We start from the raw sequence: 283,122 nt of genomic DNA on the forward strand, positions 1-283,122 counted from the left end.
TATACAGCACCTACATTTCAAATCACAGTTACAAGGTGCTTTACAAGTTCAAAATGAAAAATTGAAGGCAAACATTAAGAAACAATTTAAAAGCTATTTTAGGTTTCACAGCAATATTGCACAGATGCAGACATACAGAAAATTATCAGATGAGGAAAGAGTAAAAACAAGATTTAAAAAATGTTATAAAATTATTGAAATTGTCGGTAGCAGAATTAGGTTGAACACCTAAGAAAATTTGTCTTTTAGAGATATTTAAAAGAGGAGAAGGAGTTTGCCAGACAGATCTCCTCAGGGAGATTGTTCCAAAGAGTTGGAGCCCTGACAGAAAAGGCCTCTGGTCACCTTTGGTCCTCAGCCGGGACTGTGGAACGGCGAGCAGGGCCACCTCCACTACAGCCAGTTTCCTCAGTGAAAGCAACCTTTACTCGTCATACAGTCAAAAAAAAGGAAAGAGAAAACTTCCTCCCACCCACACACACACTCTCACAGTCAGTCTCGTTGTGACAGATGTGAAGATAGTCAGACGGCACCAACAGGATGACTCTGAGAAGACGATCACACCTCATGTGATAAGACAGAAATGTGGCTGAAACAGTTGACTCTGGTGCTGCTCACAGGTAAGACCATATAGACTATTTATAAAGAGACTAATGCAATGATGAAAGAACGGACTGAAATTTCACGTGTGTAGAGTTACGGAAACATTTTCCCGTTTTAGTTATTGTTACTGAGCATTCTATATTATCATAGTACTTATCTATCTATGTATCTATCTATCTATAACAGTGGCAGTCATGGTGGTCTCAGGTAAACAATATGTGATTCTGGGTGAAGAACAGAGAAAAGTGGACGTTCTTGGTTCCTCTCTGACTCTGGGCTGCCCTTTGAACACTTCGCGTTACGAGAGGTTTCGTCTGCAGTGGTCCTTCAGCCCTTCTGGATCTTCAGACAACGCTTCAAACATCTCTAGCAGTATGGTGAAGAATGATAAGTTGCTAGACATTAGAAAGAACCACACCCTACCAAATGTTACCCAGAAGAACAGCGGATGGTACTTTTGTGAAGTCACTGTGGAGATTCCCTTCAGTAACGTTATTAAGAGCAATGGAACACAAATAGTTATTGGTAAGTATGTGCAGTTTGCAGGTGTAAAGACATTTTAAGTCTATAAATGTACAGTATTTGTCAATGTATTACTATAACTTATAAGAAACAGTTCTACCTGCTTAGAACTGTATTATAGAGGCATATAAACCATGTGCGTGCTGTTTAGAAATGTTAGATAATGTCTTGCTATATAGCCTGTTATGACGAAACATGATATCAATAATATATTCATGAATACAGTAATTACTCTGACTTGCTATTATTTAATGAATGTTGTTAAAGTATTATTTTGTTTCCTCCATCACAGCGAAGAGCTTAATGGAGGCTACAGTGTACCCGTCACTAGTGACTAGTAAGCAAGGTACTTACTTTTTAAATTGGCTGTTTAATGGGTTAAGACTCGCTATTAGGTTAGTGAGAGGGTTAGGTGTAGTTAAGGGTTAGGGGAACTGAGCCTGTCTCCTATTCAAGGACACGAGAGGTGTTCCGTCCTCTCCTCAGGTTAGGGTTATGGGAAGGATTAGGTTTAAATTATGTTTAGGCATTTAGTTGTGATGGTTAAGATTAGAGTAAGTGGCAAGAGAATGCATTGTGAAACTATATGTCTCTGCTGGGACTTGCCCGGTTGTGTGCTTTCGTGAATGTAATAAATATTTCCATGGTTAGAAAGTGTTGATTCTCAGGTTTTAAAGTCATTTGTCCATCTGTCTAATGGAGGATTGTTTTACGCACATGTCTTCTTTTAACAAACCCTGTGATTTCTATTTGTATTTTTTTGCAACAGCTAACTCAGAAGACCCCCAACCCATCCACTGGTGGATGTGGCTCCTGTTGGGGGTATCGACTTTCATCCTGATCGTCCTGCTGTTCATAACTGTGATGTTGAGAAGGAGATGCCGCAGCAGGAGAGGTACACAAACCTCAGACTATCATCTTGACCTATAATGACACAACAGCAAACATGTGGATTGAGGAGAAGAGAGGCTGTAGGTCTGTGATGAAAGACGCTGTGAGAAAAAGTAGAGCATGAGACAAATAATATCACGGAAAACTTTGCAAGACCCAGTCAGTTCAAATCTGCTCCGCTTTAAAATTTGGTTATTCAGAAAAAAAAAATCTGACAAGAGAAACAAGGAAGAGACCGATTTTATTTTTGAATGCATGTATTTCTGACCATTAGAACAGAAGAGAGAGTGAGCATTTTTCATACGATAGCAGGTGGTTACATCTGCACAAGCTCTGGAGGCAAAGTAAGCAAAGATGTGCAGGTTAATAGCGCAGCGTGGGAAAATCTTCAAATGTAGGACAGCTCTTGTTGTCTATCATCTACTGTGTGGTTTAAGCAAAAATGCACAAAGACCTGACGAGGGGCCCCTTTGCAGACAGAGCTCAGTGCAGGAGCTGCGTATGTGAGATTTGATCTGACCAGGACTGAGAACAGAATCAGATACTTGCAGGTAAAGACAGCAACCCCCGAAGAATCGAACCACATTGCAGCACCCACCACTTTTATCGCTCTGTGTGTGATAAAGAAATAAATTATATAATATTTGCCTTATAGATTCAGTATATAATTCTCATATGAAATTAATTTCCATGTAGAGTTTTGCTGAATCATTTGCTTTTTAAAGGGGAGCTTATTTTGTCCGAAGCCCGACCCCCACACCTATAAACCATAATCAACAGGAACAATTTCATGGATTTCAGCACTTTAGGAAATCAACAGCAATGATCCATGAGAGAATATGGACAACAGTGATATCTGATAATTATCTTATTCAATAATATTTACACACATTTTCTGATGGATTTTTTTAACCTTACAGCATTTACTGAGATTAGAAGGATGATCTGTGAAACATTTATACTGTAAAGAAATATGTCTTTCCATAAATTAGATGTACATGACAGATGTTACGCCTGTATATTATGTGTCCATGCACCTGAAATTTGCTCGAGTGTGTATATATATATATATATATATATATATATATATTAGCAACTAGATATAGTGACAGTAGATGATTAAATCCAAACTCTTAACATGGCAGTACCTATTTTAAACAGAAACAATACATAACTATTGACTATTGGAAAATTATAGGTTATTTATGGACATTGTTCTTCACAATACCAGGTTTTTATCAATGTCTTTGAAGGAAATAAATAAAATTCAATTAAATCAAAAATATAATAAAAATATATCAGCAACTTTAAAAGGTCAAACTTACTCTCTTCACCAGTCTTTACCACAAATAGATTTCATGAAATTCTATTTTCAGTAATAATTTAGTTAGTTTCAAGCTCTAACCTCTAACCTCTTTAGTGAGGTGCATCTCAAAGGAACCAAGTCAAAAAACAGCATCTTAATCAAACAGAAAACATCATAATAAAACAAAATGACATTAAACATGTTACAATAGATATACAGCATATTTGATTAATAAATTAACTAGCAACCTAACACCTAACAACTTTATGGTGCTTTTACTGTTCATCCAGCAGAAGATCAGATCTATGCAAACACTCATCCTGTGGCCCACAAGCAGCCGTCACCTCGGCCTTCTCTGCCTTTGGACAGCCTGAAGACACGCTCGTCCTCTGATGACTTCTGGACCCCGAGATCCAACAGGATATATGCCAACGGCAAATGGAAGCAGAAAAAGTGAGGAGGTCAAGGAGCTCTTAAACTTAAACTGTATATTTGTAAATTGTATTTAGACTCATTTCTTTCAAGTAGAACCCATTCAGTAAAATAGCTATAATAAGCCACAAGGTGGCAGATGGTGCATTCTGTAAACTTAAAACTGTTATTTTTTCTTTTCCTATAATACTTGACTATGTTGCCAGTAATTTTGTATTGTAAATAAGTGCTATTTTTAGTGTTAGTTATGTAGTGATGGGACTAAAATGCGTTGTGTAAAAGTGTCTGCTTGTTTTTATATTAAAGTTTAAGATGTTAAACATGTAGTTTTTGTTATGTAGTTTGTAATTTTGAACGTGTAATAGAGGGATATAGGCCTGCTATAATTTAATTCAAACACACACGCGCGCACACACACGCACACACGCACACGCACGCACACACACACATATCTAACCCTAACCCTTACCCCAACCTTTGTCTTAACCTGAAACTAATCTTAACATGTCTTCACTTTAAAATTTAGTGATTTAAGTTTATGGACTTTTTGTCCCCATTAGGAAGACAAGCCCCCACAATGTGTAAACACATTTAGGTCCGTACAACATAAGTAACACACTCACAAACGCACATGCACACACACACGCGCACACGCACACGCACACAAATTATGATAATGACAATAATTAAAAATCATTATTTTGGATATAACTTTGCGGTCTCGTCTGATTGGTTGGAAAGTGAGTGCTCGCTCTTGAGGAAAGCTCCAATCAAAAGTCACATGATCAGGCGCTGCCTACCGAGAGAGCTGCAGGATAATCTGCGCCTGCTGGAGTTAGATGAGGAGTGAACGTTACAGGTGGAGCAGGAGCAGGAGCAGGAGGAGGAGAGCAGCGGCAGCCTGGAGGGTGTTTTCTGCTGCGCACAGCCCAGACAGCTCAGCTCAGCCCCGGTGAGTGAGGGACACATGAGCCGCACCTCGGACTTTTACGCACGGACTTGTTTACGCGCAGGTTTGTCCCGGTGGATAATGACTGTCTGTTGTCCACGGAGGAACAGGATTGTCAGCCTGTGTGACTGAGAGGAGCGAATGCAGACAAACAGCACTGTGTAACTTCTCTGTCTTATCTAAAGATTAACGGATCCTAATCTAATAATAGCAGCTGGAAGGCAGACTAAGCAGTAGTAGGATCCAACACACTTCACCCACCACCGCCGCAGATAGTGTCGCTGATCCGGGGCGGTGTCTGCTGGGGTCGCTGTACGGTGCGGCTTCAGGACACACACACACACACACTCGGGAGTGAGTGTGAGGTGAAAGTAATCCTGCGGGAACATTTGTCTGGACCACAAACCAAACTACTTTCACTAAACCAACCGTTGATCCATTGAAACATTGGATTTTCAGACCTTTAAAGGTAAAAATGTTAAAAACACAAAAGAATACAGTAAATACTTGTGAAACTGTGGCACACCTTTTAATTTGTGAACTATTCTGGAAATGCTCACATTCTTGCGTAATCAAAAAATCATTGACTTCATCAATCATTAACTAACAGTGCAACGTTATGACGGAATGTAACTGGATGCTCTAAAGTTGAGGGTAGGGGCTGGGTGATAAAACAATATCAATAATTAATAATTAATATACTTTAACGAATAGTAAATATATCAAAAGCTCCATATTTTTCGATATATTCATTATGCAATGTGTAAACACAGTGAGGAGGTACATTAATGATCTACCTCAAATTTGTAGTGTGTCAAGTGTTTAAAACCTCAACCTTTTGTTAGTAGCAAAATTCAGTTTTTAAACCTAAAAGAAATAAAAATGTAACAACTATTGTGATAATCATTCATATGGCTGATATGTCTGATTTAAACTCTTAACATCATTATTCGCCGTATCACACAGCCCTTGAGAGTGATAGCTCAAGCGTGTGAGAGAATCATAGCTCATGATGCATGCGTGTGACTGAGGGAGCAGATCTACAGAACTAAGTGTCACCACACTTGCTGAGAGTTTGCACAGGGGGATCTTTCAGTTTCAGCTGTCATCTTGACAGCAGAGCAGCTACACTACAAATAACCCACCAGCCCTCTGTGGTCTCACCTGGCAATGATGCACATTTCCTCTATGCTTCACTTTAAAATGTACACACACTTTATGTCCACTTTTTGACACTTGTTTGTTTGAAACTGCAGAGGTATAGATCATACATTTCACCCAGTTGCTTGTGATCAGATGGACAGTTTGTAGGACTTGAACATTAGTCTGGAGAAACACCACAGGGGAGGAAATATATATATATATATTTTTTAACATGATCGGCTCGCATGGTTCTTTTAAGACTTTATAGGCACCTGTTTAAAAGAGCTGATCCGATGAAGCAGGAGGTTTGATTTGTAGGTGTGAAGTAAACCTTCAGTTTTTGGCTTTTCTCGATCCATGAAACGTTGTAATGGGTCACAGCAGGCACTTGCACCGTTAACTCACCATTCTTTCACCACTACACCTGAAATAAGTGGCCAATAAGTTGATCTACAATAAGATAATTGATGACTTTTAAATAATTGATTAATGTTTCAAGGAAAGAATTGAGAAACATTACCCTGTTCCTGCTTCTCCAATGTGAGAATTACATTTTTTTCCTTGATTGCAAACTGAATATCTTTGTGTCGGACAAAACAACACATTTGAAGATGTCTCGTTCAGCTTCAGGAAAAAGTTTTGGACATTTCTTTGACATTTGAAAGGCAAAGAAGTTTGTCACTTAATCAATAAAAAACACAGACAATGAGTGATAATTGAAAATGACTGTTGGTTGTAAGAGTTTTGAATTAAATGAGTCCGTCTCGGTGTGATGAAAACAGTTCCTTGGTTTTCATTTTAGCTTTAAGTCGTCGTCACATTTTGTTTTCTTGGTTGTTTCTGTCTGTCAGTGAACTTGTCACACATCACTGGTGGAGCAGGCAGACATGTTTGGGCTGTTCATATTTTCCTTTTGTGGCCAAACTCCTGCTGGGACTTGTGTGTGTGTGTGTGTGTGTGTGTGTGTGTGTGTGTGTGTGTGTGTGTGTGTGTGTGTGTGTGTGTGTGTGTGTGTGTGTGTGTGTGTGTGTGTGTGTGTGTGTGTGTGTGTGTGTGTGTGTGTGTCTGTCTCCTTATTCAAGCGTGCGGTTACACTAAACCAGACTTGTCTCATCAATGACAAGTCATTTGTCAGAGCAGGATCAACCACCTCATTGAACAGGTTTTTTAGGTTGTTGCATATTTATTCTGTTGTTTGTCACCTTTAGTTGTGTTACATGCTTTGAGTGGTCATTTTCCATTTGCTTAATGATGCACACTGAGACAGGCTTGAAAACTGCACACACTTCATGTTTTTGAAGTAAAGTTTTCCGCTGATTACCACTTGCCTGCACGTCAAAGCGGCGGCGGGCTACTGTCATTATTCTAAAAAGAGCGGTTTGTTTTAGACCATCTGAGCTTTTAAAAATATAACCCGGCGCTGAACTGGGGTGTGTTTTCCAATGTGAGTTTCACAACAAGAGTTTGGTGACACAAGGAGTGTCAAAGGTGAAACACCCTCCCACAATTGGTTTCCTGTTTAGGCCCCATGTGATGGAATACTGTATCACGGCCAGCTCACCAATCGGCCTGATGTGGAATTTCACTGAGACAGGCAGGAAGATGGGCCGCAAGCAGTCAACCAACGAACCTGCAGACCAGTTAGTCAGCTGTTCGAGTGAATCAGTTAGAGCCGGAGGAGGAGGGGGAGGCCTCTCCCGTACAGTACAACATAAAGCTTGTCACACAAATGAAGGCGTATGCTCGACTCACAAAGTCACAGTTCACTCCAGCTGTTTGTTCAGACAGCTTTTTGGGATCTGGATTTGTTATGATTCACGGTGATGACAGCGGGGTGCCTGTCTGTGCACGCTTGGCGTTTTACTTTGTACGCTGCATGTAAGTGTGGTGAGACTCCATCGTAGGGGTGTTGTAGATACAGTGGAAGCTCCTGAGCAGGCTATAAATACCCCCTGTGCTTCAAGTGGTGGGAGTCTCTGGAGACGCTGCTGTAAGCCTTCTCCATCGTATTGTACCAGCTCGTGCGCAGCCTTTGAACCTTCGCATTCTGCTGCTTGTTTTCACATGCAACCAGTGCTTCAAATGTCAGGTTGAGTGTTGTTCCCCTCATGCAAAAACTGTTCTCTTCTACACAAACAATGTCAGTCATAAATATTTAATTATCTTAATGAGGTGTGTGTTAAGGTGCTGTATAATCTCACAATGGGGTGGACATTGAGTTGCAATGTCAAGGGATACAAGGGATATTCTCCACCTTGTCCTACATGTTCTAAAATATAGAGCTGTGTTAAACGGCTGTGTGCTTAATAACTGATCTTTGAGCAGGTTTTGCTGGATTTACTGGAATAGATCCAAAGGTGTAGCAGGACTTCACTCCAGTCTTTCACAACGTACGCTTTGCCCCAGTGGAGAGATCAAACCTACTGCAATGTGGTTTAATGGGATTTTTGTCACTAAAGTGTGAAAGAAATGATGATTCATCCTTTAAGAAAGAACAGTGTTGACACCTGAGCAGATTTATAAAAAATTCTTATCAACCGATATTGATAATTATCAAATATTAAATTTTCCATTATTTTTCAGGACAGATTTTTGATCCTGAGGGAAGGTTGTGGTTTTAAACTCTTTTTCGTGAGCAGAAAATGGCAAACACTTGATAAACAGCAAAACATTTTACAAGACTTATGGACAAATGTGCTGCACAATGCATTAAATATATTTATATACATGTGTATATTTATATATAGATTGATACTTTATTTGTGCCCTTAGGGAAATTGATTTGCAACAATAATGACTGGGTATTTTTTAAACAATAACAAAAACATCAACAGACATAACCAACACATACAATACACCTAGATCTACATTGCACATTGACACAGCTCTGGATTTACAGAAGTGGACATTTGATCCAGACCAGGTGGACATTGCAGCTTGTTGAATAAAGGAGATTTTAAAAATGTTTTCTTTTGGCAATAGCGTCGTCCTGATGGGAGCAGTTTAAATGAGGAGGCGAGAGGATGATGATTTTTATCACTATTGATGAAAATTTAATTTAGAAAATTATTGATTGCACAGCCCTACTGAGAAGTAGTGAAATTGTGTCACTTTACAGAAAAGACTTAACTAATGGTTGAAAAACCTTCAATAAACGAGAAGCTGTTGTTAATGTAGCCACATAGTTAATGACCTAGAGTATTAATAAGACCTGACCAAGAGGACAGCAAAACATTGTCACAACAATAAAACACAAATACAATACAATACATGTCAAATACAGCTGTCATACACTACACACACAACACACGTACGATCTTCCAAGCGGATTTCAACCAAACTTTTTAGAGCATCCACAGTGACCATGAGGACTATTTTCTTAATCTATTAATACTGACTTAAACCCCCACATAGTAACCAGCTCTGACAATTTCCGATCCTTCTGTAGATTATTCCAGGAAGAGGTGGCAGCTCATTTATACACTTTTGTGCCAGGTTCTGTTCTAACTCTGAGGGCCCAACCTCTGTTGAATATTGTAAGAGATCCGGCCATGTTGATTTCAGATTTTCCACATGTACACACTTTTTATATAGAGTCTATGGTACGAACACTGGTAACCCGAGTAGATTATATATAGAAAAGACATTGTAGAGACTGCGGCCATACAACATACAATGCACAGAGGTGTAAGAGATTTCCATTGCCAGTAATAAAACACAAAACACACAGTATACAGCTTCTCAATGGATAATTCTACACATGCTGCACTTACCGCTGTTTTAATTTATATTATGGTGATTTTCAAAAGTGAGTATGGAACTTGTTGCTCTTAGCAACAAACCCACAGTGAATCAGTGTTCAGAGAAGAGCTTTAGCTTCTCATAGCTCATTGTTTTGGTTTCTTTTCAGCTCTGATAAACCTACTGTAAACTACCTGTTCAGCACCAGACATCAGAGAGACAGATAGATTTGACGACTGGAGCTGGTGACCATCTATTAACACCTCTCAGCTAAAGAGGAGTTTTCCCAGAGGAGCGGGTGAGGACCTAACCACAGTGAAAAAGAGAGTAAATATTGGTCTTATTTTTGATTGGTGGCCAGACACTCGGCTCCACATGAATGCTAATGTTGCTCAGTGTCTGCTGTGTGTGTAAACAGCAGGCTCAGAGTGTAAGATAAAACTAATTATAATTTTATTCTGTTGCCCCCAAGTGGCCAAAAACAACAGTTAATGCAGCTTTAAACTAGAATATCACTCAGAGGCACACCAAGGCCCAACAGCCCCCTTAAATTCAATCAAGCCGCACACTCATAAATATCATTCCCCTTAATGTACCTGATTTTCTTCCATCTAGATCCATGAATTATTCCCTGTGAAATTGCTGAAAAAGTTTTTAAAAAATGCCCAATCTCAAAAAGTTAAAGACAAATAAAAAAAATCCCTGATCTGCTCCCTGATCTGGATCTGCACCAGAACTTAATGTGCTCTTTCCTGATCCGTACCACATCCTTTCACCAAGTTTCATGGCAATCCATCTACCTCCATGGCAGAGGTGATACATTATTTATAAACCACTGTTAAAGAAGTTGTGCCAAAAACATTTAAAATTACTTGAAAGATTTTTTTTTATAATTAAAGTGCTCATACCAAATGTTTTATGATCTTAGCCCGTGTCAACGTGTCAATGAACTGACAGACAAAGTACAATGGTCTGAGCTGTGTGCAGCTTGTAAAGCTGCACTATGTGACTTGTAAAAACCTCAACTGCTCACCCACCCCCACCCCCACCCCCACCCCCAAAATACAAACACGCACACATGCACACATGCACATGTCACTGTGTGAGTATGACCCTGGATAAACAAAGGAAGAGAGAGAGCAGGGACAACTGCTGCATGCTTCTCTTATTATTGTAGCCATACCTGCCTGTCGGCACCGTGTAGAAGTATCTGTCACATGCTGAGAAAAACACCTGTCATTCCACCCAGTTGTGGAGCTCAAACTACAGGCTAAGGGTGGGGCGGTGGGGGGTGCTCTGACAAAAGACGAGTCCTGTACATGCAGCGGCTCGTCCTGCTGTGTCAAGTAACAACAAGGTGGGAGCGCGGCAGCCTGTTGCAAAATCCACCTTTCAAACCCGGGGTTGTTCAGAGTGAACAACAAGCGGCCTCTCGAGGAAATATGGATGCTGTCATTTTTGGTTTGTGTCGGCAGGCGCGGACGTTTCAAAGGCTTCCATCTCCATGAGATGTGCTGTGCTTCTTTTCCTCTTCGAGCTAAAATCTAAATAACACTCACAAAGCAGCTGTGGGAGGCTGCTGCTTTGAAGCAAAAAGATAAGAGTATAGTTTTTACCTTGTGAGGCTGCTCTTAAGTGTGCTTTGTGTGTTATTCTGAGGGGAGGGAAAAAAAGTGCCTTGATGAATTTTGAATGAGGCTGCGCCGCTCAGTTAGTCAAAACAGTCAGAAACTCGCCAAAGAAGCTGCGAAGTCTCAATTCAGCATGAATCCCAGGGTAGGGATGGGGCGCTAAAGCAGTGAATTACTGTGATCTGTATGCATGCCCAAACCTGATCCCCCTCTGCTGCCTGAACCCCGCTGAGCCCAGAGGAAGCAGGTTCTTATCTGGGAGGAGGGCAGGAAGAGACAGAGAGTGGAGGAGGAAGAGAGAGTGTGGGGGGGAGGGTTGGTGGGCAGCATGGCACTCTGCAGATTTTCCCGAACATCAGTTGACGCTGTGAACTTGATTGTTTACTGCTCAACTTTTCACACTGTTATGTGATGCCTGATTTCTCTGGTGTGACAATAATCTGTGCCTGTCTTTCACAAACCCATTTTTAAAACCAAGGAAGTAAACAAAGCATAAAGTTACTATCTCTTTCCTCACAGTTTTTAAACTCTGTTTTTGTATCTTATAATTTACATACATTTAAATTTTAGGTTGTTAATTTAGGTCGAAAATTGTTTACCTTACCAACAGTCCCCTCATGAAACCACATTTTAGCTCACTAGATCCAGATTTTTATCTGCACCGGATTGCGCATACACATGAATATCAGTCCCTGTCTGGTTTTTTTCATCACAGCTATGAATTATTCCCTGAGAAATCAATGATAATGTAAAAAATCGTATCTCTCAACGTTAAAGAAAGTGAAAAAAAATCCTGGATGGATGATTTCTTTCTTAGTTCATGTCAAGTAGTTTTTGCGTAATCCTGCTAATTTATGAACAAAAAAAGATGAAAACATAAGCTCCTTGGTGGAGGTTAAAAAAACACTGACATGGTCTAATTGAAGATGGTCTTGAGTTGCATTATGGGACTTGTAGGATTCAGTGTTTTTGGAGTTTGATGCATACAAGGGTCTAAAACTCAAGATATCTCAGCTTGACCATTCTATTTGTAATCGTTGAGTTCAATGCTAAATTTCTCTGGTGCCTTCTTTAAAGAGCTAGATACTATTTTATGGTTCTGATCATCTAAGTCTATCTTTCTGTCATTCTTGCTGACTGTCACACTGTGCAGTTAAATAAATACTAGATCATTAGAACAGCAACAAAGATGCAGCAGCGTTGTTGGACACCAACACCTTCACAGGACTATCACTGAAAAGAGCATTTCTATGTAGCTGCACGTAATGATCAGCCATGATTCATCAAACAGAAAAAGTGGTAAGATATACGATGGTAGAGGCTGAACAATGTGTCTCATTGAACATTTAATTGATAAATCTTTTCATATCTTCTCTAGAAAGTGGAACCATGACCATGATCACCTTCAACATCCTTCACCAGTAGCCAGAGAGAATGGCTTCTGCTCCTCCTTCCAGAGAGGACACCAGCAGCTCATTAGCTCTGCGCTGGAGGCTAACACCGACATAGATACACACCACGCAGGACTTCACACTCAAAGCAGGCTGAGCTGCGCTCTACAGGCCTGGTTAAACATCTGCATGAACGTCTGTGAACACACCACTCGTGCCTGAGCGGCACATGTCCGGGGCAGCAGCGTCCCCGCAGCGTATCAGCGTCTGGACTGAGACATTGGACCATGTTCTCTCTCTGATTAATGCTGCGGTGGCAGAGCTGGATCGTGCAGCTCTTCCACACTGAGACAAACCTGGACTCTGAGCCATGTCTCTTCTCTTAGCTCTGAGCATCGTCTGTGGATTGATGCTCCATGTTTCACTCGGTGCACTCAACACTCACTACTGTGCCCCACGAAAGACTGTCCCATATCAGAGTAAGTCACTAAGTCTCACTGCCTCTACAAGATATAATGACATTACTCTTACTGTGTTGAATAAGTGTCTCTACTCCTGCTATGGACCAGTAAACACCAGAATTGGTAGCAGAATATTTCAACCAAGATACATGAACAAGTGCACCCAGATGCTTTGATTATATGCTGGTTGGGACACGCTTATTAAATTTGAATGAATTTGTGTTCTGCTTCTGCTGTGGAAGCGTTTTTTTACCAAAAACGCGGCAGCTAAAAATTTGGGAGTAAAATTTAAGTGTTGATTCTTGATGTTCAGATGAGCTGAAGATGTTCAGAGAGGAGGGGATCTCTAACTACTCCACTATGTTGATGAGAGACGACCTGGGCGTGCTGCTGCTGGGAGCCAGAGAGGCCATATATGCTCTGGACATCGACGACATCTCAGTGAGAAAGTCTGTGGTAAGAAAATGTCAAAGAAATCTGCTTAGGAAATGTGCCGAGTGCCTGCAGAGCTCCTACTGATATGCACATGATATTTGGTTCTTATTACAGGTTGAAACTAGAATGGCACTCAGTAGAGTTCATAGAATTCAAGAAATCAAAAAAAATGAACACGTTAACGCGGGATGATTAATTTGTGGAATTAAGGCGTTCATTTTTTTAACGCATACGCAGAATGACCCGCTCCATGTACCCATACCCGCCCCCACTCACTCGCTCAGAGCGACACACGCATTGAGATCAGAGCTCGGTCAAGAAAAGCAGCCGGTCAGTGACTTTGTCGAAGAACAGTGGAACACAGAGTTTCTCTGGTCTCAACCGCTCAGTGATCAGCTGCGTCATGATCAGAACTAATAAACACTCCTCACTAGTTATCAGGACCTGATCAGTACATGAAGTAACTTAGTGTTTGTTTGATTCGCTCCAGAGTTTATGAGGCTTCATGAAAATGACTTGTCTACACAGGGCCGGCCCTGGCAATGTTGGAGCCCTAGGCCCCCCCCACACACACACACACACACACACACACACACACACACACACACACACACACACACACACACACACACACACACACACACACACACACACACACACACACACACACACACACACAAATGCAAATTCATTCCTTCCCTCCAAATTCTAATTAACATCATCCTATGTTTGCTCAGACCATTTAATTATGGTTTCATATATTTTAGTTTGATTTTATTTTATTTTTCAATCTTAATAACTCTATCATTATGACTTGTCATCAATAAAAAAACTAATGTTAAATGTATATATCCGCCTTCTGTCATTTATCTTTCCATTCCCACAACAATATACATAGAAAATGGAAATTTTTCGGGCATTTAGAATTGGTGATTAAGCTACCCTGTGATTAATCTGATTAAAAATTGTAATCGTTTGACAGCCCTATTTTATATATATAAGTTTAATTACTTTTTTACCTTTTGTAACAATTATGGGTAAAAAATGCTATTTCCAATTGCTTTTCAATTTTATTAAATTTTTGGAAATCATCTTGTGATCCCCTCTCAGTGTCTTGAGACTGAGGGTCCCGACCCCTTCACCCATTTATACAATGAAATCTTCTTTTTTTTACTTTTATGATATTTTGCTGCTCTGTAAGTCCGACTTAAAGGTTTTTAGAGGCCCAGTAAAGTGAGAAAATGCCAACATTCTGAAAAATGTAATCATTAATATATAATGATAATATCATCATTCTATGACCCCTGAGATTGTCCTAGGTCCCGACCACTGGGTTGAGAATCATGTAAAACACAACCTCTTTCTTTGACTAACAATTTGGATAGATCGTTGCAGCTCTTGTCATAATGCTGAAATCAATTAATCTATGTTCCCTGTGTATCTTTCTTTGTCAACTTTCAGTGTTTTTTGACAAGGTGGCCGTCTGCCAGTTAACTGCAGTGTATTCTGGTCAAAGATCAGATCACAAGCTGTACATTGGATGCTCTCGTTCCACACTGTTCTCCCCTTGACCTGTGTTTATTTGCATGAGAAAGTATTTTATGAATACTGGTCTTGTTGAACCTGCTACAGCGCTCTGTTGATTGAGCGGAAGAGGGATTTGTCCCTGACAAACTGATGTGCGAGTGTAAACAGGCCGAGCGGCTGTCGTGCTGTTGTGGGGGGGTTGTGACAATGTTCTCACGTGCTTTGACAAAACACTCTCCCCGTGTTGATGCAGGTGTACCAGCGAGTGACCGAGGAGATGCAGATGGCGTGCACGTACAAGGGAAAACACGCTGAGGTTTGTGTACCACCTTTCAAAACACAGCTCACATACGCTAACTCTGATACGTCTGGGGCAAGAACACAAGCATTAAGGATGACTCCTGACTGAAAACGATTTACTCCCCCATGCAATTTATCTCTGTGCATCTGTAAATCATTGATAAGGGAGTGGGTTTTCAAGTCTTTGAAGTGCTGTAGTTCCAGCTTCGTACTGAAAGACCAAATAAAGGCATTGACCTCTTGGTCCCCAGCTCGACTCCTGGCATCCCGGGCAGTCACTATATGTTTGTGGCATGTTTGTATTTTTTGTGGCTGAACTAACAAAGCTCTGACCTTGGCATTCTCTGGGCTGGATCTCGTTGCAGGTGGAATGCCGCAACTACATTCGAACCCTGCATAGAGTGAATGACACTGCGATGTATGTGTGCGGCACCAATGCTTTTAGCCCCACCTGTGATTATATGGTAAGTGTAGAATATATGCATAGATTAGAGGATTTTAAAAACTGACCCTGTTTATGTGAAGGGAAGAGATTTTGAAAGACTCACTCAGGTTCAGTAGTTTTGCCTCTTTTAGATCTGTACACGTAGTTTTATATGTTTATTAATCACTTCTATTGTTTTTATTGTCAACAAATGCCATGAAAAACTAATTTACCTCTCTCTGGCCTATTTGTTCCTACTGAAGCTTTAAATCTAAACAAACGTCTCAGAAATGTAGTTCCATAAAAAAGGACACAACTGGGCAATGTAGTTTTTACTACTACCACTGAACTACTCAAACAGGACATTTATTTGGAACTGTTTCAAGAAGTGGATACACTTCTGGTGCTCTAGTATTTTGGGCAGGACAACTGTGTGTGTTCTGTGTGTGTCTGTGTGCGTGTGTGCGTGTGTGGTGTGTGTGTGTGTGTGCATGTGTGTGAGAGCATGTATGTGAGAGCATGTATGTTTTGGGGGTCTCCAGGTATTCCTCATGATGTGAGGACCTAAATCTGCTTACACAGTATCATTATGGGGACTTGTCTTCCTCATGGGGACAAAAGGTTCCGTGAATCGTAACGTAAACCTAAATCTTACATCTTAAGGTGAAAACGTGATTTAAGGTTGGGTTTGAGTTTTGTGCCACGTTTAAGTTTAGGCTTAGGTTATTTTTATATTAAGGTTAGGCAAGTAATAACTATGGTTAAGGGTTAGAGTAAGTGTACAGGAAATCAATGTAAGTCAATGTTAAGTCTTCTGAGCTCATGGAGACACAACTCTGTGTGTGTGGGGGGGACTAAGATAAATGTAATGGTGTGGCTCAATAAAGTGTTTTACTGCTTTTTGTATAACAGATGAATAGAGGGATTTGTGAAGTCTATCAGACTACACAGACTTGTACAATAACAAGTTAGTAGCATTCTTTGTTGGTTTCCTCATGTGATGTGTTGACAATATGGAACATCACCCAACTAATTCTTAAGTCATGCAGATAACTGTGGTTACCTGTTGCTGTCCGTATACAAAGCTTCTGTTGTTATTTTAATGGTCAGTGTGGGTTTGTTCGTTATTCAAAAATGATTTGACTAACTCACACCCTGTAACACAAACAAGGGTCACGCATTCTCTCCTTTCTTCTACAGTGGATCTGGTTGCGATGCATGCAGTCAGTGTTTGCTTATTTATTGTCTTTGTTGGGTTTCATTGTTCGACAACATGCAGTGGCTCATGACTGTGGTTTATTTTGGCAGCGAGCTCAAACCTCAGAGGACTGAACACACTTGAAAGCTTCACCATGGAGAATTGAATGGTTCCTATGGGCAACTGCAGAAAGACAACAATGTAAATTTGAGGAAAAAATAGAAGCAGACCTGAGGTTCATTGTTTTCTAAAGCAGATCTCCATAATCTGCGTGGTATCATTCTGACAAAATAAAAATAAAAAAACAGGCTGGAGAAAGGTTGGCTTTAGTTGAATTTTCTTAATTGTGAGTAATAGTGTAAATACAGTGAATGGGCTCAATCTAGATAAGATCTGAGTCTCTGTGTGAATATGGCTCAGTCTTTCTTTTCTTTGCTCTCTCTCCCTCTTGTTTTTCGACAGACTTTTGTAAGCGGACAGCTGAAGCTGCAGGGAAAGCAGGATGAGGGGAAGGGGAAGTGTCCTTTTGATCCCTTCCAGAGATACTCCTCCCTCATGGTTGGTGAGTGTCTGAGTCACGTTTGCTGCCAAAGGGAACAAAGCACAGAATAATGCTGAACGCTCAAAGTGCACCAACTGAAAAAAAAGGATAAGTTCACGATAACTGTGGGCCGACTTGAAAGGCCACAGGACCAGGCTATAAATGTAACATCTAATATCTCTGCTGCTGCTGCTGCTGCCTCCTCACTCAACACATGCACTGAAACAGTCGGTTCACTTCATTAGTCGCCATATTAACGAGATATTGTTCTAACTTCATGCGAATAATTGATTTCCAGGAACTTTTTCCTTCACTCTTGTTCCTGTCCAACAGGAAATGACCTGTATTCTGCTACATCCATCAACTTCTTGGGCTCCGAGCCTGTGGTCCTGCGCAGTTCAAACTTGGCCCTCCGCACTGAGTTTAAGAGCTCCTGGCTCAGTGGTGAGTTCCTCTGCAGCAAAAAATATCTTTACTTTTAAAGTTTTATATAATCAAGTGCATAGTTTAGAGGGAACCGAAAGTATCTGTTGTCATTTGCCTTTTTTGCATTTATCCTTACTTCATGTTCTGTGATTTCAGAGCCAAACTTTGTCTACATGGACTTTGTTGGGGAGAGTTTTGACAGTTCAGATGGCGACGATGATAAGGTGTACCTGTTCTTCAGCGAGAACGCCATGGAGTACGACTTCTACAGCAAAGTCACAGTGTCACGAGTGGCCCGTGTCTGCAAGGTACCAAATATCACACACCCATAAATATAGGTTTCCTAACAATCAGTCAATCAATCAAGATCCATGAATTATTCTGTGGGGAATTGGTGAAAATGCTGAAAACGCCCTATCTGGCAGTGTTAAAGAAAGTGATAAACAAAATTCCTGGCTCTGCCCCCCGGTCTGGATCCGCGTCAAAATTGAATGTGTTCTTTCTTGGCCCATGTCCCATCTTTCCACCGAGGTTCATGGAAATCCATTCAGTATTTATTGCATAATCCTGCTGACAAACAAACAAACAAACACACAGTGGCAAACACATAACCTCCACGGCAGAGGTAATAAAAAGTAATTATTTGTTCAAGACCTTTATAATTTTAAGAGATCCCTGTCTGACACAGGTCTGCTTGTTGTTATTGAAGGGAATATGTGCACATGACTGAGTGCTCTGCTCTGTGTTCAGGGGGATATGGGCGGCCAGCGGACGCTGCAGAGGAAATGGACGTCGTTTCTGAAAGCTCGTCTGGATTGTTCCCTCCCTGAACCCAGCCTGCCCCCAATTGTCCAGGATGTCTTCCTGCTGAAGCACGAGGACTGGAGGAAGAGCGTCTTCTACGCTGTCTTTACGCCGCAGTCGTGAGTACTCAGTCAAATCCTGTAGTTTTTATGTTCCCCACATAAGAAGAAAGTCAGTTTGGAGAAACAACAAAGGTGTCTTTACACAAAATCATGAGTTGTTGAGTTTGTCTTGATTTATTTATTTTGATATAAGGTATTTAACACCTAATATTTTTATTCATTCAAGATTTTAACATTTATTATCCAGTCATACAAATATATCAGTTGTTGTAGTTCATATACATTTTTGTCACCACTGTAAAGCACTTTGTAATGTGGATTTTGTGCGCTATAAATAAAGTTTCTATTAATGTTTTTGCTTTTATACCAAATGTGTTTGATTGGGTGTTTCCAGGAGTTTGTCCCAGGTTTCTGCTGTGTGCGCGTACAGCGTCTCTGCCATCAGAGAAATTTTCAATGAGGGAAAGTTCAAGACACCTGTTGCCGTGGAGACCTCCCACGTGAAGTGGGTGATGTACACCGGAGAAGTGCCAGTCCCCAGACCAGGAGCGGTGAGTGTAACGACTGTTGCAGCCAGAAATTATGCCGGAATAAAATACATCATTAACTGTGGTTATGTGTTGCAGTGCATCAATGATGTGGCACGCAAACTGGGGATGAACCGCTCTCTGGACCTTCCTGACAAAACCCTCCAGTTCATCAGAGACCGTCCCCTCATGGACGAGGCCGTTCCTCCGCTGACAGGAGGGCCGCTGCTGGTCAAGAGGGGAGCTTTGCTGACTCGGATTGTAGTGGACAGCGTGCTGGCGCTGGACGGACAGAGATACACTGTCATGTTTATTGGCACTGGTAAAGCACATTATATAACAAAGCACAACAACAGAGCTGATGCGGGAGTCTTCCTCAGCTTAGATTTTCTGTATGAATATTCTAGTTGATTAAACATGGAGCCCTGAAAATTTTATTAGTTCTCTATAACATCAAAATTTCATCAAAGTTTATCAAAGTTTGGAAAACTTTAACTAAAATATTAATTATTGAGAGTTTAAGATTTTAAATAGTCTCATCTGCTTCGTCGGATTATGCGGGTGTTTGATTGACAGTTGTGGCAACATAAAACGATGAGAAAAATAAATCTCTGAACTTTTGTTTTCATGTAGGAGCTCATCACTCATAGTGTAGAATCTGGATGTGTTCAGGTCTTTCATGTAGGAGTTTGTAACTTTTGAAAGAAGAAATAAGACTCATACTCATATAAATGAAAAGCTGGCTTCATAAGCAGAGAAATTATGTGTTCGTCAGTTCAGACTTTGCAGCTACAGCCTGAACTTTTGTTTGGTATAACAAACATCAGTACAACAGATCAGCTGTTCACTGAGTTTGGTTTTTTTCCACCTTTCTGTACTTATGTGTTTTAGCATCAAAAAATGTTTGATCGTTGACAGATGCTACAGGCTTTATGTTTTTAATACAATTGTTCGATCAGTTCCTTTTTTATTCACTGGCTGAAGATGCATTGATTTCATATACATAGTGACCAGGCACATCAAAGCTGTGATCTTGGTTAAAAGGTAATTTTTTTTATGATTAACGTCATTATAAATTTTTGTCTCCTGATAGAAAATGGCTTTGTTCAGAAGGCTGTTAACTACGCTGGAGAAATGTTCATCATTGAGGAGATTCAACTGTTTGAAAACCCTGAGCCGATCAGCATCCTGCGCCTCTCATCCACCAAGGTAATTTACTTCCAGTGTGGTTGAATTAAGTTTGTTACCCCATCATAAGTTTTTTCATGGCAAATACTATATAATCAGATTTATTGTATTGTAAATACGACCAATTATCGATCGCGCTGACATTATCTATCACAGCACCTCTGACACTAATCTGAAGCACCTTCATGATTTATTTATATAATGCTCTGTGCAGGTTTCTCCTTATAGAACTCACTATTGTTTAATGTATGAATGGTTACAACCTAAATCTACAAGGCAATTTCATTAGGCTCAATGTATACTCAAATGTGTTGGTCCGTTTTGGTTCGATCTTCATATCCACTCAGACATGCAACACCCCTTTTTCAATCAATCAAATCAGATTTTTTTCATATAGCCCATATTCACAATGGGACTCATAGGACTTAACAGGGTGCGACATTCCTCTGTCCTTAATCCTCGACTAGAGTGAGAAAAACGACCTAAAAAAAAGATTTTAACGGTACAAAAAATGCAGAAACCTCAGATAGAGTCTTAAGTGAAGGATGCATCTCCCAGGACAGACAGAAGTGCAATAGATGTTGCACGTACATAACAATATATAAGTGTAATATTTCCTAAAGATTATACACTATACATTAAACGTGTGTGTGTGTGTGTGTGTGTGTGTGTGTGTGTGTGTGTGTGTGTGTGTGTGTGTGTGTGTGTGTGTGTGTGTGTGTGTGTGTGTGTGTGTGTGTGTGTGTGTGTGTGTGTGTGTGTGTGTGTGTGTGTGTGTGTGTGTGTGTTTAGGGTCTGCTGTACGCAGGTTCAGATTTTGGTGCTGTTCAGATGCCAGTCATCAACTGCAGCCGCTACGACACGTGTGTGGACTGCATCCTGGCCAGGGATCCGTACTGTGCCTGGGACTTTTCCACTGAGCACTGCTCCTCGGTCCACAGCTTACCCCCGTCCCCAATTACTGCAATGCAGAGTCTGAATGAGGGAGACGTCTCACGATGTCCTCAGCCAGGTATGCTCACGCACAGTGTGTCGTTTGCATGCATCACTGTGGAGATGCTTTGGATGAGCCAATGTGCCAGCAGTTGTTTTTTCATAAGATGCAGTGAGACAAGCCGTGTGTTTGTGTTTTAGATCCAGTTGCAGCTGTGGACTTCACCCTCGTCCCACAGAACAACATCCAGCTGTCTTGCCAGCTCCACTCCAACTTGGCACAGGTCGTCTGGCGTTTCTCTGACCAAACACTTCACTCCAACCACAAATACTACATCTACAGCGGTGGCTCCCTCATCTTGACCCTCTGAATCGGACGCCGGCCTTTACCTGCGAATCAGTAGAGCAGATAAACGGCAGAACGTACAACCGAACTGTGGCGGTTTATCGTTTACAGCTCTGCTCTGAACCAGGAGTGGGGGACAGCACCACTCCTGGCACTGAGGTGACGAATTCCTCGGACTTGTCTCCCCCTGTGAACACAGCTGCGCCGGGACCAGAGGACCCGTCGTCCCCTGAGACGCACAGCGACACTGGCAGGGTGACTCGTTTGGAGGTGGCGTGGGTCTGCTCTCGCTGTTTTGCCTCTGTCTGATGGGGGTCATATATTGCATCTGGAGTGGAGGAGGCTGGGCGTGCTTCTGGATCCGCGCGGTGCTCCAGAGCCCCAGCGAGAGCGAGGAAGCTGCAGTCGCCATGTGAATACATGCACATCCAGAACAGGACGTCAGAGGTAAAGCTTCTGGGGCCTGAATCTGGGAGACCTTGCACAGCCAATAATAATCACACTGCTGTGGACTTCAAAGGGAACGGCGAGCACCACTTCACACCTATGGCCAACATTTCAAGTCTGGATGGTCTCGGATACATAAATGATGAGTCAGAGATTTGACTCTGCTGAGTTATAGGATTCAGTCGGAGGCCAATGCCAGTGCACTAATTATCTTTCTATAGGTGTACATCTGAGGAGAGACGGTTCTCAGAAAAGATTTTCACATTATAAATTCTTTTGATAGGTGCTCTGTCTCTCCTCGCAAATTTCCTGCACTGTCTATCATTTCCATACCGTATCATGGCAGCTGAGGTTCAGTGTAAAGACTTTTTCTGGTGGGATATCCACGCTTGGAAAGACATTTTTATATGTAAATGTATTTTTTGTACAATGACAACCTAAGTGAGTACACTTTATGTAACATATTTTGTACAGCCAAGACATTTTCTTTTTTCAGCTATTTATTAGTCGCACTGAAGTTTTTATTTCAGCTTCAAACTCTTAATAAGTCTTGTAAATATGGTCGACAACAAGGAACAAGTAGAAAACACTGTGACCTCTCCTCCATTCCCCAGTCACCTTTCATTTTATGGATACTTCTGTTTATTTAAGACAACATTCATCATCATCACTGGCTGTGTTAATGATTGATCAGTTCTCTGTGCTACTCCTTTACTTCATGGTGGCTGTTAGAGAATTAACTCCACACATACCTTTGTATTTAAACATTTAAATGACGCTCAACGGGTGATACAGAGTATAAGTGAACTTTATAACTCCTCTATCTTCCTTTACCCAAAAAAACCTGAGTTGATCTCACTCCATTAAATGTTACCTCATCATTTACAGTTCAATAGTGTAACCAAGGTTGTTTTGGGCTACTCTGCTATATATTTTAGATTCCAGGCACACACTGTGTTCTTACTGTGAAAAAAGATAAAATGTCATTGGGATGCAGATGTGTGGGTGAACATTTCTGGCAGTGAGTCCACTCAGAGAGACACACCACAGTTAAGTGATAGTGTCAAGATTTGGAAAATGCAGTCCATGTTCATAATAATAAAAAACGAATTAGCAGTTTGACGCATATGCAGCTCTGTGTCTAAGAAATGCATTTGAAAGCACAGCCACACACACACACACACACACACACACACACACACACACACACACACACACCTTGGTTAACACTCTGAGACAGACCAAACTAAATGACAGGAATCTGCTCCGTGGTTTTCACACTCTGTCATTAACAACAGTGCTCAGAGAGCTGCCTCATGTTTCATCTGAAGTGCTGTAGATATGAAATGGATGAAGTGGGTCTCTGCTCAATTATTCAACAGTGCTGTATAAGATAATTGGTCATGAACTAAATTGAGGATATATATTGGACCTATCAGGTGATAGATTAATAAAATATTGCCAGTGCAGTAGAACAGTTTTTGCTGTTAATGCTTAACATAGACATATTTACTCAGGGGAATCCAGATGATCCAGTTGCCAGCTATTGTTTCCAGTTTCTTTACTCCAAAAACAGCCACCGGGCTCACACTGATCTGTTTTTAAGTTTCAGAAATCACAGTCTTAGATTTTTTTAGCTGCCCCATCTCTTCAATTCGTCACTCTTCATTCTCCTCCCAAGATTTAATGAGGTTTCTTTTCGTACTTTTACTTCAGTGTTTCTTACGAGTTTTGCAATGTTGCTCACAGGCGTATTTTTTTTAATCCCAAACCCAGTTTCTTCCAATTTGTCTGACTTACACTTCTGAATAAATCAATGTGACGACATTATATCTTTGCCAGGGTGAATGAGTTTAGTCTGAGGATGAGGAATACAGAGAGAGAAAAACACACAGCAGAAATGGCCACTAACCAGACACCACATGGGACAAGAGGATGATAGAGGCTGCTCAGCGGTGCATTTGCCCACTTTGTTATAAAAGCTTTACTTTACTTAAGTAGATTTGTTTTAATGTACTTTTCACTTTTACTCAACTACATAGATCAGCAAATATCTCCTTTCTACTCCAGTACAATCTTACAATGCACTGTGTTAAAAAAAAAAGTAAATATATTTTTAAAAGTGATCAATAACAGAATAATTGGTCCAGTGATCCAATCACTGCAGGCAGATAACATTAGGCCTCGCCTCCTTTAAAATAGAAGACACAAACAATGATGTAGTGGAGTGTTGCATTGGGAATAGGCTACATTCAGCAAGTACTTTTACTTGTAATACTTGGTAAGTGTATTTCAAAGCAAGTATTTACTTCCTTTTACTGAAGTAGAAAACTTATTGGGATACTTTTTTACATTTATTTAAATGTAAAACGTCAATGTAATATGTTTGAGGACTTCTTCCACCACTGATGTTCAAACCATCAATATAGAAGTGATTTTTTTCTCCCATGAAAACATTGTTACCCAAGTGTGCAAGCCTTTACATTCACACATGTTGTCAGACAGGCTGTGCCAGCATTGCTTAATACTTAACTAGACAGCGAGGTAGACTTTTGAGTCTATGAATCGTCAAACTCAGACGTGCATCACAGGCTTTTCATCAGATACTGAGTCATAAATATTCCGATATGTTCAACTAGGACAGAGACCACGAGTAAGAATATTTATTGAAATGCTGCAATATTTAACGATTATTTTTAAATCTGTAATAGTATGTCACTTATCAAAGAACAGAGAAAAACAAAATACTACATTTGGCAGTTGGCCATGAAGGACACTTTGTAACAAGAAAATAAAAATAAAGTATGAGAAGAACACCGTTTCCTTCAAGTTGGTGCTCGTGCTTCATTTAGGCTTTGATATAAATATTGAAACAAAATCAAAGTGAGCTGTAAAATAACCTGCAATCAAAGCCATCAAAGGTTTTAATCATAGTTTTCACTTTGACATTTTGATGCCTGTATTCTGTATCATACAGTGACACATGCAAGATTTCACCTTACTGCAGTTCCATTTTTTTCTTTGAGTCAGTTTGTGTCGGGTTAGATTGGTTATATGATGTCAGTATATTTGAAATAGAAAAATCCTCTTTAGTTCCCCACCCATGATAAACTGCATGCAAACAGTCACTGCAGTCACTAAACACAAAAATTCAGACTGAGAGAAAAGTGGGTGGAACAGTGACAACAGCTGATAAGGTGTTTCACAGCCGGGAGCTGACCTCTAAAAGCAAACAGTGCCGATTTGGAAACATAGAAACTGAGAAATACTAAAGCAGAGTACAACACGTGTCCACTTAGGGTGTGACTTTTTCCTCAGTATCAAAATCAAAGAGAGAGACAGGTGCTATGGCACATCAGTTGCTCAGTGACCAATCACAAAGGAGGATTATGCACCAACAATTTTTTTAATCTTTCCACATGTTGCTTCACTGAAGCATGAATCCAGTTTTTTTTTTAAAGCAATCATTAAGGCGACAGTCATTTTATCACATGCAAAATGTGCACGTAATAGTAAGGCCCGTTTCAAGAAAGCTAAAGCAGACAAGCACAATGAATAAAAACTAAACTGGAATCCTGCCCGAATACATAAACACAGAATAGTTCCTTCAGATAAAAGAAATCGCAGTTCAAGACTTTCTTTGTTTCAAAATAAAAAAAAATTAACAACCCTATTCTTCAGCTCACTGCCTAGCATGCAGCTGTCAACACACAAAACCCTCCTCACATCAATGTCCATAAGGCACGTGTGCTTCACATACTATCACAAAACTGTTTCTGAGTTTCCTGTGTTTGCAAGACATACAACTTCTTAAGCAGATTTCTTTTGAAAATAAAATAAAATCTTTCTCGTTCATCTCAATAATCAGTGTGTAAACAAAGCTGAAATGTAAAGGTATAATTTGAAGAAAACCCTTTCGCAGAAGTGAAGAGCTTTAACAAGCTCTGCTGACAAAAGTCTTACATAAATCTCACGATCTCATTCAAAAAATTTGAATGCATTAAATATGCATTTTGACATGTAAAGATGAAATGATGCTGTACTTTTGAGTGCTTTCACATGCACCACAGAAATGGCCAGCTATCTGTCTCCATCTAGAGGCGGTGCTTGGCTATCACCAGTGACTGTTGTCAGGATAGTTTGGCACCGCTGCAGGGTACTGGGGCAAACTCGGGCCCTGGGCTGTCTGAGCCACAGCGTTGAACCCTGCTTCCCTCACTGGTGCATTTTTCCACAGGCCGGTGCTCCACTCTTCCTGAGCGCGCCCCAGACTCCCGCCACCGCCGCGGTACAGTCTGTGCACCTGCCACGGGAAAACAAAAGGGAGAGTGAGAAAAGTTTGTGTAATGTGTGTTCATGTGTGTTCTCCAGTGTATATGTGTGTGTTTATAAGCGCGAGGGGGCAAAGACTACCATCACAAGTGCGTGCATGTTTTCAGAGAATGTGTGTACTCAGCCTAATGAGCACCAGTGCCATTAAAGCAGTCACCAGAGTGAAGAGCAGAGTTGCGATAAGCATCACTATAGCGGAGCCCACATTTTGGCTGAAAAACATCACTGTGGCAATCCAGCCGCTTTGATGTGTTGGTGACAGTGAGATGGAGTAGTACGGGTTAGTATACAGCAAAGTGAATTCAACACAAATATTATCCAAAATACTAAAGTGCCATTAAGAAGTGAGGAAACAGGCTGAGTGACCAACAGCAGATGATCAGTGTAACACTGAATTATCACCACACCTTGTCTCTTTAGTGAACCGGGATATCACAAGCAATGTTCGGTTAGTGGCCTTGAATATTACTTAGTTTGAAAAATATGTTTTAATTACAATAAATTAAAAATAAAATAATTTATCATCAATAATAATAATCATTTGTTAATTTAATGGTTTAATTTCAAACTTTCAAACAGAGGCAGGATGTAATGTATAAATTCCGCTCTGGAGTTTACACGTTTTTGTTTACAGCACAATGACACCTGCCTCGGCTCTTATCACCAAAGACCCACTTGACATTTACGTCAGTGGCTTCTACGTTGTAATGCCATGAGAGGTCACTAGGGCAGGCTAGGGTGGGGTGGTGCAATATAACTAAGAAAAACAGGCAAAAATCAAAGGTTCAAAAAAGGAAGGTGAAGTTTTATTCTTCTTATAAACAGGCAACTCAGGTAATTCTCTTCATCCAAAGCAAAATCCAAGAACAAACCAAAACGTCCCAGCGAAGATAAAGGGTTCTTTGAACTTGAGTTTTCTTTGAAGCATTAGAAGAACACTCAACTTAGACTGTTTCACAGTCTGGTTCTGTCCTTTCCTTTAAGTAGTTCTCCAGTCAAAGGTAGTTCTCTGAGCTCCTTCCAGCCCTGTGCTCTCTGTCCCTTTGCTCCTCTCCTCTGCTCCCTGCAGCTCTCCAGTCCAGCCTCAATTAGGTGTCTCAAACACCTACACCTGGGTGAGTGGTGAGGCATTCTGGGAGCTGTAGTGCTGGCATTGGTGGCCATTTTGTGGTTTGGCTGCCGATCTTGAATGGGGATGTAGCACCCCTCTACTACATGGCCCCTTGTGATGCCACACATCCCTCTCCCCGGGCCTGAAGTCCTCGGCAGGGGACCAGAAGGCATTTGGAGTTTCCCCCAAGAGGGCAGGAAAGTGGACATGTGGGCTGCTAGCAGACTCTGCTGTGTGCATTGGTTCATCAGGCTTATCACACTGCCATGAGATATGGCCCAATTCGCCACAGTGGGAGCACTGGCACGTCTCGGTGTTCAGGAATCCTCGTGGCTGCCAAGGTTGATTAACAATTCTATGGGGTGGGCCATAGTGAGGGTATCCGGGCTTAGGACCTTTTTGGCGAGGCCCACCTGGGCGGGTGGGGACAGAAGCGATAGGCTCTTTACGGGTTGGATGGAGCATGTCTGAGGCCGTCTGGTACTGCTCCACTGCTTCTACCAACTCTGTGGCTGTTGTTAATTTCTGGTGACTGGTTATTTTTTGGGCCTCATACGGCAGAGCTCTTAGATAACAGTCCATAACTAGTGTTTCTAAAATGTCTGCAGGGCTGCTCTTCTCTGGTTCTAGCCACCTTTTCGTCACTCGTACCAGTTCGTGCACTTGGGAATGGGGAGTTAGCCCATTTTGGAAGGACCAGTTATGGAAACGCTGAGCCATGCTAAATTTAGTTAGCCCATGGCGGCTCAGTATCTCTCCCTTTAACTGGTCATAGTCTTCATCAATACTGGCCTCTACAGCTTGATACGCTTTAAGTGCCTCACCTGATAGAAAAGGAGCCAGGAGTCCAACCCACTGTGTCTTCGGCCACTCCTCCTAAGTGGCTGTAGCTTCATACGCATTAAGGTAAGCATTCCACATTGTCGGTCTCTCCCAGTTTCGGGATTAAATCAGCTGCTTTGGGTTTCGACCTGGGCAACTGTTGAAGCTCCTGCTCTCTCAGTTGGTCATCATTTATTTGCTGTTGCAACAAGGCTGCACCGATTTCTTGCTGTGCCCTCTTACTCTCCAACAGCATCTGCACCAGTTGCTTCATTTGGGTTTGGTGGTCGTTTGTGTGAAGTTCTGAAAAAAATGGAGTCAAGGCTTCAATATCTTAACTCCCAATCATCAGCACTTAAGCGCCATTGCCCACATTCTCCACCATCTGTAATGCCATGAGGTCACTAGGGCAGGCTAGGGTGGGGTGGTGCAATATAACTAAGAAAAACAAGCAAAAATCAAAGGTTCAAAAAAAGGTTAAGTTTTATTCTTCTTATAAACAGGCAACTCAGGTAATTCTCATTATCCAAAGCAAAATCCAAGAACAAACAAAAACATCCCAGCGAAGATAAAGGTTCTTTAGCTTAACAGCATTAGAAGAAAACTCAACTTAGAAAGTCCACTGTTTCACAGTCTGGTTCTGTCCTTTCCTTTAAGTAGTTCTCCAGTCAAAGGTTGTTCTCTGAGCTCCTTCCAGCCCTGTGCTCTCTGTCCCTTTGCTCCTCTCCTCTGCTCCCTGCAGCTCTCCAGTCCAGCCTCAATTAGGTGTCTCAAACACCTACACCTGGGTGAGTGGTGAGGCACTCTGGGAGCTGTAGTGTGTGCTTTGGTGGCCATTTTGTGGTGTGGCTGCCGATCTTGAATGGGGATGTAGCAACCCTCTACTACATGGCCCCTGGTGATGCCACAACGTGTATGACACCTCTTTTTCATCCTGAAATATTTGTTTTCTTTCATTTTAGTGTCTGACACGTGTCAGAAACATCATCCGCAGGAGGAAGTTTGCATAAAGTCCAGTAGGTAACATTTGTGTTCTCACATACAGCCCCTCAAGAGATTCTATGGAGTTTAGTGCATGTCTGAAAGCAGGCGTAAGGAGCACATTTTTTTTACCCACATGGCCACTCACCCTGCCAAGAGAGCACCTAAAAACATAAGAATAAAGCTGCTTTCAGACATGCACTGAACACTGCAGATCCTCCGTATTTTCTCTGGAGGAGGTGCATGTGTGAACGCAAAAGTCTGAGTGAGAGGCTCTGTAGTGTCTGCAGACTTTTTCCGCCTGGCCTCCTAGTATAAAGTCTGTAGAAATTCAGGAGAATCCAATGTCAGAACAGAGCGAGCGAGTGGGACGCAAAAATGAAAAGAACATAGAATACACCGACGAAGAAGTCCGGAGAGTTTCTGGCCAACACCGGTGTCTGTGAGTTGTCAAGATGATCACGTGATCTAGGCAGCTGAATTAATACTTTACTTCCTGCCTCTGTCTGCTGCAACCAGCGGCTCCACCTCTCACCTGAATAATGCATAGGATTTTATGCTGTTGTGAACATGTCAGAGAACCTCCCGCTGCGTTGTGCATGTGTGAAAGGCAAACTGTCTGAAAACTGCTCAACTGATCAATTTCAGTCATTTCATACCAGATCTTGTGACCTGGGCAGACCACGTCACTATAATTGATTAATTTAATAGCACATCCAATGCAGAGTGGAGCGTTCACAACATTACTGAAACATCCGATTTTTCTCAGGCCATCTCTGAGCCCACACACCACTGATCTACTTTTACTTGGTGTGTTTTCTGCCTCTGGACTGATCAGTTTCATCTTCTGCTCCATCATTAACAGAACCTGGTTTCTACTTTGACATTCAGGGTGAAAATGACACCAAACTATACAAGACATTATTTTCCATGCCGGAAACCAGTCTTGTGTAGAAATGTGATCTCCTACAATCTAAGTTTCCTCTGAATGACATAAACCAACATCAGATTTTTGTTTGAACACTGTTGATGAGAACAGTAAAATCATTAAAACCACCCTTACCAAACAGGCTTCCAGTTTAACAGCTTTTTTTAATTGAAAACAAATGAGGACATAGGTTACGCAAACCCCACCCACCCTCTACTCTAGTCACTTTGAATGGGGGCCAAGTGCCTCCAATTTGACAGAGCATATCTCCAGAACCCCTGGGGCTAGGAGTCTAAAAACTTTGGATGCATTGTCGTTGGGGGCTTGGCTCCAAGTGTGCAAATCGGAGAAACTTGGTTTTCTCGCCAAATCTCACTTCAAGTCCTACAACAGCTGATTTTGACCAAAAGGTCGAAACTTGACTTCAAACTTGGCACTCTTACATCCCTACCCACAAGTTTCAGCCTCCTAGCCCCAGGGGTTCTGGGGATAGTCTCTGTCCACAGGCATTTACCATTGGGGTCAAGTGCCTACAATTTGACGTCCACTTCTAGGCATTTACCATTGGGGTCAAATGTCTACAATTGGACAGTCCACTTCTAGGCACTTTGAATGGGGGCCAAGTGCCTCGGAATTGGAAGAGAATTTAAATCCCTACCCACAAGGATGGGGGATCCAAAGTTTCATCGTCCTAGCCCCAGGAGTTCTGGAGATAGGCTCTGTCCACTTCTAGGCATTTAAAATTGGGTCTAGTGCCTACAATTTGACGTCCACTTCTAGGCATTTAACATTAGGATCAAGTGCCTACAAGTTGACGTCCACTTCTAGGCATTTAAAATTGGGGTCTAGTGCCTACAATTTGATGTCCACTTCTAGGCATTCAACATAGGGATCAAGTGCCCACAATTTGACGTTGACTTCTAGCCATTCAACATAGGGATCAAGTGCCCACAATTTGACGTCGACTTCTAGCCATTTAACATTGGGGTCAAGTGCCAACAATTTGATGTCCACTTCTAGGCCCTTTGAATGGGGGCCAAGTGCTCCAAATTGGAAGAGCATATCTCCAGAACCCCTGGGGCTAGGAGTCTCGAACTTTGGATTCTTTGTCGTTGGGGCTGCGCTCCGAGTCGGCTTCAAACTTGGCACACTTAAATCCCTACCCACAAGGATGGGGGATCCAAAGTTTCAGCATCCTAGCCCCAGGAGTTCTGGAGATAGGTTGTGTCCACTTCTAGGCATTTAACATTGGGGTCAAGTGCCTACAATTTGACGTCCACTTCTAGGCATTTAACATTGGGGTCAAGTGCCTAAGATTTGATGTCCACTTCTAGGCATTTAACTTAAAGGTCAACTGCCTACAATTTGATGTCCACTTCTAGGCATTTACCATTGGGGTCAAATGTCTACAATTGGACAGTCCACTTCTAGGCACTTTGAATGGGGGCCAAGTGCCTCGGAATTGGAAGAGAATTTAAATCCCTACCCACAAGGATGGGGGATCCAAAGTTTCATCGTCCTAGCCCCAGGAGTTCTGGAGATAGGCTCTGTCCACTTCTAGGCATTTAAAATTGGGTCTAGTGCCTACAATTTGACGTCCACTTCTAGGCATTTAACATTAGGATCAAGTGCCTACAAGTTGACGTCCACTTCTAGGCATTTAAAATTGGGGTCTAGTGCCTACAATTTGATGTCCACTTCTAGGCATTCAACATAGGGATCAAGTGCCCACAATTTGACGTCAACTTCTAGCCATTCAACATAGGGATCAAGTGCCCACAATTTGACGTCGACTTCTAGCCATTTAACATTGGGGTCAAGTGCCAACAATTTGATGTCCACTTCTAGGCCCTTTGAATGGGGGCCAAGTGCTCCAAATTGGAAGAGCATATCTCCAGAACCCCTGGGGCTAGGAGTCTCGAACTTTGGATTCTTTGTCGTTGGGGCTGCGCTCCGAGTCGGCTTCAAACTTGGCACACTTAAATCCCTACCCACAAGGATGGGGGATCCAAAGTTTCAGCATCCTAGCCCCAGGAGTTCTGGAGATAGGTTGTGTCCACTTCTAGGCATTTAACATTGGGGTCAAGTGCCTACAATTTGACGTCCACTTCTAGGCATTTAACATTGGGGTCAAGTGCCTAAGATTTGACATCCACTTCTAGGCATTTAACTTAAAGGTCAACTGCCTACAATTTGATATCCACTTCTAGGCACTTTGAATGGGGGCCAAGTGCCTTCGAATTGGAAGATTGATCTCCAGAACCCCTGGGGCTAGGAGTCTGAAACTTTGGATTCTTTGTCGTTGGGGGCTGCGCTCCGAGTCTGCTTCAAACTTGGCACACTTAAATCCCTACCCACCTCATTGAACAGGTTGTTGAGGTTGTTGCATCTTAATACTGTTGTTCTCTTGTCACCTTCAGTTGTGAACTGGGGGTGTGTTTTCCAATGTGAGTTTCACAACAAGAGTTTGGTGACACAAGGAGTGTCAAAGGTGAAACACCCTCCCACAACTAGTTTCCTGTTTAGGCCCCATGTGATGGAATACTATATCACGGCCAGCTCATCAATCGACCTGATGTGGAATTTCACTGAGACAGGCAGGAAGACGGTCAGCAAGCAGTCAACCAACCAACCTGCAGACCAGTTAGTCAGCTGTTCGAGTGAATCAGTTAGAGCCGGAGGAGGAGGAGGAGGAGGCCTCGCCCGTACAGTACAACATAACGTTTGGATATGTTATGATTCACGGTGATGACAGCAGGGTTCCTGTCTGTGCACATTTGGGGTTTTACTTTGTACGCAGCATGTAATTGTAGTGAGACTCCATCGTAGGAGTGAGGTAGATACAGTGGAAGCTCCTGAGCAGGCTATAAATACCCCCTGTGCTTCAAGTGGTGGGAGTCTCTGGAGACGCTGCTGTAAGCCTTCTCCATCGTATTGTACCAGCTCGTGCGCAGCCTTTGAAACTTCGCATTCTGCTGCTTGTTTTCACATGCAACCAGTGCTTCAAATGTCAGGTTGAGTGTTGTTCCCCTCATGCAAAAACTGTTCTCTTCTACACAAACAATGTCAGTCATAAATATTTAATTATCTTAATGAGGTGCATGTTAAGGTTCTGTATAATCTCACAATGGGGTCGACATTGAGTTGCAGAGTTGTCCTATATGTTCTTAAATGTAAACAAGAAGCTGTTGTTAATGTAGCTACATAGTTAATGACCTAGAGTATTAATAAAGCTGTGTCATTAACAAAGGGTCATAAGCAGCTTTGTAAATACACCATCAAGTCTGCAGGTATTAAGACTATAAGCCATTAACAAAATGGATTTTGACAGTGATATAGAGCTGCCTATTTCCACGTGGTGAGGGGTGTGAATTTTGTAGTGTGTTGTGGTTTCTCTGTTAATGCACTTGTGTGAGATGCCAGTGGAGAGACCTGACCAAGAGGGCAGCAAAACATTGTCACAACAATAAAACACAAATACAAACAGTCAAATACAGCTGTCATACACTACACACACAACAGACGTACGATCTTCCAATCGGATTTCAATAAAATATTCTAGAGCATCCACAGTGACCATGAGGACTATTTTCTTAATCTATTAAACCGGATTTAAACCCCCACATAGTAACCAGCTCTGACATTTTCAGATCCTTCTGTAGATTATTCCAGGAAGAGGTGGCAGCTCATTTATACACTTTTGTGCCAGGTTCTGTTCTAACTCTGAGGGCCCAACATCTGTTGAATATTGTAAGAGATCAGGCCATGTTGATTTAAGATTTATTACATGTACATACACAGGTAGCCCACAGAGATTTTTATATAGAATAGTAGCGATGAGAATTTAGTAGGAGCATACAACGCACAGAGGTGTACGAGATTTCCATTGTCAATAATAAAACACAAAATACAGTATACAACTTCTTCATGCATCCATGCATGAATAATGATTCATGCAATGGATAATTCTACACATGCTGCACTAACCACTGTTTTTATTTAACCCTTTGATACACAAGCTATGCAAACCCCTTCTAATGCACAACATGGGTCAAAAATTGGCCATATTCATTTCCTGTGTTATTTCATGCATGGCTGGGTGTTTCTTTGCTGTATTCTTTTGTAGCTTATTCTTCATTCTTCGTTTAGGAGATGGCTCCTTTGTCTTCTATGTCATTAATGATACTATGTCTTCAAAGACGAGTCTTCTATGTCATCAGAGGAACCTTCTCCATTTAGGAGCGCTGGATTCCAAGACAACTCCGGCTTGATCCTGTAGAACATAGTTATCTATGTCATCAGCATCAGAGATTTCAGACTCAGAATCAAGACCAAGAATTGCCTCCTCCTGTTGCTCTTAGCAACAAACCGATTCAGTGTTCAGAGAAGAGCTTTAGCTTCTAATAGCTCATTGTTTGGTTTCTTTTCAGCTCTGATAAACCTACTGTAAACTAGCTGTTCAGCACCAAACAACAGAGAGACAGATAGATTTGACGACTGAAGCTGGTGACCATCTATCAACACTCTTAAGCTAAAGAGGAGTTTTCCCTGAGGAGCAGCATGGCACTCTGCAGATTTTCACGAACATCAGTTGACGCTGTGAACTTGATTGTTTACTGCTCAACTTTTCACACTGTTATGTGATGCCTGATTTCTCTGGTGTGACAATAAGATCGTATCTGTGCCTGTCTTTCACAAACCCATTTTTAGGAAACCGAGGAAGTAAACAAAGCATAAAGTTACAGTCACAGTTACAGTCACAGTTTTTAAACTGTATCTTATAATTTACATGCATTTAAAATATTCGCTTGTTAATTTGGGTAGAAAATTGTTTTCCTTACCAACAGTCCCCTCATGAAACCACATTTTAACTCACTAGATCCATATTTTTACTTGGATCTGCACCAGATTGCATATATGAATTATTCATCCATGAATTATTCTCTGAGAAATCAATGAAAATGTTAAAAAACATCTTATCTCTCAACGTGAAAACATAAGCTCCTTGGTGGAGGTTAAAAATAACCCTGACAAGACCTAATTGAATATGCTCTTGATTTGCATTATGGGACTCGTAGGATTCAGTGCTTCTGGAATTTTATACAAATCAGGGTCTAAAACTCAAGATATCTCAGCTTGACCACTCTGTTTGTAATCATTGATTTCAATGCTACATTTTCTCATTGCCTCCCTCCCTTTAAAGAGTATGAGGCTTTTTTATGGTTGTTCTCTAGTGAAGGATGGGAATGATCATCTAAGTCTATCTTTGTCTCATTCTTGCTGTGGGTCAAACTGTGTAAATAATATGTAAATAATAGATAATTAGAACAACAACAGCAGCCTTGTTGGACAACACTGAAAAGAGCATTTCTTTGTAGCTGCACGTTATGATCAGCCATGATTCATCAAACAGAAAAAGTGGAAAGAAATAAGATGGTAGAGGCTGAAAAATGTGTCTCATTGAACATTTAATTCATTAGTTTTTTCATATCTTCTCTAGAAAGTGGAACCATGACCATGATCTCCTCCAGCGTCCTTCACTAGTAGCCGGACAGAATGGCTCATTAGCTATGTCAAGGGATATTCTCCACCTTGTCCTATATGTTCTTAAATGTAAACAAGAAGCTGTTGTTAATGTAGCTACATAGTTAATGACCTAGAGTATTAATAAAGCTGTGTCATTAACAAAGGGTCATAAGCAGCTTTGTAAATACACCATCAAGTCTGCAGGTATTAAGACTATAAGCCATTAACAAAATGGATTCTGACAGTGATATAGAGCTGCCTATTTCCACGTGGTGAGGGGTGTGAATTTTGTAGTGTGTTGTGGTTTCTCTGTTAATGCACTTGTGTGAGATGCCAGTGGAGAGACCTGACCAAGAGGGCAGCAAAACATTGTCACAACAATAAAACACAAATACAAACAGTCAAATACAGCTGTCATACACTACACACACAACAGACGTACGATCTTCCAATCGGATTTCAATAAAATATTCTAGAGCATCCACAGTGACCATGAGGACTATTTTCTTAATCTATTAAACCGGATTTAAACCCCCACATAGTAACCAGCTCTGACATTTTCAGATCCTTCTGTAGATTATTCCAGGAAGAGGTGGCAGCTCATTTATACACTTTTGTGCCAGGTTCTGTTCTAACTCTGAGGGCCCAACCTCTGTTGAATATTGTAAGAGATCAGGCCATGTTGATTTAAGATTTATTACATGTACATACACAGGTAGCCCACAGAGATTTTTATATAGAATAGTAGCGATGAGAATTTAGTAGGAGCATACAACGCACAGAGGTGTACGAGATTTCCATTGACAATAATAAAACACAAAATACAGTATACAACTTCTTCATGCATCCATGCATGAATAATGATTCATGCAATGGATAATTCTACACATGCTGCACTAACCACTGTTTTTATTTAACCCTTTGATACACAAGCTATGCAAACCCCTTCTAATGCACAACATGGGTCAAAAATTGGCCATATTCATTTCCTGTGTTATTTCATGCATGGCTGGGTGTTTCTTTGCTGTATTCTTTTGTAGCTTATTCTTCATTCTTCGTTTAGGAGATGGCTCCTTTGTCTTCTATGTCATTAATGATACTATGTCTTCAAAGACGAGTCTTCTGTGTCATCAAAGATGAGTCTTCTATGTCATCAGAGGAACCTTCTCCATTTAGGAGCGCTGGATTCCAAGACAACTCCGGCTTGATCCTGTAGAACATAGTTATCTATGTCATCAGCATCAGAGATTTCAGACTCAGAATCAAGACCAAGAATTGCCTCCTCCTGTTGCTCTTAGCAACAAACCGATTCAGTGTTCAGAGAAGAGCTTTAGCTTCTAATAGCTCATTGTTTGGTTTCTTTTCAGCTCTGATAAACCTACTGTACACCAGCTGTTCAGCACCAAACAACAGAGAGACAGATAGATTTGACGACTGAAGCTGGTGACCATCTATCAACACTCTTCAGCTAAAGAGCAGTTTTCCCTGAGGAGCAGCATGACACTCTGCAGATTTTCACGAACATCAGTTGACGCTGTGAACTTGATTGTTTACTGCTCAACTTTTCACACTGTTATGTGATGCCTGATTTCTCTGGTGTGACAATAAGATCGTATCTGTGCCTGTCTTTCACAAACCCATTTTTCGGAAACCGAGGAAGTAAACAAAGCATAAAGTTACAGTCACAGTTACAGTCACAGTTTTTAAACTCTGGTTTTGTATCTTATAATTTACATGCATTTAAAATATTAGCTTGTTAATTTGGGTAGAAAATTGTTTTCCTTACCAACAGTCCCCTCATGAAACCACATTTTAACTCACTAGATCCATATTTTTACTTGGATCTGCACCAGATTGCATATATGAATTATTCATCCATGAATTATTCTCTGAGAAATCAATGAAAATGTTAAAAAACATCTTATCTCTCAACGTGAAAACATAAGCTCCTTGCTGGAGGTTAAAAATAACCCTGACAAGACCTAATTGAATATGCTCTTGATTTGCATTATGGGACTCGTAGGATTCAGTGCTTTTGGAATTTTATACAAATCAGGGTCTAAAACTCAAGATATCTCAGCTTGACCACTCTGTTTGTAATCATTGATTTCAATGCTACATTTTCTCATTGCCTCCCTCCCTTTAAAGAGTATGAGGCTTTTTTATGGTTGTTCTCTAGTGAAAGATGGGAATGATCATCTAAGTCTATCTTTGTCTCATTCTTGCTGTGGGTCAAACTGTGTAAATAATAGATAATTAGAACAACAACAGCAGCGTTGTTGGACAACACTGAAAAGAGGATTTCTTTGTAGCTGCACGTTATGATCAGCCATGATTCATCAAACAGAAAAAGTGGAAAGAAATAAGATGGTAGAGGCTGAAAAATGTGTCTCATTGAACATTTAATTCATACATTTTTTCATATCTTCTCTAGAAAGTGGAACCATGACCATGATCTCCTCCAGCGTCCTTCACTAGTAGCCGGACAGAATGGCTCATTAGCTCTGCGCTGGTGGCTAACACGACGTAGATAGACACCACGCAGGACGGACTCTGAGCCATGTCTCTTCTCTTAGCTCTGAGCATCGTCTGTGGATTGATGCTCCATGTTTCACTCGGTGCACTCAACACTCACTACTGTGCCCCACGAAAGACTGTCCCATATCAGAGTAAGTCACTAAGTCTCACTGCCTCTACAAGATATAATGACATTACTCTTACTGTGTTGAATAAGTGTCTCTACTCCTGCTATGGACCAGTAAACACCAGAATTGGTAGCAGAATATTTCAACCAAGATACATGAACAAGTGCACCCAGATGCTTGGATTATATGCTGGTTGGGACACGCTTATTAAATTGAAATGAATTTCTGTTCTGCTTCTGCAGCTAAAAATTTGGGAGTAAAATTTAAGTGTTGATTCTTGATGTTCTCCTGTTCAGATGAGCTGAAGATGTTCAGAGAGGAGGGGATCTCCAACTACTCCACTATGTTGATGAGAGACGACCTGGGCGTGCTGCTGCTGGGAGCCAGAGAGGCCATATATGCTCTGGACATCGACGACATCTCAGTGAGAAAGTCTGTGGTAAGAAAATGTCAAAGAAATGAGGCTGTTGTAAAATCTCACGTGCCTGCAGAGCTCCTATTGATATGCACATGATATTCGGTTCTTATTACAGGTTAAAACTAGAATGGCACTCAGTAGAGTTCATACCTACATGAAACCACATTTGAATTCACTAGACTCGACTGACTGAATGAATATTTATATCATGCTTTCCTTGTCTTATTGACCACTGTAAGTGCTTCATAGCAGCAACCCCCATTATCCCTGGAGTTGGTTGAAGCATACAGGGATATTTATTTGAGCTAAAAAACAGCATTTTCCTGTGGTTCAATGGATGCTGTTGCTAATCTGTCATAGAATTCAAGAAAGTCAAGATAAGTAAATCAGGATTAAATCAAGAGATCAAGAAATTTAAGAGGCTGGTTTACTTTTATATATTTAAGTTTAATTACTTTTTAAAATCTTTTGTAACAATTATGGGTAAAATATGCTAATTCCAAAATGAACTTGGAAATGAACTTCTGCTATATCGTAAAAGTCACATTAACCCATTCACCCATTTATACAATAAAATCTTTTTTGGAACTTTTATGATATTTTGCTGCTGTGTAAGTCCAACTTGAGGATTTGTAGCTGCCCAGTAAAGTGAGAAAAAGCCAACATTCTGAAAAAGTTACAACAAATGCATAGTTTTGTGTAGCATCACTAAATATTTTTTGCATGGTCGTTCTTTTAATCATTCTATGACCCCTGAGATTGTTCTAGGTCCCGACCACTGGGTTGAGAATCATGTAAAACACAACCTCTTTCTTTGACTAACAATTTGGATAGATCGTTACAGCTCTTGTCATAATGCTGAAATCAATTAATCTATGTTCCCTGTGTATCTTTCTTTGTCAACTTTCAGTGTTTTTTGACAAGGTGGCCGTCTGCCAGTTAACTGCAGTGTATTCTGGTCAAAGATCAGATCACAAGCTGTACATTGGATGCTCTCGTTCCACACTGTTCTCCCCTTGACCTGTGTTTATTTGCATGAGAAAGTATTTTATGAATACTGGTCTTGTTGAACCTGCTACAGCGCTCTGTTGATTGAGCGGAAGAGGGATTTGTCCCTGCTCGCGAGACAAACTGATGTGCGAGTGTAAACAGGCCGAGCGGCTGTCGTGCTGTTGTGGGGGGGTTGCGACACTGTTCCCACGTGCTTTGACAAAACACTCTCCCCGTGTTGATGCAGGTGTACTGGCGAGTGACCGAGGAGAAGCAGATGGCGTGCACGGACAAGGGAAAAAACGCTGAGGTTTGTGTACCACCTTTCAAAACACAGCTCACATACGCTAACTCTGATACGTCTGGGGCAAGAACACAAGCATTAAGGATGACTCCTGACTGAAAACGATTTACTCCCCCACGCAATTTATCTCTGTGCATCTGTAAATCATTGATAAGGGAGTGGGTTTTCAAGTCTTTGAAGTGCTGTAGTTCCAGCTTCGTACTGAAAGACCAAATAAAGGCATTGACCTCTTGGTCCCCAGCTCGACTCCTGGCATCCCGGGCAGTCACTATATGTTTGTGGCATGTTTGTATTTTTTGTGGCTGAACTAACAAAGCTCTGACCTTGGCATTCTCTGGGCTGGATCTCGTTGCAGGTGGAATGCCGCAACTACATTCGAACCCTGCATAGAGTGAATGACACTGCGATGTATGTGTGCGGCACCAATGCTTTTAGCCCCACCTGTGATTATATGGTAAGTGTAGAATATATGCATAGATTAGAGGATTTTAAAAACTGACCCTGTTTATGTGAAGGGAAGAGATTTTGAAAGACTCACTCAGGTTCAGTAGTTTTGCCTCTTTTAGATCTGTACAAGTAGTTTTATATGTTTATTAATCACTTCTATTGTTTTTATTGTCAACAAATGCAATGAAAAACTACTTACAAAGTATGTCTCCTACTCTCATTATTTCTGACTTCTCCATCATATCTTTAGCCCATTTGTTCCTACTGAAGCTTTAAATCTAAACAAATGTCTCAAAAAATTGAGTTCCATAAAAAAGGACAGAACTGGGCAATGTAGTTTTTACTACTACCACTGAACTACTCAAACAGGACATTTATTTGAAACTATTTTAAGTAGTGGATACACTTCTGGTGCTCTAGTATTTTGGGCAGGACAACTGTGTGTGCGTGCGTTTGTGTGTGTTTGTTCTTACACGGTATCATTATGGGGACTTGTCTTCCTTATGGGGACAAAAAGTTCCATAAATCGTAACGTAAACCTAAATCTTACATTTAAGGTGTAGACATGATTTAAGGTTGGGTTTGAGTTTAAGTTTAGGTTAAGGTTAGGTTTAAATTAAGGTTAGGCAAGTAATAACTATGGTTAAGGTTAGAGTAAGTATACAGGAAATCAATGTAAGTCAATGTAAAGTCTTCTGAACTCATGGTGACAGAACTCTGTGTGTGTGTGTGTGTGTGTGTGTGTGGGGGGTTGGGGGTACATGTAATGGTGTGGCTCAATAAAGTGTTTTATTCCTTTTTGTATAACAGATGAATAGAGATATTTGTGAAGTCTATCAGACTTGTACAATAACAAGTTAGTAGCATTGTTTCTTTGTTGGTTTCCTCAAGTGATGTGTTGACAATATGGAACATCACCCAACTAATTCTTAAGTCATGCAGATAACTGTGGTTACATGTTGCTGTCTTTTCTTAATTTAATAGTCAGTTTGTGTTAGTTCTTCTCGTGTTTGCTTATTTATTGTCTTTGTTGGGTTTCATTGTTCGACAACACGCAGCGGCTCATGACTGTGGTTTATTTTTATTCTGAGCGAGCTCAAACCTCAGAGGACTGAACACACGTGAAAGCATCACCATGGAGAAATGAATGGTTCCTATGGGCAACTGCAGAAAGACAACAATGTAAATTTGATGAAAAAAAAAAAGGCAGACCTGAGGTTCATTGTTTTCTAAAGCAGATCTCTATAATCTGTATGGTATCATTCTGACAAAAATAAAAAGTAAAAAACAGGCTGGAGAATGGTTGGCTTTAGTTTTTTTTTCTTAATTGTGAGTAATACAGACGGGCTAAGATCTGAGTCTCTGTGTGAATATGGCTCAGTCTTTCTTTTCTTTGCTCTCTCTCCCTCTTGTTTTTCGACAGACTTTTGTAAGCGGACAGCTGAAGCTGCAGGGAAAGCAGGAGAAGGGGAATGGGAAGTGTCCTTTTGATCCCTTCCAGAGATACTCCTCCCTCATGGTTGGTGAGTGTCTGAGTCACGTTTGCTGCCAAAGTGAACAAAGCACAGAATAATGCTGAACGCTCAAAGTGCACCAACTGGAAAAAAAAGGATAAGTTCACGATAACTGTGGGCCGACTTGAAAGGCCACAGGACCAGGCTATAAATGTAACATCTAATATCTCTGCTGCTGCTGCTGCTGCCTCCTCACTCAACACATGCACTGAAACAGTCGGTTCACTTCATTAGTCGCCATATTAACGAGATATTTTTCTAACTTCATGTGAATAATTGATTTCCAGGAACGTTTTCCTTCACTCTTGTTCCTGTCCACTAGGTAATGACCTGTATTCTGCTACATCCATCAACTTCTTGGGCTACGAGTCTGCGGTTCTGCGCAGTTCAAACTTGGTTCTCCGCACTGAGTTTAAGAGCTCCTGGCTCAGTGGTGAGTTCCTCTGCAGCAAAAAAAATCTTTCCTTTTCAAGTTTTATATAATCAAGTGCATAGTTTAGCGGGAACTGAAAGTATCTGTTGTCATTGGCCTTTTTTGCATTTCAGTCAGACAGCTCACGTTCAAACGTTTATTGCAGCAGTAGAACAGGTTTAGTGTTTGGCGTCTAGGCTCCAACTAAGTCACTCCCCCATATGATTACACAGGAATGATGGGAGTGATGAGCAAATACTTGTAACCCCCCGTCGGAGCCTACAGGTGGATGCTGGGGTGGTGGAGGGACAGAAGCAACTGGTAGCAATACTGCAGCAGAAGTGCGAGCAAAGGGGATGATGGGAAATTTCTCTCTGCTTAAATAGACCTACTGATAAGGGGGGTGTATATTATAGATGGTTGTGGAGAGTGAGGTATGTCACATGATGTATGTCACATGATTGGAGCAGCGCAGCTCGAGTTGGCTGCCTGAACTAGCTCGCAGGCGTTGCTCCATTCATCCTTACTTCATGTTTTGTGATTTCAGATCCAAACTTTGTCTACATGGACTTTGTTGGGGAGAGTTTTGACAGTCCAGATGGCGACGATGATAAGGTGTACGTGTTCTTCAGCGAGAACGCCATGGAGTACGACTTCTACAGCAAAGTCACAGTGTCACGAGTGGCCCGTGTCTGCAAGGTACCAAATATCACACACCCATAAATATAAGTTTCCTAAACATGTCAGATTTTTTTGCCCTATCTGGCAGTGTTAAAGAAAGTGATAAACAAAATTCCTGGCTCTGCCCCCTGATCTGGATTTGCGTCAAAATTTAAAGGGCCCATATTGTGACAAATACATTTTCTGGGCTTTTACTATCCGTAATTACTTGAAGGGGGTCAGTAGGTACCCTCAAAGTATGAAAACAGTCACTCCGCGGACTTTTTCACTCAGTTCATTCGAAGAAATATGTTATTGAAATGTCGCATTTCATACTTCCTCGTCCGTATGATGTCATCTTGAAATCGCACTTTTCTCCCAGCCCCACCCAGCCGGTACCAGTCCAGCCTCCGAACCACCAACCCCTCCTCCCCTCCACACCGAACGGGACACCAAACAGACATGTTGCTGAGTTAGCAGCTTGTTAGATTATACGTAAGGAGTAATGTCTACGTTACTCCTTACCTAGAAACTCACTGCTGAAACTTGGGACTTAATCCTACATTGGCCGACTGTGTAACTTACCGTTCAGAAACATCCTGTTGTAACCGACTGTAAATATGTGGCTGGTCTTCTATCCAAACATAACAACATGACGTTCAGCTGTGTTTACCAGAGAGATTGTCAATGCACCAGAATGAGACCGGTGATAGGACTGGTCGCGTGTCACTCAAAGTGCAGTCAGCCAATCAGAGGAGGGGCTCATAAATAATTAATGAGGAAGACGAAAACAGCTTCTTTTGTCTGGAGCACCAGAGAGAAGCAGAAGAGAGCAACTGGAAATACACTTTGCAGCAGTTTTTTCTAATTTAAACCACTGATATATCATCTTAGGGGTACCAATACCTCAAATTAAATCCCAGAAAGGTGTCAAACATGGGCCCTTTAATGTGTTCTTTCTTGGCCCATGTCCCATCTTTCCACCAAGGTTCATGGAAATCCACAGTATTTCTTGCATAATCATGCTGACAAACAAACAAACACACAGTGGCAAACAAATAGTAATTATTTGTTCAAGACCTTTATCATCTTCAGAGATCCCTGTCTGACACAGGTCTGCTTGTTGTTATTGTTGAAGGGAATATGTGCACATGACTGAGTGCTCTGCTCTGTGTTCAGGGGGATATGGGCGGCCAGTGGACGCTGCAGAGGAAATGGACGTCGTTTCTGAAAGCTCGTCTGGATTGTTCCCTCCCTGAACCCAGCCTGCCCCTAATAGTCCAGGATGTCTTCCTGCTGAAGCACGAGGACTGGAGGAAGAGCGTCTTCTACGCTGTCTTTACGCCGCAGTCGTGAGTACTCAGTCAAATCCTGTAGTTTTTATGTTCCCCACATTAGAAGAAAGTCATTTTGGAGAAACAAAGGTGTCTTTACACAAAATCATGAGGTGTTGACTTTGGTTTGATTTATTTATTTGGATATAAGGTATTTAACACCTAATATTTGTATTCATTCAAGATTTAAACATTTATTGTTATTATTATTATTGTTGTTGTTGTTATTGTTGTTATACCAAATGTGTTTGATTGGGTGTTTCCAGGAGTTTGTCCCAGGTTTCTGCTGTGTGCGCATACAACGTCTCTGCCATCAGAAATATTTTCAATGAGGGAAAGTTCAAGAAAGCCGTTGCCGTGGAGACCTACTATGTGAAGTGGGTGATGCACACCGGAGAAGTGCCAGTCCCCAGACCAGGAGCGGTGAGTGTAACGACTGTTGCAGCCAGAAATTATGCTGGATTTTGAACCGTATGAGGCAAATCCACAAGAAAAAAAAAACACAGTCCTTAACTGTGGTTATGTGTTGCAGTGCATCAATGATGTGGCACGCAAAATGGGGATAAACCGCTCTCTGGACCTTCCTGACCAAACCCTCATATTCATCAGAGACCGTCCCCTCATGGACGAGGCCGTTCCTCCGCTGACAGGAGGGCCGCTGCTGGTCAAGAGGGGAGCTTTGCTGACTCGGATTGTAGTGGACAGCGTGCTGGCGCTGGACGGACAGAGATACACTGTCATGTTTATTGGCACTGGTAAAGCACATTATATAACAAAGCACAACAACAGAGCTGATGCGGGAGTCTTCCTCAGCTTAGATTTTCTGTATGAATATTCTAGTTGATTAAAAAAGGTGGCCTGAAAATTTAAGTAGTTCTCTATCACATAAAAATGTCATCAAAGTTTGAAAAAATTTGTCTCATCTGCTTCGTCGGATTATGCGGGTGTTGTTTGATTGACAGTTGTGGCAACGTAAGTAATATATGACTTCATTCACAATTGACAAAAACGATGAGAAAAATAAATCTCTGAACTTTTGTTTTCATGTAGGAGCTCATCACTCATAGTGTAGAATCTGGATGTGTTCAGGTCTTTAATGTAGGAGTTTGTAACTTTTGAAAGAAGAAATAAAACATCCTTCCTCATATAAATGAAAAGCTGGCTTCATAAGCAGAGAAATTATGTGTTCGTCAGTTCAGACTTTGCAGCTACAGCCTGAACTTTTGTTTGGTATAACAAACATCAGTACAACAGATCAGCTGTTCACTGAGTTTAGGTTTTTTCCACCTTTCTGTACTTATGTGTTTTAGCATCAGACATTATTTGATCGTTGTTGACAGCTGCTACAGGCTTTATGTTTTTAATACAATTGTTCAATCAGTTCCTTTTTTATTCACTGGCTGAAGATGCATTGATTTCATATACATAGTGACCAGGCACATCAAAGCTGTGATCTTGGTTAAAAGGTCATTTTTTCGATGATTAACGTCATAATAAATTTTTGTCTCCTGATAGAAAATGGCTTTGTTCAGAAGGCTGTTAACTACGCTGGAGAAATGTTCATCATTGAGGAGATTCAACTGTTTGAAAACCCTGAGCCGATCAGCATCCTGCGCCTCTCATCCACCAAGGTAATTTATGTCCAGTGTGGTTGAAATTTCAAGTCAGAAAAACAATAATTTCTCAGTAAATACGACCAATTATCGATCGCGCTGACATTGTCTATCAGAGCACCTCTGACACTAATCTGAAGCACCTTCATGATTTATTTATATAATGCTCTGTGCAGGTTTCTCCTTATAGAACTCACCATTGTTTAATGTATGAATGGTTGAATGGTTACATCCTGAATCTACAAGGCAATTTCATTAGGCACAATGTATACTCAAATGTGTTTGTCTGTTTTGGTTCCATCTTCATATCCACTCAGACATGCAACACATAAAGCTTCAATCAATCAAATCCGATTTTTTTTGTAAAGCTCATATTCACAAATCACAATGGGACTCATAGGACTTAATAAGGTGCGACATCCTCTGTCCTTAGGTATTGTTATTTATAGTAGTAAATGTGAATATTGGCATATTTTATCTAAAAAATCCAGTTGTAATCATAATCCACAGTCAGCCTGCCACCAATCAGTATGAATTCAAATTACATTTTCATGAAGCTGAAACACTATACATTAAACGTGTGTGTGTGTGTGTGTGTTTAGGGTCTGCTGTACGCAGGTTCAGATTTTGGTGCTGTTCAGATGCCAGTCATCAACTGCAGCCGCTACGACACGTGTGTGGACTGCATCCTGGCCAGGGATCCGTACTGTGCCTGGGACTTTTCCACTGAGCACTGCTCCTCGGTCCACAGCTTACCCCCGTCCCCAATTACTGCAATGCAGAGTCTGAATGAGGGAGACGTCTCACGATGTCCTCAGCCAGGTATGCTCACGCACAGTGTGTCGTTTGCATGCATCACTGTGGAGATGCTTTGGATGAGCCAATGTGCCAGCAGTTGTTTTTTCATAAGATGCAGTGAGACAAGCCGTGTGTTTGTGTTTTAGATCCAGTTGCAGCTGTGGACTTCACCCTCGTCCCACAGAACAACATCCAGCTGTCTTGCCAGCTCCACTCCAACTTGGCACAGGTCGTCTGGCGTTTCTCTGACCAAACACTTCACTCCAACCACAAATACTACATCTACAGCGGTGGCCTCCTCATCTTGAGCGCCTCTGAATCGGACGCGGGCCTTTACACCTGCGAATCAGTAGAGCAGATAAACGGCAGAACGTACAACCGAACTGTGGCGGTTTATCGTTTACAGCTCTGCTCTGAACCAGGAGTGGGGGACAGCACCACTCCTGGCACTGAGGTGACGAATTCCTCGGACTCGTCTCCCCCTGTGAACACAGCTGCGCCGGGACCAGAGGACCCGTCGTCCCCTGAGACGCACAGCGACACTGGCAGGGTGACTCGTTTGGAGGTGGCCGTGGGTCTGCTCTCGCTGTTTTGCCTCTGTCTGATGGGGGTCATATATTGCATCTGGAGTGGAGGACGCTGGGCGTGCTTCAGATTCGCGCCGGTGCTCCAGAGCCCCAGCGAGAGCGAGGGGAAGCTGCAGTCGCCATGTGAATACATGCACATCCAGAACAGGACGTCAGAGGTAAAGCTTCTGGGGCCTGAATCTGGGAGACCTTGCACAGCCAATAATAATCACACTGCTGTGGACTTCAAAGGGAACGGCGAGCACCACTTCACACCTATGGCCAACATTTCAAGTCTGGATGGTCTCGGATACATAAATGATGAGTCAGAGATTTGACTCTGCTGAGTTATAGGATTCAGTCGGAGGCCAATGCCAGTGCACTAATTATCTTTCTATAGGTTCCAGTGTAAGGATATATATTGGACCTATCAGGTGATAGATTAATACAATATTGCCAGTGCAGTAGAATAGGTTTTGCTGTTAATGCTTAACATAGACATATTTACTCAGGGGAATCAACTTGATCCAGTTGCCAGCTATTGTTTCCGGGTTCTTTATTCCAAAAACAGCCACGGGGCTTTTCTTAGCTGCCCCATCTCTTCAATCTCTTCATTCTCCTCCCAAGATTTAATGAGGTTTCATTTCATATTTTTACTTCAGTGTTTCTTACGAGTTCTGCAATGTTGCTCACAGGTGTATTTTTTTTTAATCCCAAACCCAGTTTCTTCCAATATGTCTGACTTACACTTCTGAATAAATCAATGTGATGACATATCTTTGCCAGGGTGAATGATTTTAGTCTAAGGATGAGGAATACAGAGAAAGAAAAACACACAGCAGAAATGGCCACTAACCAGACACCACATGGGACAAGAGGATGATAGAGGCTGCTCAGCGGTGCATTTGCCCACTTTGTTATAAAAGCATATGGATGTTTATCAGTTGTGGTATGTAACAAAGTACATTTACTTTGTTAGTGTACTTAAGTACATTTCTTTATGTAGCTGTAATTTACTTAAAAAGATTTATTTGTATGTACTTTTCACTTTTACTCTGCAAATATCTCCTTTTTACTAAAAAAAAAACAATGCACTGTGTTACATTGTTTTTTTTAATATTTTTTTTAAGGTGATCTATAACAAGAGGGGAATAATTGGTCCATTGATCCAATCAGAGAAGGCACTTAACATTAGGCCCCACCTCCTTTTTAAAATGGAAGACTCAAACATAATGATGTTGTAGAGTGTTGCATTGGGAATAGGCTACATTCAGCAGGTACTTTTACTTGTAATACTTGGTAAGTGTATTTGAAAGCAAGTATTTACTTACTTTTACTGAAGTAGAAAAGTTATTGGGATATTTCATCTATTTAAATGTAAAACGGTCAATGTAAAATGTTTGAGTACTTCCTCCACCACCAATGTTTGAAGAGTTAATAATCAAACCATCAATGTAGAAGTGATTTTTTTCTCCCATGAAAACATTGTTACCCAAGTGTGCAAGCCTTTACATTCACACATGTTGTCAGACAGGCTGTGCCAGCATTGCTTAATACTTAACTAGACAGCGAGGTAGACTTTTGAGTTTATGAATCGTCAAACTCAGACGTGCATCACAGGCTTTTCATCAGATACCGAGTCATAAATATTCCGATATGTTCAACTAGGACAGAGACCACATGAGTAAGAATATTTATTGAAATGCTGCAATATTTAAAGATTATTTTAACATCTGTAATAGTTTGTCACTTATCAAAGAACAGAGAACAACAAAATACTACATTTGGCAGTTGGCCATGAAGGACACTTTGTAACAAGAAAAGAAAAATAAAGTATGAGAAGAACACCGTTTGCTTCCAGTTGGTGCTCGTGCTTCATTTAGGCTTTGATATAAATATTGAAACAAGATCAAAGTGAGCTGTAAAATAACCTGCAATCAAAGCCATCAAAGGTTTTAATCATAGTTTTCACTTTGACATTTTGATGCCTGTATTCTGTATCATACAGTGACACATGCAAGATTTCACCTTACTGCAGTTCCATTTTTTTCTTTGAGTCAGTTTGTGTCGGGTTATATTGGTTATATGATGTCAGTATATTTGAAATAGAAAAATCCTCTTTAGTTCCCCACCCATGATAAACTGCATGCAAACAGTCACTGCAGTCACTAAACACAAAAATTCAGACAGAGAAAAGTGGGTGGAACAGTGACAACAGCTGATAAGGTGTTTCACAGCCGGGAGCTGACCTCTAAAAGCAAACAGTGCCGATTCTGAAACATAGAAACTGAGAAATACTAAAGCAGAGTACAACACGTGTCCACTTAGGGTGTGACTTTTTCCTCAGTATCAAAATCAAAGAGAGAGACAGGTGCTATGGCACATCAGTTGCTCAGTGACCAATCACAAAGGAGGATTATGCACCAACAATTTTTGAAATGTTTCCACATGTTGCTTCACTGAAGCATGAATCCAGTTTTTTAAAAGCAATCGTTAAGGCGACAGTCATTTTATCACATGCAAAATGTGAACGTAATAGTAAGGCCCGTTTCAAGAAAGCTAAAGCAGACAAGCACAATGAATAAAAACTAAACTAGAGTCCTGCCCGAATACATAAACACAGAATAGTTCCTTCAGGAAATCGCGCAGTTTAAGACTTTCTTTGTTTCAAAATTAAAAAAAATTAACAACCCTATTCTTCAGCTCACTGCCTAGCATGCAGCTGTCAACACACAAAACCCTCCTCACATCAATGTCCATAAGGCACGTGTGCTTCACATACTATCACAAAACTGTTTCTGAGTTTCCTGTGTTTGCAAGACATACAACTTCTTAAGCAGATTTCTTTTGAAAATAAAATAAAATCTTTCTCGTTCATCTCAATAATCAGTGTGTAAACAAAGCTGAAATGTAAAGGTATAATTTGAAGAAAACCCTTTCGCAGAAGTGAAGAGCTTTAACAAGCTCTGCTGACAAAAGTCTTACATAAATCTCACGATCTCATTCAAAAAATTTGAATGCATTAAATATGCATTTTGACATGTAAAGGTGAAATGATGCTGTACTTTTGAGTGCTTTCACATGCACCACAGAAATGGCCAGCTATCTGTCTCCATCTAGAGGCGGTGCTTGGCTATCACCAGTGACTGTTGTCAGGATAGTTTGGCACCGCTGCAGGGTACTGGGGCAAACTCGGGCCCTGGGCTGTCTGAGCCACAGCGTTGAACCCTGCTTCCCTCACTGGTGCATTTTTCCACAGGCCGGTGCTCCACTCTTCCTGAGCGCGCCCCAGACTCCCGCCACCGCCGCGGTACAGTCTGTGCACCTGCCACGGGAAAACAAAAGGGAGAGTGAGAAAAGTTTGTGTAATGTGTGTTCATGTGTGTTCTCCAGTGTATGCGTGTGTTTATAAGCACGAGGGGGCAAAGACTACCATCACAAGTGCGTGCATGTTTTCAGAGAATGTGTGTACTCACCCTAATGAGCACCAGTGCCATTAAAGCAGTCACCAGAGTGAAGAGCAGAGTTGCGATAAGCATCACTATAGCGGAGCCCACATTTTGGCTGAAAAACATCACTGTGGCAATCCAGCCGCTTTGATGTGTTGGTGACAGTGAGATGGAGTAGTACGGGTTAGTATACAGCAAAGTGAATTCAACACAAACATTATCCAAAATACTAAAGTGCCATTAAGAAGTGAGGAAACAGGCTGAGTGTAACACTGAATTATCACCACACGTTGTCCCTTTAGTGAACCGGGATGTTATCACAAGCAATGTTCGGTTAGTGGCCTTGAATATTACTTAGTTTGAAAAATATGTTTTAATTACAATAAATACAAAATAAAATAATTTGAAAAACAACTTTGTTCCACGTGGAACTTGTGCGGTATTAAGAAATTAAAGATCAAAACACATTTTAGAATTCAAGTACATCATCACAAATTAATTTAAAATGATATAATACATTCTTGAATAATAGTGTTTTATAGATTTAAATTATTAAAAATGTAACTACAGCATTGTTTCCGAAAGAGTTTAATCAGTCTGTGGCGGTAGCGGGAATGCACCTGCACGCTGTTTGCTCTTACACGCAACAGAGCGCGAGTGACAAGTACACAGACTATAGAGAGAAAGAGAACATTCCACTTGTGGGTGAACTGCAACTGAACTAAACAACATTGTTATGATGTTGTTAACAACCTCATGTGTTAATTGAATGGTTTTATTTCAAACTGGTTTATTCCAAACAGGCACACATGTGTAAGTCGTAGTATTACAGTCAAGGGAAGGGGGAAAAAAGCTGAGATTTTGAGAATAAAGTCATACTTATAGCAGGGGAATATCAGAATGAGGAATGTGGGGCATCTTGTTAAGTTCAACTTTAGTATAGGTCTCACAGATAATGAAATCCCTCATCTTTTGGCTCATCAGCACCACATTATCATAAGTATCAGGAGAAAATATTGCGTAAGATACAGAGTTCTGAAAAAAGAACTTCGAGGAAGTTGCCTCTTTTGTCGTGGAGGAAATGTTTGTAAGTGATCGACTGCAAGGATGTGGTTGGTTACATCTGTGTGCTGTTCAAAGAGGTTTGTAGTTTCTCAAGGAACAATGAGATTGGTTGTTGGAGCAAGTGGAACTACAGTGAACACGGGTTCTCCTTGCTGCTCATTTCCTAAAATAGATTTATCTTTTTCTTGAAATAATGACTTTTTTCTCATTAGATTATGACTTTATTCTTGTAATATTATGATTTCCTTCTCAATTACGACTTTATTCTTGTAATATTAAGACCATATTGTTAAAATCGGACAGTTTTTCCTTCAATATAGCCCTAGTACTCTGTCCAATACTCAAGGCAGCTGGGAAATGTGCTTTCCATCAGACAAATGTTCACATGAAAGACGTCCCCACGACTCTGGTAAAAAACTGGCATGCACACAGTCTTCAAAGCTGGTCTGATTCCACTCACCATGTTCCCCAGTTAGATATGCCTATAGTCTGGATGAGGGCCAAGACACACTGGAGAAAGAATATGAAGAAGAAGGCCATGAAGTTGAACGAGCTATCAGCCCTGCGAACAAAATAAAAAAAACAGAATTCAAAAAGACGATACGTTAGTAAACTAATAATCCTAGAGTTGCCCTATTTTTGTTGCAAAGCTGCATCCTCCTACCGGTTGTCAACATTTGGGTCAAGCTGGCAGCAAACTCCCGTGAAATATGATGCATTCAACTTAACAAATCACAGAAAAGCTAAATGTCCTTAGTAAACACAATGGGTGCAAGTGCAAATCATGAAGCGAGAAGTTCCTTTAGAAGAGAAACAAGCATATTTGGACTCAAACTTTTTCAGACATGAAAGCTGGAGGATGTCTGCAAAATTTGTTCCAGACTTTCTCAGGAGGTTTCCTTTCACACATGAACACAGCAGGAGATTCTTCGCTCAGACACAACAACACAGAAATCTCTAAAACGTTAAGCTGAGGGGTGGTGCAACAGACAAAGATGATGGTAGAGATCACGCGTTTTTGTTTACGGCACATTGACAACGGCCTCGGCTTTTATCACCAAAGGCTCTCTTGACATCTTTGTCAGTGTCTGCTACGTGTATGACACCTCTTTTGTCCACCTGAAATATTACTTATTTTTCATTCTGGTGTCTGACACGTGTCAGAAACACCATCATGCCCCCACTCGCTCGTGGTGAATCCTGCAGAGGATCTTCTGTGTTCTCGCATGGGCTCATTCAGTTTTTACTAGGGGACTGGCCGGAAAAGGTTTGCAGAAAGTCCAGAGGCTCTCCCTCTAACGTTTTTGTTCTCACATACAGCCCCTCTGGAGATTCTCAGGAGTTTAGTGCATGTCTGAAAGCAGGCATAAGGAGCACATTTTTTTTACCCACAGGGCCACTCACCCTGCTAAGACAGCACCTAAAAACATAAGAATAAAGCTGCTTTCAGACATGCACTGAACTCTGCAGATCCTCCGTATTTCCTCTGGAGGGGGTGCATGTGTGAACGCAAGAGTCAGAGTGAGAGGCTCCGCAGTTTCTGCGGACTTTCTCCACCTGGCCTCCTAGTATAAAGTCTGTCGAAATTCAGGAGAATCCGATGTTCCCCCGCTGGATTCACTGCGAGCGAGTGGGGGGGTTCTAAATGCAAAAATGAAAAGAAAATAGACCACCCTGACGAAGATGTCAGGAGAGTTTGTGGCAATAAAAGTTGTCAACATAATCACATGATCTAAGCAGCGGAATTAATATGTTACTTCCTGCCTCTCTCCGCTGCACCCGGTGGCTCCACCTCTCACCTGAATAATGCAGAGGATTTGATGCTGTTGTGAACATGTCAGAGAACCTCCCGCTGCGTTGTGCATGTGTGAAAGGCAAACTGTCGGAAAACGGCTCAATTGATCAATGCTCTTTAATCTTAGGCAAACTAAATTCTAATTTCAGTCATTTGATACCAGATCTTGTGACCTGTGCAGACCACGTCATTATAATTGGTTAATTTTAACAGCACATCCAATGCAGAGTGGAGCGTTCATTACTGAAACATCAGATTTTTCTCAGGCCATCTCTGAGCCCACACACCACTGACCTACTTCTACTTGGTGGGCTTCCTGCCTCTGGACTGATCAGTTTCATCTTCTGCTCCATCATTAACAGAACCTGGTCCAGTGATTTCTACTTTGACACTTTAAAGATCATGTAGACATTCAGGGTGAAAATGACACAAAACTATACAAGATATAATTTTCCATGCCTGAAACCTTGCTTGTGTAGAAATGTGATCTCCTGCAATCTAAGTTCACCCATTAGTTTCCTCTGAATGACATAAACCAACATCGGATTTTTATTTTTACACTGTTGATGAGAACACAGGCTTCCAGTTTAACAGCTTTTTTATTTTTTTAAACTAATCAGGACAGAGGTAACGCAAACCCCACCCACCCTCTACTGCACATTCATGTTCATTACTAACCAGTTGGATACAGTTAACTGGATTTGTTACAAGTTGTAACCCATTCACATGTGCTCTAGATCCAATTCAAGTCAACCTCATAAAATAACTCTGAGCCATCTTCTCAGTATCATCAAGGATTCACCCAAAGTGTCTGAAGAGGAGACATCTTCACTTCCTGCTGATGTTACAAACACAACTCCCTTGGTCGACATCAGAAATGTAGATGGGATTTCATATACACCGTCAATAGTTCAATGTTTCTTCTTTGTTATTTTTATATTTATCTTGTGTTTATTCATTTATTTTTAATGATGCTTCCTATAGTTACTATTCCATTTGTTGCAAAGACAGCAATTTTTTTGTTGTGGGACTAATAAAGAATTGTCTTGTCTCTTATTTTATTTTATCTTATTGAAGGTCTTAGTTCTTTGCTTCTAAAACAACCATAGGTACAGACCTTAATTCTATTGATGGACTCTACACTTTTGCAGACGAAACTCAGCTCTCCCCTTCTTGTCAAAACTGTTAGAAAAGTTGGTTGCATGATAAATAACAGGCCATTTATTCATTTACAATCTTCTTTATGAGTTTCACTTTCTTCTATTCTGTTCAGACCCAAATACTCAAAAATATCAATAACTGCAATGATCAGGATAGAACTCTTATTAACTGCCATCAATCATGAATCATATTGGTCCTAAGAAGCTGTGTACAGTAATAATACCAGCTACATCTTACTGCTCTGAATTCAAACATGGCGTTCCACAGGGATCATTACTTGGACCACTTTTGTCCATCATTGGATGTAGAACAACTTCCTATATTTGAATACCCACAGGGTGAGGGTCAGTCTTCATTTAATTGTCCATAAACCTTGATGATGTGATTTCGCTGGACCACACAGTTAAAAATTGGAATTCAGGCAATACCTACTGCTGTGTGTCTGATGTAAGACTTTAACCTGCAAAGTGGACAGAGACTTTTTGGGTAATGACCAAGTTAAATAAACTGAAGTTAAAGTGCAATTTCTTGTTTGTGATATTCACCAGATGACGACTAACCTGAAGGCTTTGTAGAGTGGTCTGAACCAGCAGGTGTAACTACAGGGGCTGAAGAGGATGAGCCAGAGCAGGGAGAAGCCAAAGTTGATGGCACTTCCACCCCCGGCCCAACAGGCAATACACGCGATCACATTTATGCACAGCGTGCCTGAATACACTGCAGAGGTGAGAAGACATGAGATGTGCAGAGTGGTTAATGAGGAACACAAAGTTAGAAAGTGAATACATGTCGAAGTACTTACTCATCCAGAGCGTGTAGACTCTGCGCACCAACTGCTGGTGGGCGGCGGGAATTTCCTCTTCAATGTTCTGGTAGAAACATGGTTTTATTCTCAGAATCTGAGGCAGGGGAGGGAAGTTATTCACACGCTCTGAAACAAAAGAGGAAGTGTCTTCATTATTTTTATGACTTACTATTTTACATTGGAATATCGTACAGCATCCGTATCAGAATCTGTATTTATTGCAAAGTAGATTTCACACATACAAGGAATTTGCTTAAGTTTTGCGCAAGCGTAAATATAAAAATGGGAAAAAGCATAAAAACATTAACACTAGAGAAGGGATTGTACAATACTTTTTAAACACAAGAAAAGGATTGTGAAATATGAGCGATGAGATATTTAAATGTGTGAATACACGGCAGGAGGAGGTTATGCTGAGTAGCAAGTATGTGACTAGACAGATGGATAGATAAGTAGATAGATAAGTAGATAGATAGATAGATAAGTAGATAGATAGATAGATAGACAGATAGATAGATAGACAGATAGATAGATAGATCAATAGATTTGAAGTAACAAACCTCCCATTTTTGAATCCCAGCTATCCCTGGATGATAAGAATACACAGAATAGACAGTTAACGGTCATACAGGCAAGACAGCTTTAACCAGTTTGAATTTATTTGTACACATATAATACTCATTATGACTTGTTTTTATTTACTTCATGATCAGACGACATACAACTGACATGTTAATGGTAACCTCTAACCAGTTTCAGTAGAGACCACTTCATTTCAACATGTTTCTACAGTTTGGATGAACATTCTAACTTTGGTCAAACTATTAACTCATTGTACCAATAAAACATGGAAGAGTCCATTTTTCCTTTTGACTACACCGGTGTGAAGTTAGCCTGCGTTAACTTTATGTGTGATGATGAGATAGTAGCTGGAGCTCAGCAGAGACAGGCTAACTGTTCCCTGACGTCCCTGCCTCATGTGACTGACCTGATCGCTGCAGACAAAACCCTGGAGACTCTCTTACGGCGACCGCTCGTAACGCAGAAAGCACAAGAGCTGCAATTACCGGAATAACGTTTATCTCCTCACGTTTCCGTCGACAAGAGCAGGGTCCTGGAATCATTCAGATTTATGCGCTTTTCCAACACACTGCGCGTGCGCGGTACCGCTGAGCTTGTAGTTCCTCAACTGTTTACATCCAGCGCGCCCGGCGACCGCAAGAACTACAAGTCCCAGGGTTCAGGTGAGCGGCAAATGGGAGACGCGTGACGGCCCATCCTTGACATCCGTCCGCATGAATCCCACCCACACACAGTGTATCCCACCCTAGACTGTAGTGTCCCACCCATGCCACCACAGTCTTTTAACATGTTAGAGCGCGTCCTCTACACCGCGAAGCAGATAACCTGAACCCCTGTCGGCCGTAGTCAGGAGAAGTGTTCGCTCCACGTCCATGTTTGACAACTTTCTCACAGATAGCAACAAAACGGACAGTGACAGTCCGTGTGTCTACATATATAAAAGCAGTGTGAGTCTACATATCTTGTACAAAGCCTATCCCTTATCAAACACCGCATCCTGCTTTCATTCCGACTCTCTTTATTCATTTCACTGCATATGTGTAAAACATCCGTATTTTACTGTCCCACAACATGGCAACCCTGACTTCCCAGAGTCAAGCACATCCACCAATCACAGAGGCCGAAACATCTGACAGAGGGCGTGCCCTGAGAGGCAAATGTCGGGTGACGCCACATGCTGTCCTCGATGGGGTGGATAGTATGTTTATAACAACAGATAACGGGTCCATTGGAAATCTTTAACTCGCATGACTGATTCTTTATGTTGTAAAATGCAACTATCATACAACATTTAAAGCTGTAATGTGGTTACAAATCGCCCAAAGCGCTTCAACACACGGAGCACCGAGCAAAGTGCAGCTCGGGTGTGTAAATCAAACGCCTCCTGCAGCGCACAGTGACTTGGCGCTGACCAATCAGAGGAGGTTATCGAAGCAAGCGACACACTCCCGCCAATTCCGACTGAGCGCGAGGCAGGCATCGGGGTAAACCGAGGGAGAGTGTGGGAGAGGAGGAAGGAGCCTGCGTCATGTTTTCTGTGAAATAGATTAGAAATACACGTCGTTGAGGTAAACGCGTAGCTTTTTGTTTAGCATCGGGGCTGTCCTCGAGCGTTTTCCACAAACTGTTCCGTTGTTCTGAAGTCGTTTCGCCGGAGGAATCGCAAGCGACTCGAGCCCCCGGTCAGTGTTTGGGATGTTGGCGGCGGAAAACCCATCTGTGGACGGCCACTTGGCAGCATCGACACCCCGCAGAAGAGGTAACGCTAATGCCACGTCTAGCAGGCGTGCAAATGCTCTTCAACGTTACCAAAATGTGTACTGCTGCAATGCGCGGGGCTGCAGTTCCGTGTTTTTTTTCTATTAGTCGAACACAGAATGATGACAAAGTTCCTATTAATACAAAACACTCCGCCATTAAAGGCTCGGTTAAGTAAGGCCAACAACCTCGTTTTCCCCGACGACACCGGTCAGCGTTTGCTGTTGTCACTGCTACGAGACAAGTGTTAACTGATTTAATGTGTAACTCTGCCGCTAAGCTTTCAAACATTAAAACTAGCCATGCACAGCTAACATGCCACCGGTCAGGGGTTAGTTTGGGATATAAACTTGGGGTCAGAATAAACATCACAGGAAAGACTTGAAGTATTTAGAGACAACGTTAGAGTTTCGATTCAGAGAAAGGTAAGGGGGGAATCATATGGATTGGGAAACGGACTTCGATACAACACCGGTATTGCTAATTGCTACTCGAAGATTAAACGTCAGTTAAAAATAACAAAGTTATGTTTAAGAAACGTGTGATTCAAATCACACACACACGTCTTTCCAGGCATGCTTCTGTTGTATTGTAGTTAAAGTGTGTAACCCGGTGGTAAACTGTGTTGGCCGGTTTGCTCTGCAGCTAGCTTGTAGCTCCGGCCAAGAGTGCTTGGCACAGATGCTAGTTTTGTAAGGTTAGCACACAGGCTACTAATGCTAGCGCCCCGTGAGGTGGTTAACGTTAGCTACAGACATGAGAGTCTCATAGGTGAGCCCCTCCACAGCTCAGACTTTGTCGTAGCTCGTTCACACATCCACACTCTCAGCGGTCGTGGCACACAACGTTAGAACCCTTCATTGTAGTTATAAGAGGGTTTCTGGAGGTTCTGATTGTAGCCAGGCGGATATCCTTTTCCCCGGCAGCACTAAGGTGCGTGCCCTGCGGACCAGACCGGGCCTGCTGCACCGACGACTGCCCCGGTTGGCGGGAGAGCAAACCAAACACAACCATTACATTCATTGTCACACTGTCACCGTAACACGTCGCCGATGGAGACTGTTCTGGCATGTATTAAAACACCATAAATAACATTAGTCTGGGCGCTGCTGTGATGTGATGTAGTTACACATTAAATAAATGTGATGAGGACTTTAAGACGCACTGCAGTAGCTGCACCGGCGTGTGGTCATCACAGCAGTACAGTAAACAAAAGGTAAATGATGGGAGTCAATGTGTCAAATGGGCGGTCTGCACCAAGGTTACTGTCATTTCAGATATATGTATGCTTATGAGTTATAACTTTGAAAGCTTTGTTTGGAGTGGTGGTCGATGTTTTTTTTGACACCACTGTCTTCAAGAAGTTGCTGTGTCATTATTTGTCCAAACTCTCATTTAATGATCTTCTTTGACCAGTATCCACGCAACTTCATTATTTCTGTTATCTGTCTCTAAATATTACGAAGTGAAGTTTTGACATGATGTATGCTTTTCTGATGTGCCAATGTTTTTGTTCTTCTCAGGCATGGATCGTAAGCCAAGTAAAAATGCCAACAAGAATTTTATACAAGGTAAAAATCTAAGTTCGATTTTCATTTTTCATGAGTTTTGACACAGTTGAAAGATAATTCAGAGTAAGACCTCAGATATTGTAATGACAGCATTTTAATGAACAACTTTGAATTTACCTCCATCTGTTTTACATTATATACAAGTGTGGTGGTGACTATTTTTCTTCTGCCCGCAGCTCGTCTCCCATTCAAGCGCCTGAACTCTGAACCCAAAGAGAACCACTCACATAAACGCCCCTGCGCACATGCCTACCCCGAGCCTTCAGACAGAGAAAATGAGAATGAGTCCTCCCCTCTCCCCAAACAACCCTTGGTTAATGGTCGCGGGCCCCTCGATGGCTTCTTGAGCCGAAGGTGCCCCACGGCCTCTAACAAGAACATGGTTATAGATCTGACTGAGGACAACAACATGTCTCTTGTAAAACACCTTATTTCACCTGCCCCTCCTTCTCCCTGCCTCCCAACAAAAGACAAGCAACAAAGCAAAGACAAAACTGCCTCTTCGGAGAAATCCATCAACCTTGATCAAATTCAGACACACACTGTAGACTGTGCAGTTGTCGATGATGATGATGAAGAAGAAGAAGAAGAGGAGGAGGAGGAGGCGGCGGCGGATGAAGATGGCCATCAAACATCTATTTCTCAGATTGACACAACACAGGATTCTGACAGTGAACCAGAGGAGCAGAATGAGTCAGGAAATGTTTCCAGTTTGGGAAATAAGTCCGCACTGTCAGCCTCATCAGTGAGCTCCATGTCTGAAAGTTCTCCAGAGAAGTCCAAGAGTGATGACCCTACACCCACTACAACACCTACAGTATGCACATCTCTCTGCTTTCTGTCTAATCCCACTGAGGGTTGTGTAAGATTAGCCGTTATAAATAGGGTTAACCCTGTTTATTTGGACAAATATGTCTGCTGATAATAGCATTTTTGAAGATGTTTTAAGCACAGTCAGATTTATTTAAATTTATACATACAAAAATATTAAAATTTGTCAGACTGATTATCAGATTTGCCCTCCCCCTCTCATAGGAGCCAAAGACCACCCCCAAGATACCAGAAGATCAGAAAAAGATCACAAGACGCTCATTGAAGGTTGGAGTTCTATTTGTCTTTTTTAAAAACATTGATTAAAACACAATGTGATATGTTACAGGTTGTATTTGCCATTCGCTTCAATATCTATTAAGTGTGAAAACATTGTCTGAATTTTGCGATGCAGGGTTTACAAGAACAAGAGGAGAGGCTTCGTTTGCGTCAGGAGAAGGAATGCCAGAAGGAAGAGGCTAAAGCTGTAAAAGAGAAAAAGAAAGAAGAGGCTCGTAAACTGAAGGAGGAACGAGAAAGGGAAAAACGTGAGAAAAGGGAAAAAGATGAGCGAGAGAAACGAGAGAAAAAAGAGAAGGAAGAAAAGGAAAAAGCAGACAAGTTAAAAGCAAAAGAGGAGCTACGGAAATCCAAGCTAGAGTGAGTAATGCCAAGTTCCTGTTACTCTAAAGTCTATTTTTTGGTTCCATAAGTCTGTGCAGGATAAAAGTGGTTTAGCACAGATAATATTGATTTTGTTGAGCTAAATGTGATTACATTTTCCCTAGAGCCAAGCTCGAAGAAAAACGGAAGAGAGAAGAGGACAAGCGAGTGAAGGAAGAAGAGAAACGGTTGAAGGAAGAGAAAGATGTAAGTTTAAACAGAAATGTTGCTGATGAGCTTTGTGGATTTTCTCGACTTTTTTTTTTAATCTACATGTTTCCGTTTACAGCGCCTCAAAGCTGAGAAAGCAGAAATTACACGTTTTCTGCAGATATCCAAGATCCAACAAGCTCCAAAGGTCGGTAGATCTCATAACAACAAGATGTGAGATTGGTTTCACTTGAACTTTTCTTGGATTAGGTCAACATCATTCATATTGTTGCCCCTGCTGTGATAGGTTGTCTCCCATTGTCAATGTGTTAATGAGAAAGCGAGAGAGCAGGGAAAAGAGGGGCTGAGCGAATCAATGTGACTGCCCACAGCTTCACAGTGAAATAAGAATTTACTGTTATTGTTAAAGGGGACATAGCATGCCCATTTTACCACAAGTTGATATGGTTCCTTGGGGTCTTAATGAAATGTCTGTAACATACTTTGGTCAAAATACCACAAGGATCATATAAAACAGCACCCTTTTTACCCTGTATAAAACAGCCCTCCACAGAGCGACCTGTTTTGAGTGCCTGTTCCTTTAAATGCTAATGAGCCAGCTCCCCCCTCCCCCCTCTCCCCCCATGATTTTAAACGATATAAATTACATATTTTATATGATATAAATTATCAAATATGCATCCCATACTTTGTATTCCCCTTGTTGTCCTGGAGTTTTAATTTTCCCAATCACATAATTAAATGTCCCCCTCTGCCCATCCACTACAAGCACACAAGCAGACAGGCAGAGAGAGAAAGAGAGGGGGCTATGAAGACCATCATTTACCCCCGAACCCCGACATTCAATGGGTACAACAACAAGCGGAGAAAGCAGAATCGCGGGCTGACCTTATATATACAGTCTATGGGGCTGACCAGCGCGGAGAAATGCACGTCCGTGTGAACAGCCAGGCGGCTGCGCGCTGAGAACGGCGCTGCGCTGCCTCGCAGCGGCACTTCCGCTGCCGGCGTACTCCGGCGTAACTACTGTAACCCGGCGTAACTACTGTAACCGGGCGTACAGTAGAGCTGAACACTGCGGAAGTCTTCCACACAGCTGGCAGTGTGGAAGACTGCTGAGAGCAGCGCAGCGCCGTTCTGCCGCGCAGCCGCCTGGCTGTTCACACGGGACGAGCATTTCTCCGCGCTGGTCAGCCCCATAGACTGTATATATAAGGTCAGCCCGCGATTCTGCTTTCTCCGCTTGTTGTTGTACCCGTTGAATGTCGGGGTTCGGGGGTTACAGTAGCGCTGAACACTGCGGAAGTCCTCCACACTGCTGCTGTGTGGCGCTGACACAAATTCCAGCTCACGCACGGGAGAACGAGCGGTCGCTCCCGAGCAGCTGCTGCAGCCTCCCAGTCCCAACGATCCAGACAAATGCCACATGTGAGTGAATCGCAGGCTGATCAGCGGAGAAATGCTCGTCCCGTGTGAACAGCCCGGCTGCGTGCTTGGGAACGGCGCTGCGCTGCCTCGCAGCCTCCGGTGTAAACCCGGAAGTAACGAGTGTGGGGGGACGGGGGGGGGCCAAGACCATGTAGGGAGACTTCCAGTTCCTTGTTACGACACAATACCCAGGAAGCGCAATCGAGTCGCTCAAGCATGACGTTTCTGACTTAGAGGAACTATAACAAAACGCGCGAGTGTTTTTTCCCCAGAGTTTTTGGGTTGGTAGACATGCCAGATACCCACATTAACCTGTAGAAGCACTAACAAAGTGGAATTTGCATGCTATGTCCCCTTTAAAGTTAAAACAAGAAATATAAAATCAATATATGGCTCAGTGTTGATATTTTAGTAGGCTGCCACAAATATATCAATGTATGGGAAACATAAAGAAGTGTCAAAGTGTTTTTGTTTGTTCATTATGAAACTAGTGGCACAAATTTGACTGTGACAGGTCGTATCAGTCTAATTATTGGGAAACTGCTCTGATCTAATGGATCAATAAGTCAAATTGCATTTATAAGTACAAATATTTCAACTACAACTTGTTTTGTCCCTATGTTGTTTCAGACGCTTGCAGCTGCATGTGGGAAGTTTGCTCCTTTTGAGATAAAAGAACACATGTCTCTGGCACCGCTGTGTCGGGTTCAGTGTGCGGACTCTGTTTTGGAGGATCTTGACCGGTGTTTGTTGAACCCCAGTAATAACCTAAATGGACTGAAAGACTGGATTGGACAAAAGCCCCGTCAGTCAGGACCCACCAAACGCAGGCGGACAGACACACTCAGGTGAGACTGCAAATTATGATTATCTTCATCAGAGGTGTGCATCTTCACTAGACTCGCGCTTTGATTCGATTAGGATTCAGCAGTCAATGAGTCAAATGCAGCAACGATGCTTTTCAATGTATCACATCCTCAAATTTCTATATTACTGCACATGGCTGCTTTTTCATCAATTAATACAAATTGTCTCCCTTTTTTATAGACTCTACAACCGTAAGTCTATCACAGTGGCCACACTTATTCGACATTCATTCAGTTTAGACTTGTGTGCTACACCTAGGGCTGGGCGATAAAACGATAGCAATAATTATCACGATATAACGTTTCCTCGATAGAAATATAAGACATGGTCGATAGAACTCATCCTGTCCATGTTTTGACAGACAACACGAACAGCCAATGATAATGACAATAGCACCGCGCTGAACCTATCATGTGGCTGGAATAGAGTTACAGCCACATCAGGTTAGGTTGACACACAGCATAGAGCAGGGGTCGGCAACCTCATTGGCACGCGGCGCCATAATCATTGGCACACTTGTTAAAGAAATGTTCAAATGTTTTGCCGTCACGCAGCCTGTATTATTTAGCTTGATTGATGTTAACACCTCCCAGCCACTAGGTGCCGGTAATGTGGCATAGGCTCGATGCCAATCGCCATTAAATAATAAGAAGAAGAAGCCTCCCAGCCAGCGCTGCTCGCATTCCCCACATGAATCTCCGTGAAGTGCGGCCGTTCAGGTGTATTGGTGATGTCATGCCGGCTGTCTAAAAAAACGAAGACACGGGCATTTCAGCCCTCATGGGCAGAAGACTGTGGCTTTGTTTTTCATAAGGGCCATGCTCTGTGCACGTTGTGTTTTGAAAATGTTGTGTGCCGAACGTCCAGTGTTAAGCGCCACTTTGAGACAAAGCACGAAAGAAGTTTCAAAGATCAGGCAGACAAGGGAGAATCGATCAAACGTGCAGTGTCCAGGTATGAGAAGCCAACTCTCTCAAAGTCTTTGAAGCAAGCTTTTGCAATTCTGAGTATGAGTGTGGTTGGTGGGGTTAATGACAAACTTATTATTGCAATCATAATAAGATAAACATGTTTCTTTAAAGTGTTGTTCTATATATAGCCAATACAGATGGAATAAAATGACATGTCTGTTGGAAATATTAATGTGGTTCAATAATAAAACTTGTTGATATGGCACACTAATTAACGAGAGGATTTTACATTGGCACTTATTGTCAAAAAGGTTGCCGACCCAGTATAGGAGGAGCAGCAGTACACGTGCTAACGTTTGGACTCCTGCAAAGAGGCAGTGATTAAACATAATCAATTCATGTTTTCTGCCTTATTCATTGTTTTAGCAGGTTTCCACCACTGAATAATTACAACCACAGTTGCTTCAGGACAGACGCACATTAAATGTCCAGTCGTCCTGTGTCAGAGTCTCTGTCGGATTCTGCTTCCTCCTCACTCCCTCCTACACGCGCTCACTTTGCACTTTAACAATAAACACCATCACTGATCAGAAGTAGACACGTACAGTTCTGACGTTTACTCTCTAGAGTTTATGAGACACGTGACGTGACGCGCACGGTCAGGACATCAGGGTTAAAGTGACCAGAACGATCATGATCCGGCATCATCGATTTACATGTGATATACATGTGATTATCAGTTCATGTATGAGGAGGGGCAGAGACGAGCACACACACCCACACAGATTATGATGCAGCACTGTGTTTTAACTTCTTTGTTTAAGAAGCGACGCCCCGTTTATCCAGGAAAATAAATATGAATTCAGCAGTTTTTTTTTTTATTAAGATCAGTTCTAAGTGTGAGTAATTCGAAAACATCAGAGGAGCAGATTCACGTATTGACCTGCGCAGAGCCATGCACCCCAGTGCAGTGGTGCTGAGAAAAAAAATGTCCTGATACGATTTTAAAGAATCTTATCGCCCAGCCCTAGCTGCACCTAATAAAAAACTCTGATTAAAGCCTTTACTGTATCAGGGCGGCCCTGCCTATTCCCCCTTGGCAGTGCCTCTGCACTGAGGTGCATTATTCTGCTCTTTTCTAATCACTCACCCATATAATAATGATCTTTATAAAAACTCGGGACAACGGAACCTTTAATATGCGTCTGTCTTGATCCTGAAGCAGTGGTGTTTATAATTATTTAGAGGTGGGACACTGCTAAAACACTAAAGGTAAAGGGAAACCTGAATAGACTTTGCCATTACATCGATGCAGAGTCGTTTGCATTGCGATGCATACAAGAATCAAGACATTTCCATACAGCTTACCTGTACAGCCAAAGTTAGCACTTTTCTGCATCTTGTTAATACATCAGTGTGATATTGATCAAAAGTGACAAATAGTGTTGATTATTTCATACATTTAGAGCTTAATAAAACATAACATTGTCAGATTGCTTGTTTCATCTAACCAACCATTCAGTTTACTATCATGACAGAGTAGTTTCAAATTCTCACAGCTGAGAAGCTAATACCAGCGGTGTGCATGATGGTTCACACATTGGCATAGTAACCACAGCCATGAGGATATGCTGTGATTGTTACTGATTTCATTTGTATTCTTGATAAAGATGCACCAAGCTCGACTCAACTGTGAGGGGAAAAAAAACTTGAGGAATTTTAACTGTTTGATAACTGGTAGACATTCTCTCACCCCATGTGTATTATTTCCTCAGTGAGTGTATAACATTGGAGGGCCCTAAACCAGAAGGCGTGCCGGACCGCAAACGTTACGGACCCATGAAGCTTTTGCGGTTTCACGAGAACTACCGTCCAGCGTACTGGGGCACCTGGAGTAAAAAGAGTACACACATCTCACCTCGCTGCCCCCTCACACAGGACAAGGTAAACCTATTTTTAAGGCCTGTGTCTTTTTATTTAGTTTAGTCAACACCTCATAAGTAAAGTTCACGGTGGTTCTTGTTAAATTGCAGATTAAATTGATTACGCTTGCAGATGTTTAAATGTAACACAGAGGTCTCACTTATAAGAATTTATCTCTGATTTGATATTAGAAATTATATTCATGTAGCTTTGGTGCTAACAGCTGTGTTCTGACACCACAGGATTTGTTGGACTATGAGGTGGACAGTGATGAAGAGTGGGAGGAAGAGGAGCCAGGAGAGTCTTTGTCACATAGTGAAGGGGTAAGTTTCATTGGAGGATAAAAAATTATGGTCATTTCTTGATCTTAAAAAGTTTTCTATTGAAGATGCTTCTATAGTGGGCGATCACGGCAGCAGGTTTCATTACATAAAAAATCAGCTTACAGAGCAGTGACAATTTTTATAGAATTCACAGATAATCTTTTCATAAAACTTATAACATAAGGCTTTCGTAAAGGATTGTGGTTGGGCCGCTGACAAGATGGCTATTCAGCAGCTGACTCAAAATTTTAGACATAATGAAACCCACAAATTTGAATTTTCAAAGCAGCAGCAACTGTAACCATAATGTAATGTACAGAAAAACATACACAATTGAAATCTCACTGATATGATTTTCATATTAAGCATCTGTGTCTTCAAGCTGAAAATTAAGAAATTCTTTAAAATTTTAGTTTACAATTTTAGTTTTCTTCATAACTGTTTCAAGGTTGAAATAGTGCCTTAAATATTTTTCTAAATGTATTTACTGTGTGAAAGGAAATGGGTTAAAAATAGTGGTGCACCGATGTATCGGCCATATATCGGTAGCGGCCGATATTCGCCTCGTTTACTGCCATCAGCGTATCGGTAATAAACTTGACTTTCACCGATAACATTGGCCGATGTTCATTGGTATGTTTTCTGCAGCCAGATTATGGTACACTGACGCCGGGTTTACACCGGGCGCCGAAGCGCCGCGCAGCGCCAAGGAAAGCCAGGCGCCTCCCATCCACCCCCCTGTTAAACCTTTGTGCAGTTCACATGGGCTGCGAGGCGCCGCGCCAGCGCCCTTCACCGATGGTTTCGGCGTGCGAGCGAGCGTATCGCGCCAGGAAACAGACTGAAAAATGATTTTAAACGATATAAATGACATATTTTATATGATATAAATGATCAAATATGCATCCCATACTTTGTATTCCCCTTCTGTTGTCCTGGAGTTTTAATTTTCCCAATTTTCCCAATCACATAATTAAATGTCCCCCTCTGCCCATCCACTACAGCCACACAAGCAGTCGTATAGATAAAAAGAGAGAGGGGGGGGCTAAAGGCTTGCTTGGAGAATACGTCATTTACCCCCGTCACCCGACATTGAACGGGTTACATACAACAACAAGCGGAGAATCGCGGGCTAACCGGCGCGGAGAAATGCGGGTCCGGTGTGAACAGCCAGGCGGAATTTATATGGCATTCCCTAAGGGTTTATGCTAGTGTTTTGTAAGGCTGCATTGCAAGCATCTGTTTACAGTTGAGATGATGTCTTGAGTAGGCCTGGTGATACTGTTAAATGTTTGGCTGAATAGGTGTCTATGTCCATCCATGGCATCTAAAGTTACACTTGTCACTTTTTCTGTTTTTCATATTATTCAAGTAATAAACAAATATCGGTATCGGCTATCGGCTAGATTGTTGTTTTAAATATCGGTATCGGCCAAGAATTTCCATATCGGTGCATCCCTAGTTAAAAACATTTGCCTAAACTTGAGCAAGCAACAAAGTACAGTGCACTTTATATAAAACTTTGAATTCTTGATCGTTTTCAGGAAGATGAGGAGGAAGGAGGTGAAGATGACGATGATGATGATGGCTTCTTTGTTCCTCATGGCTACCTTTCAGAGGATGAGGTGGCGCTGGAAGAGGAGGTAGGGCGTGACATTTGTTTCATAAATTTGAATATTTCACCCCTTAATCTGACATACAGGTATTTAGAATTTTGTGTTTTCAAAATTCTTCCTGTTTGCACCTTCTAACAAATTAATGTAATCTCCCTGGAGAGCGGCGACCTGGAGAATCAGAAACTGCGCCAGAAAGTGAAAGCAAGGGAGTGGGACGAGCTAATGTCCACCAAGAAGAAGATGAAGGTGCTGGAGCCAGTGGTGAGGGGCTGCATGTGGGAGGGAGAAGGACCTGGTCTGGAGCTTCTCCAGCCTTATGCTGTGTGTCTGGTTGAGCCTTTACCCAAAGCAGACACCAGCCAGAGGAGTGCAGAGGAGCTGTCGCAGAAGTGTCAGAGAGAAGCACAATGTAAGTGTGTCACAGCATTTACTGATTCCCCTTTTACGCTTATAATAGCAATTTTACAAATTGTTAAATTGACTCCAATGCCAGCAGAACATTTAATTTAATAACTCATGTTTTTTTTCACACTGAGTCACGTTCAAAGTCACAAACTTGCAGAAAACCCTGAATCTCTCTTACCTCGCTGTCTTGCCAGAGTTGTATCTTGCAAAATGTTTGTTGCTGTTTATGCACCAGTTCAATGGTTCAATGCAAGTTGATTGAGTTCAACGCATATATTTTTCGTGTTGGAAAGGGTGCAACACAACGCCTGGGCCACTGCGTGAGCGGCGCATGTGTGACGCGGAACATCTTGCGTTTCATTTTCTTTCACTAATGTTTCAATGTCTCTGTTGAATCCATTAATTTGTTTTAACAAGGTTTTGTTTGCTATTGCAGGACCGAAAGAGTCCTGGCATTTAGTACCGTGTATATAGCCGTACTTTTATTGTTTTGGAGCCTGTGCCATCAGCTGCTAGAAATATAATCAGAGATTGTGTGTGGGTGGGTGTGTGTGTGAGAGAGAGAGAGACTTACTTGTCTCTACTTCCTGCTTTAATTACCATAACATTTGTAATTCAATAATTAGTCACTCTAGTAAGCATAATAATGTTAAGTAAGTTTCGCTTAAATGTATATTTCAGATAAACTTCAATGATCCAGTTTGAACTAAATTAATCTTAAAATGTGTTTTTGTTCTTCATTTAAAAGTTGATTTAGCAATTTTCTAAAAACGGGCTTCTATTATTTCTCACAGTGCTCGATCAGCTGTTGCCTCTGCTGCATGGCAACGTCAACAGCAGCAAAGTGATCATCACAGAGTTTCAGGAGTTTTGTCGTCAGCAGACTTCATCATCATCCCCACCTGAACCGTCCAGCCCCCAGAGCTCAACAGAAAACATTCCCACCAGGTGAGTTTAAGACACTACATGTATATATTATATGAATACCCCTCCTTTACTAATTGAAACAAATCTCCTAAAACATCACTGTCAAAAGAAGTGTAATTGTAAAGCTTAGAGATTTGTTTGCTGTTCCAATAAGGTGTTACTCAGTACTCTTTTCCTCTCGCTGCAGAATACAGCTGAAGCGCCTCATCAAGAGCAACGCTGTTTACGAGAAGCGTTCAACTTACAGGCGCTGCTGCTGGTACGTGCACACAGAGGTCCTGTCCCGTTTGGGCCAGGAGGCTCTTCCACTGCCCTGCCAGTGGACCTACCTCATCACAGGTGCCCGAGAGGAGTCCCGCGAAGAACCCCAGGCTGCCACGGGCTCTCAGGGAAACTCTCCTACTACACCTCAGACCTCCTCCACCACATCTTCATCCAACAAGAGGAAGAGCACAGGGAGCATGTCAATCACCAAGTTCATGAAGAGATGCACTGATCTCGAGCCGGTAGGGAAACGTATTAGTTTCCTCTTACAATACATTTTTAAACAGATTATCAGCTCATGAAAATATGATTTTCTCAAGTTTAATACCATCTCGTGGTCTCACTTCTCTGTCCAGACGGAAGCAGACGGTTTTCAGGCTGACACTGAGGAGGATGATGAGGAAGACTGTGTCATTATCTCCCCACAGACTGGTGAGTTACACAAGAAGAATAAACAATAAGTTTTTACAACTGCCTTTACACAGTTTTTCTTATTGCTTCTGCCAAGGAGGTTATGTTTTCTCAGTGTTTATTTGTTTGTTAGCAGGATTACGCAAAAACTACTGAACCGATTTTAATGACATTTTGTGTAGGGGTGAGGCATGATCCAAGGAAGAACCCATGATAAATGGGCAGATTAGGGAATTTAAAAACGTTTTTTCGACATAGATGGGGTATGTTCTTTCTGACCGTTCAATTGGTAATCGTCTCTGAAGAACCGAGGCAGAGTTGATCCAACTCCAGTTCGGAAGTGTTTTCAAAACAAGAGAAAAGGAAATATGAGGCCATAGAGCTCAACACCTTCATCCCATTCATTTTCTGAAGAGATTTTGATTATCACCATAATATTGTCAAAATCCAAGTTAGATTTACCACAAGCTACAAGAGCCACCAATCCTTATGAAAAGCACATTTGATTTGCAATATCAAGAAAAAGTGCTACACTACCCACAAACATCAGGTGTAATAGAGACTGCTGTGATTGGTGGAGCTCAAGGTTACCATGGAAATGTTTACCACAGCTGCGAGTCACGTTGGCTACAATCAGATGGTTCAGCTTTGCAGTGTTTACCACAGAGCGACCCGATTACCTATTATGACAGTCGTGGAACAAAGCACTGTACCATGTTGCTGACAACACTAACGTTACACATGCTACACTATATGAAACCCTATATACATCTATACAAGACACAAACTACAATATATTGCGAACATATATTTAATACACGGTTACATTCAGGTCTTTGACTTTATATGGGATGTGTAGTTCCTTCATTCTTAAAATAATTATATACACAGTCTTATACCTTTGCCCTTTTTTCTGTTTTCCAATTTTTTTTTGTTGCAAATAAAATATTCTATGGTCGTAATTCATCTCATAGCTGGTCGGCCTGGTTTCAGGCTTAAAACTAATTTTAGGATTTTCTGAAATATCAATAGGGAAAATAAATGGGAAATGTACTTCCTGAACCAGAGCCCTTCTAAAAGTGGGCGGTCACTGTTACCCTCTTATTACTCAAACTAAAGGAGGGGAATATGGATCCAGTTAGTCTGACTCTCCAAAGTTCAAAAAGCCTATAAGCATAACTTAAGTTCATTATTTGAGCTGTATCTCATTTGTACAGTTGAATCAAAATGGAAAAACACTACTTATTAACATTCATTGACATCTGCAAACTCTTAATAGAAGCCCTTCTCAAATTGATTTACTGCATTTTTTCATGATGTAAATAAAACCTCATAAAATGTTACTCTCCAGGCCCAAACAGAGAGAAATCCTCCAGTGATGGTGACGTCCTAATGGAAGTCACCCCCTCCGACGCAGCTGCTCTCCCTCTGGCCAGCGCCGCTCCTGCACTCGCCACTGCCTGAGAACAGGATGCAGTCTCCCCCAACCAAGCTACTCCCGTTTCCTCACAAATTTCTCCTTCCCGCCTCTGAACTCTGTGGTGCTTCATCTTCGTGCAACATGATTCACCACACCCTGGTACAGGCAACTCGCAGCAGGCAGCATCTGCTCAGTATCGTGAGTTCCCTCTCACCTAATAATTATTTTTAAAGAGTCAGGAGCCATCTTGCCATTAAAACATAATTGTGCATAAAATCAGTGTCTGACTTGACTTTTAAGGGCAGGTTTGTCCAGTGTCCAGTAGCTATGGGTCTGATTTTTTGCAGTAAAGTTTCAGTTGGGCATGTTTGGCGTGGGCCTCTTTAAAGGGGAAGGTGGTGTCTTTCTGGCACTGCTTTAGCTACAGCAGATTGGGTTGAACAGAGGGAGGAAGAGCAGAATGGAAATACCTAATTTTCTCCAGAAGAAGAACCCAAGATGTTAAGAACAGCATTATTTACATTTTTGACATGTTGAATTAAAGACATGGAATTTTTTACGCTCTAAATGTATATAGTTAACCAGAAATTAGTTGGGAAATGAGAGGCTGAAAGTCTATCAGAATTTTCCCCTTTTGGTTTCAGTGGGTGCATTTATTCTGCAATTTCTGATTCTGACAACTCACTGGTGTAGTTGCTAGATCTGTACTTGTACAATTAGGTCCAGTGTCACGTGTTTTATAAATATGTATTTTCTGTATTTTCAAGAATACTTGAACAGGATAAATTCATTAAACATGAATAAAAGTACTGCACTTTTATATCTCCTTCATTCCTTGCAGCTTCATCTGGGTAACTTTGCTTGTGTGATGCCATCAGTTTTTCAGCACACTAATATTTCTTATAAGAAAATGTTTTTTAGTGCAGGAAACTGATCGTCAGTGATGAGACAATAACAGTGGATGTAATGTGTTTTTTTTGGGGTTATGTCACACAAATATTCATCCCTTCGAGACAATATTTTGTAGATGGATCGAAAGGCGAATTCAGTTTTTGCGTACACCAGTCTGCTGTGGTCCTCGTGACATAAATATCTTCATCCCAACATGTCGCTGCTGTTGGCACGGCCCCCTTTGCTGACATCCGCGTGCAGCCCATAATTTGTGACTGCGCTGACTGTACACATCGACTGCATGCTCCACAGGAATGTGGGATCAAGTACGCATGGTGGAACACCAGACTGACGCCGACCCTCATTTTAGGATGAATTTAACGCAACTCTCAGCGGACATGGCACGTGTAAAGTGTGGTCAACCCTTTCGCCAGCAGTTAGAGCTTGAATCTGTATGAATAGGTAAATTATATACTGTTTTGGTGACAATAAATTGTTTAGGTAATTTCTTCTGGAGTTTCCTGGACACATCTCCAGCTTAGTTAGCAGCTGACTGACATTTAGTAGGCATTTTACCAACCAACATTTATCCTGCTGATCTCTTTAGTACCAGACTGTCTCTACAGGAAAAATGTACGAGAATTAATCAGAAGTAAAAGCTACAATTATTCTCTTGTCCTTTGTAAAATTTTCAACTGCTGATATCCTTTTACAAATTTTGATTGGATTGATGCCTGGAATATGATTGGACGAGTAGATTAATGGTTTGACCTCAGATGGTTGTCCTCCAGGATTTAGCTGCAGTCTGCTGCTACATGAGAAGCATTTACAAGTGAAGCTGCTTCCACCTTATTTCATGCTGAAAATAGTTTTTGCTGTGTTACAACAAACTGCATTAAATGTGTGAAGCCATATAATGGCTTTATTCAATAAGCCATGTTGAATAAATATGGCTTGCCTTAAACCATGTCTAACGCCCAGTAAGTTAAGCAATTAGGTGTTTTAGAATTTGAACTAAATGCTCATGTTTTTATTAACGTGAATTATATGGGTAATTATAAAGAAACAAATTGGATGAAAACCTTCAAGAAGCTATTACACTGGTTGTGATCCGTTTTGATGAAAATTGGAGGTGGAGTAACAGACATTTAACATTTAACTCATGGAAACCCTAAACTGTTACATCTTTTCTTTTTGAAGTGTTTGGTTTGTGTTCAATAACTTTAGGGAATTCAGAACTGTGATAGTTGCTCTATAGTTTGTCATAGGAGTATGTGTAGAAAAGCTCTTTAGATACACAGATCTACACAAATAAACAGTCACGCCTCAGTTCTGTTTTTAAAAACAAGATGCAGTGCAAGCGATCTTTAATACAGGCAGGTTAAAACGCAACTCAGAACATCTGGATAGATCAAGTGTTTTAATAAAGTTACACTGCTGAGAACACATTTGCACCCTTCCATTGAAACCTGTGGAGTGCAGAACTCTTGCTCATGGCGGACCCGCCCTCAAACACTGGAACTAAACAAATAACAAATCCTTGACATTAACATGGCAGGCAGAAGTTAATGTGAGTTTGGTGCAGTGACAGTGGTACAAGTTGAAGGTGGTGATGAAAAAGTTCAACACGACCAACATGTTTAGGCTCTGTTTGTTTATGACTCGATGGAGATGTGTGGTGAGAGGTAGGTCGTTGTCATCTTAACCAACCACAAGCAGGAGAAACTAATAAGCTTGTACAGGTTTAACAGGTATATATTCAACTAACAAACATAACAAAAACTTCTCTGACAAAAAGGTGGATCTAAAAGATAGAACGAACATTCGGGGTAAACTTTAGTTGCATTTATTCCACATGTGGAGTCAGTGAAACGTTGTCACGAATACCACTGTTTGAAGAATAAACCCTTTTAATCTGAATTAAATGTGTTTGATACAAACAAATAGAAATAAACCACCTCTCTGGACGACAGGAACAATGACAGGAAGCCACTTATCACAACTGTAATTCAGAACATTGTTTACATGAGGCTTTTGCAGTTAAACTATCAAATTGCCAGGGGAATTTTATACCAAGTCTTTCAAACAGTTTTAAATAAAAGTGCTTAAAACTGATCAGATTCAATACTTTGGTATTAGAATTGACTGCACACTAAAAACTTAGTGCGAGGGGTTGAATAAACATTTGCCCCAGCTTTGGACCTCAGTTGTAAGTCAAACCATCCGGAAAAAACATGATTTGATGATCTGGGCTTTTATGTTCATACGTAAGCAACCACAAAAAACTGTAGTACAGCACTGAGGAGTATGACGCCACTGCAGAGGACAAGACGAGCAACAGAGACAGACTTGTTATCACACCAAGTCAGACCAGTCGACCATCAGCTGACGGATTAAACACTGAGCGAACCCACAACACTGCCAAACAAAGCGTCAGACAGTCTTGAAAGAAGCCAGTGCAATGACACCAAGCTAAAGCACAGGAGCTGCTGTAGAGGCTGAGATACTAAATATGTGTCCGACCAGACCTACGTCACTGAGGTTATGTCTTCACCACTGTCGGCCTTGGTTTATTTGTTTGTAAGCAAGATTACACACAAATAACTGAACAGATTTTCGTGGAACAATGTGATATGGGTCAGGGAAGAAATCCTCTTCAATATTCAGGCAGAGGCAGGAAGTGACGTGTTAATTCTGTTGCTGGGATCACACAATTGTCATTACAACACAAAGCTCTCATCACCTCAACCTCTCTTGACATCTCTGTCTGTCGCCGCTTTTTCACCAGGAGGTATTATTTATCTTTGTTTTTTATTTTTTGCGTCTGTCGCACACTAGAAGAGTCATTTGGGGGCGTATCTTTAATAAGAGGGCCGATGGGAGGGAGTGGGATGTATAGATTAATTTTTTTCCCAAAGTGTAGCTTCTGCCTGCTAGCTCTTCCAGGATTACCAACCCTATCTTTAAGGGTACTGTTGGGTCTTGGCTATTCTAGTTTCCTGATTCAACAGTTGGAAGCAAGATGAACTAAAAACTTTAACAAAAACAACAAAAAAAAACAGTGGGAAGTGCTGACAGTTAAAACAAGGTCTCTCCACATGCCACGAGAAGTATACCTGACAGGTTGACTGTAGGGTAGAGCACGGACGACTGCTGCCACAGTCTGTTCACTACACAGCATGTACATTCAGGATGCATTACTAACCACACTCATCCCTTGCTTTCTCCTTAGATGTCTTAGCAGTGCTTCTTCAGCAGAATGTGTTGCTGAGACACACTGTAGGTTGACATTTACCCCACAGTGACAAGAGAAGGGTTGCGCTCAGCAAAACAAGTGCATCGGGGAGAAGTTGCCCCTAGTCTATCGCTGCTACCGACTTAAGTTAGTAACACTCATCACTAGTTGTTTTGGAAGGAGCAACTTCACCCCCTGCAGTGCAAGGGAGGGTCATAGCAGGAAAGAATTTGGGGACAGATTACGTCTGCTCAGTTCAGGGTCTGAATGGTTTCCAGCAGCCCCGGTTTGAGAAGGGAGGGGCTCTTCCCACCTGCAGCTGCGATATCTGCCTGCACGGCTGCATCCCAGGAGAAGGTGAGTAGAGCTGCAGGGACCTTAGACACAACATACAGACATGAATATTAACTGACTGCAGCAAAGTGCTAATACAGGATTGTGTAAAATATGGCACTTTGGTATGCTTTTGCTTATGTTTATTCAAAGTTCAGTGAAGATTGACTCAGTACGCAGATCCCTGAACAGCAGAATCAGTTGCCGTTGTTGTGAACGCGCTGTTGTCGTGATCAACATCACTTACATTGATGAGTCCCAGCCGCCGCTGCTAAAGAGCTGGACGCTTGTTTATTCAAAGTTTATTTATATTGAACATATCCAGTGTCCAAATTGATTTAGAAATGTATATGTAACTGTATCGATAAAAGACAAAAACAATGTATTGTCGACCTCATTTGTTCCTACAGAGGACATAAATCTTGCATTAAATTATACACTTCCATTAAAAAAAGGCAAAATAATTTCCTGCAGCAGCTACTGCATTTTTTGGGGACTGTTTTCAGGGCTGGATTAATGAATACCAGGTTGATACATGACAACAAATCTGATCTAGATTCAAAGTAGGCCAGTACCATGAGATGCAGCTGGTTGCAACTCACCAAGTTATGTTCTGCGAGCGCCACTTCCTCTGCCTCTTGTAGTTTGAGACCTCCAGGTGCAATGAGCTCAAAGGGCTGCCAGCCGTCCACCAGGGACTCCCGAACAAACCCAAACAACACAGACAGACGGTCCCACGCATAAAATATGCCTGTGGTCACAAATCATTCACTGACTCATTATTTACAACCAGGCACATCACAAAAAAAAGACATTTTATACGTTTTTGACAATGACAACTTTAACAAAACTTTTTATTCATGAATGTTGGTATGTAAAAATAGGAGGGGGTTCTTACCCTGCAGCAGGTTTCCATCAGGCAGTCTGATCCTGAGCAGGGTGTAGTTGTATTTCCTTCTCTCCCTCTGCTCCTCTCTCTCCCTCATGGCTTTTGTGCGCATCATGGCGTTCTTCTCCACCAAATCACTCCTGAAAAAACACACATAAAACCAGCTGGTCAGTGAGTGCAGGTTCTCTGATGGACAAACACAGTCCACAGTCGTGGGACAGGTATGAGATGCACGTTAGTATTTTCTGTGGCTAGAGCATCACAACCATAACTTCACCAATCCACAAATTGACTGTAAATGTTTAATGTTAGCTAAACAACCCATTTTAATTTGAACTTTATATAAGGAACAATATAGTTTCCTTTAGCTGCTTATTTTAAATGCATATGGCTTGGGTCGGGTTTGGGCAAACACAGAATGCCTGTCGGGTTATGGGCGGGCTTGGTTAGTTTTCTCATGGGCTTGGGTCGGATTTGGACAGAAAAATGCAACCTGAGTCGCTCTCTATTCCTTACAATTGTCATGTCCAATGAACTTCTTGCCCGTCTCCTGCAGCTTGATGTCTAACACTCTCAATTAAAAGACAGTATGTCTGCACAGTGATCCGAAGACTTCGAAGGTCATGTAGTGTGAACTTGTTTTTTGACTGCAGCTTCTATTACCAAGAGGTCTGTACCTCTGCTGTTGCTCTCTCTTGAGCTCCTCTGCTGTCAGGTTGTAAAATTCTGACGGCAGATCGAAGCGTTGGGCGTTGGGAGAGGGTCTGAAAGCTTGGGGCTGTCTGTCCAGCTGAGCTCTGACTGGCTCGCCTCTCTGGAGTCGATCCCTTCTCTCCTTCATCAATTCCAGGGCATCAGGACTCTGCTCTGGCAACACCAGGAACTCCTCTTCCTCCTCTGATCTCCAGCAAACGTGAGCACAAGTGAAAAGATGTCATGACTAATTATATTCATCACGTTGTGATGTTGACTGTGACATGAAAGTGAAAAACCATTGGACAGTGCACAGGAAACATTCATCAGGAGTAATTTACCTTGACCCTCTATAGGAAGCATGATACTTGTGAAGCCCAGGGCCTCCAGGAACTCTCTGGTGCCCTCCAAAGAACGCACTTTCTCCTTAAAGAAAACAACAGGATGAATGACATTCATGAAATCAGTTCTGAGCCAACAAAGAAAAATGGCAATGAGTCTAGTTTCTTCCACACCTGGAACACCTTGTTGCTGAGTTTAATCTTCCTGTATTTCTCCTCTGTGGGACACTTGCATATATTATCCACATACCTGATGATGAAGCAACAAAGAAAAATGAAAAATAATTCTTTGACTGATGGAAGTGTAAAAAAAACAGTTCCAAACTGAGGTCAAAGTCAGCCCTAGCTGAAAGGAACATTTCCTCTGTCATTAGTATTGTTATCAATCATTGCAGAGTGTCTTACTTGCTTATGATGTCCACAGCAGCTTTCACCTTCTCTCTGTCTTTGTTAAATGTGTGGACCATCATGACAGAGGCCTCAACTGCATCCTCCTCAAACCGCTGACAGTGAACATACAGGTCATGTTTTACTAACAGGATTAACTGAGACATAATCTCACTGCAAACACATTCTTATTTGAGCATAAACAAGAACAAGTGATGTATATCATTGAAACGTACCATAAAAATGGCCTCCTTAATGTGTACTTCCCTCTCACGCTTAGTTAAAGTGGCTCCAGTTAGTGGACAGGTGAAATACACACCTGACACAGAGAGACAGGTGGGATCTTTCATTGGCACTTTGGATCCCTGGAAAGAAATTAGTAATTTCAACAGTGTTGTCACACTAAATGCTGAGCAAAACATCATATTAATCGTATAACTTCAGCAAGCTTCATTTAGCCTGACAAATCACTTCAGTGCATACCTCTGCTGTCGCTGCTTTATCCTTCTCAGTCAGTGCCACCGCCTCTGCCTCCAGTTCTCTTTTAACTATGATCAAAAGCAGAAAATAAGAATTGTGGCAGTCATCCAAACACAGTCAAAGCTCCCACATATGAACTTTAAACTTGAAACAAGAATTACTATGCTCTGCTTCCAAGAATTTCACATGTAATATTTAACACTAGCAGAGGTTCCTACCAACAGTGAGTTAAACTTCATACAAAAAACAGACTAAAGTCTTCCGAGTCGATCTATGTGAGGAGCTTAATTACAATTTTACAGAATCCAGGACAATAGGTTATTTTCATCATATTTTGACCTTTTAAACAATTTCCATGTTGTTTCCATTACTAAAGCTGTTTTCAGACAGGACCTCCGGATGATTTCAGGAGTTCAGTGCATGTCTGGAAGCAGCTCAAATGACTTCAATGAAGCAACATATTCCAACAGCCGACAAAAGACAAATGGTGAGGTTAGGAGAGCGGTGGGAATCAGCTCAGTTGGGTTTCAGACACCATCCTGAGTGTGAATTGTTGTGATGCCAGGGCTGCACCGTTAGTTTGCACAATGTCAAACAATACCTTCAATTTCACAGGATTTCTACACAACTTTTTTTTTTAAATATATCAAGTCTCTAGAAATTAGAGAAACTAAAAAAGTAATATAACTGCCGACATTTAAAGTGAAATTTCCAATCAACAATAAGAAACCGTTTTCGCCCTCTTTCTTTTCTCTTTCCTATATTTACGTTAAAGGGATAGTTCAGCCCAAAATGAAAATTCACTCAGTATCTATTAATATATGCTACTGATTACTTAACTGTACTGTTTAGCTGATTGTCTGTAACACTTGTGTATAAACACGATCATAAATGAGGTTGTTTTGAAAGAGAGGGCTGCACCGTGTCTCACCCTGGTTCCTGATGTGGTCCTGAGAGGTGTGGACCTTGGGCCGGGGCTGCTGTTCAATCCTGGCCAGAGCCGCGGCCCCGGCCCGCTGGGCCCCCTCACTGGCAGCATGGCGGTTGTGTTTGGCCCCGGAGCTGCTCTGCACCGCCTCGGGCTTGGTGCTGTGGGCGAGGAGGGCAGAGGAGGGTGGCGATTGTCAAACCTCAGCTGACCCGTGGTGTTTCACAAGCTAACGACCACATTAGCAGTGATGCGTCACGATGCCGCAATGAGCAGCTCAGTCATGTGTTGTTTACCCAACGTTGCGGCTAAATGTGACTTTACTTCACCTATTGACTGAGTAAGCTTGGTGAGGGATTACCTGTTAGCCGCCCTGACATTAGATGCAGAGTGTTATATAATATGGTTGCTAACGCGTAGCAGAAGGTAAAATTGACCATCTACCAAGTGAAGATCGCTGGTCAGCATATCTCTACTTAGCTTCTCATGCAGCTCAGCAATCATTAAAAACCAGCAGCTAACTACCAGCTGACCTACTGTAGCAGACGTTAGCCAGCTAGCTGTGTTGGCTAGCTGTTGTTAGCGCTTTGGCAGCTGAGAAAAGTTCGCTACTCGCCTGGTGGCAGGGGCTGTTAACTTCTTTCCGGGCCCCGCTGTTTTAAACTTAATGTCCTTCTTGAAGTCATCGAATAACTTCTTCATCTCCTTGGGCAGTTGGTGAAGGTGTGGCCGCAGAAGCAGAGCAGCTAGCTAACGTTAGCCCGGAGGAGGACGACCCAAACAAACTGTACTCGAGGGAAAACCCGGCTCCTTGTCGCCGCCAAGTGGCGGAGCTGAACACTGACGAATTCAATGGACGCGAGTGACTGATGCTTGTGTTCGACAATGGTGGAAGAAGTATTCAAATGCTCCACCACAAATAAAAGTCCTGCATTCAACTTAAGTAGAAATATGCATGTATCAGCAGAATATACTTAAAGTGTGTAAACTAATAGTACTTACAGTGCAGTTCAATGTTTTTCTATCCTATCTGACATGTTTGGATACATATTGTAGTGCAACAATGTGTACTAGTGCAGAGTCTGTTCTAAACCTGCCTGTTCTCTTGTCCTGTGTTGATGCTCAGGAGCTACTTCACAATTATACCTTGTCATTAGTGAGTCCTCCTCAAACACTTCTACAATATACTGCCACTTGTTATCGTTTGTGCGCTGGACGTTGTTTGCAGAGCTTTTTGTAAACAGTCTGTGGTGAAGAGTGAAGTTAGAAAACTTTTTGTTTATCCTACCTAGTTTATCTGCAGTTAAGATTTTATAGTAAAACTTTTGCATTAAATGAAACAGAATTAGCTTTTTTACTTTTAAAGTGTGTGGTTTATTTATAAGTTTGCATAGTTTACTTAACTACTGTTATTTGTTTACATTGCATGTTGGCTATTTCAGAGGTCTGTTCAGCAATCAACACATTCACATATCACATGTCCAAATCGCACCAAATTCAACGCTGAACTTGACCGGACCATTAAGAATACACACACAAAGTGTGAAGTCAATGAGATAAACGGTAAAATTATTATTCGGTTTTAGCCTGCAGAAGGATTTTCTCTACAAATGTATGACTCATATAAATATTAATTGTACTTTTTGAACATGCTAATTGCAAAGCTCAACTGTAAACCATACTCCATCTTCATTGGCATTGTCAGTACTCTATATACATTAATGCAAGTTTTCCAGTCAAAATCCCCTTTTTTCTGTTTTCTATTAAGATTTTGTAGAGCACCAATTAAATCCTGTAACAAAGACCTTAAAAACAGTTAATATATGTGTTGCCTGTACACTGTGTATTTTATTATTTTATTTTATTTATTTTAAATTAGTTCCTTACATATTCTATTTTTATGTATTTATCCGTCTGTTTGTTCATGTGTATTTTTAAGAAACAAACAACAACAAAAAAAAGTTAAATCATGCCGATGGAACAGACCCAAACGCAGACAGACAAACTCGGTTTTCAGAGAGCATGTCTATTTAACTAATGCCAGGTGACAAGGAGTCTCAGGGTGACTGGAAGTTTCCGTCGTGAGGCAGTGAAAAAGCACAAAAAATACAAAGGACAGGTACAAAAGACAGACAAAGACAAGAGACAACCGTCATGGTGAACCATGACAAAAATTATGCCCTGTTCCATTACACCTTGGAACTCAGCACTTGGAATGACGTCAAACCCCAAAAACCTGAGTTGATTGCGTACCAGTTATACCGGTTCATGCATTGCGCGGCATTTCACACATACCAACGCCATAGTAAAACGTCCACAGACAGTAATTGGACAGTACTGTGTGTACGTTTAATGACATTAGTGCTACTAAAAGTTAAATCTACAGCTTTCACTACTGTTGATACACTGCGCAGCCATCTTGAATTTCAAAGTTGGGGTTGGTGAGGTTCCTCTGACTTTCTGAGTTGAAATTCTGACTTAAGAGGGTGTTCCAATCTCCAATGTGTAATGGAACGTAACGTTATTGTTCTTCTTCTTTGTTCGATTTATTGGCAAGTGGCAACCAACCTCAAGGTGAATTACAGCCATCTACTGGATCTACTTCTTCTTCTTCTTCTTTCCCCCTGAGTCGGTAAGAACTCCATTGTCACAATTCAGAAGTGGCCTCTTCTTCCTCTTTGTTCGGTTTATTGGCGGGTGGCAACCAATGTCAAGGTGCATCACCGTAAATTATCCTACTTCTTCTCATTCTTCTTAGTTCCGTGTATTGGCTGGTGGCAACCTTTGTCAAGGTGCTTTACTGCCATCCACTATGTGTTCTTTCTTCTTCTTCTTGCAAGCCAAAATCCCAAGGCACACCTGTATTCTTATTCTTATTCATTCTTTATTCAAGAAACCCTTGTTATCATTCATTGTCGGGTTGGCTCGAGGTGTTGCTCTCCTTCACACTGGCTGTCAATCAAGGTCTTCGATGTGTCACACACTAATAATTCCTACCATCTGACAACTGCGGCAACTTAGGGTTCCGAAGGCTTTTTTAAATGATTTTTTAGGGTAAAGAATTTACCTCTGTATTGATAAATGAATGCATAAAAATAACATATAATAAATTTAAAAGTTATTCATAACTTTTTATTTCAGACTCCAGACATTGGTTGCACTGGTTTGCCTGGCTTTGTCTTCACAGAGGAGATGAGAGGAGAAAGTGTTACAACTCGATCAGATTAAGAAACCAGATAAATGTTTGGCGCACCGTTGCAACAAAGGAACATTTTTAGTCACACTTCACAAATTTAAATGATCACACTCTGGAGCCATGTACTAGTATAGTAGTATTGTATAATATTGTAAATTTCTCTCAAATTCCTATGGTACACCTGAATATACCTCAAGGCACACCATTTGGGAACCATTGATCTAGGCCATATTAAATTATTTGTGCTCACCTCCTGCTGTACTGCATAAAGGTGTCTCCCTGCGTTGGCAACATCCCAGCTATGCTGCCATTCTTTAATAATGTTTCCTATGATTATTGTTTTTGCTTCTGATTTACTAAGTGAAATGTCCATGATTTCTTCATGATTTAGTACTTGCTTAGCCAATACATCCACCCCTTTATTGCCCTTTATTCCTCTGTGTGCCAGTATCCACATAAAAGTAGTCACAATATTCATATTTGAAAATCTATACAAATATCTCATTAACTAAATCTTGCCTACTGTTAGATGAAAATTACTTTAACGACATTAATACTGAAGACAAATCTATACACAAAACAACCTTCCTGATTTGTAACTCTTCTACCCACTGTAATGCTACTGCAATGGCTACCATCTCCACCGTGTAAACTGACAAATGATCTGAGGTTCTCCTGTTCACTGAAACGTCTGGTATACTGAAACATCTGTACATAATGGAACAAATGTTTTGTATACTGTTTGCAATATATCTTCCACCAAAACTGCTATATTGCCACAATCTTTATGTCATTGCACATTTTCCAGAAAGTAGAGATCCGTAGACACTGAGGGGAACAGCCAGGGTGGTGTTACTGACAACAGTACAGTAGGGATGTAACTTTTCTGACTTAAGCCGTTTTCAGACATGAACTCCAGGTTCCAGGAAGTCATGTTCTCACATTGATTTCTCCTGGATTATTATGGACTATAAACTAGGAGATCAGGCGGATAAAGTCCATAGAAATTGCGAAGCGTCTCACTTGGACACTTGCGTTCACACATGCACATACAGAGGATCTGTACAGGAGCAGCAGAGCAGTGATAGAGACGAGCAGCAGTCCCCTCAGATCGAGTCACAGAAAGAGATGATACCCCCTCGTCATGGAGCAGAGCAGGAGCAGAGACGAGCAAATGACTGAGTAGGATCACATTTGTTCCCAGTTAGAGATGGGCTGGTGCTCTGTAAGATGTAAAGGTACAGTTTAATGACCAGTGAGAGATAACAATCTGCATGAGGATGATTCTCAGATTGTTGACCGACATATGACGAGCAACAAGGAGGTTATGTTTTTACCTTTGTCAGTTGAATTGTTTGTTGGTTTTTAAGCAGATCACACACAAACAACTGCACAGATTTCCACAAAACTTGGAAGGATGTTTCCAGACATGACCTGCGGGAAAAATCTGGAGAATTGGCTACAGAGCTACCCAGAGTTTGTCTTTCACTCATGCACAACACAGCAGCGTTCACAACAGTAACAAATCCTCTGCATTATTCAGGCGAGATGTGGAGCAGAAGGTTGCAGCAGACAAAGGCAGGAAGTGACATATTTACTCCACTGCAGAGATCACGTGATTTTCTTGACAACACACAGAATCCGGTGTCAGGTCAGCTGTCATGGCATGGTGTAGAAATAGCATTTCACTTTTTAGGACACGGTCTGAGTGTTTGGTTGATGAGCCAATCCACTGCAGTATAAAAGACCAAACTGGAAATTTGCAGTGGTTTCCCATCACAGCTGACCTGTTCACATTAGAACCATTAAGAGCATAGAAACATTGCTCAAGACCCACTTCTTCTCTCTAGCTTTCAGTTCAATTTGAGTTTGAGACCTTGATTTCACAGCTCATGTAAAGATACAGTTTAATGACCAGTGAGAGATAACAATCTGCATGAGGATGATTCTCAGATTGTTGACCGACACATGACGAGCAACAAGGAGGTTATGTTTTTACCTTTCTCAGTTGAATTGTTTGTTGGTTTTTAAGCAGATCACACACAAACAACTGCACAGATTTCCACAAAACTTGGAAGGATGTTTCCAGACATGACCTGCGGGAAAAATCTGGAGAATTGGCTACAGAGCTACCCAGAGTTTGTCTTTCACTCATGCACAACACAGCAGCGTTCACAACAGTAACAAATCCTCTGCATTATTCAGGCGAGATGTGGAGCAGAAGGTTGCAGCAGACAAAGGCAGGAAGTGACGTATTTACTCCACTGCAGAGATCACGTGATTTTCTTGACAACACACAGAATCCGGTGTCAGCCCTTATCACCACAAACTCTCTTGACATCTTTTTCGGTGACTTCTACATGTGTGACACTGCTTTTTCACTGGGACATTTTTGTTTTCTTTTTCTTTTTTTAATTTTTGTGTCTGTTGTGCGTCATCAACCCCTGCTGTGTTCACACATTGGATTCTGCTGGATTTCTACAGACTTTACACTTGGAGGCCAGACGGACATTTGCGTTCACACATGCACCTCCTGCAGAGAAAATATGGAGGAACTGCGGAGATCAGTGCATATCTGGAGCAGTTTTAGTGATTTTTAAGTCATATGAATGTAAGCTGACTTTTTGGGAAGTGTAATGGAAATTTTGCATTTTGAATGTGATGATGTATAAACAGACTTGTGTATCTAAAAGGTTAACTGTGGGTTAACTTAGGGTTCATGATTATTGCTCAGGGACTTTATCTTTATGGCCTCTTGAAGCCTGAAACTTAATGATGCCTCTGAGCAAATAATGCATTCCAAGGGTCTTTGTTTTGTAAATGAAGCCATGATGTCCCCACCCTGATAAAACATCAAAGAAGGTGATGGATACCTTCTTTTCCCTTGTGGGAGGGGGCTATTCGTTATAAGAACACAACTCTCATGTCTGTTCTTCACTCATTGTCCATGTCACACCAGGTGATGTGTATTTTGAGTCCATCTGCAGATGTAGAATTAAACTTACCGAAAGACAACTGTTTGACCTTTTGCTTGATTCACAGAAAATTGCAACTACAGGAAGAAAACTAATAAGAAATTAAATGACAAAAAAAAGTCACCAGCCTAAATGTGACATAAACCAATAATTAATCATACAATTTATTTTTCATTTAATTAAATTTATTTATTTTACCTTGTTACCATTTCATTAATTAAACAAAAGCAAACATATTTTAAACTGAACTAAATTTACAAATCACTAACTCCATCACACAGAATTAAATGTACAGGCAGAGAGACTAAGCAGGTCTTAAGAACATGATCATACAACAGTGAAAGCATCAGAATGAGCTGTCTCTCCTGTGATTTGCTTGCGTCTTGTCCTGTTACGCATTGATTCAGTGAAAAACGGTTCAGTGAGATGTTGCCTAATTCAGCGAGACTTGGCATGAACCTTGAAGGGGTGCGGCACTCGAGTCGTTCCAGTAACTCCTTCTGTACTCAGCTCTACTCCGTCAGGAACCGTGAAAGAGAACTTCTGAAGTAAACCTACCAAAAACAGAAACAGCTCCATCTTGGCCAGGCCCTCTCCAAGACACACACGTTTCCCTGAAGCGTCACACACACACAAACACACACACACACACACACACACACACACACACACACACACACACACACACACACACACACACACACACACACACACACACACACACACAGGTGTAAGAGCACAAGATGTATATTCTGGGTCATGTTTAAAATGGAGGTTAATCTGCATGGTGTACCTGCAGAGAAAGGCAGGTGAGCTTCTTTCCTCACAAACTTTCCCTCAGCATCCAGGAAGTGTCCGGGGTTGAAAGTGTCCGGAGTTTCCCACTCATCCTTGTCAAACAGCACCGAGGTCAGCATGGGCATTATGGACGTACCCTAAAAAACACGATTCATAGGTTAACACCAAGCAATGCTGCAACAACAACACTCACTTATTTCATTTCTCTTTCTTATATAAAGATGTAATGTTCTGACTTTAAATGACAATGTACCTTAGGTATGAAGTAACCACCCAGTGTTGTGTCCTTGGCAGCTACTCTGAGTCCATTCAGAGGAACAATGTTTCCCATCCTCTGGATCTCATGGATGACAGCGTCAGTGTAGGGCATGTTGGGTCTGTCGGCCATAGTGGGCTGACGGCTCTGTCCGATCACTCCGTCTATCTCTGCCTGGACTTTTTCTAGAAATTCAACAAATGAATGGTTTTAGCTTATGGCAAGGGGGAAACATTAAAAACTGTATGCCTCGGTCGGCCATCAAACATCTTGATCCTGTCTTCATGTCTGTTAGATTGCCACTGACACACATATATATTAGCTACTGCTAATCCATTTGCTTTTTTGTTGCATCTGATTCCTGAAGTGTTATTCTACGGATGAAAAATAAAATAAGCCATATTAATAGTTCCTATCCCTTTCCAAAAACCTGTAGCGTACTTCTTCTGGAATTTTAACCATGTTGTTAATATAGTGTTGCAATATATTGTAGTTTGTGTCATATATAATGTTTCGTATAGTGTTTAGTATATTAACATAGTGTAAAGCTGAACAATCGGATCATTGCAGATTGTAGCCAAGTTAAGCCAACATTGTATTCGTTGTTGTTGTTAACATTTCCATAGCAATAGCGAGCTCCACCAATCAGCAAGGTTGTGGGTCGTGTAGTGCTTCTCCTTGACATTGCAAATAAAACGTGTTTTTATTATAACACAGTTGATATATGAACTTGTGTCTTCTACAGGAGCATATAACATCGTTTCACAAGCTTGTAGCTTGTTGTAAGTCTACCTTGGATGATTACAATATTGTCTGGTAATCAAAATATCTATTCAGAAAGTGAATGGGATTTTTTACTTTGTAATCATGCTGTTAAGCTCTATAAAGATGGGCTGAAACATCATGATTGAAAGCTGTGATTGACTTGTGATTGGTCGAGCTTGTGTATCTGCCTGACTTTGCTACTGCAGCTCCACCCCCTGGAATGCTACTGCAAAGACTCTGGCTCCAGATGTGCAAGATGGCCGCGTATGTATCCAGGATATTTCTGCCTCATTTCTGGATAATAGGAGGAGGTGGAGATGTGTTGTCCATCTTGATACAGTCTATGGTCCAGAACAACTCAACATGGATGGATTCATTTAGTACTCATGGTCATGATTCCCTTAGGATGTATTGTAAAGACTTTGTTTATCCTTTAACATTTTAAGTAGCAACATTATCAGGTTAATCTTTTAGTCCATCACCCTCGCATTTGAATTAATTAGCCAATGTTAGCATGTTAACAACCTTAACAAAGAAGTTGATCATATATCATAATTCCTGCATAACATGATCATGTTAGCATTGTGTGTATCAGTGTGTCCGTATGCTGATGTTTGTATTAATAAGTATTAGCAAGTTACTAAGTATGGATAGATGCAAACTTCTGTTTCCTTCCTATTTCACAGCTTTCTATGCATCTTTGCATGTGACCTACCTTGGATCTCAGGGTTATTGATGAGATAAACCAAAGCCCACTGCAATGTGGTGGCAGTTGTCTCTGTTCCGGCCAGGAACATATCCACAGAGCACATAATCAGATTAGGGTCAGTGAAGCCCAGGTCATTGTCTTTGTGCTGTTCAAAGAGTGGATATAGTGGTGAATGATTAGCAGTTTGAGAGAGAGGGCTAAAACTCTATGTAAAACACATCTGGCCACGTACATTTTCCATTTCAATGAGGAAAGTGTCAATGTAGTCCCGGGGATTGCTGTGGTCCAGGTCCTTCTTGTGCCTCTGTAACTCCTGGTTCATGAAGTCTTGGAGGTCAATATAGTGGCTGAATAATTTGTTGTGAGGACCTGGCAAGTAGTTCATCACGTTGGGGAACGATTCATACAGCTACATGTAAGAAAACAGCAGAGGGAACAAAGTTAACATTTCCTTTCACCTTTGAAATTTTTACCAGAGACGTAGGCCTCCTGGTTACGGAGAATTGACCCCCTCAATTCCACCAGAGAGCGTCCTCTCTGGCAATGATTAAACTTTATGTGTGTTATTGACTTACGAAACCCCAAACGGAGCCCTCCAGCCTTATAACCTCTGACAGATATGTCAGCATGGTCTGGAAGTTGTGGTCGCTGTACTCATAGCGTTTTCCCATCACCATCTGGCAAATGATGTTGGATACAGCGTTGTTGAAGAGGCCTGCTGTGCTGAAAGGTTCACCTGGAAGAGAGGAGTCCATGTTAGGACAACTCCTCATGTGGGATTATGAGCTTATTGTATGCTGCATTTTAACCACCTTTCTCCTTCTCCATCTCCTCCTGCAGGTATCGGATCTCCTCACAGATGCTCTGCTCCATGAGACTTTTGCCCAGACCCAAGGTGCGTAAGGTGGACAAAGCAAAACGCCGCTGTTTCTTCCATGTTTCACCATTACTCATGAACAGACCACCTACACACAAGCATGCAGAGGAATAAAAGAGCGATCAACTTGCGGGAAGTCACTTCTGTTCTGCACTGGACAAAAGAAAGAGAGGGATGTTTCCACCTGAGCCGCCTTTGTATATCCTGTCAAACATCGGACTGTGTGGTCGATCCACAAAGTTCTCAGCTTGTGTCACTATGGATTCCTTCAACATCTTATACCCAGTCACAAACACCATCTTTTCCCCCCCGAGGCGGACACTGAACACGTTCCCGTAGACATCAGCCAGCTGCCGACATGAGAGGGAAAGATTCTGGTGAGCCAAGTATTTTTTAAATATTTAAATTATATACAATACCCGCTAATGCACAATGACAACGTGTCAACTATCCTTCTACATAAAAATAACAGATTATCAGGTAAAGCATTGTTTCAGGTTTCATTCTGTTAATGACTTTCTAAAAAGGAATCAAATATTAAATTTTTTCAAGTTGTTTGACCAAGTTATACATGTTGTTATAAAGCACATATGCCACTTTCCTGACAGAAACAATATGAATATTCAACTGAATATATATATGTTCTATTAATTCAATTAAAACCAACCAAGTTTAAATGTGTAAGAATGGGTCTGTTTTAACAGATTTAATGATATTTATTAATAAATGAACACTTAAATAACTTAAAAGCTGTGTAAGTTGAAACCTGTAATCTTTACCTTGGTAAAATAATGGTGTGGATGTTTGCTGTCCATACTGAAGAAATTCCCCACAATGGGCAGACCAGGCGGTCCTGGAGGATAATTTGGTGGATTCCTGTGTTTGATGAAATCTGCGATTAAAATAAAAATAAACAGGAACAGAAACAACCCCGTAAGGTCGAAACTGAGCAAAAAATCATAAAGCCACATGGTTTCAAAAGCCAAAGCAGCACCGGGAGGAAGGTCTGTTTTTTCCAATACTTTCTCTTCTGACCAGTGTAACATTAGTGTCAACCCTTTTATTTTGGCCAGCAACACAATTAAAACAATCAGTACAGAGTCTGTACAAAGTTGCTGACATTGTACTTGTGTAACCAGTTACAGATAACCCACGCCTTCCTTTCTATCAACAAACTAGACCTTTGTCAGGGTAGATGTGAGGAAACTTAAAGCAGTAGTACTATGCACAAACTTTGTTTAGTTTTTCCGTCACTGTGTGCAAAACATACGCAGTGTTTCAGTGTACTTATACATATATTGCATATGTACAGTAGTGTACACCAACAAGCTGTCATGGCATGGTGTAGAAATAGCATGTCACCTTTTAGGACATGGTCTGAGTGTTTGGCTGCGTGAGTGTGGCGCCACGGTTCCTGGTTTCCCACCAACTCACTTGCAAACAACGAGCCAATCCACCGCAGCATAAAAGACCTTTGCAGTGGTTTCCTCTAACAGCTGATCTGTTCGCATTAGAACCATTAAGAGCATAGAAACCTTTAAATCATTGCTAAAGACCAGCTTCTTCTCTCTACCTTGCAATTCTAGCTGAGTTTGAGACCTTGAATTCATTTGTTCTCGTACAATATTTTATTGTCAATTATTTTAGATTATTTATGATGTTTAATGTTTATTGCTTTTTTTTTTTTCTCTGTTTTTATATCTATTTTTATATTATTTTACGTTTGAGCTTGTTCAACACTTTGGTCAAAGCCAAGTCTCATCCATATCATGATCCAAAGGTTGAACTTCACCTGTATACATTGAAAGACTTATCCCTCAAAGTAGAAGCTCATGAAACAAATCTCCAGTTTCTTAGAAATGGTAGAAATTGATTTTCAAAACACAAGGAATATCGAGCAACACAATAATTTCAGTGTATATAGCTACACTTCTTCTTTTTAAATATGTTATAACTTACATCCTTTGTATAGTCCCTCATTAACAAAAAGTAATTTAAACTTTCTGTCCTTTTTCTTTCTTAATTTGAATTGCAGTTATGAGAATGTGGGGATTTATTCAAATATTGGGGAGATGCAGACATTTGTGGTGAATGAAGATTTAGTTTTTTGTGTAGTTGTTGGGATCCATTTGAATCACATGAACTATGATCTGTTACAAGAAAGTGAAAGGGGAATTTGTGTTTTTTAAAACAAGGCATAGACAACAACTAAAACAAAAATAAACATAGGCAACAACTATTTCTGAGGGGTTTGTGTTATTGGTATTATAAGGGCCCGAGCACCGACAGTGCGGAGGCCCTATTGAAATTGTAATGATTATTTATTATTATTGAAGTTAGAGTTTGATAAGGAAGTTGTGGAATCACTGTTATATAAGTAAGTAAAAGTTGAAGTTTAACAACCAACTTATCTAGATTAGGGGTCATTAAGAGATCTAAAGTTCAAGAGCTGTTTGTTATGTCTTATGAATACATAACATAACAAGTCAGTATGAGCTCATTAAATTAATGGATCAACTGTTGATTTTCATATGGTAGTGAGCTTGTTACTGAAGTACCTGAGGACCTGTATATAAAAGCTTGTCACATCAGTGATCAGCAAATATACTGTGGAACGGAAAATTCTAATGAATAATTCAGGCTAACCACTGAGTACACTAAAACAACAGAGAGGAGTGGTTTGGGTAAAACGTTACTTAAAGTTTTGTCGGTTAAGTTTTGATCATAAACAACAAAACAGGTTTTCACATTCTAAATAACTTTAAAAAACCCGGCTGTGGGTGGACCGTGGAAATAATGGCTTAAATTTGCTGCAAGAACCAAATGAACAGGAATTGAGTGTGCTTAAGCCAAAGAATTTTGTCATTATGGTTATTTACTTTTTATCTACACACGGAACTCAAGTCATTCTCAGTATTTTTCAGTTACAAGTTCGATATACAATCATTGTCTTATTGTTTCACTTAAGATGATGGACCTTTGATGCGTTTACACAATTATACGAATACAAATCTTTGATTTTGTGGCCGCAAGAAGACTGTGGACGTCCTGCTAATTGATGCTTCTGTTTTGGATGGGATGATGGAGAGCCATCAACGGGGTATGGCGAGCATCCTGAACTCGTCTGGTGAATGGGTAAAGCCCAGCACACCCTCCAAGCTGGGCATTTCTCCAGGAACAGGAGAGAAGGTGAAGCGTTGGAGGAGAGACGTAAAGAACAGAAGCAGCTCCATTCTGGCCAGGGGCTCCCCTAAACACACACGTTTACCTGGGGGCGGAGACAGATGAGATTGAAGATTCTGCACTTACAACCTATTATAAATGTTTTAGTAGCAACTCTTGTAAGACAAAGAGTTTTAAAGAAATCAACGAGTATAGAATGAACCTGCTGAGAATGGCAAGAAGGCGTCTCTCCTGCGGAACTGACCCTCTGCATCCAAGAAATGCTCGGGATTGAAGGTGTCTGGAGTCTCCCACTCATTCTTATCAAACAGCACAGATGATAGCAGTGTAGTTATACCTGTGCCCTGGAAAGAGTCATGCAATGCTTTTTTAACCAGCTGTGAATGAATCATTTGCAAATTTCACAACTTGACATTCATCTGGGTGAGTGTGGACAACAGTCTCCTACCTTGGGTATAAAGTATCCTCCCAGTGTCGCGTCTTTACTCGCCATTTTGGGAAATCCCATCGGAACAATGTTTCCCATCCTTTGAGTCTCGTGGATGGCGGCGTCAGTGTAGGGCAGGTTGGGTCTGTCGGCCATAGTTGGCTGACGAGACTGTCCTATAACCCTGTCTATCTCTTCTTGGACTTTCTCTGCAGAGTGAGGAAGCAGAGCCAGTACCACAACATTGGCCATTAAACACAGCACTCCAGTCCTTAACATAATTAATGAGGATGAATTGACTGACTCTGTATCTCTGGGTAGTTTATCATGTATACGAGCACCCAGCGTAAAGTGGTGGCGGCTGCTTCCGTCCCGGCCTCGATCAGGTCAAGCGTGCAAATCAGCAGGGTTTCAATGTTGAAGCCAGCCTGAGGATCATCTTTATTCTAATGAGTCAACAATAAAACAGGTTATTTTAAAACATTACTCACAGGGCTGTGGCCTTCATACTTTACAATTCACTGATGGAACATGATATTTAACAGTCATTCTCATCGAGGACTTTAACATCTTAATTTCCCAATAGAATATAAAGACACAGACATCACTCTCTCTCAGCATGGCTCACTGAAGCTGTTGGCTCATCATGAATGCAGCAACTGACATAAACAGTATTAGAGATTATTGGGTTGTTATGGCACCAGTGCTGAGCAACTATAAAACGATCCCGTTTAGGTATGACACAGTTGTAAATAATTTTTTTTTTTTAATGAAACTTTTCCGATGGTTCAGAATAAACTCTTTCAAACCAGTAACTACTTTAAATGTTGTGGCTGATCAGTGTAAAAGTATTTTATAGGCATGGAAGGATGGATTTCAATCTGAACAGAAATCTGAAATTTTTTAAAACGCTTGTGGTTGAGGTCTCTAACAGTGGAAGAAATAGATATTCATACTGTTTTCTTGTTTTGTCCATGTTATGATAATGGGCTGATTAATAGTGTTTCTTTGTTAAAATTTCCACGAGGAGAAAAAATGTCAAATTTTAACAAAATCCCACTTACTGAAAGCGTAATAAAGATCATACCTTCTCAATCCCAGACAGGTATACATCTATAAAATCTCGAGGGTCTTCAGAGTTCCACTCCTCCTGGTGCTTCTCTATTTCCTTCCTCAGGAACTCTGTGATCTGTGCGTAGTTGGCGTGGACTTTCTGGTGAGGCCCTGGCAGGTACTTCAACAAGCCAGGGAAGGCATCATACAGCTGTTTGATGGGACACAGTCTCAAGTCAGCCATAGACAAGGCTTCTATTTTCATTTGAAAATGTTTTCCTTTTACTGTTAGAAAAGTATATGTCCAAAGTACCTTTTTATATTCAATTTGGTATAAGATTATGCATGCATATCTATCTGTCTTAAAATAAACTGGATGTAGCATATCATGCTGCCTCACTGTAAATTATATGAAAATGTTCAGTGAAAATCATTGTGGTTTATAGAGGGACCACCTGTATCCTTTTTTATTTTTTTGCTTTAGTGCTGAAGTTATGGCAACACTTATAGCTACAATAAGAGAAAATCTGAAAGAAAATTAAATCCTAACCACCTGAACAGAGCTGGTTTGATTGAATACTTTTTCTTTCATGCTCCATGTGAGCTGCAAGGTGTTTTAAACCGGGAATCATTACCCTCTCTTAGCATGTTTAGAAATATTTTAAAATCAGTATTCACAGAACAATATCATTGCATCCATAGGATTTTATCCCATTGATTCATTAATTCCTGTAAGTGTCTGTTCTGTGATTTAGTCTGTTCACAGTGTTCTAGTTCTTTTTGTGTTATTTGTCATTCATTAATTTGCGGCCCGTCTTGAACAAGACTCCCTGGCAGAAGTGATATTATATCTCAATGAGAGCTTTCCTGGTTGTAGGATAATTAAGTAAAGACAGAGATGAGCAGCACAGTTTGTTTTTTGATCACAAGATAATACTTCATACAGGAATTACCTGAGTCTGAGGAGAACCAGCGAGCACAACGGCCTCATTGTCCAGCTCCAGAACCCTGCGAAAGCTTTCGTCACTGTATTCAAAGCGATGCCCGAACACCACAGAGGAGATGATGTTACCGACTGCAGTGGTCAGGGTGTAGTGGGGGTTGAAGGGTCTTCCTGGGAATATACAGTAGTCAATTCAACTCAAATGATAAATCACACTGGAAAAATCACAAATAATTTACGCAAAGCTACTGTATCTGCTTGCCTTGTTCCCCTTTGAACGCTTCACAGAGACAGTTGCTTTCCACTTCAAGATATTTCTCCAGGGACTTCAGGCCCTCTCCGAAGTGACGCAGGTGAGTGTTGGCAAACTTCCTCTGTTTCCTCCACAAGTAACCATTGCTCAGTGCGATGCCTGTGAACTTGTCACATTAGCTTGTTGACAAACAGAACAAAGATTCATGCATGTAGTTTCAGAATAACGTGTATACTGGGCAGAGTTTATTGATATGCTGCCTTTTCATGTGTTTGAACTCTTGTCACTAATGACAACCTACAGTACTTTGAACAGATACAGTTAACAGTTGTGACTCTCTAACCTCTCCTGTACTGGAGACCTGTTGGGAGGGATGAGATGTCGGTGCCAACGTTTTATCGCCACACAGATGTGGCATTCAAAAATGATCCAGTAGTTGCATGTGCATTGGTTGTCGATATCATGATTTCTAGTCAAATGCTTCAACACAGCATAAAAAACGATTTAATTGGAGAAAAAACATCTCTTGCAACATTTATTCATTAACTCACCGAGGCCCTTGAAGACAACATGGAAGAGAGGAACGATGGGTCGATCCACAAAGCTGTCCAGCTGGTTGACGAGTGCCTCTTTGACCATCTTGTGTCCTGAAATAAACACCATCCTCTCGCTGCCTCTCCTCAAGCTAAACACTGGCCCATACTCCTGAGCCAGCTGGATTCAAAAATAAAAATTACTCATCAAGAGAGAGGATGTTTTGAAAAGAAACACAGATATTTTTTCAGAAGAAATGCCAATTGTCAATGGCCAAGTACATCATTGCTAACCACAAATTCAAACATTAAACTTCTCAACCGCTGCAACAAGAGTTTTGTGTCGATCTATTGTTTGGGCTAATTAGTGTTAGTTTCACCTTGTTAATGTTGTAACCTGTGTTGATGCAGTTTACAATTGTTTCCTCCACCAAGAAGGTTATGTTTTAATTTGCGTCTGTTTGTTTGTTAGAAGGATTATGCAAAAACTACCAAATCAATTTCCCCGATAAATGTTGTTTGAGTTAAATACTTGAACATGTACAGATATGCAATTGACAAATGATAACAAAACATTCCTCCTGATGTCATTACGCTGTGTGTGTGTGTGTGTGTGTGTGTCTGTGTGTCTGTGTGTCTGTGTCTGTGTCTGTCTGTGTGTCTGTGTAGAAAATAACTCAGAAAATCATGGACAGCTTTTCACCAATCTTTGTATGAATCTCATGTTGTGGTCTCCTGCTCTGGCTCATAGTATACTCTATAGGCCACCATGTCTTTGTTCCCATGCTACTGTAGAGATATTTGCAGCACTCCTTGCTCCACTGCTCTCTCTCTCTCTTTCTCTCTCCCACAAGTTCATTGGCTCATTAAAACATCCATACTGTTTTTACTTTCCTCAGCAGGATTTAGTAAAATTGGTACATACCACTTGTACAATTGTGTGTTGCTATGACAAGCCTCCAGCTCTCAACAGGCAGACAGACCTACCCTCACTGTGCATCTGGTGCACATTATAGTGTACTGCATGTGTGTTCATAAGGCAATACCACTTAGTAGCAACATAAGCAAATTGGGGTTTACACAACACGTGCGTATTCCATGGTCCCCATATAAATATTTTGTTATTCTTGTTTGTTTAAATATATAAACAAGAATAATAACAAGTAATACCAGAGGTTAAATCAGAAACAGAGACACCTTATGAACCATCCTATAGGGATGGAGGAGGTGTATGTGGGAGCCAGGATAGGAAAAGATTTAAAAGGAAGCAGTAAGATTTGTAATGATGAAGATGCTTTACATTGTACGTGAAATATTTGGCCAATGTGGTTGTCATGTTGACATAGATACTTTCTCTAATTTGTTCATGGACACTAAAGAGCGACTCTGCTGTGCTCATGCACACTCTCTATGAAGTGTCAGTGTTCATCTCACCTTCTCCATTGTTTTGAAGTCAACTCCAGTGAAGACATTTCCTAGAAAAGGCAGGGCCCATGGTCCAGGTGGAAGGTTGTGAGGCCTCCAGTTTCTCATCACATCAGTCAAAAGCAACAATGCAAAACCAAACAGGAGCCAACCAGTGAAGTCCATGCAATCAAAAATAGCTTGAAAAATCATAATGAAGATGTTTCAAACAGCCCTCTGAAAAATCCTTGTTGATCCCCTCACATGTGAGTACGGAATGGAGGAGACCAGGAAAAAACAGGCTCTCAGGAAATGTTATGTAACGGTGGTGGCCTCTCAGGACCTCTGGCCTCCTTTGTGAAGTGAAAAACAAGACTGAAGCTTGAGCTCTTCCAGCTGACTGCTGACTGTTTGCATGTGGCTGCATGTCAGCAAGGTCCTCCAAATAATTCAGATAAAAAAATACTTTTCAGTGATCACTTAATATCAATGAATAAGTAAATAACATAAGGTAAGAATATGTATTGAAAGATATTATATTTTATCTTATTCTAGAGCTTAGTGTCAGTTCTCTGTCTTTATCTCCATCGCAGGTCAAACCTCCTCCAAGGGGATAATGAGCCAGAAACAAACGTCTATAAGTAACAAAGAATGGACTGGAAGAAAACACTGGACTGTTCTGTATTATATAAACAAATCAATGATGGATTCATTGGCAGGACGAGCTGCTGACGCAAACAGGAAAACAGAAAGACCAGCAGATAGGTTTCTAATAATCGGAGCTGTGTTTAGTCACGGCAGCTCGCTTATATCGCTCTTAAACATCTAATCATAGATAAGTGAAGGAATGGAGACTGTGTCCTCTGTATATAAACCATAAAAGGCCCCACCATATACCATAAACTATAAACCCCTTCTTTTGGCAATCGATTTCCCTCATCATAACGTAAATATTACTCAATAAGTTCATACTTTTCATAAATCTTTCTTTATACATTTTCTGGAATTTACCAATATTTGAGCAACATTGTAGGTCATTGTGCAATGTAGTGGGTGCATAGGGACAATTGAAACCCACATTTCTGCCCTCAAATAGCTCTAGTATTAACATCAATATTTTCCAAAAGAAACAATCAGCATCAGACTTTAATAAGATGAAGCTATACATCCCCTCCTACCCAAAACAAAACCAAGCAAAAATAACACACACAGACAGACTAACAATGAGTGAGTATCGCTTGTTACACAAAGGACCTTTGGTATGATCAGTTCAGATAGTTGGCATTGCTTCATTAGTTAACCATTAACACTCAACAATGCCACGTTGAAAGAGGCCAGAAGTCATGCATCATGCAACATGAAGTTTGAATGTTCAGTTTGCAGAGAAATATGAAAACTATTAACATCCCTGCCTCTTCGTTGGAAGGATTGTGTTCATTAATGGATACAAACTTGTGAGAGAAGCCCTCATTGAAAACAGACAGGACCACACAGACCACTAATCCAGACTTAAAGGTTCAGTGTGTAAGATTTAGATGAAGGGGATCTATTGGCCAAAATAAATATAAAATAATCCTATGTTTTCACTGGTGTGTAATTATCTAAATTGTATGATTTGTCGTTTTTACCCTCAAATGGGCAACTTTATATTTAAATACTTTATATTTACATTGGAAGCTGCCATGTTTTTTACAGTAGCCCAAACTGGACAAACTAAACACCTTTTGAGTTTTATGGACAACTGAAGGCTCCACAGGTTCTCTGTCATGTTTGGAAGCAGAGGGTGAGGTGAGGGGTATTCAGCTGCAACATGCAACTTCACCACTAGATGTCACTAAATCCTTCACACTGACCCTTATTTAAAAGGAAATAACAGATTGAATTTATGTGCAAATACAGAATAACACAAACATAAATTAGATAGTGGTCTACTCTTATCACTTAATCAAAGCACTTTATACTACAAGCCACATCCACCCACTCACACACTAATACAATGTCACAAAATGCTGCATTCACTTTTCTGCCTCTCACTGACTCCGGAGCGGTTTCAGCTGTGCCAGTGGAGGTGCTGGCAAGAGCACACACCTGGAGGAGATGAGAGAGAGAGAAACACAAACTGAGACATTAAAGATTAGCAAAGCTTTTTCCATCTACAGCTGTTGTCGTTTTTACTGCTCTGATTTCACTGTTCAAATCCCCATGTTGTGGCTGTAGCCCCTACACATTGTATGTTCTCATGTAATGGTTTGTATTTATATAGCGCTTTTCTAGTCTTGATGACCACTCAAAGCTCTTTACAGTACAGTTCTACATTCACCCATTCACACACACATTCATACAGTGCATCTATTAGCAGCACTTTGTTGTTCTATGAGGGGCAATTCGGGGTTCAGCATCTTCCCCAAGGACACTTCGGCATGCAGATGGGGAAGATCGAACTGCCGACCTTCAGGTTGGAGGACGACCACTCTACCCCTCAGCCACAGTCACCCCGTGTGAAACTGCAATGTGCGTTTTGTCTATGCCCCCCCCCCTTTTTTTTTTAACTATAATTACATGGCATGGACTAATGACATGGCTGTGAAAACCCGGCTTTCCAGACTTCGGTTTTGTTTCTGCACACGAGGATACCCACTACTTAGGGAAATGCTTAAAAATCATTTTATCTCTTTTCCACGAAAATTGCCCAATTCTTTCTCACTTGCTCCACAGTCAGTTTTTTAACTTATTCAATAAAACACAGCTTAGTTTAACAAGACTTCATCAGTTATTTTCAACATTATTTACATTAGAAGAAAGCAGAAATGTGATATGAATGAGTGTCCATTTGGCGCTCCTTGTGACGTCATCAAGGTGGAAAGGGTGTGAGACTGTGTGTAGTACCTTACACTTCTTACTTCTCTGTAGATGTTCAACCCGATGCACTGGCTCATGAAGTGGCTGCCTGGACCTCACAACAGGATATTCAGTCTGACACATGAGATTGTTGACTATATTGAGAGCAAGATAACAGAACACAGAGAAACTCTCAACCCCTCAACACCAAGAGACTACATCGACTCTTTACTTATTGAAATGGAAGTGGTCAGTGTAATTCCTTTTAGACATTTTCTTTTTAAGATATTTTTGGGGCATTTTTTCCTTTGATAGGACAGTGTTAGCATGAAATGGGGTGAGAGTTGGAAAGACATGTAGCAAAGGGTCAGGTCGTGTTATGTTATGTTATGTTATGTTATGTTATGTAGATAGCGGCTGCTAGTCCTCGTCATCATCTCATCTCCTCTCATCTCTTCTCCTCCTGTTTTTCTCCCTAGGCCGGTGTCCGTTCCGTCAGTACATGCCCAGCAAACCGGCGAAATACGGGATCAAGTCGTGGGTGGCCTGCGATGCGAAATCAAGCTACGCTTGGAAGATGCAAGTCTACACCGGAAAGCCGAACGGCGGACACCCAGAACGGAACCAGGGGTTGCGGGTAGTGCTCGATGTAACGGAGGGACTGCACGGTCGTACCGTCACATGCGACAATTACTTCACCTCCTACAAACTAGCGCGGCAGCTCCTGGAGAGGAAGCTCACCGTGGTCGGCACGGTTCGGAAGAACAAGCCCGAGCTCCCGACCGGGCTGCTCGCGGTCAAGGGAAGAGAGGTGTTCTCATCCAAGTTCGCATTCACGCCCACCGCCACTCTTGTGTCCTACATCCCAAAGATAAACAGGAATGTGGTGCTCCTGAGCACACGGCACCCCGAGGCCGACATCAGCGACCGCTAGGACGGGAAACGGTCATCGTCCTGGACTACAACCGCAACAAAGGTGGCGTGGACAACCTAGACAAGGTGATCGGAACGTACAGTTGCAGGAGGATGACCGCGCGCTGGCCCCTGGTCGTCTTTCACAACATTCTCGACATCTCTTCCTACAACGCCTTCATGATATGGAGAGAGATCAACCCAGCCTGGATCAAGCGGAGGGTGTTCCTAGAGCAGCTGGGAAAGGCTCTCGTGACTCCGTTCATCGCACGAAGGGAGCGCATCCTCCGCACGGACGCGTCCGCCGCGGTTGTGAAGGCTGTAAAAGCCGCTGCCGCCGCCGCACAGAGAGCTCTTGACTACGACGCTCGACCCGAGTGTCCGGCCTCCTCCATAGCCCTAGCAGCAGCCCGCTGGGCCAGTGAAGAGGAAGAGGTGTCAGATATGCCCCAGGAAAAAGGACTGTAAAACTCACACCGTGTGCCGCGGGTGTAACAAATACATCTGCAAGAGCTGCTCACTTGTCTATTGCCCTACGTGTGCGTCCTAATATTGGGTGGGCTATGTGAGGGGGCCAACACCCGGGGGAAGCAGGGACAACACAAGGGTTAAGTCACTTAAATACAAGAATACAACCAATAGTAGGCCCTTGACTCTAGTATATGCTGCCAAGTGGGATGTGTTGTCCATGCAGATTCATGTTCATGTTTCATTTTCACTGTGCGCAGACAAAGTCCAGGCTGAGATAGATGTTGTGGTAGGTTCATCTAGACAGCCCTCCATGACTGACATAGAGAACATGACTTACAGTGATGAAGTCATCCACGAGATTCAGAGAATGGGTGACATCCTATCATTTAATGTGGCTCACACGACAAACAAGGACACCAAGCTCGACAAGTACACAAGCCCAAAGGTACAGAATGCACATTCAAGGAAGATCTGTTTTATAAGAGCATTTTCTTATTTCTCAGTTAGAAAGCTCATTTAATATTTTGGAAAACAATCAGGATTCATATACTGAATATGAATTTATAACTAGAAAGGCATTCAGAGAGCTCATACCTCCACCAAGGCCAACAGTCCCCATATTCATTGGCTCCCTGTCCGTTTTAGAATAGATTTAAAGATTTTACTGATCACTTTTAAAGCACGTCAGGGTCTGGAGCTGGAGCTTTTGATCATACGATCTTAATCATGCCGCTGTAGATGTTCAGATTTTTTGGAGCGTTATAGAAACTTCTTATCCACATGGGCTTAAAAGATTAAGGCATTTTGACAAAATTATCAATGATGATTTATCAGTATTTTCAGATAATATGATTATTAGGGTTAAATGTGCAGAACAAAGTTTGATCAAAGTTTATTATTACTCTGTTTTTGAAGGGCACCATGGTTTTACCCACACTGCACTCTAGTCCTACATGATGAGTCCATGTGGTAAACGCCACTCTCCTTCAACCCTCAACACTTTTGGACCAGGATGGTCAATTCAGAAAGAGAGAGGCCTTCCTCCCCTTCTCCGCGGGTCAGTCCGAAGTTACAACCCTCTGAAACTCAGTTCTATGTTGATCTATCCAAGAGCTTTGTGAAGAGAATTAAAATAAGATATTGTATACAATTACTTGCCATCAGTTGTTTGGCTGTGTAACAAAAGATAAGACAGTTGGGAGAAGATTATCTACCTTATCGTAAGGCTGTTCCTAATAGGACCAAAGTGAATCCCTTGTAGATTTCATGAATCAAACTAATCAGCAGTATTGTGTATTCACAGGTAAGTGTGTGTTTCTTTGGGAACAGCTTGCCAGGATGGAGTTATTTATCTTCTTTACCTCCCTCCTTCAGAGGTTTTCTTTCAGGGCAGCTGCAGGAGAGCAGCCCTGTCTGGAGTACAAGCAGGGAGCCACTCACTGTCCCAAACCCTACTGCCTCGGTGCCGTCCCACAATAGAGTCTCATTCATCCTCAGGCTTAAGTGCAAAAATAGTGTCACATGTAAACACAACATACGTTGTACGTGCATATGAACACTGGTGATTGGCATAAAGGATAAACCAAAAAAACCCAGCAGATTAGTGGCAGTGGCTATGTAGTTAATCACATACTGTGAGTAAGTATGGAATATATATTCAATATATAACATAAAAATCATGCATTTATCACTGTATTACTAACTGTAAAAACAAGAGCATATAGGTAAAAGTAAAAGTGTACATATCTATATACATATATATTATTAGTATAATAGTAAAATAGTGATACAGTAGTGTTTATAATAGTATAGTAAGAGACAACTATAATGGTTTAGTTGTTTTGTGATGGTATAATAATAATGATATTAATGTTGAGTATGATAACAATAATATAATAGTAATGATGATATGTATACTTTGTATATATGCTCTATGATGATGCTATGTGGACAAGGCCTAACAATATGTAGACAGGGTGATTATACACAGTGTAAATAAAGAGCTGTAATAACTGGCAGACGTCTTCCTAGTCTTTAAATATGAATATAATAATCTTCATAATAACATGGGGCCCAGCAGTGATGAGAGGCTGGGACTCACTAACTGTCTGCACCACGTATGTTTATGTATCTGTACCTCTATGTTAAAATATGTTGTTAAAATCTGATTTATTACTCCTCTCCTACAGTTTGAGTAAAGCACCATTTGGAAGTTATTTTATTCATCTCAATCACTAGCCTTTTTTAAAAAAGCTATTATATATTATTAAAATAATGTTCTATTCAAATATGCGACGAAGGGGAAGTATTTTTCTACCTTGATTTCCAGTAGATTTTGTCAGACTTTCTAAAACCTGACTTGTGTCATAATGAATAACAGTTATGCTTCTCTCTCAGACCCCTGTGTGTTCACATGGTGGTTAGAGTCTGAGGTTTGGCAGGTGAGAAAAACCCAGAGAGCCATGCTACCACTCTGATTGCTGCTTACCAGCCTGACACTGTGTGATACCTGCTGCTATAAGGAATTTAGTTTGCACCATTCAGTTGACTGGATAAATCGTCTATCTGTGATGTGTGAAGCGGGACAGACATTTTTAATTAACTCATGTACTTTTGGCCATCCTCGTGCATCAACAACCGACTTCTATAATTGACATATATAAAAGTTGCCCTTTTATCTGTTTCCCCCTTCATGAACCTTTAACTTTAAGGCACAGCCGTCATGAACTTTAACCAACCTCAAGCTTGAGGTCTCTCTTATCTCTACATGAACACACACCCTCTGACGTTTGGGTTTTCCCAGAAAAGCTTTTTGAAGGTAGAGATGGAAAATAACAAGCGAAAGGAAATTACACAAACTACATGAAGCTGAAAGGTCTCAGTCTGCACAATTCTTTCCTCAAACAGTCTAAATTTTATGCCTCTCTTGTAACAAGCTCAGTGAGAAAGGATACACAGCATTTTTATTACAGAGAAGTGGCCTCTTTCAAGCTAAGAATGTAAGTTTGAGATCAACATTCAAAGAACAGATTTTATATGTATTATCAGTTAGAGATACAGGTGAATTATAATTTAATAAGATGTTTGTTGAACCTACATTTCCTCTGATAACACTTGTTTTGTTTCCTGCCTCAGCACAATTTGAAATACTGTAAGAAAGGGTCAGTACCAGTAAAAAGATAAAGCAGATCATAATAATGAGGTTGCTGTGAAGTTACGATCAGCATCATTCTCACAGATGACTGGAGTCATCACATTTGACATGTTATGTTCATTATGTGCCAGCAGCAGCATGTTTATTGAGAGCAGGTGCTCAGCAAACTGACTTGTTATAAGTCATCTAAAAGTTTGTGGTGATGAAAACCAGGTGACTGAAGTAGGACAGTGAAGTACTCAAACAAATGTTCAAAGTTTCTGGCTTCACTGAAATACCACCAAACTAGGTCAGTGGCCTCTTTAACACATTTCATTTTGCACAACACAGATTACTGTCGTCAGATGCATCTCACAGAGCAAGTCATCTGAAGAAAGCTGTGACTACGTCGAACATCTTGTTGGATGATAAGAAAAGTGACTATGTGAGGTGAACATGTCACAGAGACGATGAGTGGAGCTGCTTGATCTTCTTATCTGATACAAATTCACATTAGAGAAAAAAAGGAAACAGTTGAAGAACTGTCTCCTCCACATTTTCACTGGAAAGTCTGCTCTACATGGCTGAGGTAAGTTTTTACACATTGCGTCATACAAATGAGGTATGAAAGAAGTCATTCTTTACCATGAAATATGTTTTTGTAATAATAAGAATAAATTCTGTTTACAGCTCCTGATTGATTTTCTTTTTGGGGGGAAACCAAAGATGAACTGAGATGAACCTCTCCTCGAGTATTTGGAGATGCATAATCATACTTCTCAATTTCTCCCTCCAGCGTGAGTCTGTCTGTCTATCCGCATTATACCATCTATCGTGATGCGCTTCAGTTTCTGATTCTGTGAGAAAACTGCATTACTGTATCCAGTGGCTGTTGAGGTTTTACACCCTGTGTTTTAAGCTCTGACCACAGTGGCGAGACAGAACATTTTTGAATTTCTTTCTGTAACAGTAAAATAATCATGCAAAGCCACACATTCTGTATCAAACCTGTGTTTGACGGGCCTCCTTGTAAAGACAGTAATATAGATAGATAGATAGATAGATAGATAGATAGATAGATAGATAGATAGATAGATAGATAGATAGATAGATAGATGAAATATACATTAAAATTTATAATAAAATCTAATACAAAAAAAGATAAGGAGTGTGGTTTTATGTACAGAAGGCACCTTGCAAAGTCTTCATATATGTGTGTGTGTGTGTGTGTGTGTGTGTGTGTGTGTGTGTGTGTGTGTTTGTTTGTGTGCACAGGTTCCCCACTGCTCGGTTGCCTGTCCTACAGAGAACTTGGCTACCTGACAGTCGAGCCAGTCTTCCTCATTGGCTCAATGAGGAAGAAAGTCTTCCTCATTGGCTCAAACCTGACAGTGTACTGCCACATCCATATCTGCGAGAAGAGCTATGAAAGGTAGAAATACAGTACAATGTAATAGGCCATTTTGTATCTCGAAAAAAAAATTGTGATGTTCTTCCTCTTGAGAGAAGAAACTAAAGCTCAGATGCAGTTTATGTTACTCACTTCCAGGTTCAAAATATCCCTGGATCTGAACAACGAGACAGTGAAGGATTGGAAGGAAGTCAACTGCAGCACGGTGATCTTTAATCTGACCAATGTTCGGATACCACGATCTTACGTGCTCTGCAAACTGAAAAGTCGTCATGTTACTAAGATTGTCAGTGGACTGGATCTACATGGCGGCCGTATGTACACTTGACTCTGATGTCTACAGAATGAGGTCCAGTGTGGAGGATTTAGGTCTACGTTGTATTCTTGTTAGTGTATTTTCACCTGAAACTAGAACACTTTATATCTACATAAGGAGCAGGTCCACCATGTTGCCATGTTTCTATAGCACAGAATGTAAAAACCAAGCACTGGCTCCTTAGTGTTTTTATGTCACCTGAAGGCCACTGTAGATTTACTACTGTTTGGAAAGGCAGGGTTAGGTGAGGGGTATTAAATTGGTTGCAATCTGCAACTTTATCAGTAGATGTCACTAAATCCTTCACACTGAGCCTTAATTAAAAGGAAATAACAAATTGAATTTATGTGCAAATACAGAATACTACAAACATAAATTAGATAAATAGTAAAATAGTGGTTTCTCATGATGGTTATTAAAAAGTTTCCAGTCTTACTAGGAGTATGTAGGAGAGAGGCTTAATTGATTTATTGGGATACAGCTCTTCATTGGTGGAAACCATAGAAATGTTTTTTTTTAGATCTGCAAAACACTTGACAGTGAGATGTGTCTGTATATGAGGCTTCAACAGTATGATTTATAACTGGGGAACTCCAGTCACAGCTGGTCCAACCCAGTTCTTCTGAAAGAAGGGAAGGAAGCACTCAACAGATAAAAGTAGAAGAGTAGATTAAGTGAATTACGATATTTTTTAATAATACCATCCAATATGACATACAAAAAAGCTAAATCATGATTTCAAAATAAAGACACATGTATATAATGGTGACCCATTTCAAGCCAAAGTATTAGAGCAATATGAAGAAGAAAAAATTCAGTGATTTCGAGAATAATGTAAAAGTTTACAAGAATGTAAATTTTCCCTTGTAATTTAACAAGGGAAAAATCATAATAGTAATACGAAACATTTAAATTTGAAGAAGCTGTGCAACATCTAAATGAGCTGATTTTAAAATTCGTAGTTTATCTCCCATTATTATCATCACACACTTTTTTGTCAATTATACAATCAATGCGAATTTCATTGATATAGCCTTTATTCACGAATCACAATTTGCCTCAGGGCTTAACAAGGTGTTCTGATTTGTCGTGCAGAACCAAAACCATAGGAAAGAGGTCTTTTACATTTCTCAACCAGCAATTTTCATGCAATGGCTTGCTTTTCATTAATTATCAATTTTATCCCCCATCTTTTTTCCTCAAGTACCACCACATAAACCTGGAGACGTTACTTGTGAAACGACGAGGGCCTCAGCCTTCATCCACTGCTCTTGGAAGAGAGGAGCTGAAACATACCTCTCTACTACCTACAACGTTTCAGTCTACAGGTGCGGTGTTATTCTGACCGCAATGAAGCTGTTGTTTTATTTCTTTGAGTAGTACCATGCTTTTAATAACGGCAAAACTTATTTTCATCAGAGGAAATGGGGCGCAGGTACAATGGTTAAATCAGACCCAGGATGCTGAAGAAATCACAATACCACGAGGAATTGTCAATGGAAACACTAAATACCAGTTGAATATCACGGCTTACAACCACTTTGGAGCATCACAGTCTGATCCATTCATCCTGTGTGAGAAGGATATAGGTAAGCCCTCCCTTTACTCCAACACGTCTTTATGAACGAGTGTTCATTTACACAGCTTGAAAAAAAAGTAATTTGTGACATTTATAATCTACTTTCTGAGGAAATGAGTCATCCTGTGAACCGTTACAGTTTGACTGATGTGTCCTGACCATCAGCAAAACTGTTTCTCTAATTGAATAATAGTATGCCACTGTGTCAGTGTGTTCCAGTGTGTACAGGAGATATTTGGCTGCACTTAGAACTCATCACACGGCACATGTCCTCTTGCATTGCAGTGATACCAGATACCCCGCATATTCTACACATAGAGTTTGAGAACAGCTCCACAGCAGCAGTGCTGAAGTGGAATACCTCGGATTTCTCGGTGACTCTCAGATCGTACATCAGGCTCCTCACACACAGGGGCTCCTGGGTAAAATAAAAGCTTTGTCCCCATTCGCAGCATTGGCCTCTATCAGACAGTGGGCAGGAGACCTGATCTATTGGTGTTTTATAGGAAGCCAGAGAGACAACAGAGCTCAGTGAGGGTTTGATAAGAGCGGATGACTTGAGGCCTCTGATTCAATACGAGTTCCAGATCAGGACGTGTAACTCGACATCAGGACTGACGACCTCCAGCAAGCGGCCGTCCTGCAGCAGATGGAGCTCGTCTGTGACGGGGAGAAGTCCTGGAAAAGGCAAGCTCGCAGTCTCAACCTCAAAATTCTTATATATCACGTAACAAAGGCAACTGATAATGCCATAACAAGTTTTTCTTCACTCGCAACCCACATCTTGTCATTAGGTCCATCTCAGCAGTTACACGTGTGGAGGACGTTCAGCAGCCAATTGATGGTGATTGTTTTATGGAAGGTAATGTGTGACATTTATTAGAACTGGTTTTTATGTCGATACTGATCTCATCATACAAAAGTATGTAAAATACCAGAAATAGATGCAATTGGTTCTACACAGGATGTCTGCACTGCTTGTTGATTAAAGAATCAGTTTAAGATTTTGGAAAATATGTTGAATCATTAAATGTTTTGTTCCACTTGTATGTGTATGTGATAAGAAGATTGTGATCTTTCTTTCTTTCCCCCAAAAAATAGTCTGATTTTTTTTATTATATTTTATTTTATCTGAACAAATTAGACAAGAAAGATGTAACATGTTAATTAGTCGGCTATAGAGGGACATCATATCACATTTCCCAAACTGTCTATAACTTCCAAATATTCTTTTAACGCTCTTACTGGATAATGGCGAAAACTAAAACTGACGTGACGATTGGACTTCTTCCCCACAGCCTCCACATCCAGACGACTACAGTGGCGTGGTTCAAGAATACAAAATCTTTTTTGACCAGAAAGAAGGAGCGACCTGTCCCAAGACTTCCAGCCAGAGGTCAGTTATGGTACCAGCGGATGTTCAGGCCCTGAGCGTCAGTGCTGTCACTTCATATGGGTCCACTCCAGCAGCTGATGTGCCACTCACACACTCAGGTACTCAAAGATCCAAAACAGAAGACAGAACCTAACAAAGCAAGTTCAAAAAAGTTATTAATAAAGTGTGATTCTGTCTATTCAGGTGTATTTGGGCCTGTACTGAGAGAGCTGGCTCCTGCAGCTAACGGCAGGGCTGTGCTCATCTCCTGGTCGTGGCCGGGGACCAAACACTGGTCCACATCTGGAGGAGAACTGCGGCACTATGTGGTGGAGTGGATAAGTGTACCAGCGACACAGCTGCAGTGGAACAAGCTGGACAAAGATCAGAACAGCACCTCCATCACAGGTATACACACACACACACACACACACACACACACACACACACACACACACACACACACACACACACACACACACACACACACACACAAGGACTTCAACTGAGATCAAGCAGTGACCTCTTGTGATTACTTGGTGAATTACATTAGTTTGTGCTCTTTATAATTACAACACTCACTGAGCATTTAAATTAAATGTGTAAATCGTTACTAAGCTGAATCCAAAGTTCATACGTGTTGTTAAATACTTGTGTGAATATTTATAGTTGAGAGGGTTTAGTTTTCCTGTTGTTTCAGGTCTGACTGCAGGTGTGAGGTACAACATCTCTGTGTACGCTGTGACCACTGGAGGTGTCAGTGCTCCATCATCCAGCCTCGTCTACTCCAAAGAACAGAGTGAGATTCATACACTCAGCATGTCCCCAAAACCTGCTTATTTACACACTTTTAAATATAGAGATGGAACATTTTCAATGAGAGGATGAAGATGATAAACATCCCCCATCCTCTCTTTATGTCATTGTGTTTATTTTTTTTATTTTTTTATAGGACCTGTGTCCGGTCCCATCTTGTTGGTTCTGGTTCATGAGTCCAGGCGGATCCTGATCCAATGGGACAAGCTGCCTGTGGACCAGCGGAGGGGCTTCGTCACAAACTACACCCTCTACGTCCAGTCACTGGACTCCAACCGCACAACACTCAGGGGTGAGCAGTTCTGCTGTGTCCTTATGTGTGTGTTTGTCCAACATATGTGAATAAGACAGACAGAACATTAATCAGCAGCTATTTCGATAATAATAATCTTTTAAGTCATGTTTGAAGATGATTCACTTGTTGCAGGTTTGTTTGTGAGGATCTGCTTCTTTTCTTTATGATGTGTAATAGAAAAGTGAATGTTTTACTTTGTAAGTCAGATGTAATAAGCAATTGAAAGACATCACCTGGGCATTGGGGCATTGTGATAGACATTCTTCTCAAATGTTGGCAATTACCAGGAAACACAATTACTCAAATGATCAAGAAAAGATTTGTCATCAGTTGTGGGCTATTTTTTTTAATCTAAAATATGTCTATATTATAAAGGATTGAGTATATTTATCTTCTAAGTTATTTTTCTTAATCTTGTGGTGGCAACAGAAACGTCAGATTTCCACAGATGGAAACATACATAAGTATGTAACATTTTTTTATCTATCCTGTAATAAGAAGGAAAAACTGTCCACATGACAACATACCACTTGGGAACCTAACCTTTAAGTTCAAACTTTAAACCAATGTCAGTAGTAGATTTTTTAAGAATCTGTGGAGCTTGACAGGATTCTTCACAGTAAAATGACTCTTTGTGTTGAACTGAAGGTTCGAAGGAAACACAACTTTGCCGTGCGTCGTTTCCTGTTCTCTTACATCAAGGTTCTCATTGGTGTATGTGTGTGTACTTTACCTTGGTGGGGTGAAGGCTTTTTCTAGCACACTAGTGTCTATGCACACGTGTCTGGGAGACCATATAAGCAGTAGTGTGTGTCTATTGTCTTTCACTGTTACATAATGGAAACTGTGCAACAAGCATTCCACAAATACTCCCCTCCCACAATGCTTCAGTGCATCAGCAGGGTTTTTCTGCTCTCACTTCCAGTAATGTCAAACGTTGTACACAAAACAAAAGAAAAACAAAAGGTGGGATTAGTCTCCATTTCCAACAAAGACAGCGCTTCATTCATTCAACACTGATAAAGAAAATTCATCTCCACACTTTAACTTTGGTAGTTTTACCACAGACAACCTGATTTATATCTCTATTCATCCTATATCTGAACTGGTTGTTGTGGTTAAACTGTCCGAAGGTCTGTTAGAATATGTATCATCTCAACATATAACTGGGAACTGCAGATGATGGGTATAGTTAGCAGACTCGTAATCATCATTTTCACAGTATCTTCAGTGAATCATATTTTCTAGAACTGGCTTTTGACCACAAACAGGAAGCCACGAGGCTACATGCACACATGCAACCATAAAGGTCGTTAGTAACCAGCCACTATTTCTGGAACGTCATTGTGTAAAGGCACCTGAGAGTTTACCTTTTCCTCTCTTTTACTACTTCAGCATATTTCAGCTATAATGTATATATATATATATATATATATATATATTTATTTATTTATTTATAGGTGACATGACTACTAGCACAAAACGTTCACACATACACACAGTATTTCTACAGCTGTTAAATGTTATAAAATACTCACAAACTTGAATTTGTGACAATCAATTTTTTTTACAATTTCACACGTTCAGATAAATGAATGCAAATTTTAAATCCACACAAAAGCTGATATAGAGGTAGAGGTCGTGAGATTATCTATATCATGAATATAATTTCACTAGTTCAAAATATTAAAGGCCTGTATTTGACACTGAACACTGCTTGCATTCATCATCCTTTTTTAAATTTCCAACTCCTATTACTTCAACAGTGTCTTTATACAGATACAAGCCAGCAATCCCACTGCAATTTCTTCACAAAATGCATTTTCTAGTTTCAGTTTAGTATCCATTATTTCCATGCTCTTTGCTAGACACAGTTGCTGTGTAGCAGGTGAATGTCATGCTGCATTTAGCAGAACCAGATAGAGTGTTTCCCTCAGGAGTTGGTGGAGACCAAAAACAGAGCTAAGAGACTAAGTGACTAGTGGAACCTCCTTCCTCAGGTGACAAGAAATATAACTTGAAATGTATGCATATGTTGTTCTACATCTAATAGATATGCAAATGATTAAATGTTAGCTAACAAGTTTGCGGTTTCAACTTAAAGGGGACATAGCATGCCCATTTTACCACAAGTTGATATGGTTCCTTGGGGTCTTAATGAAATGTCTGTAACATACTTTGGTCAAAATACCACAAGGATCATTTAAAACAGCACCCTTTTTACCCTGTATAAAACAGCCCTCCACAGAGCGACCTGTTTTGACTGCCTGTTCCTTTAAATGCTAATGAGCCAGCTCCCCCCTCCCCCCTCTCCCCCCATGATTTTAAACGATATAAATTACATATTTTATATGATATAAATTATCAAATATGCATCCCATACTTTGTATTCCCCTTGTTGTCCTGGAGTTTTAATTTTCCCAATCACATAATTAAATGTCCCCCTCTGCCCATCCACTACAAGCACACAAGCAGACAGACAGAGAGAGAAAGAGAGGTGGGGGCTATGAAGACCATCATTTACCCCGAACCCCGACATTCAACGGGTACAACAACAAGCGGAGAAAGCAGAATCGCGGGCTGACCTTATATATACAGTCTATGGGGCTGACCAGCGGAGAAATGCTCGTCCCGTGTGAACAGCCAGGCGGCTGCGCGCTGGAGAACGGCGCTGCGCTGCCTCGCAGCGGCACTTCCGCGTCCGGTGTACCCCGGCGTAACTACTGTAACCCGGCGTAACTACTGTAACCCGGCGGAACTACTGTAACCCGGCGGAACTACTGTAACCCGGCATACAGTAGAGCTGAACACTGCGGAAGTCTTCCACACAGCTGGCAGTGTGGAAGACCGCTGCGAGGCAGCGCAGCGCCGTTCTCAAGCGTGCAGCCGCCTGGCTGTTCACACGGGACGAGCATTTCTCCCCGCTGGTCAGCCCCATAGACTGTACATATAAGGTCAGCCCGCGATTCTGCTTTCTCCGCTTGTTGTTGTACCCGTTGAATGTCGGGGTTCGGGGGTTACAGTAGCGCTGAACACTGCGGAAGTCCTCCACACTGTTGGCTGTGTGGCGCTGACACAAATTCCAGCTCACGCACGGGAGAGCGAGCGGTCGCTCCCGAGCAGCTGCTGCAGCCTCCCAGTCTTTCCCAGTCCAAGACCATGTAGGGAGACTTCCAGTGTATTGTTACGACACAATACCCAGGAAGCGCAATCGAGTCGCTCAAGCATGACGTTTCTGACTTAGAGGAACTATAACAAAACGCGCGAGTGTTTTTTCCCCAGAGTTTTTGGGTTGGTAGACATGCCAGATACCCACATTAACCTGTAGAAGCACTAACAAAGTGGAATTTGCATGCTATGTCCCCTTTAAAAAGGTATATCAGTCTTATGTTCATCTCTCTGCTGCCACAAAGTGGCCAACAATAATCTTGTAATTGTGCCAATCTAACAAAAAAACGGATTTATTTTCACTTCTCTTCAGTGGTGGTGTCTGGATCTGGCCCCAGACAGATGTGGCTGGATTGTCCTGACGGAACTCTGGCTCTACAGCTGACTGCGTCCACCTCAGCAGGAGAAGGACCGCGAGGCAGCCAGATTGTCTCCCAGCCTGCAGCTCCTGTAGGTCAGTCTCCTGCTGCACAATTAGATTTTAACTGGGAAAACAAGAGAACTTTGTTGTCTTAACCTTGTGATAACTAGTGTACTAAACTGTCTCTCATCTCTTCTAGCCGGCCTGGTGATTGTGATTGTTTTCATCATCACCTTCTTCATAGCAATCACAGCCAACCTGATGTGCTGGAGCTGTGTGAGGGAAAGGTATTAAACAATATGGCTTTAATATCTATTATTGTTTCATAGAAAACATCAGACATAATCTAATCATAGTGCAAATATTCAGTTAAGGTATAACCATAAAATACCATAACTGTGATATGGTTATCCTGCAAAGGATTTTGAATGATCATAGATTTAGTTTTTCTGGTAACCGAGATCGATGCCACTGTGGCTAGTTTCATGAAATACCACACGAACACTTCCGCACATCACGATAAGAACTCACATGACTGACATGAAGAGAAACTTTAACCATTTCACAAACACTGGGCCACAGTCGTGATTCTGATGGAGATTTGTGGGTTTCATATGACATCACCATCAAGTTTCCTTTTCAGTTGCAGATAAGACGTTTTGTGTTTTAATTCTGTAAACGTACCCTTTAACTGCAGCTAATACTGAACTGTCTTCATCAGTCCTGTTAAGATTATCTGTCTTTCTGTGTCAGGATCAAACAGAGGTGTATTTCCTGGGGACCTGCCTGGCTTGTTGAAAACTTACCAAAACCAGAAAACAGTAATGCCATCAGACTACTGGAGGTAAACAACTGTGTTCACCTTCATGCTTCCCTCTTTCTGTGTGAACTGTTTTCACTGCAACAGCTAGAATCTGCAACTATCACCAACAACAACAGCACAATTATACGTTATTAGAATGTTTTAAACATATTAACACCAACTAACTCTTGAGTTTGTTGAGATCTACCACTCTGTGCTGTAATAGAAGGTGATGTGAGTTATTAGGTCCTGCTTTCACTTTGACAACATCCAGCTGCATTGTGTTGGTAAAAACTTTGGGATCGGCTGGAAGTGAAAAAACTTCACACAGTGTGTTGTACGGTGGCCCTGAAGTGCAAATCACAAACAATAAATCCCAAAACACAATTGGAAATAAAAATGGCACCCAGTAGAGTGCATGCAAGGACTGCAAGGCCAAACAGTCCCTTTATAAAACCACATTCAAATTCACTAGATCCAGATTCTTATTTGGATCTACACCACATTGCAAACACTCCTACATATCAGTGTCCTAAACATGTCTGATTTTCCTCATGAAGATCCCAAAATTATTCTCTGAGAAATCAACAAAAATGTTGAAAAATGCCTCACAATCACACATCTCACAATGTTAAAGAAAGTGAAAATGATCTACTCACCACTATGCGGATGGAGGGGTGAGTGAAGTGTTTGAGTCCACAAAACAGTTTTAGGGGTTGCCAGTGTTGCAGCCAAATTCAATACAATTAAAGTAATAGGTGACCGATTCTTCAAACGTAAAAAAAACAACAGTGAAAACACAACGTGCCTCTATACTGCTCCTGTGGTGTCATCCCAGTGACCGTAAGCCCCGACATTCAAATCCGACTGAAACGGTGTCATTTACACCCTGTTTTTAGCCTAATTGTCCTCTGTGATCCATGCGCGAACGCAGCTCCGAAAGAGGACATCAGAGGACATTTAGGCTATAAACATGGTGTAAATGATGCAGTTTCGAGTCGAATTTGTAATCAGCCATGAGCCTTGTCAATTGTTAGCCTATCTACCTTTTCTTTATGCGTTACTGCCATAATGTTTTCTTATATACCATTGTGTTTTGTGATTTGACATGATTTGCACTTTGGGGCCATCGTATATTTGTCCACCACATTTGCTGTATATTAAACCCATTGGATAAGCCAATCAAATCTAACTATGCTTTGTTATTTTGGTCACCAGCAGGACAGAGGTGAACCGTCCTTCGTTTCCAGCGACAGTGACCCTCTGCTGTCGCCCATCAGTTTGATTTCCTGGGAGGAGAGGGACAACGTGTATCCCGCCATCCATGTAGAAGGATTCCACTTTGGATTAGGACAAACTACAGCGGAGACACCTTCACTACCATCTGATACTGGGACGATGCTTGTTGAAAGGCAGATGGAACATGTTAGCTACAAACCTCATATTGCTATTCTGGAAGTGGAAGAGGAGCCAAAGTACATACCAGCCAATGTCGAGGAGGAAGTATGTTTAAGTGAAATCGGAGGATTACTCGGAGGCTTGCTTTCTAGTGTGGAGATGGGTTTCTCTGATTCACCTCTGGAACCGACTCTCAGCTCTGTTGGTGGCATTTTGAGGCCTAAAACTCCTGAAGCAACAGATGTCTTGAGTAGAGGCTTCTCGACGGGGAGGAGGGGGACTGAGAGCGAGGCTGAAGTGGACTGTCCGTCCCTGAAGTTACACCAGGGTGACGTACAGACTCCTGACATGGCAGACACTTGTTTGTCCCAGAATACAGCTGAGATGATGCTGAGTGGAGGTTACTTCCCTCAGGTTACTACACTCTGTGACACACAGAGGTAGCTGGAACGTGGGGACGACACAAACAGGACAATCTGCACCAAACTGACGTTCAAGAAAGCATTACCCAAGCACCACTTCTCCTGAGATGTGTGACTTTGTGAGATCACTGGAAAACAATCATCTGTAACTGTTAAAAGCAAGTTATTTAATGATAAACTTGTATAAACTGAGCTTGATTAATGGCCATTATGATAAATGTTTGGCTGTGGTTATGTTTGTACCATCTTTTACAAAGAATACTTTATATAACACTTTTGATACAAACAAAATAACATAAAGTGCTTCACATAAAAACAACCCCAAAAAGTACATACAAACACACACACACACACACACACACACACACACACACACACACACACACACACACACACACACACACACACACACACACACACACACACACAATGAAGAGTTACTAAATGTGCTACTAAGAGTAATAATTATTTCAGTGGTGTTAGCAGCATGGCCTTATGGATGGCGATGTTGATGGGTCTCTTTGTTTGTGTGTTTGTTTGTATTGTTTAACATTCATTGTTCTCAGATGATGTACCCTGAGGATTTTGATGATCTGTGACTTTTGTGGTCACGACATCCGTGAGATGGAATTGAATGCAAATGTTCATGCTCCACTCAAGAAGAATTGTAATATATTTTGTCAGTCTCTGACTTTTCCTCGACCTTCGTCAAAAGATCAAAACAACAAGTTCTCCTCGGGTTCATGATCACATGATCACTTGAAAAACGAATGAAAAACATTTATCCATCTATCACAACCTGCTCTGTCTGGTGGTGGGATATAATATAATATATAATATAGTATATTTACGTTCCCAATGTACTACATTTTTTATGTACCTGTACTTTACTTAAGTAGATTTATTGTCAGTTACTTTTCCCTTTTACTCCACTACATATATCAGCAAATTTCGGTACTTTCCATCTTTACATAGCATTGCGTTACATTTTTCGCATTGTATTTTATATTTTTAAAAGTGAGCAACGAGAGCAAAGCAAACCTGCAGCGGATGCATCACTGGTGACACATCTACAATGTATTTGGAAAAGGCAGAGGCTAAGGCATAATGATATTTGCATTAGGGAATAAGTTACACTCTGCAACAAGATTCAGTTTTAATACTTTAAAAGTACGTACATACTTACTTTTACTCAAGTAGAAAAGTTAATGTGATAATTTTACTTTGGTACATTTTTGCGTATTTATTTGTTCTATTACTGAAGTTAAATCTTTGAGCTCTTCCTCCACCACTGCTCTCTTTATACCACCTCCCCATTAGGAAAGTAATCTTTATAATTTACTGAACCTTAATAAATTATATAATATGAAATGATAACTAATCATCATGCACATGTCAGTGCCAAGTCCCGTATTAACTGCTGAAGATGTTTCTCTGTTTCAGATTGAGAGTGTTGGTGACCTCTGCTGTGTCTAATACGAGACAACAGTGTAGTGTGAAATTACTCGAAAACTTCAGTTGGGGTTTTGTCTGTTACCTAGTCTCTGTGTGAGGTTCGAACAATCTGCTTCTGATGTTTATGCTTCTACTCACACAAGCACCATCTGCAGTTAACACCTTTATTTTTGGACTTCCTGAGAGTTATCTCACTTCCTCATTGGCAATCAAATTTTCAGGAGGGTCTCTCCTTTGTCAGCACACTTAAGCAGTAAGAAATCTCTCACTTTGCAAATGTTTTAGGTCGAACAGCTCTTACTGAGCCTTGCATTGTGAATAAGTATGGTACAGCGACAGGGGATAGTCCCCCTCTGCAGCACGTGTGGATGTGACTGACGGAGTGAGAGACTTTGGTGCGTGGAAATTATAACGATGAAGATTAATCTGAGGGGTTGCTGTGTTGTTGTAACTTTGACGGGTTCATTTTTAAAACAACCAATCTGAGGAGTTATATCATGTTCAGTTCTCTCATCCTCTGAATGGGATTTTAAGACCACACTTGCATCTGCATTGTGTGTGGTGTTGATTTGTGTACATTGTAGCTGTAACCATAGGTGCTAAGAAGATATAGTATAACCTGCATGATCTAATGTCAAATATATGTCAACAATAAAAGAAAAAATGCAAGAAAAGTATAGGCTACGTTTGTGTGTGTGTGTGTTTGTGTGTGTGTGTCAGACTTCACTGATGAACTGTGACTGAAGTGTTTCACACCAGAGGCGGGGCCAATGGCAGCGCCTCCTCTGCTGCCACTTTACTACATCAGTCATGACGTGCAGCTGTGAAGACAGATGTTTTTGAGCGCCTCACGATGGCGGACAAAGCTGGATGAGGCTCAGAGGACATGGTCGATGTCTTACTGGGATGTGATGTCTCGGTGAGTGATTTGAGTTTTTTTAAACTTACTTTTAATTACTCTTCAATATTGATTGAAGACATTTGCAATTTAATCTGGTGTCTGTCCTCGAACCTCTGCTTAAATACTGTTATTTAATATGAATAGAAAATACATGGGGATATATTAACTCTTGCTTATAATGAGAATCATTAATCCTTCATATTATCACCAGATTTGCTTTATTTCAAAACCATGACTGACCTAATGCATGTGTGCACTTTTTTAATTTGGACAGTTTCTGACGACACACCATGTCTCAAACATGCTTTGTCCTCATCGCCGCTGCACTGCTGGTGGTGCAGCTTTGCATGGGTAAGCTCAGACTTCTCTATGGACACATTACCAACATCTGTGTTGGCATGTAAGATACATTATTTATATTTTCTTTGATTTGATTATGATTTGGAGATGAAAGTTTGATTAAATAGAGACAAATATGCAGGTCCACATTACCACATCTGCTTTAAACTCAACAGATAATTAATCTGTTAAATTCCTCTAACTATCTTATTAGATGTAAGACATTATGGACACGTAATATCAGTCTATCTAAGTCGGTATTTCTGCTTTTAGGTGAGAAGTCCTGCACCATCTGGTCCAGCGCTGGAGCCGTGGTGCAGCGAGACACCAGTTTTAAGGTGTACTGCACCTTTAACTGCAAGTGCAGGGGATCCATGTACAGTGGCCACCCGTCCACACCACAAAAACACACTGAGCTGAATTCTACAACCATATATTTTAAGGTGGTGAACATAACAAAGAACAGGACATACAGCTGTCAGTGTAACTGTTCTCCTACATTGGACCCCTGTGGACTGGACATCTTCACTGGGTGTGAGTATGAAGAGAAGCAACATCTGTTTCTGAAACTTTTATCTCACTGCAAACTGTGTTAATGCACATTTTAATGGAAGATTTAAGATTATTGTATTTCAAATAGGACTACTGTCCAAGCGTACAATCCATGTACTGCATTATAATGTCAGTTCAACAGTAGCCAGCAGCTTGTTGACTTTCATCTCAGGGTGTTACAATCCATTTCAAGCAACTCGAGCTGGTTCTGCTTTCTCTTCTTTATTTAGAGTTCACACTGTTCACATGTTGAAGACCGAGCGCAGCAAATACTTTTAGCCGACTGCGACAAGTTGATTATTCTTTCTTTTTATACATACAACAAGTACAATCCAGTAACAACACACCCACCATTTCAAAAGACTTAACCTGCAATGAAAAGCAATGAAACTTGTAACTTTATAGAATAGCACATTCTTGCATTATATCTACTTCTGTTACTTACTGTTTTCATTAGTAACTGGTCATATTATTAATGCTTCCCAAATGTATATTTCTAATGTGTGGGAATGAGAACTTGTGTGCAAACAATTAATTCCTACACTTGCCAAGGAGTATTAGGGGAATATGAAGAAAAACTTCATGAGAATTTGAGAATAAAGTTGTAATTGAGAAGACAGTAATACGAGAAAAAAGTCATAACATTAAGATTAAAAAAGAAAAGTATTTTTAAGTAAATAAGAAATAATAATCCATGCTTATTCAAGTTAGCATGGGTTCCACTCTTTATGAATCTAAAATCTTGAAACAATCTCATTATTTCTGGAGAAGATTTCCCTTTGAATAGAACATAGATAGAACTTCCTAGTTTCTTGCACAATCTTTTCCAAGTCCTGATACTTGATGATAATTTGGTGCGGATGTAAAATATATTTTGTTAGTTGTGAATTAACAAGTTGCTATGCATTTTAACACAGGCTGCATATATACAAATGTATTCTTTAATGACATGTAGCCTAAAATCATGACTTTTTTCTTATAATATTACAACATTATTCTCGTAATCTCAGATATTTTTTACATTTAAATGGCCGTAATTCTCTGTCATACCAAAAGACAAACAAAAGAAACCCAAATCATGTCACACTTAGACTAACTAACTAACTAACTAAAGAAATAAATTACAAAACATCTCTTAACACAAGCATCTAAGGATGAAGGCTTGGTCGTTTTGTTGCTGGACATGAATCAAGTTAGACTGAGCAATGTGACTGGTATCAGGAAATGTATGAAGATTGTCCATCATTGCATAATTCTCTCTACATGTAACAGACTCAGTCAACCAAGGCTGAAACTGAGGCATATTTCCATCCCATACATTGTAATGCTTTGCACATAGATACTGTGGTTTTTCAATTTCAAATGTTAAAAACCTCAGTATTTAAGATCTATTCAACTCCTCTTCGTCTTCTTCATCCTTCAGATGTACCAGATCGTCCTAAAAACCTGTCGTGCATCTACAAGGTCTTAAATAATAAAAGTGGAGATGTGCTCTGCACTTGGAACAGAGGAAGGCACACTTATCTTAGAGACAAAACAGAGCTGTGGTGAGTTTGAAAAAAAAAGGAAACTTGAATTTAACATGTCACCAAAACATCCCATAATAAAATGACCCTGCTTATACTGTCAATTGAAAGTTGGCTTTGTTGTGTTTTCAGGCTGAGAACTGTAGCAGGAAATCACACGAGTGAACCAGAGCGACACAATGTCTCCAGTAAGGGAACTGGTTCACTGTCCATTAGGTTCACTGTCCTCAGGTCTGTGCAGTTCATCTACGTGTGGGTTCAAGCCCACAATGAACTGGGCCCTGTGGTGTCTGCCACCGTTGACTACACCCTCGCTGACATCGGTAAGACCCATGGCTGAGCTCCTTCACTTTGTGTGTACCTGGTACTTTCTGCAGGAAGAGCGTGCAATTCTTTTACGTGTAATGACAGTTTCAAGGCATGAAATGATGATGAGAGTGTGACTGAAAGTTTGTAGTTCTTTTATACTCTAAACTAAAAGGTTTATGCTGTTTCATAATCTCCCCCAATCCTCCTTTCAATTTGTGAAATGTTTCAGTAGAATAAGATTTTTTACAGTTAAGAGGACAACTGATCTTGTGTGTCCATCGTGTTGACAGTATATCTGACCTCTCTGGTGTCTGTGTTGATCTGAGCAGCAACGCCGTCACCTCCTGTTCTTGGTCAACCAGAGTGCTCCTCCCGGGAGTGCGTTTTCACAGTGGAGCAGCCTGTGAGGACTCAGCACCTGCAGATCCAGTACAAAGCAGCAGAACAGACATGGACATCTTACCCAGATCAAGTAAGACGTCTTTAACACTTCAGAGATGAGATGTTGCAGGAGATATGACAGTCGGTTACTTAAAACCTTTGAAGTCGACCTTGCACGATCGTATCTCGTAGGTCTGATTCAAACCAATAAACAGATATGAGTGTCAGGCCGATAGGCTCAGAGGCGAACTCTCAGTGAAACATCCAAAACGCGCTGAGGTGTTCTCACAATGTGATCATAGATCTGCCTCACTGTTCCCCTACTCTGCCCCCAGGTCACAAGGTCTTCCTCACACAAACTCCTTTCAATCCCTCCTTCTCTTCTTAAACCTAAAGGGGTACGGGCACTGCACTAGTATAAATAAATCATACTAGACTTAACTACATGGCATTTTCCCACAAGTAAAACTTGTGAGTATGATCATGGATGAGTGATTCTTTTTCATTTACAGAGCGTGCAGATGAGTACAGTTCAGGCTTGGTCCATCTCCTCTCTGGAGCCCTACAGTTTGTACCATTTCAGAGCCCGATCCAGATTCAGCACCGGCTTGTGGAGTCAGTGGAGCACAAACACTTCCAGCAGGACTCAGGAGGAGGGTAAGTGAACTGTTCCTACCTGATCCAACGTGTGGGTATTACTGCTCTTACTGAATGAAAGCAGCACGAATTCTGTCTAAAGATGTGAAAGTATTTACAGTATCTCTGTGGTTTGAGGCAGTTATCAGCTCATCACTGTCTGCCTGCAGGATAAACCACTGACACAATCCTCGCTGGGTTGTGTGTTGAGAGCGAGTGATAAGACAAAATATGCACAGTTGCAAAAGTGCATACAACAGTATAAATACAAGACCCAAATAATAGAATAAATTATGATTACTGTAGTTGAGTCTTTTTCTGTGTCAGGTCAAACTGAGTCACAGGGAATAGACGAGAAGTTGTCAGGGTTAGGGCTAGACAGATGCTAAAACGAGCACAGAAGTGAAGAGGACTGTGATCTTCGTTGTCCTGAGCCTTAACTGGAAAAGGGGAGCAGATAAGTTGGAGAAAGTTCCCGCTGTCATCAGTAAACACAGAATCTTGTCAGCTTCCCTGAGCAGTGGCAGATCTAGGTTTTTTCTAAATTGGGGTTCATAAAGGGGGGACAATTCTTTTTTTGTTCCACTATTCAGTAAATTAATGAGCTAAATTACATTTGTTTGTCAGTCATCCCCCCGGCAGGATGGCTGAGTTTAAGCTGCTAAAGTCCTTTTTAAAACCACACAAGTGATTAAACAAATTAAATTAATCATTTCCTTCAAATACATACTTCCCCATTTCTCCTGTATTCAAACCAAATATCTTGTAAAGAATTAAAGTAAAAACTCTTCCCTTTGCTGCAAACTGAGTTTGAGTATTTCACCAAGGTTTACGTTCAATTAAGACTCCAAAGTGGAACAGACTGTTTATTTGAGATTTGGTAGGGGTTGGTGAGAGAGAAGTTTGGTCAAACCCGATAAAAGACCCATATTTTCTCATGTTTTACAGCCGCAAATATAATCATCTCATCATGTGGAGTGGACTTATAGAATATGCTTTGATATAAAATTGTGAAATATCAAAGTAATTAAACAATGTTATTATGTTCACTGAGCTGGGCAATAACAAGGTTGAATGTAAAGCACTATTTTTTACTAAAATAACATTGCCACTGGGTAGCGAACACAAAGGTCACCATTCCCAACTGGGATCCATGTGCCTTTAAGGCTTCAATGTGGTGGATTTTATCTTAAGCAATCTTTAAGTCTTTGTACTGTAATTAAATTTCCATACTTAAAATCCTGACTGGAAGGAAATAAATAATCTGCTTTGGAAAACAGTTGGCATTAATGTAAATATTTCCAATGTGTGGTTACGAAATCCACATTCTGGATGTTGAACATCATTTATTATTTTTACCACCCGTCTAATTGTATAAGCATGTTAAAGCGTCAGCAGTCCAGAGAGGTGGAGTGCTCACAGCTCACAACTTCCTCCATAATGTGCACAAATACAGGGTGGAGGGACTTTAACTTCCCTACTGAGAGATCACATGTCACATGTTCACTGGTGTCGCCTGTGTAAGGTCAGTGCTCTAACAGAGGAAAATTACTTTTGCTTTCTGTAGCAGGAGTCGGTTACATGATGAATTCAGTCAGTTGAATTTCAAACCAAATTTCACACACTCATGAATATCAGTCCTTTAATTTAACCAAATCAAGATCGATTAATTATTCCTTTGAGAAATTGGTTAAAATATTTTAAAAAATGCCCACTTTATTAAAGAAAATTACTTAAACTGCCACCATGTTTGGATCGGCGCCAACATTTTATGACATATTTTTTGTCTCATGCCCCATCCTTCCACCAAGTTTCACGTAAATCCACCCAGTAGTTTTTGTATAATCCTGCCAACAAACCAACCGATGGCGGAGGTAAAAATATTCTTGACAAAAAGCTCTTAATATTTGCTGTTATGTGTCATTTTAATGGAAAGAACGTTATGTACGAGATTTCTTGGAAGTGTTTATCATCTGTGTCAGACCTGCACAGATTATATGTGTCACTTTCAAAGAATTCCTATTTTGAGCTACAGCTAATATTAATCTTTTATGTGACACTGTGATTTGTTATTGTTTCAGCTCCTGCAAAAGAGTTGGACGTATGGTACGCTGAGTCTGCGTTTGACTTAAAATCCCTGAGAGTTTACTGGAAGGTAAGTCATGACAGTTTTTTTTATGTAGACTGTCATGACAGTGACCACAAAAGACCGATGTGCTTTTTCATCGTCTCCATGCGTTCCCTCTCCTCATTCTCACGCTGTCTGTGTGCGTGTGTGGTGCAGTGTTGTAGCCATAGTAACACATCCAGATCTTTTCTACTTCACTACTATGTTCTGCATAAACTAAAGGTCAACTCTTGACCACTTCTGATGTGTGACACCCTCACAAACAAACACACACACACACTCGTACATCCCCACCCTCAACCACAAATACACACAACTACATTCATTTAATGTCACATAAAGACTGTGAAAGGTAAGTGAAACCTGAGTACAGACACCAGTTTCAGTTTACAAGAAACCAGGAGCTGAACAGAAATGATGTGTCTTACACACTAAACCTGCAGCGTGTTGATTTTGAGCATCCTGTACTTACAGCCATATCCCAGGCACATGTTGAAGCGCCTGCAGTTTGCCACAAAATCTTTTCCTTTTCTTTCAATAAAACCACAAATATATGTGGATATACTCATTGGTTTACCTTTAAACGTTTTTCTGGTTGCAGGAGCTGCACATTTCCATCGCAAGAGGGAAGATCCTAGGGTACAGAGTCAGAGTTTACCGTCCAGATTCTGGACTGGACCTTGTCACTAACTTCAGCCGGGATGCCAGGAATTATTCTGTCCCAACTTGTGCTAACTGCGAAGTGACTGTGTGGGCTCGCAACTCCAAAGGGTTGTCGCCTCCTGCTACAATCACAGCACATCACACAAAAGGTAGAAATAGCTAAACTTGTGTCAGCCAGCTTGTTTAAGCAGGCTTGTGCATTACTAAAACTGAACAGTGTTATATTCACTTGTGCTCCTCTTGTCTCAGCCAAGTCCTCTCAGGATGTGCAAGTAACCACTGGCAACCACAATGTCACCATCTCCTGGAGGGAGCCTGAAACTGCACTGTTACCAGCGTCCTATGTGGTTGAGTGGCACCCAGAGGGTCAGAAGCTGGAGGAACTCAGATGGGTCCGACTGGGCGGCAGTGACGACCATGCAGTCATCACAGGTAGAACATGTGATGGTACAATAGACACAGATGGATTAACACAAGGGAGCAAAGGCAGCGATGTACCATTATTTTAGACATGTTGGTGTCTGGGTTAAGATTGGAGTTAATTACAGACTAAATTGACGATAGGTGTGAATGTGAGGCTGAATGTTTTGTTTGTTGGCTGGTTACACGTGGCATCTATAGCACTTCTGTCCGTCCTGGGAGAGGGATCCCTCACATGTGGCCCTCTCTGAGGTGTCAACGTTTTTTCCACTGTTAAAAGGGTCTTTTGGTAGTTCTTCCTCTACTACTCTTGTTGAGGGTTAAGGGCAGAGGATGTCACACCTTGTTAAGCCCTATGAGACAAATTACGATTTGTGAATATGTGCTATACCAATAAAATTTGATTAATCTGTTTTTGGTCATTTTTTATTTCCATAAATGATTTAATGATATTGTTTTCCTTTATTTTTCTTTATGCAGGTATTAAGCCATTTGAATGCTACGAGGGGGCAGTGTATGTTTTCTATAGCGACAGCTCAGTGACCAAGATGATGTTTTCAGGTGTCACAACTTTGGAGTCAGGTAGGATCAGAGAGGAGCTATACATACATGATTAGTATTATTTTACTATCATTTACTTATTTACTGAATCAAAATATCATCATAATGCTTATTATTACTTTTAGTAATGGTAGTTGTACTATTCTAACAGGTAGAAACTGCAGTGTTATGAACAGAAGTTAACAGACTCCTCCATGCTGTTGTGTTTGTTGGTTGCAGCCCCAGAAGTTGGTCCTTCGTTCCAAGAGACGGTCGAGGGACAAATAGTGAAGGTGACCTGGACGGAGCTTCCCAGGAGCAAGCGGAGGGGCTGTATCACCAACTACACCATCTATTTAGAGAACAGCAGTGGACACCAGCAGCAATGTAGGAATTGTTTTATCTGTGGCTGTTAGGGACTGTGTAAACATTTTAAGAGGTAGAGGGAGATGTGTCAGGAAAGGGGAAACCTGTAATCTTTTATTTTTGCTAAAGAGAGGACAGGGACTTTAAACCTTTGTTTTGGAAAAAAGGAGCTGCAGCAATGAACAGAATGAGGAAATGTATGTTTTCTGAACATTAGAGCATGTAGATCTCTGCAAGTAATAACCCAAAATAAATTATGAACCTGAATATGAGCAGGATAAGCCTCCTTTAAATTGCTCCTCTGCTGTGTGTGTACACGTTTGTATTTCAGACTCCATACCAGCATCGGACAGGACATATGTGATCCAGCCCCTGTCTCCTTCCATCTACAGCCTGTGGATGACTGCGTCCACCGCTGAGGGAGAGGGGCCTGTGGGTCAACAAATGAAGTTCCTAATCCAGCGTAAGCACACGTGCCAATTTGGGGAAATATGTGTAAATATGTTCATTGACTTAATTAATAATTAACTATTTGTCTTTAAGACTCCAGCAGAATTTCTTTCAATGATAGTTCTTATGGAAACACATTAAGACAAGATTTGTCCAAGGACATATGATGTAGACACTTTTTCCTTGCTTTTCTTGACTGACTGTACTAGAGGAGATAAATGTACATGCTGCGACTTCAAATCTTCTCCCTGTGTTTCTCTCATGATTGCAGAGGGAACTCTACTGACCAACGTCCTTGTGTTTGGTGCCATCTCCCTGATTGTGGTTATAGTGTGCCTGTGCCATTTTTCAGCAGTAAACCAGAAGTAAGTTAGCGACAGCAGCTCCATGAAAGCCTCATTGAAATGATGTATCATGAACAATAAATGATCATTTTGCTAGAACAAGTTTCCATGCTATCTTGTTGAGCAGTTTCCCACGTTCCCTCTCAGGTTCTGGGTGTTTTGCCAGTGCCTCATGCTCGATGTTGTCCCAGATCCTGCAAACAGCAAGTGGGCAAAAGAGTGTACCCATGAAAAGGTATTTATGTAGAAGAAGAAAAAGATTTGAGCTACATTGCGGCTCATTGTTCCTGGTTTGAGCCTGTATCTTCCTCCCAACAGGGCAAGATGAACCTCCAGCAGCAGCGCAGTAACTCCAGTACAACCGAGGAGGAGGAAGAGCCGATCCTGGTCGATATTGAGGAGATGCCCAGGCAGAGCGGTGACATCTCCACATCTACAAATGCATCCTCGCAACTCCCTCCTCAGATCAGCCTGAGCTTAGACGTCACGCCACCGTACCCTGCGACCACCTACATCAAGAGCCTCTCCCAGGATTCTGACAGCTCCGACCACACACAGAGCACAACTGTCGACTACATCTCATCACACGGTCTGGGAGATATGGAGGAGGATCAGGAAGAGGAGGATCAGGAAGAAGAGGAGGAGGAGGAGATGCTGGGTTTCTTCCCCAGTCACCACCTCTTCAGCGGGCCCATGGGCTTCGGAGGAAAGTTAACTCTGGACGCGGTGAAAATTGACTTCTGTAGTGACTTCTTTCAGGACAGCTAATGTGAAACCAGAACTCTCTGGTGGGAAGATAATGAAGGACACAATAAAAGTTTCAGTGTGTTGTTTGGATCACACTGGGACATACATGAACTACCTCTTTACTTGTTGTAATCAGAACTGTAAAACAAACAGTCTAGCGCTAAACTAAGCAGGAATCATTGACTTAAAATGTGCTTAAGTTCAAATTGTATGCATTATCCTTTTTTTTTCAGAATGGCTATAGACTAATACCACTAATACATTTCTGCCTGCTTGAATTGAAAGTTACTAGAAAAAACTAATAGGATGTGTAAAGTCTTTTTCTTTACATTTTCATCAACATACTAGAAACAGGAGGATCAGTCATATTCAGAACTGCCCTTAAAATATATTCAACCAATCACCATGTTTAGATATAATTTTTACTTTTATAGAAACTTTTGATTTGTTAATTTACTTGTGCAGCCTTAGTCTGATTTGTCCCTGAAAATAAAACATTTAATCCTTTGCACTTGTTTGTATTTAGATGGAGTTTGTCATCTCTGCCGAGGAGCTTTTCACTCGTCTGTTTTGTGAACAAGATTAACCAGGGAACAATTCATGAATTTTGAAGAAAAAAATAAAAATCAGGCACATTTAGGGAGCTGACATCTATGAATGTCTGACATTTGGTGCAGCATTCTAGTTTGAACAATTTTTGAATTGTCGTTCCCTGGTATGATACAGGACTAGAACAGCGGACTGAACGTCAGGGTGGGTTTTAAGAGTTTGTGTTGGCAGCAGGCAACAGGCCATAAGGTCCTGTTAAACTTTGACACATTTAAAATAAAATTCGGAGGTGAAAGTTGACCATTTCACATACCTGCTCTACAGCTTCCTTCTCAAAACACAGCTAACTTATATTGGAGAATGTATGGAGATACACCTGGCAACAAGCAGAGCAATGCAAACAGTACATCTGTGACATCATTTTGTCTGTGGACAGGGTAAATAAGGGACGCTGCAAAAAATTTATCGACCATCTTTATTTACCGACAGAGGTCTCTAATAGCAGGGCTAGAATTCACACATTTGTAGAGCACTTCAGTTGTTCCACACAATGAACGACTGTATTTCTTTCAGAGCAATTATGCAGTGGTGCCACTGTGAGAGCTACAGGGCGAGTCAACAGTGGAGGAAAATATCAGCACAGAACAGATTGCCGAAACAAACGAACGCTGGGCTGAGTTTACATCTGTGGAAGGATGCTCGAGTGGAGTGTGTAAACAGTCAGGAGGCCTGAGGGAGGCTACGGCTGCATCAAGACACTTCCTCTCTGAATCACTTTGAAGAAAACTTTTGATTGACTTCCACATGGTGAGTAATCAGAGGTGAAATGTGCGAGGAGGAAGAGACACTCGATTGTGAACAGCACCCCAAATACGAGTAAATCACATGGAACAACCTGCAGCTTCAAATAAATCCACTTGACAAAAGTCTCAGGATCTATGTAAATTTAGCAAAGTAATGACCAATGTGTTCCTCCAAAATGACCTAACGTTCCTCCTTAAAAATATTTTTGAAAAAAAAAAAAAGAGAACTTTAATACAGATTTAGGCGCCATTTCGTCAATGCAGTGTCTTATGTGCACCATGTGAAATACAGTCTCTGAAAGAATTTATGAAAATAGTCAAGATTTACAGGCCTAAGATCATAAAAGAATAGACCTCCTGTGTAAAATATAAAACAATACCCCAGTGCTAAAGAAAAACAAAATCCTTAAATCTCAATGAATGAAGCTGTAACTTCATCAATAATACCTGGTGTGGCAGAGCCGAGGAGCTTGGGTTGGAGCTCTGCGGTGCCTATTTCAAAGCAAGAAAGCAAGCAATGGCACACACCAAGCTAAAAGATACTCTTCTTATGCTTACATTTTGAAAATGCATATTTTCAAGCAGCAATTACAAAAATGTATCAATGGACAATGCATAACCTCTGAAAAAAATACTGTATGAAAACATCCCTGCTACTTTGTTTCCAAGTACAAAACCTCTACCAATAAGTTGCTCCGGAGTAGCAAGAAGTCCTTTTCATTTTTTTTTTTTACTTTTTTTTTTCTCCTTACTTTTTTTTTTTTCCATCTTCGTTTTGTTTTTATTGGGTAAAACTCAGTCCTCACATTGAGTGCCATAGTTAATGACAGTCGTCTCCATCATTTCACTTTGCTGAAGGATCCAGGAACATGCAAGCCTCGTAGTGGAGGTGCTCAGGAGGCTCCTGTAGGCCTGAGGGCAGCAGCCAGGGCTTAAGCCAGGGCTGGGAAGGCCTCTGGGTCGTCCACGTTGGGCACAGACACAGATGACGGCTAAGGAAAAGCAAACACAAGAAAGAGTTAGTTATAGTAGCAAGAATCCATCAGGCTTTTAATCTTAACAGGTACAATGACCACATTTTAACAGGGCTGTAGTAAACTGTAGAGGTATCTACCTTGTCAGTCCTTACTGTGCGGACCGGCCTAGGGATTTCACCGCGGCCTCGACCTCCCCGGCCACCACGTGGTCCCCCGCGTCCACGGCTCGGACGGCCCAGATCTCCGAAGTTGATCTCCAGCTGGGACGTAATGTCATTGGCTGGCTTACGGAAGTGGTGCTCATCCTCCAGCTGAGGCTACAAAATTGATTGAAACAGTTTAATATCATTTTACAGCTTTGCCTTATTTAATTTGTAAGTGTCATTTGATGTCAGATACTGTGCAACAGAAGCAGAACTTTTTACCTTAGGCTCCTCAACCTTAGGGGTTTCAATCACATCCTCCTTCTTAACCTGTGATGGTGAAATGCAAGATGTTATTTCTAAAACATACGAGCCATTTTGTTTTTAATCAACAGATTACGTTTTAGATAAAAGAAAAAATGTAACAAAGTAGAAAAAGAAAAACATTCAATTAAAAAAGTCTGCATTTCCTGACTGCAACAATCGTTAACCTCATCTTCCTACCACACAGGCTCAGGGAGCCTGAGCTCACTTGAGCCACAGTATTTATGTTATGTCCAGAATAAACAAGTGGACTAAATAATTTGTCTATTGACTGATTGTTCTGCATATCGAATGAAAAAAAGTAATGAAGGAGAAACAGAAGTTTATTTACTGCATATATAGAGATGTGAAAAACTATAAGTCGGTATTAATGAGACTATTTGTTTATTGTATCAATATTAAAGAAATTATTCACAATGATGTCAGGCAGCTGTCGTTGGAGAAGAGTTTGGGGCATGTAGTGTTCAGGGACATTTTGCACTTGTATTTTGCAACTAATTCAGTTAGTGATGTTTGTGTTAACCCTGGACACCTCAGTGTCACACAGGAAACTGGTGCAACACTTTTAAAGTTTAAGGGACTTCTCTGGAGGAAGAGGGGGTGGTAGATTACAAACTAAAGGGATTTCCTTAACAATTCAGTCTGGATGTAACATATGCATCTTCAAGACAGGGAGCTATGTTTGGGTGCATCTCATCCATGGTGTCATTGTTTTTAGGAAATGTGACTGATGAAATACATCCCGATTCAATGAAATTCTCACAGGAAAGGAAGAATGCATTATGGGAAAAGTAGTTTGTTAGCGCGCTTAGCTTGTATGTTTGGGAAGGAGGAAGGGTGGGGGATCTTGGTGAGTTTTTCAGGTTTATTTAGCTTTTATGTTCACAAAAAATTGGAAAGGTAATGATTTACAATTAAACTCAAATGTTAAGCCATCAAAGGTGTTTTTCTGATTCAGAGGGCGGGAATTTTGGATTTTGTGAACGTTGGTAATTTTGTCAGCTCTTCAGAAAACCCTCAGATTTTCAAGTGTGTCTTCACACAGTTCTTATGTTTACGAGTGATTTTATTTGGAGCTTAAGTCTTAATGGGTTAATAGAATGAGTCGGTTTCTTTTTGATAGCAATTAAAACAAAATGTTTTTACTGCCTTAGAAACAAAGAAATGTTTATTTTATTCGACATAAATAACCTAATAATCAATCATCATCAAGGTCGATCAGACATGACAAATCTTGGCTTTTTATGTTAACCAAAATAAAAAGTTAAGTTTTCTCGCAGCTATGTTGTTGACTCACCTCTGCTTTGGACTTGTGCAGCACAAACCCTCTGGTCCATTGAGCTCCCTCGTTGGCCTCACGGATGTTGAATTCCACCTTGGCCCGCTCCTTGTCTTGCACGGCTTTCCATTCGTCCAGAGTCATCTCCTTGGGCCCTTCTTCCTTGACCTCCTCTACCTCATTCTCCCTTCAACAAAAACGAGACACAAAGAGTTGAGTGTTACTAGTAGTCTTAACATAACCTTTCAACTTAACTTATGTTATTATAAATTTAGGTTTATCTGCACATCCCTCTGTTATATTGTAGACTACAGCAAAACCAAAATCTCCAAATGATTCTTGTAATTTATAACAAGATAAATAAAACAAGAAAATTCATACTTGTTCTCAGAGTCAGCCGGTGGATGCTCCTCTCCTTCAGGGGTCTCTTCAGTGTTGGTTGATTGGTCAAGCACACTTAAGGGGAGAAAAAAAAAAATCATGGTCAAAAGTCAACATTTCAAAAATATTTACCAAAAACACTAAGCTAATTGAGTCCAAGAGTGAAGTTTGAAACTTGTTGCGGTTCATGATGCCTGTTGTGCACATGTAGTGTTTACAATATGGTCGAATTGAGCAATTCTCAAATATCACAGATCAAACAATACATTTTACAAGTTGTGTCCAATAAACAGTATGTGTATTTGGAATAATACTTACTCAAATTGTCTGCCACTATTTTGAACCAGGATACAGTGTGAATACTAAGATGATATAGCATGATGAACTCATGCACTCAAACTGATGAAATCGAAAAAAAGTCACCCGATACAAAAAAAACACGCCCACAACCCATCTCCAAATGTGACTCCTGTTCCCTGACTAGCATTACGTCACCAAGTGTTCTCTAAAAACACATGAGAAACTAACACAGAAGTGTTATATATGTATGGTCACCATTGGAGTGTGTGTGCACGTATTCTAAAACTCCCTCATAATGCAAAGTTTGTCATTGTAAATACAGACACTTACTTGAGCTCATCCTTGACGGTGCCCCAGTTGTGAGATCCACTTCCACCACGCTTCTCCTCACCCTTCAGACTACTGAAACAACATTTGCTTTAGCCACGATCATTACACATGTACTGAATAAAAACATACAAAGATCTTTAACGGACCATGGGTGAAATTCGTTTTTTGAATTCTAAAAAAGTACTTACGTTTTGTCACTGCCACTGTGTCTATCGAATTCACGCTTGCCCCGGGAGTCAAAGCCATCGCTGCGAGCCATGCCGCGTCCTCTGCCTCCACGGGCCCCTCTGCCGCCGCCAGGACCACCACGTCCTCTCATTGGCCTGTCACCGATTGGTCTAAAGAGACAGATGATGAATATCAGTCTACTCTTTGGCAAAGTACAAGTTTCTTTGCTTGTCACAAGCTTAGCTCTAAAGCAGGGCTATCTTTAAGTCAGCCTATTTTCATAAATTCAGCTGGGGGGAGTTAAGAAGACTAACAAAATATGAATTTCTTTTAGCTGCCTTAAATGACATTTAAAGAAAAACAAAGTGATAGTGGCTTCTGTCTATAGATAGTCTAAATTTAGATTTGGACTTCATTTTTTTTGTTTCATCGATCTTAAAAAGTAAACTGATCAAGTTAATTTGCATGCAGCAGTCGGGGCCAAACATACTAAGCCTTATCATTGCAAACAACGCCTTAAACAGTTGCTGTCCATACTCGCGCCCGCCCCCCCCACACACACCCTTGGAGGGTGTAAGAAAACACTCCCCAGGGTTTCCCCTGTGTTCATTTTGCAGCAGCAGCCCGCACTCACTTTACACATTAACAATAAACACCATCACTAATCTGAAATTATTAGGACCTGAACAGTACTTTAGTTTACTTTGTGTTGCTGTGATTCGCTCAAAAGTTGATGAGACATATTTAAAGTTGCAGTGGGTAGAATTTAGTGACATAAAGTGGTGAAGATGCATGTAGCAGCTGAATAACCCTCACCTCCTCATCCTCCCCTTCCAAACATGAAAGAGAACCTGTGGTAACCTTCAGTTTTCATAAAAACTCAAAGGGTGTTTAGTTTGTCCAGTCTGGGCTACTACAAGAAACATGGCGGCCTCCATAGAGAGGACCCCCCGTGATGTAAATATAAAGTATTTCAATAAAAAGGGCCCATTCTAGTGTAAATAAAACAATTTGTATAATTTAGATGAAACACTCGTGAAAACATCACTAGGATTATTTTATATTAAATTTCTGTCAACAGATCCCTTTCTCCTAAATCTTACACTGGACCTTTAAACACATTGAAAAAAGTCTAACATTTTGCACACATGGGGGGGTTGTCGTCCTGAACCTGATGCAAACAAAATTACTGTTCAATTGAACTCACTTCTCAACTGAGAATTCGCCACCCTCAGTCTTCTCGCCACCTTCTCCAGCGGGTCTTTCAAACCGACGAGGGGGCCGCCTGTCCACAGGCCGTCTGTCTGTGGGGGGACGCCCTTCGCCCTGGCCGCCTTGGCCACCTTGGCCGCCCTGGCCACCCTGGGGTCTGGGGCCGTCGCCCTCTGGCTTGCGGCCCATTCTCCTCATGCCGGCACCTAGGATTGACCACAACAGTGGGGTTAGAGGACCGATGGGATCGATAGATCAGGACCCACAGCTGAGCATCAGACATGAGAAAGAAGACACTGTTATTGTTCTGTCTAAATTGAGCACACTTTCAATGAATGTGTTTTTTTTATTTTTTTTTAAATCAACTGGTAAAATCCATTTCTTTGATTAATGACGTGTACATTTTTTTTTAATACTATTTTTAAATACCCTACAACTTTTTTCTGGTCAGCAGTGTTATCCTAATATTAAAACAGTAAAAACTTCAGTCTCCATCAAGTTCACAAAATGTGTTACCAATTGTAAGGTAGAAACTTTGTAGATGGTTGTGATTTAACTTGATGGGGACTGAGGTGTTTCCTGCATGTTCACTCATCTCCCACTTTGTTTCAACGGGTGTTGACCACCTGAATCACAGAGTCACTGAATGGAATTAACACTGTCATAGTCTTTAACCCCCGACCCGTGTAGCACATGGTCGACTGTGACTGACCCAATCCCACCCCTGGCCTAAACCACCAGCTACCAAAATAGACACCCTGCAGAACACAGTGGCAGCTGGGTGCACCGTAGTCGGCGCACCTGTCTCATCTTCTCCCCAGCAAACAGATATGAGCCCACTTGGCAGCGTGACCTGCTGATAATGGCCATTTAACTGTCTGAGAACAGATCTCCACCTAACACTGGATGCTCCACTTCTGCGTGAAGTAAATTCAACATGGTGCACACACGTTGGCACATCAGGGCAGAAACTTGGCCTCCATTTTCACAGCCAAGGTGGTAGATTGAATGTTGACACAATATACATAGAGGATATCTGCTAAAATCACAAATACGAAATTAAATGCGCAGAAGCAGGTCAAGCGCATGCACGAGCGTGTAATGTGCGCCAATGGGAAGTGGCAGTTCGGAGACGGAGCTTCAACACGCCCCACACGGTCACCACGAGGTTCATCACCGTGAGAGAGCTCGGCTCCGAGTGAGACAAAACCACCGGCTCATCCACCGCCATTACAATAAAACAGCGGTTCAACATTGATCTACGTTGAAGTTATAACCAATTACGTTGGATTTAGCACGAACATACTTTTAATGCATTTATTTATTTTATATCAAAACGTAATAAAATATCAGTAAATAACAGCAGCTATGGGCCTGATCTAGCACTAAGTGGCCTCAGACACTCACGACCCTGCGGCACTTTAACATGAATGCATGGAAAGGCCACTTTTTCCGGATACCGAGGCTTTCGGGTTCCACCTGCTCAACAAGGCCGATGGGGAGACGAGCCAAAACAAGTCGGCCCGTAAACCGATTCTCGGTGAATAGCTGGAGGTGCACAGCCTCCAGCTCCACACACTTTAGTAAAAATGTCATTGTTCGCATAAATGACAGCGCACAGGGACACAAAAGCAGCCATGCGGACCTCATGTCACGGGGGCTTACGAACCGTCGCTAGCTAGGAAACGAGCACCATAGCCTGTTAGCTAAACACCCTTTCAGACACAGCCTGACCGGGAGCTTAAACGATGAAACCGGGCTTACCATCTTTTTTGAGCGGGACGGGGGCCTGGGTCTCCTCTTTCTTGTCAGTAAGCGGGACCTTTCTTTCTTTCTGGGTTTCTTTCTTCGGGTGCTTGGCAGCCTGGGCTGCGGTCTTGGCGGCACCAGGGAGAGCAGCAGCCTCCTTCTTCTTCGCTTCGGCCTGCTTCAGAAGCTCAAACGGATCCGACTCGTCGTCAAATAACTGGTCGAACCGATTGGTTATGGGACAGCCAAAACCTTCTTGCATTTGTCCGGGCATGATGGCGCCCCTTCAGCAGGATTTTCCTCCGATTCTACGAGGCTTGGTGCGAACACTTCGCTAGATGAAGCCACAAGATGGCTGGGAAAAGGACCTTCTTCTCTTCCGGCGCGATAGACATCCGGGACCTCGGGGGTTTGCGCGGCTGGGGCATGTAGTTCTTTGAAAGCGAGCAAACAATGGGCGTCGATGGGGGACACGCCAACAGAAAAACTACTGTTCCCACAATGCCGTTCTCAGCGCTGTTGCTAGCCTCTGTGAAGGAAAAGCATGGTAATTATCTTACACACTGTTGTGTTGACTCCTCGTGGAAACGTCCCCAGACTCTGTTACTGCTGCACCACCACTTTATCAGCTTTAAAAACAAATAGAGCTTAACGAGTCCTTCCTCCATGTTTTATCCAGACATTATACATTAGTAACCTCTAACACCGCAGGTGCATCTGTTAGCTGCTGTGTTGTAATTTAACTTGGAAGACATGATCAGAGCAAAGGTCAACATATAATTTAGGAATTACAGTCAAAATCTAACAGGGACAAACTGTATGGGCAGACTGTTGTGACCAGGTCCTGACATTTATATATGTTGAAGTATTCACACTGCACTGAGCCCCAGGCTCTTTTTAAACCCTGCATGTGAACATTTCACACTTGCACCACTCCTTGGGGTAACAAAACCTGATCCATAGCAATCGCACTCTACTCAGCAGTGAAAACAGGCTGATAGTTGGGTTATTCGGACAGCATGAAAAGTGGTCAGAGCTTGGTAAAGGCAAACATTTATTTGAAAGAGTCAAATATTTTCGTATGGTCATGGTTTTATATGTTTTGGCCCTTGATATTGTTAAAATGTTGCATTAACTCAAAAGTATCATGTTTGGGAAGCCATGTTTTGGCACTAATATATTGAAAAGTATTATACCTATTCTTAACTTAAAGGATGCTGTAGGGTCAGGAAAGAACCCATTCACATTTGGTGTGCATCCAGATCAGTGGGCGTGTCCAGGGATTTTTCTTTCTGTCTTTAACATTGTGATATCTTTATTGTTTTCTCACACAATAATTCATTAACCTTGAGATTTTTTTTTTAAATCAGGCACACACTAGGCCTTGTCCCTATAATACCACATTGTGGGGAAAAAGTGAAAGATGCAAAAGTGTGATATTGAGGATATCACAAACCACTTTTTTCCACCAATACAAGTTTTCATTATTTTATGTGAATATTTGAGGTCTCTACCAATAATGGAAATGAAGATATAAAGAATGGAGTAGGGCAGTTTTATTTTTGTCATTTTTATAGGGCCAGAGTGATGCATGGTGTAGCTTGTAGGAACATAATAAAGTACATGGAAATAACTTTGTTTTGTGTATACAGTGCCTGTATCCTTCCATGTTCTCTTCACATAAAAATACACAGTTAAAGGCATTGTTTACCTTTAGGAAAAAAGAAGTGCTTGATAAAGAAGTAGGGTGTACGGCTACATGTTCTGTCGCTTTGTTTTGGATAGTAGTTAAAAATAAGAAAAAGAAAGAAGAAAAGTATTCTCTTATCACCTCTACTCTGGCCAAGCCTTAGAAATATTTAATGGATTAAAGAAATACATGTTTTCAATATGCTCATTTAACTGAAGGTTGTACAGTATTCTGTACTGTTAGGGCCTTGCTATATTAAAAATAAATTAACTCTGATAGATGCTACATTCAATAGAGTGGTTAAAGTTTATATTTCAAATATGAAATAAAAATGATGTGCAATGTAGCACAGTGTGTCTAAGAAATTACACATGATGAAAACTATTATCCTCTAACCATACAACTTGAACAACAGGACTGAACTGGGTACGGGCTTGGTGTTTTCTCCATAACATGTAAGGGCACATGCTGATGATTTCCCTCACTGTAGGGACATGATAGTATTCGATGTAGCTCTCTAACATGTAAACTGTAAAATGACACATCTAAACACATCCAAGTAGCCCTTGAAGTTCTTATTAATTGCAGGTTTGAAAGTTGAAGAATCAAGGTTGTTGGCAAATTTAATTATTAACAGGAAAACCCATTCACTTTTATACTGCAGGCTACTCAAAATAATGTCAGTTCTTCTCACTTTTGATTTGTATTAATGCTTATCCATCCAACCATATACCAATTATCCTGTAAGGGTCCTGGGGAGGCTGGAGCTAATCCCAGCTGATATTGGGGCGATGGGCGGGTACACCCATCACAGGTCGCCAGTGTATCGCAGGGCCAACATACAGAGACAGATATCCTCACATTCACACCTACGGTTCATTTAGAGTCTCCATTCAATCTAACCCCCAATCTGCATGTTTAAGGTGTGGGAGGAAGCCCGAGAAAACCCATGCAGGCATTGGGGAGAACCTGCAAACTCCACACAGAAGGACCCCTGGCTGGGAAACCGGGATTCGAAACACAGAGCCTTCTTGCTGTATAGGGATATTGCTAAACAATGGCTGTTTTTCAAGGAATAAAGTGTATCTAGTAGAAGACTTACTGTTCAGATAAGTGAATAAAATTGGAAAATTCTCAGCATCTTCACAAAATTCACAAAGGATGTTAAAGTTTTTAGAATCAGTTATGTCCCACCCAGCAATGTTAGATTTTAAAACTTAGGTTAATATATTTATCTCCTAAAAAAGGCATTAAGCCTGACTCATTGATCATTGCTGGTATTTTGGGAGTTGTGGCTGCTGGTGTTTGACCTTAAAAGGGAAGCCCTACCAGTTGCTGATGGGTCTGTTAGTGAACACTGACCTGGAGAACAACTGACTCATGGCTTCTTAAACAACCTGTTTAAATACTGTCACAGTCACTCACCGTCAGTCTGATCTGTTTGGAAGATACTGTGGCAGTAGACCATGCCACGGGGCTCTCACCACAGCAGCCAGAGACGAACCATTCAGGTTTTAGCATCTTTTATTATCATCAATCAAATTTTAGTTGTATAGCCCATATTCACAAATCACAATTTGTCTCATAGGGCTTTAACAGGGTGTGACATCCTCTGCCCTTAACCCTCAACAAGAGTAAGGAAAAACTACTAAAAAACCCATTTAACAGGGTAAAAAGAACGTAGAAACCTCAGAGAGAGCCACATGTGAGGGATCCCTCTCCCAGGACGGACAGAAGTGCAATAGATGTCAAGTGTAAAAGGAGAACATCATCAAGATAAAGGTTTTAGCAGCATTGATAAGGGTAAACATTTTGAAGCATAACTGAAGGTCAATGAATTGATGGATTATTGTCAGTAATGGTCAAGTGTCTGAGGAGAAATACTATGTATCGAGCAGTCCTACTGCAATCATAGTCTACGGTCAGCAGCCAGCAAGATCATGATCCACCATCAAGATCGGATGCCACTATAGTCCACAGTCATTGTCCACTGCCGCCATTAGGATCCATCATCAGCTGCCACCTCGATCGTGGTCCACCCCCATTATCAGATGCCAACACGATAAAGGATCCGCCATTATTATCACGATCAGCCAGCATGATACAGAATCTGTCATACTGGATCCACCATTACGATCTCTGATACGCGATCCACAGATCTTAATCCATGATGTGGCCACAGCTGCGGCCCTGGATCTGCAGACGATAAGGCAAAGGGACTCCGGGGAAGAAGTCAAGTCAGTAATATGCAACGACGAGATATGAATTTCTTTGATGTGATAACAGTTGAGAAGAGGAAGGAGAAGCTGGAAAGAGAAGCTCAGAGTGTCATGTGTCCCCCGACCTTCTAGACCTATTGCAGCATAACTAAGAGCAGGTCTAAGACAAGCCTGGACAAGCGCCAAAACACACACGTGAACAAACAAACAAACAAACTTCAACTTAAAGGGACTAGCTCAGCACTAGTGTTTCTCCTGTGCGTGTTCTTCCGTGTTCTGTGTGTCTCCCATCTTGAGTGTCTGAGTTTCTTTTCTGAGGCAGCTCCACTGCTGCCTTTTAAACCTGAGGCTCAATCAGCTAACAGCTCTCACCTGCGCTGACTGATCCTCCAGGTGAAGGTGAAGGTGCTCTCCCAGCTACCTCCACAGAAACCAATGTACAGTTTCATTACCTTCTTACTCACACATAAATACAACTAAATCCTAAAAACAGGATCGCGATTTAACCTTAAATAACACATGTTTAAAAGAGTCCATACAGTTGTACTATACGAAGTGGCTGTGCAGAATTCCCTAATAATGAAATTCAACTTAATCCGTTTTTCTAAATTCTGCCCAGAACGGTCTCAATTAAAAGTCCACAAAGTTTCAATTAAGTTAATTGAAAAGATGATTGTCTTCAGCAGTTCCTGCTGGTTTTACTTCATTATCATTCAGGAATCTGTGGTCATTCTGGAAAATCATGTGATATTAAATTATATAAACGTTCTTGGTCCAAAAATGCTAAGGAATATTGAATGTAGGGGCTTAAACAAAGCAGACAATAGCTTGGTGCCCTAAGGTGAGAGGAGGCCCTCAAAAACAGCTAATAGGTGGCTCCTCCCACAATTTTGTGATCTTTATGTAGGGGTTCAGTTGACTGACTTCATGCTGCATATATGTCTTTTCTCCAGAAGTGACCTCTTCAAATTTACCCAATCAACCATTTGGGTTTTATTAGAATTATCCTCCAAATTTAATAATAATTTTTTATTTTATTAAATCAAATTCGGTTTATTGAAGCTACATTTGTTTCTCACACAGATATCATACTGGTCTTAGATAGTTAGACGACAGAGAAGATAACTATTTTCCAGAGTGTCTCCATCTGGCTGAAGAGGGTACTGAAGTGACCCAGCCCACATGTGTGATGCTGCCAGTCTCACAGTTCCTCCCTCCCTCCTGAACACACTTTGGAAACCCGGTTATTGTTCCTGCGCATTCTTCAGAGATGACATCTCCAGTCAACAAAGCTATGATCGAGTCCTACGCGCTCATGGTCATGGTCATGGGCACGTTTTTCATCTACTTCTGCGGGATGGTTTGGGCTTTTTGTAACCCGAAACTGAGCGGAGCGGAGGAGGAGTACGGGACCGGGAAACAAGCAGCGGAACACGGGGACCACGTCTGCGCCTCACACCCTCCACAGCGGAGCCTCAGGTGCGTCTGTGAGCACATGGCACCGGCACCGCCATACACAGCAGAGGGGTTCACTCAGACCACCTACGTTAACTTCTGGGATGACACTGACAGTCTGCTGTCAGACTGCACCGCAGTTTGTCGCGGGGATCACGGGATTAACAACATTGTTGGATATAGTCCCTCCTGCACCGCGTAGACAGAAACGTGGTCCACCATCCAAGTATGCCTAATTGCAAAACTGTGTTGTTCTCCTCAGCTCTCTGCCAAGCCATCACGACAGACGTTTTATTTTGAGCACGATACAGATAAAACAGATGCAAACAGCAAAATTAAACTTCAAATAATTGCAGTCACTGCAATTTGTTTTGAATTCAGATGTCCATGGAGGATGGTTAATTCTGTAAAGTCTGACATTGTGCATGCTGCAGAAGTAAAATCTTTCTTTCACAGAACTGAGTGATATCCATCAAGATGATCCAGATCCTGCAGGACCACTGTCACACATGTTGGGTTGGTTATATTTGTTTTTCCTTAAGCTTCTTCCTTACTTCACTTTCCAGTTGCAGTAATTTCTCATAAAAAACCTCTGACGTTTCCAAATCGACGTCCATCTGAAAAGAGGACCAGGAGACACAAAACTCAGACTGTGAACTACTTGACGTGACTATCTAAACGTATAATCTGTTTTGCCGCACCTTCCGTGGTTGTGTGTAGTTGTTGCCCAGTCCAGATGTTAAGCTGTGGTACTTCACTTGTGGGTCCAGTGATTCAGGATTTTGCTTAAACATCCAAAACTACAGGAGAGAGCAGCAATACAGAATTTTTTTTGTACTAAAGAGTATAGATATAGAGCTCAACAACATAGTTCCGGAAGTAAAAGTCCGATTCATTGTCTGAGTAGAGATCTTGATCATCAGACACAATATTGTAACCATCCAAGGTAGATTTACTATAAGCGACGAGATAATGAAACAATGTTATCTACTCCTGTGGAAGCACGACTCCATATGATATCAACTACGTTTGAAAAAAATAACGTGTTTTATCTGCAATGTAAAAAAAAACCAACTACACTACCCACAATCCTCAGATGTGACAGTGAAGTCTAAAATTGGTGGAGCTTGCTGTTTCCATGGAAATGGTTACCACAACCTCGAGAATCATGTTGGCTACGATCGGATCATTCCAGGTTACTAAACTAGTTACTACACTATACATTATATACATACATACACGAGACAAACTATAATTTATTGCAACAAGGTAAAATTTAAGAATACACACTGGAAGTCATTGGAAAAGGATTGTTTGCAAAGGTTTATGTAGTTCCTTCCCTCTTTAAATAATTATGTACACACTCTTGTATCTTTACTTTTTTTTTCTGTTTTCCAATATTTTTTGCTACGAATCAAATGTGATATGTTCACAATCCACTGCTTAGCTGGTTGGCCTGTTTCCAGGATTAAAGGAATTTTCCAAAACGTTACTGGAGTAATTGAATGGGAAATATACTTCCAGAACTAGAGTTGTTCTAAAAGTCACTTTTTCACTTTATTAGACATTTTCTTTTACATACCAGGGCTTCAGCTCCATTATAAGGTGTCAGGGTGAAAGTGTTGGTGAACATTCTTATCTGTGATCATGAAAGACGAAAACGAATGACTCAAAAACTGATTTCATACACACAATATTAACTGGAGGAGCAGATATGTGTCAGTAATTTATGTTGAGAGCTGCACTCACAAGCCAAAAGAGAGGCATTAGCAGGGTCCAGAGGAATGCTGGGAAAGAGGGCAGGATGCCGTAGGTCAGACTGGTCATCACAAAACCAGGACAAATCACAGATGAGTACAAACCCTGGAAAGCAAAAAGGCAGAAGGATCTCGATCATCAAAGTCTTTTAATTGGCATGAGACATACGCAACACAACATGTGATGTGTGTGAGAGACGACCTGTTTGTTGTAGTGTGTGTTGAGCGCCAGGCTGAGCAGGTCGGAGGCATATTTGGAGGAGCTGTAGGGCTGGGTGCCTCTCAGGTGCTGTACGTCTTCAAGGTTAAAAGCTGAGCGGTGGGCGTTACTGGAGGAGGTCCAGATCAGCTGTGAGGTCCGACCTGTGTGGCACAGAACTGGCTCCAGCTCCCTTATCTGGGCCATAACACAGAGGGCACACGACAACATCACGTCATCATGATAAGTCATTAAGCCTTAGTTCAGCTATAGTTCTAAATAACAAAGCAAAGAACAATGTGCTTTTGTTTCCGCTGCAATTTGTATTTTAAGGTGACAGAATGTGGCATCCTGCTGATTTGAAAAAAGAAAAGTTAATTACATTTTAAAAAACAGTTTTATCTATATGAGAAACAGGTGAAATGTAATTCTTTCAAATATGAATTCACTTTTACATCTTGAACGGACTCTTAAGATATAGCTTACAGGCAGCATGGACAATAATATAGAAAAAATGTTCATGTACACAACATGCCCTTTTAAGATGAATGAAACTAATCAGCAAATGTAAATTCCCCTAAACTTTATTGACTTTATTGAGAGTTTTCAAAAGGACCCCACTAAAAGTCACTTTTTCTCTAACTGTCTAGAAAGCAAATTAGCAATAAAGATACATTTCTAATCTTTTGAGCAGGTTCCTCTTTGATGGCAAGTTGATATGACGGACAGAATTCCCCTGCAAACGCACACTAAGCAGAAAACTGTCTGCAGTGACCTTATGGCTGGAACACTGTAAATTTTTAATGAGCATCACTGATCAGTGACAGTCGGATCTAGTATCACCTATATTTGGTCCACAAGGGCAAACAGCTGCCAAGAGAAATGAAGGGAATGTGCATTAGTTCTTCAGGAGAAGAAGAAGGACAGGGCAAGGAAGAGAGGCAGAGTGTTGCCCGAGGACTTGAAATAAGCTGCAGTGTAATGGAAGGAGTCTGTTGTATGATTAGAAAACGTGTGAGAAAGTAAAGCAGTTTTTAGATAGATTATTTGGTCGACAAAGTAGAAGTAACTGACTAGTAGGAAATGACCAAACAGGTTGGTTGCAAAAACTTCTTGCAGGCCATCAGAAGTGATGTCGTCCTTCTGCGTCAGAATCCCCTCGCCGGTGGCAAACATGGTAACGATATTGCTGAAATAGAAGCATCATAGAAATAATGTAGATGACCGAAGCATTTAGGATGGGTCAGATTATAAAACTCCATCACATGGAGTGACATAGAGGAGCTTCATGACTCAGGAGCATCTAAAATCAATAACATACCTGGAGAAGAGGCCTTTGAAAAAGGCTTTTACATCAAACTGTGGGTTTGGCATGATTCCTGCATTCAGGTAGAGGTAATCTAACCGGTTATACCTGCAGATGACAAGCAAAGGCACAGATATGTATTTAGTTGCTTTCTAACACACAAATAAAGAATCTGTTCCTCGTTATTCAAATCTGTGTGTGTGTGTGTGTGTGTGTGTGTGTGTGTGTGTGTGTGTGTGTGTGTGTGTGTGTGTGTGTGTGTGTGTGTGTGTGTGTGTGTGTGTGTGTGTGTGTGTGTGTGTGTGTGTGTGTGTGTGTGTGTGAGAGTGAGAGGCCTTCCTACTACCTGAGCTTGACCTCCCGTGCGGCGCTGATGACAGAGGAGATGCTGCTGGTGTCCAGCTGCAGCAGGGCCACCTGAGCCGTGGGGTGAAACGTGAGGAGGGCAGCGCGAGCAGCCTGAGCCCGACGCATGTTCCTGCAGGCCAGACACAGCTGCAGGCCTTCCGAGTCCTGCGAGAGGAGACGCTTGCAAAGCACCAGGCCGATGCCACTGCAGGGAGACACATAGCATGGACACGTGTTACTATAAGCACAAAGTACCTGAATGTTCAAGATAATATTTCATGACACATTCTTGTACTAAAAGTAACATAACTGGGCTGCCATTTTGTCTGAGACTATTTTTATAGAGATTTCAAAGAGGCAAATAAATAACCAATATGTAAATAATAGAATGAAATACTAAACACATCCTAAAATAGGATTGAAGATATTGAGAGAAAGTTATTAGTTTTTTCCACTTGAGATGCCAGACTTCAGGTGTATAACAACAACAATAAATACAGTCATTACCTATTTGCTCCCGTCACCAAAACCACCTTATTCATCTTTTCAGGTCCAAACTGGAAACAAATGAAACAGAAAACACAAATTTTACAGGCAAATGTTCTTAACATGCAACAAGTTCTGTGTCTGGTCCATGTGTGCCTGTCTCCAGTCTCCACCTCCATCCTGGGATTGGACACTCCAGCGAGATCCAGCCAATGAGATCCTGACACCATCTGGTCAGCTTCAAGCACCGCCCACACAGTATACAATATACAGCTCTCATGAATAAGACAGCAGCTCACACAGAGAGAGGTATTCACTTCCCTGTTTAAGTTTTATTTTGTAATTTGTCCATCAATGTACAACTTTAGTTTATATAAAAAAAAACATTCTCACTGAAAAATTTAGTACAAAGTTTTAATAAAACTATAAAAAATATGACTTATCAGGGTGCAATAACATTTTTGCAGCTCTACACTCATTTATGACACTGTGAAGATGTAAATGCCATGAAATGACTTAGGAATTTGTCTTCAAACCAGATAGTACACGAGACTGTAAAGTAGTGAAAGATAAAGGCTGAGACGCCATGCGCCATGGATAGAAGTGTCTTTAACGTACGAGGTAAGTGGGACAAAGGCCTCTGATAAGAGTGCAGAAACTGTAAATACAGCCCATGTAGCTCAAACAGTGGTATGCAGTATGACGTTCAAGCTATTGGAGTAAAACAAAGAACACACAGCTTTATTCCATATGGAAAAACACAGGAAAACACGTAGATCAGTAACAGAGAGCAAGTTGACTGCTGATAGCTAATTCCCATTGATGAGTCCTTAGGATGTGTTCGAATGAGCTAAACCACTGTGTGATCTGCAGCAGTCATAAGTCATGATTTATTACTCAATGTTCTTCTCCATTCCTCTTTTAAAAGACAATTTACTTTCTCTTCTTCAACATCCACAACACACTCAGTGACATCTCTTCAATGAAACAGACTGAAAACATACTAGTAACCAACACAGCACCACCTGGATTCCTGATTTTGTTTGACAAAGTAAATGACATGATATTTCACACACATCAACTTTAAAAGCATATTAATACACAAAACATAACCAGACACACATGAACATATAAATACAAAATACAAAATATTGATATTTGAGATTTAGACTTATCTATTGAATATACACAGGCATATACATGTCGTGTTCAGATCACTGTAGGAAAACTGCAGGGAGATGAGAAGGACCGAGTAACTCTATGTTCTTGTTTAAACAACGTGTGGAGGTTTGTCTGAGCGACTGAGATGAAACACTTGAAATATAATGAAATGTAACAGTAATGGATCGCTGCACTTTTTCCTTCTACATTCAAGCAGTCCTCAAGAAAAAAGTTCTTCTACAACGTTTGTTTACCGAGCACGGTGGCAACATGGGAAATCTAAACTCATATCAACAAAATGAACATTTTATTTTCAAAAGTGCCGTAGGTCACTTGCTACATTTAATTCTGACTTGCACAACATGTGTCACCACACAACCGTAATCATCTTTGTTTCATGTGTGTTTTTCAGGGTTGGTGTACAACTACACAGAATTGATTTTCTTAAGAATATCTGCCTTTCTATAAGACATCTTGTCCAATGTGATTGTGCTGATTAAATTCAAACTGACACACACACAAAATGTCTCTGCTAGTCCATCTTTGAGGTGTGTTAAGTCCATGGAACAGTGTTTCCCAGATCGTAGCTTGTAGCCCACAGGTGGCTCTCACCCCCAAGACAAGGCGAATTGAACCTGGAGTGTCTCTCCTGCTTTAGTCGAGCACCACTTCTTCCAGAGAGGAGCAGACTGGGAATCACTGTCTGAAAACATAGCCCCGGCTTAAGGCTGTATTTCCAGGAGGGCTTGGTGTATTTCCTGGAAGGAGGGCCGTTCTTTGGTGTTCCTCCTCCAGCAGCTCAGCATGATCTTGTAGAGCGGGTCTGGACACAGCACAGGCTGAGGCAAGTAGATCTAGACGATAAGGAGGGAGAAATTAAGGACATGGATTTACTGGTTACCTACGCCAAGGAGGTTATGTTTCCGCTCCTGGTTGTTAGTTGCTTGGTTTGTTTGTTTTTAAGCAAGATTATGCAAAAACAACAGAACAGATTTCCCACAAAACTTGGTGAAAGGATACTGTAAAGGTCGGAATCCATTAAATTATGGTGCAGATCCGGATCAGAGGTCGGATCCAGGATTTTCATTTCACTATCTTTAACATTGCGAGATAGGGCGAGTTATTCATGGATCTGATTCAAGGACTGATTATTAGAAGTGTGTGAAATTTGGTGCATCTTGATTGAATTTACGAGGACTTTTGGGCCTTGGCGAAGGTATGAGCTCTAATGAGTGGCAACCTAGTTTATATTTGTAATGGTTGTAATGGCACTCACCTGTCTTTTCTGGTCCCTGAAAAACTCCCCTGTGTTCTCTATCACCTGCTCATCAGTGAGCTGAGAGTATGGCTGCTCTTTGCAGAAGTTTAGTATCTCCCACAGGGTCACCCCGAAGGCCCACACATCACTAGCTGTGGTGAACTTACCCTGCAATACAAGAGGGTGTAAATAGTGATCAGCACAGTCTGCATATATCTTTCAACAATTGTACACAGGGGGCGCTGCACAAACATGATTGTGAACATGTTTCTTTATAGTTCAAGTATGAGTCCTCACCAGCAGGATGCTCTCCCATGACATCCAGCGTATAGGCAGCACGGCTCTGCCCTGGATGCGGTAGTAGTCACCGCTGTACAGGTTCCTGCTCATGCCAAAGTCAGCTATCTTTATCGTGTACTTCTTGCCCACCAGGCAATTTCGCGTGGCTAAGTCCCGATGGACAAAGTTTAGAGAGGAGAGGTACTTCATCCCTGATGCTATCTGAGTGGCCATGTAGCACAGATTACTGAAGCTGGGAATGAGAGAGAAGATATAGTTGAATTGGTTGTGAAGGAAAATAAAAGAGTTGTAAGCATGTATTTACAGCAGCCACTTACTCACCTGACAATAGGTGCGTTGCTGAGCAGAGCGAGCTGTCCCTCGGGTTCGTGGCGGGACAGAAACTGGTTGAGATCTCCGTTCTCCATGTACTCTGTGATCATACACAGCGGGTCGCTGTAGATGCACACAGCTAGGAGGCGAATGATGTTGGGGTCCTTCAGACGCGACATGATCTTTATCTCTTTCAGGAAGTCATTCCTACCAAGATAAAATCATATGCTTAAGTTAAGTGACTTATTTTACACAGATTCAATTCAGAATTATATCAATGTCATATTTACAGCACAGGCTACAAGAGGCACCCAGTCGATACCTGGCATTTTTGTTAGCATCTGAACGGAGCATCTTCACCGCCACTAAAACTGGCACGTCCTCTGGGATGTCAAATAAAAACTCTTTATTCATGAACTCCTGCATTCCATCTGCTTCACACAGATGCACCTGACAGGAGAGGAGAGGAGAGGAGAGGAGAGGAGAGGAGAGGAGAGGAGCAGAGCAGAGGAGAGAGAGGAGAGGAGAGAGAGGAGGAGAGGAGAGGAGAGGAGAGGAGGTGTTATGATGTTAATTCACCTCAATTCAATTTCATTTTTAAATCACAACATACAATATCTCAAGGATTTTTTACATATTCAGGTTATAAGTATGTGTGTAGGTAGTTTTAAGTATAGCTCAGTTTTTTTATAAATGGATAAAAACTCACCTGTATAGAATTTTTAGAGTTTTAATTTTTTTATGTTTTTCATATTTTCATTTTATTGTTTTAATGTTGTTCTCGTATCTGTTTTGTTTGATTGTGTTGCTGATTATGATCTGGGTTTTCTATGATTTGCTACTTTGCACTTATAGTTTATTTTGTAAAGCACATTGTAACTCTGGTTTTGAAAGGTTCTACAGAAATAAAGTTTATAATTGTTATCATTATTACTATTTCTTTTCTTTTTTTTAAATAAAGCTTAAGAAGTCTGGTAAAGAGTACACACTTCTCCAAACTGGCCCTCTCCCAGCTTCTCTTTGAATGTGAGCAGTTTTCGTGGGAACTCCTCCACTGCGACGTCCTTCCCTGACAGCAGGTCCATGGTCAAAGCAGGGATGGCATACGTGTTGCCTCCTGTCACACCTTGCAGGTTCACAATGTCTGCCTCTGCATAGTGAGGGGCCCCATCCTGGACAACAGTAGCTATGGTGGATTTGGATGCTGCTGTGCTGGTAGAAGCTGGAACACATTAGACAAGATTTAGCATGTTTATTGTGCATATCTTTTTTAATTGATGTGTATATATGAAAGCAGACGTGCATGTCCACCTACCAGGCTCCTCTGAGCTCTGTGCAAACTCTGGCAGCTTACATATGAGGCGTGACGGCTCCTGGTAGTCTGGACCAAGGGGGAAGATGCGCTCGTAGGTGGAGTTGGACTCCTGTTCACTGGTCGTGCTCGACTGGTTGTGGTTGTAGGCGAACGTCTCGCTCTGTATTGACAAACTAGCAGTTAGTTCATCGTCCAGCATCCGACGAGAGGCCTACAGAATAAAGGATGTGGGGGTGAAGGAACAGGTCTAATCACCTCCCGAAAGAGAACTCAGGAATCTAATTGAAAATGTGCAAAATCTATAGTATTTTTCAAGTATTTTTGTTGGTGTAGCTTTTGAGCAATTGGTGAGCTCACCTTCTCCAGCATCTTCTGCCACACCTGCCTCCACAAGATGATGACGATGATGGCCACAAGGATGAAGATGATGGCCACTAAACAACCAATCAGAATCCTGGTGTTGCTGTCATCTATTTTGTGGGTGGGGTCATCTTCTGAGGAGGGGCAGGGAGATAGAGATACATTTTTAATGACATGATGTGGATATGAGGGATCATACAGTATATCTGCAATTAAATCTGACCCGTCCTGAAGCATGTGCACATTCAAACACTGAATTACATTTTAATTAAAAAAACTTTTATGAAAAGTCAATCACAAGCAGATCATTTGGCTTATCTAACAGGTTTAATATTAACAATAGTTGTTTTTCATTGAGGTGTGTCAGCCCAAAGTGACAGGACTTACTGACACACCCACATCATGCAGAACCAGTTCTTTATCAGGATTAGTTCAACCCATGTGTGCGTCTTTTGCTATTTAAAAAAATTCTAATTGTAGAGATATATTTAAATGTCACAGTGAGAAAGATGAAGGTTTACACATTAAAGTCAATGATGACTGAATAAGACAGAGCCACAGTAACACCTGTGCTTTTCCTGCTGTACCGTGTCATAAAGTGTTGCGAATCTATGCAACATACTAATGCTACACAGTGTGTACTGCATACAGCATGTCCTCCTTTTTAGCATTTAGTATTTTTAAAGTATGCAATGTGGGCAAAGTTGGACGTCAATCCAAATGCACTCAAAATTAAACATTGTGTCTGAAGATTTAATGATTTATTTTTATCAACTAAATTTTTTCTGGTAGTCTCTTACAACAACTACTACTTTATCCTATCACTTCTCCAGTGTGAGGACACCACATTAAAAAACTATCAATAGAAAAATGGATTTGGGACATCCTGAACAGTTTTTGCACGTTATATTTGTGTGGCAATGTTGGACAAATGAATAAGATATATTGTCCATTGTCATACATAATGCAGGATTATTAACTGAAACCTGTTTCCGTCTATTATTAGTTGCACAGACTTGGGTGTGTGGGTCTTGAGATCACTAACCTGGTTGTGTGTTGGGTGGCAGTCCGGTCTTGGGTGGAGCCAGAGTTGTGTTGTACATGGCTGTGTCTGAAAGGGCAGATGGTACAGAGCTGAGCAGAGACAAATTATTGATTTTAATAAATAAATCAAAAATTGCTTTAATAGTTTCTTTTTAGGTAGTGATGTGAATTCTTAAACATATTGTTTGAAAATAGGATATTACACAAGCATCACTTGTGCTCATCAAATGTGAAAATAATGAAATAATAAAACCTAAGAATATACAATGAGCACATACATATCGTGCACACAGTTCTTCAGTACCTGACTGGAAAGTGATCTCACTGAACAACATCCAGGCATCAGCAAAGTAGAACTGGCATTTGATGGCACTGGCCATGTGATTGGCTAGGTTGACTGTGACAAATCGAGCGCTGGGATTCTTCTCATCCACCACAGGGCTGAAGGAGAGTGGCGGGGCCTCCCAGTCCGACTCAGAACGGAAGTAACACACCACCTGGCGGAAAGCCTTGACGTGCTGGGAAAACATGTTGTTGCAGTGGACCTGGACCCGGGACACATTGAGGGGAGCGTTTTAGAAATGATGAGAGATGTAAACTGAACTTTTGTGAAAGGATGATCTTGTGGTACATCACCTTCATGGTGGTGAAGTTCCGCGTCCGGTCAAACTCAAACATGATTTCAACATATCCACTGGGGAAACTTTCATTGTTCCAGCCCACGTAGTCGTACCCGGGCCACACGTTGTAGACGTGACTGTGTGTAAAATCGTCCAGACCACACACCCCATCGGTCAGCTGACCCAAGCCCTCTGTCATACTGAGAAAAACACAGATAAGAGGTAAGCGGTAGAAAACACAGATGGCAACAGCCTGTCATGTGTCTGTCTGTTAGTTTGTAAACAGGATTATGCAAAAACTACTGGGCAGATTATTATGAAACTTGATGGAAGGATTTGATATTGGCCGGAGAAGAACACATTCTGTTTGGGAGAAGATTTGGATCATGGGGTGGATCCAGGACTATTTTTTTTTCTTTCTTTGACATTGTGAGATAGGGCGTTCATTCATGGATCTTAATTTAAAAAAATCAGACATGTTTAGTGGACTGATATCTCTGAGCATGTGTTGTCAAATAGTTTTAACGACACAACTACTCAACACTAGAGGGCAGCATTACAAAACCAATCCCTCACTCCTACTGTTGGCTGAGATAATATGGGCCATTTTCTTTTCCCTCTCTCGTGTTCCTGAGGCCTGTGTCATGGAGGACATTATTCACCATATCATAATCCAAACACTAATGAGACTCTGAGTTGTTCATTGCCGTGTTGAAACTTTCTAGACATGGTTGACTCAGTCATTCCCATGAGGTATTGCTTAACAGTAAACCACCATGACCCACTCCCTACCATCTGACTCTTTGCTTTCACCATGGTGACCAGGCAACAAAGAGGTGAGAATGACACTTTAACTTCCCTTGGCAAATAACGGACTAACTGTACTTTGCACAATCCAGTCTCTAGTGTTTACTTACAACGTATTGCACAATCCCTCCTCTGGTGCTTATAATATCTTTCATATTTAATTTTTGTTTCCTATTTTCTTATTTTTATATTAAAACTTGCAAAAATACACCACAGCAAATTCCTTCTACGGATAAACCTGCTTGGCAATAAAACCTGATTCTGAGGGTGGTGAGGGAGGATAAGAGCAGTGGTGAAGCAGTTCAGTGGTGTGAGAACACAGTACACACAGTAAAACACACATACCTGTGGATGACAGCTCCGTCATAGACAGAGTCGTTGAGATAAACAGGGTAAGCAGGCGAGCTCATCTGTTCTCCTATTGGAGCGTTGTACGACACAAGACCATCTGTAAAGTAGATTTAGTATTTTTTGGTGAGTCCAACACTTCGAACTCAAATGCTGTGAAATTTGAGATTAAAGTGAGAATGAAAGGAAAAGAACAGAAGTGGGGAGGTGTCTAATACTGGAAGAAAAATGCGTTGTGTCATTATTGTAGTGGGGCAGCCCGGTGGTACTCTGGCTTCCTCCCACAATCCAAAGACATGCAGGTTGGGAATAGATTAATTGAAACACTCTAAATTGACTGTAAATGTGAATGTACTGTAAATGTGAAGGGTAATTCCTCTCTATACCCTTATCAATGCTTACAAATCCACTCTATACCTTCATCAGTCCTTCTGTATCCTCCCTATACTCTCCTTGGTCCTTACATGTCATCTCTATACCCTCATCAGTCTTTACGTGTCCTCTCTATACCCTCATCAGTCTTTACGTGTCCTCTCTATACCCTCATCAGTCCTTACGTGTCCTCTCTATACCCTCATCAGTCTTTACGTGTCCTCTCTATACCCTCATCAGTCTTTACGTGTCCTCTCTATACCCTCATCAGTCCTTACGTATCCTCTCTATACCCTCATGAGTCTTTACGTATACTCTCTATACCCTCATCAGTCTTTACGTGTCCTCTCTATACCCTCATGAGTCCTTACGTATCCTCTCTATACCCTCATCAGTCTTTACGTATCCTCTTTATACCCTCATCAGTCTTTACGTGTCCTCTCTATACCCTCATGAGTCCTTACGTGTCCTCTCTATACCCTCATGAGTCCTTACGTATCCTCTTTATACCCTCATCAGTCTTTACGTGTCCTCTCTATACCCTCATCAGTCCTTACGTGTCCTCTCTATACCCTCATGAGTCTTTACGTGTCCTCTCTATACCCTCATCAGTCCTTACGTGTCCTCTCTATACCCTCATGAGTCTTTACGTGTCCTCTCTATACCCTCATCAGTCCTTACGTGTCCTCTCCATACCCTCATCAGTCCTCTCTCACGTCTTACCCAGCCATTCACAGCCGTAGAGCTCCACTCTCATGCAGACGTTCATGGAGTGGTCTGTGACGGGCATGAAGCGGACAAAGCGAGCGATGATGGGCGGCTCGAGGTCCTTTAGTACAATGTCATAGGCGTTTCGGTTTCCTTCAATCACCTGCAAACAAACACACAAAGGAACTCACTAATGACTGAGAAGAAATGGCCCCTTTATATCATAATGAAAAATATTGATTTAGTTTAATATGTTACCTCTATTGTTTCTATAAACACAGTCATATCTGGTAAAAGTAACTAAATGCCATAAAAACTAAACCTGAAGACAGATCTTTATCAGAAGTCATAAATCTTGAAGTACATCATACAGTAACATCTAAACCAACCAGTTTACTGATTGGTGGATTGACTTGCCTGCTTGCCCTGTCTGTTCCTCCACGAGATCCAGCGGCTCCCGTCACGGCTGTACTTAATCTTGTACATCTGGGCGAACTCATTGCCGATGCCTCCAGCGTGTCGACCCTGGCTGCCCACAAGGGTGATAAAGTGGAGCGAGCGCAAGTCAATCTGGAGGAACTCCTTCAGGCTGTCTGGCTCAACTGTTATTTCCGGACACCACGCACCATCGCCCTCCTCGAAGTCCAGCCTGGAGAGAGATGAATGGAAAAGGGAGGACGGACGATTGAGGGATGAACAGTGGGTGGATGGACGGCCGCAGAAGAATTACAGCAGGAAAGGGAAAAGAGCGTGGCAGAAGAAATATTGGGACAGGATGGAATTGGAATGGTGAGAGGAAAGTAAAAGTGAATGTGGTGGTGGGTTTCAGTTTTTAAAGCCTGTTATGGAAACACCTGGGTGAAAGGCTGCATTGTAAATTCTTCTTAAACTGTTCATTTTGGGGCGAGGGGCTGGCAGGGGAGAGAGGGAGCTGGGCAGGACTGAAAACACAGCCAGAATGGATGGAGAATGTGTATTACATCATTATCCTGATACTTAGTGACGGCCACCCAAGTTTTGCAACACACACACATACACACATACACACACACATATATAGGCTTCCTTAACCATGTGGCTTTAAGTAGAACTGATACCCCAGCTTGTGGTTAACTGCAAATAAACAGGCACAGGCACCTTGCACCCACACACTCATTATAAGGGCAAACACGAAGTGTGTGTGTGTGTGTGTGTGTGTGTGTGTGTGTGTGTGTGTGTGTGTGTGTGTGTGTGTGTGTGTGTGTGTGTGTGTGTGTGTGTGTGTGTGTGTGTGTGTGTGTGTGTGTGTGACTGACCTTCCATATCTAGCGGCGGTGGATTCAGACCACTGGCTGGAGGCGGAGATGTCCTCATCCTGTATCTGCCCTCCTGACATGCCCAGAGGATACCGACACACACCTGAGACACAAATAAACACAAGTGAACATAAAAACTGCAATAAAGGTCAGCAAAAAACAACAAGACCAACATCCACTGTTTGTTCTGCCATAAACACTATTTACCACAAGGTAAAATAAATGACTAATAACAAGTACTGTCATCAGCTTTTTTTGTTTCTTTTTGGTGGTACATTCTTTACACTTTGCAGTCATTCTATGTTAACTTACATCAAATCTGGTTTTCTGCAATTCTGGAAAATCTAGAAATAACTTTGATGAAACTGTTATGACAATTAAAATATGAGATTTTCTGTTTGGTTCCATATTTTCTGCTTGACATACTTTTATATTTTGAGCAATAGAGCAATATTTAGAGTTGTTACTTTTACGTTTTGGTAAAATTTCCTCCCTGTTTTTTAGTTCATTTAAATTCAATTAGTTTTTTTACCTGTATTAACACACTGAAACATGCCGCTATACACTCACTTGTCTCAGACCAACCACACATCTGGTTGGTGCAGAATATTCTAAAACCCTACTCAAACATTGACCAGACACACTCGGACATTTCTACGACAGAACTCCCAGCTCCTAATGATGCTGGGTGAAGCAGTGGGGTGAGAGAACACACACACACGCACACGCACACGCACACACACACACACACACACGCACACACACACACACACACACTACACACTCTTCGCTCTCAAATTGTGGTTGCTTCATTGAAATAATAAGCTGGATCCATTCAGTGCCAATTCAAATAGCATTGGTATCACAAACGTGTGTGTGTGTGTGTGTGTGTGTGTGTGTGTGTGTGTGGTAAAACTGTCTGGTCTGAGTCCATCACGCCTCCACTGTGTGGTCAATAGAAGCAATGTGCCCTCTGTTTCCTGCATACACCCCCTCATCTTTACTTTTTTTGTCTCCTCTCCATCCTGACCTCCTGTGTGGTCTCATCCCTCTCTCCTCTCTTCTGTCTCCTTCGGTGGCGAGACTCGATTAAAGTTAAAACCATGATTTAGAAATGCTTCATCCCATTAGGACTCAGCGGGTTCGTGGTTAACTGAGCGTGACACAGCCGGCGTGGTATCTATTAACTTTTACAAGACTCTGAATGAATGAATGGGTGTTTCCACAAGTAAAAGTAAAAGGGCACTTTTCCATCATGTGTTATCTAAACGGTTGGGCTGTTTTGGTCTAACACTGATAACTCCACAAAACAGGATGTGACCACTAGGTGCCCTCATCTATGGATGAAAGAGCCTTTGGAAAAACTTGATTCCTGTATATGTGATAGCAGTGGAGCTGGAGGCAGAAGTTTAGGGGATCCTGACCCTGTTAACTCGGCCCCTTGTCTCACAGAAAAGCCTTTGAGAAGATGCCAGCAACAGCAGAGATGGAGGTTCAAGGCCGTCTCTGTCCCTCTCCTGCTTTGTCTTTCCTCCCCTTTTCTCTCCCTGTGATTCTCTCTTCATCTCCTCCAAATATTTGCTTAAAAGTCAAGATGTGGAAACCCCTGAAGGGTTGGACAAGGGCTCCAGATCTGATACACAGCTCACATGTCGTGTGCACACAAAGCAGGCGTAGATGTAACCACACACACGCATGCAGGCTCAGTCTTGGCAGTGACACCGTGACAGTTTGAAAGAGGCACAAACAAAAACTCTTCCAGATGTCGACATTTGCCTCCTCTGTCTTTCTTTCATCTTGTCCTCTCAAACCGTTGTTCCACAGCCCTCTTCCCCTCAGCCCTCATCATTTATCCCCCTATCTGTTTACACCCCTTCCCTCCTCTCTACCCCTTGCACTAGATCGCCTTGACTATAAACAGACCACATTAACCGTAAACCGTCTCACTCATCTCATATTCCCTGTATATTAGTGGAGAGCTCGGCTGAAATCACAATTACAAAACCATTTCGATCATAGGTGCGGTGCTCAGACTGCACGGATCATAGTTGCAGTGAAACACAAGTCGTCAAAACCTGCTTCAAGTGCAACAACAGAGATCTCCAAGAAATCGTTTAAAATCAAATCAGAGTGGGATAAGATTTAGAAATAAAGTGGAACATTTAGAACGATAATATCTGGCTTCTGGAGGCTGAAATGTTGTATCTGTCCTCATGTTACAGGGTTGCAGCCCAGTACAGAGAGAGGTTATGGGGTTTGAGGTGGTTGGCGCTCCTTCGCACAGCCCAATTCACAGAGAGGTGAAGAGTGTAAACAGGCATTGAGACGGAGAAGGAGAGGAGCACGGTGCTGAATCTCCTGTCTCCACACTGGCATGAAACATTGTCATAAAGCCCAGAAGTCTTAGGGGAAATGCTGGGGCCATAATGTGCATGTCATGTGGTATGAGGTGGCGACATGAGTTGTGTAGTTTTTCCTGTGAGGCCTTGCCAGTAATATACAGTGAAGCTGCAGACCACAGACAGTGCAGCATCACCCGTTGGGGGAAAACACAGTAATTGCCTGGGACATAATTGAAGAAAATAAGAGTCATTATCAGAGTCTTCAACCACATCCCACAGAGATTCAGAGAAAGAGAGAGAGGGGTTTCAGTGTGTCGTGCCGGATGCATGACCGCTCTTGCAAATGTTGGTTTTTGCCGTGTTTATTTATCTACCCAACCCACTCAGAGGTGACCTCGGGGGTGAGCTGTGTGCATTTGGACACACACGCACACACACATAAGAAGACTAACCGCCCCTACACAGACACACACACACACCAACCCCACCACCCATCAGGCTTCACATTTGGCCACAGCATCTAAAAATATCAGCCTAGAAAAGGTGGAAAAATACCAGCCTTGTGTGGTTAAGGAAGAGAGGGAGAGAAAGAGAGAGAGATGAAGGAGTAATGGACCAATACCCCAACCCCCCCAAACTTCTTGATTTTACCGCACCCTGACTACTGAAAGGCAGGCTTGTTCTGTAGTGTTTGCTGTCCATCCGCTCACTCCAAACACACTCACACTTACACACACTGAGTAGTCACGCAAGTCGCTGCTCACGTCTGCTACATAATACCTGTCCGTTATATGTCAGGGAAGTTATGGTTGTGTTTTTCTTTTGAATTTACTGTCTACTTTATTGCTTCCTAAAATTGGGATTGTGTACCTTGCCAAACAGTGGCCACTGCAGTCACAAGTGGGAACTGCAGGATCACAGCTCACGATCCTCATTAGTCACTTGCTTTAAATCTGCACAAATCAATATTTTGATGATTCACAATGGCTCAAAAACAACATGAAATTTACAAGGGGTCACCTGCATTAACACAAAGCACTTTACAGTACAGTTTTTCGCTATTCACCCATTCACACAAACGTTCATACAGTGCATCTATGGGCAGCACTTTTACTTTCACTTTTTATGAGAACGGTTCAGCCATCATGGGCAATTTTGGGTTCAGTATCTTGCTCAAGGACATTGCAGCATGCAGAATGGGGTAGACTGGGATCGAACCGCCGACCTTCTGGGTAGAGGATGACCCGCTCTAACCCCCGGGGTTTATGACCTGCTGCTTTCACTAACTTAACAAAATCTGCATCCAGACAAGATATTCATCTCAGTATCAGAAGTAATCTCCATGATCCATACCAACACACCTGAGTATGAGACCATTCATGCACACTGGGCATGTGCGTGCTGGTGTGTAAACCGGAAGCAGATTGTCTTCTATGAAGTTTATTAATTCCTTAGAGAAAATACTAAGAACGAGCGAGAGCAATAGTGATGAGTAGGACGAGGGATTTCTTCCCATGGACCAATGACAACTTGGAACTGTTACTGAAACTAAGTGTTAGCAACACTTTGATCTCTGGAAGTTGATAAGCCTGAGAAGAACCAATCAGGGAGTGAATGCCCGTCCATACTACAACACAACCCTAGAGTTTTAAATGGGGCGAGCAGCATTTCCAAACCCCTCATATTTAGGCACCTGAAAACTCGGCAGAGTGTTTTGGTTCACTGAAAAAACACAGATAAACCAAACATCACGCAGTTAGCGACTAATGACTCACATTCAGCAGATACAGAGCCAGATTCAATATTTACATCAGGAGATGGTGGAGTCCAAAGTGGAGATAAGAGGAGAGAAAATGTTCTACTTATTTTTGCTAGGTGGTAGTTCTTCTGGATGAGTTAATAGGCAACTGTTAGCTCACATTAGCTTTCTAATTCAATGTGTTGAGTTTAAATATTTTTCTGCAGTTTAAACTTAAAATTCCACAAGAGGACTCTCAATCAAAACAAGAAACAAAGACCTAGTTTGATGACGTTGAGAAAAACTGTGAGATAATGTGAGTTGTTGTTTTTGACATCATTGCTAATGAAAATCTCACTGACACGACAAAAACGCTTGGCTTTAGCAGGGATGTATTTCATAGTTTATGAATTCAGCTTTTGATTGGTGAGTGTAAAATGATTTCTTCATTTTGAAGTTAGTCTCACTTCAAAGTCATTAGAGTGTGAGTTTGGTGATCGAAAGAAAAAGTATTAATGCATTCATTCATTCATTGGGGATATATGTGAAACATCCTCACAAGGAGAAGCCCACACAATAATAACACTACATGATATTTGGCTGCTCTGCTCAGGCCTGTATGTCCACACATCCGCCTTCCCTCTCCACAGTGAAATAAAGTTCGCCCACTCACTAGTAAAATGGGAAAGACAGGGATGGTATAACTCCACTGCTTGGGAATTTTAAACAGGGGAAAGTTGGCTTCACTCAACATCTCAGCACTACTAAATTCAGCCGTGAATATTTCCAGACTGTGGAAAAATGACCCTCTGCTCGATGCAGAAGCGCTACAGCATCAGACAGAATTATAGGTGGATATATCCTGCTTCCATATATTAGAGCAGGTTGAGATTTGAGCTTTTCTTAACACTGGAGGTAAATCGCTGGTGGTTTCTCGATGAAGAAATCCCCTGGGTCAGATTTTACCAACAAATCTAATGGTGAACTTGTTGAACTTTGACCATGATCAGATGCACAAACAGTCCTTTCCATGACTTATGAGTGGTCAAGTACTGGGAAACGCACACCACACACACTCGCACAGACACATATACACACACAAGTGTTGGGGAGAAAGACAGAGCTTATTTCAATGGACTTTCCTGCTGTCAGAATGTCTGGTATGCATTAGCCACAGACTCCAGTGGGATAGCTGGATCCACAGCATGCATGTGCACGCGGGTATATGCATGTGAGCACGCACACACACACACACACACACACACCATACACACACACTGAAGAATAGAGTCAAGAGAGAGAAGTCCCACAGGGGTCAAACACTCAAATTCTTTATTAAGTGTAGTTGAGCGATATCTCATAAAATATTCATGTTGACATTGTTTTGTTGCTGAATGCAAAACGGTCTCTATGATTGTGTATAAAAATTTGAATGTAAAAAAAGCATCTTATGTTACATTTACGTCTCGTTAAAGAGGTCAGAAATGTTGCTCTTAACATATACTGACATGCATGAAAGCAACCACAGCATGAACACTCTATTTTACTCGAAACCTCCCTCTATAAACACACTCTATGATCTCTATCTCACTCAACTCTCCCCGTTTCTTCCCTTGCTTTCTTTGAAGTCCGAATAAAAAGCTCTTTTATTTCTGTTAGTTTTGGCACAAACAATGCATGAATGACAAATATAAGCCAGGTTTTAGAGCATGTTTACATGTGGCGTGTCTGCGTGTATGTTTTTGTGCGCATGATTGATTGAGTGTAAGGAGGAGTGCTCTAGAAAACAGCTGTTGTGGAATATATTCATGTTGAAACATAAAAAATGTAATGTTTGTAGTTTTTCTTCTTGGGTAGAAAACCCCTCTGGGTCAGCTTTACAGTTGTCATCATAACCTCATGGTTGCTTTCATTTTCAAACTATATCAAAATGTAATTGATTTAAAACACTGAAGAATATAATACAAAAGTTTTATTTTGAAGGTAGAAGTGGGGTGGAGTAAGGCAGGAGGTTGTGGAAGTGATGGAGCAGTCAAAGTTGTTTTTAAAATGTTTAAGCACTAAGTGAGATCAGTCCGACCTATAAAATCAGTTTTTTGACAGAACCATTATTAATAACTGTTTGGATCTGAGTATATTCAATCATTATCCTTTCAACAAGAAAGAAAACCAACAGAAGCTTTGAGACTGAAATCAAAAACAGTAGCGACTCCAGGGTTTTTACTGGCAAACATCTGCCGTATTTTGACAATTTCAACAATAACCAAAAACCTCTCTTTGGTTCCTTCTTGACTCTGCCTCTGCCCACCAAATGTTGCTACTCTATTTCCTGGCTGAAAAAAAAAGTATTGGTCTCTTTTCTTTGACATCCCCAAAAAACCACCCGTATGGTGAAGGGAGAGCTGGAGAAAGACGTGCATGCTGGGATCAAAGAAGCCAGACCAGAGAGAGGGGAACACATGGCTCCCAGAAAGCAGCACTTATCCAAAATCTGAATCAGTTGCAGTCTGGATTGACGGACTGCAGCAGCAAACCCCAAAAAACACAACCCAGAAGTCAGAAAAGTCACTTTATAGTGTTCACAGAGTGTTGAATATGATCTCCTTCCATCTGAGTGTATCGTGTGAATACAGCCGGTGAAATCCAGAGAACTGGAGGATAAAATGTGTCCTCTTTTGTATGCACATACCTGGGTTGACCTGTGATGTGACGGCTCCTAACAGGCAGAGGAGGACGAGCAGGAGGAAGTGAACGTCCCACAGGTGCTTCATCCCAAACACATGCACAGACACTGGCTTCCGATCTAAAAGAGAAGATGGAAAGAGCAGGACGCATGATGTCAGTTTGACCACAAGGCTAAAAGAAAAAAAATAGCTCAGTGTGTAATGTTAGCGGCAGCATGCACACACTTTAATTTTGTATTTACTTCTCTGTATTCATGGGAACCAAACATTTGTTTAGATATATAAGGGGAAAACGGGAGTTTTAATTGGAAGCATGTTTTTTATTTCACTCAATAAAAGACATAATAACTGCCACAAAACAATGGAATTTCCATTTATTTTGTGCTTTATCACTGTATGAAAGAAGGCCTATTAAACTGTAACTGTGGTGAGATTTCAGCAGCAGACGTACAACATAGTAGAGCCTCTGTTCTTATGACATTAATATGGAGTTTTTATTTCGTAATTATTATGAGTCAAGGAATGAATGCATAAATGAATGAGCGAATGAAAGAATAAATGAAAGGACAAATAATGGAGGAAGAGGGGAAAGAGACCCTGAGTCACAGACATGACTTCAACTGGACGGATGCAGCGCCAACAAGCCACCTCTAACTATTTCGCCATTAGTCAAACAGCCGAGAAAAACAATTTGTTTCTTTCCATATTTCGTTTACGATTTCAAGGCCCAAATCACGGAAAAAAAGACAAACATTAAAATGCAAACATCTTCGGTACCTTCACGTAAAAAGTTTTGATTGTTAATTAAACGTTTCCAATGAGACAGGGGTGTGTTCACGGCTGAGCAGCCTTCACCCACATTAGCAAATGTTTGCTTCACTTAAAACAACTTAGCGTTATTATCTGATCAGGACCCAGTTAACTACATGCAAGCGGTGCTCTTCTACTGCTGCTCAAAGTCGGTGTTGTATAACTGAGGTTCTATTAATTGTTCACTTCATGTTAACCATACCTTATGTAACTGAAACACGACGACATAATTCATTTATTTTATTAGTTCCAAAGAAACATCTGTACCTGCAGGGTTTTTTGTTGCTTTATTCCTATTTTGCCAATGTCTAATGATGGTATATCTTTATCATTGTACATTCTTTTAACTGGCCTGTCTTCACTGTTCTTTTTTTTGTTAATTTCTTGTTTTTTGTCTTGCAAAGTTAATTAAAAAAAAGAATAAAAGTTGCAGTTATACTATCAGGGGATATATCAGAGATCAGATGTATCAGACATCAGTTGTGTTGGAGAGTGCATTGGAGCAACGTTTTCACTTCCAAACTGTAAAATATCAAAAAGGTTCTCCTTTTCGCTAATAACGTAGTTATAAGTACTTTTTTGGTCTAGTTATCGCTGTTATTACTTAATTATTCATTAATGCTTTATTCCTTTAGTCTGCGGTTGTCCCTTTTAATATGTTGCTTTGAGCCACGAAAGAAATATTGTACAGGCAATAGGCTCCAGTGTAAACCTTAAAATATATCAGCAAAGCAGGGTTATCTAAATTAAATTACACATGACACAAAACAAAGCTACCAGAGCACTGTGGGAATTTTCAGTGTGTGTGTGTGTTTCCTGGTCGTCATCACAGGCCAAAAACAACATTTTCCTGACATCTCACCATTGAAAAAACAGCAGGATCAGCAGCCTGCAGCTCAGAGCTGCAGCACTTTCGGTTTGGACAGTAGTACAAGACTGTGTACAAGCCTCCAGCTCACATAGTGTTCAGTCAGGTGTCAGAGGTCTGTACTGTGCTGTATTATAACGGCCTGACAGGGTGCAGGGGATCTCCACGAGCTTCAACATGTCTGCTAATGCTCCATATTCACCTCCGAAATCTGTCTATGGGAAACAAATCTAGACCTGTTGATTTTGAACTCATGCCCAAGTTTACTCTATTTTTGAGCAGCAGGCAGAATTTGTAATGATACCCGATATTAAAGCACACTTTCCTCAGTTTTTCCTTTTGTCTGGAAACTGGGATCGTCCATGAATTAAGAACCAAATGCACAAGCAGACCTTTAAAATAAAGCTGAAGTAACTAGAATGGCACCCAGTGGAGCACATACAACTGCCAAGGCCCAACAGTCCCCTTGTGAAACCACATTTAAATTCTGGATGTTTTAAATCGCACACTCATAAATATCAGTTTTTTTCATTACCCACATATTATTCTGAAAATCTCAAAAAACGCCCTATCTTGATACATTAAAGAAATTGATGACAACATTTTTCCTGGATCTGCCCCCTGATCCGGATCTGTCCCAAAATGTAATGGGTTCTTTCTTGGGCCATGTCCCACCCTTACTCTAAGTTTCATAGAAATCCATACAGTAGTCAATCATAATCCTACAGACAAACCAACAAACCATCTACAATTGCACTCAATAGAGCTCATAAATATCAGTCCCCTCAACATGAAGATTCTAGAATAATTATAGAAAATATTTAAATCTCTCTATTTTGCAGAGGTAAAAATCTGCACCCTGATCAAGATCCCCTCGAAAATGTAATAGTTTCTTCGCTGACGCATACAGCTTCCTTCCACCATGTTTCCGTCCAGTAGCTTTTGCATTATCTTGCTAACAAACAAACAAACACCGGAGGTAAAAACCTCCTTGGGGTAAAAATGACCTTAGATTAATCTTGTATGACCAGTGTTGATGAATTTTCTGACACTTATTTCACCCTTGATTTGCTTCTTTCATTGTGGCCTCACATATAATCTCATTGCTTTTCTTTCTTCCATTTCCTGCAGCCTCGGGTTACAGCCACTTCCCACTGAGAGCCCTTTAACTGGGCTTAACTCCTCCTGGCTTTTCATAGCTAATGAAACACAAACACCTGATGGCTTGTGTGCATTTGGAAGTCAAAAATATGTTTACCATGTGCTGCAGAGCGTTTATGTAAAGGCTGCTTGTGTTGTATAGAGGAGGAGAATTGACCTTTGCTTCTACATATCGAGACTCTCAAAGGACCGTACTGGTGCGTTAGTGTGTTATAGCCCATTTACTGCAAATCACATACATTTTACTGCACTGCTCACTATTTAGCAAAGCATGCCATTCCTGGAGATGGAGGCCAGTCTCCCAGTTGTCAACATTTACAGACCAGAGTGAAATACATCCAAAAATAATGGATTGATTAAACATGGTTCCCAGAAAAATGAATTCTCTTGACTCTTGACCTCATACTCACGTCAAAATCTCCATAGATCCAACACTTATGCCTGACAGGAAATATCCGAAATTAATACCTGATTCCCATCACCCTCAGCTGCAGCTGTGCTTTGAGATGAGCGTTAACATAGCTAAAGCTGTTGTTAGAGTATGATAATGTTAAATGTTAAATGTTAAATGTTAAATGTTAAATGTTAAATGTTAAAATGCTAAAGTTAGCGTTACCCTCCCCGTTAGTTAGAACAATTTTGAAGGCTATGGTAAGTTTTTAAGAATGGCTGTAAAGTAAAATTTATAATTTGTAGTAAATGGGCTGATTTAAAACTTTGTCTATTTAAAGTTAAGTTTACAGAAAAGGTGTATAAGGTCATGTGATTGTTGAAATGTGGTGTCAGATTTCCGGTGTATTAGTTACTACTGGTGCTTCCTCTAGGTGTGGACAGCTGTGTTCTCAATACCTGTATGAAACAAACAGCTGTTATTCCACAGCTGGATTCTGCTTAAATAACATCAGATCAGTCATCAGCTCTGTAGTTACAGTCACAGGTTCACAGTCCTGGAAACTCCTCTTCATTCTCATCTTCCAGGGATACAGCAGGAAAAACGTATTCACGTCCTATCTTGGTTTCAAAATATATCTGTTCCAGGAGTTTTTTTCCCTTTTCACTTTCAAAGACATATTTCAAACTTTAAGGAAAAAACAAAAATTAAGTACAAATTAAATAATAAAAGCATTGTCAAATCATCTGAATGTTTAAATATCAGCTTGCTATCTATACATTCACAAGAGTTCATAGCCTTTTAGTTATAATGCTTTAGCTGTCATCCACACAAAGATCATAACCTAGAATCTAGTTTCATAATGATACTATCTAATCTCACTAAATACTTAAGAGGTTTGAACGACGGACATTGCTCTTCAAAATTTCACCTGCTACATGATCCAATAACCTATAGTGAGAGTAAAAGTGATAGGGGAATAGTCTCTCATAGCTCATGCGTGACAGAGCAGGAAAAAAAAGAGATCTGTGTCAAATAGCCTTCCCCACCTGAATGTCAGATCAGGTTTTCTCGAAACTTGTTATTATTCAGCGTACTGAAGTGTAAACCATGGGCCAGTGAACTTTTTTTTGATATTGTCCTTTGTGCTGATATGTTTCTTTCATAGACTCTATATAAAGATGGACACTGCATCTCCACCTTCTTCCACTATCCAGAAATGAGGCCCAAATATCCCAGTTACGAATGCTGCCATTTTGCGCAACTGGAGCCAAAGTCTGTGCAGAAGCGATCTGGGTTGGAGCAGCAGCAGCAGCAAAATCCTGTTGATACACACGCTCGACCAATCGTGAAGCTGTCAATCATGACGTGAGTTGTTTTTATGGCATCTGTATTTTATTTTTTGTTTTGTCCACGTCCTATCCACAAACATGGTGGAGGCAGAATTAATGACTTAGAGGAGCTTTGGCTTCACTTAAGGGGAGCAGTCATGACGTCCAACTTCATAAACAGTCTACAATTGCTCTTAGCGTTGCTAGTTGCTTGGTTCTGGGATGTTGTTCCATCCTTTCCTCAGTCCTTAGTGCTACTTAGCAAATGTTGACGTGCTAACATGCTAAACTACAACAGTAAACACTGAACCTGTTTAACCTCAGCATGTTAGCATTGACATTTGACAACAGCATTTAGTTGAAAAAGATAATCACACTCGCACCGAGCCGCTAGCATTGTAAGGTTTTAAATTCAGCCTGACATGAAAGAATCCAAAGTGAAAATGATTCATAAACCTCAATGCAGTCCTGGGTCACGTTTATGAAAATAAACCAAAGTCAGGTCTAATGACACCTCCACAAGTGTTCAGAATGAGAACAAAAAATAAACCATAGCTGAACGTTCATAAAGTAATCAAAACAAGGCCCTTTGAAGAAGAGAAGCATGTTTGACACTTAGACACTTCTCAAATGGCCAAAGGAGCATTTTCTCATCAAGAATCCAAATTAAAAAGTCTTACCTGCTGCGACCAAAGTGAGAAGACACAAGGTCACAGCAAAGAATGTGAAAAAGAACGTTACTTAACCTGTTTAGAAATAAAGCAAAGGACAGAGAAGTAATAGAACTTTTTGTTTCACATAAGGCCCCAGCAGCACGTCCAGACGATAGATTATAAAAGTCTGGGCAACAAGTCATGAAGGAAAACCGGTCTCATATGTTCCTACTCCAGAAGACTCCTCTGTCCCTCAGAGAAATATTTTTAGACATAAAGTGTGGTGAGGATACCCATGCATGCAGTGCCTCACTCCGATTTTTATATACATCCACACCAAATATCAATATATTACGGAAACTTTCACATACACAATCCATTGAGAAAGATTTTATAACACATATTTAGGACTGCAAACATTATTATGTCTAATATGTCCAAGGCTCAATCTGTGTTCGTGGTGCAGCTCCCTGTCGACTGTAATCGCTTTGTGCCAACACACACACAGACAACATTCAGTGAGGGAATATTTAAAAAATACTGTAGAATTGTACATTGTATAATTGCTATTGTCTTTATCATTTAAAACAGTTCATCCATGTGGCCAAAGGCCCTTAAATAAATTCCCATTAGTTGCATTTCGACCACAGGAACTTCCCTCGGGACTAGGAACCTTTGCAGTAACTCATTTCCACTGCAGGGACCAAGGAATCATTAAGGTTCTGTGGTAATCTTTTATTTCTGTTTGATCGAGGCCTTTTTTTATTTCAAATACATAAGAAAAAAACTTTTTCATAGGACAGTTAAGTCAAGTTCCTGTTCATCTCCCAAGTGTGCCCCCATCCCCAAATACTGGACTATGATTTTATTTTTGTAAAAGAAAATTTGTCCTGCTTGTAGTGTCGTACTTTTCAGAAGTTCAGAAACTTTGGGGATGGGTGCTGCAGCACTAAACATTTCGGATTGGACGGAGAACTCGCTGCATTTTATCTCAGTCACTGTTTTTAAAAAACCTGAAGCGGAAAAATGACAATTAAAAGTATTGAGCTTCAGCTGAGAATGGACATGTCTCAGAAGAAAGTGTACGACCTATAACACTATCACATTTAGCCTCCAGATAAAAAAAGCGGAGCAAAGTAAATGGTAGCGTACTTGCATTAATCATTAATGGAGACTTTCTTTATGTCAAAATACAAAATATTACCATAACAACTGGTGTGTTTAAGCAGGACAGAAATTTACTGCAGTGGTACTTTCTCCCACATTAACCATATGTAGTATAACAGTACCTGAATGTGGTGGCAAATTACTGTCTGTACTGTACCAGAGGAAGTTATGGCCTGTCATTCCACATTAACACAATATCTAACATGTCAGTGACTCAGATATATCCATAGATATCACAGCTAAAGTGCTCCATCACAGTTCTGAACTCAGACCGGACGTCCATCAAGTATTATAAAAAGAACAAACTGTAATCACTCTGACTGGAGCTCTGTTAGAATTCAAACAGCTTATTATAAACAGGGAATGTTAAAAGGCAGCGAGCAGAGTTTATTGTATCAACGAGGTGCAGAACGTTCCAGAAAAGAACAACTATTGACTTGAATTCTGCTTCAGAGGGGGGGGATGTCTGTGCCCCATAATCATCTCCCCCTCGGCTAGTTCAGGAAATGGAGGAGGACAGATACTCCACTCACAAACCCACAAGCTCACGGAGCTCAATCAAGAAAACCAGACAAGCCGTCGCTATATTTTTTAATCAGAGAGACGAGTTAAATTCATTAGAGATTCACTGCTGAGATCCCATAGATGTGCAATTCATAAAAAAAAAGGGCATAAATAACTATTCTGGTCACCTCGATAAATTATTAAACTTGGTACATCAACATCCTCCCCTATGGTTACTCATCTTATGTCCAAAGCTCATTGTCATGTCCTCCTGCAGAACTTTTGCTCTGGTTGATTCCCAGGCTTTCCTGCTTGTATAAATAATCTGATTTCCCTGGGAGGGTCGAGCCCAGCACACAGTGTAACACTGGTGCACCACCAGCTCCTGCTCTCTGGGAACAAGCTTGTAAAGTAAACACACAGGTTTACTCGGCTTTGCTCCCCGACTCAGTCTCTCTCTCTCGCCAGGTTCTCCCACACACATACACACAAACACAACCAGCAACATCAACATTTAGGGTTTTACGCAGCCCCGGCAGAAGAAAAAGCTTCTGACAGAGGTTCAGAAGGTTGAGAACAACCAAAACCTGCCCTGGATCTGCAGCCATTGAAAGAGGAACGCACAAGGCTTAGAAGTCGGCAGAATTACATCTCTGCTTTTGTAATCACACAATTTAAATACATCTCATAATCTCTGTTCACTTGTAAGACTCCATGTCATTTTACCAATCTGACAACTTAATCTGAACCTATGATGTTAAACATATTAATCAAAATGTTTGATTCTGGATTCATGCTCGTAATGAATGTAAGTTAAAATCAGTGCAGCATAACAAATCGACAAAGAGTCTGTATTTCCATTGGTCCTTGTTGCACTGCAGTGACTGTCAAGAATGTATACAGGGGTGGGATGTAACAAAGTACATTTACTTTTCAACTGTATTTATGTAAATTTGTTTAAGTAACTCATCTACCAGCTTTAATTACTTCACAGTCCCCTACACATTTGGTAAGATTCCAGTAATGGTATAAGGGCGAGTCACAGAGACCACAAATGAAAATGGTGCAATGGGACATCCAGTGGTCTGGTGGTAAATACCGTTACCATAAAACCAATGTAGCTGGTTCAGTTTCAGCTGTGGGACTTTGTTGCATGTTATAGCTCTGTATACGTCCTTGTTTGCTCTTCTATAATAAAGGTAAAAAACACGTAAAAATCACAAAAACACATGTTGTCAGTGTTAAGTAAAGCTTAAATAGTGGAGGCCATGCTGAGTATATGAGCTGCTGAAACAAGGCAGATCACATTTTACTCAGGTTTGTCTTGACTACCTCAACCCATAAATTATGTCCAGGCCTTATAGCACAGACCGCATATACAGGGTGTGTGTGTGTGTGTGTGTGTGTGTGTGTGTGTGTGTGTGTGTGTGTGCGTGTGCGTGTGCGTGTGTGTGTGTGTGTGTTTATGTGCCCTGTTTGTGCCGGGCCTGTGTGCCCCTATACTATGCACCATAACCATCCACACATGCTTTCTATTATATGCTCTTGTTTCTCCCTTCAGGCTGAAACATCTGTATCACAGATATTTTACTTTTATGGGAATGCATGAAATCCAAATCACATTTCCCAGTCACAGCCAGGTGGAGCCATGTAAGCATGCAACAGTAAAATCTGAGATGTATGCGGGCAATACTCGTAAGTAAATTTGCTCTACTGTAAGACGAAACAATCCTCTATTGTCCTGGTGAGATATGATACCTGGGGAGAAGTAAATTATAGGATATCTCGCACCACATGTAACGACAACCGATGCATATTTAATCGAGTGGATAAAAACAAGACTATGCATTGTAAGCAATTGCACTATTACAAAACCCAAAATGAAAAAGCTAAGATCATGTGCTCCATCTCAGGATACTCACAGATCAATGGCTTTATAATCTTAGGAATCCTGTAGCAACTGTTGTCCATGAAAACCGATTAAGATGCTGCTAAGCAGGCTCCTTACTGTGACACATTCAAAAAAGGAGGGATGGATAGATGGATTGATGGATTGATGGATTGATGGATTGATGGATTGATGGATAGATGGATAGATGGATTGATGGATTGATGGATTGATGGATAGATGGATGGGTGGATGGGTGAATGGATGGATGGATGGCGTGCTGGCATGAGAGGCATTAATAAGAGTCCTGAAGGATAAACTCTCTGCACTGTGATGACTTTCTCCTACGCATATATTATGTAATAAAGAAAGGGAGGGGGGTTAGACACACTCGAGCAGGAGCAAACCTGCTGCAACACCTCACTGCCATCAGGGAACCTTTAGTCGCCCGAGGATGTGAACCGTTCAAGCCCACATGCAGGAGCTCGTAAACACTACCAGCTGATGTTCAGGGGCCACAAGGGAGAACAGATTTAACCCTGTATTTAATCTACCTGCTAAAATCCACCAACAACGTTTTCGACTCATAACTGTTCATTGTGAATATCATGCAGCGACCAGGCCTGCGTTTGTTATGTTTAAGTCTCTTAAAAACCTTGACTGGAAATCCATTCTGATTTAATATCCAGACCCTGAACTTTACAGCTACACTGTCAGATTGGAAAAACAGCAGCTGACGCCAAGAAGCTTTTTTTCCATTCTATTTCCTTCGTTAAATCTGAGATCCATCCCCAGCACACTGCTCCTCAATTCAACTACAAGAAAGTACTTTCTTAAATTTCAACAGGAAAAGTACATTTGAGTTCTTAAACAAATATGACTTAAATACCTGCACTGTATTGCATCTGTTTAGATTATACATTCACCACTATATGAACTGAGGAAGGAGTTCTACCTTTGTTGAGGACAATATCATATCCTGCTCTATTCGGAAGAAAATAAGGAATTCAATAATATACACATATGCATTACATGCACTCATAGTAACACACAGTGGTGGAAGAGGCATTAGATCTTTCGCTTTTGTAAGTAGATGAATAACAAAAGTGCAACTATACTCATAGCAAAGGTACTATCAGCTAAATGTACTTGTCCTGCAAGATATAGCCCCTGTAACCGATATAGTATCATACTGTATATGACATTCTTATATATTGATGCATCAATGTGTAGTAGGCAGTTCCTTGTTATAGCTGAAGAAGGGGGAGCTATCACTTTATATATTATGTATACCATATATGAGGGCCCAGCCCCCCCCAAAGGGTCACAAGATCTGAGGTGTACTGTATTCATAAGTACAAAATTGTGATTATTTTTGGACTGTCTTTTCATCTGTTTGAATAAAGGATAATTAGAATAATAATTTGTGTGTGGGATGGCAGCATAGTGGTGTGGCGATTGGCACTGTCACCTCAAGCAGGCCCCTGGTCGGGGTCTCTCTGAGTGGATTTTGCATGTTCTACCTGTGTCTCTGTGTTTTTCTGCAGGTACTCAGGCCTCCTATCAGAAGATAACGGATGAATGGAATTACTTTTTCAACACAACAGAAAAGTTTCTTTGGAGGAACTGCTAACAAATCTGGAACAAGACAAGGCAGCCCCAACCAAAAACTGCACTACACAAATAAGTCACAAGAAAAAAGACTGGGAACCACTGGTATCTATTACAGTACATTGTATTTTATAAAGTGATCATATGTGTTAAATGTAAAATCTGCACTGTGACTTGTCAGATGATGTGGAGGAGTAAAAAGTAGAATGTTTGCCTCTGAAATCGAAGAAAAGAGAAGTTAGGTATAATAGAAATACTCAAGACAAGTATTAGTATTTCAAAACTGCACTAAAATGCAGTTCTTGGCTAAACGTGTCTTAACTTTCAAATAAAGTTAGTTGACACAACATAGCAGATAGTAATAGCTTTATAGTATTTTTTTTAAAAGCCCAGTGTCGTCCATGCAGCATGATGCATCAGCAGTATCGCAAGTCATACAGCAGTGACAACTCATTCACTGCCCATGCAGGCTGTCATTTGGGCACAGTGGCAGCCTGCAGCGTGTCATGAGGTCCTTTTGATGTTGAAATATTACCTTGCATCTTCCCTGACAGCCTGTGATTAGCACAGACAGGGTCTGAGAGGGGGAGAGGTGGAGACACAGATAATGAGCATCAGATAAACAGAGAGAAGCTGCCACATGTAAACAGACGAGAGCGAATGAAGACTGACTGAGGAAAAACACCAAGGCCACATGTGTAAACATAGTGGAGGATTCAGGAACTGGCTACTGTGTGTTACAGTGCGTTACTGTGTGTGTACATCTGTCTTTTTGCTCCTTTATAATTATTTGGTTTGGTGATCACTGCTAATCATCTGCCTACTGGAGCTGCCTCTTCTGTAGTCTGGATCAAAGCAGCAAAAGCGCTTTTCCTTTAGGTGTCACAGGAGCCAATCCCAGCTAACATTGTGCGAGAGGCTGGTACAACCTGGACAGGTTGCCAGAGTATCCCAGCGCCAACATACAGAGACAAACAATCTTTTACACTCACATTCACAACAATGGTCAACTTAGAGCCTCCATTAAACCCAATATCTCCATGTCTTTGGACTGTGGGAGTAAGCTGGAGTGCCCAGAGAAAACCTATTCAAACACAGGGAGAACATGCAAACTCCAAACAGAAAGACCCCGGGATTCAAACCCAGAATCATCTTGCTATGAGGCGACAGTGCAAACCACTGTTCCACCCAACCTTATAATTACTAGTTCCACAATGGAAAATATCACAGAAGAAATCAAATGTAGAGTGTGTAATATTTCCTCTAACTAGAGCTAAAGCATCTCTGGTTTTGGAAGTGGCCCTCAACTCAGAGACAAACAAGTCATTCAAACTCAGAAATAAATGGGACAGATGCAGGACCTCTTCAAGCTACATGTAACCTAAACCCCCTCAGTAGATGATGAGTGAGGTGCTGGTTTGGGCAGGGTCGAAGTTCAAGCACGTGTGGGATGCAAAGTCAACAGTGCTCTCTTTTAAGGACAATCTTTCCCCAAAATGTCGCTATATATACCAAAATTACAGCGTGCACCTCAGCTGGAGCGAGCACAGCTGGTTTTCTCTTGCCAGAGGCATTGATTTGAAAACACTTCCAATCAAACAACGTCAGCATCGAGTTACAGCTAAGCTAAGAAAGCACCGGGTGCCTCCAGTGCAGTGTTTTGAATGTGGGGCTGAAATTACAGACTTGGCTGTGGCGTGTGATTAGGGTCTGTATGTGAGGATGTCAGTCAGCCTCCAGAGGGAGGGGCTGCTAATTGAAATGACATGTTAGAAAGACGCAGTGATAACACACTCCTAATGTGGTTGCATCTATATGCTCTCTCATTCTATCGTATCCCATAGTGTGTGTGCTCTTCTACAGATATCTTTGCAAGGACCATGTTTAGCTTACAACCTACAGAGTGAGGACATTTTGGGAAAGTGACGACATTTTTGCTGGTCCTAACTTTCTGACCCACCTTTAATGGACTGTTTGAGGGTTAAGACTTGGTTTTAGGGTTAGGGTTAGTATTTGGTTTAGTTTAGGGTTTGGGTTAGGGTTAGGCATTTAGTTGTGATGGTTAAGGTTAGGGTAAGGGGCTAGGGAATGCACAATGCCAATGAGTGTCCTCACTTAGATAGAAGTACAAACGTGTGTGTGTGAGTGTCAGTCTATATACAAATTCAATTACATCCAAATAATAATGAGTGATGGCTTCGGATCAAATTCCCTGTGAACGTTCCCTCCCTCCATTTTCCGGCTGTCTGAACAAATAAAAAATACTGAATATGAGAACATTATCCACTCCCCTCTGACATCCACCACAGGCATTTCATATATTTCCCTGAAGCGATGGCTCCTCCATTCTGCTTTGACAAAGAACCTTTTTACCCTAATATAGAGTGTTTTCTATTCAACAGCCCAGCGAGCACACAACAAAGAAAACATAAAGCTGGAGCAACCTGATACTCTGATAAAATATGAATCCTCATAAATCTGAGGTGATCAGAGCATTTTCTAATGTCACTTTTTGTTTATGGAACTTGTTTTGTCTTCTTGTACGTTCAGTGCAGAATTTGGTGACACCACAGAGAAAGCGGCTGAACTTTAGTGGAGGGAGGGCAATGGATCACAGGATTGGAGGAGGAAAGTGAGTGAATGGTGAATTGTGTTGCATTCTGCTTTACGATTGCTAGTGAATGTTCAGAAATGTGTCTTACCACCTTCTTCAGTCTTGGATTTCTCTCTGAATATACTGAATATTCACTCACCATTGCCAAACAAACAAATTAAATATAATGATTTTTAAGATAGTGGAAACAATTTACATATTGTAGATGAGGGAAAATATGTGGATATACAGAGATATACAAGAGTAGTTTAAATGCAAATGGTTAATACAAACATTAATGTCTCAATTCTGCATTGCATATTCAAAAATGAGTTTAAACAGTGTTTTTGCACTGTACGGTATAATATCCCTTTAAATGACTGCTAAAAGAAACTATAACATTAAAGAAAAGAGTAAACTCTGCCTGCAACAAACTATTATACTCGTCATCAATTAATCTGTAGATTATATTATCAAAATCAGCAATTAAGGTACAAGTAGTAAATCTTCACATTAGAGTGTGTGTGACAAAATGACACAAATTTGTAATTGATTATTTAATTATATAGACTACTCTTACTGTATAATTTTAGTATAGTGAACTGATTTTTAACTGTGTGTCGATATTGCACTGATGTCCTTCTTGATTTCTTTCTTGTTTTTACTTGTTGCCTTAGAATTGCCCAAATAAAGTTTTGAGGTGAATTGAATTGAATTGAATTATCAATCAATTTCAGTTGTCATGTTATGATATCTTGATCATGAGATGAGCATCTGTGTTTATTTTCTGTAAGGCTATATTCTTAAAAAAAGAAAGAGCAGTCGTCCATATGGATATGAAGTTTGCCCAACTATTTTTGCGCACCTATCCTAAAAAGGACTTTGCATGGACTTCCATTCATTGTGGACAGCGTATACACACACACACTCAGCTATCATGAGTGATGTCAGGATCACCTTGACCTCTACATAACAATTATTCCATTGATCAGTGCCTCCCCAGCTCAGTCTAACGTCGACAGTTCAGGTCAGCGAGCGCTGCCCAGATGTCTGAGCTGTGAGCTCACACTGTGCATGTCCTTAACTCTTCTGTGTCGAGTTAACTCACCACATAACTTCAGCGAGGGAGAACAGAGACCTCTGTGTGGGCACCTGTCACCCACATACCACGGCAGGACACCTACATACCATCTATGTAACGCCTACATAGCACCAAACAACATACACACCACCTCCATGATACAAAAGCAGGATGTGTACTCCAGTGACGAGAATCGTTTCTAAAGCCGTACCTTGAATATTCAATGTTTCGCCAGCTGACCACAGTGAACTCGGAGAAAATCTGAGCGACCATAGATGAGTCAGTTGTTTAACTTTTCCAAAACATTCTTCTAACTTCCCCGCCACAGTAAAGCAAACAAAAAATGTGTGTGAGCTTGAAGCAGAAAAATAAAAGTCACATCATTTTCATTTAGTTCCTCTTTTTTTTTTCCATAAAAAGCACAGTTCCAGCATTCTGCACAGTATAGTGAATTGTATAATGAAGTAAACAGAGTCCAGACAAACTAAATCACACTCAAATAATTATGTTACATATTAAACACAAATTAAAACATTTAATTTTATGCATTCTCTGAATAAAATAGTTAAAAAGTTGAAGAGATCTGCTCCCGCTTGAGTTTTGATGATTTTTTTAAATAGAAACGTTTTCTCTAATCATGATCATTATTTGAAGTGGAAAGGTGTTTAAATAAAGGAATGAGGCTTAATCACATTTGAATGCAACCACAGCAAAGTAAAGCAACATGTATTAGCCTCAGTTAGAAACAGCTGGATCTGCAGCAGCACAACAGAGAGGAGTTTGAATCTGGCACAGCATCACTCTGCTCTGCTCTGCTGTCCCCTCCTCTAGTCTGCCATGCAAAAAAAAACAGCCACTTCACACAGAAGGTACAAAGAGTTCAAACGTGCAAGAAGGACGATCAGGGTGAACGTTTATGGCACACACACACAAGGCTTCAAGAAAGTTGGTCACTGTCTGAAGTCCAAACTTTACAGTCCCAACAAAGACAAAAGAAGAAGGATCAAATATTTAGGATGAGAAGTATAAAAGAAAAAGGTTGACTTACTTTTGAGATGTTCTTTGTTCCTTTTAGACCATTTGTTCCGAGACGGTTCCAGATTATCCAAGTTAGAGTCAGACGGCTGGATGTTACAACCCGAGCCCTTCTCGCTCTCACACCGTCAGTTGCCTTCACCAGGACTCAGAGGGCTGATGTAAGACACCCCTGCACAGAGGAAAAAAAGAGAGGGAGAGAGGGAGAGAGAGAGAGAGAGAGAGAGAGAGAGAGAGAGAGAGAGAGGGAGGTAGGGGAAAAAAAACTTCACATTCTGTGGATTCTTGGGAGCGTGCCAAAGTCCCAGAATTCCACATGCCTCACATAAGGTTTCAATTAAGGCCGAATCCAACGTTCAATCAGAAAGCTTTCTTCCTCCTGAAAAGAGCCTTTCTTTTGACAGCTAGACACTGGAGCAACAATCCGAGGTAATGTTTGTGTTGCTCCCCTCTGAAGTAATTTCAGAACACATTTGTAGGAAATGTTTGTTGCTGCTGTCCCAGACCACTTCTCATCAAGTTTCCAGGTCATGTTTAAAATGTTGTGAATACATATCATCATACAGTACACCTGTTGAGTTTGATTGGATAAAAAAGCTGATCTTTGATTTGTCATTGTCTTTGATGTACGCAACAATCCACTGTTATTGTATCAAACAGGGTGGTGTCTTTACTGCAGCCAGATCTATGAATAGAGTGTCATGGAGAGGTTGTTTTCTAATCAGGTCATAAAATGTGGGTTTTGCAGCTAATGTGGCCTGAAACATTTTACCAGACCGAAAAAAGTATTTTGTTTTGTTGGAAAGCTACTTGTAGAGTTTGGATGACAACAGCTAGAAAAATTATACTGCTGAGTTTGGTGATGACCTGATTTTTTCACCGGCAGCTATGGGTGGATTTCCAATTTGATACCATAGATTACGCATGTAAAGATGGAAGACGACAGCTCCCACAAGTGAAGCCAAATCATCTTGTTTGCCCCCCTGGTGGCTGGCTGAAGTATATGTCTCAAACCCTGTCTCCTCCACATTAGTAAAAATGAGGGGAAACGCCATGATTGACAGCTGAGACTGACTTGTGATTGGTCAAGCATGTGTATCAGTGAGACCTCGATACTGCAGCTCCATCTCTTGGACTCTGGCTCCAAATACTGAAAAAACGCAAGATACCAGCAAATATATCCAGGACATTTTGGCTTCATTTTTGAACAGCCACAAAGTGAAGATGCGTCATCCATCTTTGTATACAGTCAATGTCTGGCACAGAGGGCTGTTGACCTCTAATAACCAAGTGATCGCCTGACTTTGCATCTAACAATGTTCTCTCGGCTTCAACTGATAATTAATAGGTGTCAACGTTCTAAAATGGTTAAAAAGATCAACAGTATACCGGCTAAACATTAGCTTGTCAGCGCTGTCATTGTGAGCAGGTAGCCATGTTAGCATTTAACTAGCATTTAGCTTGAGCACCTACCATAGACTGTATATAGAATGTTTTTTAAACTAAAACTAAAGAACTTTAAACAAATAAATGTCATAACTCAAATAAAAACTTGACAGAAGTGTAGCTTCAGTTACTAGCATTTCTTCATACTCTTCTACTACATTTCACAATCATCCGCACAAATATCCGTCTGCAATCTAGGACACCATCAGTGTCAGTGTCATTCTGCGAAGTAACCTCACTGCAATCTGTCACATCATGATGCTTAATGTAATGTAGCTGGAGAGTAAGAAAGGAAACGAGTCACAATGGAACAACAAATAATACTGACTGAATAGCTGCAATAGAGCTACATTTTCCAGTCCATCATAAACCACTTTCTGGAAAATCTGATCCAAGATACCAAGGGCTAATAATGCAAAAAAAGTAACACATTCATACGTTTTTCCAAGTAGGAAATTTGTTTAATAAAGATGATAGAAATCATAGTTAGTCTTAAAGCTGAATAATATCTACTCTTTAATGATTACAATCAGAAAAGAAGCAAATATTATAAATACCCCCCACAGCCCGTACCATGTACCTTAATTACATGCTGTTAAGAAATACCCCCAATGATCATTTCATGTCGGTCCAATATTGTATAAAAATCATCAGGATAAATGACTAGATGGTAATTTCCACCTATAAAGCATCTATCGATACATATAAAAATAAGTCTCATAAGCAAAATAAATAGATGCACCTGAAGACTGCTTCATCCAGTCACTATGACAGGGATTTTGTCCTTCATCTCATGCTGTGTTCAAGTGTTCTTCATAACAAATATGAACTGAGAGTAATGCTGACATACGATGCAAACAACACTAAACACTTCATCTTATTCATTCATTCATTCATCTTTTGGGACAGGACAGTCATTGTCAGGAACACATGCACGTGACATTTGTTATTGCACAGCGATTAAACTAAAGTTCAAGAAGTTAAGAGACAAAGGGAGGTTGGTCTTTGGGTTGTCTCTCTTCCTCTCATTGTTTAAACTCCGTTTTTCACCAGCTCATGGACTCCATGTTCGTCGATCATCAGCGTGGGATGAAACTCTCGTCCTTTCACCAACTCTTCAAGGCCCTTAAAGAAGCACAGACACCATCAGGTCATTGTTTGGGGGTGTACAGACAACATCTGGAGTTTCTATTTCAAACATCAGACGTTGCCTCCTTACCTCTCCCCCGTAGGACACCAGAGGGCAGACCTCACATTTGATTGGCAGGTCTGTTCCGTCCTTCAGGCTGCGTTAGAAGAGACAAATTAGGCAAAGATCAGAAGATAAAAGGAAACAGAATGAGTGATTGTCTCCTTAAAGAAAGGGTAGAGGGACAGTAGCGGAGAGAAGCAGCTGTGAATCCTGGACACAGCTGTTCTTCTACTGCAGCTTGTGATTAGAGTTCAAAAGGCAAAGAATCAGAGTTTCATCATTCCCAAACACAACCGGTGATTAGTCCCTCCGTAACAGACTTCCTCTAGAAGAAAACACATGAATTACAGGTAATATGAATGCATCTCCGCCCAGTGCTTTTGGTAAACTGGAGGAACTTTGCACCACATTACCGTCACTCAGATTGTTTACTTCTAGATAATCATTACAGACCACAATTACTAATCACACATCAGGTGTTTCAAGTGTTCGGCTGAGCGGCCACCCACATAGCTGTATCATGAGAGTAAAGGAAAAGCTGAATGATTAGGGAAGAAGCACACCATAAACAGTCAGAGCCGAATAACATTCATGGATTCCATGAATGTTTCTGAAGCACATGCTCATTTATTTCAGTTTTCAAAACAAGCAGGTGGACTGACACTCAAAGGAAATTTAGCAAGCAATGTTCTGCTGCCCTTGTTTAACTATTTCACACGGAAATAAAAGATTTATCAGTGACTGCAGAGTTGTTGCAGTTTGCCATAAAGTGTGACAGGAGCCCATTATCCAGCATGCAATACATGTTGTGTATTAGTAGCAACCATCTGAGGGGAAAATTACATGTCAGCAGGTCATTATGACTGTAAATCATCTAACCAGGACACCAAGAGCGTTGCGTTTTCAGTTGTCTAAACTGATCCTCGCTGTCATTTACTTCATCACAACAGACGGTGAAGATACTGAAAAATGGAGGCTGCCTGGAATCTCTCCATGCAGGTTCCTCTTTTTCAGTGGTAATGAAGGACAGGGGACATCAAGGATGAGTAGTAGCGTTAACACGTCTAAGAGAGAGGGAAAATAAGAGCCAGAACCCCGTCACCATGCACTCAGAACTGCAGGGGGATAATTACTTTCTGTTGCCATCATCTGTGACACTGCCTGCTGCTCCGTCTCTGGAAACATTGCATGGGACACACAGGTGCAGGACCAAGAGTGAGAGAAGGGGAAGTGAGAGTGAGGCTAAAAGAATATGATGTCTCTAGAATAACACAAAAAAAAGCCAAATGCATATAAAACAAAGTGTGGCGAGTGTTTGGAAGGTGAGGAGGACCACAAGGAACCTGGAACCTGTTTCCACATTGTGTGAGTGTGAAGGGACATGACATTTGTGATGGCGTGTTTTAGCTATGGCTGGCTATGGTCACCTGGGTATGGCAGGCACGCGTCTGCCGTTCTCGTCGATGAAGTGGCCCCCAGCGTTGAGCACCCAGCGGTGGTGGAGGGAAATGAGGGCGTGTTTGGCTGTGGAGGGTGTGTCCTTTCCATCCTGACTGTCTGCATTCTTCAGCGGGGAGAACTCGTCCTCCCGCAGCACTTCGTACACGACAAATGTCCTATTGGAAAGACATCAGCACAGAGGCAAGGGACATCAGACGCGACTATTAGAATGACAAACTATAACTTATAATATTATACAAGGAATTTATTCTCCAGTAGTTCCTGTGGAGCTGTTTAATGGCTAAAGGCAAGATCGTGGTTGTGCAAGACAAATTTCAGGGGTGAACAAAACGCTCCTGAAATAAGAGCAGAGTTGTCATGATTATGACTCCGGACTGTTTATTCTCGCCTCTTTAATGAAGAGTGTTTTCAGTTTTGATTATTACCTCCTTGTGTTTCGTGTCCATCACTGTGTATATGTTTGTATTCGACCCGTACCCGTGTTTCATGGTGTCCCACTCTGTTTCCCACTCTGTGTTTCTTTCTGTTTCATTCTGTGTTTATGTTTTCTCCCTGTGTTCTGTTTCATTTTGTAGTTTCTGCTCCTTGTGTTGTCCAGCTTGACTTCCCGTCTTTGTCCTGTTTCCCGCCCTTGTGATTGTCTGCTCCAGTCCTCATGTGTTCCACCTGTGTTCAATTGCCCCTGCCTTCCCTGTGTATATAAGTCTCTGTGCTTCCCTTTATCCTTGTTGGTTCATCGTTATTTATGCCTCGTCATTTGTGCTTGTCATTCCTCTGCGTCATCTCCATCTCTTGTGAGTTCCTAGTGTTTTCCCCAGTGTGATCTATGTTTTTTCAGTTAAGGCTTCTGAGATCTCCTTCTAGTTGTTTTTTCTGTTAAGTGATTTTGCAATTAATAGGGCACTTTTTGTTAAGACATTTCTGTCGCTGCATCTTGGGTCCACCTGCTCCTGACAAAACCCTGAGAAGAGTCTTAGGTTTAATTACTCTGTTGGTAATACTGGAAAAGCTAGCAAGGGTAGGTGACAACTGATACATCCCAGCCCCTCCCATCTGCCCTGATGTCAAAGCTACGCCCCCAAAATACATGAACAATGAGCCTGAGAACTGCAAGAATCCAACTTTTCTGTGATTCGCTCGCTAACTTTTGGATCTTGTCTCCACTTAAGCGATGTATGTCTTCCCGGCTGAAGACTCCACACGTAAGGACTGAGAGCACTGGTAGGGTGCAGGCAGGCAGGCTCAACTGAGGTACTCAGAGCTGTCCACTTGTGAGCGGATCACTTGAGTCAGATGCTAAAACCAGCTCTGAACAGGACCAATGAGACCCGAGACCAAACAATACTGGGGGAAGAACAGAAAATAGTAGGACCTTTTTAAAATCGGGCAGCAAAGTGATTCAGCTGGAGGTGCCAGTCTGCCAGTCCGAGCACAACTGTAATCCATCTCCTCTGCAACACAGAAAACTATTCCTCCTCCCCTCTGCTTTGTAATATAGTGAATAAACCTTGAAGCAAGCCCGAGATGTCTGCAGTGTTTTTCCATCAGTCAATCATTACGGGAATCCTTTCATTAGATGTAAAGTTCTATTAGTACTGGCGTGACTCAGAGCTGATGTCATGTAACAGTGGAGGAGGTGGAATGAGTGAACAGCTCATAAAACCTCCATCCTCCTGCAGAGAGCTTGGCAGGCCGGGGCTGCTGGACCCGGCCACGGAGCAATGGCATGACTGAGGCTGGTGGATACAGATCAGGACTGGAAAAAGGGGCTGGTTCATGTGTGGAGGAACAGATCAAGGACCAGTCAAACCCCGAGCTCGGAGGATTGCCAGAAGAACATATGCAATTACGCTGCCTCTCAAAGGGAGCATAAGATATTCATTGTATTCTTATTACTTTAAGGCTTTTAAGTCTGAGGTACGATGCCATCGGCTGACACTGTCACCCATACACACACACTGTGGAAAAAATGCACTGTAACTCACTTGGCCAACTGGAAGATGTCAAAGACAAACTTTTCCATTTTAATCCCATTTGGTTTGTCTGGTTTGATTAAATGACCCTGTGAATCCACAAATGGGATTTTCTTCTGGGCCACGTGGTGCTGCAGCTTTGGCTCGAACTTCCTGATCAATAGAAAGAAAAAAACATGTTTTATTTTGCACATTTACTGTATAATGACAGCGAGCTACTCTTCATGCTAGAGGCAACCAGAACTACAGAAAAATGTTGGGTAAGCATTTGACTTACTGCACTACGTCTCTGAGGAAGGAAAAGCTGAAGAAGTGATTGGCCACGTTTCCCGCATTGAACATCAGTCGACCGTCGGAACTGCGCTTCTCAGCCGTCGCCAGGGTGATCTCACTGTACTCCACCACCTGGTAATGCCCATCCACCTTGCAGACCACACCGACGGCCTCTGTCGGATTGGTTTTCTCCACCACCTGGAAAATTTGTGTCACAGGAAGAATTTTTTTGTAATTTGTAGAGGGAAAAAAACTGAACTTTATTGTACCAGTAGGAAATTTCCCTTGATGAATTTTTTTAATAAAGTGCAATACTAAACTATGTTCAATGAGGTGGAAAAAGAAAAAAAACATACATATATTTTAGCCTAGGTGGTGTTAAGGGCACACAATGGACAGGGGGACAAAGGAGTGTTTGAAACTGTGGTGCTTTCTGCCTGAGGGGAGGAGCTGGTAGTCCGAATACAGGACGTGAGTTGGGTCTGAGACAATTTACCCAACATACAAATACCGAAGTGTCTATTGGCAAGACACTGAACCCACAAACTGCCCCTGACGGCTGTTCTGTCAGTGTGTATGGTGTGTGATAGAAAAAGTGCTGTGAAGAGCTCTGACTGTGAATAAGCTCGATGAATACAGTGCATTTACTGTATCATTGAACTATTCACTTAAGTAATCAATTTATTGAAATGGGGCTTGTGACATTGCTCTTCAAAAACTTCCACTTTCTACAGCAGCACATTAAAGCCTGCACTGGAAGAAAAAATCCCTCTCCTCATCTGTTGGGTCATAATGACAGAGCGGAGTCCTGAAGGGGGGTTGGTTAGCTGGGTGGGGTGAGGGGGTGGGAGGGGGTGGTGGTGAAGCCACATGAACTGTAGTGGGGCTTAGTAATTTTTGACGGGAGGGTGGAACGCTCTCGCTCTGATCCCTCCATCTCTGCTCCACCGCACAACTCATAATGTCAAACAGGAGCAGGGTCTGGATGATCTGCAGTTAAATATTTCAATATATTCTGTTTTAGCTGGAAATATGGTGAAAATACTCAGAATGAAAAATATATTTCACTGTGGTATTGCTAAGAAATATCGTGCCTAGAAACAGCTAGACTGACTTCAGGCGCACAGATCTTTCCCTTTAAACTTGCAATTGCCATGAGAATGGGGAAACTTGATTTTACTATTTTGATGAAGTTGCCAGACATTTATTTCAAAACATATACAACAATCATTAGTCACAAATGTCACATCCTATTGCCCAAGCAGGGGATTATTATTATTATTATGGACAATGACAATATATTTGGACTTTTTGAGACAAAGTCTCATATGTGCCATCACTCATTTGGTTATAAAGCATGTTCCCGAATGGTTGCATCTGTTTTTTCTGGTTATTATTTTGGCAACTACTCAAAAAACGTTTATAACAGGAGACCCAACTATTGATCCACAAGCCAACCAATCATCCAGTAATTTTTTTTTTTCAACATTAGCTGAATATTTTCCTCTTTTTCCTCTAAGGTCGTTGTCGCTTTTGACCAGTCATGTATCACCTACTCCTTGGTTTTTCCCATAGACTGAATATAAAGATGAACAACATGCTAGCTCCCCCCAAGTAAAGCCAAAGCAGCTCCTGATCGTTTCTCTCATGTAGGTAGTTTTTAAATCACACTGCTGTATGTTTAAGTGCTCATTTAGCCCAGTGAGTTTTATTTTAACTTATAATTTGTTGCTGTATAAACTTATACATAAGAAACTTTATAATCGACAGCTGAGATGTTGTAAATCTTTAATGATGTTTACCTTTATTATTCTACTATAAAAAGAGTCATGTGTTGCTTGCATTGTCTTTCTACATCAACTAAATATATAGAAGAGGACTAATCATTGTAACTACAAATTTCAAAAGATAGTTTTGTGGATGGATCCTCCTCCTAAACTGATCTGATTCGTGAGTCGCTTACCAACTATTCATCTATTTATTTATGTACAGTGCAGGGCTGATACATGAAAAGAAATGAGAGAAAAAAACAAAGAAAAGTAGTTTATTTGCTAGTGGAAAGTTCTCTAGTCCAACCCCTGCACCCTGAAAAGTCCTTTTCCTTCCCTGAAATGAGACCACACTCTGTCCAAACAGACAGTTTAGGAAAATATGTCAGCTTTTTAAAACACTTGTGTTATCTGAGACTGTGATGAAAAGTGGTGATGAAGAAGATTTTGGGCTCATCCCTCAAATTTCCTAGAAAGCTGTAATGAGTTTATTGCCTATAAGACCACAGGAAGAGACAAAGTGGCCTGTTACACCACCCAGTGGTGCAGCAATGGAAGGTGCAGCGGTGCAGAAACCCCACACTCACACACACACACACACACACACACACACACACACACACACACACACACACACACACACACACACACACACACACACACACACACACACACACACACACACACACACACACACACTGGAATTTATACTGGACTGATTGATCAGACTGGATCACATTCAGCGAATGCTGATGTACTTTGTTCACTTGCACTGTGCACTAACTACACACTTCAGTATTTTAATAACTAAAATAAGATTATCATTGCATACATGCATCCTTATAATGAATTCCTGGTCTGATAAAAGGTAACTGAGTTTACAGGCCATAAAAAAACAAGGGATCATTGTAAGGAACAACTTTATGGCTGGATCATAATAAGTCTGCAAGTGTCTCAAGCTTAGTTAATCTTGTTTTTCTTAAATTGGAGCCTGTACTGTGAGAGCAAGACTTTTTATTGGCATATAAAACTCTTACTAAAGACCTGGTTGTTATCACAGAGATAAATGTAAAAGTTAATACGTTATGCAGCCTCATAATTCAGATACTGTGGTCTTCAAAAGTAACACTATTAAATCATAACAGTAAGATCTTTAAAATCTAAACCACCATCTGATAATTGTGTTTCGTGCATAAATAACACTAATTTATCTCAAGACACTTTTGAAATCATTATGGAGACTGCAGAGATCTCAAATAAGAAATGAAATAGGCAGCTACAGAGAGAAAAAGCATGAAATCGATGTGTGACCGACCTTAGCTCCACAGTCTGCTCCCTTCTGCACACAGAAACCCACAAAGGCGGGATCTGCCACTTTGACCAGGATGTTATCTACACAGTACACATGGATGAACTGGATCCCCCTCCGCTCCATGTCATCCATGATACCCTGGTTCCCCAGGGCTCTGTAAAGACCCCCATTCCCATCTGAAACACAAGCACAGACAGGCTTTTTTAAATTTTTTGAACTAAGGGACACTCACTTACTAAAACCAAAATCACAAATCCTGAGGAAGTTTACCAGGGGCCATGGAGAGCTTCCCTTTGCTCTCAAGGATGATCTTGCCATTGTAGTCCATGGCTGGAAGCATGCCCTGCTGAAAGAAGATGATGTTGCTCTTGTCCAAGCCAAAGTAGTTGTGTCTCGAGAAGAAGTCCTTGGTGGACTCCATTGTCCTTCCGCTGGTCATGATGTACCTGAAGGTAAAAGAGAAGGAACATGGCACTATTTGATCTCCTTTCTATTTTAAATCAAATATACAACAGTAAAACAGTATAGCTGTGGGATACCCAGTATGTTTAGTAAATCAAAATCTTCTTCAGAGACTATTCACAAAAACAAGAAGCTGACATCCCCCGAATCCATCTATGCGACTGATAATAAACTTCTTTACAGCTGCAGTTACTGTTAGACCCTGAACTCTTCCTCGCTTCACAGGGAACTTGTCTGTTTCCAGTAACACAACCCCCTCGATTGAGCTTCCTTTTACCATTACAGTGATTTGACCCAGTTAGTCAACATGTATTTTTTGGTTCTCATAATGAATAAAGAAAGAAGAGTATTTGGGGGGTTGGATGTGTTCATTATTCTTAAATAAAGATGCATCTGAAAGGCACAGTAACTAAACTGTCTTCCTCAACAACCTCACAAACCATGACACCATGTCTTACCAGGGAATACAGCACTTGATTTTGTGCTTCTGCTCCGCCAGCTGTTGCAGCTTCAGAATGCGTTCGGCCTGGATCTGAAAGAGGGTTTTGTGTGACGGCAGCCCCACATCATACATGCCTTTGGGGTAAGAGACCCCCAGTCTGGTTCCTTGGCCCCCAGCCAGCAGCAGGGCTGCCACTTTACTCTGAGAGATGTGGTGAAGACCTGAGGGGGCCAGAGGACAACAGATTGAACTGTAGTAAAGAGAAGAGTTATGGCAGTGAAACATGTTGATATACTGATATGATGGAATATGATCCCAATTGACAATATCTAATCTGTAGTGATGGGCATAGTGCAGCTTTGTGAGAACATAACTGATAAATAACAATAAACAGAACTAAAATGTATAAATCAAGTTTACTGAGCCACCACCCAACATTTTATGATCAGTCCTCCAGGACTTAGGTAAGATGATATTGGATTAGCCATGAACTGAAATATAATAACCCTGCCCAAGCCTGTGACTGGCTTTATTGTGGTCCATTGGTTCAATGGTTTATACTGGTTCCAGTAAATCTTACGTAAACTGCTGATACATGACTTAATATCCACACTCTTTCTACTTGAGGTCATTAAAAGACAAGGTTTATATCTATCTTATATCTATGCCCATTAGGGCAGGTCGGCTAGACTTTGACTACCCTCCCAAATCTACACACACATACACGCACACACATGTTCGCACACACCACACCCAGGTCCCAACAGAGCAGGGTGACCTCATGAATGAGGGTCAAGCAAAAACTCCTTTTTACGTCAGGGCCCAAATCAATACCAGATGTTCCCCTCTGCCCACCACCACTGTCATCATCCCCAGGAAAAAAAGGTTTAAAATCTAACAGACTCAGTAAAAGTGGTCAGACCCCCATTGCAAGGGGGGAATTGCGCAAAACATAATGAGCAACACAAGCAGACGTACTCATATTTCCGATCTATGCGGGAGAGGGAGGCTGGGAATCGTTTGTGAACCACAGAGAGGACAAACGGGGAGTTGCTGATGTTCTGACTCAACTAGGACTTAGCGATAAGCTCCTACATAGGTGATTAAAAAAAAGGCTGTAATGAGGGCCTACTTCTGGAATTTCACATTATCAGAACGCTCACTGAGCCATCTCAACATCATAGCATTTGGGTTAGCATGTGATGTTTAATCCTCTCTTCCCCTGTCTTACCTCAATGTTTGAAAGTCGTGTCTGCTCTAACCAGGTTAGACTGGTTTGCCAACTGGAATTGCTGGTTTGCCAACTGGAATTGCTCTTAGACTATAGCTAGACTATGATTGCAGCAGGACTGCTTGATACATAGTATTTCTCCTCAGATACTTGACCATTAATGACATTAATCCACCAATTCACTGAACTTCAGTTATGCTTCAAAATGTTTATCCTTATCAATGTTGCTAAAACCTTTATCTTGATGATGTTCTCCTTTACACTTGACATCTATTGCACTTCTGTCCGTCCTGGGAGAGGGATCCCTCACATGTGGCTCTCTCTGAGGTTTCTACGTTCTTTTTACCCTGTTAAAAGGGTTTTTTAGTAGTTTTTCCTTACTCTTGTTGAGGGTTAAGGGCAGAGGATGTCACACCATGTTAAAGCCCTATGAGACAAATTGTGATTTGTGAATATGGGCTATACAAATAAAATTTGATTGATTGATTATCTCTCTCTCCTATTGAGACATGACATTGTAATAAACCCAATAAAAAAAATATACTGCCAAAATAAGATATATTGTTTCCTTATGACATATACCACTCTGGCCAAATAAATCCTCACCTGCTTGCTCCCACTCTTTGACACTCCCCCTGTCCCTCGACACACTCCCCAGCACCTCCCGGGGCACCGGCTCCATGCGGGCGTCCATCTTCTCGTGCTTGCTGCTACTGGACACCTCCATGGCATTCTTGAAGAACCCATTGATCTCTTTGAAGTCCATTCCTTGCAGGTCGAGGCTCAGGTCGGCCTGCTCCTCAGGGCTCAGCTCGCTCCAGAACTGCAGGAGGTGAGACTGGTCGGCTTCGGCCAACCTCTGAGTGAGTCCGCTGACACTGGGGTCCATGATGGATGTTGGTTTTGATTAACTCTGTAACCACACTGAAACAAAGAGGAGAACATGGGATGAGTGTCTGATGATTCAGACACTGATTTAACCAGTTATGATCATATTTAGGAGGGGAAACTACACAAGTTCACTCGTGATGAAAGGAAGATGGTTTGCCACGCCAACTCAACACACCAGTACTGAAGGAAGATGAAGTTTGGGGGATGGCTATTCCTTTTGTTTTGGTGCGTTGAGTTCCTCTGCTGAAACTTTGAAGCACAGCATTTCCTACAGTCCTTGCTACTAAACAAACAGCACTGGTGACAACACCCAGCCAGACATCGGCATCTTGAACTGGGAGTGTGGGTAAAAGGTTGATTACAAATTAACACTGGAATGTTGATGTGCTCTCTCTGATGAACCAACACCCACAGAGAGCAGCTTGCTTTACCAGGAAACATCAAGCAACCACTGGAGGGGGAATGGGATGCTGGTGCTTTTTCTTTGAAGGGACACAATCCAGTACTGATGTATATCCTCACATTTGTCTGAGCTTTTGAATTCTTCTCTGTCTCATCTGTCCGGTCATGGTGGACAACAAGCATGTTGAACGTATAGTTAAAAAAAAATCATAATCAGATCTAAATACAAATATAAAAGTCATTTCCAATTCCCCCGATTATGGACAGCACACAAAAATAATTTCCTTCACTTCAAGAAGGTATCTCCACGTATAATCCTCACTTTATTGTATAATTTCAACACTTTACTTCTCATTTTCAATCAAATCTATTTTGCTGTTTACTTCTGTGAGTAACAGTGAGGTGTTCCTGTTCTCGGGACGGGCGAGTGGACAGCTGCCAGACACAATCACGATATAATGATGGATTCATTTCTACGATAAAAAAAAACAAAACCTTCAGACTTCCACGAGGCCGCGTCGACTCCACCAAAAACAAGACGTGTAAGTGTGAGCAGAGAGGACTCCGCTGTCAGCGTGGTGCGATGAATGAAACATAAGATGATAAAGGACGAAATGAGCTCCACGGTGCTGGAGTGCTGTCAGAGCTAAGTCCCAGCATCAGTGAGTGTGGTCCGACGATGGATTCAGCACGAGCAGCTCTGCGACTGTTAAACACTCCGTAAAAACATCCAAGATGTTATTCAATATTAAACTCACCTCACAGACGCTCCTTCGGTGTAAAGCACCATTAATGTCTGAGTTTACTTTGTGCTGCTGCCGGCGCCTCCCACCCGGACTACACCTCCCGCGACGTCACATCTGACGTGGCACTGGCGACGTTGCCGAGTGACGGGCGTGCTGCCTTCAAGTGCTCCTCGTACATTTATTCCTACGGTGGCCGAGAGACGCACTGCGAATTAAGAAAACACATGCAAACAGCAGAGACACGTGCAAATTAAGAGAACTACTTCATCAATTCGACGACACATGCGCTGCGAAAAACACCCCCAAAAAGTGATGAAACTTGGTTGTAGTTCAATGCTTTTTGACGCCTGCTACTAGTCAGTGGTGATTGAACTTCACAAAGCATTGACAGCCAGGTTCATCACTTTTTTGGTTCCCCTGCAGTGGCAGCTGGTGATCAAATTTATTGGGGGGGGGGGGACAAACAAACTGAAGCCACACTCAACAAAAACAACACAACACAATATTTCAATCCTGCCGCCTTCATCAAGCTGCTGAGCAATGCTAAGCCTGCTGAAAAAATTTTGCCTCATTGTGTTGTCTAAGTGACTTTGGCAACTTTCATGCCGTTTGCATTTTTCAAAGGGATGTTTTAGGTCTTGCACTCCTGTCGTTGTCCACAGTACCCCCATGCAGAGAGCTGTGTCCTAATCTGCAACAACCAATTAAAAAGCAGTCTCCGGACCCATGGTTGCCAAAAGTATCAGGACCCCCATTTACATCCCTTTTGGCCAACCAGGAAGTATATGTATTTAGACAGAAATTAACCGAAAACAATTCGTAAATTGCAACTTATATTGAATGGTCACAGGCGCTTACGGTCAACCAGGCGCATTGTATGAGTCATCTATTATTATATAATTAAATTATGTTTAACACTTTTAAATAGTTTTTTTTGTCTCAGGATGATGGAGGGGGCGGCCACTGGCCACTTTACCAGTCATCACTGGTTTACAGTATGTAATAATACTGCAGGGTCAGCACTGGCAGAGCTTAAAGGAATAACAAGCTTACGCAGGAACTTCAGTCAAGCCCAGAGCCTTTCAAAGGAGACCACTGACACCTTTCACTGGTGTGAAAACCGACCGGGGACACAAGTTTCAACTAACATTGGTCACTCTGGGCCCCATGACCTATGAGGTCACCAAGCCAATATAAGGCCAGGTCTCCCTCTCTTCTGTCTCTTTCTACGCCACCCTCGAGAGGAGAAGGCTGTCCAGCCTCTTTCTGATTCCTCTTTTCCACTAATCCTCTCAGAGGAGAAGGGTGGCGGTCCAGCTCACTCTTTCAACTCAAATCAACTTCATGGAGGAGAGGTACAGCTTCCACTCACCTCAACAAGGAAACCTCCTCAAATCCAAGCTCTACCAACCTTCAAGCAGCGACGCGATGTCCTGCCGGAGAACTTCAAACAGCAACTGAGCTGCACCGCACAACAGAACCACAAAGGCAGGAGCCACAAAACCAGCAAGACGACTTCGCAGAACTTCGAACAGCACAGCAACCTTTTTTCCCTTTCCATGGACGGGTAACACAACTGGGCAAAATAATTATACTAGGCTAAGCAAGACTGTTTATTCGATCCCTTGTGATGTTTATAAGTTTGATTTGTGTTGGTGTGATATTTTGGTTACAAGTTATTTAAAAGTTAATGTTAGTTATGCTCTTCAGTCTTTCCTTGCATGCATCTAGTAACTTTCTCTAATTTGGCACCAACACAGACACACGCATATCTCAGCACCTATCTCTCTGACCCCCGCCACATGTCGTAAACATTCCAAAGGGGGGGAGTCCGTTATCTTTAGAGTGGCCAGCCGCCATTTTGGAAGCACGCTCAGTCACACACACACACACATGCATACTCACATAATATCTTTATTTAGTAAGTACTATGTTAGTAATTTGTGTTTTTATACTTTATTATATTCATAATAAATGTTTTTCTTTCACAAATGTTTTTTCATTAATGTTGCATAAGTGAATTTTGCCAACCTCTACACTGTCAAGAACTCTATATCCTTCAACTTAGCTAACAATCTATATGGTAATTTTGGTTATAGTTATTAATTTAATTGTTAATCAGAGTTCCAAATTTGTAGTTAGTACTTTTATGACACTTAATCAATAAATTGGCTATCTTTTCCCTTCCTTTGAAGGGTGGTGCCCCGAGGTAACTTTAATTAGGGCCCGAGCACCGAACAGTGGGAGGCCCTATTGAAATTGTAATCAATTAAAGTTATTATTTAATATTAATATTTTTAATATTAATATTCAATATTTTATTTTGATAACCAAATTTATTGAATGCCGAAAGGCACACCATTTTATGGTATCGCGTTTAATGCATTATTGCACAACAATGGTTAGGGGCAGCCAATGGGCTAGAAATCCCCCACATTGGCTACTTGGAACTGGATTTTAAGGTGTTAGGCAAACAAAACCCCAAGCGTGGTTAACTAGTTACCAGAGAAGGATTCAAATCCCAGGAGGCACTATGGAATTGGTGTCCATCACCTGCAGAAAACAGTCTCCAGCTCATACTGGGTCAGCCCTATTTGAACCGTTGGATGCAAGTGTGCCAAATGATCTCCTTGCCTCTCAAGCTCTGTTCAAGGTGATAAATGGCACTGCATTCAGCCCTGTCACCAATGTAGGGACCACAGAAGTAACTCTAGCCCCCACACTCAAATTGGCAACTTCTTCCAAGCTGAAATAATCAACCAGCCAGACTGCATCATTGGGACTATGGGAGAGGAGAAATCAAGGGAAACGGTAGCTACCATGGTTATTTAAAATGTAAAGGAGAGCCAGCTGCCAATAAAGCCCTTGATCTTCCACCCTCACAGCTCAGGAACAGGAGAGGGTAAGGTCCCTCTTGCATAACTATCAATCTATATTTTCTTCCCATGACTGTGATTTGGGGTGTACAAAACCTGATTGCTCATGAAATTCCCCTCCTAGATAAGACAACTGTCCGCCAGCGGTACAAGCATATCCCACCCTCTGAATGTGATGCTGTCAAGCCATACTGTATGTTGAGCAACTTCTAGAGAGCAAAGTCATTTGTGAAAGTTGTAGTCAATTTGCCTCTCCAATTGTGGTAGTGAAGAAGAAAAGATTCTACTATCAGGCTTTGTGTTGATTATCGGCTCCTGTACCCCAAAACTAGAAAGGATGCTTTACCCCTACCTCGAATTAAGGAGTCCCTTGATGCTGTCAAGGGCCTGCTGATTTTCCACCCTGGACTTACCCAGTGGGTAAAATCAAGTTCTTGATGCTGAACATGATAAGATGAAGATGGTGTAGCAACTGACCTCATAAAATCTCTATTGTAGCAAAGTGGGAAAAATACAACAAATATTGCTGAGCTAAGATCATTTCTAGGCTTTGTACCATTACAATCTGTTAATAAGACAAACAAATGTACATTATCAAATTATTTTTAATTGTATTATATATAACCTATATATAGTCTTCCTGCACCGTCATCATCTCTTCCTTGAGGCAGCCGATTGCTTGGACCTGTTCACAGAGGAGATTTGACAGTTCCTCCTCCCACTGACATTTAGATTTTTCTTGGTCATGATTAGCCTGGGTCAGTGAAATTTTGATTTTGGAGGTCTCCTCCACCTGTCTGCTGAGGCATGCCTTAGCCTTCTTCCTCCTGTCGGATTGAGCAATGAGCTCTTTCTCCAGTTTTTTAATTTCTAGGCCAGTATTCCATTCCAGCTTGATATGATTGGACAGCCACCAATACCGACGGCTCTCTCATGGTTTGCCTGGGTTACTTGACAACCCAAATGCTGTAGCTGATTCGTAAGCTCAATCTTCCGTTTCAGCAGTACAGATAAGTTTGTCTCCTTCTCACCGATCAGTTTAATGAGTTCTGGCTTGGTGAGTTGAGGGTTGGCTGGGGTTGGCACTAATGTGTTTTTAGATCTCTTTTGAAAGTTTGCATTCTTTTTCTTGGTTTTCGCTGGAGACAGTTTCTTCATTTTCCAAGAAGCCTGTGCTTTGTTTGTCCATGCAGACTGTCTGTGAGCTGAAACAGCATTTGCCACTGATGACAGAAAAGGCAGAGATACGTTGTTGTGTGGTTTGCCTTGGTTGTAGGCTTGATCCTGGTAATTATAGCCTGGTCCCAGGTTGTCGCCTTGATCCAGGTGATAATAGACTGGTCCCTGGTTGTTGGCTTGATCCAGGTGATAATAGACCGGTCCTTGGTTGTCGCCTTCATCCGGGTGATAATAGACTGGTCCCAGGTTGTTGGCTTGATCCAGGGGATGATAGACTGGTCCCTGGTTGTCGCTTTGATCCGGGTGATAATAGACTGGTCCCTGGTTGTCGTCTTGATTCGGGTGATAATAGACCGGTCCTTGGTTGTCACCTTCATCCGGGTGATAATAGACTGGTCCCTGGTTGTCGGCTTGATCCAGGTGATAATAGACTGGTCCCAGGTTGTCGGCTTGATCCTGGTAATTATAGCCAGGTCCCAGGCTGTCGCCTTGATCCAGGGGATGATAGACTGGTCCCTGGTTGTCGCCTTGATCCGGGTGATAATAGACTGGTCCCTGGTTGTCGGCTTGATCCAGGTGATAATAGACCGGTCCTTGGTTGTCGCCTTCATCCGGGTGATAATAGACTGGTCCTTGGTTGTCGCCTTCATCCGGGTGATAATAGACCGGTCCTTGGTTTTCGCCTTCATCTGGGTGATAATAGACTGGTCTCTGGTTGTCGGCTTGATCCAGGTGATAATAGACCGGTCCTTGGTTGTCGCCTTCATCCGGGTGATAATAGACTGGTCCCTGGTTGTCGGCTTGATCCAGGTGATAATAGACCGGTCCTTGGTTGTCGCCTTCATCCGGGTGATGATAGACTGGTACCAGGTTGTCAAACTTCATCCGGGTGATAATAGATTGGTACATGGTTGTCGGCTTGATCCTGGTAATTATAGCCTGGTCCCAGGTTGTCGCCTGATCCAGGGGATGATAGACTGGTCCCTGGTTGTCGCCTTGATCCGGGTGATAATAGACTGGTCCCTGGTTGTCGGCTTGATTCGGGTGATAATAGACCGGTCCTTGGTTGTCGCCTTCATCCGGGTGATAATAGACTGGTCCTTGGTTGTCGGCTTGATCCTGGTAATTATAGCCTGGTCCCAGGTTGTCGCCTGATCCAGGGGATGATAGACTGGTCCCTGGTTGTCGCCTTGATCCGGGTGATAATAGACTGGTCCCTGGTTGTTGGCTTGATCCAGGTGATAATAGACTGGTCCCAGGTTGTCGCCTTCATCCAGGGGATAATAGACTGGTCCCTGGTTGTCGGCTTGATCCAGGGGATGATAGACTGGTCCCTGGTTGTAGGCTTGGTCCTGGTAATTATAGACTGGTCCTTGGTTGTCGCCTTGATCCGGGTGATAATAGACTGGTCCCTGGTTGTCGGCTTGATTCGGGTGACAATAGATAATAGGTCCTTGTCCTTCTTGTTTGCCTTTGTGTACAGACATTATAGTTGTAATTCTATATGTTCACCGTACAAATATACGTTGAATATTTCTTTCTTCTTCTTTCTTCGGTCTATTTAAGGGTAGCAACCAGCATCAAATGGCATTTACTTCCTTTCCCAAGCCTTCATAAGCAAATATTTAAGAGATCAAAGCAGAAACAAAGATCAAAGCATAAAAGGAGGACAAAACAGATCAACAAGCTCCAAAGGACAGGATCCTTTGATCTGTTTTGTCCTCCTTTTATGCTCTTTCTGTGACTCGATCTGAGGGGACTGCTGCTCGTCTCTATCACTGCTCTGCTGCTCGTGTACTCTCTGATCTGATATGGATGAGACTTGGCTTTGACCAAAGTGCTGAACAAGCTTAGAATGTAAAAGAACATAAAAATAAATATAAAAACGGATAAAAAAAACACAAAGCAATAAAACATTAAACATCATAAATAATTGAGAATAAAATATTGTATGAGAACAAATAAAATCAAGGTCTCAAACTCAGATTGAATTGAAAGCTAGAGAGAAGAAGTGGGTCTTCAGCAATGTTTCTATGCTCTTAATGGTTCTAATGTGAACAGGTCAGCTGTGAGGGGAAACCACTGCAAATTTCCAGTTTGGTCTTTTATGCTGCAGTGGATTGGCTCGTCAACCAAACACTCAGACCGTGTCCTAAAAAGTGACATGCTATTTCTACACCATGCCATGACAGCTTGTTTGTGTACACTACTGTACACATTCAATATATGTATAAGTACACTGAAACACTGCGCATGTTTTGCACACAGTGACGAAAACTCAACAAAGTTAGTGCATAGTATACTATGCACTAACTTTGTTGAGTTACGGGAATCTAACTAATCTAACTAATCTAACTAATCTAACTAATCTAGTTAACCCTGCCTCTCTGAGCTCCAGCTGCTCTCCCTTAAAAGAGGACCAGTTCCCCAGAGGACCATCCTCCCTCTGTCTGGTCCAGGAGAACTGGACCAGAGGAGGAAACATGTTCGAGGCCACACACAGCAGGGAGCTCTTCCCGTCTGTGGATGCTGCCGGGTACACGCTCACCACGGGCTTCACCAGCGGCTTCACCACCGGCGTATCTGACGTTTGACAACACACATGCACATGAACAGCAGCTCTGCACTTCACAGTCTGATCCTGGAAACACCTCATCGATACTTCACAGATAGATTCAGCTGCTGTGCTGCACGGCATCGTTATACATCACATATATCATCAGAGCGACAGTCACAGCCTTTCAACTTCATTTGATCATAGATTCATATATTTATCACTATTTCTATCATATTGTAAATGTGTGTACATATTCTATCATTTAAAATACAATGAAAGATATAAATATTACAGGAGTTTGTTGCTAATACACACAAAACATTAATGGTCACATAATTTGTTGTTTATTACAAAGTGTGAAGGTGTAACTATCTTTAATACTGAGACAGATATATACGATTTGTTTATACGTGTTCATATATACGTATAAAAATATCAATTTTATGACGGTTGAGTACTAAATATTTATAATTGCATTATGATGTATTTACACTGAAATGTTCCCTCATAACTTTTAACAAATTCTACATCAAACCAAATATAAGTTGTGGTACAAGAAATATTAAAGTCATATTAAGAATATTATCATAAAAGAAATATTTGGGATATAATGAAAAAACATTTGTCTACTGACAAACCTATTTATCTTGAATTTATTTCAAATATATTTCTCATTATTGTTTATACACAAAAATACACATTCACCATTAAAGGGTAATTGCATTCATCGGAACAACATCTTTAAGTTGAGCAAACGTTTCAGGTTTAAGAATGAGATGTAACGAGTCCGTCTCAAAGCGCTCGGGGCAGAAGGTTCGACGGACGCTCATGAAGCAGTGAATTTATTTCAGGAGCGAGGAAAGAAAACTCTGATTCTTTCTGCAGCAGCTGCAGAGAATCCAGAAAACGTTTTAGACTTTTTAGACACTGAACAAACCTGAAGCAGAAAAAGAGGATTTGTCTGATGTGCAGCGACATTTCACTGTCACACGTTTGTTCATTTCAGAAAGTCTGTAAGAGGAAGTTTGCCCTAACGAGGAAAAATCAAACATGGTTCAAACTCTTTTCATCACATTTTCAACAATGGAACCAGTGAAGGGAAATAAAAGTGTTTCTTACCAGTTACAAACAATTTGGTTTCTACTACTGCTTTAAGTTTCCTCACATCTACCCTGACAAAGTCTGGTTTGTTGATGGAAAGGAAGGCATGGGTTATCTGTCAATGGTTACACAAGTACAATGTCAGCACCTTTGTACAGACTTTGTACTGATTGTTTTATTTGTGTTACTGACCAAAATCAAAGGGTTGACACTGGTGTTACACTGGTCAGAAGAGAAAGTATTGGAAAACACAGACCTTCCTCCCGGTGCTGCTTTGGCTTTTGAAACCATGTGGCTTTATGATTTTTTGCTCAGTTTCGACCTTAAAGGGTTGTTTCTGTTCCTGTTTATTTTTATTTTAATCGCAGATTTCATCAAACACAGGAATCCACCAAATTATCCTCCAGGACCGCCTGGTCTGCCCATTGTGGGGAATTTCTTCAGTATGGGCAGCAAACATCCACACCATTATTTTACCAAGGTACAGTATACAGGTTTCAACTTACACAGCTTTTAAGTTATTTAAGTGTTCAAATATTAATAAATATCATGTAATCTTTAAAACAGACCCATTCTTACACATTTAAACTTGGTTGTTATTAATTGAATTAATAGGACATATATATATTCAGTTGAATATTCGTATTGTTTCTATCAGGAAAGTGGCATATGTGCTTTATAACAACATGTATAACTTGGTCAAACAACTGTAAATGTACCTTTAATGTACACACACACACTTCAGGAAATGTACTTTACATTAAATTGCATTTCATTTAGCTGATGCTTTTATCCAAAGCGACTTACAGTAAGTGCATTCATCCATGATGGTACACACACAGAACAACAAGAATCAAGTAAGTACAATTTAAAACAAAATTATAATTTAGTTTTTACCTGTTAATCTGTTCTTTTTTTGTAAAAATTGTTGACACGTTGTCATTGTGCATTGGTGGGTTTTGTATTTAATTTAAATAGTGAAAAAATGTTTGGCTCACCTGAATCTTTCCCTCTCATGTCGGCAGCTGGCTAATGTCTACGGGAACGTGTTCAGTGTCCGCCTCGGGGGGGAAAAGATGGTGTTTGTGACTGGGTATAAGATGTTGAAGGAATCCATACTGACACAAGCTGAGAACTTTGTGGATCGACCACACAGTCCGATGTTTGACAGGATATGCAAAGGCGGCTCAGGTGGAAACATCCCTCTCTTTCTTTTGTCCAGTGCAGAACAGAAGTGACTTCCCGCAAGTTGATCACTCTTTTATTCCTCTGCATGCTTGTGTGTAGTTGGTCTGTTCATGAGTAATGGTGAAACATGGAAGAAACAGCGGCGTTTTGCTTTGTCCACCTTACGCACCTTGGGTCTGGGCAAAAGTCTCATGGAGCAGAGCATCTGTGAGGAGATCCGGTACCTGCAGGAGGAGATGGAGAAGGAGAAAGGTGGTTAAAATGCAGCATACAATAAACTCATAATCCCACATGAGGAGTTGTCCTAACATGGACTCCTCTCTTCCAGGGGAACCTTTCAGCACAGCAGGCCTCTTCAACAACGCTGTATCCAACATCATTTGCCAGATGGTGATGGGAAAACGCTATGAGTACAGCGACCACAACTTCCAGACCATGCTGACAAATCTGTCTGAGGTTATAAGGCTGGAGGGCTCCATATGGGCTTTGGTAAGTCAATAACACACATTAAGTTAAATCATTGCCAGAGAGGACGCTCTCTGGTGGAATTGAGGGGGTCAATTCTCCGTAACCAGGAGGCCTACGTCTCTGGTCAAAATTTCAAAGGTGAAAGGAAATGTTAACTTTGTTCCCTCTGCTGTTTTCTTACATGTAGCTGTATGAATCGTTCCCCAACGTGATGAACTACTTGCCAGGTCCTCACAACAAATTATTCAGCTACTTTATTGACCTCCAAGACTTCATGAACCAGGAGTTACAGAGGCACAAGAAGGACCTGGACCACAGCAATCCCCGGGACTACATTGACACTTTCCTCATTGAAATGAAAAATGTACGTGGCCAGATGTGTTTTACGTAGAGTTTTAGCCCTCTCTCTCAAACTGCTAATCATTCACCGCTATATCCACTCTTTGAACAGCACAAAGACACCGACCTGGGCTTCACTGACCCTAATCTGATTATGTGCTCTCTGGATATGTTCATGGCCGGAACAGAGACAACTGCCAACACATTGCAGTGGGCTTTGGTTTATCTCATCAATAACCCTGAGATCCAAGGTAGGTCACATGCAAAGATGCATAGAAAGCTGTGAAATAGGAAGGAAACAGAAGTTTGCATCTATCCATACTTAGTAACTTGCTAATACTTATTAATACAAACATCAGCATACGGACACACTCATACACACAATGCTAACATGATCATGATACGCAGGAGTAATGATAAAACTTCTTTGTTTAGGTTGTTAACATGCTAACATTTGCTAATTAATGCAAATGTGAGGGTGATGGAATAAAAGATTAACCTGATAATGTTGCTACTATATATATATTTTGATTACCAGACAATATTGTAACCATCCAAGGTAGACTTACAACAAGCTACAAGCTTGTGAAACGATGTTATATGCTCCTGTAGAAGACACAAGTTCATATATCAACTGCGTTATAATAAAAACACGTTTTATTTGCAATGTCAAGGAGAAGCACTACACGACCCACAATCCTGAAGTATAATAGCAACCTTGCTGATTGGTGGAGCTCGCTGTTACTATGGAAATGCTAACAACAACAACGAATATAATGTTGGCTTAACTTGGCTACAATCTGCAATAATCAGATCGTTCATCTTTACACTATGTTAATATACTATACTCTATATTAAACACTATATATATATAGATAGCTAAAGCGGTGTTGAATGATAGGAACTATTAATGTGACTTATTTTATTTTTCAAAAACTAAATCAAAACCCAAGGGGATTATTGATGAGAGCTCTTAAATAGTTCAGATAAATGATTTTCTCCGTAGAAGAACTCTTCATGAAGCAGGGGCAATAAAAAAACAAATGGATTAGCAGTAGCTAATATATATGTGTGTCAGTGGCAATCTAACAGACATGAAGACAGGATCAAGATGTTTGATGGCCGACCGAGCATACAGTTTTTAATGTTTCCCCCTTGCCATAAGCTAAAACCATTCATTTGATGAATTTTTAGAAAAGGTCCAGGTAGAGATAGACGGAGTGATCGGTCAGAGCCGTCAGCCCACTATGGCCGACAGACCCAACATGCCCTACACTGACGCTGTCATCCATGAGATCCAGAGGATGGGAAACATTGTTCCTCTGAATGGACTCAAAGTAGCTGCCAAGGACACAACACTGGGTGGTTACTTCATACCTAAGGTACATTGTCATTTAAAGTCAGAACATTACATCTTTATATAAGAAAGAGAAATGAAATAAGTGAGTGTTGTTGTTGCAGCATTGCTTGGTGTTAACCTATGAATCGTGTTTTTTAGGGTACGTCCATAATGCCCATGCTGACCTCGGTGCTGTTTGACAAGGATGAGTGGGAAACTCCGGACACTTTCAACCCCGGACACTTCCTGGATGCTGAGGGAAAGTTTGTGAGGAAAGAAGCTCACCTGCCTTTCTCTGCAGGTAAACCATGCAGATTAACCTCCATTTTAAACATGACCCAGAATATACATCTTGTGCTCTTACACCTTTGTGTGTGTGTGTGTGTGTGTGTGTGTGTGTGTGTGTGTGTGTGTGTGTGTGTGTGTGTGTGTGTGTGTGTGTGTGTGTGTGTGTGTGTGTGTGTGTGTGTGTGTGTGTGTGTGTGTGTGTGTGTGTGTGTGTCACTCTTCAGGTAAACGTATGTGTCTTGGAGAGGGCCTGGCCAAGATGGAGCTGTTTCTGTTTTTGGTAGGTTTACTGCAGAAGTTCTCTTTCACGGTTCCTGACGGAGTAGAGCTGAGTACAGAAGGAGTTACTGGAGTTACTCGAGTGCCGCACCCCTTCAAGGTTCATGCCAAGTCTCGCTGAATTAGGCAACATCTCACTGAACCGTTTTTCACTGAATCAATGCGTAACAGGACAAGACGCAAGCAAATCACAGGAGAGACAGCTCATTCTGATGCTTTCACTGTTGTATGATCATGTTCTTAAGACCTGCTTAGTCTCTCTGCCTGTACATTTAATTCTGTGTGATGGAGTTAGTGATTTGTAAATTTGTAGTGATTTGTTGATAGTTTCAGTTTAAAATATGTTTGCTTTTGTTTAATTTAAAAAAATCATCAATTAATAATAGACTGACAAGGTAATAAAAATGAATTTAATTAAATGAAAAATAAATTATTTGATAATTTATTGTTTTATGCCACTGAAAAAAAATCTCCCCATGAAAAAGCAGTTTCACATACGTAGAAGACACCGACAATGATGTCAAGAGAGTTTGTGGTGAGTGGAGTTAATACGTCACTTCCTGCCTTTGTCTGCTGCCCCCTTCTGCTCCACATCTCGCCTGAATAATGCAGAGGATTTGCTGCTGTTGTGAACGCTGCTGTGTTGTGCATGAGTGAAAGACAAACTCTAGGTAAACTCTGTAGCCAATTCTCCAGATTTCACCCGCAGGTCATGTCTGAAACGACTTAACACTAGAGAAGTCAGTAACAGTATCCTCAACGGTCCACCAAAGCTCATCAAGATCCATGAGTTATTATTATTATAAATCAACTAATATTCTTGAAAGATGCCATATCTCACAGATTGTTCTCTCTCACTAGTCATTAAACTGTATCTATACATGAGCTGAGCACCAGCCCATCTCTAATGCCTGGTTCACACCGGACGCGGAAGCGCCTCCTTTCCGCCCCCATGTTAATCAATTGGGCTGTTCACATCGGCTGCGAAGCACCTCGCAGCGCCGAGGGCGGCTCGCGCTCCGCAGTGATGGTTTCGGCGTCTGGTCTATTTTTTTCGCTCGCCGCCAGCGTATCGCGCCAGAAAACACACTGGAAATCGAATTTCAAAGATATAAATGACATGATATAAATGATAAAATATGCATCCCATACTTTTTATTTTCCTGCTGTTCTCCTGGAGTTTCAATTTCCCCGAATTTTTCCCCCACATGATGGAATTTCCTCATCTGCCCATCCACTACAAGCACACAAGCAGACAGACAGAGACGGAAAGAGAGGGGAACCCCTACATTGAACGGAGCATACAACAACCAGCGGAGAAAGCAGAATCACGGGCTAACCGGGGCGGAGAAATGCGCGTCCGGTATGAACAGCCAGGCGGCTGCGCGCGAGATTTGACGCTGGGCGGCGCTGCGTGGCGCTTCGCTGCCGGTGTGAACAGCCCAATTGATTAACACGGGCGCAGAAAGGAGGCGGATAGCATTTTTTAGCATTTGCTCGCCAGTGCTCCTGCTCTGCTCCATGATGAGGGGGTATCATCTCTTTCTGTGGCTCGATCTGAGGGGACTGCTGCTCCTCTCTATCACTGCTCTGCTGCTCCTGTACTTTCTGAACAAAAAGGATCCTCCTAACTTTCCCCCGGGACCACCAGCTCTCCCTTTTCTAGGAAACGTCTTCAGCATCGAAGCCAAACAGCCTCACATTTACCTCACCAAGGTAAGAGCAGAGCATCAAGACATTTAATGCAGTGGTTTTTTTGATTCTGACTTGAGCAACTTGAGCATGTCCTAAAGGAGGAATTAATGTCTCATTTACAAATTCTGTATATCTGAATTTCTCTATTTCAATTTTCAGTCACACAAGTATAGGGGAGTTACTAAAAAGTAACACAAAATATTTTGTTGCAACAAGATATTAAGCTTACTTATAAAATCAATGCCCCCAAAAAACTGATATTGAGTCACAGTGTTTAACAATATATTGTGCTGAGAAATGCATGTTACCAGAGTCACATGCTGGACAACAGGCCTCTTATTCTCTGCCTCTGCATCCACAGCTCGCTGATGTTTATGGGAATGTGTTCTGCATTCGTCTGGGAAGACACAAAACAGTGTTTCTGTCTGGGTGGAAGATGGTGAAGGAAGCTTTGGTGACACAGGCGGACAACTTTGTGGATCGACCCTACAGCCCAATGGTGAACAGAATTTATTCAGGCAACTCAGGTAAACCTGGATTATGTACATGAAGTATGGCAGTATTAAAGCAACACTATAGCTGTTTTCAGACATGAGCTCCGATAAATGTCGTGATGAAACCTCTGGAGTATCTCCTGCTGAGCTCTTACTAGGGGACTTGCATTTGCACTCTCACAACCTCTTTTCTCTGTGTCTCAGCAGGTCTTTTCTTCAGTAACGGGAAGGTGTGGAGGAGACAGCGACACTTCGCCATGGCCATGCTACGTACCTTTGGTCTGGCCAAGAGCTCCACAGAGCGGAGCATCTGTGGAGAGAGCCAACATCTGCAGGAGGAGATGGAGAAGGAGGAAGGTTAGCAAAAACAACAGGACAGGCACAAATTATAAAGTATAAAAGTACTTGCAGAGTGTAGCTTTTTTCCTACAGTCTACTTCATTATTAAGGCCTAGTCTAGGTTGTGGCATTGCCGCTGCTCTCGTTGAAGGAGGTGGGGTCAAATGTTACCTGCCCGCTCTGATTGGATCAGCGGATCAATTCCAATCTCATTATTGATAACTAAAACATTAAAGAAAACAATATAAACATGTAATGCAATGCATTGTAAAAGGCTGATATATGTTGTGAAAAGTGAAAAGTACAAGTAAAATGAATCTACTTAAGTAAAGTACAGATACATAGAAAGCAGAAAAATAGAAGTACAATAATGAAGTACATGTTCTTAATTACATCCCACCACTGTAAATACATAGACTGAAGACATTTCTTCTGTTCAGGTAAGCTGTTCGACCCTGTGCCGCTCTTAAACAGCGCTGTAGCCAACATCATCTCTCAGATAGTGTTTGGGAGACGGTTTGACTACAGTGATCACGACTTTCAGAGCATGCTGAAGAATCTGGCTGAGATTGCCTACTTGGAAGGCTCCATATGGGCTCTAGTAAGACGCCACAGCAACACAGACACTCGCAGATTTGTCACTTGAAAGTATTCAACAGAAAATATTCAAAGCTCGAGTGAGATCTTTACCTGCCAGTGGATAAAAAACAAGATGACTGAACGTGTCCCTTGTTTCTTCTCTAAACAGCTGTACGATGTGTGCCCTGCTCTGATGAAACACCTGCCCGGGCCTCACAACGGCATCTTCAGCAACTCCAAATCTCTGGAGGCATCTATCAGGAGAGAGATAGAAAGGCACAAGTTAGATCTGAACCCCAGCGACCCTCGAGATTACATTGACACCTTCCTCATAGAAGAGAAAGTACTGTGCTCACATTCTTGACTTAACCTCTATCGTTACGTACATGAACAGGGACAGAGCAGTTTTTATGAACTAAGTGTATGTGTTTTCTGTCTCCAATCTGGCTGACAGCACAACAGACGCAGTGAACAGGGCTTTGAGGAAGGAAACCTGGCTCTGTGTTGTCTGGATCTGTTCATGGCCGGCAGCGAAACCACCTCAAAGACCCTGCAGTGGGGCCTGATCTACCTCATCAAGAACCCTCATATCCAAGGTGGGAGCTCATTTCATGATCCCTATAGTGGCAGCTCAAAGAGCTAATAGATTAAAACTCTTTTCTTTCACCTCGTAGAAAAAGTCCAGGCAGAGATAGACGGAGTGATCGGACAGAGCCGTCAGCCTACTATGGCCGACAGACCCAACATGCCCTACACTGACGCTGTCATCCATGAGATCCAGAGGATAGGAAACATTGTTCCTCTGAATGGACTCAGAGTAGCTGCCAAGGACACAACACTGGGTGGTTACTTCATACCAAAGGTACATCTACTTGTAACACACAGTAACTACAAAGTCCAAAAAAAAAAGTAAAAGTCCTGCATTTAAACTCCTACTAAACAAAAGTATCAGCAAATTACACAGCATGAAAGTAAAAGTACTCAGAATGTCCCTGTGAGTGAAATATTACAATATCAGCATGTAAATACCATTTTACTGTTGTAGCTGCTAGAGTTGGAACTAGTTTAAATTGTGCTATTAAGTCCAGTAGTTTTGGCCCCTACAAAGAGTCACAAGTCTCCTGCAGGATGATGCAGGAGAGAGCAAATATGAGAAAATTGACTTCTACTCCACAAATTCAAATTTCCCTCAACTCTCAAAATTCCATTGTCTTGAAATATTGGATAATTTATACTGTTTAGGACTAACTTTTTAAAATCTTTTTAATCATATTTTAATCTTCTACGATTCTTTAAGCTCATATTTACTCTTAGATGTAAATGTAGTAATGTATGTAGAAGTATACAGGAAAAAAAGATTTTAAATGCTTAAGTACATTCTACTATACACAAAATGTAATGTGTAGTTTGTGAAATATGTTCATGTGCGAGAGCCTCCTAATGTTACTGTGATAAATCTCCTGACACCAGATGGAAATGTAACTCCCAGAAGAAAAGGGTTAGTTCTCCAGTTTCCCATTTTCAGTTTTTGTTGACTTTATACAGAAGCTATTTAGAGTGTGTGTTGACCAGTATTTACTGAAGACACTCAACTGACAAGATAATAACATCAAACATGGACAATAACTGAAGATTCCTTGAGGTCACAAACACATACACTATACCCATATAAGTTAAAGGTCTGCCTATGACAATCCTTTCAGGAGAGACCTTGTGATGAAGACATATTAAATCTATACAAATTACAACAGTTGATTGTTCAGGTTCATGTTTTGTGCAGGGAACCTCTGTGATGCCCAACCTGACCTCTGTGCTGTTTGACAAGACTGAGTGGGAAACTCCAGACACCTTCAACCCCGGACATTTCCTGGATGCTGAGGGAAAGTTTGTGAGGAGGGAAGCGTTTTTACCTTTCTCTGCAGGTTGGAAACTTTAATCAATAAATGTCCTTCAAGTTTAATAAAAGAACAGTTGAACCATATTTGCATGGAAGCACAGAATGATCAAACCAAACCTGAGGGCCACTGTAGGAGTCCTTAGATTGTTGCAATTTGAAAGCCCACCACTAGATGCTGCTAAATCCTACACGCTGAACCTTAAAGTGGTGCAGGAACAAAGTGATGCTGGCTGCAAACTGTGGGTAGATGATCAGAGTTGCGCTTGTCTTTCCCAGGAAAGCGGGCTTGTCTGGGAGAAGGCCTGGCGAGAATGGAGCTGTTCTTGTTCTTCGTCAATTTGTTTCAGAAGTTTCGTTTGTCCACTCTGGAAGGAGTTGAGCTGAGGACAGAGGGAATCACTGGAGCCACACGTACACCGTACCCCTTTAAGATCTATGCCAAGGCCCGATAAATCCTGTAACTGCTCCCCTGTACTGCAGACTACTCCAAACTGTATTTTACAGTTTCATAAATAGACAACATCTGCTGCAACAGTGGCTAGTTTTCATTACCATCCAGAAAAACTGATGACGGAGGCACAAGGAAATGTTTCATGAAATTGGTAATGAGGTGGAACTGTAGCCTGCTCTTTGTTTTGCTGCTACACAGAATCACATAATGAGTGACTGTGTGATGAATGAACATCATTATGTAACCAGCAAGCAGCAGCAAAATCTCCCTCTTTTGTTAATGACAAGTTGACTCATGTCTATTTATCACTTTCAGTTAAACTGTTGTTCACTATAAAAATTAACTACAATAAAAAAGGACAGATTTTGTCCCTTTTTGACTCTTGTATGTTACCTACATGCATGTTTGACTGGATCATGAACTCTGTGTAAAGATGGAGGACATGTCAAAACCCCACCTCCTCCATGTTAGTAGATGGGACATGGCCTAAACTAATAAATACAAATAAATAAAATGTTCTCAAAGATGGTTTCTATCATTTTAGGTAGGTCACACAGATGTTCTGTTCCAAGTACTCATTTTCCCTGTAAGTTTGCTTTTAGTTCTATAATGCTATAAAAACATGCTGAAATGTCATGATTGAAAGCTGAGACTGACTTGTGATTGGTCGAACACCACATCTATGGGATCTCACTAACACGGCTACAAAGTCCTGACTGCTACTGCGCAGACTCTGGCTCCTAATTTGCCAGATGGTAGGGCCAATATCCCAAATATTTCAACTTCATTTGTGGATAGTGGGAGAAAGCGAATATTTGTCGTCCATCTTTATACAGTCTATCGTCCGCTGGTCAACATGTAAATTGCTTTAGTGTCACATATGATGGTGCTGATGACACAAAATCTCTTGCATTTTACCAGTGTTCAAATGATATGCAGCAATTTACCATTCTGTCTTTTAGCAAGACTCTGTGTGCGTATGTGTTTTAATCCCTGAATTCAAAGATTGATGCATCTTAATGTGACACTTTAGAAAAAATGATTTATTTATTTATTCACAAAAAAAACCAAAGGCTTTAAAATTTCACAATGCCTTCCTCACTTTTCTTCATTTGTACACAAACCTGTGACACTACACATGTGGTCTGTGTGCTGCTATACGTTTGATCGTACTTCTAATTTTTATATGACACTACTTTTAAATCAGCAATGTACAAGAATTAGCCATTGCAAAGGAAAATAAAAGCGCTTTAACAAACATCTGTAGATCAGAAAACGGCAAAACCATGAAGACAGAAATGACCCTTTAGTGTTACTGCAAACACAGGAGATGAACAAAGCAATCAACAATCAATCAACAGCTATTGAACTTAAGACTCCATCAGATCAGATGGCCAATAACCGGAGATATCAAAGGGAACAACTGCTTCTCTGCAGCTCTATAGGGATCAAAACTCTACAGTTACAATTGTATGAATCCTGAACCTGGTCCCAACATCAGGATCAGGCGCTGGTGTTAAAATCATCTTTACATTACAGCAGTACGACTTCATTGATTATAGTCCTGATCACTTCCCACTACATAAAGCTCAACATATTCAGTGAATAAAAAAAGTCTGTCACTTTTCATTTAGACAATGCTCCCTGTAGGAGTCTAATGACATTTAAGAGCCTAAAGACATGAGAAATACACGAGTCCTGGATTTATTTTGTGTGATTTGTCGTTGCAGCACCTCAGAGGTTGATCACTTAATGTGACTTATAAGGTTTTCACAGCTATGTATTATGGGCTTGTTCCATTAAAAAGAAGAAAAAAAAACTAAGTGACTGATGTTTGATGCCCAAAACAGTTGGTGGCCAGCACCAAATATAGCAATCATTTCCTTAAAGGTCCCCTCTTCACTGCATAGTATGATGCATCTGTTCTACGTACATCAACAATCATTTTAACTTACATTTAGTTGTCATTACCATTCAAGTAACTTTTTTTTTTTTTAAATCACATTCATATATTTTACAGTCTCCAATTCTGAATAAAACTTGTTCACGTCCCTCATTTCTGACCAAGTGTGACAGGATATAAGAAAGCAAAGGCTAAGTGTTCGGCTGAGACTGCAGCAGAAACACGAAGAAGTATGAAGCTCTAAGTCTGTGGTAGGGAGCGTGTGCACAACTTTAGCTAGTGAGGTGAACACAGGTTGTGGGTTAACGCTCTATGCAAGAGAGGGACAGTATACTCTAACCACGGGTTGGTGACTTACAGGGTTTTGTTTTATAAGTAAGTGCTCATCGAGCCACACTCCCACTGTGTGACCCTGAGAGCAGATGTAGTGTTTAAGGTCACTTGAGTGCTCACTTTTGGGATGGAGGGAGGGTATTTTTCCCCTTCACTGAACAAAGGTGAGACATTTGGCTCTGTGACAAGGTCTATTTGGAGGTGGTGGCAGGCACGCTGATGGAGAGCGCCCGGCGTGGGGCGTTTGAGACTTGCCGCTGCTGGGACAAAAAGGACTGGCCAGGGGACAGCACGGAGGAGGTGCGGCCACCAAGACGCGACTCAATGGCCAACTTCTGAAAGGTCAGACTCTGAAGAAGGAAAAAAAGGAAAAAATAAAAGTCTTGAAATTTTGCTTTCTGCTCTTAACATAATATAAAGTAAATGATACCATGACAGGCAGAATATAAATTAAAGAAAATCTCATACCTTGTTATACCACGCTGTGACAATCAGCTTCTCTTCATACTCTTTCAGCCGGGCCTGCTCACACTGACGCTGGGAGGCAAAATAAAATTTGTAAGATGAGAAAAAAAGTCCTTTAGAAACATCCTGTATGTTCATATTACAAACATTGAAGAAAGACTGCAAAAGTCAAAATGCTAATTTACTTCCAGGATGACCATCTGCTTGTCCCGGTCTGCCAACTGGTTCCTCAGAGCCTGGATCTCAGCGGTGGCTGGATTCAACTTCGGGTCCAGTGCTCGGATCACCTACGAGCAGGAAAGGAAGGACGATACTGAAATTCAGATTCTGATGATACTTTAAGGTTGAGGAATTAACGTATCTAGAATATAATCGAATAATACAAATAACAACGATTGTCCAAACACTCACATTACGAGCTTTCTCCAGATACATTTTGTACCTCTCTTCCATGGCGCGCATATCGTCATCCTTCTTCTTCAGAGCAGCCATCAGCTCATCCACCTTCAAGGCTGAGAGACATGGTATAAATTTAAGGTTTCACTGAAGTCATATTGTGCTGTTGTGTTTTGGTGCACTCCAATTATTCCAGTAGTGAAATGATGTGATTTGTGACATGAGACTTACAGGTCTGGGTGTTGTCAGGCTGAAGATCCTCTAGCAGCTCTTTCTTCTTCATGATTTCATCCTGAGCCTCGTTCAGCTGAACCCTGAGGGAAAAAAGCAGTTTTTTGATTTTTCTCTAATAGACTAGATGGAAATTAATTTTACATCCGTCAGCTTTAAAGCACCGACCCAAAACCCAAACTTACATGTGTGCATCCAGTTTCCGCTTTAGGTTTGACTGAAAAATAAAAGAAATGAAAATAGACTATAAAGCATCAAATATCACAAAGGTTACATCCAGTAATAGAAATACATTTTGCACTACAAAATAAATTAAAACTATGTAAAATGAAGGGGCTTCAATCTCTTAATCTGTTTAATTTTTGACTGAGTGATTGCATAATACAAAGCCTGCACAAAGTCTAACAGCCTAATGAGATTAACTCTGTGGGGCCTTTTCTCTGTATTGGTGCCAGTGCATGCTGGCACACTTACATCATCGGGTTTTGCCGCCTGACTCTGCAGAGCCTTCTGGAGGTCCTCCACCTGCTGCTGCAGCTCACTGATCCGCTCTCGGCTCAATCTGGGGATTTGTCACAACAAAGAGGAAAGACATGTTTGAAAATGGAGTCAATACAATACATCATTAATGTATCATATCACATCTTCCTGTGGCTAATGTAGGAAGAGACAGAAACTCTGTTAACCTGTTCTCAGTGTCCAGTTCACTGCGCGTCTTATGTGCTTCCTCCAGCTGAGCCTGCAGAGAAGCGATCTTCTCCTGCTCATTCTCCTCCTGCTGCACTCTGAGCATCTTGTTCTCATGCTGCAGCCTGATGAACTTTTCCCTGAACAGTCACACAAACAAAGTCAGTATTGATGCACACTTGCATACACGAAAAAGAAAGAAAACAAATCCTATGTTGTCTATTACCTGTACTCAATCGGTATTAATTCAGCTGCCAGGTTATCATGGCTGGGGCTGGCAGAAGGAATTATCCCTACATGGAAACATTATGTGCAATTTAGGAAGAAAAAAATGGCACGTGGATAAACAGGGTCATTGTTTTAAATCTAACTTTGTAAAGAAATACCTGCTTGAGCTTGGGAGAGCTGGTGCTGTTGAGCCTGAGTGCATCGCAGCTCCTCATTGAGCTCCTTCAGAGAATCTCTTTCAATGATGATCCTCTAGGGGAGGGGATGCAAATTCAAAACAATCATACAATTGTTGCTAAAGAATTTAGATAATTTTATTTAAATTTCAGCTCGAGTCGGAAAAAACTTTTGCCATTTCTTCCTAACACATTTAAAAAGCTGCCACACCTCTTTCTCCTTCATCACAGTTTCGTGCTTCTCCTCCAGCTTCTTCATCTCAAAGGCGAGAGTGTCCGCTCGCCTCGTCTCCTCAGACAGCTTATTGTGTAACTCCTGGACCTTAAAGAAATCATGTGAACATGCACATAATCATACAAAATGGAAAAACATGCAATAATCCTAGCAAGTGGCATTTAATTAGGAAGTGACTTGTTTGAGTTTGGAGTTTCTCTTTCTAACCATCATTTACCTGTCTCTTGTACGTCTCCAGCTGCGCCCGGGCAGCATTGGCCTTGCGTAGCTCTTCCTCCAGGCTGACAGTGTTGTGCATGTATGTCATGTTATTCTCCTCCAGCAGCTTCATCTGCCGCTTCAGATCACCCAGATTCTCCAGTTTACGTTTGTATGTTTCCACTGAGGCCTCCAGCATCACCACTCGATCTGAGCAGTTTCTGTATGAACACACAAATAAATATACAAACATCGATGAACAAGCTCATAAGTAAGTATTCTGTCAAATGAATGTTTTCATATCTGCTCATATACCCAGATATATATACACTGATATCTCTGTTAAAGGCTCATATTGGCAACCGATAAAATCTGTCAAGCTCCGATGTTTGATCAAACAGGAAGAATACTTTGTGTATTGAGACTGTTTTTCTGCCTCCACCTGTTGACCAAGAATAACCCTCTTTGTAAAGACCAGCAAAAATCAACATCAGCTAATTTCACTGATTAGTTCCTCTTGTCTGGTGGAGTATTTGGTAATCAGTAAAATAATGGTCCTTGCCTTGCCAGGCCATCTAACTGTCTCAGCTGTATGCTCAGCTCCTATTGGGAGGCAACAGTCTGTATGCTGCTCCCTGACACACACCTCAGAACGTCCAGTTCATCTTTGAGAGCTCGAGATTCTTCTGCCAGGCTGGTGAGCTCATCATTACGGTGCTGCACCTCAATTAGCTGCTTCTCCAACTCTTCACAGTGGATCCGGTAGTCATCCTTTGCAGCCTCCAGCCTAAAAGTTTAAAATGCACAGTTTAGTGGTTCATCATAAAGAGGTTGCTCTAGTATATTTGAGCAGAAAGTGACAAACCTGAAGTTCTCCTCCAGCAGTGTCTCCAGCTGCTGCTGTAATTGGCTGTGTTTTCTTCCTGAGGGTGTGCTAGGGTCATCGAATGTGTCAAGCTGATTGGCTCTGTCAGTTAAGACATCATTCTCAGCCAATAGGCTATTTCGTTCCTCTTGCAGTACGGCCACCTGTCCAGGTGCAACAAGGTTTTAAAGCCACTCTCACAGACAATGAGTTTCAAGTTAGTGTGCAACACAAAGACAAAAACAATTCACAGCAAGTCACCAAGGACAGTGTGTGATGTTAAATTTCTCTGTTGTCAATTATTTCATGCAAAGCAGCAAAGTCACATCAAAAGTCAGAGCCCTTCAATCACAGATAACCCTCGTCCTCTCCCCCCTGTAAAAGCAAAAAGTGCAGTTAATCCATGCTGAAAGCAGAGCACAGAAAATATGAACTATAAAGAAACATGTTGATGCATGGTTAGTCAGTTATATTTACTCACCTATCATTTCCATCCAGTCTATTTTACCATCAGACATTGGACAATCAGTCTAAGATTTACTTGCAATTGTTTAAAAGTCTGAAATGTCTTTAAACTAGATGAAAACCACCTCTATGACCAAAGTCTGACGTAAGAAGCTACACATTAAACTTGCGCTGAACTACATGGTTGAAACCAATATAAAAAAATGTGTGTCTGACACGTGGTAACAATATATAATATACCAATATGTAATAAACTTGTTGCTCGAATGTAAAGAAAATGTTCCACTCTCATACATTACAAGTAAATAAAGCTTCACTCGTTCATTTTTATTGCGTCGAAATTTCAATTATCTTTAAATCATTAATCTGGGCAACAGGAAAAACGTTAGATTATAACTGAAAGGCTTTAAACAACAATATAGAATTTTCACCCAGAACCACCTCTAACATCTCTTGTCTTTCTCTATGAACTATCCTGTCAGCCTGTATAGACAATGAGACATTTTGAAATAATATGATGGTGCTTTTCCCCATAAGAGGTGGATACAATGAGTATTATGACAGAGGTGTCCCTGTGTGAATTACTGCAATAATACCACAAAATATTAAAACACTCATTGCAGGACTCAGGATGCTGAGAGTCGTCTATTAGCTGAGTTAGAGTCAACATTTGAGCAGCGGGTTTAGATGGGTTTAGTTTTGTCGTACGGTCAGCCACATTGGACTTACCTCGCTGCGGCGAGAGATGAACAAGACTGGGAACAGAAAAAATCAATCTGTCGAGAATCCAGTGGAACAGTTGATCAGTTACTGTGCAAAATTTTGTCTGTACAGTGGCAGGTGAGGCCTTCTAGCCGTGGCAGAGCATAGGCTGGTTGTCACGATGGGAGCCAGCAGAGCCCAGACTATAAGCTCACAGTCCTTCTGCCACAGCAGCTCCAGACAATGGACCCAAGCTTTACAGAGAATTACCCAACTCCTGTTTATACTGTACTCTGGGCATGCGATTGCATGCTTGTGTGTGTTTGTGTGTGTGCACTCTGTATTCACCTGTATATCCAGCTCTTGACAGCGTTGGGCTAGTGCTTCCTTCTCGGCTAAAAGTTCAGCAAGGTCCTCGCAGGATTTTTTTAACTGGGCACATGAAGAAGGTGAAGTAAGTAATAGAGTCACTCACTAACTCCAGCACACACACCAGACACACAGATAGACTGGTGCTGCTGTACTACTTGCTTCAGAAATGCATTTAAATCCTTCTTTAACCTCCTCTCCCTGCACCTCCGCTGCATATTTTCACTCTTGACTGAGGTGACTAAGTTTCACCTAATGTAAAGCTTGTTATACATCCTTCTGCCTGTTGAGGGAGCTGACACCCAGAGTGCTGCACTGTGTATGTGATGTTTATAGGAGTTGTTCATAGAATATTCCATTCATATTCCTGTCTACATTATACAGAGCATAGTCTGATTATGATGTTAAGCATTTGGTAATCCGCCATACATGTCGATGTCTCAAAATGCTTTGAAAACGCCAATAGGACGTTATATTACAACTAAAACATATACATGTCTATAAAAATTAAGATCAAAATATTTAACGTCTTAATTTTTTAGGTCCAAATAAATATTTTCAAATGAAGATTTAAATATTGTGTTATATACACTTAAAGGGCTCCTTTTCAAGTGGTTGAAATTAGAACCATAATATATATGATGTACAACATGGATTTCTGTAGTAAAGACACTGACCTGCTGTTCAAGGTCCCCTGACTGCTCTGCTCCAAATGGGCCCTTGGTCTCTTTACTCATGAGCTGGAAAGAAAACATGTCACTGGGTTTATTACACAGACTTTTTATAGGAGCTGCAAAGCCTCACTTAACAACCACTGCTGCTGTCCAAGTCCCGTAGAGATGGACACTATTGAGGGAAATTACTGTCACTCATAAAAAGGTAGAAGTGTTCAGCCATGCTTTTCTGTTAATGTTTTATACATCTAGAAAATATGAAGGAGAAAGTATTAAGACGGGCTGACCTCCTGGATGGCTGTCATGACAACAAGCTGCACGGACTCCTCCAAAGTCATGATGATCTGAATGTATTCTGTCAATGGAGTGGAAAAGAGTCATCAATCCCATAACTCATTATGCACAGAAACACTGGTGTCATTGATTTTCCAGCAGGGCTCTGCCTTTGTCAGTGGCTTGGACAATAATTCATAATTGATTATAATTCATAATTTCCCCCAGCATTGTGCAGCACATTTATACTGTAGGTATCTGCATGTGTCTACTTTGTGTACACAAACTATGCTTAGCATTCAAGCAGTCACATACCTTGTTTACGCTCACATCTGACAGCACAGCCCAGTATGAGCTGCAGCAGCCTCCCCGACTCCACAGGGTCTGAATGCTCTGACACCAGGGCCACATCTGGCCAAGGGAAGTCTGAGATCTCCTGACCTAAGACCTGATATGACCAAGCAAGAGATAAAGAACCTAACATGTCAGTGTGCTGCAGCTTTCTGAGTGCAAGTATTCACAAGTACAGCAAGATAAACAACACTGATGTTTAAAAGCTCCATGTGCCAACAGAGATGGCAGCAGTCAAGCTACAACTAAGGCGATTGCTGAACAAAATATTTCAGGTATGGTTTAATTCAGCAAAATGGTTAGGAAAAAAAAAGCTGGGCCCTTAGTACTCCATAGTATGAATGTGTTGTGTGCGAGACTTGAGCTGCTTGTTTAGATCTGTACAACACAATGTATTTTCCTTAAGCAAGTCTCCTGGGGCTTTACACGATGTAAACAGTGCATAGAACAACTCCCACAGACACAGAAGTATCACACTGAGGCTGCCTCTCACAGAGAGAAGATGTTTCTTTCAATCACTTAACAACAGAGGACAGTGTGTACAAGGCCGCCGCCTACCTCATTATAATAATCAACCACCATCTGAAGGACCTTCTTCAGGTTGTTCATCTGCGGAGAACACACAAGGTCACGAAATAATAATAATAATAATAATAATAATAATACATTTTATTTATAGAGCGCTTTTCATGATACTCAAAGACACTTTACAACATTAAAAGTGAAATGCTATTATATCACTTTATCATATATGTATATGAACAAAGAGGACAAGGTGACCGGAAAAATACACTCTAGCCTCAAACTATAATAATGTAATGACAGAATATTCAAATATAGCGAAAATAATACACCTTTTTCACGGCAGAAATTTTGACATGTATCAACAGGAAACCTGCAGCACCTTTTTGATTGTTTGCATTTTTCTTTCAATAAAATATTCAAGTCCCCCAGACAAAGAGTTAAGAAGCACAGCATGTTGTTAAAACCTGTCAAAATAAAGCCAGTTTGAGGGGAATGCTGTTTGCATATAAGAGTATGTTGTTCAGCAAAAGTGACCTTCATGCATTTTTGTTGAGTAAAATCTGCTTTGGATTTGGGAATGAATAAGAATTGTTTGTTTTTAATAAATATTTGAATTAGTCTTTTGTATGCTTAATTGTTTAGATACATAATCAAAAGTGTATTCTAATAACAGGTACATTTTACCCATTGGTGGTTTGAGTTAAACAGCAACCATTGAACGTTCTGGTGTTAAAATGTCCCAGTGATCCATGACAGTGTGACAGAAAGCCACCGTTCACAACAGACTCTTTTTGCAGCAGATACTTTGACTTGTCACGACAGGAACAGAACAAGTATACAACAATCAACCACAACATATAGACAAAATCTAGTTTTAATGTTGTGGCCATGTCAATGAATGAGTATGCTAAATACCAAGGCCCTGGTACAGGCTCTGCTGTTAAAACGACCTATGCCAGGACCCTGAAAGAGAAGCAGCTAACTGAAAGATAATTTTACTATTCACATACATGTCTAATTGTATTCTGTGGAAAAGGCCTATTGCGGTAGAAAAGCTGTAGCAGGCAGAACACAGCCAAACAGAAGTAAAGGGAATGGCATGCATTTTTCCCCCTAAAATCAGCCTTAATGACAGACACACACATTTCACCAGCGGAGTCGGAGCGTAGGGTCAGAGTGCAGGCTAAGGCAAGAATTGTTCCCCCGCCCTGGAGCAGGTAGGAGGTCAGTGTCAAGGACAGTTGAGCAGGACTGAAGCAAACAGAGGATTTTGCACACAGGGGGGGGTCAGCAATATCTGAAGAGAAAAGCTAGAGGACACATGGAGGGAGGACCGAGAGGATGGCACTTCTCTATACCTTCAGTCTCCAGTTGTCCTCAACATCTGTTTTGATGCGACCAAGCCATCCATCATCGAACCATGCTGGGTCTCTGCAACACACACACAAAACCACAGAGACACACAGAGCTAAAAGTCAAAAAAAGAAAGAAACCTAATCTTCCCTGACTTTTTAGAAAAACACTACAGCTAATATGAGTTATTGTGTATGATTAATTGTCACGTTAGTTGTTTTTCATATTTTGACAATTATTTCCTACAGCTGAACATGCTAATAGAGATAATTATAGTAAGAATATACAAGTAAGAGTGAATCTTATCTCAAAACAAAACATGCTTTTCTATCTTTTGTCCATTTCCAACACTCAGGACAGCTCTTACAATAGATTCCTCCCATAATTAATCAACTCTGCTGCCGACTGATGAGTCCAAAGGTAAGTCATTATTCTTTGATTTTAAGTGTCTGACATCAAACATAATTTGTACACAATAATGTTTGCATGTATCTATGTGCTTTAAGTTGGAATGAGTGCAGCTCATACAGGACCAGGAAGAGTTTCTCCTTGGCTTTTCTGCCTTAGCTGATGTGGCAGGCTGCTGCCACATGTGATGTAATATAACCCAGACAAGACTGGCTTTAAATAATGTATCTGCAGTATCTGGTGTGTGTGTGTGTGTGTGTGGTGTGTGTGTGTGTGTGTGTGTGTGTGTGTGTGTGTGTGTGTGTGTGTGTGTGTGTGTGTCTTCTCACATCTGATGCAGTGCCTGTGAAATTGCCACTCCAGTGGTCAGCTCCTCCACTGTTCTGCAGGGTGCAGTAGTGTTAAAGGTCTGCAGCTGAGAGGCAGAAAACACAGCACCATCACAGGGACTGGACAACAATCACAGTTCAAAGAGAAAACACTGAATAATGCAGTCACGCACTTCATTAACCAACCAATCCCCCAAGGTTTTCTCCACAACACTGCAGCAAAGCTCGAGTCTCAAAACCACTATGAAGAATAAGTAAAGGAGAGGAGAGAACTGATGAATGGGTGGACAGCAATGTGGCCGGGTGAAAGGCAGATATTAGTGGCAAAGAAGAAGTTTAAATTTACATAATTTAAGTCGCAGCGAAGGTGTAAGGTGAAAATGAGGACACATTTCCTAAAGCACACACGCTGCTGTTTACAGATTGAGGTGTCAGCCAAAAATTTGGAAACACTGGCATCTAGCTTGCCCTGGATGATAAACCATTACAATAATTTTCACAATATCATTTTCATCAGTAGCAATATGACAAAAGTCGCAGTGAGGAGGTGCAACACGGAATGGATCAACCTCAGATCTGTAAAATGCTGTTCATCAAATGTTTACGATTCTCTGCTCATGACGAGTTTAAAACCACAACCTTCACTCAGGAGCAAATGTGTACATGTTGGCCTCATCACCCAGCCCTACGTCTACAGTTCAAATTCAGTTAACTTTGAAACTTTGAAACTTAAGTATTTGACTCTCTGGAGACAAAGTGGTTTATTGAGTCATTGAATCACTTAGTGACACTGTTGATCAATAACCGGATCAGTAAGTGATGTGGCTCAGATACAGCTGCAGGATTTAAGAGTCAGATGAAGCTGACATGAGATCCGATTAACAACTGACTCACAGCCATGGAGCAGGACAGGAGCAGGTGCAGCTATAGCTCGCCATGTATAAAAGGTATACAGGTAAGTGTGCTGCTGCTGCTGCAGGTGACAGCTCCGTTTAATCACTTGCATAACGTTAATAACGAAAAGAGTTAAAGATACAAAGACATTCCACAAATATCTCCTGCTTAAGTGGATTAGCTCCTTAAACCCGATGAGGATCGAATAAACCGGAGGATGTTGGACTTCCTGGCGGTAACTTTACATTCACTGGACTGGGGGCTCGTCCGTAACACCGATGAAGAGAATAGTAATAATAACAATGGCCGCAGCTGAAGCTAACGGTTAGCTGTTAGCCTGCCTCATAGTCTCTGAGACACACACAGGTGCATCTCCTCCATGGTGTCCTCCTCGTCTCAGGCGACGCGTTCACAGAAAACACACTCACCCAAACGATGAGGCTCTCGACCAGCACCGTTTTCACGTCGTCCATTTGTTCCATGGGAGCTGAAACAACTTCTCTCCACCTGTCAGCAAACCACTTCCGCTCCTCTCTCCTGCATTTGACCTCACCTGCTGTCAGGAGGGAGCTCCGCAACGACAACTGCGTACAGACGAGAGGCGCTACGCACGTTCCGCCGTAAAAACAACGCAGCGTCTACGCGAATGGCGCAGCTTCTTACTTCTCTGACGGTTGGGTTCGATGAAGGGGGATTGGTTGAGATGAGGCGAGGGGACAGGCGTCTGATCCAATCAGGATCGAGAGCGGTGATGATTGAAGGCTGTTAAGCCCAATCACTGAGAGTGGGCTTATTTTTTATTTTTATTAAGTGTGTGGACCAAATCTAAACATTTGGGATTCTGTGATAATAAATTGTTTTTTATCAAATGTGATTATAAAATGTTTTTCCCTCCTTACTGATGAAGTTGTGGTAAAAATATATATTTTACTGGAGAATACTCGAGTCTAGTGAAAGAAAACTTAATGTGGGTAACACAGCTGCATCTCTGGTCTGGACTTAAACATTAAAAAAAGAAAAACTACATTATTCTAACTATGTAAAACAGTTACATTATTTGATGATTGATCATGTTTGAGTTGCACATTAAAGGTGTAGCTAGTAGCTGTGACACCAATTTACTTTACATAACCTAATTATAAGTGCATTCATTTGTAACAGTTATATTTTCACGTTTTAAATGATTGTTAATGTTTTAATCTGTAACAATAAGTAGGATAACAAAAGCTGTAGGTTACAGGCAGTGCAGTAAAATGGTTAGTTAGTAAATTGACTGGCCGTCAGTACAAGTAGATCAAGTTTTGCTTCTTTACGTGAAGGTTTTAACTACAGTGTGCACAGTAACAATAGGTCTATTGTATGATGCTATTTTCAAAAGAAAGAAAGTGTAATCTTTTTTCATGTGTTGGTTAAATGCCCTTAACTGATACATTTATATATAAAAAAGCATTGAACATGCTTTTTCAAGAATGTTTGGTTTGTCACAGTATTGACAAAACAAACATTGTTTGTCTGCCAAGTAATAGCACTGACCCGGCCCACATGAAATCCAAATTGCAGTTGGATCAATATAAAATTTCGCCATCTTAGTAAAGTATACAACCTAACCTCCCCCTATTACCGGCACATAGAGATAATCTTGCCTAGTCAGTTTTGCACGTGTCAGCTTTGGGGTTGTAAGTTGAATACAACTGGAATGTTAATCTCTTTTAGCCCCATTTTAGATGCTATAATGACTAGAAACACAAAGTATTTTTTACAATCAACACTTTTCCCAGATAGCCACTAAAACCATGGCGGCGTGCCAACCCTCCTCTGAGGGTAAATCATTTCTCATTCATCCCCATAAACCTGCTCACGTTATCCCTTTATATATCCCATGTGGCAGCATGAGTAATTGAAAATCACATCCTCCAGTGTGTTTTCAATACTACGGCTTTAGTCATATATAAGATAACAAATTTGCACGTGTCACCTTGAGGAGAGAATATGGAAAATTCCATACTTCCGATGTGTCACGTGCAAATGTGGCCTTGTTACACGTTTAATTTCAATTTGGCTGAGTTCATCACAAGGAATTGTTACATCAGCCTGTGCAGAAACCATGTGATTATTGAGCATATAGTCCTGTGTTTAAAGTAGGTGAGCTCCTCTCTTTACTCAGAGGCCCTGACCCACACTGACTGATGGCTGCTATTTTTAGATGACCTAAACCACGATGACCCCCCCCCCTCTCTGTAGCTCCTATCAGAGGTGAGGTGAAGGGCTTGAATGGACGTTTGCCAAGATATTTCTGCAATTCTGCTGTCATGATGAACTACGTGAAGTTACATCCTCACTCGCTGTCAGATACCACAAGAGAGTTTTAACTGACATTTGCATTTGATACAACAATGCAAATACGACAGAGTTGGAAACTTTGTTGCTGCATTTTGAGTATTTTATTTTACCCAACACCTGACTTTCCACTGATTTAGAAAGAAAACGAGTGGCACAGTGTGAGAATATTTAAGAAACTGTTGCTTAGAGACATCTGCCTGGATCTATGACAAGCCTCCTTTTCTGTTGCTAGGTTTATTAATACAGCTGAAAAGCCCTGGGTGCAGCACAGTGTTAATGTCAGTGACAGCCACATGCATGTCACAACCAATAGTTTATCGTAAGGGAAGAATTATGTGAAGTCGTGTTGTTGGCAGAGTAAACTTTCAGTAAATGATCAACACAGTCAGATGTAACCTACTTAAACACGGAGCGGGACAGATCTTTTCCAGCTTTGATCTTGTGACGAGTCATGTGACCCAGATAGTTTTCCTCTGACCACACCGATGTGAGAAATACATTGTTTTTTAGATCTAAAATACTTTCACTCAAAACAATTCATCACAGTCTGATGAAAAGTTTGTATGTGTGTTCCCTGGTGCACAAAGCACTGCCTCACTGATCTCATTGCACCAATGGTCCCTTTAAGCAGGAAGAGCTGATATTGGAAGGTGTAGTTGATCATTAACAGCCAGACAGTTTATTTTGTTCAGTGATGCAGGCAGGCTGCACTTCACTTCCTTCCAGGAGACAGTGACTCTCTGTCAGCTGCTGCTTCTGTAGTTCAGCTATGCAGCCGTACAACAAATCTCAATCAAGGTGAGTCTCACTTTATGAGTTTGTGTTTTGATCTCATGAAAACCAGAGTTGGCTCCTCTTTTCTGTTTAAAATACTGTAGCTTGAAAACCAAAATCGTTGCTCAATGGCCTGAAGTAATCCAGTAAATGATAAAGTGTAACATAAGATGTTCAGAGTGTTTTTAATGACTAGGATTCCCATAAAATGTGAAGTTTAGAAGAAACAAACAAGAAATATACGAACGGGTGAATCATTTTTTTCTTAAGTATTCATCATCTGATTATGGGTTTCAGTAACTGACTCATAATTTTACAAGATGATATCGGTAATTTATAATATGATGATTGTTGTTTAAGATGCCAAATGAAAATTAATTCCAGCTCAACCTATTTAACTTACTTATATTATTTCTTGCATTAATTCACTTTCCATTTGTAAATTATAAGCCCTGGTGGGTGCAACACGTCCATCAGCTCACAGCAGCATATCTGTGAAAGTGCTGTTTTCAGAGCATCCACATCTGTAATCCCCACACAGAAAAAACCCGCTGAGCACAATCAACCTTATCACCAATCAATAGTTTTGTGTCAGTATCTCCTCATTAGCTGATACCCAGGATCTAAGGTGTGTTTTCATTGTCATCGTGTCATGTCACGTTGCAGATCGAACTGTCTCCTCTCAGACGGTCAAGCAGGTCAGGATCATCCCGGGGCATCCAGGGCTTTGGTCTGCACAGCGGAGCAGTCGGCATCTCCGTGTGTGAGCTGCCACAAGGTGAAAGCTTCACTTACTTACAAACAGTACAAAATGTTATCTTATTTTGAAGGGACTGGAGAAAAACATACAAATACATAGGCAGTGACATCATAATGATAATAATGATAAAGGTCTTGCTGTTTACATAGACCTAGCATAAAGTCACTGCACACGTATTGTGTATCTACTGTACTACACTGGAAATTGTTCAGGATCATCAAAGCTTTTCAGAGATTTGTAGAGCACACAATCGTCAAAATTCTTTATGCGTTTTCATTTTTGCAATTTCCTGCTCCCCGGACTTATCCCCTTATTTTATTCTTTCTTTCCTTTAACCTTTACAGGAATCTGCAGAGTTCTGCTCATCCACAGGTCATCAAGACAGGCACTGCCCTGTGTGCCTGCAGACAGCCAGCTTCCCCGTGCAGACCAACTGTGGCCATTTGTTCTGTGGTACGAGATTACACACACACACACACACACGGTTTGTTCTTTCTTTCATGCACCTGCTCACTCCATCATCTACTGTATGAAAAAGGGATTCATTTATTTTTCATTGATCTTGCTCACCGGTTACCTCCCGTGTTTATGTCTGCTTCATTGGCTGAGGTAGCATCATCTTGCTACAGATGTGTGTCTAAAACATTGATATGAAACCAATCTGTTCGTCTACTTATGTTTCCCAACAATTAGCTTTTCACGTATATTTATACACCAAGAAAGTTGTGAACTTTGCTGTGCTACTTCAGGTGTGAGTGGTCTGTACTGGACTCTTCATGCTACCTTGACAAAATACTTTGAAAGCTTCAAGTCTCCTAGCTGATTTAATCTGTGTAAAGCATTTCAGGATCCTCCAAAACCACTGCAACTGCTATTTCTAATTTTGTTGCAGGTTTGCAAACATAACATGAAAGTCACTTATTGCTTAATTTATTGACTCTGGGTTATGACGATAAACAAAGCAATTTTTATCATAGGGCACACTTATCTTCACCTTTACTGTAGACAGTTACCTCTCCACCTGACCCACTCACCTGTGTTTCACCCAGACACCTCGGCCTGGAACAGTGATCAAACACAGCATCTTCTCTGCATTCTTGTCCTACGGGTGGATTTTATTGGAATTTACCTACAGTGTTAATATGTAAAAGAAGCATTAGATATTAGGTATCATATAGTGTAAATAGTGAAATGTGGATTAAAAGGTTCTGATTTGTGTTTGATTCTCCAGCTCCCTGTCTGATCGCCTACTGGAGACACGGCTCATGGTTGGACGCTATCAGCTGCCCTCTCTGCAGACAGAAGGTACAGAATACATGTTCAAATGTAAACAAAGTCTGAACAGTCAGTTCAGAATGAGAGTGAACATGGAGTTAAAATGTGCCTTTTACAGGTCAGCGCGCTGTGCCATCTATTTAACGAGAGTCGATCAGACCAACAGTCAAAGGAAGTGCTTGGGGAAATCACAGATTACAACAGACGTTATTCTGGAGCTCCACGACGGGTCAGTGCTCCATCCAACCTTCAGACGTGACATCACACAACACACACGTCCCACAAACAGCTCTGTCTTACTGGAAGGAAACAAGTTTTTTATTTGTTACTTCTCTTTCCACAGTAATTCTCCCTCTTCTCCATCCTCCACCTGTCTGGTTGTGTAAAAGTCAAGGTTAAATCTGATTAGATCATAGGAAGGAGGAACTCCTGCTCTGTTGTCCTGTTATAATAGGTTTGGTAACTGGAGTACCACCTACACAACCACAACCATTCACTGTCATAGACAACCACCACCTCCAGACAATAGTGTCTGGTGAACACACGTAGTGCTGACACACCTTGTTACCCAACTGTGGATTTTCTTTCTTTGAAATATTAACGTTACTTATTTCCCACATACATCTCCTTCACATTAATACATACGGTGGCGCTCTTCACTAAAAGGTGATGTTAAAGTGCACTGTAAAGTACGGCAGCTGAATTTTGAGATGACACAGGTTTGGAATAACTCTTTAAAAACCCCAATAAATTCATTTTAAATGAGACCTATTATTCAAATTTTTTAGCATCATAATTTACTTTGTGTTATTACTTGAGGAGTAAAGAAGGTCGGCTGTTCGATCCCAGTCTTCCCCAACTGCATTCCCCAAAGTGCCTTTGGGCAAGATACTCTACCCCGAATTACCCCTCATAGAAAAAGTGCTGCCCATAGATGTACTGTATGAATGCATGTGTGAATGGCAATAAATTGTAATGTAAAACACTTTGAGTGGTCACCAAGACTAGAAAAGCACTATGTAAGTACAGAGCATTTACCATTTCCCTTTACTTTGGGCCTTTCAACTTTGCAGATATAAATTATATAGCTTCTCTTTTAATACTATAGAGTAAAGTCATATGTAACATTTGAATGACCTATAAATTCATTTGGCATGATTTCCTCTTCTTCTGGCCACCGACAGGTAACAGACTACCTGTGTGACGCGCCCCTCCTCCTGCAGTTACTCGCTCGGAGCCTCGGCACCATGGGAAGTCTTGTGTGGCTGTTTTTCTTCAGGGTGGCCCTGTGCTGCGTGGGGACCGTGATGTCCATCTCCTCCCCTCCTCTGGACCCAGTCTCCCCTTCATCAGCGACTCCCCTGGAGTCAGACCCCTCCCTCTGCGGACTGCTTGGGGTGCTGGATGACCTGGTGGTGGTCATCTTGCTCCTCATCTGTATTATCAACATCAACCAGCAAATGGTGTCAGAGAGAGGTGGACACTCAGCGAACACTACGACCTCTCGAGGAGTCATGGGGAATTCGCTGTAGACCGACGCTGCTGTGGAGCTGTTTGACATGAACTTGTGTTGGATTTCATCCTTCTGGCTGTGGATGGTTGTTTAGTGGATGCAGGGATATTAACCAACACTTGATCAACACTTGACTGTAAAAGTCAAGGTGTCAAAATGTGTCTCCAGGCCTGTCTGTCAACTGTTTACAGAGCCTACGTATGAGTGACAGATAGCTAAAATATAATGATTTGTAGTGTGGTGATTCAGCTTTGCTTAAAAAATCTTCATGTACATTAATGCTTAATTTATATTTTTAAAACATTTGTTGTTTTTTTTAGCATTTTAACATAAAAATAACCTGACATAAGGGTTGTTTTTACTCCTCTAACTGGGCAGCAAGTATCCACTCACCTTTTTTCAGCAAGCTGAAGAAAAACATTCATGTCAATACTGGAATAATGACATCTACGAAAATCCTTTATATTGTTTTTTTTAAAAGTGTAAAATAAAGAATATTTATTGTTTTATGTCATGTTTTATGTGTTTATTTTCAGGCTTCACTGGCACATTAGTGAAATATATAGAGAGTTCCTGTGCAATGAAATCGGAATCCAGAGAAGTCTCAAAGTTTAAGTATTACAGCATGTATTGGTAATAATGTAAACAGTCAAAGCAACACAGTAAGTAAAAAAATGAAGAACAATATTGAGTAAGTGAACAAAGGTTCAGTCCACACACACTCAACAGAGACAGTACTATCTAGACAGCAACAGAAATTTAAACAGAGAATTATCATCACTGTGTGTTGCTGCACCAGGCAGCTGCGTTCTTGAACATGCGTAGCCACGGTGAAGGTGTGAGAGACGCTCTGAAGTCCCTCGGGGCCCAGGGCCACTGCCAGCCCAGGGTGCAACGCTCCGGGTGGGGCATCATGGCCAGGTGTCTGCCATCCCTGGAACAGAGCCCTGCGATACCCTGCGGGGAGCCGTTAGGGTTCAGAGGGTACTCTTCAGTGGGACAACCCAGGTCGTCAAGGTAACGCAGCGGGGCATAGCCTCCAGAAATAATCTGGTCACGAGCCTGGGAGCTACGGAATTGCATCAGACCTTTGGAGAGGAAAGCAGTTTGGGGAAAATCAATATAAAACACAGCTGTGGATTACAGAACACACTGACCCTGTGACATGTGAGTCAGCAGATCGAGCCATCATTGCATAAGGTCAACTGTCACCATAATGACTCATATTCCTTCATATCTGTTGTACCTGGCAAAGATCTTAAATTTCACAGTCCCAGAACTCCTTGCAAACAAACTACAGGCAGAGACTTTACTGCAGACAAGCCAAGTGCAGTTATCAGTTCCATGTTGGTCTTTGTTTACCCACTTCAACCAAAGTGTACCGAGTGCTAGTGCTGGTTCAGAGCTGGTTCAACCTGCAAACCTTTTAAGAACCAGTTTGCTTTACCATGGGCCAGAGCTGCCTAAGACTGTCAACCTCTAAGTGTGCCCATGATCCAGCACTTATATTTTATATTAAATTATATATATCCATTCATTCATTAAATTCTTGCTCACTCTCTTCTGTCTCCCTCACATGCGCTGACACACCCACTAGCACAGACTCAGCTGACACCTCTGACCCGCTACAATCTAAACGTTGATGTGTTTGAAATGACTACCACAATATCAACATTGACCACCACATTATGATCTATATCTTTCTTTAATGAGTAAAATCTTTCTTCATAGCTGCACACTCACTTTTATTTGCTTGTTTTGTGATTTGTTCTTTTATGTAGGTTTTCTCTTCCTGTTTCAATGAGCCTCTGGGGGCAGCAGCCAATATTTTGGGGCTTCTGGTGTAGACAGCAGATATCTGGGCCAATACTCGGTTTTCCCATTCATGGTACACTGTCTACAATCTGGCTAGTTTCTTTTTCACATGAGTAAAAGCTTCTCCACACAAAACACAAACAGTGATACTTTTTGGAGATGTGTCAGGTCCAGACAACATTTAGGCTAATTAAAAACCAGATAGCCGATGCATTTCAGTCAATGTGGTGCGGCTCTTTTGCTCTCAACATGGACCGTTTTCTGTGGGAACCAAAACCTGCCCAAACTTGATTAGTCAAACTAGAAATCCTTTCCCTCTTCTGCATATTCACATATATAATCTGTTTATAGACATAACACCAGGTTATACTGGTGGCAGAGAACATGACGCAGCAGTTTTCTAATATTTATGACCAGTTAAGAAGTATGTCAGTACATTATTGAATCTACAGCAGATTCCAGACTGTACCTTCTCCATGTGCAACCCAGACTCCTAGAGCGGATCCCTCCATGCCTCTGAGCCATACGGACGGGGACGCCTGGATCCCAACGCTGACGAAGCGTGACTCAAACCTGCCTGACTTATTATGGGTCAACACCACCTCAGACTCTGGGGTAAAAATGGAAAACAATACAAATTGTGTTAGGCCCGGTAACAGCTGTAAAAATGCTCCTCAGTGATGACAACATTCATTTCTTCACTTACTGTTACAATGTACTACTGCAGTAGTATATCATCATTGCTTTTCATTCTTTTTCTCATACCTGCTCCATCTTTGCCTTCTCCCACCCAGCCCAGCAGGGCCAGCAGCTGGCAGCCATTACACACACCCAGACTCAGCGTGTCGTCCCGCTGCCTGAAGCGATCAAACTCAGCCTTGGCTTTGGGGTTATATGCAACTGTGGCAGCCCAACCTTTCATGAAAGGAGAATGTTGTTACACAGGATGAAATCTGTGTCTCACAGTACTCTGGAGATGTGTGTGTGTGTGTGTGTGTGTGTGTGTGTGTGTGTGTGTGTGTGTGTGTGTGTGTGTGTGTGGTTCTTTACCTTTAGCAGATCCCAGGACGTCTCCGTAGCTGAATCCACCGACAAACACAACAGCTTTGAAACGCTCCAGGGTCAGGGAGCCGGAGCACAGGTCCTGCATTGTGACGTCCCACACCTACACACAAATATAGACATCGCTCCGGTAAACATACAGTGCAGCCAGTTAATGAAGGTGATTGTGTCTTACACCTACCTCAAAGCCGGCCATGTACAGAGAGACAGCCATCTCTCTGTCTCCGTTACTGCCTTCTTCTCTGACCACTGCTACACGAGGCAATGCTGCAGCTGAACCACAACAAAACACAGAGATTTATTATCAATAAAAAAAATTGTCAACGCTAATTTTAATACCTGATAATCACAAAAAATTGCTGTATATAGCTACTCCATGCTCCGATAATCATGTAAATTCTTTATATCTTTCTTTATATTATTAGGAATACCATTGGTCAGACCCAATTTTAGTCTTTATTTAGACTTTAAGACACTAAATGATAAATTGATACAAAAAATAACTAATCCAAGAACTGATCAAGAAGATAGTCCAAGGCCTTTGGAGCCTTGGATAGACTAAATAATAGAGATTATTATCAGTTATGTTTACTCTCACTGAGCTGAGGCGTTTCCGAGGGGTTGAAGGAGAGTTTAAAGTAGGGCTGTGTCCTCTTGGCCAGCCCCGACTCTTCCTGTTCAACACAGAGCTCATTGGACTGCAGTCGCTCAAGCTGGAAACTTGTATCCTCCCACAAAGCTCTGAGGCTGGGGAGCAGCTCTCTCAGCAGCTCCTGTCCGTCCACGCGAACGCTGACCTGGAGATGCAGCAGAGACACAGGAGATGACTCTCATCGCACATGAAGTGAAATGGTTTCAGATACATATCGAGGATGATGTCTCACCACAGCCTCCGGTCCAAAGCCACAGGTTCTGCCGATGCGGAGGCACTGCACGCCTGCATCGCTGAGTCTCTGACTCACTGTTTCTACATTTGTCTGTGACACCTCGAGAACCAAACCCAACTCCTCGCTGAACAGCAGCTCCATGACTGTGTAGACAAAGATGCATGATGTTGTGTTTACTATTTATTATTTGTAGTTTACAGGGATAAACAAACTCACGTACCTCCAGTTCCTCCAGACGACAACTCAACATCAATTCCACGGTTTCCAGCAAATGCCATCTCCAGCAAACAGGAGATGAGGCCTCCGTCACTGATGTCATGTCCCGCACTCAGCAGATGATCTGAAAGAAAAAAATAATCTTCATGACTGTTTTCTCTGCAATTTTTTACTTCACACTTTATAACAACTTACTTAAAATTCACTTAAGATTGAACATCTGATGTACTTACCTTCTGAAAAATAAAAAAAATACAACCTAAAAAGGCAGATAATACACAGTAAACCCACTAGGTGGCAGTGTTCATTCAGCACTAAAAGGCTTATTGACTAGCGTATGAAAATAAAGCAAAGAGCTCTCACAGACGGAATTAATGGTACACAAGGCCACACTTTTTCTTCTTCAATGGTGGATTGTACTTTGCTGACTGCAGACTGACCATGTATGAGAGTCTGAGTGGTGCTGAAGCAGGAAGTCAACAATGCTGGATGGTCCAGGTCAGGGGAGCAATCTCCCAGCTGGCTGTAGCACTGAGCCAGGGCAGAGCCTCCCAGACGATGATGGCCTGGACTGAGAGGAACCCACAACAACACGCCTGCAGACAGAGGACGAAGGGTCAGAGGTCATCTGTTAGTCAGGTGTGTGTTAGAGCAGTGGTTCTTGACCTCTTCAAGTCACAACCACCAGTATGATCAGTCTGGTGCAATTTTATTGTTCATTATTTTTGTTTTATCCAAGCACTAAATCAGACGCTCAGTCACACTTGGTAAAATCCATTTTAAAGCACATGATGTTACTGTTACATTAATTTAAAAGTTATTCAAAGAAATATAATTAAATTTAAACATATTATATAACTTTTTCTCAAAAATCATCTGGTGACCTCCATCAATCATCCAGCGACCCCCAGGATGAGAATCATTGTGTAGAGCAGCAGTTATGCTTGATGGATTGGTAAATGCACACTACCAACTGTTATGTCAACATGACACTTTTCCTTTTATACTTGTGCTTGTGGTGCGGCAACTCGATACAGTCTTCTACACAACAGCCGCAGAGAAAAATATAATACCCCCAGAAAAAGGCAAAGAAGACAAACTAGCAAAACAGTTTTAGTTATATAAACTACATATTTAGGCTTTAGAGAGAGAGAGAGCACTGGATTATCAGATCATTTCAAATTCTGTATTCTGTGTTCCATTGTTCCATGTTCGGCCTTCTGTTTAAACTAAAACTCTGGCAACAAGACATGTGCTTTTTGAATTTTCATTTTGTTTAAATCGTTCATGCACACATATTTTTGTTTCTGTGTGTGTGTCTTGCCTGTGCCATCTGGATCCTCCAGATCGGGCGTCACAGTGGCCGTGATGTCAGGACAAACCGCATATGCCGAGATAACCAGAGCACCTGAAACGAAACCAAGTTTAAGTGAAAACACACTTCTACCCACACACACACACACACACACACACACACAAATACAGACACACTTCTATATACACAAACACACACACAGTGAGAGTACCTGGAGCTTTGACTGTCTCCTTCCCAACTCTAGCCGCCATACTCAGAGAGTCTTTGCCGCCATCGATGGCCACTCCCAGCTGACCCATGACCTCACACATGGCTTTGCAGGCCTCCCACAAACAAGCTCCTTCCCCGGGCAGCTTGGCAGCCCACATCCAGTTACCACTACACTTCACATCCTGAAGACACAAGTCCAGGACATTTATTTGGTAAAAATGTTGAAGTCATTGGATATTTGTCGCACTTCTTACATAATCTACATTATTTTATAAAGTGCGGATAATATGATGTATTTTTGTATTATTTTTTATGCAGGGCATACTTCATGAATTTCCACTGTTTGGGTTTTGACTGAAACAGATTCCTTGACTCTTCCCATGCCCTCCATTTTCTGCTCACCTTCAGCGCCGTGACTCTAGCAAACACCAGATTGGTCAGAGCTTCTCCCACAGCCATACGAGCCCCTGCTGCAGGACACACCAGCCCTTTAATGGGCTGCTCCCCGATGGCTGTCGCCGCTCCCTCTATGCCAAACGGTGACAGAGCAACAACAGCCACGTCAGCCAGTGGCGTGTGAAGAGGCCCGACACACTGTTGCTGAGCAACCAACCCAGTCACAGACCGGTCCACCTGAGAGAGGGACAGAGTGAAAATGAGAAAAGCCACATGTTGTCTGCACAAATTTACTTCTGAAGAGACAGAGAGTGAGATGGGGATGTAACACACACCTTGTTGGTCAGGTAGCGCTTGGATGCCACAGCAGGCAAACGCAGAACTCTGTCCAGAGCATCCCTGACTGTCAGCCCAGCAGGAAGAGCCAGTGGCTTGTGGGTTGGGGTCAGACGCTCCATCTTAAAATCCTTCTGAGGCATTTTCCCCAGAACCCACTCCAGCTGCAGGTCGACAGGACAGCGCCCTCTGTCTGCCTGATCACTATTACCGCTCTCATCATCCACCAGGACAATCTGTGGGAGAGATCAAGACAGAAATAAATTATGCTGATCTGGAAACTCACTAAATATAAAACATAAGGTTTTACAGCCAAGTAACCACTGATCATTAAAGCTGATATATTGGGACACAATGTGTATTAATGGAATTGATCTAAAACATGCCTTGCCATCTCCAGTGATGTTTCCCACAAAGTCAATGGGACACTTCTCCCTCTGACACACCCTCTCAACAAAAGACTTGTCTGTAGGGCGGAGCAGCAGAGCATTGCTCTCCTGATACTCTGCTCCCCACAGCTCCAACACACTCAGTGTGGGGTCACCTTTCTATACAGCAGCAAGGGAAGAGGACAAAAAGAAGAGTGAAATAAACTGAGAAACAGCAGAATGTGTACTTGTGGATCTTAGGCTGTAGTTCTGTAAATTTCTGTGCCAGTAAAATGTCCAAACCCAATTTACATGTTTGCAGATGTGTTCATGTTCTGATTACCTTGAATCTGCTGCAGTAGATCACAGCTCCAGCTGGCTCACTGAGCTCCTTCAGTACATTACCTAAAGATGAGAACATGTCTCAATACCTCATCTTTTGTATTAACGCTGAAATAACAGTCTCATGTTTCGTACCGTTTCCTCCCGCCCCCTGATCATGTATACTGCAGATTGGATTCCCACTGCTTCTTTCCAGACAGGCTCTGAGAGCTCGATTCATCTTCTGCTCCATCTCAGCGTCTCCCCTCTGCACTGCACCCAGATCCCTGTCGCTGGAGTTGTCCCCTTGCACCTACAAACCAAAATATGAATAAATACACTGAGCTGTCCACACCAGATGGGTTCACTGACAGTCTGGTTGTGATTTAATATGGTGCCCATACTTGTACAGAGGAGGCCGCTCCTCCACCCACTCCTATCCTGTACACCGGCCCTCCGATCTTCACCACTTCCATTCCTGTTGGATCAGAGCAGCAGAGAGAAGGTGTAGGTTATTGATGTAAATACAGACACTGCATTAATTCAACAAATGTTTCCACATTGTGTTAAAATTGTACCGGTCTCTGCCCCTTCTTTCTTTACATCTGAATCTTCGATAGAACCGAGACCACCACTGAACATGATTGGCTTAATCCACTCTCGCCGCTCGCCGTTAGCCAGCCGCATCCCAAAGGAGCGGGCAAAACCTAGAAAGGGAGTCATAATAAAGAGAGTACGATGAAACAGTAGACTGAAGAAAAAATGATACAATATTCATAGCTGATTGTTTAACTATAGAGTAACACACATTGCTTGTGGTTCTGAAAACTAATTTTACAATAGTGAACATATTATGGTTGCTTTGGTATTTTGTGTCGATCAGTTCTGTCACGTGTTTTGATTCCAGTAAAGAATGAACTGTAAATTAATTCTTCAGTATATCTCGAGCAGGTTTTCCTACCTGACAGGACAGGTTCTCCAAACTTGTTGCCATAGTCTGACGCTCCGTCACTGGCCTCGATGGCCACCTGCAGCGGAGAGGCGAAGCTTGAGGGATAATCCCAGCTCTCTCCTTCAGACTCCCAGGGGAGAACGTAACCTGAGGAGGACGACAGTCAGAGAATAATAATTATTATTATTTTAATAAAACACTGATCATGCTCTGGATACCTGTCCAGGGTGTACCCCACCTCTGGGATTGGCTCGGGTCCCCCCACCCCCTGCGATCCTCAAAGGATAAGCAGCATAGATGATGTATGGAAGGACTTTCCAAGGTTTTCTGTGTCTCCGTTATATCACTTCATTAGTTTAAGTGAGGCTCAGGGATATTTTTTCTATTCATAGGTCCCCTGGGTCACATCATTAGTAGACATGATGTCTCTTCATCGTTCTGCTGATGACACACAGATGTACCTTACTATCAGGCACAAAAGCCATTGGCATGATAAACGACTACTGACACGTATAATATGTCCCATCTCTCAATCAAAACAATAACAAATTACCTAGATTGATGACGTTGTGATGCAACGTCAGTGTCTTGCCCAAGGACACTTTGACATGCAGACTGGACGAGCTGAGAATTGAACAACGGACCTTTCAATTATTGGACAGGCCACTCTACCTACTGAGCCACAGCCGCCAATTTGTTAGCAGGATTACACAGAAACTACTGAACCGATATCCACCAAACTTAGTGGATGGATAGGACCCATTACTTTTAGGTATGAATGCTGATTAAGGTGCGAATACAGGATATATTTTTTAAACTTTTGTTAACTATGTTTTATGAGAAATAAATAATTTAGGTTCAGACCACTTCATTTATTTCATTTATATTTCTACAATAACAACTAGACAATCATGTGTAGGATCGGTCAGCGCTGGTGGAGGTATGCGCTGTACCGTGTCTCTGTCTAGTTTCATAATTTGCTGATTTTACTTTTCTGCATTCTGCAAGCACTTTAAAAAAAAAAAAAAAAAAAGCAAGTGGGTGTGGCCGCACACATCTTCGCTTTACTTTGAGCGACACTTATTAAACCCATGGATGACATCTTGTTCTGTCTCCTGAACATACACACTGAGTTTCTTTCACATCTGATGAAGAGGAGACAGATGATGGAACTTAACGACTGACTGAACGATAAATGAAACACTGTCATGATGAAGTACATGTGTGTGTTTGGTCTTTACAGAATTCTAGCAGCTGAAGTGACTTTGTTGGGATTTCTCTTTGCTGCTGGTGGATTTCATTTATATTGGCTGAGCTGTTTCCTTCTATTCAGGGAATTAGAGAAGTCAGAACCTGCTTATAATTACACATGTTGCTCTCCAGCTTTGATATGAACAGCTACACCACACATACGCACACAAAATAGATACATTATGCTCATCAGCTCTTACAATGTCATTTTACAGTAGCATTAAAAATGTTTTATTATTTTGCTGGCCATCATCCCTCTTATATATATATATATATATATATATATATATATTAATGTAGCACTGCATATACTATAGACTGCATGCAGTGCGTGTGTAGCATCCGTCTGAGAACATTTCGAGTTAATATTACTCTTGAAAGTGAAGCAACTCTTAGTCTTACCTGGTATGTGCAGATTGCCGAAGCAGTATCCTGCAGTGCCCGCGATGACGTGCCCTCCTCGTCCAGCAGCCTGCACGTCTCTGATACGACCTCCTGTCCCTGTGGTGGCGCCACTGAACGGTGCTACACCTATATGTCAGAGGAAGTGGAACATTATTATAGTGAGTACAACACGTGAGGAAAAAAGACACTTAAGGGTATTTTCACACCTGAAAGTCTGGACCATGGTACAAGTCATGTCTTTATTACATTGCAAAAATTGAATCTGGTTTGGTTTCACATTGTTATTTGGGGAGCAGACTAAAGAATTTAGTTTGACATCCAAACGTCCTGTCATGATCACCTATGTGGGCTGTCTCCCTATACTTGTCATTGATTGGTTTCGAGGTGGCTGTGTTGTCAATTCAGTGATCTTTTTTTAATAAACTGCCTTAAAAAAAGTAGTCTTTCTGTTGGAATGGAGACAATGAATTAACTGGTTCACATCATTAGTTTCATTACCACTCTAATATCATTATGGTATTACTACCAGCAAAATGAACGTCCTTGTTATTCAAACATTATATCGTCATAAGTGAAGACTACAAGCAATCCTGCGAGCCGCTTCCACTTATTTTTCTTCTTCTTCTATTGTTTAATGTCTCAACTTACGGCAATTGGTCTGACAGTCTAAACTATTCAAATACATGTTTCCACATTACAAATGAACCAAACCATGTTTCAGTTTGATCCGGCCTAAAACCACCTCTTTTGGTCTGACTAACTTTTGGTCCATTGCTTCGAACCGTGGTCTGAGGCACCTTTCACACCTGGTAATTTGGTTCTGACCAAACTGAAAAGTCCAAAGGTCTGGAACAAACAAGGTAGGTGTGAAAGTGCCCTTATATAGCAGGTAAGAATAATTTTTTTGTCCAGACCTGTTGGGAAGTTGTGTGTCTCTGCGGTGAAGATGACATGCCGTAGTGAGGGCCGTGTCTCATAGGAGCTGGCCTGGGATGGGTCTTTTGGGTAAACGCACTCCAGTTCCATGCCTTTGATACCACTGGAGATACACACACACACACACACACACACATACACATTTAGACAGTGTGAAATGCACACACACACACACCATCTGTGGTTGCTGTGCAGCTTTCACTGCTACCTGCTGTTGTCGCAGAACTTGATGACGTTGTTCTGATTGCTGTGCTGCTGGGTGTCCATTATGAGACTGAAAAGAGTCTCCTTCTGCTCCTGCCCATCAATCAACATCCGTCCCCGGAAAAACCAGTGACGACTGTGTTCACTGGGACACCGCGGGGCAAAGAAATCATTATTGAACAAGAACACCACAGAATGAAAACTACAGAGCCGACCAACATGCATGCAACACAAAGCTATCCTGCTAATCTGCTCACTGCAGACAACAAACCCCACCTGTTGGACTGGGCCAGGTCAAAACACTCCACGCTGGTGGGGTTCCTTTGAATCCTCTGGAACATGGATGTGTAGAAGTCCAGATCCCAGGAGTCAAAGGCCAGACCTGCATTAAGCACAACATACACATGACATTTTAAAGAAAAACAAAAACATGTAGAATGTTTTCTTATGACAGCAATGGAGACGACAACTCACACAGAGGTCAGCACTCATGACGCAAAATGAATCAGTCAACACAAACACACTCACAGTTATTTATATCCTCTACAAACTTCTAGGGAAAAGAAACCCAATAAATAAACAATACTGAACTTTTACAGACACTGGCATCGCTGAGGAATTATTACTTAAAGTATGAGCTGCTTTAAAATGATCATAACAGTTTGTGTCCTTTCTAAAATAAAGACACCATGTTTAACTCGGAGGGGGAAGCAAAACAGGGAAAGCTAAATTGATCCTTACAGACAATTAGGATGCTACAGAATAAATAAGTCTCACACAGGCCATTTTTAATTATGTCCTCTATTCACCAGTTGAGCCTGAGTGAACCCATTAACTATGAAGGGAAATTATTCTCATCCATTTGAGCGGCTTGGGAATATTAATGAGGCTTGGTTGGGGTGAATTAACAGTGTATTAAAATAAGCGTGCACGTCGCATTCTGTCGCCATGGGCAGCGTCAGTCTGAACCATAGACTGTATATAAGGAAGCATCTTGATCGCCACCTAGTGGTGCAGTACAGGTCATAAATCATGCTTCCTTCAGGTTAATAGATGGAAGATAGAATGGAAATTCAAAGTACAAGTCAAATACATTTTTCTCAAAGATGGTTTCTGTTATTTTAGGTAGTTCGTATCCGACTGATTCGAGTGTCCACTTTCCTGGTAAGTTTGATTTTAAATAGTTATTTGATGCTAAAAAAGCAGATTGAAACATCTTGATTGACAGCTGACAGTGTATAGGCGATACCTTGCTACCACGCCTCCGTTCCCGATCGCTACTGCAAAGACTCTGGCTTCAAATGGCGTCAGAAGCACAGTATGTTTTTGGTTAATTTCTGGATAGTGGGAGGAAGTAGAAACTTCTCATCCATCTTTATAAACAGTCTATGGTTTCAACATGTTTATACAAAGTAATCTGTCCTGAGAGGCCGTGGTTTACTTTTGGGCCTTGGTGGAGGTATATACTCTACTGAGAACCATTATAGTCTCTTTTTAGGTTTCATTTGCTTTCACTTAAAGATATTTAGTATGCATAAATTCCACTCTGTTAGTGCTTTCTATGCAGGTTAATTGTGGGCATCTGCTCACCAACTCAAACCTGTAGGGAAAAAACATCACAAGGCTTTTTTTTGTTTATAGTTCCTCTGTTAGAAACCTGTCATGCTTGAGCGACTTGGATTGCGCTCCAGGCTTGTTTCAACAAGGAACTGGAAGTCTCCCCACATGGTCTTGGCCCACCTTTCTCCCCTGGGTCCCCACACTGTTACTTTCTGGCTTATACTGGGAGGCTGGAAAGGATGAGCTGCTCCCAAGACGCAGGCTGTGGCTAATATAACACGTGGGATCGCATTTCTCCTGGCTGGGGCCCTATAGACTGGCAAGGGTATACTGGGTCATCCATGCATTCCCAGCTTCTCCGCTAATGTTGTACCCTGAATGTCAGTGGCCCTCGTGGGAACATTGTTCCCAGTAGCCCCCCACCTCTCTCCTCTTTCTCTCTGTCTGTCTGCTGTTTATGCGTGTAGCGTGATGCAAGAGTGGACACTTAATCAGGATCAGGAAAATTAAACCCATATTGCAAATAAGGGAACATAAAAGTATGGGATGCAGCATTTGATAATTTATATTTATATAAAACATGATGAGATGTCTTAAAAAATCAGGTGGGGAGAGGGGGAGTGGGGGAGCTGGGCCTGGTCTAGTATCTTCTGAAGGAGAATACACCAAAACATCTGCCTGTGTGGAGGGCTGTTTAGTGACAGGTGGGGTAAGGGCAGGCTGGTAAGCATCCCATAGATGCACAAGTTTACGTTACACATTTCATTAAGACCCCAAGGAACCATATCAACTTGTGGTAAAATGGGCATGCTATGTCCCCTTTAACACACACACCCAACACGTGTAAGATAATGAGCAGCAGCATCACTGTCCTGTGACTTTAACGAGCTAAGTAATAATGTCATGCATCATGGGACATTATTACCTCCACCAGCACACACACAGTGTACTCACAGATAGCTGCAAGACTGAAAAGAGGCATAAAGAAAGAGAGAGGTAAGTGTGCATTAAGTACTCATTTGTACTGTTAGAGCAGTTAGAGCAGAGATGGAGAAAGGCCGAGTCTGAAATATCTGCAAAGAGAAACTGTGAAGACAGTCTCACCCAGATCATCGTTTGCCGTCTCTAAAGCTGCACGCCCCTTCCCCAGGATGTCCACCTCAAACACCGGCTGTGGTTTGGTGTCCACGGTGAAGGAGGTGATGGGATGTTGGTAGATACACTCTGTCATACTGTCGTACAGACACTCAATCAGCTTCTTCAGATCTCCATTGAGATCGGTCACACTCTCCTCCTTTCTGGGCTGAAGGGAAGAGAGACATGAAAACATGAAGAGACAATTCAATCCTGAATCAATGCTACAAAATCAGTTTACTGTGAGTATGCGTGTGCGTGTGCGTGTGCGTGTGTTCAAACCTTGATTAGAAACCTGCGCGACAGCTCGACTCGTGTGACATTAGGAAGGCCGGCGCTCTGGCAGATGGACACAGCGTTAGTGGACCAGGCAGTGGAGAAGTTCAACCTGAAGATCAAAACAGCAGCGATAGCAATAAAATCTGATTAAAAACACTTTCTTTGGCTTTGATATCTTCCTTTCTGCTCTGGTGCTGTGATCTTCAAATGTCATGGGTTCAAAAGTAAATGGTTCTTCAAGTTATTTCTCTTAATGGAATTCCTCAGAATATATATAATGTTTATCAGACAGATTAAGCTGATAAGATTTCTACATAATCTTGCAGTTGACAATGCAAGCATTCCCTTACTTCCTTTTGTATTATGGTAGTAGATGCTATAAGCCACTGTAGATAATCGTACATGTCCTGGCCAGTATGCACAGACATGCAAAGACTGACAGTTGGTGCTGCTGGAATGTAGACTATAGTTGTCTAGCGATACATGATGTTTAATCATTTTGCAGATCGGATTGGTATATCCCTACATATTCTTATCTTTTTCTTTTCAGGGTCTCCGGGGGCTTCACATCTCCATGACAATTAGTAGAAATATTCACAAGTAGCTCAGTATTAATATTAATGCTTTATGACCTCAACTATATTGACCATTACTAAAAATATGAACTATAGTAATGTCCAGATTGTTATGGTATTTACAGAGCACATGTACGATCCTCAGAGGATAGACCTTCAAGGTTTTGGACACATTGAGCTTTTCCTATATTACCAATCTCACGTGGAACTCAACATTTTTAGTCCCTCTAATAATACGACCTTATGAACAGAAAATTCTGTGCAGGGATAGGAGGTTGTTTTATTTGATGGTACTGAAAATTGTAGCCTCCAGGGGTCACTAGTGAGGCTTCAAACTTGATCAAATTAATGCCAAAGCCTCCTCCAGTGTTTTGAGCCAACTAACAAAAAAACGTTTTCTAAAATCCAAAATCATACTGTTACAGAGCAAACCACATCCACTGATGCAGACATGTAAAAACTTGGGAGTATTAACATAAGAATGAACATTTGCGGTCAACATATAGAAACCTGACATCAGTATGTGAGAGTATTTTCATGTACGTCTCCGCTCATATGTTTTAAAATGTGTGCAGGACAAAACCAGAGCCACAGCTTGTAGCACAGGTCATTTATTGATCACACTGTGTGGGTGCAGCAGTACCTGGGTCCAATCTCCACCAGTTTCTCGCCGCTGCCCTCTGTGAGGTTTGGCTTCTCTGACAGAGGCTCTGACTGCAGGGGAGGACGAAACAACCAGAGGAGAACGTCCTTCTGCTCTGTGCTGAGACTCTCGCAGCCTGCAGCAGGAAGCAGGGAGACAGAGGGGCAGAGGTGGAAAACACAGCAAAGGGTAAATGGAAAGAGAAAAAGCTCAAAGCCCAACATTAAAGTATATGTCCAGCATTTGATCAACTGCTTTTCTGTCCACGGCCTTAAACCATGAGCTGCTACAGACTCACCTGTCAGCTCCACGTTGTAGCACAGCTCGGTGGTGATTGACAGTTGCGGGTAGAGCTTTGCCGCCCGCTGTAAGGCCCGCCCCTTTACAGCCTCGTTACTGTAGAACTGCACCACAGCCATGACTGATGGAGCGAGGGAAAAAATAAATTCACCTCCATTAATTAAATCAATCACCAACGTCACAGAAAAAAAGATTGTCAGCATCTTGTGTCGATGACATTGATTCACTCTGTCTTACTGAGTGCATATTCTAAACTAAAGGAAGGAATCACACAGGTCAGTAAGGTCTCAATGTGGTCAAACCATGAAGGTCACGTCAAACAACTAAGTGATAGACAATTAATTACTCGCAATTTATCTGCAGACAGGATTTACTTTTCAAAATAAAGGGTCTACATGGTTGGGAAAAAACAACCAAGAGTTCAGCAGTCTTTGAATCAAGTTACATCATATTTAATCAAAGCAAACTCAATATTTTTGATCAGAACACCACAATTTACATATATTTGAACCTAGTTAACCTATATTTTAACTATCACTGGACCAAAAGTTATCTCAAGATAAAATGTTCACCTGGGTAATACCTCCTCACTGTGCTTACACAATATACAAGCAATATATTGATAGATGGGACGTTTGTTATATTTCTATTGATTAAAATTATATTGCGATACTTATTGATATTTTTTTATTGCCCAGTTGTACACAATTAATCTGCAAACATAATTTATTTTTCCTTTACGTTGGTGGAAAACCAACCTAATCCCATATCTGTGAAGGTTCTCATTGCATCTTGAAAAATTGTACATGTGTTCAAAGGCAACTGGACTTGCTTTGTGTTTCTTGAAGAAATACAAGAGGGTTTTTCAGTTCTGAAATGAAGAAGCCTCTTGGATGCCATGTACAGCTGCTGAAGACAAACTACCCTCAATGTGTCTTTTGTCTCAGAAGAAGTAAAATATCATCACTGAACTAAGTTACATCATATTTAGTCTGAGCGATCACTGTAGTTTACATTTGTGTTTTCATTCAGGACTTGGCAACCAACAACCAGAGTAACATAAATTCATATTTTTACTGCGACCATGTGATGTTTAAATCAGCATAATAATAAAAGAATGTGTCTATCACAACTCTCTCACTCACACACACACACACACACACACACAAAATCAGCCTCCTGATAATTGGCTCATTGATTGTGTGCATGTTGGAGGTCACACATTGCATGGTCAGGAGCTTTCTGTTAGTTCCTAACCACACACACACACACACCAACAACCCACACACACACACACACAACGAACAACACGCGCGCACGCGCACACACACACACACACACACACACACACACACACACACACACACACACACACACACAATAATCAATGTCTACAGTAACAATGTGGTTGATACAGAGGACCCGTCTTCTAAATATGAACCAGGCAGTCACGTGGTTCATATTTAGAAGACGGGTCCTCTACATCAACTTGAAAAAACGAGTCCCTCTGACTTTGACAGGATGTTAACACGGTGTTGTTCCGCTGACTCGACTTGTTGGTGGAAGTTAAAACGTGAAAAGTTAGCTCTGGAGTTAGCCGAGAGCTAGTGAGTAAAGTTAGCAAAGTTAGCTTTAGCTTCAGCCTCTGTGACTGTGAAGAGTGTGTGTCTCACCTCCGGAGTCCTGGAGAAACGTCTGCTGCTCTTCAGTGAAGGAATGAACCAGAGGAGGAGGAGGAGGAGGAGGAGGAAGAGGTGGTGGTCGGTGCAGGTCTGTGGCCCAGGACAACCCAGAAGAGGATGAGGACCTCTACTCCCGCGTGTGCCTTCAAAGCTCTGCGCATGCGCGACAGTCTGCTGCTCACTGAGCAAAATCTCATGACTAAAAGTATGTTGTTGTGAGGGGGGGTCACTGTCCTCATCACACACTGAGCAAGTTTATCATTGGTATAATTTATAATGTATATTCCTTAGTGAAGACCTCAAACATGTATTTAATCAACTTGATTGTTTTTAGAGTCAGTAAAGTGTTGCTACATTTAAATCAGCCAAGTGTGATCAACTAAAACTACCAGCCTTTGGTTGTTATGCTCTGCCAATCAGTGCAACTTCAAACTGTGTCTCAGTTCAGGGGCTGTGTCCTTTGGAGGCTGAGTTTGAAGACCGAGAGACGAGACCAGACTGTCCCATCTCAAAGGCTCCTTTAAAGGTCCAGTGTGTAAGATTTAGGTGAAAGGAATATATTGGCAGAAATTGAATATAAAATAATCCTACTGATGATTTCACTTGTGTGTTTCATCTAACTTGTACGAATTGTTGTTTTCTTTAAACAAGAATGGTAAGGTCCCAAAAACATGGGAGGAATAATACAAAGTTTCGTATTTGTTTACCATGACTTTATTCCGGAACTTGTGTTGAAGACTATGATACAACACCAAAATCTTCAAATTGAAAAATAAAATGGTAATTTTTTTTGTAGACGTTTGTAAAGTTTACTGCTGATTTACTGTGAAGTTTCATGTTGAAAAAAGTAGTGAAGTCTATGTTGTTTGACCCACTAAACATATTTAAAAAGAGGGAGGATAATCCAAATAATTATACATTTCTTCAGTAGTAGTAATGAGTAATGAAATACATTTACTCCATAAATTTACCTAAGCATATGTTTGATGTATGTAGACATAAGACATAGCCTGTACTATTCTTGTATTTAACAGAATATACAGTCACTCGAATCGCCAAATCAGTAGAACATGACATCACTCACTCTCCGAACTGCACTTTACCGTAAAGCCACCAGGACTCATTTTCAGGTCAATAAGGTGCAACAGGGCCCACTTCGGCAAAATACTACTGCCACTTAATATGACATCCCATAATAATCTAGCAGTTTACAGTCCGTCAATGTAAATTATGTTTGCGATGTCCTTGTTTGTTATTGCTATTGTTTAATGATGTGTACTGTTTGATTAGGTTAGGTATTGCTCTGTTGTTGGTTGGTTTTGTGAAATTGTGTTACTTCGACACTGGTTATCATGTTGACTGTGGTGCTGTAGACAGCTGTGGCTCAGGAGGTAGAGTGGGTTGTCCACTAATGAGAGGGTAGGTGGTTTGATCTCCGACTTCTGCGTGCTGAAGTGTCCATCGGCAAGAAACCGAACCCCACGTTGCCCCTTGACAGCTGTGTGATAAAGTGCTGTGAATGTGTATGTAGATGGCTAAACTTTAACGCTTGGCGTGGTCATCAAGACAAGAAAAGTGTTATATAAATACAGACCATTTACCATTTAACCGTGACAGGGAGTGCATGATGGAAATACTCAAATTACAGAGTGAAACCACTCACACACACAGAGAAGAGTCAGGATGTGCAGTCTTAGATATATTTAATAAATTAAAGCCAAGGTACAAAAAAAAAACAATGTACATTTCATACCACCCTCCTCTTCCACGTACCACTCTTCCTTTAAACCGTGACAAACATTTGTTTATATTTCTCACGATACAGACAGAGGATCAGAGCTGAACGTCCCGTCCCTCACAGTTCAGATCAGACTCGGAGGCAGACCAGCTCACTCTCCAGAGCTGACTCTTGCCTCCAGTCTTAGTTTACGTCACATCTTTGTGCAGCGTATCACACGCTGAGCACGTTTGTCCCCTGAACCCCGAATTACCCCCGCCCCACAAAACACATACATGCTACATGTCTGCAGGCACCTCGGATAAGACAGAAGGATTAGACTGAGATAAAGTTTTATCAGAGACCACAAAGTACATTTTGATGCTGTGTGTTTTTAGATGTCCACTGATCCTGCTGATTCACTAGGCTGTTTTTTTGTTTACAGCGGTCACATCACTTCATCTATAATGTCTCTAGCAAATTGGCTGAGCACACGGCCCGTACTAAATCTTGTTGGAAAACGCTGAATAACTTTCTCAGAGATCTTGTTACGGAACCCTAATCCTTCTCGGTCCTCTCCAGGGCAGTGAGCCAGGTGAATGAATGAAAGGATTTTTGGGTATCTTGTTCACGAGCGTTTTGTTAAGAGTTGGTGTCAATAACAAATAGATGGTTGAGTCTGGTCACTGAGTATCCACATGATAAGGAGCTTTAATGGATGGGTGTGATTTGCCGACGAGGTGAAATATTGGACGTACCTGGTCAGCCTTTAAGAGGAGTCTGAATGAGTATGGTGTGAAGAAGTGAAGAAATGAGGAAATGAATGGGCTCTTTGTTTAAAAGATAGGAGGAAGTCATGGATGTGTACTGTAGGTCCAATATAAGTGCACTGAACAAGTGGAAAAAAGTTACATCTGTGCACACACAGCCTCTCATACAGGTATGAACACACGCATACACTCAAATACAAAGAAGTGTTCAGCAATTACTGTTAATATTCACAACTTGATTAATATTTTTGCACGATTACAGTGACTAAGCCGCCCAAGGTCAGGATTAATAATCCCTCCAAATATCTCCTCCCAGTTTCCATCCTGTGCCTCTTTCTAGCTGCCAGCTACTATCATGCCTTCTCGCCTCCAGCCTTCACAGTCCTGCTTTCCCTAAAGGAACCACTGCATAAATATCACTCTCTACGATCCGAGGAGACTGCAGTATGACTGAGCGGGACTGCATGAGGTACAGCCCTACACACGGAGGGCTGGGCAAGAGAGGGCAGACTGTTTTTAGTCCAAGTTTTATGTTCTTCAGCTTTCTGTCTCCACTCAGCCGCCCCTAAAAGCAATATATAACCAAAAAAGGACAAATTCATAAAACATCTTATGATAATTTGGCAATAAATTCTCCTGGGGGCATGAGTGGGAGTAAATATTTCTGTATTCATGTGATTTTTCCTGCAGAATCCACTCCTGACATTGATTCTTCTCGCCTCCCTTTAGCAGCAGCAGCAGCAGGACCGACGACCGCCATCTTTCTATATGTGTACATATACATTTATATACTTAATTTGATTTACTTTGAAAAATAATGTCAAGTAGCTACGTACGATACCACTACCATTTCATATGGATGCTAATCACCAGGAAACAACCTAGGAACCACAGGAAAATCTATAAGGGCAGAACAAGACAGAGAGAGGAGGCGGCGTGAGGCAGCATGCTGGGTGTGCTGCTCGAAGCTCTGCCAAAGAAAAGGCCTTTAAATGAGGAGAGAGGGGAAGCGATCAATCTGAGAACAGAAACAGAAAACCAGAGCAGAGAGGACAGCCTCCCTAAAGCCACCGGGGATTTCATGTTTTGTCCATTAATCCGACGGCAGGTGTGTGCAGGGAAGGTTTCGTGTCTTGTCCTGCGGCGGGGGTTAGGGTAATCTTTACAATCACTTCATGGTATCTTCACTGACAGGGTTTGGTGTGAACTGTGTAGTTGTGGCATCCAGCTGGTTTGCACTGAGGGCAGAGGTCACGGTTAGGTGAGAGTCCAAGGGTAGAGTTTCAGTATTCAGCGGCGTACTCTGTACCATGGAGCCCTCTGCACAGTAGTGTGAACTCTTTCACCATTTCCTTTATCCGCCTCTTGTTCACTCGTTCTCTGCATGATGGAGGATGGCAAAGAAAAAAAAAAAATACAAACAATTATATAGTATATGTGAAATAATAATTTGGTTTAGTCGACTGGACAGACTCATTGGCCCTGTTCAGACCTGGTATTACCACTCATCCTGAGAGATCTGATCACAAGTGCTCAGCTCTAAATTCGTGTGGCATTAAAATGCATCCTGAATGTTTCTCCTGTGACCACTTGTGATTGGATCTCACTTCCCGCTCTCACACAATAAAAAGTATGTCGCCACATGTGTCCCATGACCACCTCCAAGTGATCTCAAGACATGTTGAGGACACATTTGGGTACGTTCACACATTTATTTAGAGCTGACTACTTGTGACTGGATCACTCAGAACGGATGATAGTACCAGGTCGGAAAGGGGTCATTCACCAAAAAAGCTGTTGCAACAAATGTCCGGTACTGTACCTGAGTATCTGCTGTGAGAAGTGGTTTTTCTGGTCCACTGTGACCCGTGACGACGGGAACCCTGGCGGCTGCAGTGCCTCCTTCAACCACACAGCGAGCAGAGAGAAGCAGTGCTTGTTCAGGGAGAATAGCACTTCTGCAAACTGGTCCATCAAACTCCGAGACGCCCCGCCCCCGATGCCCTGGAGAGAGAGCAGAGGAGGCTTTTTGCATTAGGGACTTAATTACAAAGAGAGAGGGAGAAAAGTTTGGAGTGTGATACCACAGCAAACTGCAGTGGCTTGCTGTTGAAACAATGATGAAACAGTTCTATGGTGTGATGTGTCCGTGTGTAATGTGGTGCTCCTCACCTCCAACACGGCCTGTACCAACAGCTTGCCATCCTCCTGCACCAACCTGGCCAATGGAGGCACATCCGAGCAGCGAGGTAACAGTTCAGTCTAACGCAGAGACAAAAAGAAAATTACTCTTTACATCTACAGTGATGGCTTGATTAACATTCATGTTTGCAAGGGATTCAGTTGTTTTTGTGTGTGTGCGCGCGCTCACAAAGAACAAGCACGTTGACTTGACTGTCGGAGCTTCAGGAAATTTGAGTGACAGAACTCCTAGAAGTGGGAGAGAGAGATAGAGGCATAAATAAACTACTGAAGATTGTTGTCAAACATTTACAGTTTGTACTTTGTACTGACAGGCAGATATTTCACAGCAACTGTAGCAAAACACACAGTAAACTGTGTGTGTTTGTGTGAAGCTAAGTGCAAACTTACCACAGTGGAACACTGCTTTCACGTCAAGACTCTCAGACAAGAACAAATCGGGCTTCCGTTTGAGGGCCTAGAAGGCAGATAAAGGCATTAAACAGAGTATGTTTGTGTCTGATCCAACCCAATCGGCACTGCTTCACCACAATTCACTGCATAAGCTCCTTCAAAATACTGCTATCAACAATACCCGCTCAGCCTGGTAGCCAGATCTGACAGCAACACAGGACTGGGACCAGATCTGCCTACCAGGCTATTGTACTCTCTCCGTCTGTTTAGAAAAAACTATATCCAAACTGATACAGAGATCCTCCAATGCAGAACTCAGCAGGTATAACAAACAAATTGCAAAAAATCAAACTTTGAAATCATTAGAAACTTAAGTCAAACTAAAGGCAATGATGGTTTTGGCTTTGTTTCTAGAAATCAATCTTACTTGAAACATTACTTTTCCTTGTTTTATTTTTTTTGGCTGACTGGATTGAATATGCAACAGAAGTGTGTAAGTAATTAACATGTGCATATAAATAGAAATACAACTCATCTCATAATAATGAACTCATTCAGGATGGAGGAGAGGAGAGAGGGAGAGAGGGAAAGGGAGAGAGATGAAGGTCAGCTCTATCCAAAGATAGAAAACAAAGGAAGAAGAATGAAGACAAAAATATAAAACAGAAGAGCCATCAGCCAATTTGTCTGAACTGATTAATATTAGTTGAATATTAATTCATTTGGGCTTTGATTGGCTCTGGGCTGGAATGACTTCAGAGGACGAGCAGGTTCAGAGACTAACCAGTCACCTGGGACCACAACACTCAGACGCAATTACATCAGCTTCCCAAGAGCGCTGCGTCAACTAAAATGTTTCATCTGAGAGTGTTGATGTTTTTTCCGGGAGCAAATGTGCCCTGATGTTGACTTTACAGAAAAAAAGGAAAAGAGATTAAGTCAAAATTAAGAGCTTAAAATTGTGACTTTCCAGGCAGAACGTTAATGTGCACAAATGTCTCACTTCTCCATTTTGAAGCAGCATGTAGTAGAGCAGTGTAATACACCCATATCTTAATTAACTGAAGGATTACACAGTCCTGTGTGAGTTATGAGAATTATAATGCCATTTTAGGATTATTAAACCTTTCTAAAAACCTAGAGGCTGTAAAAAATGAACCGCCAGCTCACAAAAAATATCTTTGTCTTTCTTAGCTACAAAGAAAAAAGATTTTCTTACCTACGAATGCATCTACACAGCTTTAAATATCGATATGAAATGGATGTATCAGGTTTTACAATTATCAATTATCTATGGGATAGTATGTATTTCGATGTGGCGAGGTGACTGTTAGAATCAAAAGCGTTTGAGAAGAGACTGATGTCTCTTTTTCAAACATGCCCCTCACGTTTCATTCCACTGCCTGGCCTATGTGATGGGACTCCTTAGGGCCCAGCAAAAGAAAGAGATATAGAGAAGGAGGAGAGGACAGAAAAAGGGAGAAAGTAGAAAAGGAGAGAAAGAGGGAGAGAAACCCAAAGTGAATGAAATAAGAAACCAAAAACACACCTGAGCTTGGAGTTGCATAAATGAATCAACAATATCAGGATGATCCCTGGGTCCTAAAATATAATAAAGATGAAACTTAAGAAATCATAAGAGAATAATATACAAACAGCAACTGAATAGATTCAACAGTCATGTAGAAACAAAAGATAACTCAAAAATATTTCATTGAAAAAATTCACAGGTGAATAAGGAACAAAGGGGTGGTGGGGGGAGGGCATATGAAGCTTTGGCAGAGTCTTTGAAGAACAGACCAACCAAAAACCAAAAACAGGCAGAAGACATAGACATGGGTCTGTCTGGAGATAAAAACTAAAAACAAAGAAGTAACGAGAGAAAAAGAACAAACCTAAAGAAAGAAAAGTGGGTTTGGAGTGGGAACCCAGGAGGCACCTCTGTTACTGTTACAGTTTGGAGGAAAGGAGGCACCAAACCTGAATGAATCCCCCTCACCTCTCCCCCTCATGAGACACTGCTGGCATCACTGTGATCAGACAACCAACACGTTTCCTCGCAGGTTGAAGTGCTTCGGGGAGAGAGGTGATCAGCAAGGGTTCATTCAGAACTGGTCAATAACATCCCCTTCAAAGATGAGCCTGTAGCCATCGGCATGAATCACGCTCAAAGATCAGGGTAAGTTCTGATACAACTACCTCCCTTATGCTGGACACAGACTACAAGACTTAAAAATGCGACAGATTACAAATCAGGCACAATTAAAAACACATTTCTGAGTCCGAGTTGAGATTCCTGACTTTCAAACAGGGCTTATTCCGATATCTTTAGTTTGGTGTTGGAGGTACTCCAACACCAAACTTGTAATAACACGGAACAAACGTCTGTAGTGAGCGCCCAGCTTTAGCTGTTCCCAGACTCCAAACAGGTTTCCTGCTCAATACCCCCACCAGACCTCATCCACACACAACTCCTCGAGAGAATACAGGGCTTATTCAGAGGGCCGAAATGAGGAGCCAGACTCTAATCCCAGCACAGCAGTGGCTGCAGCTGTATTGAGCTGGCACACCCTGCTATGCTAGTCGTCAGCCAACTGAATAAGCAAGAGGTCTCTGTGCTGTGACTGTATCCTGCACTGATACTGTCTACTGAAGGGCACCTGCTCAGAAAAGAAAGTGTTTAGAGGCAGGAGGAGAAGCAGCCATCACTGAATCACTCAAAGCAGGAAAGGAAGAGAGGGAAAATGGGACAACACAACGGGAGGGGAAGAAGCAGACAGTCCTGACACAAGTGCTACAAGCCGATAGTAGTGAATTGAATTATATCATCTCCTTGATGATGTCTGTAATATGTTGAGAGAAAATCAGAACATTCATCTGGCTATAGGGTCACGCACATGAGGATAAAGGTTACTTCCATGCAGCCCAAACACTCAACAGCAAATTCACAACTATATAAATGTAACAAATAAAAAAATAAAAAATGGAATAAGCAAAGACTAGGCTGATCAATACAGAAAACATTGCAACTTGTACAAGTTAAAAACAAAACATAAAGTACTTAAGTGATTTAAATAATCAGTCTGCATTGATAAAATAATCATTTGAGACTTTTGAGACAGACCTCTATGTGTTTCCACTTGCATAAAGAGTCATGAGAGCAAACGTTTAAAAGGTCAAATGTGACAGAGTCCAGTGACCTCTGACCTGGTTATTTACCTCCAGGCCGAGCTATTTTTATTGTCTACAGCACATAAGCAATTGCAACTGTAAATGGGAGTTAATGTAACAAAAACATACACAGAATATGAAACAAATTTGTTTTCTTTTATTTTTAGAAATTCGATTAGTGTCTCTCTCTCCCTTCTACACCAGCGATGTTATTCTGCAGCTCAAGAAATCAAATCAGAAGCAAATTTCTACCAGTGGTTTGAACAGAAACAGTTCACAGTGTTCACACACCCGCCCCGTGCTGGACCCCCTACCTTGCTGGAAGATGGAGAGTGTTACCGAGGTAACCAGCTCAAACAGAGCCTTGATGGGTGGGAAGTGGTCTGTCTCGCTGGCAAAGATATGAACCATCTGAAACAGCAGGACATCAAATCAGTCACTCACCGTGTTACCCAGGTTACAACAGGCAGCAGCAGGAAACAGAGAACGTCAGCTGTGGTTAAACCTGTGTTTAACTACAGCTGGTAAATATTCAGACTTCTCTCATATTTCTGAACCAAGGCTAAAATGTTTTTCAGAGATATTTGACATGGCAGCCTGGTGCAGTGAGTAAACAAGCTCTATAATGGCAATTTCCATTAGAGATAGAAATCTCCCTGGCCTGTCTCAGACTTGCAGTTTAATATTATTATCTATTTGACTCTGATATAAAAATTGCAATTAGCAAGTTAGTTCAATGACTATGAACTGGGTAGAAAAAAACTTTATGAATGTTATGACAAAAGAAAATGTAACTACCAATTTAAAAATGTTAATTTGTTTTCGTCTTATCTGTTCAAACAAATGATTGAGAATCCTGTATCCGCATTTACTTTGTAGCTTATTAGTTCATACACAGGCCATTCTTTTGACGCACATCTGCATGTATCCAAACAGTATAAACAGACAAAATATTGAAGTGTGATGTTTCGTGTGTGTGAATGATTGTGTACCTGTCGTGTGAGGTCGAGGGCGGGGGCTTGGGGAATTGTACTGTACATCTGCCCAAGCATCTCACTTAGCTGAGACACCATGGGAGCAAAGTCGTGGAGCAGCGTCTTCACCGACTTCTCAAAGATGGCACACACCGCCTGAGAAGCAACATGAGATCAGCTTCACTGGAGTGATCGTATCATTACATCTCTGCATCATTCAGGAAGTTCTTCAAAAGCTGAAATTTAACAATGTTGACGACTTACCTCTACAACCTGCGAGTCATTGAGCCACTTGCTGAGGACCGTCTGTATGAGAGCAAAGACTTGCTGCAAAACCACCACCACCTGACACACACAAACAAAATCAAAATTTAAATAAAATGGATAAAACACAAACTAATTAACAAGGAATAGCATTAGGTATTGACATTTTACACATGGGATCCTATAATATCCTACAAGATCCTACATATGCCATATAGGCATATATGCCTATAAGCAGAATTACTAATGAATACGGGTGAGTGACAGGACGCACTCTCCAGTTGGCCACCCACACCACTTCAACCAGCAGCATCCGATGTATTCAGAATAATATTGGCCATTATCTCTCATTCATAGATTAAGCCCATTGCTTACAGTCAGTCTATTTGCTAAATCACCCAACCCAGTGACAGTGATGTGTGGTGACTGACCGGGTTTGGTCCAGGTGGGGGTGGGGCTGCTTTGACAGGTGGCGCTGAGCCGTCCGCTGATTCGTCATCCTGCTTGCTGATGTCGAGCGTAGTGAACAAGTTGGACAGCAGCCCCAGTATGTGAATGATTGCCAATTTATTGGAGGGATTAGGCTAAAAGAAAAAAGAAAAGTGATAAATTAAATGTTACAACTGGTGAGCACACAACCTAACCCCACTGTACAACTGGCTCAGTGAGTTCATTGGTGTCTGCTTTAAGAAACCCCTGCTATTATATTCAAGAGGACCAACAAACCTTACATGCTAGATATGCTACCAAACATTTACTCCTGGACAGTATAAGACTTTTGAAAATGATCACAGTTTTGGTAATAAATAATTTTTTTGTCATCATTATTCTTAGAAAAAAATAAAGTGATATTTAATGAACAAAATAATTGGCTGATAAATAATAATTCATGTCAGTCCTAGTTAAATAATATAAACCTAAGCCTGTAAGTATTTCAGTAGCTTGACAGCAATATTGCATCATTTTCTTACACGTTTTCTCACTGTCATGGACACACACGCAAGTTCACACACACACACACACACACACACACACACACACACACACACACACACACACACACACACCTCCCCCAGGTACAATCATTAATTAGGATTTCGCTAGCAATACTTAATCATTGCTCTGTCTCCATGGTGATGTAACAGAGCCAAACGACTAGACAGAGGACAAAGATGAGACTGCCACGCCCTCTCACAGCCACATCTCTCCTCTCTTGTCTAAAATCTACCTCCTCACAACTTTGATGCGTTTACTCCACAGCATATTGTGTTCGACATCCTCGTCAGAGTTGCTCCACCAGCATTTTTCATCAGCCCTGCCCGACATTATGGTCATTCACCCCTGATGTAATGTAACCTTAAGGTCTCCCCCACTAGGTGCCACTATTTTTCCGGTTCCAGACACAGCTCCTGATTTCTTAGTCTGATGTAATGCCAATACATCAAAATTAGAGACAGAAATAATAAGAGAGGGAGAAAGACGGGAAGGGTATATTAGATAATGTGTGACTGTGTTTGTGGAGAGTGAGGGGTGAGACAGGGACAGAGACAGACAGACGCATAGAGAAATGAAAAGCTTCATCTAAGCTGACATCTCTATTCACCCCACCCGAGGTCTTTACTGAGTGAAGAACAAGGGATCAGGAGAAACACTACTTCCTTCCACATCCAGTAGATATTAAACAGTGTATTTTTAGATAACCTCAGCTCCATATTTGTACTATCCAACATGATAAACACAACATCCAGGTTCCACTAGACCTGACATTTAAACAGGGTAAACAATTGTCCTTTGCATGATTGTGTGCATGCGCAAGTAAAACGGCTACCTACTGTAACTATGTGTGCAAAGGCACTTTTTCATTTTTAAAAACTCTGAGTTTGTTTGTGTTTTTCCATGAAGGAGTGAAACTGTGTCTTTGCTACTCCCATGTGAGTCACTAGCCCGTGGTGTAGGGTCAAATCCAATCTGGTCCCACAGAGTAATGTTCCACTGCGGTGACACCACACAGACTCAAAGCGTGTTCCAATTGGCCAGAGTCCATCTGTGCTTGCTCTGTATTTGTATGAGTGTGTGTGTTTCACTGTTACACATTGCTGTGTGTACGCACCGTCTCATCCGCTAGCTTCTCCAGTTGTTGAATGTATGGGGTGATGAGAGAGTGAAGGTTTCTGAGGATGTCTTCCACAGGGAGAGCGGAGAGCAGGAAGCCCAGAGCCTGCATCAGCCACATGCACTGACTCGTCTGCAGGAGGAGACGATCGCAGGTTTATTATCAGTACAGCCACAAGTCAAAGTTTCAAACTGAACCGGATGTATCATACACACATAAACTTGGACTTATGACTAATGGCATTCTTTCACAGTATTCCTTATTTAAATGTCACTTCTGAACTGAGTGAGAGTGAATGTGAGAAACACTGACCTTGTGGATCTGCTTTATAAGCACCTCCTTTAGAGAAAAAAAAGTCAGAGTGATGGTTCTTTTATTCTGAAAGTACGACATCACAAATTATCCAAGAAAAGTAACTCCAAAATAACTTCGCTGAGGGGATTTCAAAGAGTAATGGCTATTTCTGGAGAGCAGGCAGATTACATAAGTCTGCAACACCAGAGCCATTAAAAGTTTAAAAAAAATGTTAAAATGTATTATTACTGTGGTGAGGAGAGTCAACCAATTGGAACTTAGATAAACCACAAAAAAATTAAGAAACATCCATTTAACAACACATGCGCTGTAAATACTAGTCGTACAAGTAGCACAGACGACAACAGAAGTGTTTCCAGTGATGACTCGCTCGGACGAAATTGTCATTCAATGCTTTGTTACTTTTGAAGTTGGCTACTTGTCAGTGGTGTTGAAAATTTGTTTTTCACAGATTTATATTAAAAGGCAGTGAAAAAGCATTGAACAAGCACATCCTGATTCATCTTTTTTTTACCCTTTGGAAACGCGTTCATTGTCATCCCTAATTGCATCATGTGCTGTCAGGAAGATGTTTTCTAAATTTGCTCTCTAGACCAACATGTTATCCGCTTTTATACCTGATCAAATGGATAGAAAAAACAGCATATTAAAAAAAAGGCACAAGTACCTGAGATACAGCGACTATGTTGGTTGCGTAGGGGGGCAGGTCATATTTGCATTCCCTACAAATCTTCTTAAGTGTAGACACAGAGGAAACAGAGAGGTCAGGGTTTCCTAAAGCCTGTAGCACCAAGGGCAAAACACTGCTGAGCATCACCGGGTGGTCAGCCAACCATTCAGCCAGAGCACCTAGTGAGAGAACAGATCAGATACGCAGTGAGAAACCGTGCGTGTGTGTGCGTGTGTGTGCGTGACTGGAATAAAACATTGTCATTTTCTTTTCTTTTTTTCTTTATGCTTGGGGGTTGCAGGAAGCCAATCCCCAGCTGACATTTGGCGAGGGGCAGCGTACACCCTGGGCAGGAAGGCAGTCTGTAACAGGGCTGATATGAGCTGTTTTCAGACATTACCTTTGGACATTTTCCTGAAATATTCCTGCCAGCATCCCAGTAAAATATCTGGAAGATGCCCAAGGGAGCCAGGAGAGAATACAGCAGGAAAATGTCAGAAAAATTCACAGCAAATGAGTGGGTGATGAAGTGGGTGAGTGGGTGATGAGGTGATGACAAAACTGGAAGAATACAAATATCTCAGGATGATGCTTGTAGTATTGTTGTCAATGCAAAAATAAACATTACGGCTGAATGGGTAGCTTCTTCTCCCACCATCTTCGACGTGCTGTCAACAAAAACACTGTTTTCCGTAGTAACATTTATATGTCAAGTCCTGCCTCCTGCATGCTCTACCCAGAAGCCACCCCTCGCCTGAATGTTCCAGACTTTCTCCTGTTGTTGTATCTGACTCAATCTTCATATGTGGAAGGCAAACTCCCAAAAATATCTGAACCCAATTTTCCAGACATTTTCCGAAGTTCGAGTCTGAAAACAGCTATGGAGACAAACAACCCTTCACACTCACACCAAGCTAAGCTGCATGATTTTGAACTGTGGGAGAAAGCTGGAGCAACTGCAGAAAACCTCCACACAGAAAGGCCTCAGCCCCACTGTACCACCATGTCATCCTAATTAGCTTCTTTTCTGCACATTTAAAATGCAATAATAATTTATTTAGACTGGTATGATACAACCAGTACTTGTCTTACCTATTGTGAACATCACTGTGTCTGCTAACTGGACGTTGTTGATATTGATTCTGGGGATGAGTCCTATTAGGCCTGGGATAACGTCGGAGTAGTTCACGTCTATCGTCTCTGCTATGGACTGGAAGCCGTACAGCAAAGCTTCTGTGTGCTGTAGGAAGAGAACACAGTTCGGGTAAATATGAGAGAAAAGGCAATTGCAAAAAGTTGAATTTGAATTAAAAAAAACTAACAAAGGAAATTGAAAAAAAACTAAAAACATTGGGAAATTCTTATTTATATAAATTGTTTAAGGACTGTAAATATATATTTTAACTTTCTTGAGGTGTATTTTGGTTTGTGTGTGTGGACTTGATGCATGGTTATATACAGTAAGTATAATAGTGTGTATGTGTGTGTGTGTGTGTGTGTCTCACCCACCTGCCACGATGTGGGCTGCTCTGCATTAGTCAACAGTCTCCCTAGTTTATCATACAGGTTACTCAGCAGCTCTGCTCCGAGCATCTCATACACATACATGAGTGTGTCAGAGATATCCACCCTAAAAGAAAGACATACACAGACATTTTAGGGGCACATAATCTTCAAACAATATCTGTTCATCTCTTTGTAAGCCAGGTTCTGCCCTCTCAGCTGCCAGTCCAGTAACACACACTCATCTGGTGACCAATCATCCCGTCAACAAGTAATTTCTGAAACAATCAGGCCGTCACTGACACACTGGCACACAACAGTGTAGACACGCAAAAACACACACACCTGTAGATCCTGAACTGCTCTTTCTCATCTGAGGACCAAGATGCGTACTCCTGGTCGGACGGGAACTGGGCTTTGTGCAGCAGAACATCCACCAACTGGAAATACACCGGCCTGTAGACCTGCAGATACACTGCCTGCTTTTCTGACTCAAACGACATGATTTCATCCTGTGGAAGGAGGAATAAGGAATAATAAGGACAAGAAGAACTAGTCTTGGGTCTGGAACATAAAATAATTTTTGCACTTTACCAACCAAAAGCATCTGTTGTGGCTTTCACAGTGTTAAAGGCTATTTACCAGACACTTGAGTGATGTCACTATTTATTAGAAAACAGCAACCCGATCTCTTAATATCACTCACTTCACATTACCAGTTTGCATAAACCAAGAATTGAATTATGTTGTATAACACAGAAGATAAAAGCAAATGTACTCAGACATGCTGTCAGATTTTATTATTTGAAAAATTGCAGACAAAGGCCAGAGCCCAGTAAGTAGCACATTTGTACAACGCAGAGTTCATGATTTTATACAGTAAAGAGCTCCAGCATGTTCTTGTACGCCACATTTGAAGGACTTTCCAGGGCCAGTTCCCATAAATTCAAGGATCCATACAGCATAGTTAGTGACGTGAATCAAGGTTCATTTGTGTTACAGCACTAAGAATTTTTATAATGAGAATGAAAAGGTTTTACAGTAGTTCACGGAGAGCAATTAAAAAGAGAATGAACACTTCTTAGCTGTGCTGTGTTAGAGTGGTAGAAAAAAATGTGGTCTCAGCCGCAGTGTGTAGCTGATTTACTAATGTTTTATTTTTGCAATACAAACAAACATACATACATACATATATGTGTATATATATATATATATATATATATATATATAAATAAATATGTGTGGGTGTGTGTGTGTGTGACTATATTTTTCTCAAATTCCAAAACATAAAACAAGGCTCATTTTGTGTTTATGTTCTGAGAAGTGTGTAAATCATGCTAGTTGGAAAAAGTGCAGTGACCCTATATTTATCAAATGATCATTACATTGCTTTAATATTAAGATAGAGAACTTCATAATATTGGATTTGAACATGTCTTACTTGTAGCGTGTACCAGAAGGTGAGTGTGAGGGAGCTGGTAGTCTCATTGACTGGGTAGTGGCCGGGGATGCCTGTACAAAACATGATCATGTTGACCAAAGCCAGGAAGTTCTGCCAGTGATCCACCTGCTCCAACAGAGTCCTGGAGAGAGAGGAAGGTGAAAGTCAAACAGCTGCACAGTGCAGGTTGTACACAGGTGAAGGAACAACTCACTCTCAATGTGTCATTCATTACGCACAAGAGCACATGAAAAGGAGACATGGGAGGATGTAGAGATGACACACTCAAGACACTGAACAGCGAGTGTTGCAGTGCGGCCATTTGATTGAGAGTAGTTTATTTATAATATTTTATATTTATTGATTTTAATATAATTGAATTAGAGAATCTGAACTCCTCCCAATATCTACTAACTACCTCTGTCTGTGAGTTTTCCTCACTGTTTGTCTGTTTCTCAGTAGGATTACTCAAAAACTACTGAACCAATTTCCATAAGATTTTGAGGAGGGATTTTGAGGCCATTAAATTTTTGGAGCGGATCCACATAGACAGGCAGCTCCTGGTATTTTTTTTTCACTTTATTTAACATGGTGAGATAGGATGTTAACCTTGAGGGAAATATGCTCTGAGCGAGCGAGCGAGCACACACACGCACCTGGAGTGGTTCTCTCCTAGTGTGACAGCGATCCGGCAGATTCCGTGGCATGTCTCCATGTCTCCATTCTGAACAGCCTCTCTGAGCTGCTCCTGGAGGGCGAGCACTCGAGGAACCAGTTTCAGCAAAGTGTTCACATATCTATAACCCGTGAACACAAAAATACAGACAAAAAAAACAAAACAGCAGAAGTGACAGGTTAGACTCTACTTCATTTAAAGAAACTGATGTGAAATCAGACACAATGCTATACAAATGAAAATGCACAGCCAGTGACACTCACCAGATGGATATATACAACTGACTCACACCACTCACAGATAGGTTGATGTATTTATTGCTAGTACTCAAGTGTATTTATATATTTATTTCAAATCAAATCTCAGTCCACGTCAGTCCAACCTCTGATCCAGCACACCCACCCCTAAAAACCCACACATCTACAGGGGAACCAGAAAATCTATTCAGAGCTCCAGCTCAGAGCTGCGCCGCTGTCAGTTTATGTTCCGTCTTCTTCCTGCTGTCTCAGCCGTCTATAATAACTAACGCACACACAAACTCACAATAGCACGAGTACGCAGCCTTTAACGCAAGCTCGGATCTGGTCATATGACATTAATGACAACATTGGATAACATCCTCCTGTCATCCTTAATGACAGTCTAGTGAAGGGGTGACATTTGGAGATGAAGGTCGTGCGTGTGTGTGCGCCTGAATGTCACTGAGGAGATTATGTGTATGCGTGAATACTGTGAATGTAAACCATATTGTGTGTGTGTGTGTGTGTGTGTGTGTGTGTGTGTGTCAGTCCCAGGGGGTTTGTGGTATGCAGCTTGTGCTTCATCTTTCATGAGGACATCAATAAGGACGTGGGTCCAGGCGGATGAATATTCATCAATGACACAACAAGGTGAAGGAAGTAAGTAGTAAAATTCGGGAGAAAAAAAACCAGAACTCAATCAGAAAAATGTAGAATTGAATCTGATGTTGTCTAACCCTTTTTCAACTAATGATTTAAATGTTGAAAAAATTGGAAAAACATCTATCTGAACTAAAAAGTCTGAACCCCAAATGATGCAATCTACAAGCTGGACCCAGAGGTTTGCCATTTTGCTATTGATTTCCTTTCTGCCCATTGATAAATCCTTTAATTGTTAAAAGTAATCTCTTTTAAAAACAACAGTAGCCAAACAAGATGATTGGCTAGAAACAATGAGCTAATATGCCTCCTCTGCTGTGGGTTAAACGCATCTCTTACCACAGTCCTGGAAACATTTATTATTCCAATTTCCCTCAGGCCCTTTTATAAGGCGAGGAGCTGAATATATGGTCCTGCCTTATGATGTTGAGTCCCATGCTCAGCTGCCAATGCTGATTCAGCCTTTTCTGGAGAAAAGCTCCACCCTTCTGTGATATGTATGTTGTTCTGGCCTCCATCTAATAAGCCTGTACCTGTGTGTGTGTGTGTGTCTACTGGCCTACATCTTCTGTATTTGGCTGCGCGAGTGACGCTGAGAGAGCAGTGCAGGGACAGACTACACTTACTGTAACTGTGTATGTGTGAATGGCAGAGTGTGAATGCACTCAGAAGATCATTCATATTTAACAAGGCGCTCTGCAGATGCAGGTCATGCACTCTTAGCTCGAAAACAGGACTTGTTGTGTATATTGTGTGCGATTAAAAGTCGACTGGATTCGTATGCGTTCTTCCGTTTCTGTCATTAGAGACGACGTGGCGGTTCCTCTGAGACGGTCTGCTGCAGTCTCCTCTTCTCTAACACACTGTTGCCCTTCCTCTCCTCTTCTGCTCCCCCGTCCTGCTGTTATACACATTCTCCCTCAATCCTGACTCCTCCTTTATGCCCTCCATCCCTCCTCCCCCACCCCTGATCCCCTCTACAATTACTGCAACACTTCGAGACAGGGGAAATGGGTTGCCTGGCAACAGGATGCAGCTGGACCAATAGCATCCCCCCAAATGAGTTGACTGTAATGTGTTCAAACAGAGGGAGAGAACAAGAAACAGGGAGGGGGCTTTAGTTCTGATTGTGAGAGGAGAGAAAGGGGGAAAAGGAAGAACCCAAAGAAACAGTGGCAGATAGATAAAACATAAAACAAACAAAGCAGAATCTACACAATGAAAAGAGGTGGGCTATGACTCAGAGAGAGAGGAAGGAGAAACCCCTTATAAACAACCCCCATACTTCTAACAGATTCATAAACACAAGACAATTTATCTTCTCAAATGTAACCCTGCGAATCACACAATGCTCTGACAAAAACAGAAGCCACATGTGCCTCAAGAGACGCCACTAATGAGACAGTCAAGACTTTTGGGAAGATCTCACAAACAAGCACATGACAGAGGACTGTGATCTGTTCAAGTAACACACAATAAGAGACAGGAGGAAATAAATTTATATTGGAAATAAGTGTACAGTTGTACAAACCACCTCTGAAATCAGAATCAGAGTCGATTAAATGAGCGCAGCAACACTTGCTTAGGCTGTTCTCCCTGTAACTCTCCTCACCATTAATCGCCTTCCTACCGTCTGCTCGCTCGACATAATGTCAGTGTCTTTAAACTCACTTGTCAGCAGCAACTTTACACATACGGACCCTCCCCCCATCTATGATGCAGTGCAGAGGTGTGGAGGATGGAGTCTTATATTCCTGTACACTTTCACACCTTCCTCTACCCTTCTTCCTCTTTTAGCTGTTGTCTCTTCCCGTCACCCCCGCCCTCTATCTCTCCCTCTCTCTAGGGGAGGGGGTAATGGGTGCCTGCCACGTCTGAATCAGCCAGGGCATGATGACATCTCTCCCAAGCTCTGTAACCATGGCAACACCAGCCAACCGAGAAATGCCTCTCTCCTCCCCCTGGCTGTCAACTTGCCCTGTATCAATCCCTCCTTCCTTCCCTCCATCCCTCCCTGACGGCCTCCCAGTGCCCACCCTCTGTTTCCCGCTGTCAGCTAATACATTCTTTTTTTACTCTCCTCTGATGTCATTTCTTCAGTCATTACCATGACAAGCTTTTCATAATGTTGTGCCTTCTTTCCTCTGCCTTTTCATTGGGTTTGCATTGGAGTACACACTGGCACACATTTGTACTGTGGAAGTACTACAATATTTTGCGTTTTTATTATTGATGATATTCATGCAATTTCCACATCAGTACACACCTTTGCGAGTCGGGCTGTGAGATGGCATTGACTATTGCCTCTACTGCTGTGTCGAAGAGCTCTGGGTCAGGCAGGGCACTGAAGCAGTCGTGCACCAGGTCTTCGCTCTCGCTGAGGGGCACATCCAGCAGCACCCAGGATGACAGGCAGCGCAGCACGCGAGCTTTCACTGCCCCAGGACTGTCTGTTTGTCGCAGCAGTTGCTGCAGTAAGGGACACACTGACCCCCACTCGCGGCCCAGGGCACCCCGAACCTATAGGATGGATGATAGCAGGACTTAGACTGATAGTGTTATGCTCACATGTTATTATCCTATGTTTTATAGACATGGGTATCAAGTCTTTTATGCTGGTGCCATTAAGATGTACTACTTTTTTGGATATTCAGGCTGTTCTCATCTACAAACCCTTTAGATACATTCACAAAATGTGTTTGTTGATATACCAGGACATAAGTCAAGACTATGTAGACAAGTAAACACGTTTCAGTATTTTCTGCCAGTTTCAGGGAGTTCCACAACATTCTCAATACTTGGTACTCAAGACACAATTCGGTCAATAATTAATATGATATGAAACGAAAACATGAAAATACTGCACAGGTGGTGCTGCCTGCAGACATACCTGTCCCTTTCGGTACTGTGGCAGGCGGCTGGTCTGGAACTCTTCAGGCAGGACAGTGAGCAGCTCCAGCAATGCCAGGCAGCGTGCCCGGCCATCCACCCCTCCCCCCTCTTCCTGAAACACCCGCACCATCTCTGAAACTGCGCCTGGCCACGCCTCGGGCATTGTGTTGAGTGCCAGAGAGGCCAGGGCCACACACAGGCGGGTGAGTACCATCTTGGAGCCAGAGGAGAAGCAGGCAATCTGGGAGAACAGCTGGGTCTTCAGAGACTCGTACTGATCTGTGGGTATGTCTGACCAATAGCGGGAAATCTTGGTATGGAGTGCACTAGCACCGAAATACTGGATCTCTGGCACCTGTGACAGATGATAAGATAGATACAAATGATGCAAAATGCTTTTTTTCTCAGTGTGTTCATGTGTTCATGTGTCAGGACTTGACTGTTGATGTTTCACTTGCATTTACGACCAAAAAAAGATGCGCCCAAAGTATAAAATGTATTTATGAGCAAATGTGCGGATTACATGTAGACGTTTCCTAAATTCAGCAGCTTGTAGGTGGACACTAACTTGATGTCAGGTGGACTGCTGGCTGAGCTCAGAGTGAGTGAGACGACCTGCTTACAAAAGCTGCTGTCATCAGTTAAATTAAGAAACCTCGTTGGCTGTTTGTCATATCAGCTGTCACTAATTAAACTTAGCTGCTGTCGATTGTTGCATCCCTGCACGCCGCTGTCAGTACCTATTAAAAGTAAGTAGTAAAAGTAAGCGTCAAGCCTGTGGGTGTGCGTTCACTGTACCTTGTCTGGGCTCAGCAGAGCCCAGCAAAACTGCCAGGCCTGGGGCGAGACCTGAGCCTGCATTAGCCATTTCTGGGCCAGATTCTTGTTTTCTATATTGGGATCATAGTACAACTGGTGGAGAGCCTAAGAGGAAAGGAGAAAGAAAAGAAGAAAACTGAGCACAGAATGAATCCATACAATCTGTGGATGGTTGAACAACTTTGTACTTTATAACATGCCATTTGAGAGATGTTTGCGATCACACTCCATGCATTCACAACAGTCCTTTGAGCTCTTGTTTGATGGAATAAAGTGGGTACCTTGAGAAAACCAAATCATTTTCTTGCTCTCAAACAGGAGAGCACACAGACACATAGTTGATAGTTTACCTCGAAAAACCTGGACAATGGAGAAAGCAGTGACCTGAAAACAGCAGTCTCTGAAGTAGAGTTGTGCGTAATTTGAGTACTTGAGTGCAAGGGGAATGCCAAGAGAAAGGAGATAACGGATGAGGTAAAAAAGGGAAAGCAATGAAAATAAAAGAGGGGAAAACGGGCACATTAATTAAACAGACAACTCTAATCCCGGCAGTGCTAGAGGAGAGGTTTAGGCGCTACTCTGCAAAAACTCTGTCTCACACAAACGCAGCTAATACAGATGCTCCCTGAACTCTGAACTGAACAACAGTACATGTCTGACAAGCAACACTGGGAACATTTGGTGAGCTTCTGATTCTCGTCTTTAACCCCTGAAGCCTGCTCACATCAATTCCTCCACCACCAACCCTTCTCTCCATCTATCCGACTCCTACCAGCCTATGATACATCAGCTTTCATTCCATCCATCAGCTCTCTGACTTGATCTCAGTCTTCTACTAAAAGCTACATTTCTCCCCATTCACTCATTACAGATGTATAGGCTGTGTTATAAGGGAGGATGAATAATACTGTGAAGAAAGGGTCACAGAGTACGATGATGCAACTGCAGCTATAGAGAAGAAAATCAAAACAGTGTCAATAAAAGCTGGAATCAGAGTCTCAGCTGATGTTCTCTCCCTGTTCGCCATCCTGAAACACAATAGGGTTGGTCGATGTATACCGAATTGGCATATGAGGACGTCAATACAGACGTGATTGTCAGGTATAGATTATAAATTAAGGTGGTGTGCCCAAAGTAATGTATACAAATACAAAGCAAATGATCAAAAAGGTAATTTAATAAAGAGTTATCCACAACCCTGTTCTTGGATTTTTTGCAATATTCAATAGTATGAAAAAATGCTCTGTGACACAGTGGTGCAGAGGTTAGTACTGTTTCTTTACAGCAAGAATCAATTGGTTTCTGCGTGGAGTTTGCATGTTCTCCTTGTGTCTGCATTGGTTTTCTCTGGGTACTCCGGCTTCCTCCCACAGTCAAAAGACATGCAGATTAGGGTTAATTGGAGACTCTAAATTGGCGGTAGATGTGAATGGTTCTTTATCTCTGCATGTTGGCCCTGTCCAGGGTGTACCCTGACTCTCGCCCAATGTCAGCTGGGATTGGCACTAGCTCCCCCCTCAACCCTTACAGGTAGGCTTGGTGAGTTGTATCTGAATAACCTTTTTTCGTATTTGTTGAAATCGTCTTCACGTTCCCATAGCATCAATAAAGAAAAAGAAAAAAGCTGGTGCCCTCGCAGGACTGTCATAGACACAACCGATTGAAGTGATTCGCTGGCGTACCTGTCTGTCATAAAACAAGCAACCTGCCTGTGTGCACCCTGCCCAGGCTTGCTCTGCACAGACCACAGACTTCAGCCGGAGAGACATACACCGTTAAAGTAGAGACGATAGCCAGAATTTAGCGAGCTAGTCACAGAGAAGTCAGATTCTAGCAGTTGTCAGGCAGCCTACATTCATGTGTTTGGGGGCGTAGCTTTGACGAGAGGGCCTATGGGAGGAGGTGAGATGTACTGGTTGATTTTTTCAAAGTATAGCCAGCTCTTGCTAGCTTTACCAGGATTACCAACCCTAGCTTTAAATGATAAGTAATATAGACAATGGGCAAAAGATGGATAAAAGTGTTTTCCAGTGTCAATCAAAACAAAATACTTGACCATTATATCCCTTGTTTTGTGTTGCTCTGGATGATGCAGTTTAACACTGTTAGATTCTCATTTACATAATACATTGTGGATTAAACCAATCTGTTTATCTTTGTTTACAGCTCAGTACAGTGAAGGCACCTGAGTAATATTACGAGCAATGATGCTGGGATCAACATTGAGATGATGAGCCCAGCAGACAGCCCAACCCCCTATAACGGTGTATAATTATCTATATCCACATACTGTACGACTCTGAACATGGCTGGCTGGGTGTTAATGAGCAGAGAGCTGGCTGGCATTTGTACGTACATGTGTGAAAGGGAGCTATAGGTGCAGGTACAGTGCATCAGGTGCTGTATATACAGTGTACCTGCTGCTTCAACATCATAGCTGGTAGGTCTCTGTGCTCCTCTAATATCAACCTCTACCATGTTTAGGTTTTGTATTTAAAACTGAACAGGGCAGGGCTGCATGACGAAACAGTTGAAATATTAAATGGGTTAATCTGTTGTGATTTGAGGTCTTTTCATGACTCATTATCGCACCTTCAATCAAAAAGCATTAACATGAGGGGGATTTTTGTTAGTCAGCTCCACTCTGCCCTTTCTGTAAACGAGGCTGTGATATCAGGGTTCCAAGCAGCAGCGGCTCATTACCGCAGTCCTCTGTGTGATCGCAGACCCCTCCTTATCCAATCCCAAACAGCACCGTGTCTGAGTGCGTCTGTCCTTTCCTGGTTTATTATCAAAGCACAAGACACAAAACAGTCTCCTCAATTCACTGCTTTAATCCTCTCACAAAGAACCGCCGCCTCTCTCCTAGAAATCAAGGCAGAAATGCCGTAGATATCTCCACTAACTGTAATTGTGCGTTATTAATTGGCTTTTAAAACAAGCAAGATACATGCACACCTCTGGAAACAGCAGTGTTTGTTTTCAGCTCAGGCAGCTAACTGTATCTCCAGATGGTGGCAACCTGCCTGAACCACCTGGCTTCACCTGAGGATGGCGTGCTCCTGGCAGACACTGTCAAAGGTCATTAGCCTCCTCTCCCGTCCTTTTTGCAACAGAGGGAGGAAGGGAAGAGGGATGCGAGTGTAAAAGCATGGCTCAGTGAGACACATTCACCATCTGCTCTCATATATAACAACAGATTCACTGTAGCTGCTATATGCTTGTGTGCTCGTGAGGAAAACTATAGTGTGAGTCCAACACTACGATACCTTTACTATGTAGGACAAATATGAATCAGATCAATGCATTACGATCATTGTCCTTAAATAATATTTTTTTTGTGCACAGCGTAGAGATTTCGACGATGAGAAGCAGACAGATTTGACAAAGGGGCAGTCTTTATATGTTTTAGTGAACATCACAGAAATCTATTTCCCCAAATTTGTATTACCTCATCCCACATCATCAAACACACACACTTTGGCCATGTCTTTGCACACTGATCAAACTCAGGAGCCAATTACCCCTAACTGCCATAGGTTGACTGCATTTTCGAGCCATCTGTCTATAACAGTGTCACGCTCAAAGTCATCGTGGTGACGGAAGGGCAGTGCGGGCGCTGTGCTGCAGAAGGCAGTATCACACCACTGACCAATCAGGACACTGTGTTATAACTGTGAGAATCAAAGGCAGGAATGATAATTAATGAGGAAACAAAGAAGAATAGTTTATGTCAGGGTGTGCGTGGGAGGTTGTTGACAGCAGACGGCCAAGACAGAAATTAAGAATACCATGTTGCCAACAGTGATCAAATCTCAGCACATGAAAAGCAAATTCACCCACAAAGCAACATGCAAACCTATGAGCACTGAACTTTTTTCTTTTCCGTCATATAATTCAGAGAACTGATCACGCACAGCTGCTGAATCAGTGGATATGCCATACCATCTCCAAGCCTGCTAAAATAAATAAAAGGATAAAGATAAAAGCATGTATACATCATGTAACCTACAAGACATGTGATCCACCTTGATCTTGTATGTATTACTGTCAAATACAGAAATGGATGTAATGCTTATAATGATCCCTCTTTTCCTTCTGAAGTAGCCTCTCATACCACCGCAAAACTAAACAATAAACCATGCAGTATCTCTCGGTGTCAGATTTCTCTGCCCTGCTATGTTCTGCAATATGTTTTGCTGGCAGCCTGAATCATCTGCACAAAACCACGTCACAAGAACACTGCACTTGTATGTCGCATACATCTGATCCTAACTTCACTTGAAGACAGTTTGCATCACAAGCTCGGCAGGATACTGTGGGAGTAATGTACTGACCAGATGATTACAGATAATTATGGTAACAGAGATCCGTCCCTGACCAAGTGCCCTTAAGCAAGATGCTGACCCAGTACAGTGCCCGTGCTGTGCTTCTTTCCGGTGGTACAGCCGTTGTTTCTCTCGGAGGACAAAATGCAAAATGACAAAACCCTGACTGGCACACTCTTCACAAGCACATTGTAGAGCTCTGAAATTACTCCAAAAGCCACTTGCAAGCTGAAAAGCAATTCTGACGTTAATTACAGTCAAGTGGAAATTTAAGGCAGTATACAAACCCATTCATTATACACATCAAGTTATTGACAATGTGGATCTTTGTTCCGCAGACCCACGACTGAACAAAGCTCTTTCTATTGGACACATGGACACATACAAATACTGTTCCTGGAACCATCATCTCCACTACAGCCCACTGCACAAAAAAAGTGCAAATTTTGCACCACTGGACTTTCAGCAAAAGCAGTTGCTCTCATCATCTTATAAGAAGCACAATTCCTCATTCTATTGACGTCCTCAGAAATGACCTGTCTGTTGCTGCTGTGACTGTTTGGCGAGGGAGAAAACAACGTCACAGATTCTTCTAAAACGGCATCGAGCTGATGATCTGATGCTGAAACTACTGTGATGATCCACACACTGATTCTGCAGAAATCTTTTTTCTCCCTCTTGTTCCACTGAATGAACAGCATCATGCTGATTCCATAACCCAATACACATATGTCATCCCAGCCAAATTATCTAGAAGAAGATTTATCTCACCCAAACAGCCTGAATATGCTTTCTAAATATAGCAGCGTCTTAGAAGAACAATATCTCATCAGTTTTGAAATGCAAGTGTGGTGTAATTACAAAAGTGCTCACAGCCTTTGTGGGAAGTGATACTTCAGAAGCTCTTTGTCGTTTTCTAGCAGTTAATGAGATTACTGATAGTGCTGTAGCATGAATGCTGATTGGAAAATGCACCTTAGATTTAATAGACCCTACTAGGACATGACTAACTGGCGTACTGTTTTCCTGTATTCATGAAAGACAAAGGGTGGATCAGTTTTAAAGTCAAAAGTTCAGTGTCTTAAAGTAGGCTACAATGACATCACAGATAATGTGCATACATTTTTTTTTTTTTTAAATATAGTTCTGAAAAACCAATCCCACTAGCCACTACACTACCATTTAACCACAACTCCAAGCATTTCCTGTTTCATATTATTAAATAAATCACTGAATGCATATCTGACATGTGGCTCAGGTCATTTTTTTGATGAATATCAGGCTCTGTTTTTGTTCCCTTGGGGTATTCTGGAAAGCAATGTTTCACTTCCATTGTAGCTGAGACGCATTACAAAAAATTTGACTGATTTATTGAATATTCTGTGCACATTCATGAGGTTGGATTTCATGGAGAAATACCTTAATACATCATAACAAATGATTTATGAAACTGTCAGTTCTATTAATTTTACATTTATTTAAGCTTGCACACAATACAAGTGTTTTCTCCAACTTTAATGTGATCAAATTTTGAGGAAATGTTACTTGTTTTCCCTTGAGCCACACAAAATTATTTTAGAAGTCATTCTTTCCATCTGTAAAAATGAACATGAGCGATTGAAAATAGATTCCGTCCAAAGGGAGACAGGACCTCACTCGCTGTTTGTCATTCCCTCCCTTTTATTATTAAACCAGAAACCAGGTAATCAAGCCAAGACATTTCCCCTGCAGGAATGTGCCTTTCTCCCTCAAACCTGCCTCTAATCATATCTGTCGCATCACCTTCCTCCTCCCTCACCTCCTCCTCTTTCTTTACTGGCTCTGTGACAGACATCGACCCTGTCCCACCCATCCCTCCCCCCACCCAATCTATCTCATCACATCAACTCTGCTCCTCCACAGGAGCACCTTTCTCCCTCTCTCTCTCTCTCGCTCCTCTCTCTCTCTCTCTCTCTCTCTCCTTGCATCCTCCCCATTGTCTCCCCACACCCATATGCTCTCGTCCGAGTCAGTGGCCGCCCAGCAGCAACCTGACAGCCACAACCAGCACTGTGCACACACGCACACGCAAGCGCACACAGACAATTACACACAAACACACACGATTCAACGCAGAAAAACAAGACCCAGACAAACATCTCACAATGACACACATGGCAAAGCATTGGCATTGGATATTTTGCTCTAATCTGCTCGATCATTCGGAACACTAGTAAAGAATTAAAGATGAGAGAATAAATATTACAAGGACAGATGAGCTGAATGCCTGTGTGCAACTACGGACACGTTATCTCTCCAAATTAAAACAGTAAATACATAACGTGGCTGCAAAAGCAAAGCTCTCGTGCTTTATTTCTGCAGACGTGCGTCATATTTCGAACATGAAGCTTCATTGTTTCCTGCTGACACGGAGCACAACCCTCACCTTCTCTACGTTGTCCACGGTGAAGTCCAGGGCGTCCGGTGTGGCTGCGATCCTCCCCGGCGTCTCCATATCTCCGCTGACACGGAGCTGTCAAGCGACAGAAGAGGAGCAACACATTCAGGAGCGAACAGCCAATGTTAAACTTCAGTATTGGACCCAGCGCCACCCCCCACAACACATCCACACACCCGCAGCTCACATCCACACATCAGCAGGACGAGCTCGGGCTGCTACGTTTTTTAAAAAATCACACGAGAAGCTAACCGGCAAGCTAACATTAGCTCATTTAACTTGAGAGCTCGGCTAGCCGATGCTAACCACCACAATAGATAAACACTAGAGCGCGGCTAAGCTAACGCCGTTCTAGCTAACGAGGCAATTCATGCAACTTAACGCTCCCCTGGTGCTAAAGGGCACCGAGCGAGGCAGGTATACTGACATTTTCAAGGTGTGACAGCATTACGAACACAATGCCGTCTCCGAGTGTGTTCTGTGGGCTGCCTAAGTGACCGAGATTTCCACACCTTTCTGTCCCGAGACGGTGTGAGACGATGCGGGCAGATCCGCTCTGCCGCTGCTCCGTCACTCGGCGCTCTGCTACATTCAGGCACCGTGGGAAAAAACAGAACTGTCAGGGACCACCCAATAACACGGTGCGTGAAACAGCTATTTCTATAGTTCCATTCACAGGCAGAGGATATTCCAAAGCAGAAAACACACACAGATAAACTGACTGCGCTCCTGTTGTGTATATTTTGCTTCTTCTCTTTATTAAACGAGGACAATGCACAAAAACATTTATCTCAAAATGAGAAGCGATGATTTAGGCCAGATTTATCAGCTCCTTTCCATCTGCAGTCATTGGGCAGGTAAACATTAAATCTAAAACACACCAATTACATTAAAACATTAATTTACATACAACACCACCAACGGCTCTATATCACGCAGTTATACAGACAGATCCACGAGTACACATCAACATATACCAGCACATTCATTCAATATGTCGGGGAAAATTGCAATTCAACACAATAAAAAATCTGAATCACGTTCAGATTAATGTTGACATGACTGGTTTTTACACCACAGGAGAAAGAAAGAGAGTCTGTGCAAGTTTCAAGCTCAGCTGGAAGCATATTCCAATGTTTGATGAGAAAGTCTGAATTTAGAGCAGATCGAGATATTCTGCTCATTTGCTCTGAGCGGGGAGGAAAAAAAGCTCTTCAGAGGTGGCAGAGCAGCATTGTCGATGACCTTAAAGGTTCAGTGTGTAAGACTTAAGTGAAAGGCCTCTATTGGCAGATATTATCACCTAAATGTTACAAATTATTGTTTTCTTTACCCTAGAATTGGCCCTTTATATTTAAATACTTTATATTTACATTGGAAGCGGGTCCTCTCTACGGAAGCTGCCATGTTTTTTACAGTAGCCCAAACTGGACAAACTAAACACCTTTTGAGTTTTTATGACAGCTGAAGGCTACAATTAGGTTTCCTTCATGTTTGGAAGGGGAGGGTGAGGTGAGGGGTATTCAGCTGCAACATCCAACTTCACCACTAGATGTCACTAAATCCAACACACTGAACCTTTAAATACCAATCGTACCTCAGAAAACAGAATGAGATTTTCAAAACTAAAGAGGTTGTATTTGGAAAGTATGTTACAATAATGGTAATTTAAAGATTTTCAGTCAAAAAACGTTTAATTAGCTAATTATGTATTTACTGGGTTCATAAATTGTCAGTACAGCTTTTATTTATTTGTTTATTCTTTATTTGAGAGGGGACAATGTACATGAATCAACTTTCACACAAATGCACATGCGTTAGATGGATGACATATTTTCCTCCACTGTCCGTTTGCCAGATGTTGCATCCTGCAGTGATAAGGACAATTATGACACAATAACGCAACAGAGGAAAAAAAACCCCATATATTTTAATGACCTTATTTGGTGTGATGTCCAGCTTCTCATTATTTTATCATGTGCTTCAGGTTCGTTTCGTCTGTTTATGTGCCAGTTAAATCCTTAAGAAAATAAGACATTGTTTACATTTTCAAGAACATCTTATTTTACAGATTATAAATAAATAGATTTACAAGACTTCAGCTATAGTGCAATAGCGCCTCCACGTGGGGTAAAGAAGACATCACACTACAGTAAAATACACTGTAGACACTGTGTACTGCATTGCACACCCTATTAAAAATACCCCAAACAGGCAATGCAAATTTTTTTAAATTGTCTTCATATATTCCTTTGTGCTAATAAACAACATGATAAATAGTAAAAAAAAGTAAGAATGTCATCTTTAATTCCAGAAGTCCCTTTTGAGAAATTACGGGCTTAAGGGCTTTATGATATATATAATTCATAACAACAAATATAATTATAACTAATAAATAATACATTATAGACATGTAAGAGGTTAATAAAGTCCAAAGGGTTTAAAAACTCTCATATTACACAATATGACTGAATAGACTAAATGCATAAATCTATAAAAGATCGCTTGTAAACTGTAAAAAGTTATTTTACAGATAACATTTGTATTCCGTAAATTAATATCAGGGGAAAGTATATTTTTTTGTATTAATGTATTCAATCACTAATTGGTCTTGAATATTACAATGAATTTTATGTAAAATACAAAAATACACCTCCTATAGCTGAAAGTATGTATTTGTATTATTTGTATTTTTACCTCCCTAGACTAACTACTGTTTTTCTTACTGTAATGTGACTGTAAGTGTTTGGCAACTTTTGCTGCCAGACCATTTTTTACGGATATATTTTTTTACAGATATAAATGTAATGTCAAATGATTGTGTGAGTCTCATCGCTTCGAAATATGTCTGCGTTGATACACAGTCGTACATTGTGCTGCTCACTTCCCTGTTATTCTGATACGTGCTGTTTGGCGGATAGGTGTCAGTCTGCGCACTAAACCAGCGCCATGGCACAGTCAGAGCCAACAGGGAACACGTGGCACTGGAGAGAGAGAGAGAGCGAGAGAGAGAGAGAGAGAGAGAGAGCGAGAGCGAGAGCGAGAGAGAGAGAGAGATGTACACCCTCCTCCTCCTCCTCCTCCTCCTCCTTCAGTCCCTGCAGCCACGCACACACAGAGCTGCAGTGCGCAGTAGGACCGTGTAACTGTAACAGCGTCGCCTGCATCTGACTGGGATTTCGAGCGACGTATTCAAGTGTCCTGTGACAACAAGACGAGAGGAAACGACATTTACTGTTGACATGAGGATGAGTGAGATGATGGAGAACAAACTCTGGACGGTCCTCTGTGCCCTGCTGCTGCTACTGACTGTTAACTTGGGATCCACTGAAGATGGTACGTCATGATTCTGTCTTTATTTCCTCTTTTGCTTTTTGAGTAATTAAATCATCAATATGTGGCTGGAATTGTCACATTTTGCTCCTCACAACACACTCACAGTCACTACATTGGCTTTCATCTTTGTCCTGTAGAGACTTACTCTGACTTTAACCTACTACTTGCCAAACACTTGCCCAACCTTAAAACATAAATGTAGGTATTCATAGGTATTTGGGGCATTCTTCTGATCATTGAGCAGCTGTGGATCATAGAGGTAACTCTGTGTTTTCACTGTTTGTTTCCACTGTTCAACAAAGTCACTGACCGGCTGCCTCAAGTTTTAAACTAACATTTGTACAGTGATTTAGAGGAGATTTCAAAATATCGCGATATAGCCTAAAAGTATCGTAATATTTGTTTTTAGCCATATCGCCCAGCCCTACCTACATTATATGGAATTTGCTTTTTGTCCCAGTGATGTCACTGTAATTTTATTCAAACTCAGAGTTTTGTTTCCGCAGAGTCAGTTCTATCTTTCACATCAACCCCCTACTTCCTCTCTCTGTGTGTACAACATTTACACACCTCACAAACCTCCCCCCCCCTCCCACACACACACACACCTTCTGCTTTCTCCACTCCACATACTGTACCTTTCCTCCTTTGTCCCCTCCTACCTCTCTTCTCTCTTTCCCTGTCAGCCCCTCTCATGTCAGAGTATAATGAGATGATTGACAGTAGAAGAGATTTCATTGGGTACAACTGTCCTATCAGCCCTTCAAGCTAAACTGAATTCAAGCTGAATTCATAAGAACAGAAAACAGCAGAGATCCACTGGAGGACATTTATTGGCTATAAATGAGCAGGGAAGCACATTGTAATGAACGACTGTGTGAAGCAGAACACTGTCATCTCACTGGCTTCATTCTAATTGGCTTTCCTCTGCACAGTGCCTTATGTAGACTAAATTAACACATTTAAATACAGTGTGGCTACTGTAGCAGGTTCAGTACAGTGACCTATTTAAACAGTATGTTGTCTGTATTTGTCTTTATGTGCATAAACATATTTTAAGCAGAATTTAAAGACAAGAATTTAAAGACAACCCCATAATTATCTTGTTTCTATGGTCAACGTCTCATGACTTTGAGGAACTAAGGAAGTTTGGATATTAACTTTATTAACATTCTCAATTTCTTCAGATTCTGTCCAGATAATGAAGTTTAAAATCATTAGTAAATATTTGTATTTACAAATGATGAATGGACTGTATCAATATGGAGCTTTTACAGTCTTATCGACCACTCAAAGCTCTTCATCGTACAAGCCACATTGACCCATTCATGCAATCATTCAAACAGCGCTATTATATGCTGCGCTTTATTTGTCACACACTGCTGTCAGGAGACATCTGGGGTTCAGTATCTTGCCCAAGGACACTTCGGCATGCAGATGGGGATTGAACCACCGAACTTCTGGTTTGAGGACGACCACTCTACCCCTCAGCCACAGCCGTTGCCATCTTTGAATAATCAATAACCTATCTACTCTTCTATTTACTATAACTCAAACAGTACTTCATATAGAATGATTATATGAGCTAAAGTTAATTTAATGTTTTATAGTCTCATGGAAACTAATTATTTGGTAGAACCTCACGTGAAGCAGAATTTGATTCACATTAAAGCTATTGAAGTTCTCATGTGGTATAATATGACCTAGCAGGAGTGGAAAAGAAGATGAGAGGCCAGGAGCATGACATGCTGCATGAGAGGTCACACACAGACTGCCAATAAACAGCTAAAATAAGTGCTGACAAGGCCCAGCACAGAGCTGCTTCAGTCCTCCACTGTTTTCAGTTCCACTTAAAGGAAAAATCAGGTCAAAATGATCTGTGCTATCGACTCCAAAACTCACAATCACATGCTGTGATAGCAGCTTTATGTGTTTTTATATGAGCGGCTGCATATAGGTCTCACAGAGAAGGGATTACTAGTATGATAGGCTGGTGCTGAAGTTGCAGACATCTGCTCGCAGAGAAACGGTTGGCTGTTCTGTTCCCCTCACCGGCAGGGTCAAGAAGTGAGAAAGAGTTCCCATACACGCTGCAGTGGTCTGAGAGGCTGTAAGAGCCTGTAATATCTACACAGAGGAGTGAGCAACAGTGGAAACAGTGGTTCTCTTTACCTATCTACTCTACTCTACTCTACTCTACACACACACACGCACACACACACAGTTATATGTTCACAAAACAGACCTCAGCATTTGACCTAAGCTGCTCTAATGGAGCTAAAGTGAGGGAACAAGGCCAGTATTATACAGCCAAGCACCTCTGTCTATTTATATGTCTACTTTGTATCATTTGCACAGGTCTCTCTCTCTCTCTCTCTCTCTCTCTCTCTCTCTCTCTCTCTCTCTCTCTCTCTCAGTGTGTGTGTGCTGATGAGCTGTGTGAGTGATTATACAGGTAATGAGAGGTATCACGGCAGTAACTGAGCGGTAATGACATTACAGTACATGAGTTCTCTGGTCTTCATCAAAAGGAAGCCGGCCGGAACACAGATGAAGTCTGGTGCAGTGGTGCTAAATACATCAAGGAGAAAATTCAAAAGAGAGGCAAAGAGTGAGAGAGAGAGCGATGGAAGGTCCTCGTTAAAACGATATTACTTCATAAACCAAAAATTACTTTTGTCTCATGTGGTTTGTAACTGATGCCATGAAAAGTAAAAGTAAAAGTTGGTCCTTATCCATTTTATGTTATAGTCTGAAATTATGTTTTACATTAATGTGGCTGTGTTGTGATTTATTGCAAATTTCAGTATTTATTTAGCTCAGTAGTTCCAAATCTGGAGATCAGGACCACACAAAGGACGTAAGATAAATGCGAGTGGTCACAGTACAGTTAACAAGATGAATAAACAGAATACTCCTGCAACACAAATCATTATTTTTCAATTTTCCAAAATGAGGAAACACCTAAACTCTTGCGGTTTGGTGGGATGAGGATACATCACTTAAGTCAAACTGCTCACAAGTCAGTGGGTCATAGCTTCACTTTGCTTCACTCAAAGTCAAAAGAGGTTCGGAAGATGAGACAAGATAAGATAAGATAAAACCTTATTGAACCCATGCCAAGGAAATTGTGTTGTTAAATCAGCAGATAGTCAGAATGAGGTAGACAAGTCCCTTTGGCAGATGTGGATCGGTATCCAGCAGTGATAAATAATAGTGTTATAATAATACAATAATATAATAATTATACTATGGGTGTGAAATATGAGGGACCCCCTGAAAGCCTCAACAGCAAAATTCTGGGGGGTCTAAATCTTCTAAAAATTATTTCTCACTCCTAATTTTCATTAAAATGTCTTCTAAGAGAGAACTATGTCCAGTTTAGGTGGGGACCCTCTTAAACTAGGGGGGACCCTCCCGATTGCCAATGGCTACTTAGCATTCTGATAAAACTATAGGAACAATAGTTCATACAAGTGAAGCATCTCACTGATATATGCATGTATATTTTTGGGTTTGAATTATTACTATATTGATAAACACTGAATAATATTATTTTCGTTAATTCAAAGAAATTACTTCACAGTCAACAATGTACTTCCCATGACACTGGTCAAATTAGAATTAGTAGTTTTTGAGAAAATCGAAAGACAGAGAGACAGAAAGACAGACAGAAATTTCTCTGTTGAGTCATATCATAGATCCACACTGTCTGTCTGCTGCACAGACAATCTATGGTCTGTTGCTCCATGTTTGGCAGCAATAATAAGCTAATAAGTTGTTAATGACTGAAAATCACTAGGAATTGGCCATTAACTAACTCTGGCACTGTCCTCTCCTCATAAGGTAATGACCAGGCTGCTGCCTCACTAAGTGCTCTGGGGGAGAAGGTCTCCACTGAGGCCCCAGCTGCAGACTCTTCGCCTGCTCCGATCCTGGAAACCACCAGTCGTCTTGCTCCGGCACTTAACGGCTCTGACACAAACACCAGCTCCAGTGGCACCGGCAGTTTGAGCAGTAACATGACTAAAGAGGAGGAAATCATCATTCAGGCTCCTGTGGAAAAAAACGGTAACCATTGACCTCTTATTTATAGAATGAAAATAAGATATATTAAATAAGGAAATATGAAGGTAGATTGATGTTGGACTAAGTCACATATCTGGTCAACTGCGCGTGATGTGATGTTGGAAAATATACACAAATGAAAAACTACTCTCATAATTCTCCTATTAATTGTGTGTGTTTAAGGTTTGAGAGTGTGGAAGATTTGTCACACTTCAGAAGAATTCAGCCAGATGTCCAGCGGGAGGGGGCTCAGAGTTTTACGAGCTATATTTAACAGAGTCCTTATCTCTTCTCTCCATGTCCAGAAGACAAGGCCACATAGTGACAGGGTTATAAAGTGTTGACAATCATGGCACAAATGCAACACAAGCAGAGAGACCAAGACTTCAGACTCAAATTAAAAAACTAGCACAGAGAATGAAAAAAGATCAGAGATGGTGTAAGATATGAGAGCTAATTACTAAGATAATCATATTTCTTTGTTGGTTGGTTGGTTTGTTTCTTTGATTGACAGAAGGATTGCGCTCAACAATTTCCCACCAAACTTGGTGCAAGGATGGAAGATGCGCCAAGACAGATCCTATTCAAATTTAGGACAGATCTGGGCAAAACGGGGCAGATCCAGTAATTTCAATTGCAGTAATAACTTAACATTTTCACCAATTTCCATGGGAATAATGCAAGGATGTTGATGAAAAAATCTGGCATATTTGAGGTACTTCCATTTTTGAGTGTGTCATTCTAGTTCAGTAGGGAACAATTTGGTTCGGAGAGCAATGGTAAAATGTACTTGTAGAGGAGTTTACACCGAAGCGATGGTGTTGAGGAGAGAAGTGATTAAATGCTGTGTGACTTTTCACAAGGTGGTGAGAAGGGGAGAAGTGAAATACTCCCCCCTCCCAGACACACACACACACACACACACACACACACACACACACACACACACACACACACACACACACACACACACACACACACACACACACACACACACACACACACCTTTTTATCCTCTCTCTTCACACATACATACATACACACACACTGTGCTGGTTCACACATTAGATACATAAACATATCTGCAGGCACACTTTCAGACTATTTATATCTATACCATTTAATTAGCTGTTGTAGCTGTGGCATCATACCACTCAGATATCTGGGGTTTTGATATTCAAGTCTTCTGCTTTCATCTCAGTACAATGGAGCTGAATGGATTTTTATTTGTGGTGCTAATAGCGTTGGACATTTACACTTCAAGAGTCTACAGCCAGTGTGAGGCTGTAGGCACAGTGGTGCTTTGAGCTAAATGCTAACACCAGCCTGCTAACAAGCTCTCAATGACAGTGCTACCACGCTCATATCAAGCAGGTATCATGTCCATTATAGTTAGTTTAGCATATTAGCATTAGCACTAAAGATAAAGTGCAGCTGATAAAATGTCATTAGTTTTCCACATAGTCTCTATTTAAGATGGTTGGTATGACTTCTCCCCAAATGTGAAGCCAAATCATCGTGATCGCCACCTGGTGGCTGGCTCCAGTAACCACGCCTCCTCCATGTAAATGGATGGGATGTGGACCAAACTAAAAAGTCGAAATACATGTTAAATAAAATGTTCTCTAAGACGGTTTCTGTCATTTCATTTTATTCTTAAATCCGGGGTTCACATTTCACTTGTTGATGCTATAAAAACAGGTTGAAACATCATGATTGACAGCTGAGACCAAGTATCGATTGGTCGAGCGTATTTGTAGTTTGTATCCAGGACAAGTTGGCTTAATTTCTGAAGAGTGGGAGGAAGTCCATCCATCGTCCGTCTTTGTATACAGTCTATGGTTTTGCAGGTATTTGTACATTAAAATGTTGGTGTTGATTAAAAGTTAAAAGATCAGAGAATTACAATTCATATTGAGGAGGAGACCAATACCACATTTCATGGCCATCCATCTAATCATTATTGCGACATTTCACAAATGTTAAATTCATGGTGGAAGCAGCAGAAAGTCTGACAATCACAAACATGAGAATACATCTTCAGGGAACAATGAATGTTGTAACTATCCATCTAGGAACTACTAACGTACTCCCAATTATTCAATTTGTTGCCATCAATGAAACTTCATTCAGCTCTAGTGTAAAGGCAGAAAACTAGAGATGTATATTTAAAACCTCAATTTCTAGTAGTGATTTGGGTAAACTGGCCCTTTAATTCCTCATATTCTTCTGTCAGATACGACATCACATTTCATATATTAACTAGGCTACTGCCATCATGCTAATAAAGAAATCTCAGCCTGGTAGAATTGTTACTGTATTTTGACGAGAAAGTTGTCTTTTTCTTTTTGTAGATACAAACATCGCCTCTCCCACGGCGCCAGCTGTTCCTGAAAACAGTTCAAACCAAACTGACGGTTTGTCATTGCTCACAACTCCTCAAACTCTTCCTTCTGAGAGCCAGAACACCACCTCTCAAACCACCACCGCCTCCACCTCTCAGACCACCACCACAAGCCCCCGTCATGATACGCCTGTAGCCACAACGACCACCAACTCATCAAACTATCCCACATCGCCAACTCCTGCCTCCATCTCAACCTCAAAGCAGCCGGGCGAACCCAAAACACACCCACCCACATCTGCCCCAACACCTGAGCCACCAAAGCCTGAAACTACCATCACCACCACCACAACTACGGCTACCAGCACCCAGTCCAAGTCAACATCCAGCACCTCCTCCTCTCAAAAGTCCCCCAATACCCCCACATCTCCACACACATCACAGTCCCACGCACCCCAAGACCAAGCGAAGTCCACCACGGGCCCATCGAGCAGCTCCACCCCCCAGGCCAAAGCCCACGCTGACACGCCCTCCCAGCTGAACGTTGGGGGTGACAGTAAGTGCAGAACATCTTCTGTGTTGGTGTTTAAATTTTTTCTGGACTCTTCACTGGCTGGATATTGACAGAGGCAGAAGTGCGTTGGTTTTTACAACAGAGGCAACACTGTGTTTTGTTTTCCAGCACAAACCAGTCCTCCCTTCTACACACACACAGACACACACACGCCACGCATGCCCATCTATATCTTCCACAAGCACTGTCACCACCAGGCACTCCACAATTATAGCTCTGTTTAGGAACAGCACAGAAGCAGTCATGGGACTTGGGCCTTGAGAATGCTCTGTTTCTCTTTCTGTCCGTCTCTCACACCCTTTGTCTGCCTACTCAATGATTTATTCATCCACTTTCTGTGTTTGTACCCTGCATGTTCGGTGTATAATTATTATTTTTTCACCATGAGATGTCTGTTTCCAGGCTTAAGCTGTGGATGGAAAAAAAGGAGGAAAAACTTCTCTCCATTGACAAGCCTGCTTACAGCTAAAATATAAAATCTCTCTGCTCCTCTCGCTCTGTATGGTTTTATAAGGCCACACTTGGCATCCTGCCTCTTTCCATTAGCCAGAGGAACAGGGAGCATTCACTGCTCTGTGGTTGTTGTTACTTTTGACCAGATGATATAAAAAAATAGCCAAGTTTACAAGACAGAATTCCTTTGCAAAACCTCATGCATAGAGATACGTACAAGGAGTTGAAGGTCAAAGAGTGATGATGTTTTCACAGATTATGCAGCACTCTATTCTATGCATTTGATTCCAAATCCAAAAATGCTGCGCTATATATAAATTTCCTTCCTCAAGTACTGTACAGGCAAGGTTAACATCACCATCCTGTGTTTGACATTTCTGTTCTGAGCTACATGATGAACACTCGAGCTCAACTTGTTGCTGTAGCGTCTATATTTAGATCCAGTCACAGTGTCATGTAAGGACCTGTAATTCTTTTTCAACAGCGAAGTTAAATCCATTTCAAACTCCTCATGTGAGCTTGTTTACTTGAGCTAC

General features: G+C 41.5%; 21 protein-coding genes and 1 pseudogene across 39 annotated transcripts in view; 10 read left to right on the plus strand and 12 right to left on the minus strand.

The window, feature by feature from the left end:
• Window positions 1-465: 465 nt before the first annotated feature.
• On the plus strand, window positions 466-4,080 carry LOC124854753. Of its 5 annotated transcripts, none has more exons than XM_047343090.1 (5): window positions 466-620; window positions 790-1,128; window positions 1,418-1,471; window positions 1,895-2,020; window positions 3,613-4,080. In XM_047343090.1, exons 1-5 carry the CDS (start codon window positions 584-586, stop codon window positions 3,777-3,779), a joined length of 723 nt encoding a protein of 240 aa, XP_047199046.1. In that variant the 5' UTR covers window positions 466-583; the 3' UTR covers window positions 3,780-4,080. The 5 variants fall into 5 exon arrangements, with proteins under 5 accessions (XP_047199046.1, XP_047199047.1, XP_047199048.1 ...); XM_047343091.1 differs by having other exon boundaries at window positions 3,616-4,080; XM_047343092.1 differs by having other exon boundaries at window positions 1,418-1,462.
• A 479-nt stretch (window positions 4,081-4,559) lies between these two features.
• LOC124854799 lies at window positions 4,560-24,058 on the plus strand (annotated as a pseudogene).
• A 3,286-nt stretch (window positions 24,059-27,344) lies between these two features.
• LOC124854775 lies at window positions 27,345-29,302 on the minus strand. The gene is made up of 2 exons (XM_047343145.1): window positions 29,104-29,302; window positions 27,345-28,796 (listed from the first exon to the last, which is right to left on the minus strand). The coding sequence occupies exon 2, from the start codon at window positions 28,389-28,391 to the stop codon at window positions 27,666-27,668; it is 726 nt and encodes a 241-aa protein (XP_047199101.1). The 5' UTR covers window positions 28,392-28,796; window positions 29,104-29,302; the 3' UTR covers window positions 27,345-27,665.
• A 9,058-nt stretch (window positions 29,303-38,360) lies between these two features.
• LOC118121076 (semaphorin-4E) lies at window positions 38,361-48,403 on the plus strand. The gene is made up of 13 exons (XM_047342788.1): window positions 38,361-38,597; window positions 38,870-39,012; window positions 40,229-40,291; window positions 40,641-40,739; window positions 42,156-42,255; window positions 42,569-42,679; window positions 43,206-43,357; window positions 44,498-44,670; window positions 44,919-45,075; window positions 45,185-45,407; window positions 46,168-46,283; window positions 46,868-47,087; window positions 47,210-48,403. Exons 1-13 carry the CDS (start codon window positions 38,489-38,491, stop codon window positions 47,965-47,967), a joined length of 2,424 nt encoding a protein of 807 aa, XP_047198744.1. The 5' UTR covers window positions 38,361-38,488; the 3' UTR covers window positions 47,968-48,403.
• Window positions 48,404-49,310: 907 nt separating this feature from the next.
• scamp4 (secretory carrier membrane protein 4) lies at window positions 49,311-57,179 on the minus strand. 2 transcript variants are annotated; one of them, XM_047343307.1, is made up of 7 exons: window positions 56,972-57,179; window positions 56,465-56,490; window positions 55,902-56,030; window positions 55,660-55,816; window positions 52,604-52,705; window positions 51,106-51,223; window positions 49,311-50,954 (listed from the first exon to the last, which is right to left on the minus strand). In XM_047343307.1, the coding sequence occupies exons 2-7, from the start codon at window positions 56,469-56,471 to the stop codon at window positions 50,766-50,768; spliced, it is 702 nt and encodes a 233-aa protein (XP_047199263.1). In that variant the 5' UTR covers window positions 56,472-56,490; window positions 56,972-57,179; the 3' UTR covers window positions 49,311-50,765. The 2 variants fall into 2 exon arrangements, with proteins under 2 accessions (XP_047199263.1, XP_035033524.1); XM_035177633.2 differs by having other exon boundaries at window positions 56,893-57,175.
• A 737-nt stretch (window positions 57,180-57,916) lies between these two features.
• chaf1a (chromatin assembly factor 1, subunit A (p150)) lies at window positions 57,917-72,774 on the plus strand. Its single transcript, XM_035177631.2, has 16 exons — window positions 57,917-58,245; window positions 59,768-59,815; window positions 59,992-60,632; window positions 60,851-60,913; window positions 61,041-61,285; window positions 61,414-61,495; window positions 61,578-61,646; window positions 63,518-63,735; window positions 66,441-66,609; window positions 66,831-66,911; window positions 68,456-68,554; window positions 68,687-68,936; window positions 69,727-69,880; window positions 70,047-70,365; window positions 70,480-70,555; window positions 71,886-72,774. The coding sequence occupies exons 1-16, from the start codon at window positions 58,182-58,184 to the stop codon at window positions 71,996-71,998; spliced, it is 2,691 nt and encodes an 896-aa protein (XP_035033522.2). The 5' UTR covers window positions 57,917-58,181; the 3' UTR covers window positions 71,999-72,774.
• Window positions 72,775-74,175: 1,401 nt separating this feature from the next.
• On the minus strand, window positions 74,176-80,955 carry ubxn6 (UBX domain protein 6). The gene is made up of 11 exons (XM_035177632.2): window positions 80,748-80,955; window positions 80,135-80,292; window positions 79,207-79,271; window positions 78,960-79,088; window positions 78,742-78,839; window positions 78,511-78,586; window positions 78,337-78,421; window positions 77,980-78,199; window positions 77,312-77,442; window positions 77,016-77,164; window positions 74,176-76,457 (listed from the first exon to the last, which is right to left on the minus strand). Exons 1-11 carry the CDS (start codon window positions 80,831-80,833, stop codon window positions 76,332-76,334), a joined length of 1,323 nt encoding a protein of 440 aa, XP_035033523.1. The 5' UTR covers window positions 80,834-80,955; the 3' UTR covers window positions 74,176-76,331.
• Window positions 80,956-86,469: 5,514 nt separating this feature from the next.
• On the minus strand, window positions 86,470-92,422 carry LOC118121031 (cytochrome P450 2J4). The gene is made up of 9 exons (XM_035176637.2): window positions 90,487-92,422; window positions 89,892-90,057; window positions 89,643-89,795; window positions 89,406-89,566; window positions 89,063-89,239; window positions 88,837-88,975; window positions 87,354-87,541; window positions 87,096-87,237; window positions 86,470-86,916 (listed from the first exon to the last, which is right to left on the minus strand). The coding sequence occupies exons 1-9, from the start codon at window positions 90,751-90,753 to the stop codon at window positions 86,741-86,743; spliced, it is 1,569 nt and encodes a 522-aa protein (XP_035032528.2). The 5' UTR covers window positions 90,754-92,422; the 3' UTR covers window positions 86,470-86,740.
• A 140-nt stretch (window positions 92,423-92,562) lies between these two features.
• Window positions 92,563-97,795, minus strand: LOC118121032 (cytochrome P450 2J2). 2 transcript variants are annotated; one of them, XM_035176638.2, is made up of 9 exons: window positions 97,534-97,795; window positions 96,118-96,280; window positions 95,576-95,725; window positions 95,324-95,484; window positions 94,405-94,581; window positions 93,622-93,763; window positions 93,339-93,526; window positions 93,093-93,234; window positions 92,563-92,975 (listed from the first exon to the last, which is right to left on the minus strand). In XM_035176638.2, the coding sequence occupies exons 1-9, from the start codon at window positions 97,714-97,716 to the stop codon at window positions 92,800-92,802; spliced, it is 1,482 nt and encodes a 493-aa protein (XP_035032529.2). In that variant the 5' UTR covers window positions 97,717-97,795; the 3' UTR covers window positions 92,563-92,799. The 2 variants fall into 2 exon arrangements, with proteins under 2 accessions (XP_035032529.2, XP_035032530.2); XM_035176639.2 differs by lacking the exon at window positions 97,534-97,795 and having other exon boundaries at window positions 95,576-95,732; window positions 96,118-96,274.
• On the plus strand, window positions 97,781-103,222 carry LOC118121284 (cytochrome P450 2J2). Its single transcript, XM_047342991.1, is given in 7 exon segments — window positions 97,781-97,822; window positions 100,414-100,590; window positions 101,948-102,169; window positions 102,640-102,669; window positions 102,671-102,719; window positions 102,722-102,781; window positions 103,028-103,222. Coding segments are annotated over 7 exon segments (756 nt in total). The 3' UTR covers window positions 103,204-103,222.
• A 2,940-nt stretch (window positions 103,223-106,162) lies between these two features.
• il23r (interleukin 23 receptor) lies at window positions 106,163-117,141 on the plus strand. The gene is made up of 15 exons (XM_035176887.2): window positions 106,163-106,289; window positions 106,407-106,582; window positions 107,789-107,912; window positions 108,004-108,173; window positions 108,449-108,585; window positions 108,670-108,850; window positions 108,958-109,025; window positions 109,462-109,657; window positions 109,743-109,946; window positions 110,239-110,337; window positions 110,491-110,646; window positions 114,131-114,271; window positions 114,378-114,465; window positions 114,932-115,022; window positions 116,199-117,141. Exons 1-15 carry the CDS (start codon window positions 106,210-106,212, stop codon window positions 116,820-116,822), a joined length of 2,535 nt encoding a protein of 844 aa, XP_035032778.2. The 5' UTR covers window positions 106,163-106,209; the 3' UTR covers window positions 116,823-117,141.
• Window positions 117,142-119,066: 1,925 nt separating this feature from the next.
• On the plus strand, window positions 119,067-129,064 carry il12rb2 (interleukin 12 receptor, beta 2a). 3 transcript variants are annotated; one of them, XM_035176156.2, is made up of 17 exons: window positions 119,067-119,174; window positions 119,431-119,507; window positions 119,769-120,029; window positions 121,471-121,594; window positions 121,706-121,896; window positions 122,212-122,354; window positions 122,599-122,661; window positions 122,776-122,920; window positions 124,981-125,054; window positions 125,629-125,839; window positions 125,940-126,122; window positions 126,591-126,692; window positions 126,891-127,037; window positions 127,348-127,479; window positions 127,738-127,831; window positions 127,958-128,045; window positions 128,129-129,064. In XM_035176156.2, exons 2-17 carry the CDS (start codon window positions 119,447-119,449, stop codon window positions 128,576-128,578), a joined length of 2,469 nt encoding a protein of 822 aa, XP_035032047.1. In that variant the 5' UTR covers window positions 119,067-119,174; window positions 119,431-119,446; the 3' UTR covers window positions 128,579-129,064. The 3 variants fall into 3 exon arrangements, with proteins under 3 accessions (XP_035032047.1, XP_035032049.1, XP_035032048.1); XM_035176158.2 differs by lacking the exon at window positions 126,591-126,692; XM_035176157.2 differs by lacking the exon at window positions 122,599-122,661.
• A 503-nt stretch (window positions 129,065-129,567) lies between these two features.
• serbp1a (SERPINE1 mRNA binding protein 1a) lies at window positions 129,568-137,163 on the minus strand. Of its 4 annotated transcripts, none has more exons than XM_035176161.2 (9): window positions 136,788-137,163; window positions 135,019-135,229; window positions 133,832-133,981; window positions 133,644-133,712; window positions 133,014-133,088; window positions 132,651-132,822; window positions 131,312-131,359; window positions 131,024-131,203; window positions 129,568-130,901 (listed from the first exon to the last, which is right to left on the minus strand). In XM_035176161.2, the coding sequence occupies exons 1-9, from the start codon at window positions 137,044-137,046 to the stop codon at window positions 130,842-130,844; spliced, it is 1,224 nt and encodes a 407-aa protein (XP_035032052.1). In that variant the 5' UTR covers window positions 137,047-137,163; the 3' UTR covers window positions 129,568-130,841. The 4 variants fall into 4 exon arrangements, with proteins under 4 accessions (XP_035032052.1, XP_035032050.1, XP_035032053.1 ...); XM_035176159.2 differs by having other exon boundaries at window positions 133,644-133,715; XM_035176162.2 differs by having other exon boundaries at window positions 132,651-132,819; window positions 136,788-137,161.
• A 5,222-nt stretch (window positions 137,164-142,385) lies between these two features.
• On the minus strand, window positions 142,386-146,404 carry hsd17b7 (hydroxysteroid (17-beta) dehydrogenase 7). Its single transcript, XM_035176627.2, has 9 exons — window positions 146,254-146,404; window positions 145,745-145,951; window positions 145,414-145,506; window positions 145,167-145,281; window positions 144,096-144,290; window positions 143,886-143,999; window positions 143,719-143,775; window positions 142,838-142,936; window positions 142,386-142,753 (listed from the first exon to the last, which is right to left on the minus strand). Exons 1-9 carry the CDS (start codon window positions 146,355-146,357, stop codon window positions 142,658-142,660), a joined length of 1,080 nt encoding a protein of 359 aa, XP_035032518.2. The 5' UTR covers window positions 146,358-146,404; the 3' UTR covers window positions 142,386-142,657.
• An 835-nt stretch (window positions 146,405-147,239) lies between these two features.
• On the minus strand, window positions 147,240-178,181 carry ddr2a (discoidin domain receptor tyrosine kinase 2a). Of its 4 annotated transcripts, none has more exons than XM_035176626.2 (17): window positions 178,003-178,181; window positions 162,902-163,015; window positions 156,133-156,235; window positions 155,255-155,486; window positions 154,853-155,000; window positions 153,755-153,857; window positions 152,619-152,802; window positions 152,287-152,527; window positions 151,984-152,049; window positions 150,936-151,072; window positions 150,618-150,738; window positions 150,253-150,485; window positions 149,586-149,713; window positions 149,273-149,470; window positions 148,949-149,183; window positions 148,670-148,819; window positions 147,240-148,247 (listed from the first exon to the last, which is right to left on the minus strand). In XM_035176626.2, exons 2-17 carry the CDS (start codon window positions 162,981-162,983, stop codon window positions 148,116-148,118), a joined length of 2,493 nt encoding a protein of 830 aa, XP_035032517.1. In that variant the 5' UTR covers window positions 162,984-163,015; window positions 178,003-178,181; the 3' UTR covers window positions 147,240-148,115. The 4 variants fall into 4 exon arrangements, with proteins under 4 accessions (XP_035032517.1, XP_035032516.1, XP_035032515.1 ...); XM_035176625.2 differs by having other exon boundaries at window positions 150,579-150,738; XM_035176624.2 differs by having other exon boundaries at window positions 150,618-150,789.
• Window positions 178,182-179,870: 1,689 nt separating this feature from the next.
• Window positions 179,871-191,713, minus strand: uap1 (UDP-N-acetylglucosamine pyrophosphorylase 1). 2 transcript variants are annotated; one of them, XM_035176359.2, is made up of 11 exons: window positions 191,602-191,713; window positions 190,157-190,474; window positions 188,336-188,540; window positions 187,686-187,861; window positions 187,419-187,591; window positions 184,339-184,532; window positions 184,074-184,214; window positions 182,055-182,243; window positions 181,761-181,802; window positions 180,655-180,721; window positions 179,871-180,560 (listed from the first exon to the last, which is right to left on the minus strand). In XM_035176359.2, exons 2-11 carry the CDS (start codon window positions 190,437-190,439, stop codon window positions 180,468-180,470), a joined length of 1,563 nt encoding a protein of 520 aa, XP_035032250.1. In that variant the 5' UTR covers window positions 190,440-190,474; window positions 191,602-191,713; the 3' UTR covers window positions 179,871-180,467. The 2 variants fall into 2 exon arrangements, with proteins under 2 accessions (XP_035032250.1, XP_035032251.1); XM_035176360.2 differs by lacking the exon at window positions 181,761-181,802.
• A 7,784-nt stretch (window positions 191,714-199,497) lies between these two features.
• On the plus strand, window positions 199,498-209,184 carry LOC118121285. The gene is made up of 18 exons (XM_035177047.2): window positions 199,498-199,783; window positions 200,328-200,493; window positions 200,590-200,742; window positions 200,819-200,979; window positions 201,146-201,322; window positions 201,410-201,548; window positions 202,492-202,679; window positions 202,796-202,937; window positions 203,149-203,319; window positions 204,639-204,919; window positions 205,260-205,425; window positions 205,597-205,749; window positions 206,172-206,332; window positions 206,480-206,653; window positions 206,765-206,906; window positions 206,985-207,172; window positions 208,091-208,232; window positions 208,484-209,184. The coding sequence occupies exons 1-18, from the start codon at window positions 199,592-199,594 to the stop codon at window positions 208,657-208,659; spliced, it is 3,072 nt and encodes a 1,023-aa protein (XP_035032938.2). The 5' UTR covers window positions 199,498-199,591; the 3' UTR covers window positions 208,660-209,184.
• A 496-nt stretch (window positions 209,185-209,680) lies between these two features.
• hook1 (hook microtubule-tethering protein 1) lies at window positions 209,681-221,354 on the minus strand. The gene is made up of 22 exons (XM_035176358.1): window positions 221,147-221,354; window positions 219,825-219,910; window positions 219,093-219,165; window positions 217,768-217,818; window positions 217,174-217,306; window positions 216,873-216,940; window positions 216,589-216,651; window positions 215,891-215,974; window positions 214,376-214,539; window positions 214,157-214,297; window positions 213,530-213,731; window positions 213,289-213,399; window positions 213,060-213,153; window positions 212,900-212,966; window positions 212,673-212,813; window positions 212,461-212,548; window positions 212,172-212,203; window positions 211,987-212,069; window positions 211,771-211,871; window positions 211,545-211,646; window positions 211,363-211,431; window positions 209,681-211,244 (listed from the first exon to the last, which is right to left on the minus strand). Exons 1-22 carry the CDS (start codon window positions 221,198-221,200, stop codon window positions 211,086-211,088), a joined length of 2,166 nt encoding a protein of 721 aa, XP_035032249.1. The 5' UTR covers window positions 221,201-221,354; the 3' UTR covers window positions 209,681-211,085.
• A 2,386-nt stretch (window positions 221,355-223,740) lies between these two features.
• si:dkey-183n20.15 (RING-HC_RNF170 domain-containing protein) lies at window positions 223,741-227,889 on the plus strand. Its single transcript, XM_035176301.1, has 6 exons — window positions 223,741-223,856; window positions 224,499-224,610; window positions 224,937-225,045; window positions 225,824-225,897; window positions 225,986-226,096; window positions 227,052-227,889. Exons 1-6 carry the CDS (start codon window positions 223,828-223,830, stop codon window positions 227,397-227,399), a joined length of 783 nt encoding a protein of 260 aa, XP_035032192.1. The 5' UTR covers window positions 223,741-223,827; the 3' UTR covers window positions 227,400-227,889.
• On the minus strand, window positions 227,882-244,393 carry pfas (phosphoribosylformylglycinamidine synthase). Of its 2 annotated transcripts, none has more exons than XM_035176297.1 (28): window positions 244,219-244,393; window positions 242,544-242,666; window positions 242,246-242,381; window positions 241,031-241,136; window positions 240,719-240,917; window positions 238,331-238,436; window positions 238,059-238,199; window positions 237,829-237,953; window positions 236,912-237,040; window positions 235,268-235,405; window positions 234,885-235,013; window positions 234,711-234,784; window positions 234,463-234,619; window positions 234,329-234,390; window positions 234,004-234,165; window positions 233,617-233,853; window positions 233,288-233,518; window positions 232,887-233,067; window positions 232,685-232,768; window positions 231,801-231,956; window positions 231,365-231,484; window positions 231,142-231,287; window positions 230,856-231,054; window positions 230,439-230,530; window positions 230,246-230,360; window positions 229,961-230,110; window positions 229,665-229,805; window positions 227,882-228,468 (listed from the first exon to the last, which is right to left on the minus strand). In XM_035176297.1, exons 2-28 carry the CDS (start codon window positions 242,662-242,664, stop codon window positions 228,158-228,160), a joined length of 3,948 nt encoding a protein of 1,315 aa, XP_035032188.1. In that variant the 5' UTR covers window positions 242,665-242,666; window positions 244,219-244,393; the 3' UTR covers window positions 227,882-228,157. The 2 variants fall into 2 exon arrangements, with proteins under 2 accessions (XP_035032188.1, XP_035032187.1); XM_035176296.1 differs by having other exon boundaries at window positions 230,850-231,054; window positions 244,219-244,392.
• A 1,520-nt stretch (window positions 244,394-245,913) lies between these two features.
• On the minus strand, window positions 245,914-272,411 carry LOC118120877 (importin-13). 3 transcript variants are annotated; one of them, XM_035176300.2, is made up of 23 exons: window positions 272,324-272,411; window positions 271,800-271,886; window positions 265,026-265,151; window positions 264,226-264,582; window positions 263,602-263,855; window positions 260,417-260,557; window positions 259,761-259,902; window positions 258,665-258,831; window positions 258,326-258,446; window positions 257,909-258,056; window positions 256,814-256,995; window positions 256,144-256,170; window positions 255,829-255,963; window positions 254,150-254,302; window positions 253,719-253,799; window positions 253,473-253,610; window positions 252,795-252,891; window positions 250,859-250,911; window positions 249,307-249,373; window positions 249,086-249,144; window positions 248,887-248,976; window positions 248,537-248,718; window positions 245,914-248,094 (listed from the first exon to the last, which is right to left on the minus strand). In XM_035176300.2, the coding sequence occupies exons 2-23, from the start codon at window positions 271,866-271,868 to the stop codon at window positions 247,998-248,000; spliced, it is 2,886 nt and encodes a 961-aa protein (XP_035032191.2). In that variant the 5' UTR covers window positions 271,869-271,886; window positions 272,324-272,411; the 3' UTR covers window positions 245,914-247,997. The 3 variants fall into 3 exon arrangements, with proteins under 3 accessions (XP_035032191.2, XP_035032189.2, XP_035032190.2); XM_035176298.2 differs by having other exon boundaries at window positions 272,239-272,401; XM_035176299.2 differs by lacking the exon at window positions 272,324-272,411 and adding an exon at window positions 268,092-268,149 and having other exon boundaries at window positions 271,800-271,883.
• A 2,476-nt stretch (window positions 272,412-274,887) lies between these two features.
• Window positions 274,888-283,122, plus strand: part of LOC118120838 (flocculation protein FLO11) — a 12,191-nt gene continuing 3,956 nt past the window's right edge. The window contains exons 1-3 of the mRNA XM_035176214.2: window positions 274,888-275,147; window positions 278,994-279,218; window positions 281,570-282,115. Coding sequence (XP_035032105.1) covers window positions 275,054-275,147; window positions 278,994-279,218; window positions 281,570-282,115 — 865 coding nt within the window. The 5' untranslated portion in view covers window positions 274,888-275,053. The remainder of the gene's footprint in view (window positions 275,148-278,993; window positions 279,219-281,569; window positions 282,116-283,122) is intronic.

Source organism: Hippoglossus stenolepis, chromosome 14 (assembly GCF_022539355.2).
Source record: "Hippoglossus stenolepis isolate QCI-W04-F060 chromosome 14, HSTE1.2, whole genome shotgun sequence".
Classification (NCBI taxonomy): Eukaryota; Metazoa; Chordata; class Actinopteri; order Pleuronectiformes; family Pleuronectidae; genus Hippoglossus; species Hippoglossus stenolepis.

What these genes read in the sequence shown, in the direction of transcription:
- LOC124854753 (XM_047343090.1), top strand. Translation starts at nt 584, where the DNA reads ATGTGGCTGAAACAGTTGACTCTGGTGCTGCTCACAG. An exon ending in ACTAGTGACTAGTAAGCAAG is followed by an intron (nt 1,472 to 1,894) that starts GTACTTACTTTT and finishes TTTTTGCAACAG; the next exon opens with CTAACTCAGAAGACCCCCAA. An exon ending in GAGATGCCGCAGCAGGAGAG is followed by an intron (nt 2,021 to 3,612) that starts GTACACAAACCT and finishes CTGTTCATCCAG; the next exon opens with CAGAAGATCAGATCTATGCA.
- LOC124854775 (XM_047343145.1), bottom strand. Translation starts at nt 28,391, where the DNA reads ATGGCTCAGCGTTTCCATAACTGGTCCTTCCAAAATGGGCTAACTCCC.
- LOC118121076 (XM_047342788.1), top strand. Translation starts at nt 38,489, where the DNA reads ATGTCTCTTCTCTTAGCTCTGAGCATCGTCTGTGGATTGATGCTCCAT. An exon ending in ACAAGGGAAAAAACGCTGAG is followed by an intron (nt 40,292 to 40,640) that starts GTTTGTGTACCA and finishes ATCTCGTTGCAG; the next exon opens with GTGGAATGCCGCAACTACAT. An exon ending in ATACTCCTCCCTCATGGTTG is followed by an intron (nt 42,256 to 42,568) that starts GTGAGTGTCTGA and finishes CCTGTCCACTAG; the next exon opens with GTAATGACCTGTATTCTGCT.
- scamp4 (XM_047343307.1), bottom strand. An exon ending in CCACTCTACAAAGCCTTCAG is followed by an intron (nt 52,706 to 55,659) that starts GTTAGTCGTCAT and finishes TTTTGTTCGCAG; the next exon opens with GGCTGATAGCTCGTTCAACT. An exon ending in TGGCACTGGTGCTCATTAGG is followed by an intron (nt 50,955 to 51,105) that starts GTGAGTACACAC and finishes TTCCCGTGGCAG; the next exon opens with GTGCACAGACTGTACCGCGG.
- chaf1a (XM_035177631.2), top strand. Translation starts at nt 58,182, where the DNA reads ATGTTGGCGGCGGAAAACCCATCTGTGGACGGCCACTTGGCAGCATCG. An exon ending in GGTTGAAGGAAGAGAAAGAT is followed by an intron (nt 61,496 to 61,577) that starts GTAAGTTTAAAC and finishes TTCCGTTTACAG; the next exon opens with CGCCTCAAAGCTGAGAAAGC. An exon ending in CTTTGTCACATAGTGAAGGG is followed by an intron (nt 66,912 to 68,455) that starts GTAAGTTTCATT and finishes GATCGTTTTCAG; the next exon opens with GAAGATGAGGAGGAAGGAGG.
- ubxn6 (XM_035177632.2), bottom strand. Translation starts at nt 80,833, where the DNA reads ATGAAGAAGTTATTCGATGACTTCAAGAAGGACATTAAGTTTAAAACA. An exon ending in TCAGCAACAAGGTGTTCCAG is followed by an intron (nt 78,422 to 78,510) that starts GTGTGGAAGAAA and finishes GTTTTCTTTAAG; the next exon opens with GAGAAAGTGCGTTCTTTGGA. An exon ending in CGCTCGCAGAACATAACTTG is followed by an intron (nt 76,458 to 77,015) that starts GTGAGTTGCAAC and finishes GTTGTGTCTAAG; the next exon opens with GTCCCTGCAGCTCTACTCAC.
- LOC118121031 (XM_035176637.2), bottom strand. Translation starts at nt 90,753, where the DNA reads ATGTTACACTGGTCAGAAGAGAAAGTATTGGAAAAAACAGACCTTCCT. An exon ending in GATATACAAAGGCGGCTCAG is followed by an intron (nt 89,796 to 89,891) that starts GTGGAAACATCC and finishes GCTTGTGTGTAG; the next exon opens with GTGGTCTGTTCATGAGTAAT. An exon ending in CAATAACCCTGAGATCCAAG is followed by an intron (nt 87,542 to 88,836) that starts GTAGGTCACATG and finishes TTGAATTTCTAG; the next exon opens with AAAAAGTCCAGGCAGAGATA.
- LOC118121032 (XM_035176638.2), bottom strand. Translation starts at nt 97,716, where the DNA reads ATGATTTTTCAAGCTATTTTTGATTGCATGGACTTCACTGGTTGGCTC. An exon ending in AGCGTTCAAAGGGGAACAAG is followed by an intron (nt 95,485 to 95,575) that starts GCAAGCAGATAC and finishes GTATATTCCCAG; the next exon opens with GAAGACCCTTCAACCCCCAC. An exon ending in CTTCTTGCCATTCTCAGCAG is followed by an intron (nt 92,976 to 93,092) that starts GTTCATTCTATA and finishes CTCCGCCCCCAG; the next exon opens with GTAAACGTGTGTGTTTAGGG.
- il23r (XM_035176887.2), top strand. Translation starts at nt 106,210, where the DNA reads ATGAGGAAGAAAGTCTTCCTCATTGGCTCAAACCTGACAGTGTACTGC. An exon ending in TGTGCCACTCACACACTCAG is followed by an intron (nt 109,658 to 109,742) that starts GTACTCAAAGAT and finishes CTGTCTATTCAG; the next exon opens with GTGTATTTGGGCCTGTACTG. An exon ending in CCAGCCTGCAGCTCCTGTAG is followed by an intron (nt 114,272 to 114,377) that starts GTCAGTCTCCTG and finishes CATCTCTTCTAG; the next exon opens with CCGGCCTGGTGATTGTGATT.
- il12rb2 (XM_035176156.2), top strand. Translation starts at nt 119,447, where the DNA reads ATGTCTCAAACATGCTTTGTCCTCATCGCCGCTGCACTGCTGGTGGTG. An exon ending in AGAGACAAAACAGAGCTGTG is followed by an intron (nt 121,595 to 121,705) that starts GTGAGTTTGAAA and finishes TTGTGTTTTCAG; the next exon opens with GCTGAGAACTGTAGCAGGAA. An exon ending in CTCTTCTTAAACCTAAAGGG is followed by an intron (nt 122,662 to 122,775) that starts GTACGGGCACTG and finishes TTTCATTTACAG; the next exon opens with AGCGTGCAGATGAGTACAGT.
- serbp1a (XM_035176159.2), bottom strand. Translation starts at nt 137,046, where the DNA reads ATGCCCGGACAAATGCAAGAAGGTTTTGGCTGTCCCATAACCAATCGG. An exon ending in CGTCCCGCTCAAAAAAGATG is followed by an intron (nt 135,230 to 136,787) that starts GTAAGCCCGGTT and finishes GGTCAATCCTAG; the next exon opens with GTGCCGGCATGAGGAGAATG. An exon ending in CTAAGGTTGAGGAGCCTAAG is followed by an intron (nt 131,204 to 131,311) that starts GTAAAAAGTTCT and finishes TCAATTTTGTAG; the next exon opens with CCTCAGCTGGAGGATGAGCA.
- hsd17b7 (XM_035176627.2), bottom strand. Translation starts at nt 146,357, where the DNA reads ATGTTAAGAACATTTGCCTGTAAAATTTGTGTTTTCTGTTTCATTTGT. An exon ending in TGTTTGGTCATTTCCTACTA is followed by an intron (nt 144,291 to 145,166) that starts GTCAGTTACTTC and finishes GTTATGGCCCAG; the next exon opens with ATAAGGGAGCTGGAGCCAGT. An exon ending in ACACACACTACAACAAACAG is followed by an intron (nt 144,000 to 144,095) that starts GTCGTCTCTCAC and finishes TTTGCTTTCCAG; the next exon opens with GGTTTGTACTCATCTGTGAT.
- ddr2a (XM_035176623.2), bottom strand. Translation starts at nt 162,983, where the DNA reads ATGAAGCACCTGTGGGACGTTCACTTCCTCCTGCTCGTCCTCCTCTGC. An exon ending in GACGGAGCTGTCATCCACAG is followed by an intron (nt 152,803 to 153,754) that starts GTATGTGTGTTT and finishes TGTTTTTCTCAG; the next exon opens with TATGACAGAGGGCTTGGGTC. An exon ending in AGCAACGCACCTATTGTCAG is followed by an intron (nt 149,184 to 149,272) that starts GTGAGTAAGTGG and finishes TCTCATTCCCAG; the next exon opens with CTTCAGTAATCTGTGCTACA.
- uap1 (XM_035176359.2), bottom strand. Translation starts at nt 190,439, where the DNA reads ATGGACCCCAGTGTCAGCGGACTCACTCAGAGGTTGGCCGAAGCCGAC. An exon ending in ATCAAGTGCTGTATTCCCTG is followed by an intron (nt 187,862 to 188,335) that starts GTAAGACATGGT and finishes TTTTACCTTCAG; the next exon opens with GTACATCATGACCAGCGGAA. An exon ending in ACAGATGATGGCAACAGAAA is followed by an intron (nt 180,722 to 181,760) that starts GTAATTATCCCC and finishes CTTCTAACGCAG; the next exon opens with CCTGAAGGACGGAACAGACC.
- LOC118121285 (XM_035177047.2), top strand. Translation starts at nt 199,592, where the DNA reads ATGTGGCTTTATGATTTTTTGCTCAGTTTCGACCTTAAAGGGTTGTTT. An exon ending in GTGGTTACTTCATACCTAAG is followed by an intron (nt 202,680 to 202,795) that starts GTACATTGTCAT and finishes CGTGTTTTTTAG; the next exon opens with GGTACGTCCATAATGCCCAT. An exon ending in GTTTTTACCTTTCTCTGCAG is followed by an intron (nt 208,233 to 208,483) that starts GTTGGAAACTTT and finishes TGTCTTTCCCAG; the next exon opens with GAAAGCGGGCTTGTCTGGGA.
- hook1 (XM_035176358.1), bottom strand. Translation starts at nt 221,200, where the DNA reads ATGGAACAAATGGACGACGTGAAAACGGTGCTGGTCGAGAGCCTCATC. An exon ending in GATGAACTGGACGTTCTGAG is followed by an intron (nt 213,732 to 214,156) that starts GTGTGTGTCAGG and finishes GTGTTCATACAG; the next exon opens with AAACTGCTCAGATCGAGTGG. An exon ending in ATCTGGAGAAAGCTCGTAAT is followed by an intron (nt 211,647 to 211,770) that starts GTGAGTGTTTGG and finishes TCCTGCTCGTAG; the next exon opens with GTGATCCGAGCACTGGACCC.
- si:dkey-183n20.15 (XM_035176301.1), top strand. Translation starts at nt 223,828, where the DNA reads ATGCAGCCGTACAACAAATCTCAATCAAG. An exon ending in CTGTGGCCATTTGTTCTGTG is followed by an intron (nt 225,046 to 225,823) that starts GTACGAGATTAC and finishes TTGATTCTCCAG; the next exon opens with CTCCCTGTCTGATCGCCTAC. An exon ending in ATTCTGGAGCTCCACGACGG is followed by an intron (nt 226,097 to 227,051) that starts GTCAGTGCTCCA and finishes GGCCACCGACAG; the next exon opens with GTAACAGACTACCTGTGTGA.
- pfas (XM_035176296.1), bottom strand. Translation starts at nt 242,664, where the DNA reads ATGGCTGTGGTGCAGTTCTACAGTAACGAGGCTGTAAAGGGGCGGGCC. An exon ending in AAGTTCTGCGACAACAGCAG is followed by an intron (nt 237,954 to 238,058) that starts GTAGCAGTGAAA and finishes GTGTATCTCCAG; the next exon opens with TGGTATCAAAGGCATGGAAC. An exon ending in TGTACATGGCCGGCTTTGAG is followed by an intron (nt 230,361 to 230,438) that starts GTAGGTGTAAGA and finishes ATTTGTGTGTAG; the next exon opens with GTGTGGGACGTCACAATGCA.
- LOC118120877 (XM_035176298.2), bottom strand. Translation starts at nt 272,259, where the DNA reads ATGCTGTCACACCTTGAAAAT. An exon ending in CTCTGCTGAGCCCAGACAAG is followed by an intron (nt 264,583 to 265,025) that starts GTACAGTGAACG and finishes CATCTGTCACAG; the next exon opens with GTGCCAGAGATCCAGTATTT. An exon ending in CCCTCGACCTCACACGACAG is followed by an intron (nt 252,892 to 253,472) that starts GTACACAATCAT and finishes CTGCTGTTTCAG; the next exon opens with ATGGTTCATATCTTTGCCAG.